The 266,404-nt window shown below is 42.4% G+C and overlaps 8 protein-coding genes and 1 pseudogene across 11 annotated transcripts in view; 5 read left to right on the plus strand and 4 right to left on the minus strand.

Annotated features, from left to right (window-relative positions):
• The window catches only part of LOC112231273 (disks large homolog 4-like), a 117,280-nt gene extending 108,684 nt beyond the window's left edge, over positions 1–8,596 (minus strand). Inside the window, exon 1 of the mRNA XM_042311432.1 lies at positions 8,326–8,596. Coding sequence (XP_042167366.1) covers positions 8,326–8,355 — 30 coding nt within the window. The 5' untranslated portion in view covers positions 8,356–8,596. The remainder of the gene's footprint in view (positions 1–8,325) is intronic.
• A 10,756-nt stretch (positions 8,597–19,352) lies between these two features.
• mepcea (methylphosphate capping enzyme a) lies at positions 19,353–23,905 on the minus strand. The gene is made up of 5 exons (XM_024397940.2): positions 23,630–23,905; positions 21,195–23,116; positions 20,794–21,012; positions 20,460–20,583; positions 19,353–20,358 (listed from the first exon to the last, which is right to left on the minus strand). Exons 2-5 carry the CDS (start codon positions 23,073–23,075, stop codon positions 20,318–20,320), a joined length of 2,265 nt encoding a protein of 754 aa, XP_024253708.1. The 5' UTR covers positions 23,076–23,116; positions 23,630–23,905; the 3' UTR covers positions 19,353–20,317.
• Positions 23,906–31,784: 7,879 nt separating this feature from the next.
• On the minus strand, positions 31,785–32,567 carry her1 (hairy-related 1). The gene has a single exon (XM_024396924.1). It carries the CDS (start codon positions 32,565–32,567, stop codon positions 31,785–31,787), a length of 783 nt encoding a protein of 260 aa, XP_024252692.1.
• A 9,196-nt stretch (positions 32,568–41,763) lies between these two features.
• Positions 41,764–43,878, plus strand: LOC112230611 (transcription factor HES-7.1-like). Its single transcript, XM_024396884.2, has 3 exons — positions 41,764–42,553; positions 42,820–42,915; positions 43,032–43,878. Exons 1-3 carry the CDS (start codon positions 42,371–42,373, stop codon positions 43,542–43,544), a joined length of 792 nt encoding a protein of 263 aa, XP_024252652.2. The 5' UTR covers positions 41,764–42,370; the 3' UTR covers positions 43,545–43,878.
• Positions 43,879–47,925: 4,047 nt separating this feature from the next.
• LOC121841688 (transcription factor HES-7.1-like) lies at positions 47,926–49,921 on the plus strand. The gene is made up of 3 exons (XM_042311622.1): positions 47,926–48,086; positions 48,403–48,498; positions 49,265–49,921. Exons 1-3 carry the CDS (start codon positions 48,042–48,044, stop codon positions 49,775–49,777), a joined length of 654 nt encoding a protein of 217 aa, XP_042167556.1. The 5' UTR covers positions 47,926–48,041; the 3' UTR covers positions 49,778–49,921.
• A 1,600-nt stretch (positions 49,922–51,521) lies between these two features.
• On the plus strand, positions 51,522–53,472 carry LOC112230659 (annotated as a pseudogene).
• Positions 53,473–56,069: 2,597 nt separating this feature from the next.
• Positions 56,070–57,136, plus strand: LOC121841634 (transcription factor HES-7.1-like). The gene is made up of 3 exons (XM_042311222.1): positions 56,070–56,114; positions 56,412–56,507; positions 56,624–57,136. Exons 1-3 carry the CDS (start codon positions 56,070–56,072, stop codon positions 57,134–57,136), a joined length of 654 nt encoding a protein of 217 aa, XP_042167156.1.
• Positions 57,137–99,574: 42,438 nt separating this feature from the next.
• On the plus strand, positions 99,575–226,302 carry LOC112231277 (serine/threonine-protein kinase PAK 3-like). 2 transcript variants are annotated; one of them, XM_042311081.1, is made up of 16 exons: positions 99,575–99,812; positions 181,925–182,118; positions 182,602–182,702; positions 182,932–183,085; positions 187,796–187,833; positions 191,261–191,323; positions 192,741–192,878; positions 193,071–193,245; positions 193,772–193,835; positions 198,912–198,960; positions 199,125–199,237; positions 200,170–200,287; positions 212,022–212,121; positions 212,291–212,487; positions 213,156–213,293; positions 223,284–226,302. In XM_042311081.1, exons 2-16 carry the CDS (start codon positions 181,947–181,949, stop codon positions 223,371–223,373), a joined length of 1,710 nt encoding a protein of 569 aa, XP_042167015.1. In that variant the 5' UTR covers positions 99,575–99,812; positions 181,925–181,946; the 3' UTR covers positions 223,374–226,302. The 2 variants fall into 2 exon arrangements, with proteins under 2 accessions (XP_042167015.1, XP_042167016.1); XM_042311082.1 differs by lacking the exon at positions 191,261–191,323.
• Positions 225,895–237,443, minus strand: LOC112231276 (calpain-5). Of its 3 annotated transcripts, none has more exons than XM_024397943.2 (12): positions 237,205–237,443; positions 234,847–235,042; positions 231,522–231,653; positions 229,881–230,089; positions 229,577–229,769; positions 229,279–229,469; positions 229,060–229,137; positions 228,620–228,938; positions 228,006–228,208; positions 227,768–227,889; positions 227,496–227,632; positions 225,895–227,153 (listed from the first exon to the last, which is right to left on the minus strand). In XM_024397943.2, exons 2-12 carry the CDS (start codon positions 235,009–235,011, stop codon positions 226,971–226,973), a joined length of 1,932 nt encoding a protein of 643 aa, XP_024253711.1. In that variant the 5' UTR covers positions 235,012–235,042; positions 237,205–237,443; the 3' UTR covers positions 225,895–226,970. The 3 variants fall into 3 exon arrangements, with proteins under 3 accessions (XP_024253711.1, XP_024253710.1, XP_024253709.1); XM_024397942.2 differs by lacking the exon at positions 237,205–237,443 and adding an exon at positions 236,131–236,208; XM_024397941.2 differs by lacking the exon at positions 237,205–237,443 and adding an exon at positions 236,077–236,190.
• Positions 237,444–266,404: the final 28,961 nt, after the last annotated feature.

The raw sequence follows: 266,404 nt of genomic DNA on the forward strand, positions 1-266,404 counted from the left end.
TTTGCTTTGTTTGCAAATCTAAAGCATGTATAAAATAAATTTCTGTGAGCAATCGCACAAACCTCAATGTGCAATTACAGCTGCTTTGTAGAATCTGTACCTTCATAGTAAGTATACTTTACTCACTACAGTAATTAAGACCTATTACTGTAAATATAAACTACCAGTCAAAAGTTTTAGAACTGGAAACTGCTGATTTTTAATAGAATATCTACATACTGTAGGCGTACAGAGGCCCATTATCAGCAACCATCACTCCTGTGTTCCAATGGTACGTTGTGTTAGCTAGTTTATCATTTTAAAAGGCTAATTGAGCATTAGAAAACCCTGTTGCATTCTGCAGCGATACATCATCCCATTTGGTTTGGGCTTAGTGGTACTATAATTTGTTTCTCAAAAGGACAATGATCCAAAACACACCTCCAGCCTGTGTAAGGGCTGTTTGACCTTGATGGAGTTCTGCATCAGATGACCTGGCCTCCACAATCCCTGACCTCAACCAAATTGAGATGGTTTGGGATGAGTCAAACCACAGACTGAAGGAAAAGCAGCCAACAAGTGCTCAGCATATGTGGGAACTCCTTCAAGACTGTTGGAAAAGCATTCCAGGAGAAGCTGGTTGAGGGAATGCCAAGAGTGTGCGAAGCTGTCACCAAGGCTAACAGGCTACTTTGAAGAATCTCAAATCTAAAATAAAAAACTTTTTTGGTTCCTACATGATGCCATATGTGTTATTTCATAGTTTTGATGTCTTCGCTATTATTGTACAATGTAGAAAATAGTAAAAATTAAGAAAAACCCTTGAATGAGTTGGTGTTGGAAAACCTTTGATCGGTAGTGTATGTTTTGTCATCAATATAAAGTGGGACTGAAAAAAGTCTACAGAATTAATGTTAACTTCCCCTTTTCTACATTTAGATTTTTAAAATGTTTTTTAAAATTCATTTAGCAGACACTCTTATCCAGAGCGACTTACAGTAAGTGCATTAATCTTAAGAGAGCTCTTCTCACTTCCACCTACTGTATGAAAGCTAGTCCTGCAGAGGAGACAGAGAGCCATCCACAGGGGTAGGGGTTAGGGGTCAGTGTAGGAAGTGACCTACTGTAACTTAGAGCTAGTCCTTCACTTCTAGCTGACCTTTGTTCTTCAGGATTAGAGTTAAAGGTTAATCAATGTCTCATGGCTGTCAAATTCCTCACCTGCACTACCACCAGGCACCATTAATACTTTATCACATACCATTAAAGAGACTTGCTTCTACAGGCACTAATTTTGCTTCTCTTCTATAAATTGACTGCCATCTGCCGCAGATTGTTTGGCAAAAGAGGGCCTTCCTTCCCCTGCCAGCTCCGAGCTTTTTCTCTCTCTGAGAGACATGTGTGATCCTGGAACAAGGTTGTCAGATATCCATGGATACCGACTGTGCTCTATCATAGTGGATTCATCGATCACTGTTCATGGCACATCTTAAGAAACTCCTGTTAGCCAGCATAATTATATTCAAACAGGGGCGGATGTTTTAGCCTTAGTTTTATTCTGTAAATAACATCTGTTGTAGTATGGAGGAATAAATAGCATGAATGACAGTGTGCAAAGAGGCCCGGGAAACAGTGAGTGAATATAGAGGATAGAGGAAACATAATGAGTGAGTAAAGAGGACAGTGGAAACATAATGAGTGAGTAAAGAGGACAGTGGAAACATAATGAGTGAGTAAAGAGGACAGTGGAAACATAATGAGTGAGTAAAGAGGACAGTGGAAACATAATGAGTGAGTAAAGAGGACAGTGAAACATAATGAGTGAGTAAAGAGGACAGTGGAAACATAATGAGTGAGTAAAGAGGACAGTGAAACATGAGTGAGTAAAGAGGACAGAGGAAACATAATGAGTGAGTAAAGAGGACAGTGGAAACATTATGAGTGAGTAAAGAGGACAGTGAAACATAATGAGTGAGTAAAGAGGACAGTGGAAACATAATGAGTGAGTAAAGAGGACAGTGGAAACATAATGAGTGAGTAAAGAGTACAGTGGAAACATAATGAGTGAGTAAAGAGGAAAGAGGAAACATAATGAGTGAGTAAAGAGGACAGTGAAACATAATGAGTGAGTAAAGAGGACAGTGGAAACATAATGAGTGAGTAAAGAGGACAGTGGAAACATAATGAGTGAGTAAAGAGGACAGTGGAAACATAATGAGTGAGTAAAGAGGACAGTGAAACATAATGAGTGAGTAAAGAGGACAGTGGAAACATAATGAGTGAGTAAAGAGGACAGTGGAAACATAATGAGTGAGTAAAGAGGACAGTGGAAACATAATGAGTGAGTAAAGAGGAAAGAGGAAACATAATGAGTGAGTAAAGAGGACAGTGAAACATAATGAGTGAGTAAAGAGGACAGTGAAACATAATGAGTGAGTAAAGAGGACAGTGGAAACATAATGAGTGAGTAAAGAGGACAGTGGAAACATAATGAGTGAGTAAAGAGGAAAGAGGAAACATAATGAGTGAGTAAAGAGGACAGTGGAAACATAATGAGTGAGTAAAGAGGAAGAGGAAACATAATGAGTGAGTAAAGAGGACAGTGAAACATAATGAGTGAGTAAAGAGGACAGTGGAAACATAATGAGTGAGTAAAGAGGACAGTGGAAACATAATGAGTGAGTAAAGAGGAAAGAGGAAACATAATGAGTGAGTAAAGAGGACAGTGAAACATAATGAGTGAGTAAAGAGGACAGTGAAACATAATGAGTGAGTAAAGAGGACAGTGGAAACATAATGAGTGAGTAAAGAGGACAGTGGAAACATAATGAGTGAGTAAAGAGGAAAGAGGAAACATAATGAGTGAGTAAAGAGGACAGTGGAAACATAATGAGTGAGTAAAGAGGAAAGAGGAAACATAATGAGTGAGTAAAGAGGACAGTGAAACATAATGAGTGAGTAAAGAGGACAGTGGAAACATAATGAGTGAGTAAAGAGGACAGTGGAAACATAATGAGTGAGTAAAGAGGACAGTGGAAACATAATGAGTGAGTAAAGAGGACAGTGAAACATAATGAGTGAGTAAAGAGGACAGTGGAAACATAATGAGTGAGTAAAGAGGACAGTGGAAACATAATGAGTGAGTAAAGAGGACAGTGGAAACATAATGAGTGAGTAAAGAGGAAAGAGGAAACATAATGAGTGAGTAAAGAGGACAGTGAAACATAATGAGTGAGTAAAGAGGACAGTGAAACATAATGAGTGAGTAAAGAGGACAGTGGAAACATAATGAGTGAGTAAAGAGGACAGTGGAAACATAATGAGTGAGTAAAGAGGAAAGAGGAAACATAATGAGTGAGTAAAGAGGACAGTGAAACATAATGAGTGAGTAAAGAGGACAGTGAAACATAATGAGTGAGTAAAGCAGCAAAATGAGGAGAGAGTAGGATGACAGAGAAGAGCATGCCTATGGAAGCCTGCATGGACCTCCTCTTTCGCCATTGCACCAAACACAGAGCCAGAATACAGCTTAATGGGCAGGGAACACACAGCCATTTTGGATTCAAGTTGAATCAAAGCTTTTTCATTGAAGTCAGGTACAAACATGAACAAGCTAAGCTGTCAAAAGACAAAGCTATAGGGTGACAGTATACCTACTGAACGACATCATCATTATCTAGCTGTGGAAGACCATCTCCAGTGAACTACCCACTCTCTGAATAGGTTTTTGTTTGTTTTTTAAAAGCGACTTGGAGATTCTTTATGAAACACACTATATAAAGTATATATTTTATTACGATGTATTACTTACTGTATGTTGATATCGTACACAGGGACAGATAACGGGAGACTGATGAGCTGGATATTACAGCAGGTGTACCTCTGTTATTATCTAAATGAAGGTCTCTCTCTCTCTCTATATATATATATATATATATATATATATATATATATATATATATATATATATATATATATATATATATATAAATATATACGTATATCTGCACTTTAATTGAGCTAGTTAAGCTTGTCTCTGCTCTGCAGTTTAAATACTTCTCAGCCTGCATTAATACACCTTAAAGCTACCCACGGAGCCCAGGGAAGGCTGTAAGCCTTATAGGCATAGCTACTGAACGCCATTCATTGGAATCTTCTGCTTAATGATACAGAATGTCTGAAACAGTGAGATGCATGCTTTTCCAACCGTAAACACAGGGACGGACGGACGGAGAGAGACAGAGACACACACACACATAAATGAAGTGTAATGGCTTAAATGACACACTGCCTCTTCATGCTCATCCTCCCTATGATGGCTATCTCTGTCAACTGGCCATAAGGAGCCCTGTTGTCAAGGGAACTGGCTTTATTCAAAGTGATTGATAAGCAAATTAATCAGATTTTCCGTGGCTAAACAAGCAAGGATTTATGAAAAACTGAGCCAACCAAGCATTCTTTCCCCTTCTATAAATAAAACTGCATTCGGGATAGTGGTGAGAGTTCCTACATACAGAGAGCAAATACTGGACCACATTTCCCATAAAAAACTACAAGAGCCTGTCCAAGTTCATCCAGTGTGTGCATGAGATACCTCTCATCTGTCCCACAGTCCTTGTATTAGCATGGTTCACACACACTCCCACAGCCAGCATGCAGGAGCAGCTGCTAGGCTGTTTGCGTGTTTGTGAGTGTTTGTGACAGTGATTGTGTGTATGTTTGTTTTGTGTGTGTGAAAACCCACCAGGATTCTCGACGAGAGGAGAGGAGGGGATAGGAAAGTAGAGGGAGGAGAGGAGAGTGGAGGGGGAGAGTAGGGGAAAGGGGGAGAGGAGTGGGGAGTAGAGGAGGGGAGAGAAGAGAAGAGGAGAGAGAAGAGGAGAGTAGGGGAGAGAAGAGAGTGGGGTATAGAAGAGTAGGGGAGAGAAGAGAGTGGGGTAGAGAAGAGTAGGGGAGAGAAGATGAGAGTAGGGAGAGAAGAGGACAGTAGGGGAGAGAAGAGGAGAGTAAGGGAGAGAAGAGGAGAGTAGGGGAGAGGAGAGGAGAGTAAGGGAGAGAAGAGGAGAGTAAGGGAGAGAAGAGGAGAGTAAGGGAGAGGGGAGGAGGGCAGAGGGGACAGGAGAGAGAAGAGGAGAGTAGGGGAAAGAAGAGGAGAGTAGGGGAGAGAAGAGGAGAGTAGGGGAGAGGAGAGGAGAGTAGGGGAGAGAAGAGGAGAGAAGGGGAGAGAAGAGGAGAGAAGGGGAGAGGACAGAAGAGGAGAGAAGATGAGAGAAGAGGAGAGAAGATGAGAGGAGAGAAGAGGAGAGTAAGGGAGAGAAGAGAAGAGGAGAGTAGGGAAAAGGAGAGGAGAGTAGGGGAGAGAAGAGGAGAGTAAGGGAGAGAAGAGGAGAGTAAGGGAGAGGGGAGGAGGGCAGAGGGTACAGGAGAGAGAACAGGAGAGTAGGGGAAAGAAGAGGAGAGTAGGGGAAAGAAGAGGAGAGTAGGGGAAAGAAGAGGAGAGTAGGGAAGAGGAGAGGAGAGTATGGGAGAGAAGAGGAGAGAAGGGGAGAGGACAGAAGAGGAGAGTATGGGAGAGAAGAGGAGGGTAGGGGTGAGAACAGTAGGGGAGAGATGATGAGAGAAGAGGAGAGTAGGGGAGAGAAGAGGAGAGTAAGGGAGATAAGAGAAGAGGAGAGTAGGGGAGAGAAGAGGAGAGTAGGGGAGAGAAGAAGAGAGTAGAGGAGAGGAGAGGAGGGCAGAGGAGGGGGACAGGAGAAAGAAGAGGAAAGTAGGGGAGAGAAGAGGAGAGTAGGGGAGAGAAGAAGAGAGTAGAGGAGAGGAGAGGAGGGCAGAGGAGGGGGACAGGAGAAAGAAGAGGAAAGTAGGGGGGAGAGAAGAGGGAGAAAGGGGAGAGAAGGGAAGAGAAGAGGAGTTTAGGAAGAGTAGGGGAGAGAAGGGGAGAGTAGGTAGAGAAGAGGAGAGTAAGGGAGAGGGTTGGAGGGCAGAGGAGGAGACAGGAGAGAGAAGAGGGGAGTAGGGGAGAGAAGGGGAGAGTAGGGGAGAGAAGGGGAGAGTAGGGGAGAGAAGAGGAGAGTAGAGAGAGAAGAGGATAGTAGAGGTGAGAAGAGGAGATAAGAGGAGTGTAAGGGAGAGGGGAGGAGGGCAGAGGAGGGGACAGGAGAGAGAAGAGGAGAGTAGCGGAGAGTAGGGGAGAAGAGGGAAGAGTAGGGGGGAGAAAAGGGAAGAGTAGGGGAGAGAAGAGGAGAGTAGTGAGAGAAGGGAAGAGTAGGGAGAGAAGGGAGTAGGGAGAGAAGGGAAGAGTGGGGGAGAGAAGGCAGTAGGGAGAGAAGGGAAGAGTAGGTAGAGAAGGGAGTAGGGAGAAAAGGGAAGAGTAGGGAGAGAAGGGAAGAGTAGGGGAGAGAAGGGAAGAGTGGGGGAGAGAAGGGGAGAGTAGGGGAGAGAAGAGGAGAGTAGGGGAGAGAAGAGGAGAGTAGGGGAGAGAAAAGGAGAGTATGGGAGAGAAGAGGAGATTAGGGGAGAGAAGAGGAGAGTAAGGGAGAGAAGGGAAGAGACAGGAGAGTGGGAGAGAGAAGGGGAGAGTAGGTAGAGAAGAGGAGAGTATGGAGAGTAAAGGAGAGTAGGGGAGAGAAGAGGAGAGAAGAGAGAATAAGGGAGAGGGGTGGTGGGCAGAGGAGGGGACAGGAGAGAGAAGAGGAGAGTATGGTAGAGACGAGGAGAGTAGGGGAGAGAAGAGGAGAGTAGGGGAGAGGGGAGGAGGGCAGAGGAGGGGACAGGAGAGAGAAGAGGAGAGTATGCGAGAGACGAGGATAGTAGGGGAGAGAAAATGAGAGTAGGGGAGAGGGGAGGAGGGCAGAGGAGGGGACAGGAGAGAGAAGAGGAGAGTATGGGAGAGAAGAGGAGAGTAGGGGCGAGAAGAGGAGAGTAGTGGAGAGGAGAGGAGGGAAGGGGAGAGGAGAGAGCCTGGGACTGGGAGCAGGCTGAGTAGTTGAGAGACAGGGCTTGGATGGAATTCCATAAACGTTCTCTCTCTGAGAGCCAATTTCACGACAGGGGCTGGCTGTGTGGAGCAGTCAGCCCCAGCATGTCACTGGCCTTGTGTGTGTGATATAACACACGCTTTGTGTGTGTATGTATGTGTGTGTGAGGCTGTGGGAGCTCCCAGCTTGTGTGTGAGCTAGCTCCATGGCAGTGGTTGAGGTGAGAGTGAGGGTGTCTAAATGAGGAGGTTGAGGCATGCAGGGAGCCCAGGCCTGGTCCCATCTACTGACATCCTGGACCTTCCAACATGACACAAAGCCAGAATTAGCACCCCAACCTCAGGCCTATTCACTAGCTCACTCACTCCTACAGCATCCTGCCACGCAGATTAACCCACTCCCTGCTAGCTAGCACACTCACACAGCCTCACACAGAGAGGGATATGGAGGAGAGAAAGAGAGTGGGAGAAACAGAAATATAGAGAAAGACAGGGACAATGCTACTAACACACTAACACTCTCAGCCAGTGCAGTTCACTCTCAAGAAAAATATATTTATTTAACTAGTCAGATAAGGACAAATTCTTATTTATAATGATAGCCTAGGAACAGTGGGTTAACTGCCTTGTTCAGGGGCAGAACGACAGATTTTTACCTTGTCAGCTCGGAAATTCGGTCTATCAACCTTTCGGTTACCGGCCCAATGCTCTAACCACTAGGCTACTTGCCACCCCTATATAAGTAGCCACAAAAGACCACAAAGAGCTAACAGGAGAGAAATAATGATCAAATATCCTATCTTTGCAAAGACATGCTGCCCTGTTACATTTACCGTTTAACCCAGACACAAAGAAAGGGTGAGACAAAGCAGATAACACGAGGAGGTGATTACTCTCTCTCTCTCCTTCTCTCTCTCTCTCTCTCTCCTTCTCTCTCTCCTCTCTCTCTCTCTCTCTCTCTCTCTCTCTCTCTCTCTCTCTCTTTCTCTCTCTCTTCTTCTCTCTCTCTCTTTCTCTCTCTCTCTCTCTCTCTCTCTCTCTCTCTCTCTCTCTCTCTCTTCTCTTTCTTTCTTTCTTTCTTTCTTTCTTTCTTTCTTTCTTTCTTTCTTTCTTTTCTTTCTCTTTCTTTCTTTTCTCTCTCTCTCTCTCTCTCTCTCTCTCTCTCTCTCTCTCTCTCTCTCTCTCTCTCTCTCTCTCTCTCTCTCTTTCTCTCTCTCTCTCTCTCGCTCTCTCTCTCCTTCTCTCTCTCTCTCTCCTTCTCTCTCTCTCTCTCCTTTTCTCTCTCTCTCTCTCTCTCTCTCTCTCTCCTTCTCTCTCTCTCTCTCTCTCTCTCTCTCTCTCTCAGTGAAAGCAACGGCGGATCAGCTTACCTTTGTAGTCACAATGCAGAGGCAGTCCATGGTAGTGAGAACAAACAGGTGGGGTGTATCTCAACCCCCAACCCCCCCACAACAGAGGGCTGAGACCCCACACCCCTCGCCCCAGCCTGCCCCACTCCTGCTCTCTCTCGTCCTGCCTTTCCCCCTTTTTCTTTGCTTCCGTGTATCTCTTTCTTTACTTACTGAACCAGCAAGGGAAAGAGAGGATGGAGGGAGGGGAAACGTAAAGAGGGAGGGGGAGGGACACAGGGAAAGAGAGGATGGAGGGAGGGGAAACGTAAAGAGGGAGGGGGAGGGACACAGGGAAAGAGAGAGAAAGAGCAAGAGAGAGGGTGGGCTCCGAATATGTATGGGAGAGAGGGAGAGGGAGAGAGAGAGAGGGGGAGGGAGAGGGAACTCTTCTATAAGAGGAGAAGAGGAAGAGAGGAAGAGGAGAAGCAGGGATGAATATGAAAGGAGATGGACAGAGGGGGAAGGAGGTAGAAAGGAGAGGTGGTATGGGAAAAAGGGGAGATTCGCTCTGCAAGAGAAAGCGAGAGAGAGAGAAAGAGAGAGAGGATTAGACAGCGAAACAGCAGAGGATGGAGAGGAAGAGCCGAGGGAGGGGACTGTGAAGGAGAGAGCGAGGGAGTCAGTGTATGTGGTGTGTATGTGAAAACAGAAGGAATTAGACTGAAATAAAATGCGTAGAGGGGGAGAGAGAATTACATATGCATCAGAGAAAATGGAAACGCACACGACAATCAGAGTGAAAAAAACAACCCGAACATAAACTAGAGGAAACCATGACAGAAGGTGAAAAAGCGTGAAGGGTTTTCTGCTTGTTGTGGTGTTCTGCAGCTGTTGCCTTAGCAATGGTGCAATTGTTGCCGTGGCAATAGGAAGGGTTGTTGTTATCATGTAGCCGTTGCGCTGGAGTCTGTGTGAACGGTTGGTTGTGTGTGTGTGTGTGTGTGTGTGTGTGTGTGTGTGTGTGTGTGTGTGTGTGTGTGTGTGTGTGTGTGTGTGTGTGTGTGTGTGTGTGTGTGTGTGTGTGTGTGTGTGTGTGTGTGTGTGTGAGAGAGAGAGAGAGAGAGAGAGAGGGGGAACAGGAAGGTAAAGGGGGCGTATTGGATTTTAAGTAAAAGAAGAAGAAGCATACATGGAGGGTGTTTTGGGTATAAAGCCATTCTCCCATTTCTCTGTGTGACTATATGTTTCTACAGTTAGCCGGGGTGTACCATCTATGACTGAGTAATGTCAATGCAGTGAATTTGGACTGGAACCTTTGTTCAAATGCATTGCAGTAAAATGAATAGAATCATGTGTGCATCTTAGGGGTACACTTTGCCTTTAAGAGTATAGACTGCACCACTAAAGCCTGGTTCACAGGGAAATGTGTGCTTCTGTCTTTTTTAAATGTTTTTTTATTTCACCTTTACTTAACCAGGTAGGCTAGTTGAGAACAAGTTCTCATTTACAACTGCGACCTGGCCGAGATCTTTGCACCCTCAGCTCGGTAATTGTACAAAAGGCAGCATAACCTCCCTCCCCTCTGCCAGCTCCCCACAATGCAAGAGCAATGGTGCAGCAATAATGCAATTCTAAATTAAGACCCCCCTTCCGTTTAAAGTCGGAAGTTTAAAAAAACACCTTAGCCAAATACATTTAAACTCAGTTTTCACAATTCCTGACATTTAATCCTAGTAAAAATTCCCTTTCTTAGGTCAGTTAGGATCACCACTTTATTTTAAGAATGTGAGATGTCACAATAATAGTAGAGAGAATGATTTAGTTCAGCTTTTATTTCTTTCGTCACATTCCCAGTGGGTCAGAAGTTTACATACACTCTGTTACTTTTTGTTAGCATTGACTTCAAATTGTTTAGCTTGGGTCAAACTTTTCGGGTAGCCTTCCATAAGCTTCCCACATTAAATTGGGTGAATTTTGGCCCATTCCTCCTGACAGAGCTGGTGTAACTGAGTCAGGTTTGTAGGATCCTTGCTCGCACACGCTTTTTCAGTTCTGCGCACACATTTTCTTTAGGATTGAGGTCAGGGCTTTGTGATGGCCACTAACAATACCTTGACTTTGTTGTCCTTAAGCCATTTTGCAACAACTTTGGAAGTATGCTTGGGGTCATTGTCCATTTGGAAGACCCATTTGCGACCGAGTTTTAACTTCCTGACTGATGTCTTGAGATGTTGCTTCAATATATCCAAAAAATTATCATCCCTCATGATGCTATCTATTTTGTGAAGTGCACCAGTCCCTCCTGCAGCAAAGCACCCCCACAACATGATGCTGCCACCCCTGTGCTTCACGGTTGGGATGGTGTTCTTCAGCTTGCAAGCCTCCCCCTTTTTCCTACAAACATAAAGATGGTCATTATGGCCAAACAGTTCTATTTTTGTTTCATCAGACCATAGGACATTTCTCCAAAAAGTACGATCTTTGTCCCCATGTGCATTTGCAAACCGTAGTCTGGCTTTTTGATGGCGGTTTTTGAGCAGTAGCTTTACTGTGGCTATAGATACTTTTGTTCCAGTTTCCTCCAGCATCTTCATAAGGTCCTTTGCTGTTGTTCTGGGATTGATTTGCACTTTTCACACCAAAGTACATTCATCTGTAGGAGACAGAATGCGTCTCCTTCCTGAGCAGTATGACGGCTGTGTGGTCACATGGTGTTTATACTTCCATACTATTGTTTGTACAGATGAACGTGGTTCCTTCAGGCATTTGGAAATTGCTCCCCTGAGTTTGAAGGTAGGCCTTGTAATACATCCACAGGTACACCTCAAATTGACTCAAATTATGTCAATTAGCCAATCAGAAGCTTCTTAAACCATGACATAATTTTCTGGAATTTTCCAAGCTGTTTAAAGGCACAGTTAACTTAGTGTATGTAAACTTCTGACCCACTGGAATTGTGATACATTTAATGATTAATGAAATAATTTGTCTAAAAAAACAATTATTGGAAAAATTACTTGTGTCATGCACAAAGAAGATGTCCTAACAGACTTGCCAAAACTGTAGTTTGTTAACAAGAAATTTGTGGAGTGGTTGAAAAATGAGTTTTAATGACACCAACCTAAGTGTATGTAAACTTCCGACTTCATCTGTATTCCCTGGGGTGGAGAGAGAGGTATAGATCCAACCTACAACAAATACAACACCCACCCACACACAGGTATGTGTGTACACATCGGCAAACATCAATGGAGGCTCCTCAGAGGGGGAAGGGGAGGACCATCAACCTCAGTGAATTTCATAAAAATAAATATAGTGAAACATTAAGTTATTCTTTTTAGATAAAAGTATACTAAATCTTTTCACCTCACCAATAATTTATTAAAACACACTGAATTTGTCCAATAGAAACTCTCATTTGTAACTGTTGGACTAATGATTACATCCTAGATCAGTTAGATGCAGGCAAGAGTGTGCAAGATGGTATTGAATGTGTCACTGTCTGTCACCTGGATAACTCCATTTTTTCTCTTAACCTGTGCACCTACGTTGTAAACTTTCATTCACAGGCTAGGTTGTAGCAACCTCATGATGGGTATAGGGAAAATTGGAGTATCATATCGTAGCTTAAACCTAGTGATGTTACATTGAGCTGGGTGACTGGAATATGAATGACAGTCATCCAATATGCTGTAATAGAAATAAGGCCATACTCATCTTAAACATCACCAACTGCCGCTGGCATGCACGTTTTTAACCACGCACACTCACGAATACAGAAAAAAAAGACCAAGCAGAGTACTGTAACAGTGTGTATAGGAATGCTCCAGTCCCCCATCTGGGCACCCATCCACCTAGTCACACAGCATAACCTGAACCAAACTACCTGGACTGGTCTGGAATTGCTCCCTTTAGGGAGGTGCAGGGGATTCCAGAGGGTTCCAGAGAGTTCCAGAGCCCACAGAGGAGACAGCATGGACCACGACTGACCAGATCCATATTGACCTCTAGAGAACATTGTCTTGATAACATCACATGCTGTACCATTCACCTAAATTCCATTAAATACAGTGTAAATATTTAGCAAGGTATGATTGAAAATACAATATGGAACCACAGCCTGTGTTAAACGACAGTATTCAGCCAGGAGCTGACCTGACTATGGCTGACCTGTTTACCACATTACATAACCTTCCCTACTGTGTTGATGGCGAGACAGACACTGAGGGGTTACACACACACACACACACACACACACACACACACACACACACACACACACACACACACACACACACACACACACACACACACACACACACACACACACACACACACACACACACACACACACACACACACACACACACACACACACACACACACACACACACCACTACTACTGACTTAACATAACTTCCTGAACATTCATGTTCTAAACCGCATATAAATTATGAATTGTTACAAGATTGCATAGAGTGACAGAGAAAGTAGTATGTGTGTGTGAATAATGACCGATATACATGCACCCTCCTCACACAAAACAGAAGCTAACACATGAAAATTTAGCTTGCATGCCATTTCTCAATACCCTCTCTCTCTCTAACATGCAGACACACACACACACACACACACACACACACACACACACACACACACACACACACACACACACACACACACACACGTGTCTGGAGATTTGACACACAAACAACTCAGGAATTCATGTTAATAGAATGTCAGCCAGAAACAGAGGAAAACAAAGGATCCACTGACAGATATCCATTACAGTAACAAAACCACCTAACGATGCTCTCCGAGACTGGAGAAAAACTCACTGAGAAGTATATAGTCTCCATCCTCTAGTCCCGTTTTCTTCAAGACAATACTGTTCTGCCGGTCCTGAAGATGCCTCAGCTCAGTTTGACTGGAAGTAGGCCAAGGCCAGGCTCTGGTCAGCTAAATGGAACCCAGGAGGAACATGAGGACGATGAGGAGGCTGCCCGAGGATCACATTTATTTTACATATTCGACAAATCTCACAGCTGTGACTTGAACTAGGTCACAAAATGACATCACAACCAGAGATGTCAGGACTTTTCTTGTTCACATATGACACTTAGTATAAGCAAAACTCAGCAAAAGTGCAGATAGTCAAATTCAAACAGTTGAAATCTAATTACAGTATTCAATTAGGCTACTTGTTTTTTGGTTTTGATGATCTGACTACTTACCCCAGTTTCTGGGCTTCTGGTTTTGATGATCTGACTACTTACCCCAGTTTCTGGGCTTCTGGATTTTGATGATCTGACTACTTACCCCAGTTTCTGGGCTTCTGGTTTTGGTTTGAGCCTGAGAGGAAAATGTCAGAACATTTCAGACATTTCATGGAGTGTTATGCCACCCAGTGTTACTATAATGGACTACAACAAAGTAACTATAATAACACAGATGAAGAACACTAGCAATTTTTTGTAATTTCCCCAGATGTTTTATTTCACGAAGACCATATTGCTATGAGGACTCAACAGCCCAAACACCTTGTGCCACAACATCTTTGTAACAGTGGTCTCCAACCTTGGGGGGCGGGACATTTTCATTCGGCTCTACTAGCATCAACCCAGCCTTTTTGGCAGTAGATCATTTAAAACGCATCATTTGATTCTTCCCCCGCAAATAAAACATAATTATCTGTTTAACTTGTCGGTTTCTGGATATGCCGCTAATATCCTCAACTCTGGAGCATTTATAAAAGTAATATTTCCTTGGGGGAATCATGGCACTTGCTCATGTTTTTGACATAGGCCTGTCATTAACCCTTATTATCCATAATAAAACAGTAATGTATGGTAGGCTAGGGCTGGCTACTATTCTGTCCTGGATGTCCGATGCACACAGCCTCATGAGCGGAGTTCAACTGCCGTACCCCATCAAAACCCCAAATAGAAGTTTGTTTTACCCCTTTGCAAACCATTTAATTGGAAACTAGCACTGTGTAACCTCAAAACATGGTTAATACTAGGTTTATAGTAACGGATGGTCACTTCTTGCATCCAAAGCTCTGTCAAGGAATTGTTACATTTCTCCAGCCCCATTCCTCAGCTTTTTAACCAACCCAGTGGTCGCTTTGTTCTTGTTTGAACTGCAAACTGCTACTTTATGTACGGAGAGCTCGCTTTCAGTCGGTGTGTGCGTTAGTCAGTCTTCCTTCTGCTCTTCCTGTCTGTCCTCTCATAGTCCATCAGTCTTCTCTTCATCCCCTGAGGCTCACCGGGCCTCCCGGACCTGCAGCTCTGACAGGTAGTGAATGATGTTCTGCTATGATAGACAACCTTATTGAAATGTTACTTTAGATACCACTGCACTGTTGGAGCTAGAAACACAAGTATTTTGCTACACCCGCAATAACATCTGCTAAACGTGTGTATGTGACCAATAACATCTGCTAAACGTGTGTATGTGACCAATAACATCTGCTAAACGTGTGTATGTGACCAATAACATCTGCTAAACGTGTGTATGTGACCAATAACATCTGCTAAACGTGTGTATGTGACCAATAACATCTGCTAAACGTGTGTATGTGACCAATAACATCTGCTAAACGTGTGTATGTGACCAATAACATCTGCTAAACGTGTGTATGTGACCAATAACATCTGCTAAATGTGTGTATGTGACCAATAACATCTGCTAAACGTGTGTATGTGACCAATAACATCTGCTAAACGTGTGTATGTGACCAATAACATCTGCTAAACGTGTGTATGTGACCAATAACATCTGCTAAACGTGTGTATGTGACCAATAACATCTGCTAAACACAAGTATGTGACCAATAACATTTGCTAAACGTGTGTATGTGACCAATAACATCTGCTAAACGTGTGTATGTGACCAATAACATCTGCTAAACGTGTGTATGTGACCAATAACATCTGCTAAACGTGTGTATGTGACCAATAACATCTGCTAAAATTGTGTATGTGACCAATAACATCTGCTAAACGTGTGTATGTGACCAATAACATCTGCTAAAATTGTGTATGTGACCAATAACATCTGCTAAACGTGTGTATGTGACCAATAACATCTGCTAAACGTGTGTATGTGACCAATAACATCTGCTAAACGTGTGTATGTGACCAATAACATCTGCTAAACGTGTGTATGTGACCAATAACATCTGCTAAACGTGTGTATGTGACCAATAACATCTGCTAAACGTGTGTATGTGACCAATAACATCTGCTAAACGTGTGTATGTGACCAATAACATCTGCTAAATGTGTGTATGTGACCAATAACATCTGCTAAACGTGTGTATGTGACCAATAACATCTGCTAAACACAAGTATGTGACCAATAACATTTGCTAAACGTGTGTATGTGACCAATAACATCTGCTAAACGTGTGTATGTGACCAATAACATCTGCTAAATGTGTGTATGTGACCAATAACATCTGCTAAACGTGTGTATGTGACCAATAACATCTGCTAAAATTGTGTATGTGACCAATAACATCTGCTAAACGTGTGTATGTGACCAATAACATCTGCTAAAATTGTGTATGTGACCAATAACATCTGCTAAACGTGTGTATGTGACCAATAACATCTGCTAAACGTGTGTATGTGACCAATAACATCTGCTAAACGTGTGTATGTGACCAATAACATCTGCTAAACGTGTGTATGTGACCAATAACATCTGCTAAACATGTGTATGTGACCAATAACATCTGCTAAACGTGTGTATGTGACCAATAACATCGGCTAAACGTATGTGACCAATAACATCTGCTAAACGTATGTGACCAATAACATCTGCTAAACGTGTGTATGTGACCAATAACATCTGCTAAACGTGTGTATGTGACCAATAACATCTGCTAAATGTGTGTATGTGACCAATAACATCTGCTAAACGTGTATATGTGACCAATAACATCGGCTAAACGTATGTGACCAATAACATCTGCTAAACGTATGTGACCAATAACATCTGCTAAACGTGTATATGTGACCAATAACATCTGCTAAACGTGTGTATGTGACCAATAACATCGGCTAAACGTATGTGACCAATAACATCTGTATGTGACCAATAACATCTGCTAAACGTGTGTATGTGACCAATAACATCTGCTAAACGTGTGTATGTGACCAATAACATCTGCTAAAATTGTGTATGTGACCAATAACATCTGCTAAACGTGTGTATGTGACCAATAACATCTGCTAAAATTGTGTATGTGACCAATAACATCTGCTAAACGTGTGTATGTGACCAATAACATCTGCTAAACGTGTGTATGTGACCAATAACATCTGCTAAACGTGTGTATGTGACCAATAACATCTGCTAAACGTGTGTATGTGACCAATAACATCTGCTAAACGTGTGTATGTGACCAATAACATCTGCTAAACGTGTGTATGTGACCAATAACATCTGCTAAACGTGTGTATGTGACCAATAACATCTGCTAAATGTGTGTATGTGACCAATAACATCTGCTAAACGTGTGTATGTGACCAATAACATCTGCTAAACACAAGTATGTGACCAATAACATTTGCTAAACGTGTGTATGTGACCAATAACATCTGCTAAACGTGTGTATGTGACCAATAACATCTGCTAAATGTGTGTATGTGACCAATAACATCTGCTAAACGTGTGTATGTGACCAATAACATCTGCTAAAATTGTGTATGTGACCAATAACATCTGCTAAACGTGTGTATGTGACCAATAACATCTGCTAAAATTGTGTATGTGACCAATAACATCTGCTAAACGTGTGTATGTGACCAATAACATCTGCTAAACGTGTGTATGTGACCAATAACATCTGCTAAACGTGTGTATGTGACCAATAACATCTGCTAAACGTGTGTATGTGACCAATAACATCTGCTAAACATGTGTATGTGACCAATAACATCTGCTAAACGTGTGTATGTGACCAATAACATCGGCTAAACGTATGTGACCAATAACATCTGCTAAACGTATGTGACCAATAACATCTGCTAAACGTGTGTATGTGACCAATAACATCTGCTAAACGTGTGTATGTGACCAATAACATCTGCTAAATGTGTGTATGTGACCAATAACATCTGCTAAACGTGTATATGTGACCAATAACATCGGCTAAACGTATGTGACCAATAACATCTGCTAAACGTATGGACCAATAACATCTGCTAAACGTGTATATGTGACCAATAACATCTGCTAAACGTGTGTATGTGACCAATAACATCGGCTAAACGTATGTGACCAATAACATCTGCTAAACGTATGTGACCAATAACATCTGCTAAACGTGTGTATGTGACCAATAACATCTGCTAAACGTGTGTATGTGACCAATAACATCTGCTAAATGTGTGTATGTGACCAATAACATCTGCTAAACGTGTATATGTGACCAATAACATCTGCTAAACGTGTGTATGTGACCAATAACATCTGCTAAACGTGTGTATGTGACCAATAACATCTGCTAAATGTGTGTATGTGACCAATAACATCTGCTAAACGTGTATATGTGACCAATAACATCTGCTAAACGTGTGTATGTGACCAATAACATCTGCTAAACGTATGTGACCAATAACATCTGCTAAACGTATGTGACCAATAACATCTGCTAAACGTGTGTATGTGACCAATAACATCTGCTAAACGTGTGTATGTGACCAATAACATCTGCTAAACGTGTGTATGTGACCAATAACATCTGCTAAAATTGTGTATGTGACCAATAACATCTGCTAAACGTGTGTATGTGACCAATAACATCTGCTAAACGTGTGTATGTGATCAATCAATAACATCTGCTAAACGTGTGTATGTGACCAATAACATCTGCTAAACGTGTGTATGTGACCAATAACATCTGCTAAACGTGTGTATGTGACCAATAACATCGGCTAAACGTATGTGACCAATAACATCTGCTAAACGTATGTGACCAATAACATCTGCTAAACGTGTGTATGTGACCAATAACATCTGCTAAACGTGTGTATGTGACCAATAACATCTGCTAAACGTGTGTATGTGACCAATAACATCTGCTAAACGTGTATATGTGACCAATAACATCTGCTAAACGTGTGTATGTGACCAATAACATCTGCTAAACGTATGTGACCAATAACATCTGCTAAACGTGTGTATGTGACCAATAACATCTGCTAAACGTGTGTATGTGACCAATAACATCTGCTAAACATGTGTATGTGACCAATAACATCTGCTAAACGTGTATATGTGACCAATAACATCTGCTAAACGTGTGTATGTGACCAATAACATCTGCTAAACGTGTGTATGTGACCAATAACATCTGCTAAACGTGTGTATGTGACCAATAACATCTGCTAAACGTGTGTATGTGACCAATAACATCTGCTAAACGTGTGTATGTGACCAATAACATCTGCTAAACGTGTGTATGTGACCAATAACATCTGCTAAACGTGTGTATGTGACCAATACAATACACCCCCCCCATCAATAATTAGCCCAAACCTCCAGAATATCAGATGTATATCAGATGACATTAACATTATGGACTTTGTATAAATTACAATTTATTGATAGTAAATGCCCCTCATATCAGTGCAAATTCAGATTGAGAAGAGTTGTTGCAACATATCTATAGCAAATCTCTCGTGCAGTTTCCTTTGATCAAGCACGCACATGACTAGTGATAATTCAATCACACACATCAGTGCTGGCATTCCAAGGGTAGTCAAACATTTCTACAAATGTATAATGGATTAAAACTTTATATAAAAGTCATAAACGGGTGTTTACAAATCTGCACAACATCAACAGAAAAATGATTAATAGAAGTGACATTCTCTTTTCATCAAGCTATTTTCCTCCCCATAACGTTTCCCTAGGTCTAGGATCGCATGGAGAAGGATGAGATGAACAGATTGGTTTGGGTTTGACGCTGTGAATCCGATTTGTTTAGTGACTGTGGGTGTATTTTCCTTAGATTGGAGGCATCTGTAGAATGACTAATGAGCACTGACTGCATTTCAATTGATTTGTTTATTAAAAACATTTCAACAAAATCAGAACCAGCACCTGGTGCAAGTAAACAAAATATTAAGCATAAGAATTGAGTAAAGCATAAACATTTCATTATGATGAACTGATTTGGGTTAAAGTGAGCTGGATTAACAATACAAGTCCAAACCATGGAGGCTCTGTATAGGTTACATATGATAAATTGGCAGCCAACCTTTGTTTGGACACATGACAAGAAGAATCCATTGAAAAAAAAATGAAAAAAGAACATGAGTCAAATAAAAGAACAATCATTCTTATAACAGACAAAGAAAAAACAGTGATCATCCCTCACATCTCACCATAGCCAATGCCACCTGACTGACAGTTCTTGAATCAGCTACCACAGAGAACTCAGTGAGGACTTTTGTAAGACTGTTCTGCTTAACATTTGAAGATGCTCTGATCCTATAAAAAGTGTGAGAAATGTCCCTAGATTAGTTCTATTTGGACATTACATGGGAGTACATTTTATGCAAAGGATTCAAATTAGGTCTTGGTTGTCCATTCTGCTTCAAAAGTTGATCCATTGATGAACGTCAATATTAAAATGTGAAAAAAATACAATCCTTGACTGAACAAGAGTACGAACAGTAATAAAAAGATATGGAACAATGTCTGTGCATAGGGAGCAACAAGCCCAAAGAGTCATGATTGAGTTCACCCTGTCCCAATGCTTTTCTTCTCATCATCTAGACTGGAGTTGTGTGTAGAGAAGCCATCAGATAGTCGTTCTATAGAATCAAGTCTCATGTTTTGGTCTCCTTAGCTACCTTCTGAACACAGCATCACAAACAAGTAGAAAGCTCTGATTGGGGTTGACCTATATGCTTACAGACTGGAGACGAAGGCAGATCTTTGAGCGGGTGGCTTGTTTTGTGTCTCATGGTGGTTTGGTTTCTCCTGCTCCATCCCACTTCCTGGCAGTTTATGTTCCTTTATGAAACAAGTAGATTGGCCTCTGAAAACCTGTGGAAGACATACAAATCCATTAGTTTAAGAAACAGAATAGAAAAGGACACTTGAAAGAATCAGAGATGATGTCGGTATCTAATGAACCAGTGACATGCCTCTTGAAGAACTGTTAGGCGTCCCGATCAACTCATAGCTGGAGAATCCCACTTCAGATGTCAGGTATGTGGAGAACTGCTCTGGTTTGAGGCGGATGCTGTGGTAATTCTTAAAGATGCTATCCTGCAACAGTGAGAGCGGAAAGTCAGACATGATTCCGTCTCAGCCTCAGTGCTGAGCAAAGCAACACATACTTTCATGTCTTTAACAAAGAAACAGGCCACTTGTAATATGTTTTAGTTAATGTTTTGGCTATATACTGCATTTATGCACATCTACAGTAGCAGGTCACACCATTGGTCCTTGCAACACTAAGTTCTCTCCTCATCTCACCGTGAGTTTCTTCCTCTTGCCGTAGGTGATCCAGGGCTGTGGCTCCAGGACGAACAGGCCTCCAGGACGCAGGTGTCTGAACACTCTGTGAAAGAGGCGCTTCAGGCCACCGTCTCCCCAGTTCAGGTGGACCCACTTGGTAACACTGAAGCATAGGATGACGTCGTACTCTGGCCGCTGGGTCAGCAGCAGAGCATCACTCTCCAGGACATAATTCCCCTACGGAGGAGAAAGATGACGACAGGGATGAGTTGTAAACAATGTGTGAAGTTTCTCTGTGAGGATCAAGTAGACAGAAGCAACAAATGATTCATCATAATATTCTTAATTACCACCTTAATATTATGAATAATGATTATTGAAATGGAAACACATTAAAAGTCTGCAGTGCATATACCTACCTTGACAAAGGAGACATTCGAGGGGAAGTTACCAGGAGGCATGGTGGGTGTGTCGGGGAGTGGGGGTGCTGCTATGGGTCCCCTGGAGATCCATAAGGAGACAGGGAAGGAGCTGGTTCCCAGTTCAACAGCAGGTGCGCCAGAGTCCTCCTCCATCTCCTCAGCCCCCCTCTCCTGAGCTCTTCTCTCTGCGTGACGTGACAACACCACACCACCCGCTGCCTCTGCAGGGACCTGCTTTTCAGCATTTCCATTTACAGCCCTGCTGGGCTGTCTTTCATTCTGTTTGTGCGTTAGTCCTCCTGAGTGTGACTCGTCTTCCCGTCTGTTGGCCTTCTCCTTCCTTTCCTCTCCTGGTCCATTGGTCTTCTCCTTCTCATCCCCTGCGGCTCGCCGGGCCTCCTGGGCCTGCAGCTCTGACAGGTAGTGTCTGATGTTCTGGCGGGCCGCGTGCACCAGACCCCCATCAATGTCCAAACCCAATATGCGGGCGGGCCGCAACTTCTTAGCAATACACAGAGTCAGGTGGCCCGTGTTACAGCCCAGATCCAGTACTGCTTTACCATGGAACCACTCCGGACGTAGACAACGGAACCGTGGGTCCTCGGCACAGCCTGGGTTGCGGTAGCCGTAGTACTTGTTGTAGTTCCCATACTGGAACTTCTTCTTGTTGCCTTGGTGCTGTTGTTTGTGCTGGTTGTGAAGATGCGGTTGCCGACCCCCTGGTACCTGGGAGGACCCCCTGGGACCTACCACTGGGGTGTGGAAGGAGGACTGCGCATTTCTCCCAGGCCCAGCTCCACGGCCCCTCTCCTCCGTCCCCGACCGGGCCATAAGAGTAGATTGGACCATCGGAGGCTCTGTTTTACCAGAGTTGCGTCTGCGTTTGCGTTGCCGGCTAGAGAGATGGTTTGGGCCTCCGGCGGTGGCTGCTGAGGAATCTTCCTGGGCTCGAGGCTGGGCCTGGGGGGCAGATACAGTGAGCATGGCTTCATGCCTGCAGTTGGATGGGTTGATCTCATTACCATTAGCATCCTGGGGGTCCAGGACGGCTGGGACACTGGGTGCTTCTAGAACACAGGTAGACGCAGCACTAGCAGATGCCAGGTTAGACAGAGAAGAAGTGGTGTTGGTGACTTCACCACTCCTCTCTGAATCTGACAGGTCCAACACGGAGACTGTGGAACCCCCACCACCTCCTCCATGGTGTCTGTTACGGTGTCTCCTCCTGCCACCACTCTTGAAGGGCGACACCAGGAGGCTCCTACTTCCCATCCTGCTGTTGAGGTTGAGAGGGTCAGTGATATCCCTGGGAATGAGGATCTCCACAGGGTCGCGGTTCTTGGCAGGAAGGGGGGAGGACTTGGGCGTCTCAGCGTTCAGGGCCCTGTTCACCTCCTCGTCCTGCAGGCTGTTGAGGTTCAGCGGGTCAAATATGTTTCCTCCCAGCAGGAAGTTGGTGGGCAGAACCGAGTCGCTCTCTGAGTTGGCCCGTCGTCGTCTCTTACCTGCTGGATGCTTGAACCCGGCAATCGTTGTGCTGCGACGCTTTGAGAGTTTCTGCTGCTGCGGTTGTTGTTTGGGTTGCTGAAAGCCATTTTTAGGTTTAACATGCTGCTCAGTCAACATGGCCTCCTGCTCAACACGCTTTGTCTGATCGTGGGGGTCAGCCGTGCTGCTGTGCTTGGTTTGGGCACCACTGTCTGGCATGGGGCAGGTAGCAACACCATCAGTGCTGTCTGGGTTGGCCAGGGTGACCTCTGGCACTTTGGGGGCATTGTTGCAGCTTCCAGTGCATTCTGAGAGTTTCTGGGGTGGCACTGGGTCCACTTTCATACTTCTGGTTGGAACAGTCTCTTTATCAACAGACATCTCTATCATCTTCCACACAATTGTTTTGGTGCTGACATGGGACAACTGATCTGAAAACACATCAAAATAGATTAGAATAATGACCACCGAACCCAATAAATCATATGATGTATTATTTAAAGCCCAGCTATAACTGGACAAGATTACAATAGTGCTCAGTCTCCAGTTCCTGCTTTCCCAGTTATTTAGTAAAGCACTTATTTGTTGACAACTGAAAGTAACTTGATGATTTGTGCCTGCATGTCATTCTATAAGACCCAAGGTGCATGCTAGTATACAGCCATTATATTGGAGGCAAACGTTGAGTGAACGTCTACAGTGAAGACATTGAACCCATCCTCAATGCCAGCTGCTGCGCGTGAACCAATACCAATGGTTCCTCAATACTGTTACGCTAACTGGCGCTCTATAAATGCCGATTTTTTTTCAAGAATTCACCACTTTGCGTTCATTAATAAATGCGACTAAGTAAGATACATAAATACGTAAACTAGCCATCTAGCTACAGCATGAGGCAACTGTATGTTCATCAACAACAACACAACAGTCTCAGCTCAGCTCACCGTTCTACCCGCCTTCTCGTGAAGCCGAACTGTCACTGCCACACTCCCTCCCGAGTTACTGACGTTGCTGCATCAGCTTCGTTGATAGCTTGATTGTTCGATAATATTATTTTCACTAGTGAAATGAATCAATAATGTTTGGAAAACAAGCTTCTCTAAAAATAATAAAACAATCAGTGTGGTGGTAACTGTGCGATTGTGAGCTCGCTGTACACTCCAAACTCCAATCGCTAACTTCTAGCTCAACCTCACGCAGATTGGAAGGTTCCAATCGTTGTTTGTTTTATCTTTTGCCAGAGCATAAACCTTGAAACAGACAAGCATCGGAACCAATAAGGTGACAGATTTTAGGCAGTCTTCATAAAATCGACCAATTACAGACGTGTATGGGTTGAGCAATACACGTCGACCTAGTTTTGCACACAAATAGGTATCCCATAATTTGCCTTTCTGAATTTGTATTTGTTATTCCCCCGCCATTTGGCGAAATTAACTATTTAAAAATGTATTGTAAATCTGTATACGGTCTATACGCATCATTTTGTTAACACATTTTACATCAAGGTAAGGTTGGAGAGGCAAAACAAAACAACAGATTACAACGCTCCCACCCCCTTCTCATTCACTGACATGTGGTAGGGCGGGCAATTGAGAATTATCATTGGGATTTGTAGTTTTTATCCAACAATGTCCTGGATCTTCGAGAAGGGTGCAATTGTGGGCGTTCCTGTATGTGGTCATTCCTGCATATGCAAGAACCCTCTTTATACTTCTATTGGTCAATTTTTCAATTAGGACAGGCCAGAGACAGGGGCACTCCAGTACCATAGATGATGTTAATGCGCAATATCATTGGATGCCAGCCACCTATAAACCCCACAGAAGAATGTTAGACCCCTAGATAGCTAGCCGTACACCTGTAGACAGTGTCCTTTGCCCCCGCCTGTAAGGTACTGTTTTCCTGCAGTTCTGTTAAATACGGCGATGAAGGAGTACTCTGGTACACGGGAGGCAGGGGAAACACTGTGAGCTAGCTAACTAGCTAGCAAGCTGTGTACCGGAGTCCTTAGAACTAGCTGGCTAAACTATCACACAGCGGGAGGTCGGGAACAACAAGTAGATAGTGTCCTTCGCCCCTGCCTGTCGAGCACAGTTTTCTCCGGTACACAGCAGTTGGGGGCAACACCATGTGCTAGCTAGCTAACTAACTAGCAAGCTAGCACATGGTGTCACCAGCTAACTAACTAGCAAGCTAGCACACGGTGTCGCCAAAGAGTCATATAACTAACCTAAGGTAGACCAGGGCCTGTCATTTCCAATGGGAGCAAATTAATCACAGTGGGCAGAACAAGCATGGAAGTGGGCAGAGCCAAGCACAAGCTACTGAGAGCCTATTGGTGCATTCTAGCATTTATTTGCATATTTCCGTTAGGGAACGGCCTAATCTGTGAAGTACATGTGCAATAAATCAATTCGCCCTTGCACTACTTTTAAACAATGCCATTTTTTAAAAACTTTAGCAAAGGGTAATGTCTACAAAAAGCAGTCCACTCTGTTTGTTATAGATTCTAGTTTTGGAAACAGAAAACTGTAAGAAGATCAAATGTTTCACTGACGAAAAAATGTGCAGAATGTCGACCAAAATCCATCTCGATCCACCTTCTCTCACCGCCAGCCACTGGGATTCCTCTCATCACCATATTTGGTAGTGAGTGGAAATGCCAAGTGGATGCTTCACATGTATACATCCTGTGAAATATCTGTCTCATTGTTCTATCTGTGGTGTCAACTAGCCTCCCGCTGGTCTGCTGTGTTAGCCAGAGGCGGGGATGACTGGTAGACAGTGTCCTTCACCCCCACCAGTCGTGCACAGTTTTCTCAGGTACACAGCAGGTGGAAGGCGGTGGTGACACCACCTGCTAACTAGCTAACTAAGAAGCTAGCACATGGTGTTGCTAACTAGCAAGATAGCTAGTTAGCTAGCACACAGTGTCGCCCCAGCCTTCCGCCTGCTGTGGTAGCAGGAGGCGGGGGAAACCAGAAGACAGTGTCCTTCACCGACACCTGTCGGGCATTGTTTTCCCATAGTTCTGTTAATGATGGTGAGGGCAGGAACCAATGGGATGGGGGTGGTTTTCATGTAGGAACCATTGGGATGCTCGGGGGGGAGCCATTCCTGCAAATGCAGATGCAAGAAATGCCAACAACGAACAGTGAGCCTTTGTACTCATGTATAAAAAATAAAAAAATGACGAAAGAAAAGCATTGCAAATTTTAATTTTAGTGTGGAAGAGGTGGAAAAATTATTGTTATCGATCAATATTGTCAAACCTCCTGGCATTGACAACTTAGATGGAAAGCTACTGAGAATGGTAGCTGACTCTATAGCCACTCCTATCTGTCATATCTTTAATGTGAGCCTATAGGAAAGTCTTTGTCCTCAGGCCTGGAGGGAAGCTAAAGTCATTCCGCTACCCAAGAGTGGTAAATCGGCCTTTACTGGTTCTAACAGCAGACCTATCAGCTTGCTGCCAGCTCTTAGCAAAATGTTGGAAAAAATTGTGTCATCCCAAATACAATGCTACTTCTCTGTTAAAACCTCTTGCTCCTACTTGAGACGCAGACGTCCCAACTAGAGCTCTGGAAATGCAAATGCGCTACGCTAAACGCTAATAGTATTAGTTAAAACGCAAACGTTCATTAAAATACACATGCTTGGTATTGAATTAAAGCTACACTCGTTGTGAATCCAGGCACCAAGTCAGATTTTTAAAATGCTTTTCGGCGAAAGCATGAGAAGCTATTATCTGATAGCATGTAACACCCCAAAAGACCCGTAGGGGATGTAAACAAAATAATTAGCATAGTCGGCGCTACACAAACCGCACAATAAAATATAAAACATTCATTACCTTTGACCATCTTCTTTGTTGGCACTCCTTGATGTCCCATAATCAATACTGGGTCTTTTTTTCGATTAAATCGGTCCATATATAGCCTAGATATCGATCTATGAAGACTGTGTGATAAACAGAAAAAAATAGCGTTTCATAACGTAACGTCATTTTTTAAAAGTTAAAAAGTCGACGATAAACTTTCACAAAACACTTCAAAATACTTTTCTAATGCAACTTTAGGTATTAGTACACGTTAATAAGCGATAAAAATCATCAGGAGGCGATGTAAATTCGATAGGTGGTCGTCTGGAAAAAATGTCCGGAAAAAACTCAACCAATACATCAAGTTGGAGGTCGGAGGGAATCGGTTCCCTTGGGTCGGTTCTACCAAGAATCAAATCCAAAGCAAATGAGAAGACTCTAGACATCCTGTGGAAGCTGTAGGTACTGCAACCTCGGCCTCATTTAATACGGTTCACCTTTAACAATGGGTTGAAGTGGCGCATGGATATTTTTTTTCCTGCGCTTTTCGATGAAACAGACGTTCTGTTATAGTCACAGCCGTGATTTAACCAGTTTTAGAAACGTGAGAGTGTTTTCTATACACACATACTAATCATATGCATATACTATATTCCTGGCATGAGTAGCAGGACGCCAAAATGTTGCGCGATTTTTAACAGAATGTTCGAAAAAGTAGGGGGTAGGCTTAAGAGGTTTAACAAATTAACAACAGACTTTCAGCATGCTTGTGGAGAAGGACACTCAACATGTACTGCACTGACATAAATGACTGATGATTGGTTCAAGGAAATTGATAAAAAGAAGATTGTGGGATCTGTACTGTTAGATTTTAGTGCAGCCTTTAATATTATTGACTGTAACCTGTTGTTGAGAACTTATGTGTTATGGCTTTTCAAACTCTGCCATATGGTCGGTTGAGAGCTATCTATCTAATTTAACTCAGAGGGTTTTCTTTAATGGAAGCTTCTCTCATGTCAAATATGTCAACTGTGGTGTACCGCAGGGCAGCTCTCTAGGCCCTCTACTGTTTTCTATTTTTACCAAAGACACTTGCATTGAACAAAGCATGTGTGTCAAAGTATGTTGAGGATTCAACCATATACGCATCAGCAATCAAACTAATGAAATCACTGAAACCCTTAACAAAGAGTTGCAATCTGTTTTTGGATTGGGTGGCCAGTAATAAATTGGTCCTGAACATCTCTAAAAGTAAGAACATTGTATCTGGTACAAATCATTCCCTAAATTATAGACCTCAGCTGAATTTGTTAATGAAGGGTGTGGCTGTTTAACAAGTTGAGGAGACTAAATGACTTGGCATTACCTTAGATTGTAAACTGTCATGGTCAAAACTTATAGGTTCAATGTTTGTAAATAAGAATTTGTTCTTAACTGACTCGCCTAGTTAAATAAAGGTTACACATTGTAAAGCTGGGGAGAGGTCTGTCTGTAATAAAGAGATCATCTGCTTTTTCGACACCACACTCCACAAAGCAAGTCCTGCAGGCTCTAGTTTTATCTTATCTTGATCATTGTTCAGTCACATGGTCAAGTGCTGCAAAGAAATATCTAGTTAAGCTGCAGCTGGTCCAGAACAGAGCGGCACGTCTTGCGCTTCATTGTAATCAGAGGGCTGATATTAATACTATGCCAGTCTCTCTTGCCTAAGAGTTGAGGAAAGACTGACTTCATCACTAATTGTTTTTATAAGAAACCTCAAAGTTTTGTAAATTCCAAATTGTTTGCATAGTCAACTTAGACACAGCACTGACACACACACTTACCCCAGCAGACATGTCACCAGGGTTCTTTTCAGGTCCAGAACAAATTCAAGGAAACGTACAGTATTATCCAGAGTCATGAGTGCATGGAACTCCCTTACATCTAATATAGTGCAAGTGAACAGCAACCCTGGTTTCAAAAAACAAATAAAGCAACACCTCACAGCACAACGCCTCTCCCCCAGGTGACTTACTTGTTGTGTGTATGTACTGACATGTACAGTATGTGTAACTGATAGATGCGCACACACACTACATGTTAATGTTTGTAAATTGTAAAGTATTTTGTCTGTAATGTCTTCTTCGTTATGTCGGACCCCAGTCAGACTAGCTGTTGCCATTGGCGTCAGGTAACGGGGATCGTAATTCATTAAATCAAATCTCCTGTAACCCTTTTACATTTTTTTTATTTTAGGCTATAAATGCCAGGTCAGTGATGTTTTGCTAACCATAGAGGGGTTGGTTGTTTAGCAACAAAACCTACATGTGCTTAACTGTGAGGCAAAACAGATGGTGTTGGCTTAGATTGTTGACAACATGTAAACTATATTTAGTCTCCAATGTTTATTGAAAACATAAATGCATTTGCACAATGAGCACTTGTTGTCTCTCGGATACATTGTTACAGTTGTTGGTTAGCTAGCTAGTGAATTTTAGCCATATTAGCAGTGACATGAAATCAGTGGAAACACCTCAAAACAACACTTGGTATCAAGAACAACATGAAACTATGATTCCACACATGACAGTTTCTTGTCATTGTTGAGAGCTAACTGGCCATCCAGAATCACAACAACTCACAGACTTCTGCCCCATTGAAGCATACGCATTGTTTTCGCGACGTTGTCAGCTAACCCATCTATATTGCCCAGAGAAACTGTTTTGATTCAATTCTCATCTCAGGTGAATTTATTAACCTTGCATGAAAGTCGTAGCTGGCCTAGAGGCATGTTGTTATTGTTGCCTCTGGGTGAGCATTTGATTACTTTGCTATTGCATCATAATATTGGCTCCATGCCACCTGGTTGGGGATTTATTTTAAAAAGTTAGCTAGACTTATTTCCAACATCAATAGGCATATACAGTGACTTGCGAAAGTATTCACCCCCCTTGGCATTTTTCCTATTTTGTTGCCTTACAACCAGGAATGAAAATTTATTTTGGGGGGATTTGTATCATTTTATTTACACAACATGCCTACCAAGTTAAAGATGCAAAATATATTTTATTGTGAAACAAACAAGAAATAAGACCAAAAAAAAACAGAAAACTTGAGTGTGCATAACTATTCACCCCCCCAAAGTCAATACTTTGTAGAGCCAACTTTTGCAGCAATTACAGCTGAAAGTCTCTTGGGGTATGCCTCTATAAGCTTGGTACATCTAGCCACTGGGATTTTTGTCCATTCTTCAGGGAAAAACTGCTCCAGCTCCTTCAAGTTGGATGGGTTCTGCTGGTGTAGAGCAATCTTTAAGTCATACCACAGATTCTCAATTGGATTGAGGTCTGAGCTTTGACTAGGCCATTCCAAGATATTTAAATGTTTCCCCTTAAACTACTCAAGTGTTGTTTTAGCAGTATGCTTAGGGTCATTGTCCTGCTGGAAGGGGAACCTCCGGCCTAGTCTCAAATCTCTGGAAGACTGAAACAGGTTTCCCTCAAGAATTTCCCTGTATTTAGCGCCATCCATCATTCCTTCAATTCTGACCAGTTTCTCAGTCCCTGCCGATGGAAAATCATCCCCACATCCCCACATGCTGCCACCACCATCATGCTTCACTGTGGGGATGGTATTCTCGGGGTGATGCGAGGTGTTGGGTTTGCGCCAGACATTGTTTTCCTTGATGGCCAAAAAGCTCAATTTTAGTCTCATCTGACCAGAGTACCTTCTTCCATATGTTTGGGGAGTCTCCCACATGCCTTTTGGCAAACACCAAACGTGTTTGCTTATTTTTTTCTTTAAGCAATGGCTTTTTTTCTGGACACTCTTCCTTAAAGCCCAGCTCTGTGGAGAGTACGGCTTAAAGTGGTCCTATTCTCCAATCTCTGCTGTGGAGCTTTGCAACTGCTTCAGGGTTATCTTTGGTCTCTTTGTTGCCTCTCTGATTAATGCCCTCCTTGCCTGGTCCGTGAGTTTTGGTGGGTGGCCCTCTCTTGGCAGGTTTGTTGTGGTGCCATATTCTTTCCATTTTTTAATAATGGATTTAATGGTGCTCTGTGGGATGTTCAAAGTGTCTGATATTTTTTATAACCCAACCCTGATCTGTACTTCTCCACAACGTTGTCCTCTTTGGAGAGCTCCTTGGTCTTCATGGTGCTGCTTGCTTGGTGGTTCCCCTTGCTTAGTGATGTTGCAGACTCTGGGGCCTTTCAGAACACTGAGATCATATGACAGATCATGTGACACTTAGATTGCACACAGGTGGACTTTATTTAACTAATTATGTGACTTCTGAAGGTAATTGGTTGCACCAGACCTTATTTAGGGGCTTCATACCACTTTCTCGTTAAAAAAAATTTAAGAAGTCATTTAAAAAAATTTCACTTCACCCATTTGGACTATTTTGTGTATGTCCATTATATGAAATCCAAGTTAAATTGTAGCTTGTTATGCAACAAAATAGGAAAAAAATGCCAAGGGGGTGAATACTTTAGCAAGGCACTGAAAACTCCAGCGTTGTTCATGTTCATTGGAGACATTAATAAGAGATTATGGCTTTGGATGCCATCTACAATAATCTTAAACCATGACACATATCTCAACCATACTTATAGCCTAACTAGCAGTTATATCTGGCACTTAACACCATACTAGTGTTATTATCATGGTTTTGATAATTAGGGCCTTGCAGTGATTACATTTCTAATGCATTAATTAAAATGTAAAAAATCCAGTTTTAGTTGAAATGTTCTACTGAGTTGGTTACATTAGCACTGACAGGCAGTGAGACAAGTTGGAAATGAAGCAAGTTAACAAAATAAGAACGTTATTCTCATGAGTTTATTTACAAGACTTTGTACATGATAAAACATAAATATATTTACAAGACTTTACATGATTTATAATTTAGGAAAGAACCGGAGACAGGGAATAACTGTATAGGAATGTAAAATAAGAAATTCATTGTTCACGACAAGAAAATAAAGAGGAGCTCCAGGAACTCTGAAGAAAATGTCATAAAACAGAGAATTCTTCAGTCTGTTAAACAGGCCTTTTAAAGTGACAGTGACAGGTTTTCAGAAAACGTTGGATTGTCCTTGACCTCCACATCTTTTTCTCTTAGCCGGCCCTCACCACACGCTGCTTGATAGGAAACATGAATGTTGTTCTGAACATGTCCCATGATGATCTGGGTGGCTAGGTTTCCGTAAAAATTTTCTCAGAACACAGAGACACGTGTGTGTGTGTGTGTGTGTCCTGTGTGGATTTATACCACCCTTCTCCTCCACATGTCAGGACCAGGGCCTCCATACTACCTGGGGCTGGATCTGAAATAGTGACCGCCTCAGAGTCCTTGTTGGGCCTACAGGTACAGGGCCAGAGAGACTTAGAGGGGTGGGGGGACTGGACACCAGGGGAGGATGGGCTGGTATCAGAGGCACCATGGGCCGAGATGTAGAGTGAGAGGGGGGTGACAAGGAATCTGATGGACGACGAGAGGGGGAAGGAGGGAAGGGGAAGTGGCACGGCATGGAGAGGTATGGAGGGGTAGTGGTGAAAGGTGGTGAGGAGTTTGAGTAACAGGGGGAGGGTGGGGGTGAGAGGGAGTAAGGGGGAGATGGGTATGGGTGTGAGAGGTGTTGGGTAGGGTGGGGGTGGTGGAGCACAAAGGTGTTGGGATAGATGGGAAGAGAGGTGTTAATATAAGGGAAAGTGGCCTCCCTGCTGGCTCGTTGATGCCCCATCACTGTGCTCTCCTTCCTGTTTTTCACTCTGCCCAGGAAGCATGGTCCTTCTGCTACAGGGCCCCAGGGCTGGAAGTCCAGGGGGAAGGTCGGGCTCTGCACCTTCCCCAGAGGGCAGGCACTGTGGGTATCCAGGTGGTCCCTAAGTCCCTGGACAAAGCTCTCTCTCTGGGATAGGTCCACGCTGTCGATGTAGTTGCACAGACGGGAGATGCACTCTGTGAAACCTGCACTATAGACAGGGTTGGGTAGGGGCGGTGTTTTCTCGTTTATGGGGCCTGTCCATTGGGAACTCACAGCACTAGTCACTGGAGCAGAGGACTCTTTCATGGACTTTTCTGTGAAGGCTAGTGTTGATCAATAGTAAGAGCCAGGCAGTACAGGGAGTAATGAGAAGGAGAAGAGAGAACAGAAAGAGAAGAGAGAACAGAAAGAGAAGAGAGGACAGAAAGAGAAGAGAGAACAGAAAGAGAAGAGAGGACAGAAAGAGAAGAGAGGACGGAAAGTGGAGAGGACAGAAAGAGAAAAGAGGACAGAAAGATAAGAGAGGACAGAAAGAGAAGAGAGGAGAGAAAGAGAAGAGAGAACAGAAAGAGAAGAGAGAACAGAAAAAGGAGAGAGGACAGAAAGAGAAGAGAGGACAGAAAGAGAAGAGAGGACAGAAAAAGGAGAGAGGACAGAAAGAGAAGAGAGGACAGAAAGAGAAGAGAGAACAGAAAAAGGAGAGAGGACAGAAAGAGAAGAGAGGACAGAAAGAGAAGAGAGGACAGAAAGCGAAGAGAGGACAGAAAGAGAAGAGAGGACGGAAAGAGAAGAGAGGACAGAAAGAGAAGAGAGGACAGAAAGCGAAGAGAGAACAGAAAGAGAAGAGAGTACAGAAAGAGAAGAGAGGACAGAAAGTGAAGAGAGAACAGAAAGTGGGGAGAGGCCAGAAAGTGGCGAGAGGAAAGAAAGAGAAGAGAGGACAGAAAGAGAAGAGAGGACAGAAAGTGGAGAGAGAACAGAAAGAGAAGAGAGGACAGAAAGAGAAGAGAGAACAGAAAAAGAGAGGACAGAAAGAGAAAAGAGGACAGAAATAGAAGAGAGGACAGAAAGTGAAGAGAGGACAGAAAGAGAAGAGAGGACAAAAAGTGGAGAGAGGACAGAAAGAGAAGAGAGGACAGAAAGTGGAGAGAGGACAGAAAGAGAAGCAAGGACAGAAAGAGAAGAGAGGACAGAAAGAGAAGAGAGGACAGAAAGTGGAGAGAGGACAGAAAGAGAAGCGAGGACAGAAAGAGAAGAGAGGACAGAACGTGGAGAGAGGACAGAAAGAGAAGAGAGGACAGAACATGGAGAGAGGACAGAAAGAGAAGAGAGGACAGAAAGCGAAGAATCCAGAGAGGAGGATAAGCATGTGATAAAAGATCATTCAAAAGTGGACAGAGAGAGAACAGTATGGAGAATCAATGGGAGAGTAGTCAAAACAATTAGCAAAAGCCAATGTGTGTGTGTGTGTGTGTGTGTGTGTGTGTGTGTGTGTGTGTGTGTGTGTGTGTGTGTGTGTGTGTGTGTGTGTGTGTGTGTGTGTGTGTGTGTGTGTGTGTGTGTGTGTGTGTGTGTGTAGGGGAGATATAGGGAGGTTTTGGGGAGAGAGAAAAAAATTATTAGCACTCACATTAATATCAATTAATATCAACAATGTTGTTTCTATATCAGCAATTTGGGGGCATATTTCATTTCCCATTTCTGAAATAAATGAAATAACAAACCCACATCAGAAAACCATTTTTTTAAATGGATTGATAGATACCTTTGCTGTCATGCCCATTTGATTTTCTTCGTATGTAATCCACGGTCAACTCTAAAATTTCAGCCTTTTCTAATTTTGGATTTTTCAGCCGCTGTGAGAGAGAAAGAATAATCCTACTGAACATGGCATAATGCACAGCCATTGCGCACAATATTTCACATTTTAATTTTGAAGGACTCATTTTGGTATGGAAGTAATTATGATTTTATGGTAAAATCTTATATTTTTAAGACAAATTTAAACAACATATATGCCACAGAGGTGCCTATCAAGTTCCTGATAGACACCAAGTCCCGTTTTCAATTCCATTCAATTGAGAACATAGATTAGGATACCTGGGTAAAACTCGAAGTTTCCCGCAACACCATTTCTCCATAGCATTCCCAAGAGTCTGGTTTGTTTGCGGTTTTATGGGCTGTTTGAAATGTCATTAATAAGTTGACAACGTCTATTATTAATAATCAATTTATCGGTTCCCTGCTGTTTATTATTTCCCCCCTCCCACTGGGCACACACTGGTTGAATCAACGTTGTTTCCACGTAATTTCAATAACGTTAGGTTGAACCAACGTGGAATTGACGTCTGTGTCCAGTGGGCTCATTTATACAAGAGGGACACACAAGGAGCTGATTTCAGACGCAACTAGAAAAGCTGTGGCCAACTCCGCTCACCATGTCAGAAGTTTTGCTTAGCAGAATAGTCCTTAGCTCATCCAAGCCTTGATTTATCCTATCTCGCCTCTTCTTTTCAATCACCGGTTTTAGAACCTAGAAAATAATAGTAATAATCAGTTATTTCAACAAAACCAAATCCAAAACCAATTCACGGACACCGAAATATATAGATGAACTAGTTGAAATATACATTCTACGCAGGGTCTGAACTTACCCTTTTTATGGCTTTACGATTATCCATGTTTGATCTCTCCAACTTTACTCGGTGAAGAAGAGTAGGCCTATATTAATAAAGACGACTTTTCCAAAAAGAAAACGATAAATTCATCCAATCCGGCCAGGTCAAGCTGAAAAGAAAGTCTCCACACTCGCTCGGGACTGGTTTATTATCATTTGAGCCCGCAGGCTATTTATAAGGTCAAGCAGACCGATTGTCATTGGTTGAAAGGTGACAATGTCGTTCACGACCTTATGCTAACTGCACTTACCCCTTCTTGATACTCACAAAAATGATTATATGTTCAAAGATATGGAGAAATAAATCTATTAGCAAAATAATAAATACATGAGCTGTTTTCTGCTACTGTAATCTAGCTTCATTTCAGTAAATCAATGTGCCTCCTTGGAATGGTCTAATATATATATATATATATATATATATATATATATATATATATATATATATATATATATATATATATATGACAGCATAAACATTTAGAATGAGAGTAGAGTCCATATAGCCCATATCTTCATCCTAACTTGTAGATATGGCTGACGAAGAAGAGTAGGCTGTGTGATTCGGTGCATTATTGTTATTATTATTTATTTTTTTACAAAAATGTATATAAAATGCCCCCCCATGAGACGCAGCCATATGCTATACAGTATTATGTTATGACGTATAAATACCAGGGTTAGACTTCTTTGACCTTAATTTGGCATTGACTATAATATGTTTATGACATTATTGGCGCAATTGACCAGTTATGCAGTAATTGTTTTATGTAAATATAGGTTCAATTTGGTACAAAATGTTGGAATAGCTGGAATACTATATTGAGTTGGTGGGAGTGTCTTCACACTCAATGCATCATAGGGGGTATTTTGACTATCCATAGCAGTGTAGCATAAATTCATATGTATGTGCCAAATTGTCCTTTTAGACAAGAGTGCCCTGAGAACGTTGGTTTTCTCGTGGGAACAGAGAAATACTGTTGCTGAAAAAGTGTCAGAATGAACACAATCACACCAACTCGAACACACTCGCCTTTATGATGTATACATTCCATGTAAGTGCCAATTTACGCATTACAATAGCCGCACCTGGTGTGAGCGTGCCATACTAACCATCTGCTGCAGATGAGGTTGCGCTATTAATCAACATGATATACACATGAGCCGTGGGAAATTTGACATGCACGAGAATTGAGAATAGCACTACCATCTATGGTTACGGTCCTGCGTAAAAATAGGCCCTTGCAGCTTTTAACCTACACATGGGACCAAATGGGACAAGCAGCAAATTGATACTCTCAAAAATATCCAGAAAATATCCAGAAAATAGCACAGTAGGTTTTAAATAACAGTATAACATACATGCTAAAACTATTCAAAGGAAAGTTTGCAAGATGAGATGTCAAATATCTTCTCGATGATATCCCGTTAATTGTTTGTCGACGCTTCATCGGAACATTTCGCACAAATGACCATGCCTGTGGTGACTTGCTGGGATAATGTCAACAATCATCCTATTTTTATATTTAACTCATTCTTTTAACAAATTTAACAAATTCTTATTTACAATGACGGCCTAGTGGGTTAACAGAGCATGACAGACGTTTACCTTGTCAGCTTGGGGATTCGATATAGCAACCTTTCAGGTTACTGGCCCAATGCTCTAACCACTAGGCTACCTGCCGTCCACTCTCTCATGGGAAAGGGCAGGAGTTGTGGTTTATTAACTGTTAGAATATGTACATTATTCAGTGAGAGGTATTTAATTAAGGGACCCTGAGTGGCGCGGCGTCACTCAGGCGGGCTGTATCACAACCGGCCGTGATCACGAGTCCCATAGGGCAGCGGACAATTTGCCCAGGTTCGGTTTGTCCGGGGTAAGCCGTCATTTGTAAATAAGAATTTGTTCTTAACTGACTTGCCTAGTTAAATACATTTCATAAAAAGTAAAATAATATGATATCAAAGTGCTGCTGCTAACGTTCTGATAGGTGTGTTTGTTCCCACACGCACATGTCGACCCTCTGACCCTGGAATCAAATGTCCTGACACAACTCACACAATAAGTTCAATTAACACCCATTCAGCATATAGTTGGAATAGTTTATTGAATTTTGCGCAGAATGCAATAATGTCGTTCTGCTTTTTCAGTCTGGGGTCACATTTAATGTCAAACTCAGAAGTTGAAGTTGTTTTTCACACACACGTGCCTGGGTTGTTGTGTTTGTATATTTATTTAACTGGCAAGTCAGTTCAGAACAAATTCTTATTAAAAATGACGGCCTGCCCCGGACAAACACTATCGACGCCAACTATCGGGCCAATTGTTCTTCGCCCGATGGGACTCCCAATCACGGCCGGTTGTGATACAGCCTGGAAGCCAATCAAATCTGTTTGGACCCCGAAGGCACTGAGGTGCAGTGCCTAAAACTGCTCCGCGACTCGGGAGCAATGAGATTGGCCCGTACTTTCTAAGGTGAGTGGACCAAATTCATTTAGCTGTTCTAATGTCACAGACTGGGAAAATGTCCCTCGGCCCTTTCCCTTGGGAAAAACTATAGGATTTACACATTTGTTTATGAGCCTACCTGTTAGAATTTGTACATAATTTAGAAGACAAGTGTCGCCAATGACTGAGGTGCGATGTTTCCCATAGCACACACTGTCCTCTTAATAAATGTAGGCTAAACATAACGTTATACTATTATTACATACAAAATGTAGCCTATCACAAAGTTACATATTATGTCAATATTCATCCTGTCTGAATTGATCAAAATCGAAAAGCTTAAGCTATTGAATCTGAGCGTATTTGGAATGCGTAATACCATTTGGTGCTGCGTGTGCTGTGGAGACTGATGGTCGACTCTCGCCAATCATCTCACTTCTCAACTGTCACCAACACCTCTCCCGTACGCAAGACATTTGTCTATCACACACACGTGCCATGGTTGGTTTGTTTAGGACAGCGCGTGCCTCAGATCCATGAGGTTACTTTGATCCTCAAGTTATTAGCGACAGCGCAAGAGGGCGGTATGAACACTTGAGAGACCAATGGTGATCCCTCAACAAGATCTTATAGCACAAAAGTAGATTCATGTGAACAATTGCAATATTAGTTTTTCTCAATATTATAGGCAAACTCTTGAAATTAGATGAATTAATATTTGTTTGGTTTTTAGATCCAGATTGTCAAGCATGGCACTCTTCACAGCATTCACTGTATGTTTTGCGCGTTTTGCTGTGGTGGTTTAATGCATTCAATTGCTATGTTAGGCCTATATTTTAGAACTTTGACCAAATTCACTTTGCTGTTCGCAGATGTGACAGTCTGGGAAAATGTCACTCAGCCCTTTCCCTTGGGAAAGTTTTACGTTTAACACATTACCTGCTAGAATTTGTACATCATTTAGCGATGACGTGTTGCCACTGGAAGTGCGATGGTTCCCACAGCACACGTTTCCCTTTAAATGTAAATTCAGTTGAAATATAATTACATCTGAATACAATTATTTACCACATACACTCCTCTACGTATTTATTTGGACAGTGAAGGTAAAACTTTCTGTACTCCAGATTTTAAATTTTAGAACAGTACAGAATGTAATTTTCACACCTGTTTTACCATTTAGAAATTAAATAATCTCATCCCCCCATTTGAAGGTGTCATAAATATTTGGACAAATTCACTTATTTGTATTCATATAGGCTATGTGTATTAAAGTAGTCTAAAGTGTAGTATTTGGTCCCATATTCATGCAATGACTACCAAGCTTGTGACTCCACAAACTTCTTGGATGCATTTTCAGTTTGTCTTGGTTGTGTTTCAAATTATGTTGTGACCAATAGAAATGAATGGTAAATAATGTATTGTGTCATTTTGAAGTCACTTTTATTGTAAATAAGAATATAATATGTTTCTGAACACTTCTACATTCATGTGGATTCTACCATGATTATGGATAATTATTAATCGTGAATAGTCGTTATTAATAGGGGGAGATCAAACTGATACTAACTGTTATAGGCCTATTTCTATTTTGCCCTGTTTATCAAAAGTGTTGGAAAAACCTGTCGACAATCAACTGACTGGTTTCTGAGGGGTCTTTGGTCTGGTTTGCTAACTACCTCTCTCAAAGAGTGCAGTGTATAAAGTCAGAACATCTGCTGTCACAGCCACTGCCTGTAACCCAAGACTCGATCCTAGGCCCCACGCTCAATTTACATCAACAACAAGCTCAGGCAGTAGGAAGCTCTCTCATCCATTTATATGCAGATGATACAGTCTTATACTCCGCTGACCCCTCCCCGGATTTTGTGTTAAAGGCTCTACAACAAAGCTTTCTTAGTGTTCAACAAGCTTTCTCTGCCCTTAACCTTGTCCTGAACACCTCCAAAACAAAGGTAATGTGGTTTGGTAAGAAGAATGCCCCTCTACCCACAGGTGTGACTACTACCTCTGAGGGTTTAGAGGTAGTCACCTCATACAAGTACTTGGGAGAATGGCTAGACATACACGGTCCTTCTCTCAGCACATATCATAGCTGCAGGCTAAATTTAAATCTAGACTTGGTTTCCTCTATCGTAATTGCTCCTCGTTCACCCCTGCTGCCAAACTAACCCTGATTCAGATGACCATCCTACCCATGCTAGATTACGGAGACATAATTTATAGATCGGCAGGTAAGGGTGCTCTCGAGTGGCTAGATGTTCTTTACCATTCGGCCAACAGATTTGCCACCGATGCTCCTCATAGGACACATCACTGCACTCTATACTCCTCTATAAACTGGTCATCGCTGTATACCTGTCGCAATAACCACTGGTTGATGCTTATTTATAAAACCCTCTTAGGTCTCACTCCCCTCTATCTGAGATATCTACTGCAGCCCTCATCCTCCACATACAACACCCGTTCTGCCAGTCACATTCTGTTAAAGGTCCCCAAAACAAACATCCCAGGGTCGCTCATTTTTTCAGTTCGCTGCAGCTAGAGACTGGAACGAGCTGCAACAAACACTCAAACTGGACAGTGTTTTCTAAATCTCTTCATTCAAAGACTCCATCATGGACACTCTTACTGACACTTGTGGCTGCTTCGTGTGTTGTCTCTACCTTCTTGCCCTTTGTGCTGTTGTCTGTGCCCAATAATGTTTGTACCATGTTTTGTGCTGCTACCATGTTGTGCTGCTGCCATGAAGTGTAGCTACCATGTTGTTGTCATGTTGTGTTGCTACCATGCGGTGTTTTCATTTGTTGCTGCCTTGTTATGTTATTGTCTTAGGTCTCTCCTTATGTAATGGTGTGTTGTCTCTCATTTCGTGATGTGTGTTTTATCCTATATTTTTATTTTATTTTTAATCCCAGCCCCCTCCGCGGGAGGCCTTTTGCTATGCTATCATTGTAAATAAGAATGTGTTCTTAACTGACTAGTTAAATAAAATAAAATGTTACCGTGTTTGCATTCAAGGGCAGATATTTAAATAAGGGTATTAGCTTAAAGCAGTAAAATCACGTGAAAGTGCTATCCAGAGTGCGAATTATACTGTGACATTCAGGGTTCTCTATTTATGTTTGCACGCAAACGATCTACTGTGGCTTTATATGGGCTTTACAGTAAAGGCATGTCAATTAAATGTAAAAATGTAATACCTTCTAATGTGTCCTGAACACAACCAGTCATGATGTTTTCATTTGATTGTCAATAAAATGTATTCCAAAATAAGTTTTAGCATCCATTTGAATGGAAAAGGACATATATTGTTAACACCATTAGTGTAATGACATTCAGCCTACAAAGTGGCTTGTATTCATGGCTGCCAGGCTTCCCCCCATAAAATGACCATAAAAAAGAAACACAATTATACAATTATTTCTCGTTCATGTCTATCAGTGTTTAATAACATTCCTTCAATTCGCAAGAGGCTGAATCTATTTCACAAGAGAAAGCATCCGAGCAAGGCAAACACTTCTCTGTCTTAGTATCTGTAGCCCATGTAGTTGATGCTGTTTGGCCAACAAATATGACATGATTGATGCTGTCGGTGAGTGTCTTGGTCAAAATTATCTACAGGCTATATTCAGAGACGACCTATCAGATCTCCGAATTTCTGGGGGGTCACAGATATAAGTGGAGCGGTGGCCACCCTGTGTCACCTCCTGGATATGCCACTGCTCACCATTACCAATAAAAGGGGAGTTTAGTATTTATTTTTGTGGGAGGGGGGTTATGCTATTCATGCCTCTGTAACTTTCTCACTCATCATTATTCATGATTCATTCATGAGTATCCGTAACCATGGTAGCACCCATTAATGTACAACTGTTCAGAAACATATTCTATTCTTATTTTAAATAAAAAGTGACTCCAAAATGACACAATACATTATTTACCATTCATTGCGCACAACTAAAATGCATATGTTTAACATCCGTTACATATGGATGCAACAAGTTTGTAGAGTCAAAAGCTTGATGTCGTCATTGTGAGCTATAACATATGGGACAAAATACTAAACGTTTGATTAAATGTAATATACTATAAGATAATTTGTCCAAATATGACACCTTCAAATGAAGGGACTAGATACATAAAGTGCTTTAATTTCTAAACGGTAAAACAGATATGTATGAAAATATCCTCAAATAAAAGGTGACATTCTACAGGCTCTACTGTCGCCTCATATTAAACATTTGATGTGAAATCCAAAATGCTGGAGAATAGAGCCAAATAAAAAGTTTTAGCTTCACTTTCCAAATAAATACGTAGGGGAGTGTAGTTAGCTACGTAACATCCTCAGCTTGTCTGTAAAAATAAGTCAAAAAAGGTCTGTGCATAAAATGTTGTGCCAAATGGAATAGGCCATTGTGGCTTTGCGTGTGCCTGTCTGTATTTAAGAGACCGATGTGTCACTTAATACATTTGTAAATCCGTGTCACACTGGAGACTCGTCGACTCTCGCCTACACCTCTCTTGTAATTACAATACGCGTGCCATTTCTTAGTGCTTTCATACACGTGCCCACTGGTGTTACCACGGATGTGATGGCTTGTACAGAAGTGCCATGAGGTCCTCTTTGGGCCTCTAACACAAGTTGTTAAACGTGGGACAGCGTGAGAAAGCGCGACAATGATCTGTGTCGAAATAATTTTAACCAACAGCTCTCTACACTTCACTGGGTAACATTGGCAATCTGTCCGTTTCAATAGGCTTACATTTTTACACATCATTATACTATTTACCCTCCTTATGACTATCTTGACGTCTTCTATGAATTCACTCTGTATGACATTTCTAACTTGTAAAGGCTACTCTACTGTATTTCAACAGTACAAGGCGCGGGGAAGGTCAGGGATTGGCTACCTGTGGCAATGGGAGGAGTGTAAAGTCAGCTCGTATTCCTAATGATTTAAAAGTCGTCCAGAGACAGAAATGCCATATTGTGATTCTTCTTCAGAGACACAGCACAGAGAAATACTACTGTTCTTCTTGATTATTTACATCTGGACATTCTCTGAACTCTGGAAATACACTTTTTTAAGGAAAACAGCAGCTTGTTCATTAAGAAAGATGAAACCACTTGAAGAAAAAGAGAACAGGAAAATTGATAGAAAGGTAAAATTTGAACCGACAACATTCATCAGTATATCTGTAATACATATTAGTCAATCAAAATCGATTTTAACAAAAAATGTAGGCCTATTTTGTTGTTAGCTTGTTGACTGATATTGGAATAACAATGTGTTCCTAAAATGTACTTATGTAACTAGTCCTACAATGTAAATAGATTTAGGTTTTAGTGACTGTTTCAGACACACTGGTTTACCAGAGACACTGGTCTAATCTCCCTGGTCTGATCTCCTTTCATCTTTCTCCTGTAGCTCCTCAAGCCTCAGGTGGAGAGACGTCGGAGAGAGAGAATGAACCACAGTCTGGAGAGCCTGAGAACCCTGCTGCTGCAGGGACCACTACATCATGTATGAAGTTCACCTCTAACTTGACTCTGCTCTAAATGCAGCTCATACAGGTGTCAGCTCCTCTGAGAAGTATAGCATGACTGTGCATTAATCTTCCCTCGCTTTCTCTCCAACAGGGTGTGACTCAGCGTAGAGTGGAGAAAGCTGAGATCCTGGAACACACTGTTCTCTTTCTCCAGAACACTGGAGATGTGGACAGGAAGAAAGGCAAAGATGGAGAAAAGCAACATCCCTTCCAGGATGGCTTCTCAGGCTGCCTGCAGAGAGCTGCACACTTCCTGGGGCAGGAAGGGGAGGGCCTGCAGCTGGAGGCAGCACTGAACTCTACTTTCTCTGCTCGGCTGAACAGCCATGCCTGTATGAACACTGAAGTCCCGGCTAAAGCCCACTCTTCCATCTCTCTGCCCAGCACAACGTGCCACCAGTCCTCACACCTGATGAAGATACAGGAGTCCCACTACAGACAACAGCTTTTTGAAGTCTACAGGAGACATCTGTCTCATGCTCACAGAGCTCCACTCCAACATGGAGATCCCAAACCTCCCCAGCTGCCCCACAGACACGCTGACAAAGAAGCCCAATCCCAGAACCTCCCAGGCAGACAGTCTGTGTGGAGGCCTTGGCCTTGACCTAGCAGGGGAGCCTGCATTGGGATATTTAACTGTAAAACAACTCTAATATCCTATGAACTGATAACCAGGATGCCACATCCTTTGCTGCTGAGGTTGCTATGTTGTTATTAATTTATGCAGTGTTGTGAACACCTGACTCAGAGACTCCATAGATTTGCAGTGATATGACAATGTTGTACTGCAAAGAATATATACATTCTAAATATTGTACAATTTCTCTATACTTTAGTATTATAACATGTACTATGTATAAGTTGTAGTACTCTGATATCTTGTCTATTTTTGCACATTAATTTATTCTGGGACTTGTTCCTTTGTTTTTCCAGATAGATAGGCCTGTATGTTGAAATACAAATAAAACACATTCCTTTAAAAACATTGTCTTAATGGTATCTTAATCCGTAATGTATAGCAGTATAACCTGTGTTTTTAGTTATGCTTGTCATCTGCTAATGTAGTGGCACTTTCGAGCACGATCCAGCATGTTCCTATGCCAGTTATGTGTATTGCAAAGTTATCATAGATCTGCTCTTCATTGATAGCTGGCACGTGTGTGTTTGAGTCAAAGGTGCGTAGAGACCACGCGCTTTAACACCTCAAGTTGTTCGGGCATGAACATCAAAGTGCTACGTGACAGCAACCTTCAATTACTCTTCAAATTCAACGGAAGATTTTGGGGGCCTTTCTATATCCCGAGAGGATGCCATCTGCCGGAAACAAGGAGCGTCTCTTGACATTCTCAAACATACACGAATGATGTCGTCGTCTCGTTGGGTTATTGAAAAGGATAATTCATTCACTGTCATTTGTTCAGAGGTTAATGGTACAATATTAGCTTTTCTTAACAGATTTGTTTTTATTTCATATGCCTATGGTATGTAGGCTTTATAGCATATTATTCCTAAACCAGCAGTGGGAAATCCTTGGTTTAAGGAGAGTTTACATATATTGAACGATTTACTCTCAAATATCAAAACTAGCCTAATGTCTAAAAGCAACTTCCAACGTAATTAACATTCATTAATATTAGTAAGTCTAAGATAGCAATTTTTAACAAATGTGGTTCATCATGATTCAATTTGGGCGGCAGGGTAGCCTAGTGGTTAGAGCGTTGGACTAACAGCCAGAAGGTTGCAAGTTCACAATCCCCGTGCTGACAAGGTACAAATCTATCGTTCTGCCCATGAACAGGCAGTTAACCCACTGTTCCTAGGCCGTCACTGAAAATAAGAATTTGTTCTAAAGTTAAAATAAACACTTACAATGTGTGGATATTAAATTCACTCTGATGAGATCCAATGAATTTAAGAGTGGGATAACGGTTCTGTGAGGTAATGCTCTTATCCACAACGACTTACAGTAGTGAGTACATTTGCTCATAAGGCTCCCCGGTGAGAATCAAACAACACACGTATTACAGCTGCCATTTTCTACCAACTGAGCCACACGTGACCACAATCACTTCCAATAATACTATTAAATCACACTTGCTTTATCAGACGAAGTACCTTTTACAGTATGTGGCTCAATATAGGCCGCATTTTTATAATGATTATCCTGAAATAACAGATTACCGACCATTTCGAATCTCACCATACCTTCTCTGCTATGCAATCTGGTTTCAGAGCTGGTCATGGGTGCACCTCAGCCACGCTCAAGGTCCTAAACGATATCTTAACCGCCATCGATAAGAAACATTACTGTGCAGCCGTATTCATTGATCTGGCCAAGGCTTTCGACTCTGTCAATCACCACATCCTCATCGGCAGACTCGACAGCCTTGGTTTCTCAAATGATTGCCTCGCCTGGTTCACCAACTACTTCTCTGATAGAGTTCAGTGTGTCAAATCGGAGGGTCTGCTGTCTGGACCTCTGGCAGTCTCTATGGGGGTGCCACAGGGTTCAATTCTTGGACCGACTCTCTTCTCTGTATACATCAATGAGGTCGCTCTTGCTGCTGGTGAGTCTCTGATCCACCTCTACGCAGACGACACCATTCTGTATACTTCCGGCCCTTCTTTGGACACTGTGTTAACAACCCTCCAGGCAAGCTTCAATGCCATACAACTCTCCTTCCGTGGCCTCCAATTGCTCTTAAATACAAGTAAAACTAAATGCATGCTCTTCAACCGATCGCTACCTGCACCTAACCGCCTGTCCAACATCACTACTCTGGACGGCTCTGACTTAGAATACGTGGACAACTACAAATACTTAGGTGTCTGGTTAGACTGTAAACTCTCCTTCCAGACCCATATCAAACATCTCCAATCCAAAGTTAAATCTAGAATTGGCTTCCTATTTCGCAACAAAGCATCCTTCACTCATGCTGCCAAACATACCCTTGTAAAACTGACCATCCTACCAATCCTCGACTTTGGCGATGTCATTTACAAAATAGCCTCCAATACCCTACTCAACAAATTGGATGCAGTCTATCACAGTGCAATCCGTTTTGTCACCAAAGCCCCATATGCTACCCACCATTGCGACCTGTACGCTCTCGTTGGCTGGCCCTCGCTTCATACTCGTCGCCAAACCCACTGGCTCCATGTCATCTACTAGACCCTGCTAGGTAAAGTCCCCCCTTATCTCAGCTCGCTGGTCACCATTGCATCTCCCACCTGTAGCACACGCTCCAGCAGGTATATCTCTCTAGTCACCCCCAAAACCAATTCTTTCTTTGGCCGCCTCTCCTTCCAGTTCTCTGCTGCCAATGACTGGAACGAACTACAAAAATCTCTGAAACTGGAAACATTTATCTCCCTCACTAGCTTTAAGCACCAACTGTCAGAGCAGCTCACAGATTACTGCACCTGTACATAGCCCACCTATAATTTAGCCCAAACAACTACCTCTTTCCCAACTGTATTTAATTTTAATTAATTAATTTATTTTGCTCCTTTGCACCCCATTATTTTTATTTCTACTTTGCACATTCTTCCATTGCAAAACTACCATTCCAGTGTTTTACTTGCTATATTGTATTTACTTTGCCACCATGGCCTTTTTTGCCTTTACCTCCCTTCTCACCTCATTTGCTCACATTGTATATAGACTTGTTTATACTGTATTATTGACTGTATGTTTGTTTTACTCCATGTGTAACTCTGTGTCGTTGTATCTGTCGAACTGCTTTGCTTTATCTTGGCCAGGTCGCAATTGTAAATGAGAACTTGTTCTCAACTTGCCTACCTGGTTAAATAAAGGTAAAATAAAAATAAATAAAAAAATAGTTATATTGACATGCCAAGAAAATGAGGAGACCAAATTCATCTATATGGTCCCTGATGTGATACGCTGGGAAACACTCCCGAGCTGTTTCCCTTGGTAGAAGGTGTAGGATAGACAGCAATGTCTTCTTTATTACCTGTTAGAATTTGTACATAATTTAGCAAAAGCCACCACTGACTGTCAGGTTCCCAGTTCCCAGTTCTCACCGGTACACATCGACATCTGAAATGTTAATTAACATAGGCTTATATAACAATATAATGAAATCTAAATAATAGTATCTATGTAATAGTTTAAAGAAATATTCATCTACTAGCGACAGGTAGCCTAGTGGTTAGAGCGTTGGGCTGACAACCGGAATGTTGCTGGCTCATTGACTTGGTAAAATAATACGTCGTTCTGAACATGGCAGTTAATCCCCTGTAGTTTGTCATTGTAAATAAGAACTTGTTTTTTAACTGACTTGCCTAGTTAAATAAAGGGTACATTTTTTTAAACTAAGTCAAAAACACGTGTTGGGTCTGTGCGTAAAATTATGTGGCAACTGGAATGGGCAATACCTTTTGGCTGTGCGTGTGACTGTGTGTTTGAGAGGCTGAGGTGTCACTTAATACATTTGTAAATCCGTGTCACACTGGAGACTCGTCGACTCTCGCCAACACCTCTCTCGTAATTACAATACGCGTGCCATTTGTTAACGCTTTCGAAAACATGCCCACGGGTGTTACTGCGGATGTGATGGATTCTACGGAAGCACCATGAGGTCCTCTTTGATACACAAGTTGTTAAACGTGGGACAGCGTCCGAAAGGAAGACAATGAGCTATGTCTAAATAATTTCAACCAACTGCTATCTTTACTCACTGTGTTACATTGGCTATCAGTCCGTTTCAATAGCCCTAAAGATTTTTAAACCCCATTATGCTATTTATCCTTCTTGTGAATATCCTGACTTCTTCCACGAATTCACTTTGTATGACATGTATAACTTGTAAAGGCTACTCTACTAAACTTCAACAGTACAAGGCGCGGGGAAGCTCAGGGATAGGCTACCGGTGGCAATGGGAGGAGTCCAAAGTCATCTCCTATTCCTATGAATTTAAAAGTCGCCCAGAGACAGAAATGCCATATCGAGTCTCATCTTCAGAGACACAGCACAGAGAAATACTACTGTTCTTCTTGATTATTTACATGTGGACATTCTCTGACCTCTTTAAAAATACACAATTTAAGGACATCAGTAGCTTGTTAATGAACAAAGATGAAACCACTTGGGAGAACAGAGAACAGGAAAACTGACAGAAAGGTAAAATTTGAACCTTTGAAGTGATTATATTCATCAGCATATCTGTAATACCTATTGGTCAATAACAATCGATTTTAACTAAAAAAATGTAGGCCTATTTTGTTCATAGCTTGTTGTCTGATCTCAGGTTGTTAACAGATATTGGAATAACAGTGTGTTCCTAAAATGTACCTATGGAGCTAGTCCTACCATGTACATAGATTTAGGTTTTAGGAGCCCTTACTGTTGTACAAAGTGACTGTTTCAGATACAATGGTTTACCAGAGACACTGGTCTAATCTCCCTGGTCTGATCTCCTTTCATCTTTCTCTTGAAGCTCCTCAAGCTACAGGTGGAGAGACTTCGGAGAGAGAGAATGAACCACAGTCTGGAGAGCCTGAGAACCCTGCTGATGCAGGGACCACTACATCATGTATGAAGTTCACCTCTAACTTGACTCTTGTTAGTGTTTATATATTGGAGAGTTGAGACCAAATCACGGACGCTGGACAGAGTGGATTTCAGTTGTAACAAAAGACAGTTTTAATGAGTCAAAGATATCTTGTCCCGCAGTTTTATGTGCACGGATCTAGTTCATATAACTCGGCAAGGAGTCAGGTGAAAAAGAGGCCTTATACAAAGGTTACATTCATTTTTATACATAGAATAAAGTAGGTAGAGTCTTGTCGTTTTGGTCTTCTGACTGGTCACAAAGGGTTGGAGGCAGGCCTTGCTCTAGCCAGAGCGGGCCCCATTGGTGCACAGCAGAGTCTTGTTCTCTGAGCTCCCGACCAGTAGAGGGGGTGAGATGTGTGTTTATACAAGGAGACATTTGTGTGTCAGGAAATCTGACACAGGAGAACAGAGGGGGTCAGTTTTATGGCTGGGTGTATGTGTTCTTGCGATGGAATGTCTTTGTTTCCTGGGGTCGGGAGACAACAAAGCTGAGGGGATAGTGTTAGGGGGGTAGTTTTATTGCTGGCTGTGTGAGCTAGTTCCTGTTTTAACAGGGGTAGGTAAGATGACTTGAGTCAGGCGGTTTGGCTTGGCGCTGTATAATATATGAGCTATGTGTATGAATGTTTACATATATATATATATATGACACTCTGCTCTAAATGCAGCTCATACAGGTGTCAGCTCCTCTGAGAAGTATAGCATGACTGTGCATTAATCTGCCCTCTCTTTCTCTCCAACAGGGTGTGACTCAGCGTAGAGTGGAGAAAGCTGAGATCCTGGAACACACTGTTCTCTTTCTCCAGAACACTGGAGATGGGGACAGGAAGAAAGGAGAAGCTGGAGAAAAGCAACATCCCTTCCAGGATGGCTTCTCAGGCTGCCTGCAGAGAGCTGCACACTTCCTGGGGCAGGAAGAGGAGGGCCTACAGCTGCAGGCAGCACTGAACTCTACTTTCTCTACCCATCTGAACAGCCATGCCTGTATGAACACCGAAGTCCCGGCTAAAGCCCACTCTTCCAACTCTCTGCCCAGCACAACGTGCCACCAGTCCTCACACCTGATGAAGATACAGGAGTCCCACTACAGACAACAGCTTTGTGAAGACTACAGGAGACATCTGTCTCATGCTCACAGAGCTCCACTCCGACATGGAGATCCCAAACCTCCCCAGCTGCCCCACAGACACGCTGACAAAGAAGCCCAATCCCAGAACCTCCCAGGCAGCCAGTCTGTGTGGAGGCCTTGGCCTTGACCTAGCAGAGGAGCCTGAATTGGGATATTGAACTGTAAAACAACTCTAATATCCTATGAACTGATAACCAGGATGCCAGATCCTTTGCTGCTGAGGTTGCTATGGTGTTTAAATGCATACAGTGTTGTGAACACCGGACTCAGAGACTCCATAGATTTGCAGTGATATGACAATGTTGTACTGCAAAGAAAATATAAATTCAAAATATTGTACAATTTCTCTATACTTTAGTATTATAACATGTACTATGTATAAGTTGTAGTACTCTGATATCTTGTCTATTTTTGCACATTAATTTATTCTGGGACTTGTTCCTTTGTTTTTCCAGATAGATAGGCCTGTATGTTGAAATACAAATAAAACACATTCCTTTAAAAACATTGTCTCAATGGTATCTTAATCCGTAATGTATTAAAGTGTCAAATTTGTTTTGGGTTATTGTTGTCATCTGCTTTCTCAGCCAGACATTCAATAATTAAATGACTTATTTACCATTCAACCAACTCAAGTTGTCACGTTCTGATGCCAGTTAAAAGTACTGCAAAGTTTTCATAGATTTTCATTTCATTGATAGCTGGCATGTGTGTGTTTAAGTCAAAGGTGCGAAGAGACCACGCGCTTTAACAACTGTTACCTCCCGGTCAAGAAGAGCAAAGGGTTCAGAGACAGCGACCTCCAATCACACTTCAAACTCAAACGAAGGTTTTTAGGGCCTTTTTTACAACCCGAGAGAATGCGGAATGACGGAAACAAGGGGTTTCTCTCGACTTAGAAAAATGATGTCCTCCTCTACTTCTTGGAATATAGGAATTAATCATTCATTCCTAAGCATTTTATTCAGAGGTTCATGGTAAAATATATATTTTTCCTAAATTGAAAAAAACGTATTTTTTTATCCGAAGTATATTTTATATAGGCTTTATAACAAATGATGCCTAAAACAGCAGTGGGACAGCCTTGGTGTAAGGAACGTTTAAACCAATAGAACGATTTACTCTCAAATATCGAGAGTAACCTATAGTCTGAAAGCGAATTCCAACGTAATTAACATGAATTAATATTAGTAAGTCTAAGCTAATAATATTTAACAAATGTGGTTCATTCCCAGTACAATTACAATGTGTGGCTATTAAAAATAGTCTGACTAGATCCGATTAATTTAAGTCTAGGACGGAATACATATTTCTTAAACAGGATATATATTTATCTATATCACCATATTATTCGGTTATTAGAATGTTCTGTGATGGAATCTCAACTAATTCCAACAATATTATAAATTCACACAACCTTATAAGACGAAGTACCTTTTACAGCATGTGGCTCAATATAGGCCGCTTTTTTTTTATATAACCATTAACCTGAAATAGTTATATTGACAAACCAAGAAAATGAGGAGACCAAAATCATATATGGTCCCTGATGTGATACACTGGGAAATTGTCCTGAGATTGTTCCCTTGGGAAAAGGTGTAGGATAGACAACAGTTTGTTCTTTATTACCTGTTAGAAATTGTACATCATTAGGCAAATACCGCCACCGACTGCCTGGTGGAGCATTCCCAGGTTCCCAGTTCTCACGCGCACACATTGACCTCTGAAATGTTAATTAACATAGGCTAATATAACAATATAATTAAATCTAAATAATAGTATAATAGTCAATTGTATTAAAGCAATATTCATCCACTAACAAAGTCAGAAGCGCGTGTTGGTTCTGTGCGTAAAAGGTTGTGCCAATTGGAATGGGCAATACCTTGTGGCTGTGCGTGTGCCTGTCTGTGTTTGAGAGGCTGAGGTGTCACTTATTAATTTGTAAATCCGTGTCACACTGGAGACTCGTCGACTCTCGCCTACACCTCCATTGTTATAATTACAATACGCGTGCCTTTTGTTAGCGCTTTAACACACGTGCCCAGGGGTTTTACTGCGGATGTGATGGGTTCTACGGAAGCACAATTTCATGGGGCTGCAGTGTATCCTCGTGTTTAGAGCGTTGGACTAGTAACCGGAAGGTTGCAAGTTCAAACCCCCGAGCTGACAAAGTACGAACCTCTCGTCCCCTGAACAGGCAGTTAACCTGAGGCCATCATTGAAAATAAGAATTTGTTCTTTACCGACCGGCCTAGTAAAATAAATCGAATAAATATACAAGTTGTTAAACCTGGGACACCATGAGAAAGCATGACAATGATCTGTGTCAAACTAACTTAAACCAACTACTTTCATCACTTCACTGGGTTACGTTGGCCATGTTTCAATATGCCTACAGATTGGTTTCAATAGGCCTACAGATTGGTACACCCCATTATGCTATTTATCCTTTTTATGACTATCCTGACTTCCACGAATTCAATTATGGGACATATGACATTTATAACTTATACAGGCTACTCTACTGTATTTCAACAGTACAAGGCGTGTGCCGGGAAGCTCAGGGTTGGGCTACCGGTGGCAATGGGAGGAGTACAAAGTCACCTCGTATTCCTATGGACTTAAAAGTCGTTCAGAGACAGAATGCCAGATTCAGTGACACAGCACAGAGAAATACTACTGTTCTTCTTGATTATTTATATCTGGACATTCTCAGACCTCTGGATGAAGGACAACAGCAGCTTGTTGATTAACAAAGATGAAACCACTTGGGGAAAAAGAGAACAGGAAAATTGACAGAATGGTAAGATTTTAACCTTTGTTGTGATTATATTTATCAGTATATCTGCAATACATATTCGTAAATCAAAATCGATTTGAATTCAAACATGTAGGCCTATTTTGTTGTTAGCTTTTTATTTAAATTGGAATAAAAATGTGTTCCTAAAATGTACCTATGGAGCTAGTCCTACCATGTACATAGATTTAGGTTTTAGGAGCCCTTACTGTTGTACAAAGTGACTGTTTCAGATACAATGGTGTACCAGAGACACTGGTCTAATCTCCCTGGTCTGATCTCCTTTCATCTTTCTCTTGTAGCTCCTCAAGCCTCAGGTGGAGAGACGTCGGAGAGAGAGAATGAATCACAGTCTGGAGAGCCTGAGAACCCTACTGCTGCAGGGACCACTACATCAGGTATGAAGTTCACCTCTAACTTGACTCTGCTCTAAATGCAGCTCATACAGGTGTCAGCTCCTCTGAGAAGTATAGCATGACTGTGCATTAATCTTCCCTCTCTTTCTCGCCAACAGGGTGTGACTCAGCGTAGAGTGGAGAAAGCTGAGATCCTGGAACACTGTTCTCTTTCTCCAGAACACTGGAGATGGGGACAGGAAGAAAGTTGAATATGGAGAAAATCAACATTCCTTCCAGGATGGCTTCTCAGGCTGCCTGCAGAGAGCTGCACACTTCCTGGGGCAGGAAGGGGAGGGCCTGCAGCTAGAGGCAGCACTGAACTCTACTTTCTCTGCTCGGCTGAACAGCCATGCCTGTATGAACACCGAAGTTCCGGCTAAAGCCCACTCTTCCATCTCTCTGCCCAATACAATGTGCCACCAGTCCTCACACCTGATGAAGATACAGGAGTCCCACTACAGACAACAGCTTTGTGAAGACTACAGGAGACATCTGTCTCATGCTCACAGAGCTCCACTCCGACATGGAGATCCCAAACCTCCCCAGCTGCCCCACAGACACGCTGACAAAGAAGCCCAATCCCAGAACCTCCCAGGCAGCCAGTCTGTGTGGAGGCCTTGGCCTTGACCTAGCAGAGGACCCTGCATTGGGATATTGAACTGTAAAACAACTCTAATATCCTATGAACTGATAACCAGGATGCCAGATCCTTTGCTGCTGAGGTTGCTATGGTGTTTAAATGCATACAGTGTTGTAAACACTGGACTCAGGGACTCCATAGATTTGCAGTGATATGACAATGTGGTACTTCAAAGAATATATGAATTCGAAATATTGTACAATTTCCCTATACTTTAGTATTACAACATGTACTATGTATAAGTTATAGTACTCTGATATATTGTCTATTTTTCTACATTAATTTATTCTGGGACTTGTTCCTTTGTTTTTCCAGATAGATAGGCCTGTATGTTGAAATACAAATAAAACACATTCCTTTAAAAACATTGTCTCAATGGTATCTTAATCCGTAATGTATTAAAGTGTCAAATTTGTTTTGGGTTATTGTTGTCATCTGCTTTCTCAGCCAGACATTCAATAATTAAATGACTTATTTACCATTCAACCAACTCAAGGTGTCTTGGCACGTTCTTATGCCAGTTAAAAGTATTGCAAAGTTATCATAGATCTGCATTTCATTGATAGCTGGTCAAAGGTGCGTAGAGACCACGCGCTTTAACACCTCAAGTTGTTCGGGCATGAACATCAAAGTGCTACGTGACAGCAACCTTCAATCACACCTCAAATTCAAAGGAAGATTTTTAGGGCCTTTCTATAACCCGAGAGGATGCCATCTGCCGGAAACAAGGAGCTTCTCTTGACATTCTCAAGTATACAAAAATTCTGCATTCGTCTTGTCCTTGGGGTATTGGAACGGATCATTCATTCACAGTAATTTGTTCAGGAGTTCATGGTACAAAATTAGATGTTGCTCAGCGGATGTTGTCTTCTTTCATAGGGCTATGATATGCAGGCTTTACAACAAATGATTCCTAAACCTGTAGGGGGACAGCCTTGGTTTAAGGAGAGTTTACTAATATTGAACGATTTGCTGTCAAAAATCGAGACTAGCCTACAGTCTAGAAGCATGTTCCAATGTAATTAACATTCATTAATATTTGTAAGACTACGCTAATAATATTTAACAAATGTGGTTCATCATCAGTAAATAACAATGTGTGCCTTTTAAAAGTGGTAATAAATAAGTAATCTGACCAGATCTTATTATTTTAAGTTTGGGATAGAAGTTAAATTTCTTAGACATGATAGCTAGTTATATCACCACATGATTCGGTTATTAGAAATGTTCTGTGATGGAATTGACCTTGACATTTTGCCAACACTCATATCCACAGCGCCTTACAATAGTGAGTGAATACATTCTCATATTATTCAATACAAGTCCCCCGTGAGAATCGAACCAGCAACCCTCGCATTGCAAATGCCCTTCTCTATCAATTCAGCCACACGTGACCACAATAACCTCAAAAAAGATTGTTAATTTACTCTAACTTTATAAGACGAAGTACCATTTACAGCACGTGGTTCAATATAGTCCCCATTTGTTTTACAACTATTATCCTGAAATAGTTCTATTGACAAGCCAAGAAAATGAGGAGACCAAATTAATCTTTGGTCCCTGATGAGAAACACTGGGAAATTGTCCTGAGATCATGTATCTTGGGAAAAGGGATAGGATAGACAACAGTTTGTTCTTCATTACCTGTTAGAATTCGTACATAATTTAATGAAAGCCGCCATCGAATGTCTAGTGCATTCCCAGGCTCCCAAGTTCTCACGCGCACATGTTGACCTCTGAAATATTCATTAGCATAGGCTAATATTACAATATAATTAAATCAAAATAATATTATCTATGTAATAGTCAATTGTATTAAAGCAATATTGATCCACTAACAAGTCAGAAACGCGTTTTGGGTCTGTGCGTAAAATGTTGTCACAATCGGAATGTGCAATTTATTTTGGCTGTGCGTGTTTCTGTCTGTATTTAAGAGACTGAGGTGTCACTTAATTCATTTGTAAATCCGTGTCACACTGGAGACTGGTCGACTCTCGCCTACACCTCACTTGTAATAATTACAACTTTTGTTAGCGCTTTCAAACACATGCCCGCGGGTGTTACTGCAGATTTGATGCCTTGTACCCAAGCGCCATGTGGTCCTTTTTGATATAGTGATTGTTAAACTCGGGAAAGCACGATAATGAGCTGTGTCGAAATAATTTTAACCAACAGCTCTCTACACTTCACTGGGTAACATTGGCAATCTGTCCGTTTCAATAGGCTTACATTTTTACACATCATTATACTATTTACCCTCCGTATGACTATCTAGACGTCTTCTATGAATTCACTTTGTATGACATTTCTAACTTGTAAAGGCTACTCTACTGTATTTCAACAGTACAAGGCGCGGGGAAGGTCAGGGATTGGCTACCTGTGGCAATGGGAGGAGTGTAAAGTCATCTCGTTTTCCTAACGATTTAAAAGTCGTCCAGAGACAGAAATGCCATATTGAGATTCTTCTTCAGAGACACAGCACAGATAAATACTACTGTTCTTCTTGATTATTTACATCTGGACATTCTCTGACCTCTGGATGAATATGCTCGTTAAGCGTAAAGCAGCTTGTTGATTAACAAAGATGAAACCACTTGGGGAAAAAGAGAACAGGAACATTTGCAGAATGGTGAGATTTGATCCTTTGAAGTGATTATTTTCATCAGTATATCTATAATAGATATTAGTCAATCAAAATCGATTTGACCTAAAACATGTAGGCCTATTTTGTTGTTAGCTTGTTGACTGATATTGGAATAACAATGTGTTCCTAAAATGTACCAAAGTAACTAGTCCTACAATGTAAATAGATTTAGGTTTCAGGAGCCCTTACTGTAGTACAAAGTGACTGTTTCAGACACACTGGTTTACCAGAGACACTGGTCTAATCTCCCTGGTCTGATCTCCTTTTATCCTTCTCTTGTAGCTCCTCAAGCCTCAGGTGGAGAGACGTCGGAGAGAGAGAATGAATCACAGTCTGGAGAGCCTGAGAACCCTACTGCTGCAGGGACCACTACATCAGGTATGAAGTTCACCTCTAACTTGACTCTGCTCTAAATGCAGCTCATACAGGTGTCAGCTCCTCTGAGAAGTATAGCATGACTGTGCATTAATCTGCCCTCTCTTTCTCTCCAACAGGGTGTGACTCAGCGTAGAGTGGAGAAAGCTGAGATCCTGGAACACACTGTTCTCTTTCTCCAGAACACTGGAGATGGGGACAGGAAGAAAGGTGAAGATGGAGAAAATCAACATTCCTTCCAGGATGGCTTCTCAGGCTGCCTGCAGAGAGCTGCACACTTCCTGGGGCAGGAAGGGGAGGGCCTGCAGCTAGAGGCAGCACTGAACTCTACTTTCTCTGCTCGGCTGAACAGCCATGCCTGTATGAACACCGAAGTTCCGGCTAAAGCCCACTCTTCCATCTCTCTGCCCAGCACAACGTGCCACCAGTCCTCACACCTGATGAAGATACAGGAGTCCCACTACAGACAACAGCTTTGTGAAGTCTACAGGAGACATCTGTCTTATGCTCACAGAGCTCCACTCCGACATGGAGATCCCAAACCTCCCCAGCTGCCCCACAGACACGCTGACAAAGAAGCCCAATCCCAGAACCTCCCAGGCAGCCAGTCTGTGTGGAGGCCTTGGCCCTGATCTAGCAGAGGAGCCTGAATTGGGATATTTAACTGTAAAACAACTCTAATATCCTATGAACTGATAACCAGGATGCCACATCCTTTGCTGCTGAGGTTGCTATGTTGTTATTAATTTATGCAGTGTTGTGAACACCTGACTCAGAGACTCCATAGATTTGCAGTGATATGACAATGTTGTACTGCAAATAAATATTGTACAATTTCTCTATACTTTAGTATTACAATATGTACTATGTATAAGTTGTAGTACTCTGATATCTTGTCTATTTTTGCACATTAATTTATTCTGGGACTTGTTCCTTTGTTTTTCCAGATAGATAGGCCTGTATGTTGAAATACAAATAAAACACATTCCTTTAAAAACATTGTCTCAATGGTATCTTAATCCGTAATGTATTAAAGTGTCAAATTTGTTTTGGGTTATTGTTGTCATCTGCTTTCTCAGCCAGACATTCAATAATTAAATGACTTATTTACCATTCAACCAACTCAAGTTGTCACGTTCTGATGCCAGTTAAAAGTACTGCAAAGTTTTCATAGATTTTCATTTCATTGATAGCTGGCATGTGTGTGTTTAAGTCAAAGGTGCGAAGAGACCACGCGCTTTAACACCTGTTACCTCCCGGTCAAGAAGAGCAAAGGGTTCAGAGACAGCGACCTCCAATCACACTTCAAACTCAAACGAAGGTTTTTAGGGCCATTTTTACAACCCGAGAGAATGCAGAATGACGGAAACAACGGGATTTATCTCGACATTATACAAAAATGATGTCCTCCTCTACTTCTTGGAATTTGGAATGGATTATTCATTCACAGTATTTTGATCAGAGGTTCATGGAGCGGGCGGCAGGGTAGCCTAGTGGTTAGAGCGTTGGACTAGTATCTGGAAGATTGCAAGTTCAAACCCCCGAGCTGACAAGGTACAGATCTGTCGTTCTGCCCCTGAACAGGCAGTTAACCCACTGTTCCTAGGCAGTCATTGAAAATAAGAATTTGTTCTTAACTGACTTTCATGGTAAAATATCTATTTTTCCTTAATTGAAAAAAAACGTATTTTTTCATCCGAAGTATATTTTATATAGGCTTTATAGCAAATGATTGGTGTAAGGAACGTTTACAACTATAGAACGATTTACTCTCAAATATCGAGAGTAACCTATAGTCTGAAAGCGAATTCCAACGTAATTAACATTCATTAATATTAGTAAGTCTGAGCTAATAATATTTAACAAATGTGGTTCATCATCAGTACAATTACAATGTGTGGCAATTAAAAATAGTCTGACTAGATCCGATTAATTTAAGTCTGGGACGTAATACATATTTCTTAAACAGGATATATATTTATCTATATCACCACATTATTCAGTTATTAGAATGTTCTGTGATGGAATCTCAACTAATTCCAACAATATTATAAATTCACACAAACTTTATCAGACGAAGTACCTTTTACAGCATGTGGCTCAATATAGGCCGCTTTTTTTTAATATAACCTTTAACCTAAAATAGTTATATTGACAAGCCAAGAAAATGAGGAGACCAAAATCATATATGGTCCCTGATGTGATACACTGGGAAATTGTCCTGAGATTGTTCCCTTGGGAAAAGGTGTAGGATAGACAACAGTTTGTTCTTTATTACCTGTTAGAAATGGTACATCATTAGGCAAATACCGCCACCGACTGCCTGGTGGAGCATTCCCAGGTTCCCAGTTCTCACGCGCACACATTGACCTCTGAAATGTTAATTAACATAGGCTAATATAACAATATAATTAAATCTAAATAATAGTATAATAGTCATTTGTATTAAAGCAATATTCATCCACTAACAAAGTCAGAAGCTCGTCTTGGTTCTGTGCGTAAAAGTTTGTGCCAATTGAAATGGACAATACCTTGTGGCTGTGCGTGTGCCTGTCTGTGTTTGAGAGGCTGAGGTGTCACTTATTAATTTGTAAATCCGTGTCACACTGGAGACTCGTCGACTCTCGCCTACACCTCCATTGTTATAATTACAATACGCGTGCCTTTTGTTAGCGCTTTAACACACGTGCCCACGGGTGTTACTGCGGATGTGATGGATTCTACGGAAGCACCATGAGGTCCTCTTTGATATACAAGTTGTTAAACCTGGGACACCGTGAGAAAGCATGACAATGATCTGTGTCAAACTAACTTAAAAACCAACTACTTTCATCACTTCACTGGGTTACATTGGACATTAGGCCTACAGATTGGTACACCCCATTATGCTATTTATCCTCCTTAAGACTATCCTGACTTCCACGAATTCACTTTGTATGACATTTATAACTTTTACAGGCTACTCTACTGTATCTCAACAGTACAAGGCATGTGCCGGGAAGCTCAGGGTTGGGCTACCGGTGGCAATGGGAGGAGTACAAAGTCACCTCGTATTCCTATGGACTTAAAAGTCGTTCAGAGACACTCTTCCACATATCTGCCCAATACAATGTGCCACCAGTCCTCACACCTGATGAAGATACAGGAGTCCCACTACAGACAACAGCTATGTGAAGTCTACAGGAGACATCTGTCTCATGCTCACAGAGCTCCACTCCGACATGGAGATCCCAAACCTCCCCAGCTGCCCCACAGACACGCTGACAAAGAAGCCCAATCCCAGAACCTCCCAGGCAGCCAGTCTGTGTGGAGGCCTTGGCCCTGATCTAGCAGAGGAGCAAATGTACATTCTGTAAATATGGACTCCACCATCACAATATGTACTATGCATAAATTATATTATTCTGTCATATTTATCTAGTCTATTTTGCACATTAATTTATTCTTAGAGTATTTTCCTATGTTATTACAAAATAAAAACCATTCCTTGATTAAATATTTACCAGTATGTCAGTTTGTTTTATTGATGTTCAACAGAAAAATAAAAGCTAGTAACCCTGACCTGTTCACCGGACGTGCTACCTGTCCCAGACCTGCTGTTTTCAACTCTCTAGAGACAGCAGGAGCGGAAGAGATACTCTTAATGATCGGCTATGAAAAGCCAACTGACATTTGCTCCTGAGGTGCTGACTTGCTGCACCCTCGACAACTACTGTGATTATTATTATTTGACCATATTGGTCATTTATGAACATTTGAACATCTTGGCCATGTTCTGTTATAATCTCCACCGGCACAGCCAGAAGAGGACTGTCTACCCCTCATAGCCTGGTTCCTCTCTAGGTTTCTTCCTAGGTTTTGGCCTTTCTAGGGAGCTTTTCCTAGCCACCGTGCTTCTACACCTGCATTGCTTGCTGTTTGGGGTTTTGGGCTGGGTTTCTGTACAGCACTTTGAGATATCAGCTGATGTAAGAAGGGCTATATAAATAAATTTGATTTGATTATTATAGGCCTTTAAAAACTTGAGCACAAAATGCTATTATCTTGTTATCAACATTATCTTCATATGGTCACATATGTTGAAGAAGTAAGTCTAGTTCTATTTTTTATGCTTTATTTAATTACTGCATGTCAATTAAAGGACAAATTGTTATTTACAATGACGGCCTACACCGGCTAAACGCTAGGCCCTATTGGCCTCAATCGTCCAGTTATGATACAGCCTGGAAGCGAACCAGGGTGACTGTAGTGACGCCACTAGCATTGAGCTGCAGTGCTCAAGACCGCTCCGCCACTCGGGAGCCCGAATAAAGAAAGGCCTAACTTAGTCTCATTAAGTTGTGTTGATTTGCCTCCGATGCTTTCACAGTTAAATTCAGTCATACTCACAATGAAGGCTGGCACTAAACTTAGATAAGATATTCGAAACATTTTAGGCAATTTTAAATTGCAATGTAGGTCCATGGATTTGCTGGCAAATGGCACGCGTCCACAAACGTTAAGTGTATAATTGCCACGCGCTCTGACATTTATTTGGCTGTTGTGAGAAAATTCAAAAGGTAAATTCAAAGGATTCAGGGTGCAGACGCTTTTCTTTGTTGCACCTAAGTGAAAGGATCATTTGCAAGCTCATGTAACGCGGAGTGGCGGACCTGTCCTCATCATGGTCCCAAGACAATAAACCAACGACAGGTAATGTAGGATGCATTTAGCCTTCTTATGTGTTGTCTGTCCAGGGATGTTTTAACTTGTTTGGCACAGTAGGAGAAATCTGACATGGAGTTATAGGTAACTGATCCCATGGTACGTAGGTGACGCGTCGCGTAATGAACTTAACCTAACCTGTCTTATTTTAAAAGTTGAAATAATTGAAATATTTGCCCAAAAAATGTTTTCCGGATTTTCTGCTCTCAGCTAATTGCTATAGGTGCGCGTAAATATTTGTGTGGGTAGGCCTATAAGGTCATTGGTAGCCTATAGCCTAGTTCTAGGGCTAACCTTGAACATCGATTAGCATACTATTGACTAAAACGATATGGGCACAAATGGAAATACTAACGTCGCCAAATCGCACACTTGTGACATAAAGGTGAGAAGTGTCTCTGGATTGGATTTGCTTTGATGTCCCACTCCACGCTGCTGTAGACTAGAGCTAACATTTGGTTGAGCCAAGGGTGAGCTTTGCATCGCAAATTCAACACCCTTTTCAGTCGGAATTTTGACCAGAACCTGACCTCAATAAATGATAGTTTCTCGCCTGAGATTCGTGTTTCCATTGCAATGAACGGCTTTGATCTCCGGAAGAAGGCCACTGCGATGTAGGTGAGTAGAAGTTGCTTTGGCGCGTGCTTTTCAACCCGGTTAAAAATGCAATTGGCAACTTTTCCAGAGAAAAATGCCACGTATAAACTTGACTATGGACCATGGATATAGGTCTAAATGGTTTCATAACATGAAATTGTTTATTTGCTAATAAGTTTATATTCCAATGGAATGTTTTTTTTAATGAATAACCATTTTTACAAAAATATAATTGCATTCACAACTAAAGTCTTACCCAAGCTGAGACCATTGTGTAGAGATTGTTTTGGAGTCTGTGAGAGCAGGAATGGTATATCTACAGTCTCTATTGAGTACCTGGATAGATAAATGTCATTGCATTTTCATCTCTAATTGTAAGTGAACAGATAGAGGAAAAGCCCACTTGTGACACCAGTGTAGTTAATTCAGTGGTTAGCCCAAATGGGATTTGAACCTGTCACTGTCAGTCCAGTAACACCCTCAGGCCTCCACAGTGTCTTCAGAAAGTATTCACACCCCTAGATTTTTTCCACATTTTCTTGTGTTACAGCCTGAATTTAAAATGGATTAAATATATATTTTGTGTCACTGGCCTACACACAATACCCCATTCTGTTTTTAGAACTTTTATTCATATTCACCAAACGTCAATCACCAAACGTCCTGCCGACCGACACACTAAATTGATATTTCATTTGATTTAACTTCTGGCTTCTCGTGGACTGTTTTTGTGCAACCCAAATGGGCTACAATAGGGAGCAACACTAGTCTATTACATACACCCGCGTTGCTAAAAGCAGCTATGATCCCACCATTCCATGTGCTGGTGTTCGTTTGTTATATTTATTAGATGGGAATGCTAACGCGAACATCGAACTTCAAGACAACTTCACAGCAGTGTTGTTTATAAGTCAGCATCCATGGGGACAACCCACTGGTTGTTATCCTAAATGAACACAGGGGGGAGACAAAACTCTACAAGGATCAGAAAAACATTCTTTTTTTGAGTTTTGTTTCTTCAATAATGTGCATAGGTTGAATGAGCCTGTATGTATGGCTGCGTTTACACAGGCAACCCAATTGGGACCTTTTGCACAATTACTGGCAAAAGAGATGATCTGATTGGACAAAAGACCAATTTGTGAAAAAGAGATCAGAATTGAGCTGCCTGTGTAAACGCAGCCATAGGCTGGTTTTTCATAGTGGTTTCAGCTCAGCTTTATTGGTGGTACACACGTTGTAATCCCCAGCAAAAGATGTCAACACCCCAGGCCATGACCCCTGTTGGCATGACCCCATTAACAGTCAGTTAGAGCTGGGCATCTCTGTGAGAAAGGTGAGGTCACTTTTAATACCGATTCCATGTCAGGTCATAGAGCCTACATGTTGATAGTGTGATTGTGCTGTGCTCTGCAGTATGGCGTTGTTGATATGATATGAGCCATTGACATCATCACACTTTGTACAGTAACCTCTTTGCCTTATGAGTTTGAAGAATCACATGATAAGTCAATTATTCTTGTGAAATAAGGGCATTTAAAAATGTATTTTAGTGAAAATGATTGAAGTTAGTAATTGCGTTAAATGTCAGTTGCGTCTGGTATTGGGCTGTGCTTCAATCAGGAAGTAGGCTGGACTCTCTGGCTCCCCTTTCTACTGCTTTGAGTTCTGTTATGAATGGCGTGTATCTCACACGTGTCAACAGCTTGACACCATGTCTTCCTTTGTGCTCCAATTTACTGCAGCACAACAGAGTCTGTTGGGTTAGAAGAGGGTCCCCCGGTCTATAACAGAGGGAAATAGAGTGGAAAGGGTACCTGTCCCCTCTCTTTCTGGTTCTCTTTCTCATGCTAATGCACTGCTAGACCTGGGGCACCATCTGCCCTCCCTGAGGGCTGGGGCCCCAACCGCTCCAGACGGGCCCTTTTTTTTGCCGTGAGTCCAGGCAGAACACTGAGGTCCATGCACTTCCCTTCCTATTGCCTAATAGACTAGAGCAGAGCTGCTCCTCCATTAGGAGCACAGGCCTGGAGCCTAACCTGCCTGCAGGGAATTATACATCAGGTGACTAAGACAGGGGGGCGCTCTAAAACTGAAGAGAGGACAGCCAACTCGCGTGCATGCCCCTGTTCTAAGGGCAACAGTTTTCCTTTCATTCACTGCTTTGCTTTATGATTTTGTAGTGCAGAGCCGTGTGGGAGCCATTCACCGTCCTTCCTCATCCATTTTATGTGAAGTAGCATAGTAGCTACTAGGAAACACTGGAGTGGCATCTAGTTGCAGAGTACTAAATGCTCAGCATTGTTGAAATAATCTTTTTGTTTCATAGATAAATCATGTTAGTACTATCATTTGGATGGGTCAGCTGTAATGATCTATTCTATCACTATATCGTAGCTATGTCCAGTGTCATGGCTTGCTGCTGCTTTGACTGGTCAAAATGAGATAGATGTTTATATTATGTTCATGCTCACAAAGGAGACACTCAAAGAAGACATTCAAAGCTTTCGTGGCCAATTTGTCCAAATCAATTTATTTAAGTGATTACCTTAACTGTCCCCATCTCCTCTCTTTCCTTTCCTCTCATTGGTGTGTCTCGTTGGTGCGTCTCGTTGGTGCGTCTCGTTGGTGCGTCTCGTTGGTGCGTCTCGTTGGTGCGTCTCGTTGGTGTGTATAGTTGGCATCTCTCTCTTCCATGTCTTTTTTGTGTCTCAACCTCTTGTCCCGTCACTGTGAGGGCAGTGCTCCAGCAGGTGCGGCAGAGAGAGAGCGTCTCTGCGAGGGCAGTGCTCCAGCAGGTGCGGCAGAGAGAGAGCGTCTCTGTGAGGGCAGTGCTCCAGCAGGTGCGGCAGAGAGAGAGACCGTCTCTGTGAGGGCAGTGCTCCAGCAGGTGCGGCAGAGAGAGAGCGTCTCTGTGAGGGCAGTGCTCCAGCAGGTGCGGCAGAGAGAGAGCGTCTCTGTGAGGGCAGTGCTCCAGCAGGTGCGGCAGAGAGAGAGCGTCTCTGTGAGGGCAGTGCTCCAGCAGGTGCGGCAGAGAGAGAGCATCTCTGTGAGGGCAGTGCTCCAGCAGGTGCGGCAGAGAGAGAGTGTCTCTGAGAGAAAGGTCCCAGCTGGCAACATTAATCACCCCTCTGTTGATCAGCCTCTGATTGGGGATGTTGGTCACACTCTGTCACTGTCTCACCTAGATGACCTGGAACCAGTGGGTTTGGCGACGAATATGTAGGGAGGAACAGCCAACGAGAGCATACAGGTCGCAGTGGTGGGTAGTATATGGGGCTTTGGTGACAAAACGGATGGCACTGTGATGGACTGCATCCAATTTGTTGAGTAGAGTGTTGGAGGCTATTTTGTAAATGGCATCGCCGAAGTCAAGGATCAGTAGGATAGTCAGTTTTACAAGGGTATGTTTGGCAGCATGAGTGAAGGAGGCTTTGCTGCGAAATAGGACACTGATTCTAGATTTAACTTTGGATTGGAGATGCTTAATATGAATCTGGAATGAGAGTTTAAAGTCTAGCCAGACACCTAGGTATTTGTAGTTGTCCACATATTCTTTGTGAGAACCGTCCAGAGTAGTGATGCTAGTTGGGCGGGCGGGTGCGAGCAGAGCATGCATTTAGTTTTACTAGTATTTAAGAGCAGTTGGAGGCCACAGAAGGAGTGTTGTTGAAGCTTGTTTGGAGGTTTGAACCTCTTAGAACTACCCATCCCGGATCTGGGAGAATTGTCGTCAACTACACTAATTAGCATAGCGCAACGGTCAAAGAATATTACTAGAAAATATAGATATTCATGAAATCACAAGTGAAATATAGTGAAACACAGCTTATCCTTTTGTTAATCACCCTGTCATCTCAGATTTTGAAATTATGCTTTACAGCCAAAGCAAGACAAGCGTTTGTGTAAGTTTATCGATAGCCTAGCATAGCATTATGTTCAGCTAGCAGCAGGAAGCTTGGTCACGAAAATCAGAAAAGCAATCAAATTAAATTGTTTACCTTTGATGAGCTTCGGATGTTTTCACTCACGAGACTCCCAGTTAGACAGCAAATGTTCCTTTTGTTCCATAAAGATTATTTTTATAGCCAAAATACCTCAGTTTCTTGTCCACGTTTTGTTGAGAAATCCACCAGAAATTGCGGTCACCACAACGCCGGAAAAACCTCCAAAATAGATCCATAATATCGACAGAAACATGGCAAACGTTTTTTCTAATCAATCCTCAAGGTGTTTTTCAAATATCTATTCGATAATATATCAACCGGGACAATTGGCTTTTCAGTAGAAGCGAGAGGAACAGTGGCCGCCTTTGTCTATTACGCACAAATCACTCTGAGAGCCACCACCTGACCACTGACGCAATGTTGTCGTTCACGCTCATTTTTCAAAATAAAGGCCTGAAACTATGGCTAGTGGCTGTAGACACATTAGGGAAGCCATAGAAAAAGGAATCTGGTTGATATCCCTTTCAATGGGCAATAGGGATGCATAGGAATACAGGGGTTTCAAAATAAGAGTCACTTCCTGATTGGATTTTTCTCAGGCTTTCGCCTGCAATATCAGTTCTGTTATACTCACAGACAATATTTTTACAGTTTTGGAAACTTTAAAGAGTTTTTTATCCTAAGCTGTCAATTATATGAATATTCTAGCATCTGATCCTGAGAAATAGCCTGTTTACTTTGGGAGCGTTATTTTTCCAAAAATGAAAATAGTGCCCCCTAGTTTCAAGCGCTGTCCAAAGAACGGCCAGATGTATACAAAATGGTGTCGTCTGCGTAGAGGTGGATCAAAGAATCACCAGCAGCAGTAAAATGTACAATAGTGAGGCTATATACAGGGGGTACCGGTACAGAGTCAATGTGTGGGGGAACTGGTTAGTCAAGGTAATTGAGGTAATATGTACATGTAGGTAGAGTTATTAAAGTGACTATGCATAGATAATAACAGAGAGTAGCAACAGCGTAAAAGGGGGGAGCAATGCAAATAGTCAGGGTAGCCATTTGATTAGATGTTCAGGAGTCTTATGGCTTGAGGGTGGAAGCTGTTTAGAAGCCTCTTGGACCTAAACTTGGCGCTCGAGTACTGCTTGCTGAGAGATCAGTCTATGCCTAGGGTGGCTGGAGTCTTTTACAAATTTTATGGCCTTCCTCTGACACTGCCTGTTATAGAGGTCCTGGATGGCAGGAAGCTTGGCTCCAGTGATTTACTGGGCCATACGCATTACCCTCTGTAGTACCAGGCAGTGATGCAACCCGTCAGGATGCTCTCGATGGTGCAGTTGTAGAACCTTTTGAGGATCTGAGGACCGATGCCAAATCTTTTCAGTCTCCTGAGGGGGAATAGGTTTTGTCGTGCCCTCTTCACGACTGTCTTGATGTGCTTGGACCATGTTAGTTTGTTGGTGATGTGGACGCCAAGGAACTTGAAGCTCTCAACCTGCTCCACTGCAGCCCCATCGATGAGAATGGGGGACGTACTCAGTCCTCCTTTTCCTGTAGTCCCCAATCATCTCCTTTGTCTTGATCATGTTGAGGGAGAGGTTGTTGTCCTTGCAGCACACAGTCAGGTCTCTGACCTCTTCCCTATAGGTTGTCTCATCGTTGGGGCGGCAGGGTAACATGTTGGTATTACAGACTCAGACAGGGAGAGGTTGAAAATGTCAGTGAAGACACTTGCCAGTTGGTCAGCACATGCTCAGAGTACACATCCCGGTAATTCATCTGGCCAGGCGGCCTTGTGAATGTTAACCTGTTTAAAGGTCTTAAACACATCGGCTGCGGAGAGCGTGATCACACGGAGAGTGTCGTCCGGAACTGCTGATGCTCTTTGAGTGTTACTTAACTCGACGCGAGCAAAGAAGTAATTTAGCTCGTCTGGTAGGCTCGTGTCACTGGGCAGCTCTCCGCTGTGCTTCCCTTTGTAGTCTGTAATAGTTTGCAAGCCATGCCACATCCGACGAGCGTCAGAGCCGGTGTAGTACGATTCGATCTTAGTCCTGTGTTGACGCTTTGCCTGTTTGATGGTTCGTTGGAGGACACACAATACCCATAATGACGAAGCAAAATATGGTTTCTAGAAATTGTTGCTAATTTCTATATAAAAAAAGGAAATATAATATTTACATAAGTATTCAGACCCTTTACTCAGTACTTTGTTGAAACACCTTTGGCAGCGATTACAGCCTTCAGTCTTCTTGGGTATGACGCTACATGCTTGGCACACCTGTTTTTGGGGAGGTTGGATTGGGAGCGTCGCTGCACAGCTATTTTAAGGTCTCTCCAGAGATGTTTGATCGGGTTCAAGGCCAGGCTCTGGTTGGGTCACTCATGGACATTCTGAGACTTGTCCCGAAGCCACTCCTCTTGGCTGTGTGCTTAGGGCCATTGTCCTGTTGGAAGGTGATCTTTTGCTCCATTCTGAGGTCCTGAGCGCTCTGTAGCAGGTTTTCATCAAGGATCTCTCTGTATTTTACTCTGTTCATCTTTCCCTCGATCCTGACTAGTCTTCCAATCTCTGCTGCTGAAAAACATCCCCACAGCTTGATGCTGCCACCACCATGCTTCACCGTAGGGATGGTAACAGATTTCCTACAGATGTGACGCTTGGCATTCAGGCCAAATAGTTCAATCTTGGTTTCATCAGACCAGAGAATCTTGTTTCTCATGGCCTGAGAGTCTTTAGGGCCTTTTGGCAAACTGTCATGTTCCATTTACTGAGGAGTGGCTTCCGTCTGGCCACTCTCCGTCTGGCCACTCTACCATAGAGGCCTGATTGAGGGAGTGCTGCAGAGATGGTTGTCCTTCTGGAAGGTTCTCCCATCTCTACAGAGGAACTCTAGAACTCTGTCAGAGTGACCATCGTGTTCTTGGTCACCTCCCTGACCAAGGCCCTTCTCCTCCGATTGCTCAGTTTTGCAAGTCGGCCAGCTCTAGGAAGAGTCTTGGTGGTTCCAAACTTCTTCCATTTAAGAATGATGGAGGCCATTGTGTTCTTGGGGACCTTCAATGCTGCACAAATGTTTTGGTACCCTTCCCAAGATCTGTGCCTCGACACAATCCTGTCTCGGAGCTCAAAGGACAATTCCTACGACCTCATGGCTTGGTTTTTGCCCTGACATGCACCTTCAACTGTGGGTCCTTATTTATATAGATAGGTGTGTGCCTTTCAAAATCATGTCCAATCAATTGAATTTACGAAAGATGGACTCCAATCAAGTTGTAGAAACATTTCAAGGATGATCAATGGAAGCAGGATGCACCTGAGCTCAATTTTGAGTCTCATAGCAAAGGGGCTGAATACTTATTACGTAATACTTATTACGTAATACTGAATACGTATTTCTGTTTTGCTGTTTTCATAAATTTGCAAAATGTCTACAAACCTGTTTTTTGTCATTATGTGGTATTATGTGTAGATTGATGAGGATTTTTAAAAATCCATTAAACAATAAGGCTGTGATGTAACACAATGTGGAAAAAGTCAAAGGTTCTGAATACTTTCCAAAGGCGCTGTATCTCCAAAGTATATTACATTTTTAGAGTAGAGAAATAAACACAGCAACAACAACAAAAATATCACACTTATTTCACAGATTATTCATACTTGCATGCTCTTCAGTAGAATGTATTTTCCTTGTTATTATACATTTTTTGTATTTCCCCAATGTTGTGATATCCAATTACAATCTTGTCTCATCATTACAACAATGGGCTCATTAGAGGTAAAGGTCAAGTCATGTGTCCTCCGAAACATGACCCACCAAACCACACTTCTTAACACCCGCCCGCTTAACCCGGAAGTCCACTGCCCAAATGTGTCAGAGGAAACACTGTTCAACTGACAACTGAAGTCAGCCTGTAGGCGCCCGGCCCACCACAAGGAGTCACTAGAGCACAATGAGCCAAGTAAACCTAACCCGGACAACATTGGGCTAATTGTGCGCTGCCCTTTGGGACTCCCAGTTGTGGCACAGCCTGGGATCATACCTGGGTCTGTAGTGTGGTCTCAAGCATTGAGATGCATTGCGTTAGTCCACTGCGCCACTCTGGAGGTCCAGTAGAATGTCTTTTGACATAGTTTGATTTCAGTTGTTGAATATGTAAACTATGGATGCTATAATGATAGTGGTGCAGTCAAATACTAGGTTATACATCTACTGTATTTAAGCAGTCCGATTGTGGCATATGTGCTCAATAGTCTTTTGACAGAGATAATAGTTTTTAGTTGGTCTATATTACTGTCTATTTTGTTTGCTGTCACAATGCCAGACAAATCCTAAACATCTGTTTAACATGTATGGAGAATGTCTCTCTAAACAGTAATTCTGCAGCTGCATTATGAAAATGGATGTTTTCAACCATCTTATTTGAATCAGTTTGGAGGGTATTTCATCTTTAGAAATCAGATGTACCAGAGAGCAGATCAAGAAGCAGTTCATGTTTTCTGTTAGAGATGGATGTCCAATCACATACTTGTCAGAGGGGATTTCAGTTTGCAGTTCTTCTCATAATGCCACATATGGTGTTGACGTGACATAGTGCTCGCTTTCTCTCGCTCTCTCTCTCACATACACACGCACTCACACACAGATACATACACACCCCTCCCCCCGGGTCCCAAGTGTCCACTCATCCCTACTTTACATTCAAAGATGCGTTTCATAACCACCCTCTGAGCAGCACTTGAGATCTCCTTGTTGAACAAACCATATTGCAGTAGGATATGCAGCTACCCACCACACCAGTGATCCATTTCTAATACATTGTGTGGGACTAGGCTTGACTGATGTCTGCTCTGGCTGATGAAGTAGACTTTGGTCTGTTACTGACAACAAACTATGTTCAAAGCTGCCTGGTTAAACTTTGAAAAGGTAATATGCACTAGAATCTTGTCTACTTATGTCACCAAAGGCCTTTCAAGAAATATTCCCCTTGAATAGAATGACATGAAATTTAAAGGTCCCCATTGTTTTATGAGAAACATTGTCTCAGTCTAAAGCTGGATTTACACTGAATTCAGTTTGCAAGGTGGATTATGATGTTGATGATTGCCTAGAGTTAAGGCTTGAGAATTTCCTTCGCAAGTAGAGGGAACAGTAACGAGTGACCAGGGTACATTAGAATTGGGGGAAAATCTTATGAGGTGTCCTGCCTAGGCTGTAGTTAGCATTCTCCTCTATGCCTTCCATAAAAGACAGAACAGAGGACTGGTGGTGTGAGTCCCCAGGGCCTGGAGCGGAGGGCAGAAGGACAGCTCTGTTGACTCTGGTAACGTTGGGCTGGCTGAATTATTCAGGCATCACAGCGGGCAGCCTTGTGAAGAGCAGGTGCTATCTCCATCACTAAACTCCAGGACCATGCAGGAGAAGCTCATCCCTCTCCTAGTCTCTAGGCCTCATTGTAGGCACACGTACAGTTGAAGTCGGAAGTTTACATACACCTTAGCCAAATACATTTAAACTCAGTTTTTCACAATTTCTGACATTTAATCCTAGTAAAAGTCCATGTCTTAGGTCAGTTAGGATTAGAGGTCGACCGATTATGATTTTTCAACGCCGATACCGATACCGATTTATTGGAGGACACAAAAAAACAGATACCGATTTAATTGGCCAATTTTTAAAAATTGTTTATTTGTAATAATGACCATTACAACAATACTGAATGAACACTTATTTTAACTTAATGTAATCTTTATGTAAACAATTAATGTAAAAATCACTTGTGTCATGCACAAAGTAGATGTCCTAACCGACTTGCCAAAACTATAATTTGTGCACAAGTTATTTGTGGAGTGGTTAAAAAACTAGTTTTATTGACTCCAACCTAGGTGTATGTAAACTTCTGACTTTAACTTGGAGTAATGAAGGACCAGTGTAGCTATGTGGTGTTTTCGAAGTCCTGGTGATGAAGATGAAGATGCAAGGCTCCAGGTTTCTCTGCTCCTCCACAGTTGATACATAATGTGATGTGTGAGAGCAGAACACACACATGACATTCCCCACAGACACGTTTGTCTTTTCCAGCCTACTCTGTGTAGGAGATTGCCTAAGGCTGTGCTTCATTAACTGGAGCCATTTTCTCTCCCATTAAGATGTCATTTTGCTCCATATTGTTGAGTTTACACCTTTATTCAGATATTCTGACTGTATGTCTAAAGGCTTGGTTTTGCCCAAGTGTAAAGTTCTCACCTGTTGCCCAGAGAGAGTAAGACATGCAAAGTGGGAAGTAAGGATACACATTTGGAAGGGTTTTCTGCAGTTGTGAATTGTTAATGAAAGTAACTTGTGTGAAACATTACTCCAAAAGGCCTTCAGATATATCAATCAAATGTATTTATAAAGCCCTTTTTACATCAGCAGATGTCACAAAGTGCTTATACAGAAACTTAGCCTAAAACCCCAAATACCAAGCAATGCAGATGTAGAAGCTCAAAGTGAATAAAAACTTATGAAGTATCAGGTTCTCTATTGAAGATAAGATGTATTCCTTTCAGTTTGTGCACTTTAATGTGGGTGTTTTCCATATAGAAAGAATATTACATAGAGTTTATGGATCATTTCGGGATGACAGTGCAGCAGTGGGGATCAGAGCAGGGAACTGACAAATATAGGGGAGGAAATGAACAGGTGATAAGTGAGTCCAGGTGAGTCCAATAACGCTGTTGCGCGTGACGAGGGAAGGCAGGTGTGCGTAATGGATGGCAGGAGTGCGTTATGCAGGGCAACCTGGCGCCCTCAAGCGCCAGGGCGAGGGAAGAGCGGAAGCAGACGTGACACAATGTCAAAGTGGAATAATGTTTTTAGATTTAAAAAAAATAATAATTTCAAATGAAATGTTGAAATGTCTTGAGTCAATAAGTATATAACCCCTTTGTATGGGAAACCTACATAAGTTCAGGACAAAAAATTTGCTTTGTGTGCAATAATAGCGTGTAACATGGATTTTTGAATGACTACCTCATCTCTGCACCCCACACATTCAATTATCTGTAAGGTCCATGAGTCGAGCAGTGAATTTCAAACACAGATTCAACCACAAAGACCAGGGCGGTTTGCCATCGCTTCGCGAAGAAGGGCACCTAATGGTAAATGGGTAAAAAAAATGAAGCAGACACTGAATATCCCTTTGAGCATGGTGAAGTTATTAATTAGGCTTTAGATGGTGAATCAATACACCCAGTCACTACAAAGTGTAGCAGTCGTCTGTGGTGGAAGAAGGTGAGGACCAAAGCGCAGCGTGGTAAGTGTTCATGTTTTTTAATAAAGTAATGAACACTGAACAAAACAATAAACGTGACGTAATCAAACCGAAACAGTCCCCGTGTGGCACCAACACTGACACGGAAAATAAACACCCACAACTCAAAAGTGAAACCAGGCTCCCTAAGTATGATTCACAATCAGGTACAACGATTGACAGCTGCCTCTGATTGAGAACCATACCAGGCCGAACACAGCAATCCCAAATCAATAGAAAAAAGAACATAGACAACCCACCCAACTCACGCCCTGACCATACTAAAACAAAGACATAATAAAAGAACTAAGGTCAGAAGGTGACACAAAGACTCAGACACCTTTCTTAACTCTTTTGCCAGTGATGAAGGTAACTGCTCAGGGATTTCACAAAAGGGCCAATGAAGAGTTTAAAACAATTAAAGCGTTTAATGGCTATGATAGGAGAAAACTGAGGATGGATCATCAACATTTGACTTACTCCACAATACTAACGTAAATGGCAGATTGAAAAGAAGGAAGCCTGTACAGAATAAAGATACAGTGCATTCTGAAAGTATTCAGACCTCTTTTTTTTGTTACTTTACAGCCCGTATTCTGAAATGGATTAAGTTATGTTTTTTTTCTCATCAATCTACACACAATACCCCATAATGACAAGTGAAAACAGGTTTTTAATTTTTTTTCTTCAAATTGATAAAAATAAATCAAATGAAAGATCACATTCACATACTTATTCAGACCCTTTACTCAGTACTTTATTGAAACACCTTTGGCAGTGATTACAGCCTTGAGTTTTCTTGGGTATGACACAACAAGCTTGGCACACCTGTATATGGGGAGTTTCTCCCATTCTTCTCTGCAGATCCTCTCAAGCTCTGTGAGGTTGGATGGGGAGCGTCGCTGCACAGCTATTTTCAGGTCTCTCCAGAGACGTTCGATCGGGTTCAAGTCCGGGTTCTGGTTGGGCCACTCAAGGACATTCAGAGACTTGTCTCAAAGCCACTCCTGCGTTGTCTTGGCTATGTGATTAGCGTCACTGTCCTGTTGGAAGGTGAACCTTGGCCGCATTCTAAGGTCCTGAGTGCTCTAGAGCAGGTTTTCATCAAGGATCCCTCTGTACTTTGCTCCGTTCATCTTTCCCTCGATCCTGACTAGTCTCCCAGTCCCTGCCCCTGAAAAACATCTCCACAGCATGATGCTTCACCATAGGGATGGTGCTAGGTTTCCACCAGATGTGACACTTGGCATTCAGGCCATCTTGGTTTCATTTGATTTCTCATGGTCTGAGAATCCTTTAGGTGCATTTTGGCTCCAAGCGGGCTGCCTTTTTACTGAGGTTGCCTTTTTAGTTGCCTTTTTACTGAGGAGTGGCTTCCATCTGGCCACTATACCATAAAGGCCTGATTGATGGAGTTCAAACCCCCGAGCTGACAAGGTACAAATCTGTCGTTCTGCCCATGAACAGGCAGTTAACCCACTGTTCCTAGGCCGAAATTGAAAATAAGAATTTGTTCTTAACTGACTTGCCTAGTTAAATAAAGGTAAAATAAAAATAAAAAAATTCCACAGAGGAACTCTGGAGCTCTGTCAGAGTGACGATCGGGTTCATGGTCTCCTCCCTGACTGTCAACTGTGGGACCTTATATAGACAGGGGTGTGCCTTTCCAAATCATATCCAATCAATTGAATTTACCAAAGGTGGACTCCAATCAAGTTGTAGAAACATCTCAAGGATGATCAATGGAGATAGGATGCACCTGAGCTCATTTTTGAGCCTCATAGCAAAGGGTCTGAATATATTTCAGTTTTTTTATATACTTTTGCAAAAATGCCTACAAACCTGCTTTTGCTTTGTCATTATGTGGTATTGTGTGTAGATTGATGAGGATTTCTTTCTTTAATCAAGTTTAGAATTAGGCTGTAACATAACAACATTTAGAAAATGTGAAGGGGTCTGAATACTTTCCGACTGCACTGTATTCCAGAAAATGCATCTTGTTTTCAACAAGGCACTAAATGAATACTGCAAAAACATTTTCAGACTTTTTGTCCTGAATTCAAAGTATTATGTTTGTGGCAAATCCAATACAACAGATTACTGAGTACCACTCTACATATATTTTTAAGCATAGTGGTGGCTACATCATGTTATGGGTATGCTTGTAATCTTTAAGGATTGGGGAGTTTTTCAGTTTTTCAAAACACAAGGCCAAATATACACTGGAGTTGCTTACCAAGACGGCACTAAATGTTCCTAAATGTGAAAATCTAGGACAAGACTTGAAAATGGCTGTCTAGCAATGATCAACAACCAACTTGACAGAGTGTGAAGAATTTTAAAAAGAATAATGTGCAAATATTGAACAACCCAGATGTGCAAAGCTCTTAGAGACTTACCCAGAAAGACTTACAGCTGTAATCACTGCCAAAGGTGATTCTAATATCTATTGACTCAGGGGTGTGACTACTTATGTAAATTAGATATTTATGTATTTCATTTTCAAGAAATTAGCATACATTTCCACAAACACGTTTTCACATTCACTATGGGGTATTGTGTGTAGATGGGTGAGAAAAACAATACATTTAATCCTTTTTGAATTCAGGCTGTATCACAGCAAAATGGTGAAATACTTTCTGAAGCACTGTATATGTGTCATTGAGTGTCTGAGACAAAGGCCCGCTGACCTCATTTGATGCTTTGTGTGTAATCTCTTCAATACCCATACACACTGACAGAGGATATTTTGGTTCCCCTGCTAGTGACCATGGCTGCAGCATGGGTCACATGTCAGCGTGACAACATTGTCTGTTACTGTAGATGGTTAAACCCAGACCACAGTTTGGTGATTTAATATGTAGTGTTAAAATAGAGTGTTAAAGCTTTAAAGACAAACTACTAAAATGTTATCCCCCACAATCCACTGTATAGACTATAGACTGATGGCTCCAGCCCTGACTGCCACTGACCACATCCCTCAGACCAGCTGGCCTGTAAAGTACAGCTTCTAGATATAGCATACAGTGTGTATATAGAGTATGTCCATTATTGATATAGTCAATACTATTTATATTTAGTTATTATAGTGATTTTGTTATAGTTATTATACTGTAGTTTCTACATCAATTGAATAGATCCAAACATTTCACATTCAGTCTTTCTCCCACCCCACCAACCACCTCCCCTCAGATCTGTGCTACGGTCAGCCTTATATTTGGTTGAGTGGAGAAGTACCTTTATCAGTTGTGTCTCTATGATTAACTCCAAAATGGTTGTGAGATGGAGCTGAATGTCATATTGCTGTCACCAAACCACCCATTTACTCATCCTGGGTTAGACCAGTGAAACATTGAGTCAAATCACACCGTTTAATGTATGAATTTTCCTGTCTCACTCGATTGACCCTATAATTGCCAGGGCCCAGTTTTTCAAAAGTTATCTGGATTTTGGCTAATTTCGGCAGACCGTATACCATTGGTATAACTAAACAATTATTTTTACTGCTCTAATTATGTTGGTAACCAGTTTATAATAGCAATAAGACACCTCTGGAGTTTGTGGTATATGGCCAATATACCACGGCTAAGAGCTGTCCTTAGGCAAGGTGAAGCACAGAGTGCCTGGATACAGCCCTGAGCTGTGGTATATTGGCCATATAACACAAACTCCAGAGGTGTCTTATTGCTATTATAAACTGGTTACCAACATTGTTGTTTAGTCATACCAATGGTATACTGTCTGATATACCATGGCTGTTCAGCCAATAAGCATTCAGGGCTTGAACCACCCAGATTATAATTATAAATACTGTATATGTGTAAGGATCGATGCTGGAGACGAGAAGCAAGTACAGGGAGTGAACATTTACTGGAGAACGGACATCAAACCAAAACAACAACAGTGTCTGGACAGGGGGAACAAAATGACATAACTACAATAATGCTGACACGGGGAACCAACTGAAGAACAGACCGATATAGAAGGGCAATCAACAAAGTAATGGAGCCCAGGTGAGTCCAATATTGCGCAGCTGCATATAATGATGGCGACAGGTATTCGTAGTGAAGGGCAGCTTGGCGCCCTTGAGCGCCAGAAAGCGGGAGCGGGAGCAGGCGTGACAATATGTTGGTTTCCTGACTTCTACATCACACTTCCATCTAGGTCTAATAGGCTGCGTTTACACAGGCAGCCCAATTCTGATCTTTTTTCCACTACTTGGTCTTTTGACCAATCACATCAGTTCTTTTCACATCAGATCTTTTTTAGAGCTGTTCTGATTGGTCAAAAGACCAATTAGTGTGAAAAAGATCAGAATTTGTCTGCCTGTGTAAACGCAGTCATTCTGCCTCTGGCATGGATCCTATGAGGAAGAGGGGAGTGAGCCAACCCTGTATTATCTGTGTAAAGCATTCCACTGAGAGCTACAAGATGATCAAGGGTTTCAGTGATATCTAACCAACCCATCTATCTAACTGGCCATGGCGGAAACACAAAGCTCCACTCCAACCTAAAGATAGAAGAGTCTTTATTATGTGAGGAAAATAGTCCTCCCGCCCATTCAAATACAACCTGCCACCCTCTCTTGCAAATACCTGGTCTCAGCAGTCCTTCCCACCTCCCCCATCTCCTGCAGCCATGCAAATTAGACAGGTTTAGCATGTAGGAGGGGCCTGCCTGTGCAGGGGAGGGGCTCATACAATAGCCTTCCTCCAACCTACTGGGGAGTTAGTATCAGTGTGGATGTGGCCCAGACAGTTTTTATTTGTTATTTTTTTATTTCACCAGGTAGGCTAGTTGAGAACAAGTTCTCATTTACAACTGCGAACTGGCCAAGATAAAGCATAGCTGTTCGACACATACAACAACACAGTTACACATGGAATGAACAAAACATACAGTCAATAATACAGTAGAAAAAAAGAAAACAAAGTCTATATACAGTGAGTGCAAATAAGGTAAAATAAGGGAGTTAAGGCAATAAACAGGCCATGGTGGCGAAGCAATTACAATATAGCAATTAAACACTGGAATGGTAGATGTGCAGAAGATGAATGTGCATGAAGAGATACTGGGGTGCACGATAAAGAGGAGCAAGATAAATAAATAAATAAATAAATACAGTATGGGAATGAGGTAGATAGATGGGCTGTATGCAGATGGGCTATGAACAGGTGCAATGATCTGTGAGCTGCTCTGACAGCTGGTTCTTAAAGCTAGTGAGGGAGATGGGAATCTCCAGCTTCAGTGATTTTTGCAGTTCGTTCCAGTCAGTGGCAGCAGAGAACTGGAAGGAAAGGCGACCAAAGGAGGAATTGGTTTTGGGGGTGACCAGTGAGATATACCTGCTGAAACGTGTGCTACGAGTGGGTGCTGCTATGGTGACCAGCGAGCTGAGATAGGGCGAGGCTTTACCTAGCAGAGACTTGTAGATAACCTGTAGCCAGTGGGTTTGGCGATGAGTATGAAGCAAGGGCCAGCCAACGAGAGCGTGCGTACAGGTCGTAGTGGTGGGTAGTATATGGGGCTTTGGTGACAAAATGGATGGCACTGTGATAGAATACATCCAGTTTGCTGAGTAGAGTGTTAAAGGCTATTTTATAGATGACATCGCCGAAGTCAAGGATCGGTAGGATGGTCAGTTTACAAAGGTATGTTTGGCAGCATGAGTGAAGCAAGCTTTGTTGCGAAATAGGAAGCCGATTCTAGATTTAAATTTTGATTGGAGATGCTTAATGTGAGTCTGGAAGGAGAGTTTACAGTCTAGCCAGACACCTAGGTATTTGTAGTTATCCACGTATTCTAAGTCAGAGATGTCCAGAGTAGTGATGCTGGATGGGCGGGCAGGTGCGGGCAATGATCGGTTGAATAGCATGCATTTAGTTTTATTTGCGTTTAAGAGCAGTTGGAGGCCACAGAAGGAGAGTTGTATGGCATTGAAGCTCGTCTGGAGGTTAGTTAACACAGTGTCCAAAGAAGGGTCAGAAGTATACAGAATGGTGTCGTCTGCGTAGAGATGGATTAGAGAATCACCAGCAGCAAGAGCGACATCATTGATGTATACAGAGAAGAGAGTCGGCCCGAGAATTGAACCCTCTGGCACCCCCATAGAGACTGCCAGATGTCCAGACAACATGCCCTCCGATTTGACACATGAGCTCTATCAGAGAAGTGAACCAGGCGAGGCAATCATTTGAGAGACCAAGGCTGTTGAGTCTGCCAATAAGAATGTGGTGATTGACAGAGTCGAAAGCCTTGGCCAGGTCGATGAATACAGCTGCACAGTAATGTCTCTTATCGATGGTTGTTATGATATCGTTAAGGACCTTGAGCGTGGCTGAGGTGCACCCACGACCAGCTCGGAAACCAGATTGCATAGCGGAGAAGGTACGATGGGATTCAAAATGGTCAGTAATCTGTTTGTTAACTTGGCTTTCGAAGACCTTAGAGATGCAGGGTAGGATAGGATAGATATAGGTCTTTAGCAGTTTGGATCTAGAGTGCCTCCCCCTTTGAAGAGGTGGATGACCGCGGCAGCTTTCCAATCTTTGGGAATCTCAGACGATACGAAAGAGAGGTTGAACAGGCTAGTAATAGGGGTTGCAACAATTTTGGCAGATAATTTAAGAAAGAGAGGGTCAAGATTGTCTAGCCCAGCTGATTTGTAGGTGTCCAGATTTTGCAGCTCTTTCAGAACATCAGCTATCTGGATATGGGTGAAGGAGAAATGGTGGGGGCTTGGGCGGGTTGCTGTGGAGGGTGCCGGGCAGTTGACCGGGGTAGGGGTAGCTAGGTGTTTCTTAGCCTCAGAGCAGTGGGTAGCTGGGATGAGGTGCTCTTATTCTCCATGTCCCAGAACTTCTTTGAGTTTGTACTGCAGGATGCAAATTTCTGTTTGCAGAATGGCACAGGATGTTTTTGTGCTGGTCAAGGGCAGACAGGTCTGGAGTGAACCAAGGGCTATACAGTGGGGCAAAAAAGTATTTAGTCAGCCACCAATTGTGCAAGTTCTCCCACTTAAAAAGATGAGAATTGTTTTAGGGAGCGTTTGACAGTGATGAGGGGTGGTCGTTTGCTCGCAGACCCATTACGGATGCAAGCAATGAGGCAGTGATCGCTGAGGTCTTGGTTGAAAACAGCAGAGGTGTATTTGGAGGGTGAGTTAGTTAGGATGATATCTATGAGGGTGACCGTGTTTACGGATTTGGGGTTATATCTGGTATGTTCATTGATAAATTGTGTGAGATTGAGGGCATCAAGCTTAGATTGTAGGATGGCCGGGGTGTTAAAAGCATGTCCCAGTTTAGGTCACCTAGCAGCACGAGCTCAGAAGATAGATGGGGGGCAATCAAATCACATATGGTGTCGAGGGCACAGCTGGGGGCAGAGGGTGGTCTATAGAAAGCGGCAACGGTGAGAGACTTGTTTCTGGAAAGGTTGATTTACCGTGGGGAGCATGTGACTGGTCAGGCACCGTGTTATGGGGTGATGCGCACGGTGTCTCGAGTGAGCATTCACAGGCCGGTGTGCTCTGTGCCAGCGTCCCACATTTGCCGTGTGGAAGAACTCTGCAGGTTATCTTTGCAGTAAATTGCAACACTGTCCCATTTGGCAGTTCTATCTTGTCGGAAAATGTTATAGTTAGGAATGGAAATGTCAAGGTTTTTGGTGGTCTTCCTAAGCCAGGATTCAGACACGGCTAGGACATCCGGATTGGTGGAGTGTGCTAGGGCAGTGAATAAAACAAACTTAGGGATGAGGCTTCTAACAGAACTGGACGCCTAGTACGTTCAGAACAGAGCGTAAAAGGAGCATATTTCTGGGCACGGTAGAATATATTCAAGGCATAATGTACAGACAAAGGTATAGTAGGATGTGAATACAATGGGGGTAAACCTGTGCATATAGTGATAATGAAAGAGATATTGTCTCTTGAAATAGCATTTAAACCAGGTAATGTCACTGCGTGTGTGGGGGGTGGAACTAAATTGTTAGCCGAAGCGTGTTGAGCAGTGCTAGAGGGTCTACAGTGAAATAAAACAATAGTTACAAACCAGAACAGCAATCGACACGGCAAGGTGACGTTAGGAAAAGGCATGCGTAGCCTGGTGATCATACAAGTCCAGTGCGTGGCTTCAAGCAGCTAGCGGCACGGGGCTAGCAGGCTAACAGAAAGGCCTTAGAGGGATGACAGGACGGAGGAAAGTCTGTTGTGCCCACCTCGTGCAGTTACATCAGCGGACGGATCAGCAGGGCTCCGTGTGGTAAACCAAGTGGCCGAAGAAATATGTCTGAAGGGCCTCTTAAGCCAGCAGTCCAATGTGCTTTAGATAGCTAGCAGGCCGCAGATTAGCGGCTGTGCATTCAGGGGTCGTTAGCTGCTATAATTCCAGGTGGAAAAAAATATTTAAAAAATATCATATTAAAATGTTTAAAAATAATTTTAAAAAATAGGTTCAGAGCTTGCGGTAGAAATCCGGAGATATCGAGAAGAATAAGTCCGAATAGCTCTGGATTGAGAAATGACACAGTGTTTGCGTCTCATGGTTAAAACATTGGGCTCTGTCAAGGAGCCCCCCCCTCCGTCCTCGTGTTGGGCTGGGCCGACAGGCCTCGTGTTGGGCTGGGCCGACAGGTGTATGTAATCATATCAGTTTGAAGACATGCACACACATACTATCTGTAAGAATATGATTTGTACCACGTGCAGAGTACATTCAAAGTTAGAATAATATGTACATAGCCCCTTGTTCTGCAATACTAACGTAGGTCTGGCTGTTAAAACCTTGACCCCTTTATCACACGTCTGTGTATTACGTTTGTGTAGTAATGATCATGACTATATCTGATATGATTCAATGTTAAGTCTGAAAGTCTGAGAATGAAGTACAGTGCGTGCTGACTCCACATGGCAGAGGGCACAGGCAGTAGATTACCCTACCCAATAAAATGTAGATAGTAGTAACCTACAATACATTAAACCCACTATGCTCTTCATTAATTGTACTTCCCATCATTCTCCTTTCCTGTAGAGGCTATAAGAAGGTGAGACACTTGAGACCTGATGATCTGCTGGACTTCACTATTACCCCATTACAATCTACTGCTAAGTACAGCCCTTAGCCGTGGTATATTGGCCATATATCACAAACTCCAGAGGTGCCTTATTGCTATTATAAACTGGTTACCAATGAAATTAGAGCAGTAAAATAGATTATTTGTCATACCCGTGGTATACGGTCTGAAATACCACGCCTGTCAGCCAATCAGCATTCAGGGCTTGAACCACCCAGTTTATAATATACTATACTACACTATACACGGTCTGATATACCACACCTGTCAGCCAATCAGCATTCAGGGCTCGAATCACTGAGTTTATAATATATTATACTACACTAAACTATACTACAGAGTGTTATGTATTATGTAGAAACATTGAAAAAACAACTACAACTTAGTATTGAACAATTCAATAACAGATTTATAGTGTAGCCTAAATAGAACCATCATATTTTCATTGGTTTTTAGAATACTGTGATAGTATTTTGTACTAGCAAAGTTAATAATCCAGAGTCATTAGTTTTACATAACATCAGCAGGCTTTGTTAGCAGAGCTCCTCCTCCAGAATAACTGGGGAAATCCTTGAGTACCCCGCAGCGAGGGTTGATATTTTCACACACACCATCGCAGAGCAGAGCAGGTTTTCCCCGGACAGCTAAATGCAGGTCGCAGTGGATCAGGGCGAGGCTAGTGCCTGGGGTAGCGGTAGTGGGAGTATAGTTCTGTACCACAGCAGTGCCTTGCTTCCCACCAGCAGCACTATATACCCAACAGGCAAATTTCAGTTATTGCTCACATAATTATCACTGCATTACCCCTGTAACACCTATTTAATAGTCCTATCACAGTACAGGCTCTTGTACTTAAGCAGCGGTGCAGTGCTTCCTCGGCATCCACTACACTACATTATACTACACTATACTATAATATACTATGCTACACTACACTACAGTATACTATACTACACTACACTGCACTACAATATTACTCTAAACTACACTGCACTACACTATACAAAACTATACCAACCTACACTATACTACACTAAACTTCACGGCACTAAACTTCACTGTATGATACTACACCACACTAAACTAGACTACACTACACTGCACTGTACCACACTATACTACACTGCACTACACTATACTACACTATATAGTACACTACACTATAAGTGATAATGCCCGAGAAGCCGGTGTTTAGAGGATATATTGGCTAGGGTGTTGTTAGGACCGAGACGAAGTCAAGTGCCGACAAAACGTGCCAATATATCCTCCAAACAACCAACTTCGAGGGCATTATCACTTTTATACAACGGGTTACCAACATATTCAATTAATGAGTGACATAATGTCATGAAAAATTTCGGGGTGTTACCCAAGCCGGCTTGTCGTTCGTTCTATCGGTTTGTTTGTATCTATGGACGCGACCCAGTCGTTTGTTTTAAATATTCCATTGTCGTACTGGCTGGCAACGTTCTTATCCCTTGCTTGCTGGCTAGCAAACTACGGCTAACTTACAGTTATGTCAAAACGTGCAGCCAGAATAACAGCAAAGTATCATTTGCGTTTGTTTAAAGCTGTTTTCTAGAGACATTTATTTGAATACATCCATATCAATGAGCTAATTAGGCGCAATTTCGCCTGGCATAAAAAATGCTCACTCGTCAGGACACTGTTGTTCAGAGGAGCTAGCCAACAACACAGCTAACACAATCACTTCAAACTGAAGCTGGAAAAACTGCAAACTAGCTGCACTTCGTTTCATTTGACCTTTTCTCAAATGACGTTTCTTTGTATATATCCATAAAAATTATGCCAGTTTATTCATGATTTCGACTGGTTTAGAAACGCTACCTGCCTGCCTGTCTGTCTCCTCCCGATTCCCGACACGTTCATTACTATGGGACAGCTGGAGATTAAATTTGAATTTTGAAACAATGTTGCAGAGAGCCGTTTTATTTATTTATTTAGAGAGACGTTTTATTTCTCTATTTGGTTAGGTCAGTGTGTGATGCGGGGTGGGCATTCTATTTTTTGTTTTCTATGTTTCTTTATTTCTATGTTTTGGCCGGGTATGGTTCTCAATCAGGGACAGCTGTCTATCGTTGTCTCTGATTAGGAATCATACTTAGGTAGCCCTCTTCCATCCTTTCAGTGTGGGTAGTTAACTTTGTTAGTGGCACTTAGTCCTGTAAGCTTCACGGTTGTTTTTAGTTTCTTGTTTTGTTGGCGACATTTTAAATAAAAGGAGAAATGTAATCTCACCACGCTGCACTTTGGTCGCAGTCCGGGGCCCGCAACGAGGGTCCCCAGTCCGGGGCCCGCAACGAGGGTCCCCAGTCCGGGGCCCGCAGCGAGGGTCCCCAGTCCGGGGCCCGCAGCGAGGGTCCCCAGTCCGGGGTTGGCGGCGAGGGTCCCCAGTCCGGGGTCGGTGGTGAGGGTCCCCACACCAGAGGCACCACCAAAGCGGGGTGAGCCAGAGGTGGAGCGGGGTCTACGTCCCGCACCAGATGCCCACCCGGACCCTCCCCTATAGGTTCAGGTTTTGCGGCCTGAGTCCGCACCTTTGGGGGGGGGAACAGTCACGCCCTGACCTTAGAGAGCCGTTTTATTTCTCTATTTGGTTAGGGCAGGGTGTGATGCGGGGTGTGCATTCTATTTTTTGTTTTCTATGTTTCTTTATTTCTATGTTTTGGCCGGGTATGGTTCTCAATCAGGGACAGCTGTCTATCGTTGTCTCTGATTGGGAATCATACTTAGGTAGCCCTTTTTCCCTCCTTTCAGTGTGGGTAGTTAACTTTGTTAGTGGCACTTAGTCCTGTAAGCTTCACGGTTGTTTTTCATTTCTTGTTTTGTTGGCGACATTTTAAATAAAAGGAGAAATGAACGCTCACCACGCTGCACTTTGGTCCTCTTCTTTTGTCGGCCGTGACAGACAGACAGACAGCAAGGTTCATACAAATCTCTGCTGTTAAAAATGAAATGTTAGTCTAAAAGAAATATGAGAGAATGTCTAAATGCTTTTTATAGTGGAGATTATAAATTTAGTTTATAAATTGGTTGGCTGGGCTGATGAGACAGTGGATTGCGCAGTCAGATGAAACAGAGTAAATTTTAACGTCATAGATTTAGCAGGTGGTAACTTGTTGAATAAACACTGGCTGGAATGTGATTTTAACCAATCAGTATTCAAGATTAGAACCACCCATTGTATAATACACTGCACTGCACTACTCTACACTAAACTACACTACACTATACTGCACTATACTACATCACATGATACTACACTACACTAGGCTGGACTACACCGAACTACACTGTGCTACACAATACTACGCTAAACACTATACTACAGAACACTGCACTGCACTACACTATACCATGTAGAATCCTCTGTGGAAATGGTTTTAAATGGAACCAAAAGGTTTCTACCTGGAACCAAGCAGGGTTCTTCAAAGGGTTATCCTATGGGGACAGCCAAAAAAACCTTTTAGATTCTAGATAGCACCTTTTTTTTCTAAGATTGTACATTACCCTACACTACACCACACTATCATTACAACCCTTCTGATGATAATATGCTTGCCTAGTGAGCAGAAGCAGCAGAGGTGTTACCATAACAAACCTGTGGTTTTAGCTATGGCTAGATTCAGGGTTGGGTAGGTTACCTAGGGGTTAATAGAGTTGGGCTAGTAGCTGAAAGGTCGATGGTCTGAATCCCTGAGCCGACTAGGTGAAAAATCTGCCAATGTGCCCCCGAGCAAGGCACTTAACCCTAATTGCTCCTGTAAGATGCTCTGGATAAGAGCGTCTGCTAAATGTCTAAAATGTAACTTTCTAAATGTAATTCGTTACTGTCCACAATTGTAATTAATAATGTAACTTTTTGATTACCCAAACTCAGTAACGTAATCTGATTACTTTCAGTCATTTTTGGATAACTTTCCCCTTAAGAGGTATTAGAAGAAGACAAAATGGATCCATCAAACACATTTGGTGTGTCGTCATAGTGGTCTCTGACTTGCGGTCAGACTCACTCAGGTAGAACAAACTTAAACTTACGGCTTTTTTTCAATGCTGAATTAAATGTAATTGAGAAAACAGAACGATGTCAATGTTTTTTTTCTGAGTTTAAAATGAATCCAATAAATAATCCTGTAGTTTGGGTGAACAGTAGAGAGAACGTACAGCATGAGGGCCAGGTTTAGTTGTCTCTTCACATCCTCCAGATGTTCAGGTCACTTTGCTTTTGGTGGTGTTATGAGCCCCATGATGAACCCTGTTCCAGTCTAGTGTTGTTAGAGCTGTGGGCTTCTCCTCTGACTCCTCTAACACGGACCCAGCGACCCCCTCACTCAGTGTTGTCATGATGTCATCCCTCATGCACTGTAGCCTGGTGACTGTGGTTTGGGCTGTTGGCAGTGTTCTGGCACTGCGTTTTTGCCTGCTGTGTGGCTGCTGTGGATTTGGCAGTGGTGTCTTTACTTTAGGCAGTGGAGGTTGTGGAGGCTGCTGGCAGAGAATGCCTGGTGACTCGTAGATCTTGTAGAGAGGGTCAATTCCAGAGAGCTGACTAGTGCTCATTACTTACTGTCACCACAGAGGGAGATTAGCTCACTACTCTGTCTCATAGAGGATATTTATAAGTTTCATTACATAAACCTGATAAGCAGCTCGGTTATGCAGATAAATCATCCCCCTGATAATGTCTGCAGCAGGCTGACCTCTAACCTGTCGGCTCCATGACCACAGCTTTCACCACTCACTTTCACCAGACGCTGTGTCTCAACTAGCACTGGTCTGCTGCTTCACAATGTCCTCAGGGCTTCGCAGATATCTACCAATAGAAATGAGATGAGAGTATTACATCTCAATGGACAGGGCCTAATACCTCACAGCATTCATGTGGCAGAATAATGGCAAATTAGTTGGAACAGGGCTGTATTGGAATCATTTAGTCATAATGGAAAATCAGTTGGGTTATAGTTCTAGTCGATATTGGAAAGAAGGTCGCAGCCCTGCCCGCCTGTGGGGAAAACAACCTGTGGTTACCTAGGTTACCCCATTGGCTCACAGCAAAAATGTGACCTTTTTCAAACACAATCTTGTTGTCTGCTTGTTTTAGTCAATTACAAAACTATATTTAAAAAAAGTACAACCTGTCTAAAGATTACTTTGCCTAACCCCGAGCATTCTCATTACTACAAAAAACGTAATATTGTAGGGCTTCCCTCATGCTTCTTTTCATGTCGGCGCTACTTCCACTTTGTACGGCAACTGCACCGCCCGCAACCGCAGGGCTCTCCTGAGGGTGGTGCAGTCTGTGCAACGCATCACCGGGGCACACTGCCTGCCCTCCAGGACACCTACAGCACCCGATGTCACAGGAAGGCCAAAAAGATCATCAAATACATCAACCACCTGAGCCACTGCCTGTTCACCCCGCTACCATCCAGAAGGCGAGGTCAGTACAAGTGCATAAAAGCTGGGACCGAGAGACTGGAAAACAGCTTCTAGCCATCACTAGCAAGCTTCCACCCGGTTACTCAACCCTGCACCTTAGAGGCTGATGCCCTATGTACATAGACATGTAATCACTGGAACACTTTAATAATGTAACACTAGTCACTTTAAAATGGAACACTGGTCCCTTTAAAAATGGAACACTGGTCCCTTTGAAAATGGAACACTGGTCCCTTTGAAAATGGAACACTGGTCCCTTTGAAAATGGAACACTGGTCCCTTTGAAAATGGAACACTGGTCCCTTTGAAAATGGAACACTGGTCCCTTTGAAAATGGAACACTGGTCCCTTTGAAAATGGAACACTGGTCCCTTTGAAAATGGAACACTGGTCCCTTTGAAAATGGAACACTGGTCCCTTTGAAAATGGAACACTGGTCACTTTGAAAATGGAATACTGGTCACTTTGAAAATGGAAGAACACTGGTCACTTTGAAAATGGAAGAACACTGGTCACTTTGAAAATGGAAGAACACTGGTCACTTTGAAAATGGAAGAACACTGGTCACTTTGAAAATGGAAGAACACTGGTCCCTTTGAAAATGGAAGAACACTGGTCCCTTTGAAAATGGAAGAACACTGGTCCCTTTGAAAATGGAAGAACACTGGTCCCTTTGAAAATGGAAGAACACTGGTCCCTTTGAAAATGGAAGAACACTGGTCCCTTTAATAATGTGTAGCAGGTTCAAGGGTGTGGGGTTTCCATGTCAATAACCTAACACACACAAGGAGCACAACTAGAAGGCAAATGGGGAGTTTATTATGGAGTTTTGCACACTGGGGAAAAGGGGGGAAGTCACCAACCATTTCACAGTCCACAATCTGTTGTCGTTTTCCGTTCCGGTTTCCAGGGGTAATCCTAAAACTTGGGTCCTCAGGAAACCGGTTTCGGTACACAGGGGAGGTAATCATACAGTCCAGGTCACCACAGGTAATCACACAGATATTTCTCTCTTCTCACACTCTTCGCAACACATGCTTCCCTCTTCATTCTCTGCCCCTTTGTGCAGGCCACTTCCTCTTTTATCCCCAAGTACTCCCTGGCTTAATGATCTAAAGGCTCACCTCGTTGGGGCAGGAAGTCCATATAAGACTGTGGGGTAGAGCCAGCGGGCTGCAAGATATCTCCCTTCAATAACCACTCCCCTCACCTCTCCCTACCGTCTGCCACAGCCCTCAGGGTCCAGCTCCTTAGAGCATCCCTCCTGGAGAGGGCATCGGCATTTCCAAGGGCTGCACCAGATCTGTGGACGACAGTGCCCATTTGATTGCTAGACATTCTTTCTCCACTGTGGAACATCTTAGTTCCCATGGCTTCAGCTTCTGGCTAATGTACATGACTGGGTGTTCCTCACCTTTTTGTTACTGTGATAGGACGTGACCCACCCCTGTTTCAGAACACAGTGCCCCCGTTAGGTCCTGGAAGGCTTTCTCCGTCTCCTCGGTCCACATCACCTGGAAGGGCAGACGGCTCCTGGGCAGATCTGTCAGGGAGCTGGCTAGGGAGTCAAAGTGGGGAATAAATCTCTGGTAGTAACTAGTCAATCCCACAAACATGCTTCTTGGTGAGGGGATGGGGCCAGTCCTAAATCGCCTCCACTTTCTTCACCTGGAGTTTGACACATCCCCTCCAGATCGTGTACCCCAGGTACTCAGCCTCCCCCAGGCCGAGCCGACATTTCTTTGGGTTTGCTGTTAGCCTCCCATAAGGCCTGCAGTTCCTGCGCTCACCTGGTTTAGATGTGTCTCCCACTCGCTCCCATGGATTTTCATATCATCGATGAAGGCCCGCCGCGCACACACGATGGGGATGGAGAATCTGGTCCATCAACCTCTGGAAGGTGGCCGGGGCCCCGTGCAGCCCAAAGGGCAACTTCTTGTGATGGCACAACCCGCCAGGAGTGGCGAAAACAGTTTTCTCCCATGCCTTGGAAGCTAAGGGCACATGCCAATAACCCTTAGTCAGGTCGAGCGTACTGATAAATCGGGTGGTCCCTAGCCGTTCGATTAATTTATCAATTCGGGCATGGGGTAAGCAGCGAGCTTTGAGATTTAATTTATCTTTCTAAAATCATTCCCATGTAGGCATCTGACCCAGATTTATCATCCTGGCTGTCTGACCTTATAGTTAACTTCACCCACCTCCTCAAGGTCTTCGTATGGCCCATTCCATCGGACCAAAAACATACATTCTGAGGTGGGGACCAACACCAACACTTTATCTCCTGGCTGGAAGTCTCTTCGTTGTGCCCCTCTGTTGTATTCCCATACCAGGGGCCACAGGGATGTCATCCGGTCGCTCATGTCTTCCACGTGCTCCACCATGGTTCGGTGGGGCGACGGTTGCTGTTCCTAGGCTTCTTTAGCCATGTCCAGTCCTCGGGGTCGTCTCCGAGACAAGAGTTCAAAGGGAGAGAATCCTGTTGAAGCTTGGGGCACTTCTCGGATCGAGAACATCAAGTAGGGTTGCAGCTCGTCCCAATTCTTTCAGTCCGCCTCCATTACATTCTTTCGCATCTGCTTCAGGGGTTTGCAGGGGAATAGCTTCCGGGTACCTAGTGGCATAATCCAGAATCACCAGGATGTATTGGTGCCCTCGGTTGCTCTTGGGTAGAGCTCCCACCATGTCCATTGCGATCCTGCCGAAAGGGACTGAAATAATGGGTAGGGGAATGAAGGGAATGAAGGGGCTACGAAAGCTGTCATTCTGGGCAACTGCGGCAGTAACCTTCCACTGCTCCCTTCACCCCAAAGCCAGTAAAATTGTGCCTTAATCATGTCTAAGGTCTTCTCCACACCTAGGTGAACCTCAAGAAGGTGGGAGTGTGCCAACTGCAGGACAGATGGTACAAAGGAACGGGGAACCAAAAACAACTCCATACATTCGTCATTCTTCTTCACGACCTGAAACAGCAACATCTTCTTTATAGAAAAATGATTTTGACATACCCCCTCCTTGGGCTTTCTGTCCACCATGGTCACCTGTTGTAGAGCGTTGGCCAAGTTGATTCTGGGATTCTGTTGACGCCCTCCTGATAAGGACCGGCACAGGCAGGTTCGGGACAACTCCCACTGGCCCCGTGTGTTGTCCCTTTGTGGTCTGTAGGTGGAGGAGTGTGGTAGGGTAGACCTTGGTCTCACCGTGTATGCATGTGATGGCCACGGTGTCAGCCAGGTTTGGGGACAGGCCGACGTCAGGTCGGATCAGGGTCACCATACTCCCAGGGTCCACAAGTGCTGTGGTGTCCTTTCCATTGGCTATTACCGGGGTGACAGGGGAAGGACCATGCCATCAGCAAGCCGCAGGGATGCCCGGTGGCTACCTCACTGGCTGAGGCCGAAGGCATGGGACATTGTGGTCTGGACTGTTCCAGGTTCGCCACACTCGTAGCATTTCCTGCTGTCCAGGTTCAGGAAGGGGCATTGTCTCGGGGAGCTGGCTGTTAGTGTCCCCCCATCCTTGGCCGGGGTCCTGGCGTGGTTCTCCACCCTTTGTCGCTCCTTTGGGTGAGTGGAGGGTTCCGCCTTCCGTGGTTGTCCACTACGCAGGACCTCCAAAGCCACATGTTGTCCTTCCACCAGTTCCACCAGCTGATCTGCGCTCTGCAGGTTAGCTTGGCTTGCTAACTTTTTAGCTTTTAATGGGAGAGAGCATATATATTTATCTATGACCACTTTCTCGATGGGTGTGGGCGTCAGTGGTTCAGCAGTAAGCCAGCTCTTGGCCAGCCTAATTAGATCATGGATTTGCGATCGGAGGGACGCTGTAGGATCATATGCTCAATCATGGAATCTTTGTGCCCAGCTAATCAGGGTGTAACCATACCGGCGCAGGATTTCCTTTTTCAGACCCTCGTAATGCATCGCCTAGTCAGCCGTCAGATCCTGGTAGGTCTTCTGTGCTGCGCCTGACAGGAAGGCTGTTAGCAGGTTGGCCCATTGCTCATGGGGTCATTTCTCTCTATCCACTGTCTTCCCGAAGGCTTGGAGGTAAATCTCGATGTCATCAGCCTCGGTCAGCTTCAGTATAAACCTACTGGGTTTGGGACGAGAGACTACTGCGCCTGCCGACATGCCGGCCTGGGCGGCTGTCAGCTGGCTGAGTTCAGCTCGCAGGAGAGCGGTCTGCCGATGCTGTTCCTCCAGCAGCTCCCAATGCATAGCCTGCTGGGCTATGTTCACCTCCACCAGCTGTTTCACCAAAGCTTCCATTGTGATTTGTGTCTGTTTAGTTATTGAGCTTGGTTTTGCCTGCCCGCATTTTCTACCACATGTAGCAGGTTCAATGGTGTGGGGTTTCCACATCACCAAGTTCAATAAACGAACACACACAAGGAGCACAACTAGAAGGCAAATGGGAAGTTTATTAGGGAGTTTTGTACACTGGGGAAAAGGGGGGAAGTCACCAACCATTTCACAGTCCACAATCTGTTCTCATTGTCTGTTCCGATCTCCAGGGGTAATCCTAAAACTTGGGTCCTCAAGCCAAGGCTCGGGGGTGGAGCCAGCGGGCTGCAAGATTTCTCCCTTCAATAGCCACTCCCCTAACCTCTCCCTGCCGTCTGCCACAAATTGAACACTCGTCCCTTTAATAATGGAACACTAGTGCCTTTAATAATGGAACACTGGTCACTTTAACAATGGAACACCGGTCACTTTAATAATGTCTACATACTGTTTTACTAATTTCATATGTATATACTGTATTTTACTGTATTCTAGTCAATGCCACTCCAGTCCTTATATTTATATTATTTTAGATTTGTGTGTATTGTTGTGAATTGGTAGATACTACTGCACAGTTGGAGCTGGAAACACAAGCATTTCGTAACACCAGCAATAACATCTGCTAAATATGTGTATATGATTTCCTAGCAGCCACGTGAGTGAGTGCTAGCTAGCTAACCGGAACATTAAGCTAGCCAAGACCAACAACACAAATAATCAATCACATAGCTACGTGTAGCCTACTTGGACACCGGGTCCCAACATTTCTCACTCTCCACACAGAATAGCCTGAAGGCACAGGGCTTCTTCTCGCAAGCTCTATTTCCCTACGTGGGACCATTGCGAACCATAGGCCGGGATCTTTTACCTGGTTACGTACATTGAACGACACAGCAGCTTTTCAAAATATTTTGTTATTTTTGTATAACAAAAAATCTACAACGGAGTTGGCTCTTTTACAATGGGGGTCAATAGGAAAGAATGTTTGTTTCTCCCAATTTGTGGGCGTGGTCGAGGGGAATTCCTTAATATTATGTGAATATCGACTCGTAGTATAGGGCTGTATTGGAATAATTTAGTCATAATGGTGAATCAGTTGGATCAGGGCTGTATTGGAATAATTTAGTCATAATGGTGAATCAGTTGGATCAGGGCTGTATTGGAATAATTTAGTCATAATGGTGAATCAGTTGGATCAGGGCTGTATTGGAATAATTTAGTCATAATGGTGAATCAGTTGGATCAGGGCTGTATTGGAATAATTTAGTCATAATGGTGAATCAGTTGGATCAGGGCTGTATTGGAATAATTTAGTCATAATGGTGAATCAGTTGGATCAGGCCTGTATTGGAATCAGTTAGTCATAACGGCGAATCATTTGGGTTACAGAGCTGTACGTGGCGGAGGACTAGATCCAGTGTGTGTCCTGCTGTAACACACCATGCTGTGAGGGGTCAGCAGTCATTCTGAAGTTTAGGCCAGTCTCTTTAGTCTCACATTTAATCACTATTGTCAAAGATGGGAGGAGGAAATTGGTTTGGTCACGACATCTCCCATGAATGTGATGTGAACATTACAGTATGTTCCATACGCAAAAAAAAATAAATGAAATGAATGTATTTGTTTTTTGTGGTATGATTTTATATGCTGCATATTTGGGCGGCTCCGTCTTGCTCACCACCAGGGGAGATATGTGTTGTTAATATGCTGTTAGAGCAATGCCCATATTGTCTGTCATGTGTCATGTCTTCACTGTTAGAGTGAAGAACAGTCCTCATTTTGTACGCAGTGTATACTGAGATGGTAATAGGTTTAGCATGTATTGTCTTTGTAGCTAACATATTTCACAGAGCACAATATAAACAATAAATTATTGTTCTCGTTCTATATCATAACTCTGTTTCCTGTTTACGAGCAGAAGCTCAAACAGGAAGTACCTATGACTCACTCTGTTGAGAAATGGTCATCAGAATCAGAGATTATGCTACAGGATTGCTTTGCTTTGCTAGTGCTTATTGGAATATGTTCCGAGACTCCACCTCCGTCACCAGCATCACAAGGAAACGCGTCAGCGATGTTGTCCCCACAGTGAAGGTTTGCTGCTTCCCCAATCAAAAGCCATGGATTAACACAGAGTTTGGCGCTAAACTAAAGAAAATGGATACCACACACAAGGCCATTGCAGAAAATCCTGAGGCTATGGCTGAGGACAGGAACAAGTACAAGAAGTCCCTCTACGACCAGAGTCATCAAAAGGGCAATATAGGAATAAAGTGGAATCATATTACACAGGCTCCGACACCTGTCACATGTGACAGGGGTTTCAGTCCATTATGGATTACAAAAGAAGACCAAGCCGTGATCTGCCCAACGATGCGTCTCCACCAGACAAACTCAACGCATTATATGCACGCTTCGACAATAACAACACCATACCATTGGTGAGGCCCCCCCACCGAACCAGAGGACTGGGTGATCTTGCTCTCTGAGGCCGACATCAGTGAGGTCTTTAATCAGGTCAACACTCACAAGGCCGCGGGGCTGGACAGTATTCCAGGGCGCGTACTCAGAACATGCGTAGATCAGCAGGCAGGCACATTCACAATCTTCAACCTCTCCTGGTCCCAGTCTGTAATCCCAACATGTTTAAGATAACTACCATCATTCCTGTACCCAAGAACTTCCCAAGAAGTCTTCATGCCACAATAACTACCGGCCTGTAGAACTCACATCTGGAATCATGAAGTGCTTTGAGAGGCTGGTTATGGCACACATCAACTCCATCATCCCAGACACCCTAGACCCACTCCACATTGCCCTCACCCACCTAGATAAGAGGAATACCTATGTGAGAATGCTGTTTATTGACTACAGCTCAGCGTTCAACACCATTGTCCCCTCCAAGCTCGTCACCAAGCTTAGGACCCTGGGACTGAACACCACACTCTGCAACTGGATCCTGTACTTCCTGACGGGCTGACCCCAGATGGTGAGGATAGGCAACTTCACCTCCGCCGCACTGACCCTCAACACAGGGGCCCCACAGTGGTGTGTGCTTAGACCCCTCCTGTACTCCCTGTTCACATACGACTGCTTGGCCACGCATGACTCAAACACCATCATCAAGTTTGCTGACGACACTATGGTGGTAGGCCTGATCACCGTCGACGATGAGACATCCTACAGGGAGGTGGTCAGTGACCTGGCAGGGCGAGCACGCCCTCATCCACATTAGCAGGGCTGCAGTGGAGTGGGATGAGAGCTACAAGTTCCTTGAGGTCTAAATCACTAAGGACTTAAAATGGTCCACACACAGTAGTGAAGAAGGCATGACAGCGCCTCTTCCCCCTCAGGAGGTTGAAAAGGTTTGGCATGGGACCTCAAAGTTTTACACACCTGGTTCCCATCTCATGATTATGTTTCTTATTTAACCCTCTGGTGTCCCTTTCTGTTTTGTGCGTGATTGTCTTTCTTGTGTTGGAGTTCGTATCCTGTTTTGTATTTGTTTTATAACGGGATTTTTGTTCCGTTCTCGGATGGAGTAAACACAGTGGTTTTACTCTTACCTGTGTCCTGCGCCTGACTCCTTCGCTATCCTCTAGATAGACTCTGACACGGTGTGAAAGGAGGGCCGGGACAACTGTTAAAGACTCCAGCCACCCGCAATCAAGTCTGATACCAACAGGCTCCTGATGTCACACCCTGATCGGTTTCACCTGTCTTTGTGATTGTCTCCACCCCCCTCCAGGTGTCGCCCATCTTCCCCATTATCCCCTGTGTATTTGTACCAGTGTTCTCTGTTTGTCTGTTGCCAGTTCGTCTTGTCTGTCAAGTCAACCAGCGTTTTTGTATCAGCTCCTACTTTCCCCCAGTCTCTCTTTTCTCGTCCTCCTGGGTTTGACCCTTGCCTGTCCTGACCCTGAGCCCGCCCGCCTGCCTGACCACTCTGCCTGACCCTGAGCCTACCTGCCGTCCTGTACCTTTGCCCCTGTTGCTGTAATAAACATTGTTTCTTCGACATGGTCTGCATCTGGGTCTTACCTTATCCTGATACCTAAACATCTTCTATACCCAAGCCATAAGACTGCTAAATAGCTAACAAATGGCTATGCAGACTATCTGTACATATTTTAAATGGTAAATTATTTTTTATATATATATTTTTTGTCTCTATGCACATTCACAGGACTTTACACAGTCACGCACACGGATACTCCAACACATACATAACATGCACACACATTTACATTGCATGTAGCTACTGACCCTGGAACTGTCCCTGTATATAGCTACTGACCCTGTATATAGCTACTGACCCTGGAACTGACCCTGTATATAGCTATTGACCCTGGAACTGACCCGGTATATAGCTACTGACCCTGGAACTGTCCCTGTATATAGTTACTGACCCTGGAACTGTCCCTGTATATAGCTACTGACCCTAGAACTGACCCTGTATATAGCTACTGACCCTGGAACTGTCCCTGTATATAGTTACTGACCCTGGAACTGTCCCTGTATATAGCTACTGACCCTGGAACTGTCCCTGTATATAGCTTATTACTGTTTTCTGTTCTTTTTATTTCGTATTGTTTTTCTTCTACATTATGTTATTTTTAATACTACATTGACATTGATTACTGCATTGTTGGGTTTAGAGCTGACAAGAAAGGCATTTCACTGTACTTGTGCATGTGACATTAAAACGACAAATTTGAAACTTTATTTCATCATGGAAAACTCTTTGTTTGCTTCCATGCTGTCAGCTGAAGTATACAGTACCTTTGTCTTCTTAGTATGGAATCAAGCTGGTAACTGTTTCATCACCAGTCATCTCTCAAAGGTACCCAACTCCTCATGCAATGTACTGCTAATGTTTCCCCCATAGACTTACCCTCTCTTAGACTGTAAGTCCGTTAACCACATTTCACTTTGGTCAAAATCATTGTAATGCATCACAGTACTGTCTGGTCTTGTCTTGTCTTGTCTTGTCTTGTCTTGTCTTGTCTTTATTTCATTACCACAGGCTCAGTGCTGGGTTTGGTTACATCTAGCTATAGGAGGTGACTATGAGGAGAGAGAGTGATGAGAGCTTACTAATTGGATCAATGAGAGTATAATTACTTTTGGTTTCAGGCACAATCAACTGAGTGGGGCTTGTCCTGCATATACCGTAATGAAAGTATTTTTTTCTGTCTCTCGCAGTTTCTCTAGGAGTTATGTTGTCTGTGTTATTATTACAATTCACAGTGGCTGTACGATTTTCATTAACAACCTTTGTCCCCACAGTATACAGTAAGTAGCAACAAAACATGTACAATGTCTGGTAGTTGAGAGCAAAGATTGTTTTATTTCCTGCTGTTAGTATATGTAAATTAAGTTTCAGTTTAGTTTGATAGGTTTTTCTTCTTCTTGACTTCTGCTTTTAGTTTAAAATAGCCTTCATTGAGACTGTAGGGGGACAGACGAAACCCCCTTCATCTCTCTGCCTCAGTGCACTAAAATAAATGACTGCATGGTACTGTCAAATATAAATCAAACATGGGTTCTGGTAGCCTCAGATTCTCTCCGGATTCATCAGCTCTCTCTTTAGTCTTTCTAAACAGCTCATTGTAAAACAGAACCTAGTCAGCTAGTTTAGTATTAGGCAATAACATAACCAGGATATAAGAGTTGCAAATGATGTCACCAGTGTTTTGCCTGTGTTTGTGTATCTCAGTGTTAGTAGGATGAATGGGCTCATTCTCCATAGAAAGCTCTCAGCTATTTGCCTTAATTATCTACAAAAATCAATCACCAAGGCCTTAGAAACGAAGCAGACTTTGAAAAGAAATGCTCTTCTCAATATATTTAGAGTCCCTTTTGGTAAGTCATGGATATAGGTATGGATCTATCCCGCTGCAGCCTATATGTGACATCATATTGTCAAGTTAAATATAAACCTCAGCCTATTTTACCATGCATTGTTTTTGTTTTCTAGAATCATTATTCTTCATTCTTATGAGACATCTCAACATTTCTGGGATTCTGATATTAAAATATTTTGACAAAATCATAATTTCTCCTTCACGTCCACAATAATGAGTATAAATGATAAGGCGATCCTCTAAATAGGTTCTATTATGTCCCACTAGTGGGGGTTTCCGTAAGGATCAGAAAGTGGAGAGGTGCCCCTCCATGGCTCTGTCCTCCATTTGAGTGAACATTTGAGTGAACACTGTCAAAGAACAGGTTCATATTCTCCAACGAGTAATCAACATTACATGGGTTGCCACGACAACCAGCCATAATTCAGAATGCCTCAGATGGGTCTCCACCTCAGGCAGAAAAACTAGCCTTGAGATCTGAGCAGATGCTGAGACAGCCAGCCAATCACAGGTGAGCAAGGGGAAAAAGATGACATCATAGGAAAATTAGGACAAATTAAGTGAGTCTGTGGTTTGTTGTCACCGCCCCTCCAGGAAGCCAGAGAGGGATAAATAGCAACTGTGTCACATCCAAGGATACTCACACTGCTCCCAGGGCAGATCTGATGGTTTTGACTAGCAGAAGTGACTTTTCATAGCATGTTAGGAGAACTTACGCAGCAGGTTAAGAGAATTAACGTGGCAGGTTAGGAGACATAGGTTAAGGTTAGGAAACATTTTAGGGTTAGGGTTAGCTAAAATGCCAAAATGATTCCTAACGCGACTCAAAAATATCTAGCTACAACCACGCCTGCCCTGAGAACAGTGTTGGTTTCCACTAATGTGATTTTGCTAAATTGCATCCATCCATCAGAGTCTAGTTAAGCTTCCACCACCATCAACAAAACACCAAATGATGGAATTTCTCATTGAAGAATGATGTCGCATCCCTCCAATAGAGTTCCAGACACTTGTAGAACCTATGCGAAGACACATTGAAGCTGTTCTGGTGGCCCAACGCCCTATTAAGACACTCTGTTGGTGTTTCCTTAATTTCTAGTTGTACCAATAGATGTAGGATCTTAATTTGAGCCAGTTTGCTACAGCAGGAAAATAATCCTGCAGTGACTTGAAATGTGAATTATTATTGATTTATAAATATGGAATTTTTTTATAGTGGTTTATAGATTTTTCATGAGGGAAAATCAAGTCTGAAATATCTAAGTGGAAATTACAAACTACAGAAGCCTTTTTCAACCTTAAATACACTACACATTTTACATTTCCTGCATTGCAAGAAAGTTATCCTGCAACAGGGTGATCAAATTAAGATCCTGCATATGTACCTCCGTCTAGGGGACAACTACAGTCCACTATGGTTATATTCCACCACAAGACTGGCAGGGTCCAGGAACTGTAAAACAAACAGTCAACACATTTATGCAGCATGATATTGAGACCATTTGAAATGCAACCTGATATTGTGGAACTATTACCAACTGAGTGTTAATCAGTGTATGTAGGTACTGTAACTGCATATTATGTTTCTGTTACGCCTTGATAGCATTTTAACATTTAAGTGTAATAGACAGATTAAAGTAAAAACTAGCAAAATAAGAGGAAAATATTTTAGCCATTCAGACATGAGAGTTTTAGAAAAAAAGATATGGAAATATAATCCAACCTTCCTCCTCTCTCTCGCTGAGCTGGTTTGGTCTGTCAAACAAAAGAACAACTCTGTCTGCCTCTCTCCCTCTCTGCCTCCTCCCCCAGAGCTGCTGCCTTCATTAACATGTACCCTCCCAGCCAATGGGCTGAGCAGGGCGGATGACATCATGGGCTAGGAAACAGTAAGCAGCCAGTGAAGAATCCAGCCTGCCAAACAAGACTGAGTTTGGGGTCAGGAACCGGTCTGACAAGAGAATGGCAGTCCTGCACGTAAACTGTCAATAGGACTGTATATTTGAGGATGAACCTACCAGAACACTGGTTCCAAAGTCGACACACCGAACAAGAGAATGTCAAGACATATTTCAGGTAATCCCTTGTCTGTGTTTGCAATAGAGGATGTGGATGGCAGAGGGAGGGGGGTTCTGTGGGGGGTGCTTTGTAGCCTTCTTTCTCTTCCTCCCTGCATTCTGCCCTGCTGGAGAAAAGGAGGAGGAGAGGGGGGGCGGCAGCTGTGTTGATCTACCTATCACTGTGAGAGGGAGAGAGAGAGGGAGAGAGAGAGAGAGAGAGAGATTGGATGCCTTTATCAGTGGATTGGTTTTAAATGTCGTTACTGGCCAGCTCAATGTTATCAACCCCCGTCCCCTCCATCGTTCCCTGGATTTTATGGACCCCCTGTGTTTCACAAAAAGCATCTTTGTTGATGTGAGAGTCTGAATTATTGGCGTTTGTCAGGGCCGTGTGTGTATGTGTGTGTGTATGTGCGTGTGGGCGCGAGCCAGCCCTGTAGCAGAGCAGCAGCTGCAGTGGTAACACAGTAACAAAAAGAGGCAATGCTATTTTGGGTGGTGAGGTGTGAGACGGATGGCGGATGGATCTGGGGTGTAGATGCTGGGGGTGGATGGATCTGGGGTGTAGATGCTGGGGATGGATGGATCTGGGGTGTAGATGCTGGGGATGGATGGGGAGTGATGGATCTGGGGTGTAGATTCTGGGGATGGATGGGGAGTGATGGATCTGGGGTGTAGATGCTGGGGATGGATGGGGATGGATGGATCTGGGGTGTAGATGCTGGGGATGGATGGGGAGTGATGGATCTGGGGTGTAGATGCTGGGGATGGATGGGGAGTGATGGATCTGGGGTGTAGATGCTGGGGATGGATGGGGGGTGATGGATGCTGGGGATGGATGGATATGCTGGGGGGGATGGGGAGTGATGGATCTGGGGTGTAGATGCTGGGGATGGATGGGGAGTGATGGATCTGGGGTGTATATGCTGGGGATGGATGGATCTGGGGTGTAGATGCTGGGGATGGATGGGGAGTGATGGATCTGGGGTGTAGATGCTGGGGATGGATGGGGAGTGATGGATCTGGGGATGGATGGATCTGGGGATGGATGGGGGAGTGATGGATCTGGGGTGTAGATGCTGGGGATAGATGGGGAGTGATGGATCTGGGGTGTAGATGCTGGGGATAGATGGGGAGTGATAGATCTGGGGTGTAAATGCTGGGGATGGATGGGGAGTGATGGATCTGGGGTGTAGATGCTGGGGATGGATTGGGAGTGATGGATCTGGGGTGTAGATGCTGGGGATGGATAGATGGGGAGTGATGGATCTGGGGTGTAGATGCTGGGGATGGATGGGGAGTGATGGATCTGGGGTGTAAATGCTGGGGATGGATGGGGAGTGATGGATCTGGGGTGTAGATGCTGGGGATGGATGGGGAGTGATGGATCTGGGGTGTAGATGCTGGGGATAGATGGGGAGTGATGGATCTGGGGTGTAGATGCTGGGGATAGATGGGGAGTGATGGATCTGGGGTGTAGATGCTGGGGATAGATGGGGAGTGATGGATCTGGGGTGTAGATGCAGGTTATAGATGGGGAGTGATGGATCTGGGGTGTAGATGCTGGGGATAGATGGGGAGTGATGGATCTGGGGTGTAGATGCTGGGGATAGATGGGGAGTGATGGATCTGGGATGTAGATGCTGGGGATAGATGGGGAGTGATGGATCTGGGGTGTAGATGCTGGGGATGGATGGGGAGTGATGGATCTGGGGTGTAGATGCTGGGGATGGATGGGGAGTGATGGATCTGGGGTGTAGATGCTGGGGATAGATGGGGAGTGATGGATCTGGGGTGTAGATGCTGGGGATGGATGGGGAGTGATGGATCTGGGGTGTAGATGCTGGGGATAGATGGGGAGTGATGGATGGTTATTATGTGCACAGGGACAGCCCTTTGTTATCAATGGGATGCTGCCTCTGGACCCACTTTATTTAGGGAGGATTTTAAAGAAATGATAGATGTTGTTTCTCTCTTCACATTCAGACACAGAGAGCAGTCGCTCGGTCTGTCTCCTGGTTTAAACATGGATGTGTGGCGCGCTTTCATGGCCGTCCTGCCAGCTGGGAGATATACAGCGTCTGGTCACCTGACTGAGATGGGGATGGGGGCGGGGAGGGAGTGTGGGTGGGGGCTGCTTCTGTGGGAGCTGAGTTATCCTGCCTCAGCCTCACTGAGGGAGGGGTATTGGGTCGGTCAGTCATCCAACCATTCTATCCATCACACTGGGCTACTGTTCATTTACACGCTGGCGTCAGAGCAGGATAGAGTAGGGCTGAGAGGACGAGTGAGAGATTCCACCTCTTCCTAGTAGCACAGTCATACCCATGTTTGTGTGAAGCACAGCCTTCTGGGAAACCTGTTCCCTGTAGGAGAAGAATGCTGGGACGGTGTCTGGGTGATGGCGGAGCTGGGAAGAGGAGGATGTGGGAATGGAGGAGGAGTGATAGAGTGGGGGAAGGTGCTGTTCCCTGTGTGTGTGGGATGTGGTGTGTGTGAGTGTGTGTGTTGAGCTGTGGTGTTGATACAGACATCAGGAGTGTTATATCTATTAATATCCACCCATCTAGCCCAACACCTGCTCCATCTCTCTCAACTCTTCACTCACAACGAGGACACAGAACTAAAACAGTCTCTAGACCTTACATTTCCTCATTGTTGAACTTTTCTATCAGCATGGCCCATACATTTAGGAACCCCTTTAGCTATTGAGAGGATCCTGTGTGTGTGAAAGGTGCAAGGCCTCTCATTGCATATAAACATAGATCCAGCTCCCCATTCTAATTCCTTTCTATTTTATTTTAATCTGTCAATGTAAAGCCATAGAAACATTGTGATTATAACAGCAGTTTATTGACAGTATTATCTAGTCTAGTGGAATTGAAGACCTGTTATATCATGACGTTCCTCAGGTTGTTGCTGGGTGACAGACAGACAGACAGACAGTGTTTTTGACATGTAGCAGAGGGAAGAAAGACAGGACGAGATGCTGTGTGTAATAGTCCTTCAGAGAAGATGTGTGTTTCTTGTCTGTCTGGAGTCACAGTGTCTGATCCAAGATCAGAAGTTGGCTCTGTCACATCGTTCACTGTGTTGGCAGTTTGGAACACTGGGCCTTATAGGACAGATGGGCTGCAGTGTAGCCTAGTGTAGCCTAGTGGTTAGAGCATTGGACTAGTAACCGAAAGGATGCAAGTTCAAATCCCCAAGCTGACAAGGTACAAAATCTGTCGTTCTGCCCTTGAACAGGCAGTTAACCCACTGTTCCTAGGCCATCATTGAAAATAAGAATTTGTTCTTAACTGACTTGCCTAGTAAAATAAAGGTACATTTTTTTTTTTTTTAAACATGCATTATCTATGGATGCACCAGCTCTCTCTCTGCTCATCCACATAGACGTATGAGATTAGGGTTTACTCCCACCTGCCTGACTATAATGGGCATTATTGAAAAGAACTCAAGGCTAAAGGGCTGTGAGTATGAAAAATGAGCTACGCTGAACCCTTGATTACCATACAATACCTGTAGGCAATATATTCATGGATTTGTACCCTATGTTCTGACTGATTATAGTTGCCTGTTAAGACCCACAGGCTCTATCTAGTAAGTCAGTGCTTTATATTCCACCCTAGTCCTGAAGCCATGGCTAATCATTTTCTGTTGGACTGGTGTAGATCTGGATAATCAAGACCACCACTTTCCTCATCCAAACAGTGATGAGGGTGTGTGCGTGTGTGTGACAGTGAGTGTGAGCTGGGGGCGTCATAATTGATGGGTAGAACTGAGAGGGGTGCTGCTGAGGCTTATCCCCACAGGAGGGAGGCCGTGTAGAGGGGGGCTTGATAAGGAAATGGATGGATGGCCAGACCGAGGAGAGGAGAGAGAGAGGAGAGGAGAGGAGAGGAGAGGAGAGGAGAGGAGAGAGAGGAGAGGAGAGGAGAGGAGAGGAGAGGAGAGGAGAGGAGAGGAGAGGAGAGGAGAGGAGAGGAGAGGAGAGGAGAGGAGAGGAGAGGAGAGGAGAGAGTACAGTAGAGGAGGAGAGAGGACTGTAGGGGATAAGAGAGGACTGTAGGGGATAAGAGAGGACTGTAGGGGATAAGAGAGAGGAGAGGAGAGAAGACATTAGAGGAGACGACAGGAGAGGCGAGAGAACAGTATGAGAGAGAGGACAGTAGAGGAGAGGAGAGAGGACGGTAAGAGGAGAGGAGAGAGGACGGTAGAGGAGATGAGAGGACGGTAGAGGAGATGAGAGGACAGTAGAGGAGAGGACAGGAGAGTTCCGGCGCCGACAGAGATGGACGCCTCGCTTCGCGTTCCTAGGAAACTATGCAGGTTTTTGTGTTATTTCTTACATTAGTACCCCAGGTCATCTTAGGTTTCATTACATACAGTCGAGAAGAACTACTGAATATAAGATCAGCGTCAACTCACCATCAGTACAACCAAGAATATGTTTTTTTGCGACGCGGATCCTGTGTTCTGCCTTACAAACAGGACAACGGAGTGGATTCCATGCAGCGACCCAAAAAGACGACTCCGAAAAAGAGGGAAACGAGGCGGTCTTCTGGTCAGACTGGTCCACAGACGATGCAATCTCAACCACACTGCACACTGCCCTAACCCATCTGGACAAGAGGAATACCTATGTGAGAATGCTGTTCATCGACTACAGCTCGGCATTAAACACCATAGTACCCTCCAAGCTCGTCATCAAGCTCGAGACCCTGGGTCTCGACCCCGCCCTGTGCAACTGGGTACTGGACTTCCTGACGGGCCGCCCCCAGGTGGTGAGGGTTGGCAACAACATCTCCTCCCCGCTGATCCTCAACACTGGGGCCCCACAAGGGTGTGTTCTGAGCCCTCTCCTGTACTCCCTGTTCACCCACGACTGTGTGGCCACGCACGCCTCCAACTCAATCATCAAGTTTGCGGACGACACAACAGTGGTAGGCTTGATTACCAACAACGACGAGACGGCCTACAGGGAGGAGGTGAGGGCCCTCGGAGTGTGGTGTCAGGAAAATAACCTCACACTCAACGTCAACAAAACTAAGGAGATGATTGTGGACTTCAGGAAACAGCAGAGGGAATACCCCCTATCCACATCGATGGAACAGTAGTGGAGAGGGTAGCAAGTTTTAAGTTCCTCGGCATACACATCACAGACAAACTGAATTGGTCCACTCACACAGACAGCATCGTGAAGAAGGCGCAGCAGCGCCTCTTCAACCTCAGGAGGCTGAAGAAATTCGGCTTGTCACCAAAAGCACTCACAAACTTCTACAGATGCACAATCGAGAGCATCCTGGCGGGCTGTATCACCGCCTGGTACGGCAACTGCTCCGCCCTCAACCGTAAGGCTCTCCAGAGGGTAGTGAGGTCTGCACAACGCATCACCGGGGGCAAACTACCTGCCCTCCAGGACACCTACACCACCCGATGTTACAGGAAGGCCATAAAGATCATCAAGGACATCAACCACCCGAGCCACTGCCTGTTCACCCCGCTATCATCCAGAAGGCGAGGTCAGTACAGGTGCATCAAAGCTGGGACCGAGAGACAGAAGCTGTTTTTCAATCTCAAGGCCATCAGACTGTTAAACAGCCACCACTAACATTGAGTGGCTGCTGCCAACACACTGACACTGACTCAACTCCAGACACTTTAATAATGGGAATTGATGGGAAATGATGTAAATATATCACTAGCCACTTTAAACAATGCTACCTTATATAATGTTTACATACCCTACATTATTCATCTCATATGCATACGTATATACTGTACTCTATATCATCGACTGCATCCTTATGTAATACATGTATCACTAGCCACTTTAACTATGCCACTTTGTTTACATACTCATCTCATATGTATATACTGTACTCGATATCAGCTACTGTATCTTGCCTATGCTGCTCTGTACCATCACTCATTCATATATCCTTATGTACATATTCTTTATCCCCTTACACTGTGTATAAGACAGTAGTTTTGGAATTGTTAGTTAGATTACTTGTTGGTTATTACTGCATTGTCGGAACTAGAAGCACAAGCATTTCGCTACACTCGCATTAACATCTGCTAACCATGTGTATGTGACAAATAAAATTTGATTTGATTTGAGAGAAGAGAGGACAGTAGATGAGACGAGAGTGGAGGAGAATAGAGGACAGTAGAGGAGAGGAGAGAGGACCATGGAGGAGAGAGGACCATGGAGGAGAGAGGACCATGGAGGAGAGAGGACAGGAGAGGACAGGAGAGGACAGGAGAGGAGAGGAGAGAGGACAGCAGAGGAGAGGAGAGAGGACAGCAGAGGAGAGGAGAGAGGACAGCAGAGGAGAGGAGAGAGGACAGCAGAGGAGAGGAGAGAGGACAGCAGAGGAGAGGAGAGAGGACAGCAGAGGAGAGGAGAGGACAGTTGAGGAGAGGACAACAGAGGAGAGGATGGGAGAGGAGAGAGGACAGTAGAGGAGAGGCCAGTGGAGGAGAGGACATGATATGATAGGAAAGGACAAAAATTAGGACAGTAGAGGAGAGGAGTGGACAGCAGAGGAGAGGAGAGAGGACAGTGGAGGAGAAAAGAGAGCAGTAAAGGAGATACGGTAGGAGAGGACAGTAGAGGAGAGAAGAGAGGACAGGAGAGGAGAGAGGACAGTAGAGGAGAGGAGAGGACAGTAGAGGAGAGAGGAAAGGAAAGGATAGTTGAGGAGAGGAGAGAGGACAGTAGAGGAGAAGAGAGGACCGTAGAGGAGAGGAGAGAGGAAAGGAAAGGATAGTTGAGGAGAGGAGAGAGGACAGTAGAGGAGAAGAGAGGACCGTAGAGGAGAGGAGAGAGGAAAGGAAAGGATAGTTGAGGAGAGGAGAGAGGACAGTAGAGGAGAAGACAGTAGAGGGAAAAGGACAAGAGAGGAGAGAGGACAGTAGAGGAGAGGTGAGGAGGGTGGACAGGAGATAAAAGACTGGAGGACAATGGAGGGGAGAGGACAGAGTAGAGTAGAGGACAGGAGAGGGGAGGAGACAATAGAGGAGAGTAGAGAGAACAATAGAGGAGAGTAGAGAGAACAAGAGAGGAGAGGACAGTAGAGGAGAGAGGAGGACAGTATAGTAGAGGAGAGAGGAGGACAGTAGAGGAGAGGATAGTAGAGTAGAGAAGAGGCCAGGAGAGGAGAGAAGACAGTAGAGTAGAGGTTAGTAGAGGAAAGGATAGTAGAGGAAAGGAGAGGACAGTAGAGAAGAGAGCAGTAGAGGAGAGGAGAGAAGACAGTAGAGTAGAGGATAGTAGAGGAGAGGATAGTAGAGTAGAGAAGAGGACAGTAGAGTAGAGAAGAGGACAGTAGAGGAGAGGAGAGAAGACAGTAGAGGATAGTAGAGGACAGGATAGTAGAGGACAGGATAGTAGAGGAGAGGATAGTAGAGTAGAGGAGAGGACAGTAGAGTAGAGAAGAGGGCAGTAGAGTAGAGGATAGTAGAGGAGAGGAGAGGACAGTAGAGTAGAGAAGAGGGCAGTAGAGGAGAGGATAGTAGATGAGAGGATAGTAGAGTAGAGGAGAGGACAGTAGAGTAGAGAAGAGGGCAGTAGAGGAGAGGAGAGGACAGTAGAGTAGAGAAGAGGGCAGTAGAGGAGAGGATAGTAGAGGAGAGGACAATAGAGTAGAGAAGAGGGCAGTAGAGGAGAGGATAGCAGAGGAGAGGACAGTAGAGTAGAGAAGAGGGCAGTAGAGGAGAGGATAGCAGAGGAGAGGACAGTAGAGTAGAGAAGAGGACAGTAGAGTAGAGGGCAGTAGAGTAGAGGAGAGAAGACAGTAGAGTAGAGAAGAGGGCAGTAGAGGAGATGATAGTAGAGGAGAGGAGAGGACAGTAGAGTAGAGAAGAGGATAGTAGAGGAGAGGACAGTAGAGAGAGGGCAGTAGAGGAGAGGAGAGAAGACAGTAGAGGAGAGGACAGGAGAGGAGAGGGCAGTAGAGGGAGGATAGGAGAGAGGACAGTAAAGAAGAGTAGAGGACAGTAGAGTAGGGAAGAGGATAGTAGAGGAGAGGACAGTAGAGTAGAGAAGAGGGCAGTAGAGGAGAGGAGAGGACAGTAGAGTAGAGAAGAGGACAGTAGAGAGAGATAGTAGAGAAGATAGTAGAGAAGAGGGATAGTAGAGGAAGAGGAGAGTCAGTAGAGTAGAGAAGAGGGCAGTAGAGGAGAGATAGCAGAGGAGAGGACAGTAGAGTAGAGAAGAGGGCAGTAGAGAAGAGGATAGTAGAGGAGAGACAATAGTAGAGAAGAGGGCAGTAGAGGAGAGGATAGCAGAGGAGAGGGCAGTAGAGGAAAGAAGAGGACAGTAGAGGAGAGAAGACAGTAGAGTAGAGGACAGGAGAGGAGAGGACAGTAGAGGAGAGGGCAGTAGAGGAGAGGGCAGTAGAGGGGAGGAGAGGAGAGAGGACAGTAAAGAAGAGTAGAGGACAGTAGAGTAGGGAAGAGGGCAGTAGAGGAGAGGATAGTAGAGTAGAGAAGAGGGCAGTAGAGGAGAGGAGAGGACAGTAGAGTAGAGAAGAGGACAGTAGAGGAGAGGAGAGAAGATAGTAGAGGAGAGGAAAGGAGAGAACAGTAGAGTAGAGAAGAGGGCAGTAGAGGATAGTAGAGGAGAGGATAGTAGAGGAGAGAAGAGGGCAGTAGAGGAGAGGGCAGTAGAGGATAGTAGAGGAGAGGGCAGTAGAGGGCAGTAGAGGAGAGGGCAGTAGAGGAGAGGATAGTAGAGGAGAGGATAGTAGAGGAGAGAAGAGGGCAGTAGAGAAGAGGGCAGTAGAGGATAGTAGAGGAGAGGAGAGGATAGTAGAGGACAGTAGAGTTGAGAAGAGGGCAGTAGAGGAGAGGAGAGAAGACAGTAGAGGAGAGGAGTCCACTGACTGTCAATGCTTTGTGCTCAAACCCAGCTCAGTACTCACTGAGCAGCAGTAACAATCTCCACCCAAATAAACATAACATCTCCTGACAACAGACTATCAAGGCCCACTGTTGCAGCTGAATACAAAGGTCCACTCTCTGGCTCAGGTTGCAACACCTGGGATTGGATAAGGAGGTTGCAGGACACCTGTGGTTAAGCTCCTGGGGGCAAAAGAAAGGAGACTGGCTTTTCACAACACTTCCAGCATGTAGTTCCATGGGTCTCACCCTCATTGACACCTCACACCTTCAGGCCTGACTGTCCACATTAACCACATACTGTTTGCTCCTCATGTGTCACAGCCATTTCAGTAGCTCCTCGCTGCAACCATCACATAGACAACACATAGAACATATACAAACTAGTGGTCAGTTATTTAAAAATATATATTTCACCTTTATTTAACCAGGTAGGCCAGTTGAGAACAAGTTCTCATTTACAACTGCGACCTGGCCAAGATGAAGCAAAGCAGAGCGAGACAAACAACACAGAGTTACACATGGAATAAACAAACGTACAGTCAATAACACAATAGAGAAATCTATATACAGTGTGTGCAAATCTAGTAAGATTAGGGAGGTAACGCAATAAATAGGCCGTAGTGGCGAAATAATTACAATTTTTTTATTTTATCTTTATTTAACTAGGCAAGTCGGTTAAGAACAAATTCTTATTTTCAATGACGGCCTAGGAACAGTGGGTTAACTGCCTGTTCAAGGGGCAAAACAACAGATTTGTACCTTGTCAGCTCGGGGATTTGAAATTGCAACCTTCCGGTTACTAGTCCAACGCTCGAACCACTAGCCTAGCATTAACACTGGAGTGATAGATGTGCAGAAGATGATGTGTAAGTCAAGATACTGGGGTGCAAAGGAGAAAAAAAATAACAATATGGGGATGAGGTATTTGGGCGGGCTATTTACAGATGGGCTGTGTACGGATGCAATGATCGGTAAGCTGCTCTGACAGTTGATGCTTAAAGGTAGTGAGTGATATATAAGTCTCCAGCTTCAGTGATTTTTGCCATTCATTCCAGTCATTTGCAGCAGAGAACGGGAAGGAAAGGCAGCCAAAGGGGGAGTTGGCTTTGGGGATGACCAGTGAAATATACCTGCTGGAGCACGTGCTACGGGTGGGTGATGCTATGGTGACCAGTGAGCTGAGATAAGGTGGGGCTTTACTTAGCAAAGACTTATAGATGACCTGGAGCAAGTGAGTTTGGCAATGAATAGGTAGCGAGAGCCAGCCAACGAGAGCATACAGGTCGCAGTGGTGGGTAGTATATGGGGCTTTGGTGACAAAATGGATGGCACTTTGATAGACTACATCCAACTTGCTAAATAGAGTGTTGGAGGCTATTTTGTAAATGACATCGCCGAAGTCAAGAATCGGTAGGATAGTCAGTTTTACAAGGGTATGTTTGGCAGCATAAGTGAAGGAGGCTTTGTTGCAAAATAGGAAGCTGATTCTAAATTTAATTTTGGATTGGAGATGCTTAATGTGAGTCTGGAAGGAGAGTTTACAATCTAACCAGACACCTAGGTCAGAACCGTCCGGAGATCTGATGCTGGACGGACGGGCGGGAGCGGGCAGTGATTGGTTGAAGAGAATGCATTTAGTTTTACTTGCATTTAAGAGTGGTTGGAGGCCACGGAAGGAGTGTTGTATGGCTTGAAGCTCGTCTGGAGGCTTGTTAACAGTGTCCAAAGAAGGGCCAGAAGTATACAGAATGGTGTCGTCTGCGTAGAGGTTGATCAGAGAATCACCAGCAGCAAGAGCGACATCATTGATGTATACAGAGAAGAGAGTCGTCCTGAGAATTTAACCCTGTGGCATCCCCATAGAGACTGCCAGAGGTCTGGACAACAGGCCCTCCGATTTGACACTGAACTCCATCTGAGAAGTAGTTGGTGAACTAGGCGAGGCAGTCATTTGAGAATCCAAGGCTGTTGAGTTTGCCCATAAGTATGCGGCGAAAGCCTTGGCCAGGTCGATGAAGACGGCTGCACAGTATTGTCTTTTATTTATGGCAGTTATGATATTGTTTAGGACCTTGAGCGTGGCTGAGGTGCACCCATGACCAGCTCTGAAACCAGATTGCATAGCGGAGAAGGTATGGTGGGATTCGAAATGGTCGGTGATCTGTTTGTTCACTTGGCTTTTGACGACTTTAGAAAGGCAGTGTAGGATAGATATACCTGTATGTCTGTAACAGTTTGGGTCTAGAGTGTCTCCCCCTTTGAAGAGGGGGATGATGGCGGCAGCTTTCCAATCTTTGAGGATCTCAGACAATATGTAAGAGAGGTAGAACAGGCTAGTAATAGGGGTTGCAACAATTGCTGCAAATAATTTTAGAAAGAGAGGGTCCAGATTGTCTAGCGCAGCTGATTTGTAGGGGTCCAGATTTTGCAGCTCTTTCAGAACATCAGCTATCTGGATTTGGGTGAAGGAGATGTGGGGGAGACTTGGGCAAGTTGCTGTGGGGGGTGCAGTGCTGTTGACCGGGGTAGGGGTTGCCGGGTGGAAAGCATGGCCAGCCGTAGAAAAATGCATTTTGAAATTCTCAATTATTGTAGATTCATCAGTGGTGACAGTGTTTCCTAGACTCAGTGCAGTGGGTAGCTGGGAGGTGGTGCTCTTATTCTCCATGGACTTTACAGTGTCCCAGAACTTTTTGTGCTACAAGATGCAAAGCTAGCCTTTGTTTTCCTAACTACCTGTGTATATTGGTTCCTAACTTCCCTGAGAAGTTATACATCGCGGGTGCTATTCGATGCAAATGCAGTACGCCACAGGATGTTTTTGTGCTGGTCAAGGGCAGTCAAGTCTGCAGTGAACCAAGGGCTATATCTGTTCTTAGTTCTACATTTTTAAAAATTGGGCATGCTTATTTAAGATGGTGAGGAAAGCACTTTTAAAGAATAACCAGGCATCCTCTACTGATGGAATGAGGTCAATATCCTTCCAGGATACCCTAGCCAGGTCAATTAGAAAGGCCTGCTCGCTGAAGTGTTTTAGGGAGCGCTTGACAGTGATGAGGGGTGGTCGTTTGACCGCGGACCCATTACGGACGCAGGCAATGAGGCAGTGATCACTGAGATCCTGGTTGAAGACAGCAGAGGTGTATTTAGAGGACAGGTTGGTCAGGATGATATCTATTAGGGTGCCCGTGTTTACGGATTTAGGGTTGTACCTGGTAGGTTCCTTGATAATTTGTGTGAGATTGAGGGCATCTAACTTAGATTGTAGGACGTCGAGGTGTTAAGCATATCCCAGTTTAGGTCACCTAACAGTACGAACACTGAGAATAAATGAGGGGCAATTAATTCACATATGGTGTCCAGGACACAGTTGGGGGCTGAGGGGGGTCTATAACAAGCGGCAACAGTTAGAGATTTATTTCTGGAAAGGTGGATTTTTAAAAGTCTCATAGTTTCTGTCTCTTAATATTAGTGAAATAAGAGATGAGATCAGAATAAGAGCCGTGTGTACAGTATATTAGCTTGCGGTAGTCTATTCATAAACATACAAAGCCTACAGGTTAGTTGTGGCCTGGCTGCTTGTCCAGTCAGTGACTGCTGTTTGTGTTGACTGTGTGTGCTGTACTACCTCAGGAGAGGTCAGGATGGGGGTTGGTTGGTGTGTGTAACCCAACGCATGGGGCTTATCTTACATCACCTCAGCCAACTCCTAACAAAAGCTCCAGAAGTCCAAGCGCCTTGTCTCTGCCTGCAGCTTGTCAGCTGGCCACCAGAAATGTGATATTACATACAGATAGACCTCCATTTGTCCGTCTACTTAGGATAGTAATGTTACATGGTCTTAGAAAACACTTTGGGCTCTATTTTAATAAACCCGAAACAATGGTCAATCTATGTGCAGGACGTAGCATTATAGGTTCAGTAGTGTGTTATAAGTATTTTTGCTATTGACACTGTCACAGTTATCATCGCACTTGCTGCCTGCCGTTGGCGCGAAAGGGCTGGGTTTTGATGAATAAACACTTTGTGGATGTGTCGAGGCTTGCCCCCTCACTGGCCAATCAGAACGAGCTCCATGGTGAAAGATGTGGTTACGTCAAGCTGTGTATTTACAGTCTTTTATGTATTGCCTTGGAATCAATTCCAATGTTAGTCTGTTATAATTTGTTAAATGGCTTACATAAACTAAATAACAAAATGTAGACCTATCTTTGCTAAATACCTTAACCATTTGCAGTCCAAATTGTTCTAAATAATTGCATGGCTTTAATAGTTTTCACACTGTTTATAGGGGCTAGCCTACTGCAAATTGCATGACGGCTGAGCATGGACATGCCAAAAATTGTCAATAAGCAAGTTTTAATGAATTATTGATAAAGCCTAAAAAGAGAACAAATAATTCTAATCAAATTCTAACCAAAACGAAACAGCAACTTGTTTTAAATAGGAAATGTCACACTTACAGGCACCATAAGTTCTCCCCATGGCCATATAATATTAAATCAACACAGACTATGGAGGGGTTTACGCACATCCAAACTTTTCACAGTAGTTGGACAAAGATCCAATTTCAAGATAAAGGGAGGATGTCCAACGACTGTTATACTGCTCCCCAATAGGCCTAGGGTTTCTGAGCATAATCAGAACCCTTTTACAGATCAGACCGCGTTCACACATCTCCAGAAGTTGCATTGCTAGAGCGCCATGGACGTTGTCACCATAAAACCAGGGAGGTGAATCATTCTAATCAGATTGGTTGTAATAATAGTTTACCTAAAGCAAGCAATCAGCTTTTTTAAAACAACAACAATAAATATATGTCAAATGTAATAATATCATGAAAATAAAAAAGACATTGCTGTTGAACCAGCCTTCATTATAGTAGGCTTAAGGCAGGGCTTGGGTTTTTAACATATGTAACAGAAAACAAGCCATTTTTACAGGTTATTAGGGTCACCGGTATTCCCTGAGGTTCTCATCTATTGTTTCATGATGGGCATGGACCCATTGCCTACATCATGGAGGAGTTTTTACACACCTCCAAAACGGGACCTGCATGACTAAAATAATGTGGGCCTTCCTACAATGCACAAATAGAACAGTCAGCTCCTGTTTTACTCCTCTCAAACTTGATATTTTAGTAAACCTTTGGTGACTAAGAGCCAAACCCTTTATCAACAGTCTTGACTACTTCGCGGTTGCATTGGGCAGACAAAAAAAAGCCTTCATTGAGAAGAGGATATCCTCGGTTTTTTACTCAAATAACATTTAATGGGAAAAAACATTTGTGTTTTATGTTTCTAAATGCAAAGTATACAGGCACCAAAAGCACACTAGGCTATTCTTGTTCCATGTTCATATGGTTCATATGGTCAGTGTGCATCACAGCTGGATAGGCTGCGTTTCCACTGTCTAAACTCATGCCATAACCAACTGCGTTATGCTAAAACCAGTATAAATATCCCTATCAGTGCTGCCTGAAATTAGCACCATGAATCACGCTTTTAAAAAAAAAATTCTCTTTTTCTCCCCAATTTCATGGTATCCAATTGTTAGTAGTTACTATCTTGTCTCATCGTATGGGCTCGGGAGAGACGAAGGTTGAAAGCCATGCGTCCTCCGAAACACAACCCAACCAAGCAGCACTGCTTCTTAACACAGCGGGCATCCAACCCGGAAGCCATCCGCACCAATGTGTCGGAGGAAACACAGTGCACCTGGCGACCTGGTTAGCGTGCACTGCGCCCGGCCCGTCACAGGAGTCGCTAGTGCGCGATGAGACAAGGATATCCCTACTGGCGAAACCGTCCCTAACCCGGACGACGCTAGGCCAATTGTGCTTCGCCCCATGGACCTCCCGGTCGCGGCCGGCTGCGACAGAGCCTGGGCGCAAACCCCGAGTCTCTGGTGGCACAGCTAGCACTGCGATGCAGTGCCCTAGACCACATGCTTTTAAGCACACACCTCAAATATTTCCACCCCGCCTATCTGAGCGCAAGCGAGCTGATATAAGACAGGTAATGCCGAACATGGTGTTAGAGCTGGAAAATGCCATGTGCCGCCTAACGCCAGCCAAAAAATAGAGCTCTTTGGTACAGACGACCGCTGGGCAGTGGGCAATGTGCTCTGCCAGAGTGGAGGAGGGAAGTATTGGTGTATGCTTTGGTCCGAGTGTAGTAGTAAAGTGGCCTAGTCTTAAGAAGTGTGCCTACTCCAGTGTTATAGTGTAGTGTGTGGAGCTGTAGTGCTGCAGTGCTGTCAGAGCCACGTCTGTGTACTGGATTAGCATGGAGGCTTGAGAGCCATCTGGCCATTTTGCCATTTTGTGAGGAGGGGGAGGAGGGGTGAGGAGGGGTGAGGAGGGGGAGGTGGGGTGAGGAGGTGGGGTGAGGAGGGGGAGGAGGGGGAGGAGGGGGAGGTGGGGGGGGAGGGGGAGGACGGAGGGGGACAGGGGAACACATTGAAATATGTAAATATGTGATATCCTCTGTAGCTCCGTTGATAGAGCTTGGCGCTTGGAATGCCAGGATAGTGGTTTAGATTCCCTGGACCACCCGTACGTAAAATGTAGGCACGCATGAATGTAAGTTGCTTTGGATAAAAGCGTCCGCTAAATCGCACATATTATTATTACTAAATCGCACTTATTATTATTATTATTATTATTATTATTATTACTTTCAAATCCTCAATGTTCACTTTCAGGGGCAGATTTAGAGTTTCAGCAGGGCTGCCTGAAAATAGCTAATTGATCATCTGAAACTAACACTATTATGAGACAGACTTCTCCAACAGGTCAGTGGAGCCTGAGACAGACAGACAGAGCAGAGCAGAGTGGTCCCTGAAGCCGTCTGTCTGTGGACGATGCTCAAACTGAACTCTGATGATGATGGTTACTACAGGATGCTTCTAGGAAGCACTCTTCCTCTGGGCCTGTTGTTCAGAAGGAGCATCTGTCTCTTGGCCTATAGTCAGACACCTGAACCCAGATTGAACATATCAAAGAGCCACAGGTCTGGGTTTGTGGTATGTGAGCAGAGTATATAAGAGTTTTGTCCACATGCCAAATATCTAGGTCTGTTTTATCAATCAACACACACACTATCGGGGTTGGGGTGGCTACGGTAAAACGAGCACCATAGCCAATTGTATAGGCAATCCCACAATACCATGTAGGTTCACAGTGTGCTAAGAGCACTCCATCATTTGTAGAATCTTTGAAAACCAAAGAATAACCCACTCCTCAAAGAGGCACCATATGGCCATAGTCGAATACGCGCACACACACACACATACACATACACACACTCAATGTATACCTCTGTGTATTTTGGATCTCAGTAAGTGCAAGCCTCCTCCCCAAACAGCTGTGTTTGTGTGATTACCAGTATCAACGAGTCTACAGTGTTGCTCATGGACAGATAACACTACTGACCCAGAAGAAATGCCAGGAATGATTGTTTTATTATTGTTGAAGGGTCATTGGGTGTAGAGACAATACTTTTACTAACACTCACACTTGACCTTTCCCCTCCCTGCCACCACCAGTAGTGGTGCGTGGGTAAAATCACCGAGGAAGCCAAGCCAGGCCAGTAAAAGAGCCATACTACAACCTGTGTTGTGATAATTGCGTTGTTTGCTCAATAACCTGTTCATTCATATGTCACTGTAATATCCAATAAGGCAACAAAAAGACAGTCAAACAGTGGTGAATAAATTCAACAGGTTTGTGTCATCAAAAAAACAGAGAGCATCATCAAATTATGTTTTTCAAAGGAAGTGATTTGATTGGTCTGATGCCAAATCCAAACAGGCCTTCCTTGGGGGGTGTTTTGCTGCACCAGGACAACCCATAGTTGAGCTCAGCTCAACGCTGATTGGCCAAACGCTTGCTGACATCAATCAATCAAATGTGGCAAAATGTTCTACTCTTTTGATCCAGACAGCATCAGATACATACATGGGCTACACATACTGAGACAGACAGGCGCTGTTTCCCTCGTTCTGATGATTTCTCTGGTGAGATACAGCCACCTGTGAATTGACAGAAAAATCTGAAAACACAGAGAGAAATGAAAGATACATTTTTAAATATATTTATTGGTCAAATATTTGGGAAAGCCTGTCTTCCCTTGGCATCCATGAGTAAAGGCCACAGATTACCACTGATTTTGCCAATGGATAATTTATTCCTACTAGTACTGGCTTTGTACTTATGTACTTACTATGACTGAGATACAGTTGAAGTCGGAAGTTTACATACACTTAGGTTGAAGTCATTAAAACCAGTTTTTCAACCACTCCACAAATGTCTTGTTAACAAAGTATAGTTTTGGCAAGTTGGTTAGGACATCTACTTTGTGCATGACACAAGTATCTTTTCAGTCAATTGTTTACAGACAGATTATTTCACTTATAATTCACTGTATCACAATTCCAGTGGGTCAGAAGTTTACATACATTAAGTTGACTGTGCCTTTAAACAGCTTGGAAATGTATGTCATGGCATTAGAAGCTTCTGATAGGCTAAGTGACATCATTTGAGTCAATTGGAGGTGTACCTGTGGATGTATTTCAAGGCCAACCTTCAAACCCAGTGCCTCTTTGCTTGAGATGATGGGAAAATCAAAAGAAATCAGCCAAGACCTCAGAAAAAGATTGTAGACCCCCACAAGTCTGGTTCATCCTTGGGAGCAATTTCCAAATGCCTGAAGGTACCACGTTCATCTGTACAAACAATAGTACGCAAGTATAAACACCATGGGACCATGCAGCCGTCATACCGCTCAGGAAGGAGACGTGTTCTGTTTCCTAGAGATGCATGTACTTTGGTGCGAAAAGGGCAAATCAATCCCAGAACAACAGCAAAGGACCTTGTAAAGATGCTGGAGGAAACAGGTACAAAAGTATCTATATCCACAGTAAAACGAGTCCTATATCAACATAAACTGAAAGGCCACTCAGCAAGGAAGAAGCCACTGCTCCGAAACCGCCATAAAAAAGCCAGGCTACGGTTTGAAACTGCACATGGGGACAAAGATCGTACTTTTTGGAGAAATGTCCTCTGGTCTGATGAAACAAAAATAGAACTGTTTGGCCATAATGCCCATCGTTAATGTTTGGAGGAAAAAGGGGGAGGCTTGCAAGCCGAAGAACACCATCCCAACCGTGAAGCACAGGGGTGGCAGCATCATGTTGTGGAGGTGCTTTTCTGCAGGTACGACTGGTGCACTTCACAAAATAGATGGCATCATGAGAAGGGAAATTAAGTGGATATATTGAAGCAACATCCCAAGACATCAGTCAGGAAGTTAAAGCTTGGTCGCAAATGGGTCTTCCAAATGGACAATGACCCCAAGCATACTTCCAAAGTTGTGGCTTAAGGACAACAAAGTCAAGGTATTGGAGGGACCATCACAAGCCCTGACCTCAATCCTATAGAAATTCTGTAGGCAGAACTGAAAAAGCGTGTGTGAGCAAGGAGGTCTACAAACCTGACTCAGTTACACCAGCTCTGTCAGGAGGAATGGGCCAAAATACACCCAACTTATTGTGGTAAGCTTGTGGAAGGCTACCCGAAATGTTTGAGCCAAGTTAAACAATTTAAAGGCAATGCTACCAAATACTAATTGAGTGTATGTAAACTTCTGCCCCACTGGGAATGTGATGAAAGAAATAAAAGCTGAAATAAATCATTCCTCTACTATTATTCTGAGATTTCACATTCTTAAAATAAAGTGGTGATCCTAACTGACCTAAGACAGGGAATTTTTACTTGGATTAAATGTCAGGAATGGTAAAAAACGGAGTTTAAATGTATTTGGCTAAGGTATATGTAAACATCTGACTTCAACTGTATGTGATTATCCCACCTAGCTATTTTAAGATGATTGCAATAATTGTAAGTTTAGCAGACGCTCTTTGGATAAGAGCATCTGCTAAATTACCAAACATTTTTAAAAAATGTGTATACCTTTTTGGTTAATTTTGCATCAGAGAAGCACGTGCAAGATTTCTAGATGGTCAGCAGGTTAGGGCTATCGCTATGCCCTTAAGGGAAGAGTTAATTGCACACTCTCGCATACAAACTAGATACTCACACACACTCGCACACACACTATCTTGCATGTGCACAAACATACACACACAGACGCACACGCCACATCCCACCTGTCACCTGTTCTTAGCTGCTGTTGAACTGTGGCTCATTGTGAACTTAATGGACGTCTTGTGGCTGTAAGCAGCACCTGGAGGAGGAGAAGGTTGGGACTCTGGAAGGAAGGGAGGTGAAGCTTGTAGAGACAAAGGCTTATATGGTATATATACGTATTATACGATATATGAGTCAGAGGAAAAGACAAATCAGAATCACATGGAGTCAATTATCTGTTGATTTTCAAGGAGAACTCCAGACAGCAAGAAATAAGCTTAATCTAAGAACATACTTGTTTGTGTAAATTTCCCTCTAATATGACCTTATCTCTGCTGTCACTGCACCGTGTTCCTAATTAACTAACATAATGCATGACTGTCAGTTTAAAAAAAATGAAACTATACCCTAATCAAAACTTAGATCAGCTATGATATGGCTGCCCTCAGTGGATCAGTGTGAACCTCAGAGTTTTGGAGATCTCTATCTTGTGACTGGTCCCTCTATTGCCCTTGTCTCTGTCAAAGAGAGCCCTTGTTGTCTGTTCAACCCAGGACGGTTTTCTCTCTGTCGGTTCAAGTGAAGAGAGGGGTCAAATTATATTTTCATTCCTTCCTTGACATCTGCAGAACAACTCTCAGAGGCTGCCTGGTTTCCGTGGTGACCTTGAAAGGAAATCACGCTAGAGGTGAGTGTTTGAGCTGTAAAGAGAAGAAATCTGCTGTGGTTTGGCATGTGTGTGGTGGTCTGCTCTCTGCTCTGAGCCCTCCTCTGTGCTGGGAGGAGAGAACGTGGCGAGAGAAGGCTATTGTTTTGACACGGCTGCTTATAATTTATAGGCTTTCAACTAATCTGTGAAGAGAGCCAACAACTACAGGTTAAACTCAAATAAAGCATACTGCCTAATGGAAAATAAACCTGGAAAATATCTTGCAGCTCTCACAAAGCCAATACACGCTAAACCAGTTATAATTTTAAAAGATAAAGATACAAAAGTGGTAACTGGAAACAACAACGAGATCAATAAATAAAAAAATAAAAAAAACATTTATATTAATCATAAAACAATAGTGGTATGGATCTTACAGCCTTCTGAGACTCAACAACTCTGAAGCAATTATCAGCAGACAAACAAAACAGTGATTACCCCAAAATAAATATCAGACACTGTTAAAAGATTTGCACATAGAAAAGCACCAGGAATGGATGGCTTTCCCATACAATTATATCCAACATGTTGGGACAAAGTAGCCCCCCTATTTACACAAATGACAACACACGACACTCAATTCAGTACTCCCTAGTTCCATGTATCAAATAGTTATCTAGAGAGTCCCCTGCTGATTATACGTTTAATAAATTGTGACAATAAAATAACAGGGTTTATTAAAAATAGACACTTACAAACAAATACAAGAACATGTTTCAGTTTAATACAATACTCACAAAAACAAGATATAGATTAATTAATAATGTCTATTGATGCCGAAAGGTGTTAGACCATCTTGAATGACTTTTTCTTTTCAAAACTTATTTTCAAAACTTTGGAAACTTTGGAACTTTCCAGTTGAAATAATACATTATCTGATGAAATCACTTTAGAAAGGGGCACAAGACAGGGATGTCCCCTCTCCCCCTCCTGTTTGCACTGGTAATTGAACTGCTTGTAGAAGAATAAGACAATACCCAAATGTAACAGGTATCAGTATTGGTAAACATTTTTACAAACTAAAATTATTTGCAGATGATCCCCTGATATTCCTGACCAATATTGAAAACTCAATGACACCTTTACTAAAAATATTTTCAGAATACTACAAAATCTCAGGATATAAAATTAATGTGGAAAAAAATGAAATAATGGCATTAGGAAAAGAAAAATAATAACTCATGATTTACAGCAATCCTTTAACTGGACCACAAAAAATATAAACTACTTAGGATGCTTAATAAGTGACAACAAACAACAAGTATATAAAGATAATTTTATCCCATTACTCAACAATATGAAAGCAGATCTAATTAAATTGAATAATCTTCCCATAAATCTTACAGGTGGAATAAACCTCTATGGAATGGCATGGCTGCCAAAGTTTTCGTATTTATTTTCGGTAATACCAATTACCACACTGAAGACATTCTTTAAAAAAGTATACTCGGTCATAACAAACTGTATATGGGAAAATAAAATTCATAGAATAATAAGGAAAGTCTGAGGGTGGTTTTAACCTTTTAGACTTGGAATTGTGTCAACTCGCCTCCCAAGGCTTTTACTTGCGACAAATAGTTAAATGCACTAAAGAGGAACAGTGGGCAGATATTGAGGATACATATGTTCACCCCAGAATCATTTGACATGTCTATTTTCAAAGGATAAAGCTAAGAACATTAGCAACTTCATAGTTAAGAAAACTCTAACAATATGGAAGAATATTAAACGTATTCTACAACAACACATATCCCTCCATAAAAAATAATGTTATGGAACAATACTAGCTAGCGTTCAGAATTCATCAATTAAGTTGGAACACATGGAAAACTAAAGGCATAAAAACACGTTAATGACTTGGTACAAGGATATACATGTATTTTCATGACATACAGTGGGGCAAAAAAGTATTTAGTCAGCCACCAATTGTGCAAGTTCTCCCACTTAAAAAGATGAGAGAGGCCTGTAATTTTCAAGAATCTTGCTTGTTTGTAGGTGACCAAATACTTATTTTCCACCATAATTTGCAATTAAATTCATTAAAAATCCTACAATGTGATTTTCTTTCTCATTTTGTCTGTCATAGTTGAAGTGTACCTATGATAAAAATTACAGGCCTCTCTCATCTTTTTAAGTGGGAGAACTTGCACAATTGGTGGCTGACTAAATACTTTCTTTTTTGCCCCACTGTAATTAAAAAGTAATTTTGGACTGATCAATGTAGATAGTTTTAAATACATGCAACTTAAAAGTTGCATATCACAACATTTCGATTTGAAATCTTTTCGACATCAGAGCAACCTTGAGGGAATATTATTTGAGTCAGAAAAGGATGTTCATATTTTTTTATTTAACTTGGCAAGTCAGTTAAGCACAAATTCTTATTTTACAATGACTGCCTACCCCGGCCAAACCCTCCCCTAAGCCGGACGACGCTGGGCTAATTGTGCGCCGTCCTATGGGACTCCCGATCACGGCCTGTTGTGATACAGCCCGGGATCAAACCAGAGTCTGTAGTGATGCCTCTAGCACTGAGATGCAATGCATTAGACCGCTGCGCCACTCGGTAGCCTATGATGATGTATGACAGGGAAGATATACAAAGCCTTGCAGAGAGCATATCCAAATGACAAAAATACACTGAGAGGACAAAACATTAAGGACACCTTCCTAAAATGGAGTTGCACCCCCCCTTTGCCTTTAGCCTCAATAAGTCAAGGCATGGAGTCTACAAGGTGTCGAAAGCTTCCACAGGGATGCTGAATGTCCTTTGGGTGGTGGATCATTGTTGTTACACACGGGAAACTGTTGAGTGTGAAAAACCCAGCAGCGTTGCAGTTCTTGACACAAACCGGTGCACCTGGCGCCTACTACCATACCCCGTTCAAAGGCACTTAAATCTTTTGTCTTGCCTATTCACCCTCTAAATGGCACATACACACAATACATGTCTCAATTGTCTCAAAGCTTAAAAATCCTTCTTTAACCGGTCTCCCCTTCATCTACACTGATTGAAGTGGATTTAACAAGTGACATCAATAAGGGATCATAACTTTCACCTGGATTCACCTGGTTAGTCTTTGTCATGGAAAGAGCAGGTGTCCTTAATGTTTTGTACACTGAGTGTATAAACTATTGGAACCAATACTTAAAAACAACTGATGTTGGCACAAGATGGAGGGAAAGTTGGAGCATAACTAACGCAATTACAGTTAACAAAAATGTACTCTTAATCCAGTATAAACTAATGTATAGAATTTATTATACAAGAGACACAATTCACACATTTTACAGCACAACGTGTCTTAATTGTAAAACTAAGAATGACTAAATAGTCCATGCTTTCTGGAAATGCTATAAAGTCTGGAAGTTGTGGGTGGAGCTAGAAAGTTGGCTGTCAGAAGTATTACAATATACTGTAAAGTTAGTTTTAATCCATATGTCTTCCTAACCAAGACATGGCATATGGGGTGTAGTGAGATAACCCATCTGTCTTCCTAACCAAGACATGGCATATGGGGTGTAGTGAGATAATCCATCTGTCTTCCTAACCAAGACATGGCATATGGGGTGTAGTGAGATAATCCATCTGTCTTCCTAACCAAGACATGGCATATGGGGGGTGTCCATCTGTGAGATAATCCATCTGTCTTCCTAACCAAGACATGGCATATGCGGTGTAGTGAGATAATCCATCTGTCTTCCTAACCAAGACATGGCATATTGAGATAATCCATCTGTCTTCCTAACCAAGTGTAGTGAGATAATCCATCTGTCTTCCTAACCAAGACATGGCATATGGGGTGTAGTGAGATAATCCATCTGTCTTCCTAACCAAGACATGGCATATGGGGTGTAGTGAGATAATCCATCTGTCTTCCTAACCAAGACATGGCATATGGGGTGTAGTGAGATAATCCATCTGTCTTCCTAACCAAGACATGGCATATTGGGTGTAGTGAGATAATCCATCTGTCTTCCTAACCAAGACATGGCATATGGGGTGTAGTGAGATAATCCATCTGTCTTCCTAACCAAGACATGGCATATGGGGTGTAGTGAGATAATCCATCTGTCTTCCTAACCAAGACATGGCATATGGGGTGTAGTGAGATAACCAATGGGCTGGATGATTCTCTTCTCATCACTTATCTTCAAAATACATGTACTTATACATACAAAACAACATATATGAACACAATGGAAAAATCAAATACTGTATTATTGAAATACAGTAGCATGGGCATCGGGATAACAAATGGATACAATTTAAGGCCAAGTGGCAAATGGTAATGCAGGCACTGGGGATGGGGGTGTGAGCATGCGGGTCTGGGCAGATGAGATGAAGTCATTGTTTGTGTGTGTAGGTAAGTTGTTGTTCGTATCTATAATTTTGTATATGTAGTAAAAAAAAAATACAGCCTCCCGAGTGGCGCAGTGGTCTAAGGCACTGCATCGCTGTGCTAGCTGTGCCACTAGAGATTCTGGGTTTGAGTCCAGGCTCTGTTGCAGCCGGCCACTACCGGGAGACCCATGGGGCGGCGCACAATTGGCCCAGTGTCATCCGGGTTAGGGGAGGGTTTGGCCGGCAGGGATGTCCTTGTTCCATCGCTTACTAGCAACTCCTCTGGTGGGCCAGGTGCAGTGCACACAGTCGCCAGGTGTCGGGTGTTTCTTCCTACACATTGGTGTGGCTGGCTTCAGGGATAAGTGGGCAGTGTGTTAAGAAGCAGTGTGGTTGGGTTGTGTTTCGGAGGACGCACGGCTCTCGATCTTCCCCTCTCCTGAGTCCGTACGGGAGTTGCAGCAATGAGACAAGACCCAAACTCACAATTGGATACCATGAAATTGGGGGGGGGGGAAATAACAAATAAAAAATGTAAAAAGTAATACCCCCTCACCACCCCCTCTCTGGTCATGCTACATAGAGCCATGAGCCTGAGCCAGATCTAGAGGCCTGTCCTGCTCAGTGAGAATCCTCCAGCCATCCCTCCCCATCCCCATCACTGGGCCAGCATGGGCTCCAGATCACAATCCTCCTACAGCTCCTCCTAGGCCAATTCAGCATTAATGTTTGATCAGCGCCAAAGAGCAGTGAAAATAGATGCTCTTCATGGATATATTAATAGTTTATGGAGGAGCAATGTGAAAACATCCCCAGTAATATCTCTGAGACTAGGTGGGCCATGCAGGCAGTAGTCATTGGTGTGTGTGCTGACTCTCTGTGGGGTTTTTGACAACGTGTACATTATTATTTCTGTCAAGACGTCATATTCTAATGTGGCAACCGTGATGCTAGGCCAGCCGAGCAAGATGAAGAAGGCCAATTTAAGACATGTTAGGCTCAGCAGCTCAATTCCTCACATCCCCATTTCTACTTTTCTGCCTGTTTTCACAGCTTGTGGTCTTAAGTGGGCATCATGGGGTAATTTTAGACAAAACAATTGAAAAAAGACAGTTGTTTGTTGCTTGCCCCTGTATATTTAAAAACATGTTGGATGTGTTCAGAGAAACAGGAGATGCTCCTTTTAAGGGGCAGTGAATTAACACAGCACAGAGTACACTGCCTGCCTGTCTGCCTGCCTGTCAGTCTGCAGAGCGACTCTGCCCCTAAATAGGTCAGTGTTTATACTACAGACAGTGAAGGATAAGGAATGTCTTGGCGCCCGTGAAACGTCCATCTTTAGCGGTCTGACCACTCGGCAGTCCTGGAGCCATCCATTAGTCAGGTGACTAGCAGGGGACCACATCCTTGTGGGAGGGAAAGGACGGGAACTTCCTGCAGTCAACCTGCTGATGACGTCATGCATGTACTCCAGAGATATAGTTAACTAACAATGCACATGCTTTTACTTTGTATAGACGGCACAGGAGGTTGGTGGCTCATGGAGGACAGGCTCATGGAGGACAGGCTCATGGTAATGGCTGGAGCGGAATCGGTAGAATGGTGTCCAATGCATGAAACACATAGCTTGCATGTGTTTGATGCCATTCCATGATCTTCGCTCCAGACATTATTATGGGCCGTCCTCCCCACAGCAGCCTCCACTGATATACGTATCCTTTCACTTCTAGTGCATTGATTCTAGCTCCCAGTGCTGACAGTATAGTGAATTGTACGTTCCCTGATGAATAGATAGAGGACTCATGGCATCATAGAGTCTGCTTTATGTTACAGAGCCCAATGCCTGAGGTTGTTAACATAAATCATCAAATTCATGAATATGCCCTATGGCCTTCAAAGTGGTGTAGCCTTTATGACGTGTTCCTTGTAGAGTACCATGAGTCAGAGGTGCCATTGATGAAGCCCTGTCGTCCTGTCTCTGTGGAGGAATACTGGGATGCATTCATAAGTGTTGTTTAAATGAGTTGCGTGCTGAAAGCTCTGAACATCCTCTGATTTGTTGATGCAAGCACTGATTATTCATTCCACCTTGTCTGCGAACCAGATAGGGACCTGATTGGTCTGTGTTTTTACTGTAGTGGTCAGATCTGGCCCGCGTCTGGGTTTTGTATAATTATATACATACAGTACCAGTAAAGGTCATATCTGGCCTGCGTCTGGGTTTTGTATAATTATATATATACAGTACAAGTAAAGGTAATATCTGGCCCGTGTCTGGGTTTTGTATAATTATAGACATACAGTACCAGTAAAGGTCATAGCTGGCCCGCGTCTGGGTTTTGTATAATTATGTATATACAGTACCAGTAAAGGTCATATCTGGACCGCGTCTGGGTTTTGTATAATTATATATATATATACAGTACCAGTAAAGGTCATATCTGGCCCGCGTCTGGGTTTTGTATAATTATATACATACAGTACCAGTAAAGGTCATATCTGGCCTGCGTCGGGTTTTGTATAATTATATATATACTTACAGTACCAGTAAAGGTCATATCTGGCCTGCGTCTGGGTTTTGTATAATTATATATATATATACATACAGTACCAGTTTAGGTCATATCTGGCCCGCGTCTGGGTTTTGTCTAATTACATATATACAGTACCAGTAATGGTAATATCTGGCCCACATCTGGGTTTTGTCTAATTATATATATACAGTACCAGTAAAGGTCATATCTGGCCCGCGTCTGGGTTTTGTATAATTATGTATATACAGTACCAGTAAAGGTCATATCTGGCCGCGTCTGGGTTTTGTATAATTATATATATACAGTACCAGTAAAGGTCATATCTGGCCCGCGTCTGGGTTTTGTATAATTATATATATACAGTACCAGTAAAGGTCATATCTGGCCCGCGTCTGGGTTTTGTCTAATTATATATATACATACAGTACCAGTAAAGGTCATATCTGGCCCGCGTCTGGGTTTTGTCTAATTATATATATACATACAGTACCAGTAAAGGTCATATCTGGCCCGCGTCTGGGTTTTGTCTAATTATATATATATATACAGTACCAGTTATGGTCATATCTGGCCCACGTCTGGGTTTTGTCTAATTATATATATACAGTACCAGTAAATGTCATATCTGGCCTGCGTCTGGGTTTTGTATAATTATGTATATACAGTACCAGTAAAGGTCATATCTGGCCCGCATCTGGGTTTTGTCTAATTATATATATACAGTACAAGTAAAGGTCATATCTGGCCCGCGTCTGGGTTTTGTATAATTATATATATACAGTACCAGTAAAGGTCATATCTGGCCTGCGTCTGGTTTTTGTATAATTATGTATATACAGTACCAGTAAAGGTCATATCTGGCCCGCGTCTGGGTTTGTATAATTATATATATACAGTACCAGTAAAGGTCATATCTGGCCCGCGTCTGGGTTTTGTCTAATTATATATATACAGTACCAGTAATGGTCATATCTGGCCAGCGTCTGGGTTTTGTCTAATTATATATATACATACAGTACCAGTAAAGGTCATATCTGGCCCGCGTCTGGGTTTTATCTAATTATATATATACAGTACAAGTAAAGGTCATATCTGGCCCGCGTCTGGGTTTTGTATAATTATATATATACAGTACCAGTAAAGGTCATATCTGGCCTGCGTCTGGTTTTTGTATAATTATGTATATACAGTACCAGTAAAGGTCATATCTGGCCGCGTCTGGGTTTGTATAATTATATATATACAGTACCAGTAAAGGTCATATCTGGCCGCGTCTGGGTTTTGTCTAATTATATATATACAGTACCAGTAATGGTCATATCTGGCCCGCGTCTGGGTTTTGTCTAATTATATATATACATACAGTACCAGTAAAGGTCATATCTGGCCCGCGTCTGGGTTTTATCTAATTATATATATACAGCACCAGTAATGGTCATATCTGGCCCGCGTCTGGGTTTTGTATAATTATATATATACAGTACCAGTAAAGGTCATATCTGGCCTGCGTCTGGGTTTTGTCTAATTATATATATACAGTACCAGTAAAGGTCATATCTGGCCCGCGTCTGTGTTTTGTAATATTATATACATGTACATACAGTACCAGTAAAGGTCATATCTGGCCCGCGTCTGGGTTTTGTCTAATTATATATATGTACATACAGTACCAGTAAAGGTCATATCTGGCCTGCGTCTGGGTTTTGTATAATTATATATATACATACAGTACCAGTATAGGTCATATCTGGCCCGCGTCTGGGTTTTGTCTAATTACATATATACAGTACCAGTAATGGTAATATCTGGCCCACGTCTGGGTTTTGTCTAATTATATATATACAGTACCAGTAAAGGTCATATCTGGCCCGCGTCTGGGTTTTGTATAAATATGTATATACAGTACCAGTAAAGGTCATATCTGGCCCGCGTCTGGGTTTTGTATAATTATATATATACAGTACCAGTAAAGGTCATATCTGGCCCGCGTCTGGGTTTTGTATAATTATATATATACAGTACCAGTAAAGGTCATATCTGGCCCGCGTCTGGGTTTTGTCTAATTATATATATACATACAGTACCAGTAAAGGTCATATCTGGCCCGCGTCTGGGTTTTGTCTAATTATATATATACATACAGTACCAGTAAAGGTCATATCTGGCCCGCGTCTGGGTTTTGTCTAATTATATATATATATACAGTACCAGTTATGGTCATATCTGGCCCACGTCTGGGTTTTGTCTAATTATATATATATACAGTACCAGTAAATGTCATATCTGGCCTGCGTCTGGGTTTTGTATAATTATGTATATACAGTACCAGTAAAGGTCATATCTGGCCCGCATCTGGGTTTTGTCTAATTATATATATACAGTACAAGTAAAGGTCATATCTGGCCCGCGTCTGGGTTTTGTATAATTATATATATACAGTACCAGTAAAGGTCATATCTGGCCTGCGTCTGGTTTTTGTATAATTATGTATATACAGTACCAGTAAAGGTCATATCTGGCCCGCGTCTGGGTTTGTATAATTATATATATACAGTACCAGTAAAGGTCATATCTGGCCCGCGTCTGGGTTTTGTCTAATTATATATATACAGTACCAGTAATGGTCATATCTGGCCCGCGTCTGGGTTTTGTCTAATTATATATATACATACAGTACCAGTAAAGGTCATATCTGGCCCGCGTCTGGGTTTTATCTAATTATATATATACAGTACAAGTAAAGGTCATATCTGGCCCGCGTCTGGGTTTTGTATAATTATATATATACAGTACCAGTAAAGGTCATATCTGGCCTGCGTCTGGTTTTTGTATAATTATGTATATACAGTACCAGTAAAGGTCATATCTGGCCCGCGTCTGGGTTTGTATAATTATATATATACAGTACCAGTAAAGGTCATATCTGGCCCGCGTCTGGGTTTTGTCTAATTATATATATACAGTACCAGTAATGGTCATATCTGGCCCGCGTCTGGGTTTTGTCTAATTATATATATACATACAGTACCAGAAAAGGTCATATCTGGCCCGCGTCTGGGTTTTATCTAATTATATATATACAGCACCAGTAATGGTCATATCTGGCCCGCGTCTGGGTTTTGTATAATTATATATATACAGTACCAGTAAAGGTCATATCTGGCCTGCGTCTGGGTTTTGTCTAATTATATATATACAGTACCAGTAAAGGTCATATCTGGCCCGCGTCTGGGTTTTGTATAATTATATACATACAGTACCAGTAAAGGTCATATCTGGCCTGCGTCGGGTTTTGTCTAATTATATATATGTACATACAGTACCAGTAAAGGTCATATCTGGCCTGCGTCTGGGTTTTGTATAATTATATATATACATACAGTACCAGTATAGGTCATATCTGGCCCGCGTCTGGGTTTTGTCTAATTACATATATACAGTACCAGTAATGGTAATATCTGGCCCACGTCTGGGTTTTGTCTAATTATATATATACAGTACCAGTAAAGGTCATATCTGGCCCGCGTCTGGGTTTTGTATAATTATGTATATACAGTACCAGTAAAGGTCATATCTGGCCCGCGTCTGGGTTTTGTATAATTATATATATACAGTACCAGTAAAGGTCATATCTGGCCCGCGTCTGGGTTTTGTATAATTATATATATACAGTACCAGTAAAGGTCATATCTGGCCCGCGTCTGGGTTTTGTCTAATTATATATATACATACAGTACCAGTAAAGGTCATATCTGGCCCGCGTCTGGGTTTTGTCTAATTATATATATACATACAGTACCAGTAAAGGTCATATCTGGCCTGCGTCTGGGTTTTGTCTAATTATATATATATACAGTACCTGTAATGGTCATATCTGGCCCACGTCTGGGTTTTGTCTAAATATATATATACAGTACCAGTAAAGGTCATATCTGGCCTGCGTCTGGGTTTTGTATAATTATGTATATACAGTACCAGTAAAGGTCATATCTGGCCCGCGTCTGGGTTTTGTCTAATTATATATATACAGTACAAGTAAAGGTCATATCTGGCCCGCGTCTGGGTTTTGTATAATTATATATATACAGTACCAGTAAAGGTCATATCTGGCCTGCGTCTGGTTTTTGTATAATTATGTATATACAGTACCAGTAAAGGTCATATCTGGCCCGCGTCTGGGTTTGTATAATTATATATATACAGTACCAGTAAAGGTCATATCTGGCCCGCGTCTGGGTTTTGTCTAATTATATATATACAGTACCAGTAATGGTCATATCTGGCCCGCGTTTGGGTTTTGTCTAATTATATATATACATACAGTACCAGTAAAGGTCATATCTGGCCCGCGTCTGGGTTTTATCTAATTATATATATACAGCACCAGTAATGGTCATATCTGGCCCGCGTCTGGGTTTTGTATAATTATATATATACAGTACCAGTAAAGGTCATATCTGGCCTGCGTCTGGGTTTTGTCTAATTATATATATACAGTACCAGTAAAGGTCATATCTGGCCCGCGTCTGGGTTTTGTATAATTATATATATACAGTACCAGTAAAGGTCATATCTGGCCCGCGTCTGGGTTTTGTATAATTATATATATACAGTACCAGTTATGGTCATATCTGGCCCACGTCTGGGTTTTGTCTAATTATATATATACAGTACCAGTAAAGGTCATATCTGGCCCGCATCTGGGTTTTGTATAATTATATACATACAGTACCAGTAAAGGTCATACCTGGCCCGTCTGGGTTTTGTATAATTATATATACAGTACCAGTAAAGGTCATATCTGGCCCGCGTCTGGGTTTTGTATAATTACATATATGTATACAGTACCAGTAAAGGTCATACCTGGCCCGCGTCTGGGTTTTGTATAATTATATATACAGTACCAGTAAAGGTCATATCTGGCCCGCGTCTGGGTTTTGTATAATTACATATATGTATACAGTACCAGTAAAGGTCATATCTGGCCCGCGTCTGGGTTTTGTATAATTATATATATACAGTACCAGGAAAGGTCATATCTGGCCTGCATCTGGGTTTTGTATAATTATGTATATACAGTACCAGTAAAGGTCATATCTGGCCGCGTCTGGGTTTTGTATAATTATATATATACAGTACCAGTAAAGGTCATATCTGGCCTGCGTCTGGGTTTTGTATAATTATATATATATATACATACAGTACCAGTATAGGTCATATCTGGCCCGCGTCTGGGTTTTGTCTAATTACATATATACAGTACCAGTAATGGTAATATCTGGCCCGCGTCTGGGTTTTGTCTAATTATATATATACATACAGTACCAGTAAAGGTCATATCTGGCCCGCGTCTGGGTTTTGTCTAATTATATATATACATACAGTACCAGTAAAGGTCATATCTGGCCCGCGTCTGGGTTTTGTCTAATTATATATATATATACAGTACCAGTTATGGTCATATCTGGCCCACGTCTGGGTTTTGTCTAATTATATATATACAGTACCAGTAAATGTCATATCTGGCCTGCGTCTGGGTTTTGTATAATTATGTATATACAGTACCAGTAAAGGTCATATCTGGCCCACGTCTGGGTTTTGTATAATTATATATATACAGTACAAGTAAAGGTCATATCTGGCCCGCGTCTGGGTTTTGTATAATTATATATATACAGTACCAGTAAAGGTCATATCTGGCCTGCGTCTGGTTTTTGTATAATTATGTATATACAGTACCAGTAAAGGTCATATCTGGCCCGCGTCTGGATTTTATCTAATTATATATATACAGCACCAGTAATGGTCATATCTGGCCCGCGTCTGGGTTTTGTATAATTATATATATACAGTACCAGTAAAGGTCATATCTGGCCTGCGTCTGGGTTTTGTCTAATTATATATATACAGTACCAGTAAAGGTCATATCTGGCCCCGCGTCTGGGTTTTGTATAATTATATATATACAGTACCAGTAAAGGTCATATCTGGCCCGCGTCTGGGTTTTGTATAATTATATATATACAGTACCAGTTATGGTCATATCTGGCCCACGTCTGGGTTTTGTCTAATTATATATATACAGTACCAGTAAAGGTCATATCTGGCCCGCATCTGGGTTTTGTATAATTATATACATACAGTACCAGTAAAGGTCATACCTGGCCCGCGTCTGGGTTTTGTATAATTATATATACAGTACCAGTAAAGGTCATATCTGTCCCGCGTCTGGGTTTTGTATAATTACATATATGTATACAGTACCAGTAAAGGTCATATCTGGCCCGCGTCTGGGTTTTGTCTAATTATATATATATATACAGTACCAGTTATGGTCATATCTGGCCCACGTCTGGGTTTTGTCTAATTATATATATACAGTACCAGTAAAGGTCATATCTGGCCCACATCTGGGTTTTGTATAATTCTATACATACAGTACCAGTAAAGGTCATATCTGGCCCGCGTCTGGGTTTTGTATAATTATATATACAGTACCAGTAAAGGTCATATCTGGCCCGCGTCTGGGTTTTGTATAATTATATATATGCATACAGTACCAGTAAAGGTCATATCTGGCCCGCGTCTGGGTTTTGTATAATTATATATATACAGTACCATGAAAGGTCATATCTGGCCTGCGTCTGGGTTTTGTATAATTATGTATATACAGTACCAGTAAAGGTCATATCTGGCCCGCGTCTGGGTTTTGTATAATTATATATATACAGTACCAGTAAAGGTCATATCTGGCCCGCGTCTGGGTTTTGTATAATTATATATATACAGTACCAGTTATGGTCATATCTGGCCCACGTCTGGGTTTTGTCTAATTATATATATATACAGTACCAGTAAAGGTCATATCTGGCCCGCATCTGGGTTTTGTATAATTATATACATACAGTACCAGTAAAGGTCATATCTGGCCCGCGTCTGGGTTTTGTATAATTATATATACAGTACCAGTAAAGGTCATATCTGGCCCGCGTCTGGGTTTTGTATAATTACATATATGTATACAGTACCAGTAAAGGTCATATCTGGCCCGCGTCTGGGTTTTGTATAATTATATATATACAGTACCAGTAATGGTCATATCTGGCCGCGTCTGGGTTTTGTCTAATTATATATATACATACAGTACCAGTAAAGGTCATATCTGGCCCGCGTCTGGATTTTATCTAATTATATATATACAGCACCAGTAATGGTCATATCTGGCCCGCGTCTGGGTTTTGTATAATTATATATATACAGTACCAGTAAAGGTCATATCTGGCCTGCGTCTGGGTTTTGTCTAATTATATATATACAGTACCAGTAAAGGTCATATCTGGCCCGCGTCTGGGTTTTGTATAATTATATATATACAGTACCAGTAAAGGTCATATCTGGCCCGCGTCTGGGTTTTGTATAATTATATATATACAGTACCAGTTATGGTCATATCTGGCCCACGTCTGGGTTTTGTCTAATTATATATATACAGTACCAGTAAAGGTCATATCTGGCCCGCGTCTGGGTTTTGTATAATTATATATATACAGTACCAGTAAAGGTCATATCTGGCCCGCATCTGGGTTTTGTATAATTATATACATACAGTACCAGTAAAGGTCATACCTGGCCCGCGTCTGGGTTTTGTATAATTATATATACAGTACCAGTAAAGGTCATATCTGGCCCGCGTCTGGGTTTTGTATAATTACATATATGTATACAGTACCAGTAAAGGTCATATCTGGCCCGCGTCTGGGTTTTGTATAATTATATATATACAGTACCAGGAAAGGTCATATCTGGCCTGCATCTGGGTTTTGTATAATTATGTATATACAGTACCAGTAAAGGTCATATCTGGCCCGCGTCTGGGTTTTGTATAATTATATATATACAGTACCAGTAAAGGTCATATCTGGCCTGCGTCTGGGTTTTGTAATTAATATATATATATACAGTACCAGTATAGGTCATATCTGGCCCGCGTCTGGGTTTTGTCTAATTACATATATACAGTACCAGTAATGGTAATATCTGGCCCACATCTGGGTTTTGTCTAATTATATATATACAGTACCAGTAAAGGTCATATCTGGCCCGCGTCTGGGTTTTGTCTAATTATATATATACATACAGTACCAGTAAAGGTCATATCTGGCCCGCGTCTGGGTTTTGTCTAATTATATATATACAGTACCAGTAAAGGTCATATCTGGCCCGCGTCTGGGTTTTGTCTAATTATATATATATATACAGTACCAGTTATGGTCATATCTGGCCCACGTCTGGGTTTTGTCTAATTATATATATACAGTACCAGTAAATGTCATATCTGCGTCTGGGTTTTGTATAATTATGTATATACAGTACCAGTAAAGGTCATATCTGGCCCGCATCTGGGTTTTGTCTAATTATATATATACAGTACAAGTAAAGGTCATATCTGGCCCGCGTCTGGGTTTTGTATAATTATATATATACAGTACCAGTAAAGGTCATATCTGGCCTGCGTCTGGTTTTTGTATAATTATGTATATACAGTACCAGTAAAGGTCATATCTGGCCCGCGTCTGGATTTTATCTAATTATATATATACAGCACCAGTAATGGTCATATCTGGCCCGCGTCTGGGTTTTGTATAATTATATATATACAGTACCAGTAAAGGTCATATCTGGCCTGCGTCTGGGTTTTGTCTAATTATATATATACAGTACCAGTAAAGGTCATATCTGGCCCGCGTCTGGGTTTTGTATAATTATATATATACAGTACCAGTAAAGGTCATATCTGGCCCGCGTCTGGGTTTTGTATAATTATATATATACAGTACCAGTTATGGTCATATCTGGCCCACGTCTGGGTTTTGTCTAATTATATATATACAGTACCAGTAAAGGTCATATCTGGCCCGCATCTGGGTTTTGTATAATTATATACATACAGTACCAGTAAAGGTCATACCTGGCCCGCGTCTGGGTTTTGTATAATTATATATACAGTACCAGTAAAGGTCATATCTGTCCCGCGTCTGGGTTTTGTATAATTACATATATGTATACAGTACCAGTAAAGGTCATATCTGGCCCGCGTCTGGGTTTTGTCTAATTATATATATATATACAGTACCAGTTATGGTCATATCTGGCCCACGTCTGGGTTTTGTCTAATTATATATATACAGTACCAGTAAAGGTCATATCTGGCCCACATCTGGGTTTTGTATAATTCTATACATACAGTACCAGTAAAGGTCATATCTGGCCCGCGTCTGGGTTTTGTATAATTATATATACAGTACCAGTAAAGGTCATATCTGGCCCGCGTCTGGGTTTTGTATAATTATATATATGCATACAGTACCAGTAAAGGTCATATCTGGCCCGCGTCTGGGTTTTGTATAATTATATATATACAGTACCATGAAAGGTCATATCTGGCCTGCGTCTGGGTTTTGTATAATTATGTATATACAGTACCAGTAAAGGTCATATCTGGCCCCGCGTCTGGGTTTTGTATAATTATATATATACAGTACCAGTAAAGGTCATATCTGGCCCGCGTCTGGGTTTTGTATAATTATATATATACAGTACCAGTTATGGTCATATCTGGCCCACGTCTGGGTTTTGTCTAATTATATATATATACAGTACCAGTAAAGGTCATATCTGGCCCGCATCTGGGTTTTGTATAATTATATACATACAGTACCAGTAAAGGTCATATCTGGCCCGCGTCTGGGTTTTGTATAATTATATATACAGTACCAGTAAAGGTCATATCTGGCCCGCGTCTGGGTTTTGTATAATTACATATATGTATACAGTACCAGTAAAGGTCATATCTGGCCCGCGTCTGGGTTTTGTATAATTATATATATACAGTACCAGTAATGGTCATATCTGGCCCGCGTCTGGGTTTTGTCTAATTATATATACATACAGTACCAGTAAAGGTCATATCTGGCCCGCGTCTGGATTTTATCTAATTATATATATACAGCACCAGTAATGGTCATATCTGGCCCGCGTCTGGGTTTTGTATAATTATATATATACAGTACCAGTAAAGGTCATATCTGGCCTGCGTCTGGGTTTTGTCTAATTATATATATACAGTACCAGTAAAGGTCATATCTGGCCCGCGTCTGGGTTTTGTATAATTATATATATACAGTACCAGTAAAGGTCATATCTGGCCCGCGTCTGGGTTTTGTATAATTATATATATACAGTACCAGTTATGGTCATATCTGGCCCACGTCTGGGTTTTGTCTAATTATATATATACAGTACCAGTAAAGGTCATATCTGGCCCGCGTCTGGGTTTTGTATAATTATATATATACAGTACCAGTAAAGGTCATATCTGGCCCGCATCTGGGTTTTGTATAATTATATACATACAGTACCAGTAAAGGTCATACCTGGCCCGCGTCTGGGTTTTGTATAATTATATATACAGTACCAGTAAAGGTCATATCTGGCCCGCGTCTGGGTTTTGTATAATTATATATATACAGTACCAGTAAAGGTCATATCTGGCCCACATCTGGGTTTTGTATAATTATATACATACAGTACCAGTAAAGGTCATATCTGGCCCGCGTCTGGGTTTTGTATAATTATATATACAGTACCAGGAAAGGTCATATCTGGCCTGCGTCTGGGTTTTGTATAATTATGTATATACATTACCAGTAAAGGTCATATCTGGCCGCGTCTGGGTTTTGTATAATTATATATATACAGTACCAGTAAAGGTCATATCTGGCCTGCGTCTGGGTTTGTCTAATTACATATATACAGTACCAGTAATGGTAATATCTGGCCCACGTCTGGGTTTTGTCTAATTATATATATACAGTACCAGGTCATATCTGGCCCGCGTCTGGGTTTTGTATAATTATGTATATACAGTACCAGTAAAGGTCATATCTGGCCTGCGTCTGGTTTTTGTATAATTATGTATATACAGTACCAGTAAAGGTCATATCTGCGTCTGGATTTTATCTAATTATATATATACAGTACCAGTAATGGTCATATCTGGCCCGCGTCTGGGTTTTGTATAATTATATATATACAGTACCAGTAAAGGTCATATCTGGCCTGCGTCTGGGTTTTGTCTAATTATATATATACAGTACCAGTAAAGGTCATATCTGGCCCGCGTCTGGGTTTTGTATAATTATATATATACAGTACCAGTAAAGGTCATATCTGGCCGCGTCTGGGTTTTGTATAATTATATATATACAGTACCAGTTATGGTCATATCTGGCCCACGTCTGGGTTTTGTCTAATTATATATATACAGTACCAGTAAAGGTCATATCTGGCCCGCATCTGGGTTTTGTATAATTATATACATACAGTACCAGTAAAGGTCATATCTGGCCCGCGTCTGGGTTTTGTATAATATATATACAGTACCAGTAAAGGTCATATCTGGCCCGCGTCTGGGTTTTGTATAATTATATATGTATACAGTACCAGTAAAGGTCATATCTGGCCCGCGTCTGGGTTTTGTCTAATTATATATATATACAGTACCAGTTATGGTCATATCTGGCCCACGTCTGGGTTTTGTCTAATTATATATATACAGTACCAGTAAAGGTCATATCTGGCCCACATCTGGGTTTTGTATAATTCTATACATACAGTACCAGTAAAGGTCATATCTGGCCCGCGTCTGGGTTTTGTATAATTATATATACAGTACCAGTAAAGGTCATATCTGGCCCGCGTCTGGGTTTTGTATAATTATATATATGCATACAGTACCAGTAAAGGTCATATCTGGCCCGCGTCTGGGTTTTGTATAATTATATATATACAGTACCATGAAAGGTCATATCTGGCCTGCGTCTGGGTTTTGTATAATTATGTATATACAGTACCAGTAAAGGTCATATCTGGCCCGCGTCTGGGTTTTGTATAATTATATATATACAGTACCAGTAAAGGTCATATCTGGCCCGCGTCTGGGTTTTGTATAATTATATATATACAGTACCAGTTATGGTCATATCTGGCCCACGTCTGGGTTTTGTCTAATTATATATATATACAGTACCAGTAAAGGTCATATCTGGCCCGCATCTGGGTTTTGTATAATTATATACATACAGTACCAGTAAAGGTCATATCTGGCCCGCGTCTGGGTTTTGTATAATTATATATACAGTACCAGTAAAGGTCATATCTGGCCCGCGTCTGGGTTTTGTATAATTATAATATACAGTACCAGTAAAGGTCATATCTGGCCCGCGTCTGGGTTTTGTATAATTATATATATACAGTACCAGTAATGGTCATATCTGGCCCGCGTCTGGGTTTTGTCTAAATATATATATATACAGTACCAGTAAAGGTCATATCTGGCCTGCGTCTGGGTTTTGTCTAATTATATATATACAGTACCAGTAAAGGTCATATCTGGCCCGCGTCTGGGTTTTGTATAATTATATATATACAGTACCAGTAAAGGTCATATCTGGCCTGCGTCTGGGTTTTGTATAATTATATATATACAGTACCAGTAAAGGTCATATCTGGCCCGCGTCTGGGTTTTGTATAATTATATATATACAGTACCAGTAAAGGTCATATCTGGCCCGCGTCTGGGTTTTGTATAATTATATATATACAGTACCAGTTATGGTCATATCTGGCCCACGTCTGGGTTTTGTCTAATATATATATACAGTACCAGTAAAGGTCATATCTGGCCCGCGTCTGGGTTTTGTCATATAATTATATATACAGTACCAGTAAAGGTCATAGTACCAGTAGGTCATATCTGGCCTGGGTTTTGTATAATATATATATACGTACCAGTAAAGGTCATATCTGGCCTGCGTCTGGGTTTTGTATAATTATATCTACATACAGTACCAGTAAAGGTCATATCTGGCCCGCGTCTGGGTTTTGTATAATTATATATACAGTACCAGTAAAGGTCATATCTGGCCCGCGTCTGGGTTTTGTATAATTATATATATACAGTACCAGTAAAGGTCATATCTGGCCCACATCTGGGTTTTGTATAATTATATACATACAGTACCAGTAAAGGTCATATCTGGCCCGCGTCTGGGTTTTGTATAATTATATATACAGTACCAGGAAAGGTCATATCTGGCCTGCGTCTGGGTTTTGTATAATTATGTATATACATTACCAGTAAAGGTCATATCTGGCCGCGTCTGGGTTTTGTATAATTATATATATACAGTACCAGTAAAGGTCATATCTGGCCTGCGTCTGGGTATTGTCTAATTACATATATACAGTACCAGTAATGGTAATATCTGGCCCACGTCTGGGTTTTGTCTAATTATATATATACAGTACCAGTAAAGGTCATATCTGGCCCGCGTCTGGGTTTTGTATAATTATGTATATACAGTACCAGTAAAGGTCATATCTGGCCTGCGTCTGGTTTTGTATAATTATGTATATACAGTACCAGTAAAGGTCATATCTGGCCCGCGTCTGGATTTTGTCTAATTATATATATACAGCACCAGTAATGGTCATATCTGGCCCGCGTCTGGGTTTTGTATAATTATATATATACAGTACCAGTAAAGGTCATATCTGGCCTGCGTCTGGGTTTTGTCTAATTATATATATACAGTACCAGTAAAGGTCATATCTGGCCCGCGTCTGGGTTTTGTATAATATATATATACAGTACCAGTAAAGGTCATATCTGGCCCGCGTCTGGGTTTTGTATAATTATATATATACAGTACCAGTTATGGTCATATCTGGCCCACGTCTGGGTTTTGTCTAATTATATATATACAGTACCAGTAAAGGTCATATCTGGCCCGCATCTGGGTTTTGTATAATTATATACATACAGTACCAGTAAAGGTCATACCTGGCCGCGTCTGGGTTTTGTATAATTATATATACAGTACCAGTAAAGGTCATATCTGTCCCGCGTCTGGGTTTTGTATAATTACATATATGTATACAGTACCAGTAAAGGTCATATCTGGCCCGCGTCTGGGTTTTGTCTAATTATATATATATATACAGTACCAGTTATGGTCATATCTGGCCCACGTCTGGGTTTTGTCTAATTATATATATACAGTACCAGTAAAGGTCATATCTGGCCCACATCTGGGTTTTGTATAATTCTATACATACAGTACCAGTAAAGGTCATATCTGGCCCGCGTCTGGGTTTTGTATAATTATATATACAGTACCAGTAAAGGTCATATCTGGCCCGCGTCTGGGTTTTGTATAATTATATATATGCATACAGTACCAGTAAAGGTCATATCTGGCCCGCGTCTGGGTTTTGTATAATTATATATATACAGTACCATGAAAGGTCATATCTGGCCTGCGTCTGGGTTTTGTATAATTATGTATATACAGTACCAGTAAAGGTCATATCTGGCCCGCGTCTGGGTTTTGTATAATTATATATATACAGTACCAGTAAAGGTCATATCTGGCCCGCGTCTGGGTTTTGTATAATTATATATATACAGTACCAGTTATGGTCATATCTGGCCCACGTCTGGGTTTTGTCTAATTATATATATATACAGTACCAGTAAAGGTCATATCTGGCCCGCATCTGGGTTTTGTATAATTATATACATACAGTACCAGTAAAGGTCATATCTGGCCCGCGTCTGGGTTTTGTATAATTATATATACAGTACCAGTAAAGGTCATATCTGGCCCGCGTCTGGGTTTTGTATAATTACATATATGTATACAGTACCAGTAAAGGTCATATCTGGCCCGCGTCTGGGTTTTGTATAATTATATATATACAGTACCAGTAATGGTCATATCTGGCCCGCGTCTGGGTTTTGTCTAATTATATATATACATACAGTACCAGTAAAGGTCATATCTGGCCCGCGTCTGGATTTTATCTAATTATATATATACAGCACCAGTAATGGTCATATCTGGCCCGCGTCTGGGTTTTGTATAATTATATATATACAGTACCAGTAAAGGTCATATCTGGCCTGCGTCTGGGTTTTGTCTAATTATATATATACAGTACCAGTAAAGGTCATATCTGGCCCGCGTCTGGGTTTTGTATAATTATATATATACAGTACCAGTAAAGGTCATATCTGGCCCGCGTCTGGGTTTTGTATAATTATATATATACAGTACCAGTTATGGTCATATCTGGCCCACGTCTGGGTTTTGTCTAATTATATATATACAGTACCAGTAAAGGTCATATCTGGCCTGCGTCTGGGTTTTGTATAATTATATATATACAGTACCAGTAAAGGTCATATCTGGCCCGCATCTGGGTTTTGTATAATTATATACATACAGTACCAGTAAAGGTCATACCTGGCCGCGTCTGGGTTTTGTATAATTATATATACAGTACCAGTAAAGGTCATATCTGGCCCGCGTCTGGGTTTTGTATAATTATATATATACAGTACCAGTAAAGGTCATATCTGGCCCACATCTGGGTTTTGTATAATTATATACATACAGTACCAGTAAAGGTCATATCTGGCCCGCGTCTGGGTTTTGTATAATTATATATACAGTACCAGGAAAGGTCATATCTGGCCTGCGTCTGGGTTTTGTATAATTATGTATATACATTACCAGTAAAGGTCATATCTGGCCCGCGTCTGGGTTTTGTATAATTATATATATACAGTACCAGTAAAGGTCATATCTGGCCTGCGTCTGGGTATTGTCTAATTACATATATACAGTACCAGTAATGGTAATATCTGGCCCACGTCTGGGTTTTGTCTAATTATATATATACAGTACCAGTAAAGGTCATATCTGGCCCGCGTCTGGGTTTTGTATAATTATGTATATACAGTACCAGTAAAGGTCATATCTGGCCCGCGTCTGGGTTTTGTATAATTATATATATACAGTACCAGTAAAGGTCTTATCTGGCCCGCGTCTGGGTTTTGTATAATTATATATATACAGTACCAGTAAAAGTCATATCTGGCCCGCGTCTGGGTTTTGTCTAATTATATATATACATACAGTACCAGTAAAGGTCATATCTGGCCCGCGTCTGGGTTTTGTCTAATTATATATATATATACAGTACCAGTTATGGTCATATCTGGCCCACGTCTGGGTTTTGTCTAATTATGTATATACAGTACCAGTAAAGGTCATATCTGGCCCGCATCTGGGTTTTGTATAATTCTATACATACAGTACCAGTAAAGGTCATATCTGGCCCGCGTCTGGGTTTTGTATAATTATATATACAGTACCAGTAAAGGTCATATCTGGCCCGCGTCTGGGTTTTGTATAATTATATATATGCATACAGTACCAGTAAAGGTCATATCTGGCCCGCGTCTGGGTTTTGTATAATTATATATATACAGTACCAGGAAAGGTCATATCTGGCCTGCGTCTGGGTTTTGTATAATTATGTATATACAGTACCAGTAAAGGTCATATCTGGCCCGCGTCTGGGTTTTGTATAATTATATATATACAGTACCAGTAAAGGTCATATCTGGCCCGCGTCTGAGTTTTGTATAATTATATATATACAGTACCAGTTATGGTCATATCTGGCCCACGTCTGGGTTTTGTCTAATTATATATATATACAGTACCAGTAAAGGTCATATCTGGCCCGCATCTGGGTTTTGTATAATTATATACATACAGTACCAGTAAAGGTCATATCTGGCCCGCGTCTGGGTTTTGTATAATTATATATACAGTACCAGTAAAGGTCATATCTGGCCCGCGTCTGGGTTTTGTATAATTACATATATGTATACAGTACCAGTAAAGGTCATATCTGGCCCGCGTCTGGGTTTTGTATAATTATATATATACAGTACCAGGAAAGGTCATATCTGGCCTGCATCTGGGTTTTGTATAATTATGTATATACAGTACCAGTAAAGGTCATATCTGGCCCGCGTCTGGGTTTTGTATAATTATATATATACAGTACCAGGAAAGGTCATATCTGGCCTGCATCTGGGTTTTGTATAATTATGTATATACAGTACCAGTAAAGGTCATATCTGGCCCGCGTCTGGGTTTTGTATAATTATATATATACAGTACCAGTAAAGGTCATATCTGGCCCGCGTCTGGGTTTTGTCTAATTATATATATACATACAGTACCAGTAAAGGTCATATCTGGCCGCGTCTGGGTTTTGTCTAATTATATATATACATACAGTACCAGTAAAGGTCATATCTGGCCCGCGTCTGGGTTTTGTCTAATTATATATATATATACAGTACCAGTTATGGTCATATCTGGCCTGCGTCTGGGTTTTGTATAATTATGTATATACAGTACCAGTAAAGGTCATATCTGGCCTGCGTCTGGGTTTTGTATAATCATATATATACAGTACCAGTAAAGGTCATATCTGGCCCGCGTCTGGGTTTTGTATAATTATATATATACAGTACCAGTAAAGGTCATATCTGGCCCACATCTGGGTTTTGTATAATTATATACATACAGTACCAGTAAAGGTCATATCTGGCCCGCGTCTGGGTTTTGTATAATTATATATACAGTACCAGGAAAGGTCATATCTGGCCTGCGTCTGGGTTTTGTATAATTATGTATATACATTACCAGTAAAGGTCATATCTGGCCCGCGTCTGGGTTTTGTATAATTATATATATACAGTACCAGTAAAGGTCATATCTGGCCTGCGTCTGGGTATTGTCTAATTACATATATACAGTACCAGTAATGGTAATATCTGGCCCACGTCTGGGTTTTGTCTAATTATATATATACAGTACCAGTAAAGGTCATATCTGGCCCGCGTCTGGGTTTTGTATAATTATGTATATACAGTACCAGTAAAGGTCATATCTGGCCTGCGTCTGGGTTTTGTATAATTATATATATACAGTACCAGTAAAGGTCATATCTGGCCCGCGTCTGGGTTTTGTATAATTATATATATACAGTACCAGTAAAGGTCATATCTGGCCCGCGTCTGTGTTTTGTCTAATTATATATATACATACAGTACCAGTAAAGGTCATATCTGGCCCGCGTCTGGGTTTTGTCTAATTATATATATATACAGTACCAGTTATGGTCATATCTGGCCCACGTCTGGGTTTTGTCTAATTATATATATACAGTACCAGTAAAGGTCATATCTGGCCCGCATCTGGGTTTTGTATAATTCTATACATACAGTACCAGTAAAGGTCATATCTGGCCCGCGTCTGGGTTTTGTATAATTATATATACAGTACCAGTAAAGGTCATATCTGGCCCGCGTCTGGGTTTTGTATAATTATATATATGCATACAGTACCAGTAAAGGTCATATCTGGCCCGCGTCTGGGTTTTGTATAATTATATATATACAGTACCAGGAAAGGTCATATCTGGCCTGCGTCTGGGTTTTGTATAATTATGTATATACAGTACCAGTAAAGGTCATATCTGGCCCGCGTCTGGGTTTTGTATAATTATATATATACAGTACCAGTAAAGGTCATATCTGGCCCGCGTCTGGGTTTTGTATAATTATATATATATACAGTACCAGTTATGGTCATATCTGGCCCACGTCTGGGTTTTGTCTAATTATATATATATACAGTACCAGTAAAGGTCATATCTGGCCCGCATCTGGGTTTTGTATAATTATATACATACAGTACCAGTAAAGGTCATATCTGGCCCGCGTCTGGGTTTTGTATAATTATATATACAGTACCAGTAAAGGTCATATCTGGCCCGCGTCTGGGTTTTGTATAATTACATATATGTATACAGTACCAGTAAAGGTCATATCTGGCCCGCGTCTGGGTTTTGTATAATTATATATACAGTACCAGGAAAGGTCATATCTGGCCTGCATCTGGGTTTTGTATAATTATGTATATACAGTACCAGTAAAGGTCATATCTGGCCCGCGTCTGGGTTTTGTATAATTATATATATACAGTACCAGTAAAGGTCATATCTGGCCCGCGTCTGGGTTTTGTCTAATTATATATATACATACAGTACCAGTAAAGGTCATACCTGGCCCGCGTCTGGGTTTTGTCTAATTATATATATATACATACAGTACCAGTAAAGGTCATATCTGGCCCGCGTCTGGGTTTTGTCTAATTATATATATATATACAGTACCAGTTATGGTCATATCTGGCCCACGTCTGGGTTTTGTCTAATTATATATATACAGTACCAGTAAATGTCATATCTGGCCTGCGTCTGGGTTTTGTATAATTATATATATACAGTACCAATAAAGGTCATATCTGGCCCGCGTCTGGGTTTTGTATAATTATATATATACAGTACCAGTTATGGTCATATCTGGCCCACGTCTGGGTTTTGTCTAATTATATATATACAGTACCAGTAAAGGTCATATCTGGCCCACATCTGGGTTTTGTATAATTATATACATACAGTACCAGTAAAGGTCATATCTGGCCCGCGTCTGGGTTTTGTATAATTATATATACAGTACCAGTAAAGGTCATATCTGGCCCGCGTCTGGGTTTTGTATAATTATATATATGCATACAGTACCAGTAAAGGTCATATCTGGCCCGCGTCTGGGTTTTGTATAATTATATATATACAGTACCAGGAAAGGTCATATCTGGCCTGCGTCTGGGTTTTGTATAATTATGTATATACAGTACCAGTAAAGGTCATATCTGGCCTGCGTCTGGGTTTTGTATAATTATATATATACAGTACCAGTAAAGGTCATATCTGGCCTGCGTCTGGGTTTTGTATAATTATGTATATACAGTACCAGTAAAGGTCATATCTGGCCCGCGTCTGGGTTTTGTATAATTATATATATACAGTACCAGTAAAGGTCATATCTGGCCCGCGTCTGGGTTGTGTATAATTATATATATACAGTACCAGTAAAGGTCATATCTGGCCCGCGTCTGGGTTTTGTCTAATTATATATATACATACAGTACCACTAAAGGTCATATCTGGCCCGCGTCTGGGTTTTGTCTAATTATATATATATACATACAGTACCAGTAAAGGTCATATCTGGCCCGCGTCTGGGTTTTGTCTAATTATATATATATATACAGTACCAGTTATGGTCATATCTGGCCCACGTCTGGGTTTTGTCTAATTATATATATACAGTACCAGTAAATGTCATATCTGGCCTGCGTCTGGGTTTTGTATAATTATGTATATACAGTACCAATAAAGGTCATATCTGGCCTGCGTCTGGGTTTTGTATAATTATATATATACAGTACCAGTAAAGGTCATATCTGGCCCGCGTCTGGGTTTTGTATAATTATATATATACAGTACCAGTTATGGTCATATCTGGCCCACGTCTGGGTTTTGTCTAATTATATATATACAGTACCAGTAAATGTCATATCTGGCCTGCGTCTGGGTTTTGTATAATTATATATATACAGTACCAATAAAGGTCATATCTGGCCCGCGTCTGGGTTTTGTATAATTATATATATATATACAGTACCAGTTATGGTCATATCTGGCCCACGTCTGGGTTTTGTCTAATTATATATATACAGTACCAGTAAATGTCATATCTGGCCTGCGTCTGGGTTTTGTATATTTATATATATACAGTACCAATAAAGGTCATATCTGGCCCGCGTCTGGGTTTTGTATAATTATATATATACAGTACCAGTTATGGTCATATCTGGCCCACGTCTGGGTTTTGTCTAATTATATATATACAGTACCAGTAAAGGTCATATCTGGCCCACATCTGGGTTTTGTATAATTGTATACATACAGTACCAGTAAAGGTCATATCTGGCCCGCGTCTGGGTTTTGTATAATTATATATACAGTACCAGTAAAGGTCATATCTGGCCCGCGTCTGGGTTTTGTATAATTATATATATGCATACAGTACCAGTAAAGGTCATATCTGGCCGCGTCTGGGTTTTGTATAATTATATATATACAGTACCAGGAAAGGTCATATCTGGCCTGCGTCTGGGTTTTGTATAATTATGTATATACAGTACCAGTAAAGGTCATATCTGGCCCGCGTCTGGGTTTTGTATAATTATATATATACAGTACCAGTAAAGGTCATATCTGGCCTGCGTCTGGGTTTTGTATAATTATGTATATACAGTACCAGTAAAGGTCATATCTGGCCCGCGTCTGGGTTTTGTATAATTATATATATACAGTACCAGTAAAGGTCATATCTGGCCCGCGTCTGGGTTGTGTATAATTATATATATACAGTACCAGTAAAGGTCATATCTGGCCCGCGTCTGGGTTTTGTCTAATTATATATATACATACAGTACCACTAAAGGTCATATCTGGCCCGCGTCTGGGTTTTGTCTAATTATATATATATACATACAGTACCAGTAAAGGTCATATCTGGCCCGCGTCTGGGTTTTGTCTAATTATATATATATATAAAGTACCAGTTATGGTCATATCTGGCCCACGTCTGGGTTTTGTCTAATTATATATATACAGTACCAGTAAATGTCATATCTGGCCTGCGTCTGGGTTTTGTATAATTATGTATATACAGTACCAATAAAGGTCATATCTGGCCTGCGTCTGGGTTTTGTATAATTATATATATACAGTACCAGTAAAGGTCATATCTGGCCCGCGTCTGGGTTTTGTATGATTATATATATACAGTACCAGTTATGGTCATATCTGGCCCACGTCTGGGTTTTGTCTAATTATATATATACAGTACCAGTAAAGGTCATATCTGGCCCACATCTGGGTTTTGTATAATTATATACATACAGTACCAGTAAAGGTCATATCTGGCCCGCGTCTGGGTTTTGTATAATTATATATACAGTACCAGTAAAGGTCATATCTGGCCTGCGTCTGGGTTTTGTATAATCATATATATACAGTACCAGTAAAGGTCATATCTGGCCCGCGTCTGGGTTTTGTATAATTATATATATACAGTACCAGTAAAGGTCATATCTGGCCCACATCTGGGTTTTGTATAATTATATACATACAGTACCAGTAAAGGTCATATCTGGCCCGCGTCTGGGTTTTGTATAATTATATATACAGTACCAGGAAAGGTCATATCTGGCCTGCGTCTGGGTTTTGTATAATTATGTATATACATTACCAGTAAAGGTCATATCTGGCCCGCGTCTGGGTTTTGTATAATTATATATATACAGTACCAGTAAAGGTCATATCTGGCCTGCGTCTGGGTATTGTCTAATTACATATATACAGTACCAGTAATGGTAATATCTGGCCCACGTCTGGGTTTTGTCTAATTATATATATACAGTACCAGTAAAGGTCATATCTGGCCCGCGTCTGGGTTTTGTATAATTATGTATATACAGTACCAGTAAAGGTCATATCTGGCCCGCGTCTGGGTTTTGTATAATTATATATATACAGTACCAGTAAAGGTCATATCTGGCCGCGTCTGGGTTTTGTCTAATTATATATATATATATACAGTACCAGTTATGGTCATATCTGGCCCACGTCTGGGTTTTGTCTAATTATATATATACAGTACCAGTAAAGGTCATATCTGGCCCGCATCTGGGTTTTGTATAATTCTATACATACAGTACCAGTAAAGGTCATATCTGGCCCGCGTCTGGGTTTTGTATAATTATATATACAGTACCAGTAAAGGTCATATCTGGTCCGCGTCTGGGTTTTGTATAATTATATATATGCATACAGTACCAGTAAAGGTCATATCTGGCCCGCGTCTGGGTTTTGTATAATTATATATATACAGTACCAGGAAAGGTCATATCTGGCCTGCGTCTGGGTTTTGTATAATTATGTATATACAGTACCAGTAAAGGTCATATCTGGCCCGCGTCTGGGTTTTGTATAATTATATATATACAGTACCAGTTATGGTCATATCTGGCCCACGTCTGGGTTTTGTCTAATTATATATATATACAGTACCAGTAAAGGTCATATCTGGCCCGCATCTGGGTTTTGTATAATTATATACATACAGTACCAGTAAAGGTCATATCTGGCCCCGCGTCTGGGTTTTGTATAATTATATATACAGTACCAGTAAAGGTCATATCTGGCCCGCGTCTGGGTTTTGTCTAATTATATATATACATACAGTACCAGTAAAGGTCATATCTGGCCCGCGTCTGGGTTTTGTCTAATTATATATATACAGTACCAGTAAATGTCATATCTGGCCTGCGTCTGGGTTTTGTATAATTATGTATATACAGTACCAATAAAGGTCATATCTGGCCTGCGTCTGGGTTTTGTATAATTATATATATACAGTACCAGTAAAGGTCATATCTGGCCCGCGTCTGGGTTTTGTATAATTATATATATACAGTACCAGTTATGGTCATATCTGGCCCACGTCTGGGTTTTGTCTAATTATATATATACAGTACCAGTAAATGTCATATCTGGCCTGCGTCTGGGTTTTGTATAATTATATATATACAGTACCAATAAAGGTCATATCTGGCCCGCGTCTGGGTTTTGTATAATTATATATATATATACAGTACCAGTTATGGTCATATCTGGCCCACGTCTGGGTTTTGTCTAATTATATATATACAGTACCAGTAAATGTCATATCTGGCCTGCGTCTGGGTTTTGTATAATTATATATATACAGTACCAATAAAGGTCATATCTGGCCCGCGTCTGGGTTTTGTATAATTATATATATACAGTACCAGTTATGGTCATATCTGGCCCACGTCTGGGTTTTGTCTAATTATATATATACAGTACCAGTAAAGGTCATATCTGGCCCACATCTGGGTTTTGTATAATTGTATACATACAGTACCAGTAAAGGTCATATCTGGCCCGCGTCTGGGTTTTGTATAATTATATATACAGTACCAGTAAAGGTCATATCTGGCCCGCGTCTGGGTTTTGTATAATTATATATATGCATACAGTACCAGTAAAGGTCATATCTGGCCCGCGTCTGGGTTTTGTATAATTATATATATACAGTACCAGGAAAGGTCATATCTGGCCTGCGTCTGGGTTTTGTATAATTATGTATATACAGTACCAGTAAAGGTCATATCTGGCCCGCGTCTGGGTTTTGTATAATTATATATATACAGTACCAGTAAAGGTCATATCTGGCCTGCGTCTGGGTTTTGTATAATTATGTATATACAGTACCAGTAAAGGTCATATCTGGCCCGCGTCTGGGTTTTGTATAATTATATATATACAGTACCAGTAAAGGTCATATCTGGCCCGCGTCTGGGTTGTGTATAATTATATATATACAGTACCAGTAAAGGTCATATCTGGCCGCGTCTGGGTTTTGTCTAATTATATATATACATACAGTACCACTAAAGGTCATATCTGGCCCGCGTCTGGGTTTTGTCTAATTATATATATATACATACAGTACCAGTAAAGGTCATATCTGGCCCGCGTCTGGGTTTTGTCTAATTATATATATATATAAAGTACCAGTTATGGTCATATCTGGCCCACGTCTGGGTTTTGTCTAATTATATATATACAGTACCAGTAAATGTCATATCTGGCCTGCGTCTGGGTTTTGTATAATTATGTATATACAGTACCAATAAAGGTCATATCTGGCCTGCGTCTGGGTTTTGTATAATTATATATATACAGTACCAGTAAAGGTCATATCTGGCCCGCGTCTGGGTTTTGTATGATTATATATATACAGTACCAGTTATGGTCATATCTGGCCCACGTCTGGGTTTTGTCTAATTATATATATACAGTACCAGTAAATGTCATATCTGGCCTGCGTCTGGGTTTTGTATAATTATATATATACAGTACCAATAAAGGTCATATCTGGCCCGCGTCTGGGTTTTGTATAATTATATATATACAGTACCAGTTATGGTCATATCTGGCCCACGTCTGGGTTTTGTCTAATTATATATATACAGTACCAGTAAAGGTCATATCTGGCCCACATCTGGGTTTTGTATAATTATATACATACAGTACCAGTAAAGGTCATATCTGGCCCGCGTCTGGGTTTTGTATAATTATATATACAGTACCAGTAAAGGTCATATCTGGCCTGCGTCTGGGTTTTGTATAATCATATATATACAGTACCAGTAAAGGTCATATCTGGCCCGCGTCTGGGTTTTGTATAATTATATATATACAGTACCAGTAAAGGTCATATCTGGCCCACATCTGGGTTTTGTATAATTATATACATACAGTACCAGTAAAGGTCATATCTGGCCCGCGTCTGGGTTTTGTATAATTATATATACAGTACCAGGAAAGGTCATATCTGGCCTGCGTCTGGGTTTTGTATAATTATGTATATACATTACCAGTAAAGGTCATATCTGGCCCGCGTCTGGGTTTTGTATAATTATATATATACAGTACCAGTAAAGGTCATATCTGGCCTGCGTCTGGGTATTGTCTAATTACATATATACAGTACCAGTAATGGTAATATCTGGCCCACGTCTGGGTATTGTCTAATTACATATATACAGTACCAGTAATGGTAATATCTGGCCCACGTCTGGGTTTTGTCTAATTATATATATACAGTACCAGTAAAGGTCATATCTGGCCCGCGTCTGGGTTTTGTATAATTATGTATATACAGTACCAGTAAAGGTCATATCTGGCCGCGTCTGGGTTTTGTATAATTATATATATACAGTACCAGTAAAGGTCATATCTGGCCCGCGTCTGGGTTTTGTCTAATTATATATATATATATACAGTACCAGTTATGGTCATATCTGGCCCACGTCTGGGTTTTGTCTAATTATATATATACAGTACCAGTAAAGGTCATATCTGGCCCGCATCTGGGTTTTGTATAATTCTATACATACAGTACCAGTAAAGGTCATATCTGGCCCGCGTCTGGGTTTTGTATAATTATATATACAGTACCAGTAAAGGTCATATCTGGCCCGCGTCTGGGTTTTGTATAATTATATATATGCATACAGTACCAGTAAAGGTCATATCTGGCCCGCGTCTGGGTTTTGTATAATTATATATATACAGATCTGGCCTGCGTCTGGGTTTTGTATAATTATGTATATACAGTACCAGTAAAGGTCATATCTGGCCGCGTCTGGGTTTTGTATAATTATATATATACAGTACCAGTAAAGGTCATATCTGGCCCGCGTCTGGGTTTTGTATAATTATATATATACAGTACCAGTTATGGTCATATCTGGCCCACGTCTGGGTTTTGTCTAATTATATATATATACAGTACCAGTAAAGGTCATATCTGGCCCGCATCTGGGTTTTGTATAATTATATACATACAGTACCAGTAAAGGTCATATCTGGCCCGCGTCTGGGTTTTGTATAATTATATATACAGTACCAGTAAAGGTCATATCTGGCCCGCGTCTGGGTTTTGTCTAATTATATATATATACATACAGTACCAGTAAAGGTCATATCTGGCCCGCGTCTGGGTTTTGTCTAATTATATATATATATACAGTACCAGTTATGGTCATATCTGGCCCACGTCTGGGTTTTGTCTAATTATATATATACAGTACCAGTAAAGGTCATATCTGGCCCACATCTGGGTTTTGTATAATTATATACATACAGTACCAGTAAAGGTCATATCTGGCCCGCGTCTGGGTTTTGTATAATTATATATACAGTACCAGTAAAGGTCATATCTGGCCCGCGTCTGGGTTTTGTATAATTATATATATACAGTACCAGTAAAGGTCATATCTGGCCTGCGTCTGGGTTTTGTATAATTATGTATATACAGTACCAGTAAAGGTCATATCTGGCCCGCGTCTGGGTTTTGTATAATTATATATATGCATACAGTACCAGTAAAGGTCATATCTGGCCCGCGTCTGGGTTTTGTATAATTATATATATACAGTACCAGGAAAGGTCATATCTGGCCCGCGTCTGGGTTTTGTCTAATTATATATATACATACAGTACCAGTAAAGGTCATATCTGGCCCGCGTCTGGGTTTTGTCTAATTATATATATACATACAGTACCAGTAAAGGTCATATCTGGCCCGCGTCTGGGTTTTGTCTAATTATATATATATATATACAGTACCAGTTATGGTCATATCTGGCCCACGTCTGGGTTTTGTCTAATTATATATATACAGTACCAGTAAATGTCATATCTGGCCTGCGTCTGGGTTTTGTATAATTATGTATATACAGTACCAGTAAAGGTCATATCTGGCCTGCGTCTGGGTTTTGTATAATTATATATATACAGTACCAGTAAAGGTCATATCTGGCCCGCGTCTGGGTTTTGTATAATTATATATATACAGTACCAGTTATGGTCATATCTGGCCCACGTCTGGGTTTTGTATAATTATATATATACAGTACCAGGAAAGGTCATATCTGGCCTGCGTCTGGGTTTTGTATAATTATGTATATACAGTACCAGTAAAGGTCATATCTGGCCCGCGTCTGGGTTTTGTATAATTATATATATACAGTACCAGTAAAGGTCATATCTGGCCCGCGTCTGGGTTTTGTATAATTATATATATACAGTACCAGTAAAGGTCATATCTGGCCCGCGTCTGGGTTTTGTATAATTATATATATACAGTACCAGTTATGGTCATATCTGGCCCACGTCTGGGTTTTGTCTAATTATATATATACCAGTACCAGTAAAGGTCATATCTGGCCCGCATCTGGGTTTTGTATAATTATATACATACAGTACCAGTAAAGGTCATATCTGGCCCGCGTCTGGGTTTTGTATAATTATATATACAGTACCAGTAAAGGTCATATCTGGCCCGCGTCTGGGTTTTGTCTAATTATATATATATACATACAGTACCAGTAAAGGTCATATCTGGCCCGCGTCTGGGTTTTGTCTAATTATATATATATATACAGTACCAGTTATGGTCATATCTGGCCCACGTCTGGGTTTTGTCTAATTATATATATACAGTACCAGTAAAGGTCATATCTGGCCCACATCTGGGTTTTGTATAATTATATACATACAGTACCAGTAAAGGTCATATCTGGCCCGCGTCTGGGTTTTGTATAATTATATATACAGTACCAGTAAAGGTCATATCTGGCCCGCGTCTGGGTTTTGTATAATTATATATATACAGTACCAGTAAAGGTCATATCTGGCCTGCGTCTGGGTTTTGTATAATTATGTATATACAGTACCAGTAAAGGTCATATCTGGCCCGCGTCTGGGTTTTGTATAATTATATATATGCATACAGTACCAGTAAAGGTCATATCTGGCCCGCGTCTGGGTTTTGTATAATTATATATATACAGTACCAGGAAAGGTCATATCTGGCCCGCGTCTGGGTTTTGTCTAATTATATATATACATACAGTACCAGTAAAGGTCATATCTGGCCCGCGTCTGGGTTTTGTCTAATTATATATATACATACAGTACCAGTAAAGGTCATATCTGGCCCGCGTCTGGGTTTTGTATAATTATATAAAGGTCATATATATATATATATACAGTACCAGTTATGGTCATATCTGGCCCACGTCTGGGTTTTGTCTAATTATATATATACAGTACCAGTAAATGTCATATCTGGCCTGCGTCTGGGTTTTGTATAATTATGTATATACAGTACCAGTAAAGGTCATATCTGGCCTGCGTCTGGGTTTTGTATAATTATATATATACAGTACCAGTAAAGGTCATATCTGGCCCGCGTCTGGGTTTTGTATAATTATATATATACAGTACCAGTTATGGTCATATCTGGCCCACGTCTGGGTTTTGTATAATTATATATATACAGTACCAGGAAAGGTCATATCTGGCCTGCGTCTGGGTTTTGTATAATTATGTATATACAGTACCAGTAAAGGTCATATCTGGCCCGCGTCTGGGTTTTGTATAATTATATATATACAGTACCAGTAAAGGTCATATCTGGCCCGCGTCTGGGTTTTGTATAATTATATATATACAGTACCAGTTATGGTCATATCTGGCCCACGTCTGGGTTTTGTCTAATTATATATATATACAGTACCAGTAAAGGTCATATCTGGCCCGCATCTGGGTTTTGTATAATTATATACATACAGTACCAGTAAAGGTCATATCTGGCCCGCGTCTGGGTTTTGTATAATTATATATACAGTACCAGTAAAGGTCATATCTGGCCTGCGTCTGGGTTTTGTATAATTATATATATACAGTACCAGTAAAGGTCATATCTGGCCCGCGTCTGGGTTTTGTATAATTATATATATACAGTACCAGTAAAGGTCATATCTGGCCTGAGTCTGGGTTTTGTCTAATTACATATATACAGTACCAGTAATGGTAATATCTGGCCCACATCTGGGTTTTGTCTAATTATATATATACAGTACCAGTAAAGGTCATATCTGGCCCGCGTCTTGGTTTTGTATAATTATGTATATACAGTACCAGTAAAGGTCATATCTGGCCCGCGTCTGGGTTTTGTATAATTATATATATACAGTACCAGTAAAGGTCATATCTGGCCCGCGTCTGGGTTTTGTATAATTATATATATACAGTACCAGTAAAGGTCATATCTGGCCCGCGTCTGGGTTTTGTATAATTATATATATATACATACAGTACCAGTAAAGGTCATATCTGGCCCGCGTCTGGGTTTTGTCTAATTATATATATATATACAGTACCAGTTATGGTCATATCTGGCCCACGTCTGGGTTTTGTCTAATTATATATATACAGTACCAGTAAAGGTCATATCTGGCCCGCATCTGGGTTTTGTATAATTCTATACATACAGTACCAGTAAAGGTCATATCTGGCCCGCGTCTGGGTTTTGTATAATTATATATACAGTACCAGTAAAGGTCATATCTGGCCCGCGTCTGGGTTTTGTATAATTATATATATGCATACAGTACCAGTAAAGGTCATATCTGGCCCGCGTCTGGGTTTTGTATAATTATATATATACAGTACCAGGAAAGGTCATATCTGGCCTGCGTCTGGGTTTTGTATAATTATGTATATACAGTACCAGTAAAGGTCATATCTGGCCCGCGTCTGGGTTTTGTATAATTATATATACAGTACCAGTAAAGGTCATATCTGGCCCGCGTCTGGGTTTTGTATAATTATATATATGCATACAGTACCAGTAAAGGTCATATCTGGCCCGCGTCTGGGTTTTGTATAATTATATATATACAGTACCAGGAAAGGTCATATCTGGCCTGCGTCTGGGTTTTGTATAATTATGTATATACAGTACCAGTAAAGGTCATATCTGGCCCGCGTCTGGGTTTTGTATAATTATATATATACAGTACCAGTTATGGTCATATCTGGCCCACGTCTGGGTTTTGTATAATTATATATATACAGTACCAGGAAAGGTCATATCTGGCCTGCGTCTGGGTTTTGTATAATTATGTATATACAGTACCAGTCAAGGTCATATCTGGCCCGCGTCTGGGTTTTGTATAATTATATATATACAGTACCAGTAAAGGTCATATCTGGCCCGCGTCTGGGTTTTGTATAATTATATATATACAGTACCAGTTATGGTCATATCTGGCCCACGTCTGGGTTTTGTCTAATTATATATATATACAGTACCAGTAAAGGTCATATCTGGCCCGCATCTGGGTTTTGTATAATTATATACATACAGTACCAGTAAAGGTCATATCTGGCCCGCGTCTGGGTTTTGTATAATTATATATACAGTACCAGTAAAGGTCATATCTGGCCCGCGTCTGGGTTTTGTATAATTACATATATGTATACAGTACCAGTAAAGGTCATATCTGGCCCGCGTCTGGGTTTTGTATAATTATATATATACAGTACCAGGAAAGGTCATATCTGGCCTGCATCTGGGTTTTGTATAATTATGTATATACAGTACCAGTAAAGGTCATACCTGGCCCGCATCTGGGTTTTGTATAATTATATATATACAGTACCAGTAAAGGTCATATCTGGCCCGCGTCTGGGTTTTGTCTAATTATATATATATACATACAGTACCAGTAAAGGTCATATCTGGCCCGCGTCTGGGTTTTGTCTAATTATATATATACATACAGTACCAGTAAAGGTCATATCTGGCCCGCGTCTGGGTTTTGTCTAATTATATATATATATACAGTACCAGTTATGGTCATATCTGGCCCACGTCTGGGTTTTGTCTAATTATATATATACAGTACCAGTAAATGTCATATCTGGCCTGCGTCTGGGTTTTGTATAATTATGTATATACAGTACCAATAAAGGTCATATCTGGCCCGCGTCTGGGTTTTGTCTAATTATATATATACATACAGTACCAGTAAAGGTCATATCTGGCCCGCGTCTGGGTTTTGTCTAATTATATATATATATATATACAGTACCAGTTATGGTCATATCTGGCCCACGTCTGGGTTTTGTCTAATTATATATATACAGTACCAGTAAATGTCATATCTGGCCTGCGTCTGGGTTTTGTATAATTATGTATATACAGTACCAGTAAAGGTCATATCTGGCCTGCGTCTGGGTTTTGTATAATTATATATATACAGTACCAGTAAAGGTCATATCTGGCCCGCGTCTGGGTTTTGTATAATTATATATATACAGTACCAGTTATGGTCATATCTGGCCCACGTCTGGGTTTTGTATAATTATATATATACAGTACCAGGAAAGGTCATATCTGGCCTGCGTCTGGGTTTTGTATAATTATGTATATACAGTACCAGTAAAGGTCATATCTGGCCCGCGTCTGGGTTTTGTATAATTATATATATACAGTACCAGTAAAGGTCATATCTGGCCCGCGTCTGGGTTTTGTATAATTATATATATACAGTACCAGTTATGGTCATATCTGGCCCACGTCTGGGTTTTGTCTAATTATATATATATACAGTACCAGTAAAGGTCATATCTGGCCCGCATCTGGGTTTTGTATAATTATATACATACAGTACCAGTAAAGGTCATATCTGGCCCGCGTCTGGGTTTTGTATAATTATATATACAGTACCAGTAAAGGTCATATCTGGCCTGCGTCTGGGTTTTGTATAATTATATATATACAGTACCAGTAAAGGTCATATCTGGCCCGCGTCTGGGTTTTGTATAATTATATATATACAGTACCAGTAAAGGTCATATCTGGCCTGAGTCTGGGTTTTGTCTAATTACATATATACAGTACCAGTAATGGTAATATCTGGCCCACATCTGGGTTTTGTCTAATTATATATATACAGTACCAGTAAAGGTCATATCTGGCCCGCGTCTTGGTTTTGTATAATTATGTATATACAGTACCAGTAAAGGTCATATCTGGCCCGCGTCTGGGTTTTGTATAATTATATATATACAGTACCAGTAAAGGTCATATCTGGCCCGCGTCTGGGTTTTGTATAATTATATATATACAGTACCAGTAAAGGTCATATCTGGCCCGCGTCTGTGTTTTGTCTAATTATATATATATACATACAGTACCAGTAAAGGTCATATCTGGCCCGCGTCTGGGTTTTGTATAATTATATATACAGTACCAGTAAAGGTCATATCTGGCCCGCGTCTGGGTTTTGTATAATTATATATATGCATACAGTACCAGTAAAGGTCATATCTGGCCCGCGTCTGGGTTTTGTATAATTATATATATACAGTACCAGGAAAGGTCATATCTGGCCTGCGTCTGGGTTTTGTATAATTATGTATATACAGTACCAGTAAAGGTCATATCTGGCCCGCGTCTGGGTTTTGTATAATTATATATACAGTACCAGTAAAGGTCATATCTGGCCCGCGTCTGGGTTTTGTATAATTATATATATGCATACAGTACCAGTAAAGGTCATATCTGGCCCGCGTCTGGGTTTTGTATAATTATATATATACAGTACCAGGAAAGGTCATATCTGGCCTGCGTCTGGGTTTTGTATAATTATGTATATACAGTACCAGTAAAGGTCATATCTGGCCCGCGTCTGGGTTTTGTATAATTATATATATACAGTACCAGTTATGGTCATATCTGGCCCACGTCTGGGTTTTGTATAATTATATATATACAGTACCAGGAAAGGTCATATCTGGCCTGCGTCTGGGTTTTGTATAATTATGTATATACAGTACCAGTCAAGGTCATATCTGGCCCGCGTCTGGGTTTTGTATAATTATATATATACAGTACCAGTAAAGGTCATATCTGGCCCGCGTCTGGGTTTTGTATAATTATATATATACAGTACCAGTTATGGTCATATCTGGCCCACGTCTGGGTTTTGTCTAATTATATATATATACAGTACCAGTAAAGGTCATATCTGGCCCGCATCTGGGTTTTGTATAATTATATACATACAGTACCAGTAAAGGTCATATCTGGCCGCGTCTGGGTTTTGTATAATTATATATACAGTACCAGTAAAGGTCATATCTGGCCCGCGTCTGGGTTTTGTATAATTACATATATGTATACAGTACCAGTAAAGGTCATATCTGGCCCGCGTCTGGGTTTTGTCTAATTATATATATACATACAGTACCAGTAAAGGTCATATCTGGCTCGCGTCTGGGTTTTGTCTAATTATATATATATATATACAGTACCAGTTATGGTCATATCTGGCCCACGTCTGGGTTTTGTCTAATTATATATATACAGTACCAGTAAATGTCATATCTGGCCTGCGTCTGGGTTTTGTATAATTATGTATATACAGTACCAGTAAAGGTCATATCTGGCCTGCGTCTGGGTTTTGTATAATTATATATATACAGTACCAGTAAAGGTCATATCTGGCCCGCGTCTGGGTTTTGTATAATTATATATATACAGTACCAGTTATGGTCATATCTGGCCCACGTCTGGGTTTTGTCTAATTATATATATACAGTACCAGTAAAGGTCATATCTGGCCCGCATCTGGGTTTTGTATAATTCTATACATACAGTACCAGTAAAGGTCATATCTGGCCCGCGTCTGGGTTTTGTATAATTATATATACAGTACCAGTAAAGGTCATATCTGGCCCGCGTCTGGGTTTTGTATAATTATATATATACAGTACCAGGAAAGGTCATATCTGGCCTGCATCTGGGTTTTGTATAATTATGTATATACAGTACCAGTAAAGGTCATATCTGGCCCGCGTCTGGGTTTTGTATAATTATATATATACAGTACCAGTAAAGGTCATATCTGGCCCGCGTCTGGGTTTTGTCTAATTATATATATATATACAGTACCAGTTATGGTCATATCTTGCCCACGTCTGGGTTTTGTCTAATTATATATATACAGTACCAGTAAATGTCATATCTGGCCTGCGTCTGGGTTTTGTATAATTATGTATATACAGTACCAATAAAGGTCATATCTGGCCCGCGTCTGGGTTTTGTCTAATTATATATATACATACAGTACCAGTAAAGGTCATATCTGGCCCGTGTCTGGGTTTTGTCTAATTATATATATACATACAGTACCAGTAAAGGTCATATCTGGCTCGCGTCTGGGTTTTGTCTAATTATATATATATATATACAGTACCAGTTATGGTCATATCTGGCCCACGTCTGGGTTTTGTCTAATTATATATATACAGTACCAGTAAATGTCATATCTGGCCTGCGTCTGGGTTTTGTATAATTATGTATATACAGTACCAGTAAAGGTCATATCTGGCCTGCGTCTGGGTTTTGTATAATTATATATATACAGTACCAGTAAAGGTCATATCTGGCCCGCGTCTGGGTTTTGTATAATTATATATATACAGTACCAGTTATGGTCATATCTGGCCCACGTCTGGGTTTTGTCTAATTATATATATACAGTACCAGTAAAGGTCATATCTGGCCCGCATCTGGGTTTTGTATAATTCTATACATACAGTACCAGTAAAGGTCATATCTGGCCCGCGTCTGGGTTTTGTATAATTATATATACAGTACCAGTAAAGGTCATATCTGGCCCGCGTCTGGGTTTTGTATAATTATATATATACAGTACCAGGAAAGGTCATATCTGGCCTGCATCTGGGTTTTGTATAATTATGTATATACAGTACCAGTAAAGGTCATATCTGGCCCGCGTCTGGGTTTTGTATAATTATATATATACAGTACCAGTAAAGGTCATATCTGGCCCGCGTCTGGGTTTTGTATAATTATGTATATACAGTACCAGTAAAGGTCATATCTGGCCCGAGTCTGGGTTTTGTATAATTATATATATGCATACAGTACCAGTAAAGGTCATATCTGGCCCGCGTCTGGGTTTTGTATAATTATATACATACAGTACCAGTAAAGGTCATATCTGGCCTGCGTCTGGGTTTTGTCTAATTATGTATATACAGTACCAGTAAAGGTCATATCTGGCCCGCGTCTGGGTTTTGTCTAATTATATATATACAGTACAAGTAAAGGTCATATCTGGCCCGCGTCTGGGTTTTGTATAATTATATATATACAGTACCAGTAAAGGTCATATCTGGCCTGCGTCTGGTTTTTGTATAATTATGTATATACAGTACCAGTAAAGGTCATATCTGGCCCGCGTCTGGGTTTGTATAATTATATATATACAGTACCAGTAAAGGTCATATCTGGCACGCGTCTGGGTTTTGTATAATTATATACATGCAGTACAAGTATAGGTCATATCTGGCCCGCGTCTGGGTTTTGTCTAATTATATATATACATACAGTACCAGTAAAGGTCATATCTGGCCCGCGTCTGGGTTTTGTCTAATTATATATATACAGTACCAGTAATGGTCATATCTGGCCCGCGTCTGGGTTTTGTCTAATTATATATATACATACAGTACCAGTAAAGGTCATATCTGGCCCGCGTCTGGGTTTTATCTAATTATATATATACAGTACCAGTAATGGTCATATCTGGCCCGCTTCTGGGTTTTGTCTAATTATATATATACAGTACCAGTAAAGGTCATATCTGGCCCGCGTCTGGGTTTTGTATAATTATATATATACAGTACCAGTAAAGGTCATATCTGGCCTGCGTCTGGGTTTTGTATAATTATGTATATACAGTACCAGTAAAGGTCATATCTGGCCCGCGTCTGGGTTTTGTATAATTATATATATACAGTACCAGTAAAGGTCATATCTGGCCCGCGTCTGGGTTTTGTATAATTATGTATATACAGTACCAGTAAAGGTCATATCTGGCCCGCGTCTGGGTTTTGTATAATTATGTATATACAGTACCAGTAAAGGTCATATCTGGCCCGCGTCTGGGTTTTGTATAATTATATATATACAGTACCAGTAAAGGTCTTATCTGGCCCGCGTCTGGGTTTTGTATAATTATATATATACAGTACCAGTAAAAGTCATATCTGGCCCGCGTCTGGGTTTTGTCTAATTATATATATACATACAGTACCAGTAAAGGTCATATCTGGCCCGCGTCTGGGTTTTGTCTAATTATATATATACATACAGTACCAGTAAAGGTCATATCTGGCCCGCATCTGGGTTTTGTCTAATTATATATATATATACAGTACCAGTTATGGTCATATCTGGCCCACGTCTGGGTTTTGTCTAATTATGTATATACAGTACCAGTAAAGGTCATATCTGGCCCGCTTCTGGGTTTTGTATAATTATATATATACAGTACCAGTTATGGTCATATCTGGCCCACGTCTGGGTTTTGTCTAATTATATATATACAGTACCAGTAAAGGTCATATCTGGCCCGCATCTGGGTTTTGTATAATTATATACATACAGTACCAGTAAAGGTCATATCTGGCCCGCGTCTGGGTTTTGTATAATTATATATACAGTACCAATAAAGGTCATATCTGGCCCGCGTCTGGGTTTTGTCTAATTATATATATACATACAGTACCAGTAAAGGTCATATCTGGCCCGCGTCTGGGTTTTGTCTAATTATATATATACATACAGTACCAGTAAAGGTCATATCTGGCCCGCGTCTGGGTTTTGTATAATTATATATACAGTACCAATAAAGGTCATATCTGGCCCGCGTCTGGGTTTTGTCTAATTATATATATACATACAGTACCAGTAAAGGTCATATCTGGCCCGCGTCTGGGTTTTGTCTAATTATATATATACATACAGTACCAGTAAAGGTCATATCTGGCTCGCGTCTGGGTTTTGTCTAATTATATATATATATATACAGTACCAGTTATGGTCATATCTGGCCCACGTCTGGGTTTTGTCTAATTATATATATACAGTACCAGTAAATGTCATATCTGGCCTGCGTCTGGGTTTTGTATAATTATGTATATACAGTACCAGTAAAGGTCATATCTGGCCTGCGTCTGGGTTTTGTATAATTATATATATACAGTACCAGTAAAGGTCATATCTGGCCGCGTCTGGGTTTTGTATAATTATATATATACAGTACCAGTTATGGTCATATCTGGCCCACGTCTGGGTTTTGTCTAATTATATATATACAGTACCAGTAAAGGTCATATCTGGCCCGCATCTGGGTTTTGTATAATTCTATACATACAGTACCAGTAAAGGTCATATCTGGCCCGCGTCTGGGTTTTGTATAATTATATATACAGTACCAGTAAAGGTCATATCTGGCCCGCGTCTGGGTTTTGTATAATTATATATATACAGTACCAGGAAAGGTCATATCTGGCCTGCATCTGGGTTTTGTATAATTATGTATATACAGTACCAGTAAAGGTCATATCTGGCCCGCGTCTGGGTTTTGTATAATTATATATATACAGTACCAGTAAAGGTCATATCTGGCCCGCGTCTGGGTTTTGTATAATTATGTATATACAGTACCAGTAAAGGTCATATCTGGCCCGAGTCTGGGTTTTGTATAATTATATATATGCATACAGTACCAGTAAAGGTCATATCTGGCCCGCGTCTGGGTTTTGTATAATTATATACATACAGTACCAGTAAAGGTCATATCTGGCCTGCGTCTGGGTTTTGTCTAATTATGTATATACAGTACCAGTAAAGGTCATATCTGGCCCGCGTCTGGGTTTTGTCTAATTATATATATACAGTACAAGTAAAGGTCATATCTGGCCCGCGTCTGGGTTTTGTATAATTATATATATACAGTACCAGTAAAGGTCATATCTGGCCTGCGTCTGGTTTTTGTATAATTATGTATATACAGTACCAGTAAAGGTCATATCTGGCCCGCGTCTGGGTTTGTATAATTATATATATACAGTACCAGTAAAGGTCATATCTGGCACGCGTCTGGGTTTTGTATAATTATATACATGCAGTACAAGTATAGGTCATATCTGGCCCGCGTCTGGGTTTTGTCTAATTATATATATACATACAGTACCAGTAAAGGTCATATCTGGCCCGCGTCTGGGTTTTGTCTAATTATATATATACAGTACCAGTAATGGTCATATCTGGCCCGCGTCTGGGTTTTGTCTAATTATATATATACATACAGTACCAGTAAAGGTCATATCTGGCCCGCGTCTGGGTTTTATCTAATTATATATATACAGTACCAGTAATGGTCATATCTGGCCCGCTTCTGGGTTTTGTCTAATTATATATATACAGTACCAGTAAAGGTCATATCTGGCCCGCGTCTGGGTTTTGTATAATTATATATATACAGTACCAGTAAAGGTCATATCTGGCCTGCGTCTGGGTTTTGTATAATTATGTATATACAGTACCAGTAAAGGTCATATCTGGCCCGCGTCTGGGTTTTGTATAATTATATATATACAGTACCAGTAAAGGTCATATCTGGCCCGCGTCTGGGTTTTGTATAATTATGTATATACAGTACCAGTAAAGGTCATATCTGGCCCGCGTCTGGGTTTTGTATAATTATGTATATACAGTACCAGTAAAGGTCATATCTGGCCCGCGTCTGGGTTTTGTATAATTATATATATACAGTACCAGTAAAGGTCTTATCTGGCCCGCGTCTGGGTTTTGTATAATTATATATATACAGTACCAGTAAAAGTCATATCTGGCCGCGTCTGGGTTTTGTCTAATTATATATATACATACAGTACCAGTAAAGGTCATATCTGGCCCGTGTCTGGGTTTTGTCTAATTATATATATACATACAGTACCAGTAAAGGTCATATCTGGCCCGCGTCTGGGTTTTGTCTAATTATATATATATATACAGTACCAGTTATGGTCATATCTGGCCCACGTCTGGGTTTTGTCTAATTATGTATATACAGTACCAGTAAAGGTCATATCTGGCCCGCTTCTGGGTTTTGTATAATTATATATATACAGTACCAGTTATGGTCATATCTGGCCCACGTCTGGGTTTTGTCTAATTATATATATACAGTACCAGTAAAGGTCATATCTGGCCCGCATCTGGGTTTTGTATAATTATATACATACAGTACCAGTAAAGGTCATATCTGGCCCGCGTCTGGGTTTTGTATAATTATATATACAGTACCAGTAAAGGTCATATCTGGCCCGCGTCTGGGTTTTGTATAATTATATATATGCATACAGTACCAGTAAAGGTCATATCTGGCCCGCGTCTGGGTTTTGTATAATTATATACATACAGTACCAGTAAAGGTCATATCTGGCCCGCGTCTGGGTTTTATCTAATTATATATATACAGTACCAGTAATGGTCATATCTGGCCCGCGTCTGGGTTTTGTCTAATTATATATATACAGTACCAGTAAAGGTCATATCTGGCCTGCGTCTGGGTTTTGTATAATTATATACATGCAGTACCAGTATAGGTCATATCTGGCCCGCGTCTGGGTTTTGTATAATTATATATATACAGTACCAGTAAAGGTCATATCTGGCCCGCGTCTGGGTTTTGTATAATTATGTATATACAGTACCAGTAAAGGTCATATCTGGCCCGCGTCTGGGTTTTGTATAATTATATATATACAGTACCAGGAAAGGTCATATCTGGCCTGCGCCTGTGTTTTGTAATATTATATATATGTACATACAGTACCAGTAAAGGTCATATCTGGCCCGCGTCTGGGTTTTGTATAATTATATATATACAGTACCAGTAATGGTAATATCTGGCCCACGTCTGGGTTTTGTCTAATTATATATATACAGTACCAGTAAAGGTCATATCTGGCCCACGTCTGGGTTTTGTATAATTATATATATACATACAGTACCAGTAAAGGTCATATCTGGCCCGCGTCTGGGTTTTGTATAATTATATATATACAGTACCAGTAAAGGTCATATCTGGCCCGCGTCTGGGTTTTGTATAATTATATATATACAGTACCAGTAAAGGTCATATCTGGCCCGCGTCTGGGTTTTGTCTAATTATATATATACATACAGTACCAGTAAAGGCCATATCTGGCCCGCGTCTGGGTTTTGTCTAGTTATATATATATACAGTACCAGTTATGGTCATATCTGGCCCACGTCTGGGTTTTGTCTAATTATATATATACAGTACCAGTAAATGTCATATCTGGCCTGCGTCTGGGTTTTGTATAATTATGTATATACAGTACCAGTAAAGGTCATATCTGGCCTGCGTCTGGGTTTTGTATAATTATATATATACAGTACCAGTAAAGGTCATATCTGGCCCGCGTCTGGGTTTTGTATAATTATGTATATACAGTACCAGTTATGGTCATATCTGGCCCACGTCTGGGTTTTGTCTAATTATATATATACAGTACGAGTAAAGGTCATATCTGGCCCGCATCTGGGTTTTGTATAATTATATACATACAGTACCAGTAAAGGTCATATCTGGCCCGCGTCTGGGTTTTGTATAATTATATATACAGTACTAATAAAGGTCATATCTGGCCCGCGTCTGGGTTTTGTATAATTATATATATGCATACAGTACCAGTAAAGGTCATATCTGGCCCGCGTCTGGGTTTTGTATAATTATATATATACAGTACCAGGAAAGGTCATATCTGGCCTGCGTCTGGGTTTTGTATAATTATGTATATACAGTACCAGTAAAGGTCATATCTGGCCCGCGTCTGGGTTTTGTATAATTATATATATATATACAGTACCAGTTATGGTCATATCTGGCCCACGTCTGGGTTTTGTCTAATTATATATATACAGTACCAGTAAATGTCATATCTGGCTTGCGTCTGGGTTTTGTATAATTATGTATATACAGTACCAGTAAAGGTCATATCTGGCCCGCGTCTGGCCCGCTTCTGGGTTTTGTATAATTATATATATACAGTACCAGTTATGGTCATATCTGGCCCACGTCTGGGTTTTGTCTAATTATATATATACAGTACCAGTAAAGGTCATATCTGGCCCGCATCTGGGTTTTGTATAATTATATACATACAGTACCAGTAAAGGTCATATCTGGCCCGCGTCTGGGTTTTGTATAATTATATATATGCATACAGTACCAGTAAAGGTCATATCTGGCCCGCGTCTGGGTTTTGTATAATTATATATATACAGTACCAGGAAAGGTCATATCTGGCCTGCGTCTGGGTTTTGTATAATTATATATATACAGTACCAGTAAAGGTCATATCTGGCCGCGTCTGGGTTTTGTATAATTATATATATACAGTACCAGGAAAGGTCATATCTGGCCTGCGTCTTGTAATATTATATATATGTACATACAGTACCAGTAAAGGTCATATCTGGCCCGCGTCTGGGTTTTGTCTAATTATATATATATATACAGTACCAGTTATGGTCATATCTGGCCCACGTCTGGGTTTTGTCTAATTATATATATACAGTACGAGTAAAGGTCATATCTGGCCCGCATCTGGGTTTTGTATAATTATATACATACAGTACCAGTAAAGGTCATATCTGGCCCGCGTCTGGGTTTTGTATAATTATATATACAGTACTAATAAAGGTCATATCTGGCCCGCGTCTGGGTTTTGTATAATTATATATATGCATACAGTACCAGTAAAGGTCATATCTGGCCCGCGTCTGGGTTTTGTATAATTATATATATACAGTACCAGGAAAGGTCATATCTGGCCTGCGTCTGGGTTTTGTATAATTATGTATATACAGTACCAGTAAAGGTCATATCTGGCCCGCGTCTGGGTTTTGTATAATTATATATATACAGTACCAGTAAAGGTCATATCTGGCCCGCGTCTGGGTTTTGTATAATTATGTATATACAGTACCAGTAAAGGTCATATCTGGCCCGCGTCTGGGTTTTGTATAATTATATATATACAGTACCAGTAAAGGTCATATCTGGCCCGCGTCTGGGTTTTGTATAATTATATACATACAGTACCAGTAAAGGTCATATCTGGCCCGCGTCTGGGTTTTGTATAATTATATAAAGGTCATATATATATATATATACAGTACCAGTTATGGTCATATCTGGCCCACGTCTGGGTTTTGTCTAATTATATATATACAGTACCAGTAAATGTCATATCTGGCCTGCGTCTGGGTTTTGTATAATTATGTATATACAGTACCAGTAAAGGTCATATCTGGCCCATATCTGGCCCGCGTCTGGGTTTTGTATAATTATATATATACAGTACCAGTAAAGGTCATATCTGGCCCGCTTCTGGGTTTTGTATAATTATATATATACAGTACCAGTTATGGTCATATCTGGCCCACGTCTGGGTTTTGTCTAATTATATATATACAGTACCAGTAAAGGTCATATCTGGCCCGCATCTGGGTTTTGTATAATTATATACATACAGTACCAGTAAAGGTCATATCTGGCCCGCGTCTGGGTTTTGTATAATTATATATATGCATACAGTACCAGTAAAGGTCATATCTGGCCCGCGTCTGGGTTTTGTATAATTATATATATACAGTACCAGGAAAGGTCATATCTGGCCTGCGTCTGGGTTTTGTATAATTATATATATACAGTACCAGTAAAGGTCATATCTGGCCCGCGTCTGGGTTTTGTATAATTATATATATACAGTACCAGGAAAGGTCATATCTGGCCTGCGTCTTGTAATATTATATATATGTACATACAGTACCAGTAAAGGTCATATCTGGCCCGCGTCTGGGTTTTGTCTAATTATATATATATATACAGTACCAGTTATGGTCATATCTGGCCCACGTCTGGGTTTTGTCTAATTATATATATACAGTACCAGTAAATGTCAAATTTGATTTGTCACATACACATGGTTAGCAGATGCTAATGCGAGTGTAGTGAAATGCGTGTGAGTACAGTACCAGTAAAGGTCATATCTGGCCCGCGTCTGGGTTTTGTATAATTATATATATACAGTACAAGTAAAGGTCATATCTGGCCCGCGTCTGGGTTTTGTATAATTATATATATATATATATATACAGTACCAGTAAAGGTCATATCTGGCCCGCGTCTGGGTTTTGTATAATTATATATATACAGTACCAGTAAAGGTCATATCTGGCCCGCGTCTGGGTTTTGTATAATTATATATATACAGTACCAGTAAAGGTCATATCTGGCCCGCGTCTGGGTTTTGTATAATTATATACATACAGTACCAGTAATGGTCATATCTGGCCCACGTCTGGGTTTTGTCTAATTATATATATATACATACAGTACCAGTAAAGGTCATATCTGGCCCGCGTCTGGGTTTTGTATAATTATATATATACAGTACCAGTAAAGGTCATATCTGGCCCGCATCTGGGTTTTGTATAATTATATACATACAGTACCAGTAAAGGTCATAACTGTTCTGCGTCTTAGTTTTGTATAATTATATATATATATACAGTACCAGTAAAGGTCATATCTGGCCCGCGTCTGGGTTTGGTATAATTATATATATATATATATATACAGTACCAGTAAAGGTCATATCTGGCCTGCGTCAGGGTTTTGTATAATTATATACATACAGTACCAGTAAAGGTCAAATCAAATCAATTTTGATTTGTCACATACACATGGTTATCAGATGTTAATGCGAGTGTAGCGAAATGCGTGTGAGTACAGTACCAGTAAAGGTCATATCTGGCCCGCGTCTGGGTTTTGTATAATTATATACATACAGTACCAGTAAAACGTGTGGACACACCTACTCATTCCAGGAGTTTTCTTTATTTTTACTATTTTCTACATTGTTGAATAGTAGTGAAGACATCAAAACTATGAAATAACACATATGGAATCATGTAGTAACCAAAAAAGTGTTTATCAAAAGTAGCCACCCTTTGCCTTGATGACAGCTTTGCGCACACTTGGCATTCTCTCAAACAGCTTCCCCTGGAATGCTTTTCCAACAGTCTTAAAGTAGTTCCCACATATGCTGAGTACTTGTTGGCTGCTTTTCCTTCACTCTTTGGTCCAACTAATCCCAAATCATCTCAATTGGGTTGAGGTCAGGTGATTGTGGAGGCCAGGTCATCTGATGCAGCACTCCATCACTCTGCTTCTTGGTCAATTTTTTAAATATTTTTTTATTTGACCTTTTATTTAACTTCACAAGTCAGTTAAGAACAAATTCTTATTTTCAATGACGGCCTAAGAACAGTAGCCCTTATACAGGAGGTATACATTGGGTCATTGTCATGTTGAAAAACAAATGATAGTCCCACTAAGAGCAAACCAGATGGGATGGCATATCGCTGCAGAATGCTGTGGTAGCCATGCTGATTAAGTGTGCCTTGAATTCTAAATAAATTACTGACAGTGTCAACAGCAAAGCACCCCCACAACATCACACCTCATCCTCCATGCTTCACGGTGTGAACCACACATGTGGAGATCATCCGTTCACCTACTCTGCGTCTCACAATGACACGCCGGTTGGAACCAAAAGTCTCAAATTTGGACTCATCAGACCGAAGGACATATTTCCACCGATCTAATGTCCACTGCTCGTGTTTCTTGGCCCAAGCAAATCTCTTCTTCTTATTGTTGTCTTTTAGTTGTGATTTCTTTGCAGCAATTTGACCATGAGGGCCTGATTCACACAGTCTCCTCTGAACAGTTGATGTTGAGATGAGTCTTTTACTTGAACTCTGTGAAGCATTTATTTGGGCTGCAATCTGAGGTGCAGTTAATGACCAATTTCTTAGGCTGGTAACTCTAATGAATGTCTCCTCTGCAGCAGAGGTAACTCTGGGTCTTCCTTTCCTGTGTCAGTCCTCATGAGAGCCAGTTTCATCATAGCTCTTGATGGTTTTTGCGACTGCACTTGAAGAAACTTGCAATATTCTAGAAATTTTCCGGATTGACTAACCTTCATGTCTTAAAGTAATGTCAGTCCGTTCCACTCTGACATCGCTCGCCCATATGTATATAGTCTTCCTACTTAGATTTGTGTGTATTGGGTATATGTTCTGTAGTTTGTTAGATATTACTTGTTAGATATTACGGCACTGTCGTAGTTAGAAGCACAAGCATTTCGCTACACCCGCAATAACATCTGCGAATCACTTGTATGTGACCAATACAATTTGATTTGATTTAATTAATGATGGCCTGTCATTTCTCTTTGACTATTTGAGCTGTTCTTGCCATAATATGGACTTGGTCTTTTAGCAAATATACCAACCCTACCTTGTCACAACACAACTGATTGGTTCAAACGCATTAAGAAGGAAAGAAATTCCACAAATTAACTTTTAACAAGGCACACCTGTTAACTTATTCATGAAGCTGGTTGAGAGCATGCCAAGAGTGAGCAAAGCTGTCATCAAGGCAAAGGGTGGCTACTTTGAAGAATCTCAAATATAAAATCTATTTAGATTTATTTAACACTTTTTTTTGGTTACTACATGATTCCATATGTGTTATTTCATAGTTTTGATGTCTTCACTATTATTCTACAATGTAGAAAATAGTAGAAATAAAGAAAACCCCTGGAATGAGTAGGTGTGTCCAAACTTTTGACTGGTACTGTACATATATATACAGTGCATTCGGAAAGTATTCAGACCCCTTGACTTTTTCCACATTTTGTTACTTTAGAGCCCCATTCTTAAATGGATTAAATCATTTTTTTCTCATCAACCTACACACACTACCCCATAATGACAAAGCAAGACAGGTTTTTAGTAATTTTTTCAAATGTATCAAAAAATAAAACTGAAAATGTCACATTTACATAAGTATTCAGACCCTTTACTCAGTACTTTGTTGAAGAACATTTGGCAGTGATTACAGCCTCGAGCCTTCTTGGGTATGACGCTATAAGCATGGCACACCTGTATTCAGGGACTTTCTCCCACTCTTCTCTTCAGATCCTCTCAAGCTCTGTCAGGTTGGATGGGGAGCGTCACTGCACAGCTATTTTCAGGTATCTCCAGAGATCTACGGACAATTGCTTCGACCTCATGGCTTGAGATCTTATATAGGCAGGTGTGTGCCTTTCCAAATCATGTCCAATCAATTTAATTTACCATAGGTGGACTCCAATCAGGTTGTAGAAACTTATCAAGGATGATCAATGGAGACAGGATGCACCTGAGTCTCATAGCAAAGGGTATTTTTATGTTTTATATTTTTTGCAAACATTTCTAAAAACCTGTTTTCGCTTTGCCAAATACAGGTGTGCCAAGCTTGTAGCATCACACCCAAGAAGACTCGAGGCTGTAATCACTGCCGAAAGTGCTTCAACAAAGTACTGATTAAAGGATGCACTTAAGTCTCATATGTAAATAAGGAATTCATATTATTATTTTTTTTACATTTGCAAACATTTCTAAAAACCTGTTTTCATTTTGCCAAATACAGGTGTGCCAAGCTTGTAGTATCATACCCAAGAAAACTCGAGGCTGTAATCGCTGCCAAAAGTGCTGAGTAAAGGGTCTATGTAAATGTCATATTTCAGTTTTTTTCACGACTGGGCAGGGACGCAGCCATGGGTGGGCCTAGGAGGGCATAGGCCCACCCACTTGGGAGCCAGGCCAAACCATTGGGGAGCCAGGCTCGGGCAATCAGAATACATTTCTCCCCAGAAAAGGGCTTTATTACAGACAAAAATACCAAATCTGAACCTACACTGTATATACAAAAGTATGTGGACACGCCTTCAAATAAGTGGATTTGGCTATTTCAACCACACCCGTTGCTGACAGTTGTATAAAATTGAGCACACAGCCATGCAATCTCCATAGACATACTGGCAGTGGAATGACCTTACTGAAGAGCTCAGTGACTTTCAACGTGGCACCGTCATAGGATGCCACCTTTCCAACAAGTCAGTTCGTCAAATTTGTTTACGTATAATGCGTAAACATCGTCTGTCCTCGGTTGCAACACTCAGTACCGAGTTCCAAACTGCCTCTGTAAGCAACATCAGCAAAACAACTGTTAGTCGGGAGCTTCATCAAATAGGTTTCCATGGCCGAGGATCCACACACAAGCCTAAGATCACCATGAGCAATGCCAAGCGTCAGCTGGAGTGGTGTAAAGCTCTCAACCATTGGACTCTGGAGAATGAATCACGCTTCACCATCTGGCAGTCCAATGGTCGATTCGGGGTTTGGCGGATTCCAGGTGAACGCTACCTACCCCAATGCATAGTGGCAACTGTAAAGTTTGGTGGAGGAGGAATAATGGTCTGGGGATGTTTTTCATGGTTCGGGCTAGGCCCCTTAGTTCCAGTGAAGGAAAATCTTGACGCTACTACATACATTGACATTCTAGCCGATTCTGTGCTTCCAACTTTGTGGCAACACTTTGACGAAGGCCCTTTCCTGTTTCAGCATGACAATGCCCCTGTGCACAAAGCGAGGTCCACATAGAAATGGTTTGTCGAGATCGGTTTAGAATAACTTGACTGGCCTGCACAGAGCCCTGACCTCAATCAACCCCATCGAATACCTTTGGGATGAATTGAAACGCTGACTGCGAGCCAGACCTAATAGTCCAACATCAGTGCCCGACCTCACTAATGATCTTGTGGCTGAATGGAAGCAAGTCCCCACAGCAATATTCCAACATCTAGTGGAAAGCCTTCCCAGAAGAGTGGAGGCTGTTATAGCAGCAAAGGGGGGGACCAACTCCATATTAATGCTCATGAGTTTTGAATGACATGTTCAACAAGCAGGTGTCCTTTGGTCATGTAGTGTATCATAGATGTATGTTTCACAAGTTTGGATAGCACAGTACAGTACATTAAGTAGAGCACATTAGTACAGTACAATACAGTACAGTAAAGTAGAGTATAGTATAGTAGAGAAGAGTCGAGTATACCCTACTTTACTGTACTGTACTGAACTCTACTGTAATGTACTGAACTCTACTGCACTGTACTGAACTCTACCCTACTTTACTCTGCTGTGCTGTGCTGCATTGTACTGCACTCTACTCTACTGTGCTCTGCTGTGCTGGGCTGTGATGTCCAAACGTGTGAAATATGAGGATTATGAAATGCATAATTATGTAATACAGATCAGAGCCTATGATGTAATTCCGTTACTGTAATTCCGTTACCGGATGTGAATCCACTTCCCTTTACTGTATTTGAATAACCAAAATAGATTTGTTCAAACTCACGGTGACATGTTTAAGCTTAAGTTTAAGTTTAATTTATTTGCACCAAAACAAATCACTAAAAATAGCCGTGTGCAGGTGGGGTTGGAAGCCAAAGGGCTTGTATGAAAACCACATCACACAAAAAACATATATACAATACATAAGTACACAAATAGAAAAGGTTTGTGAAAACATATCAAATAATGATAAATGTAGCACAGTACATGTCATAGCTGAAACCCTTTTCCTTCTGCAGACATCTTTCACTCTTAATTCAGAGCAGATATTAAACTGTTACTGTAATTCTGTTACGTTTGTCTCTGCACAGTTCTTTCACTAAATGTATTTTTGTAAATGATTGTAAAAAATGTACTTGTTAAAAGTAGTCATTGTGCATAGAGTTGAATGGTTTGTTAAACTTTTTAGTCAATGGCTTTTGTTTGGCATACATTTGGAATTGCCCTCGTGTTAGGTTAGAGAAATCAGTAGACATTTTCTGTTCAAAGATACCAACTAGCATTAGCCACTCAACACCAGCTGATTTTGTTGGGCTGGGAAATACAAACTATGTTCGTCTTCATTTCAAAGCTTAATTGGAGTATTTTAGCTTTACTCTAAGCTATTCTCTGATGGTGTGCAGGATAACCAGACTGCAGGGCGGTAGACAGACCCTCCTGTAGTCTGTAAAAGTGAATCTAATGACATCTCACTCTATATCCAAAAAACTGCACATAAAAAAAGGTATATCCAGAAAAACTCACCAATACCTAAACAAGTGCAGGAGGAAGCTTTGTGTTGACTGTTTCAGTCCTCCAGGGACAAGGCTACTTTAGTGTATTATCACTGAAAACATACATGTTCCATGCTGAGGCCTGAGGATGTAACAAACTCTCCATAAACACCTACATATAGGCTTCTAATCAACACATATATATACACACGCTAACACACACACACGTTTGTTTACTATCGTTGTGGGGACCAAACAATTGATTCCAATTCAAAATCCTATTTTCCCTAACCCTAACCCTTAACCAAACCCTGACGCTAATTCTAACTCTAGCCCTCACCGAATTCATCTTGTTTTACTATCCTTGTGAGGACCTCTGGTCCAACTATAGTAAAACCAAAAACACACACACACAGACATTTGATGTCTCAAAGGCTCCTTCTACCTCTATATATGAGAGATTTCCCATGGTCCGGGAGTAAATCCTGTGCTGCCTGCTGGTCTTTGTCCACTAATATAGGTCTCCAGTCTCAGAGGCTGTGTGCCAGGCCCTGATTCAGAGACTACATCACATGATGGGCCTCAGGGCAAGGCTATGAAAAGATCCTAAGATGGAGGATGGAGGGATTGAGGATGAAAGAGGGGACCCCAGCTCTCTCTATCTCTCTATCCCTGTTGTGATTTCATAGTCGAACAAAGCATTTTGACATCAATAGCACAATTCCAGCACCAAATGGATCAGTAGCTCGCAGCCTGAGAAAAATGTGCTGTCATTTTGAAGGTTGCTCTTCATTGACTTTTACTAGTTTACATTGGAGGGAATTACTGTAATCTGTTGCTGTTTTCTCATCATCTTAATCTGTAGTGCACAGGGTTGACCCTAACCTTCACTTAACCACATTTATCCTCTCTGAGCCTTTCAGATGACTTTCCCATCTTCATGACTTTCCCTACATTCATCTGAGTCCCCTCTCCACATTACCTAAATAGGCCAATGTTCCTGATGATGTTGAAATCCCTAACTCGGGGGCTGCATTACTGCAAGCTACAGGTCTGGCTCACTGTTCTGTATGCTGCTTCTATTCCTACAGGGCCCACTATTTCCTATGCAGAGCATGCTCTTGTCAATCTCATTATATTACCCTGGTCCTGGTGCTCCAGGAGAGGGCTCCCTAAAGCCTGCAGCTGGAATAATAATGGAACAGAGCAGCAGAGAAAAACAAGAACCTCTGCTTCATATTATATTACTGCCCTAACCTGTTAGCTCCTTACTGGGCCCTACCCTAACCTGGCCCCTGCTCTAACCTGGTCCCTGCCCTAACCTGGTCCCTGCCCTAACCTGTTAGCTCCTTACTGGGCCCTGCCCTAACCTGGTCCCTGCCCTAACCTGGTCCCTGCCCTAACTGCTCCCTGCCCTAACTGCTCCCTGCCCTAACCTGTTAGCTCCTTACTGGTCCCTGCCCTAACCTGGTCCCTGCCCTAACCTGGTCCCTGCCCTAACTGCTCCCTGCCCTAACCTGTTAGCTCCTTACTGGGCCCTGCCCTAACCTGGTCCCTGCCCTAACTGCTCCCTGCCCTAACCTGTTAGCTCCTTACTGGGCCTGCCCTAACCTGGTCCCTGCCCTAACCTGGTCCCTGCCCTAACCTGGTCCCTGCCCTAACCTGCTCCCTGCCCTAACTGCTCCCTGCCCTAACCTGGTCCCTGCCCTAAACTGTTAGCTCCTTACTGGGCCCTGACCTAACCTGGCCCCTGCCCTAACCTGGTCCCTGCCCTAACCTGGTCCCTGCCCTAACCTGTAGGCTCCTTACTGGGCCCTGCCCTAACCTGGTCCCTGCCCTAACCTGCTCCCTGCCCTAACTGCTCCCTGCCCTAACTGCTCCCTGCCCTAACCTGGTCCCTGCCCTAACCTGGTCCCTGCCCTAACCTGTAGGCTCCTTACTGGCCCCTGCCCTAACCTGGCCCCTGCCCTAACCTGGTCCCTGCCCTAACCTGTAGGCTCCTTACTGGGCCCTGCCCTAACCTGGTCCCTGCCCTAACCTGGTCCCTGCCCTAACTGCTCCCTGCCCTAACCTGCTCCCTGCCCTAACCTGCTCCCTGCCCTAACCTGGTCCCTGCCCTAACCTGGTCCCTGCCCTAACCTGGTCCCTACCCTAACTGCTCCCTGCCCTAACCTGCTCCCTGCCCTAACCTGGTCCCTGCCCTAACCTGGTCCCTGTCCTAACCTGGTCCCTGCCCTAACCTGTTAGCTCCTTACTGGTCCCTGCCCTAACCTGGTCCCTGCCCTAACCTGGTCCCTGCCCTAACCTGTTAGCTCCTTACTGGGCCCTGCCCTAACATGGTCCCTGCCCTAACATGGTCCCTGCCCTAACATGGTCCCTGCCCTAACCTGGTCCCTGCCCTAACCTGGCCCCTGCCCTAACCTGGTCCCTGCCCTAACCTGTTAGCTCCTTACTGGTCCCTGCCCTAACCTGGTCCCTGCCCTAACCTGTTAGCTCCTTACTGGGCCCTGCCCTAACCTGGTCCCTGCCCTAACCTGGTCCCTACCCTAACCTGGTCCTTACCCTAACCTGGTCCCTGCCCTAACCTGTTAGCTCCTTACTGGGCCCTGCACTAACCTGGTCCCTGCCCTAACCAGGTCCCTGCCCTAACCAGGTCCCTGCCCTAACCTGGCCCCTGCCCTAACCTGGTCCCTGCCCTAACCTGTTACCTCCTTACTGGTCACTACCCTTACTGGGCACTACCCTTACTGGTCACTACCCTAACTGGGCACTACCCTTACTGGTCACTACCCTAACTGGCCCCCACCCTTACTGGGCACTACCCTTACTGCTCACTACCCTAACTGCTCCCTACCCTTACTGGGCACTACCCTCCTGGGCCCTACCCTTACTGGGCTCAACCCTTACTGGTCACTACCCTAACTGGTCACTATCCTAACTGGTCCCTACCCTTACTGGTCACTACCCTTACTGGGCACTACCCTTACTGGGTACTACCCTAACTGTTCCCTACCCTTACTGGGCACTACCCTTACTGCTCACTACCCTAACTGCACCCTACCCTTACTGGGCACTACCCTCCTGGGCCCTACCCTTACTGGGCACTACCCTAACTGTCCCCTACCCTTACTGGGCACTACCCTTACTGGTCCCTACCCTAACTGTTCCCTACCCTTACTGGGCACTGCACTTACTGTTCCCTACCCTAACTGTTCCCTACCCTAACTGGACCCTACCCTTACTGGGCACAACCCTTACTGGGCACTACCCTAACTGTTCCCTACCCTTACTGGGCACTACCCTTACTGCTCACTACCCTAACTGTTTCCTACCCTTACTGGGCACTACCCTAACTGGTCACTACCCTAACTGGTCCCTACCCTTACTGGGCACTACCCTTACTGGGCACTACCCTAACTGGACCCTACCCTAACTTATCACTACCCTTACTGGTCCCTACCCTTACTGGGCACTACCCTTACTGGGCACTACCCTAACTGGTCACTACCCTAACTGGTCACTACCCTAACTGGTCCCTACCCTTACAGGGCACTACACTTACTGGTTCCTACCCTTACTGGGCACTACCCTAACTGGACCCTACCCTAACTGGTCACTATCCTAACTGGTCACCATCCTAACTGGGCACTACCCTTACTGGTCACTACCCTTACTGGTCACTACCCTTACTGGGCACTACCCTTACTGGTCACTACCCTAACTGGTCACTACCCTTACTGGGCACTACCCTCCTGGGCCCTACCCTTACTGGGCTCAACCCTTACTGGTCACTACCCTAACTGGTCACTATCCTAACTGGTCCCTACCCTTACTGGTCACTACCCTTACTGGGCACTACCCTTACTGGGTACTACCCTAACTGTTCCCTACCCTTACTGGGCACTACCCTTACTGCTCACTACCCTAACTGCACCCTACCCTTACTGGGCACTACCCTCCTGGGCACTACCCTTACTGGGCACTACCCTTACTGGGCACTACCCTAACTGTTCCCTACCCTAACTGGTCCCAACCCTTACTGGGCACTACCCTAACTGGGCACTACCCTTACTGGGCACTACCCTTACTGCTCACTACCCTAACTGTTTCCTACCCTTACTGGGCACTACCCTAACTGGTCACTACCCTAACTGGTCCCTACCCTTACTGGGCACTACCCTTACTGGCCCCTACCCTTACTGGGCACTACCCTAACTGGACCCTACCCTAACTGTAGCCGAGGAGACATGCCTTGAACACACATTCTAAATCGCTGGCCCAAATGGCTCAAATATTGACATTTAGGACAAAGATGCCTGAGAGAATGTTTTGTGAAATGTAACAGACACCATAGTGTAATGGAACATAATGTAACCGACATCATAGTGTAATGGAACACAATGTAACAGACACCATAGTGTAATGGAACACAATGTAACAGACACCATAGTGTAATGGAACACAATGTAACATACACCACAGTGTAATGGAACACAATGTAACATACACCACAGTGTAATGGAACACAATGTAACAGACACCATAGTGTAATGGAACACAATGTAACAGACACCATAGTGTAATGGAACACAATGTAACAGACACCATAGTGTAATGGAACACAATGTAACAGACACCATAGTGTAATGGAACACAATGTAACAGACACCATAGTGTAATGGAACACAATGTAACAGACACCATAGTGTAATGGAACACAATGTAACAGGCACCATAGTGTAATGGAACACAATGTAACAGACACCATAGTGTAATGGAACACAATGTTACAGACGCCATAGTATAATGGAACACAATGTAACAGACACCATAGTGTAATGGAACACAATGTTACAGACGCCATAGTATAATGGAACACAATGTAACAGACGCCATAGTGTAATGGAACACAATGTAACAGACACCATAGTGTAATGGAACACAATGTAACATGCAGCATAGTGTAATGGAACACAATGTAACAGACACCGGAATTGTGAGCTATGTTCCTGAAACATGTAGTGTCATAAACATTGATTGATTTGAATGTCAGTGTTTCTATATCTGGGAGTGTCTGTCTGAACTGAGGCTGGGCTGAATCTCGGATTATCATGTTACACAGGCAGAATACTATAAATAGGCTACAAAATACAGTACAAACTGCAATAGTTCATGATGTTACATGAGAATATGTGTCAATCAGGGATGCAAGGGTTTCACTATGCTGAGGACTAGATATTCTGTTTACAGATGATGCCAGATGAAGTCAGATGTGTACTGGTGGATTTATCTCCTCCTATATGAATGTAAGTCGATGGGCTGCAGTCTATATACTGTAAACTTTCTTGTCAGTTTCTCTCCATCAGTTTGGCAGACAATTGGAACAGCATCTCAGCAAAGATGTTTAATCTACTTAGTGCCGAGCTTCTGTTGAATGTAGTAATTTAGATTTAAACATGGTTTTATAGCTAGATGTTTTCCAGTCTGTGAGTCTTGTGATTGGATTGTTTTTTCTTTGACTCACGGCAGATCTGAAACATTACACAGAGTAGTTTCTGAACACAGAGGCCTTCTTTCAAGAAAAAGATTAGGAACCAGAGAGTGAAACTATGACAGGAAATTGTAGGTTTATGTAGAGACAGATTATGGATATTGTGCCCCCCTGGAGCACAGAGAGAGCCCTTCTTGTGACCCATGGGGATTTAAACCCGCTGGATAGAGGCTGCTCATGCCTCTACTGACAGCAAACATTACACAGTGAGGGGGAGAGAGACAGCCGTTCAAAGGCTTTATCTTGTAGCGTCATGTTGAACTCCTGATGAAGTCTAAGGCAACTCATATGTGTTACAGCATTTGTACTCACGTTCAAAACCACTACCAACGTTCCTCATATTTCTTGATTCAGTTATTGAGATTGAAAATCCGTCTCTAAATGGGGGCTGGATGTTGATGGATTTTCATGGATGTTGTTGGATGTTGATGGATGTTGGATGTTGTTGGATGTTGATGGATGTTGGATGTTGATGGATGTTGATGTGTTGTCAGCCTGCAGTGTGCAGAGGGAGTTGTGGACCTGTAGGCAAGGCTCTCTTCTCCTTTTCCAGTTTGATCCTAAGAATCTCTTAGAAAATAAATTATTATAGCACCATGCTAAACTTCCCTCTCTCTTGTTTTTCTTTCTTCCTAGGAGATTGTGAGTGTCACTAAAGATGTCCGATAGAGTCGATATTGAAGAGAAACCGCCAGCCCCTCCCTTGAGAATGAACAGTAGTTCCCGAGACTCTACATCAGTGAATCACGGCTCCAAACCTCTCCCAATGGCTCCTGAAGAGAAGAACAAGAAGGTCCGCCTGCGCTCCATCTTCCCTGGAGGAGACAAGAGTAAGCAGACTGCTGCATATCACACTTTAATGTAGAACTAGAGTCCTGCATGAGCTTCTCCTGACCTCATGACCTAAACAGGAAAAACAAGGCCTGGAGTTGTTTTGGGTTTCCAGGAAAATTGTGTCCCTAGACATCACCACTGGCTCACGAGGTCCATTGACAACAAGGAACCCATTGATCAGTGATAGAGTAACATCACACCTTTATGAGGGTTAGGAGCCCTCTCTAAGTTATGCAATTTGAGAAAGGGGTATTGTATGTATATTTAGCTCCACCCTCGGCAAAGAGTGAAACAATCAGAGTTATATCAAAGTTGCTAGAGACATATAATCCGTGTAAAGACAATACTTGTTCTAAAAATATTTTTAATCTCTGCTCAGGAATAATACGACACTGATTCGAAAATGTATCTCTTTAAAATGTCGGTGTACTATGTATCAGAACTAGATCTGAATGTTCTTTTTGTTTTCTCCCATGCAGCGAACAAGAAGAAGGAGAAGGAGCGCCCTGAGATCTCCCTGCCCTCAGACTTTGAGCACACCATCCATGTTGGCTTTGATGCTGTTACAGGGGAGTTCACTGTACGTACATCTTTGACAGATCAACGTTCCAGTAAATATATTTCAGCGTTATACGGTACATCACAGACAAGGAAGGTGTACAGTGAAGGTTTCGAGTATACCCTTAAATGGCCCATATTACCACTGCGTGTTAAAAATAAACAAGACATGAACATTTGTGCCGTGGTAGCTATGAAGTCACAGAGTGGATCTGACCTCTGACCTATGACCTGCGACCTCTCTCAATCAGGGCATCCCAGAGCAGTGGGCGCGGCTCCTTCAGACCTCCAACATCACCAAGCTGGAGCAGAAGAAGAACCCTCAGGCCGTGCTGGACGTGCTCAAGTTCTACGACTCCAAAGAGACTGTCAACAACCAGAAATACATGAGCTTCACCCCCGGAGGTAACAACACACAAACACAGATGCTGCTGTCTGTGTTTCAGATCATCTCTCTGCCTTACATTTCTGAATAATTGAGTTAGCGAAAATATGCTGCTATGGTGAGCAAAGGCTTTGAATATTTATTGAAGAGTCTACAGTACATGCGGTCAGATCTCATAGCTACCACACACACTTTTCCATGTCTTGGTTATATTTAACTGTAGGTGTGTTGTCCTCTTGGTTATATTTAACGGTCAGTGTGTTGTCCTCTTGGTTATATTTAACTGTCAGTGTGTTGTCATCTTGGTTATATTTAACTGTGTCATCTTATTTATATTTAATTGTCGGTGTGTTGTCATCTTGGTTATATTTCATTGTCAGTGTGTTGTTCTTTTGGTTATATTTAACTGTCAGTGTGTTGTCATCTTGGTTATATTTAACTGTCAGTGTGTTGTCATCTTGGTTATATTTAACTGTGTCATCTTATTTATATTTAATTGTCAGTGTGTTGTCATCTTGGTTATATTTCATTGTCAGTGTGTTGTTCTTTTGGTTATATTTAACTGTCAGTGTGTTGTCATCTTGGTTATATTTAACTGTCAGTGTGTTGTCATCTTGGTTATATTTAACTATCAGTGTGTTGTCATCTTGGTTATGTTTAACTGTCAGTGTGTTGTCATCTTGGTTATATTTAACTGTCAGTGTGTTGTCATCTTGGTTATATTTAACTGTCATCTTATTTATATTTAAGTGTGTTGTCATCTTGGTTATATTTAATTGTCAGTGTGTTGTTCATTTTGGTTATATTTAACTGTCAGTGTGTTGTCATCTTGGTTATATTTAACTGTCAGTGTGTTGTCATCTTGGTTATATTTAACTGTGTCATCTTATTTATATTTAATTGTCAGTGTGTTGTCATCTTGGTTATATTTCATTGTCAGTGTGTTGTCATCTTGGTTATATTTAACTGTCAGTGTGTTGTCATCTTGGTTATATTTAACTGTCAGTGTGTTGTCATCTTGGTTATATTTAACTGTCAGTGTGTTGCTATCTTGGTTATGTTTATCTGTCAGTGTGTTGTCCTCTTGGTTATATATAACTGTCAGTGTGTTGTCCTCTTGGTTATATTTAACTGTCAGTGTGTTGTCATCTTGGTTATATTTAACTGTGTCATCTTATTTATATTTAATTGTCAGTGTGTTGTCATCTTGGTTATATTTCATTGTCAGTGTGTTGTTCTTTTGGTTATATTTAACTGTCAGTGTGTTGTCATCTTGGTTATATTTAACTGTCAGTGTGTTGTCATCTTGGTTATATTTAACTGTCAGTGTGTTGTCATCTTGGTTATATTTAACTGTCAGTGTGTTGTCATCTTGGTTATGTTTAACTGTCAGTGTGTTGTCATCTTGGTTATATTTAACTGTCAGTGTGTTGTCATCTTGGTTATATTTAACTGTCAGTGTGTTGTCATCTTGGTTATATTTAACTGTCAGTGTGTTGTCATCTTGGTTATATTTAACTGTCAGTGTGTTGTCCTCTTGGTTATATTTAACGGTCAGTGTGTTGTCCTCTTGGTTATATTTAACTGTCAGTGTGTTGTCATCTTGGTTATATTTAACTGTGTCATCTTATTTATATTTAATTGTCGGTGTGTTGTCATCTTGGTTATATTTCATTGTCAGTGTGTTGTTCTTTTGGTTATATTTAACTGTCAGTGTGTTGTCATCTTGGTTATATTTAACTGTCAGTGTGTTGTCATCTTGGTTATATTTAACTGTGTCATCTTATTTATATTTAATTGTCAGTGTGTTGTCCTCTTGGTTATATATAACTGTCAGTGTGTTGTCCTCTTGGTTATATATAACTGTCAGTGTGTTGTCATCTTGGTTATATTTAACTGTCAGTGTGTTGTCATCTTGGTTATGTTTAACTGTCAGTGTGTTGTCATCTTGGTTATGTTTAACTGTCAGTGTGTTGTCATCTTGGTTATATTTAACTGTCAGTGTGTTGTCATCTTGGTTATATTTCATTGTCAGTGTGTTGTTCTTTTGGTTTTATTTAATTGTCAGTGTGTTGTCATCTTGGTTATATTTAACTGTCAGTGTGTTGTCATCTTGGTTATATTTAACTGTCAGTGTGTTGCTATCTTGGTTATGTTTAACTGTCAGTGTGTTGTCATCTTGGTTATATTTAACTGTCAGTGTGTTGTCATCTTGGTTATATTTAACTGTCAGTGTGTTGTCATCTTGGTTATATTTAACTGTCAGTGTGTTGTCATCTTGGTTATATTTAACTGTCAGTGTGTTGTCATCTTGGTTATATTTAACTGTCAGTGTGTTGTCATCTTGGTTATATTTAACTGTCAGTGTGTTGTCATCTTGGTTATATTTAACTGTCAGTGTGTTGTCATCTTGGTTATGTTTAACTGTCAGTGTGTTGTCATCTTGGTTATGTTTATCTGTCAGTGTGTTGTCCTCTTGGTTATATATAACTGTCAGTGTGTTGTCCTCTTGGTTATATATAACTGTCAGTGTGTTGTCATCTTGGTTATATTTAACTGTGTCATCTTATTTATATTTAATTGTCAGTGTGTTGTCATCTTGGTTATATTTCATTGTCAGTGTGTTGTTCTTTTGGTTATATTTAACTGTCAGTGTGTTGTCATCTTGGTTATATTTAACTGTCAGTGTGTTGTCATCTTGGTTATATTTAACTGTCAGTGTGTTGCTATCTTGGTTATGTTTAACTGTCAGTGTGTTGTCATCTTGGTTATATTTAACTGTCAGTGTGTTGTCATCTTGGTTATATTTAACTGTCAGTGTGTTGTCATCTTGGTTATATTTAACTGTCAGTGTGTTGTCATCTTGGTTATATTTAACTGTCAGTGTGTTGTCCTCTTGGTTATATTTAACGGTCAGTGTGTTGTCCTCTTGGTTATATTTAACTGTCAGTGTGTTGTCATCTTGGTTATATTTAACTGTGTCATCTTATTTATATTTAATTGTCGGTGTGTTGTCATCTTGGTTATATTTCATTGTCAGTGTGTTGTTCTTTTGGTTATATTTAACTGTCAGTGTGTTGTCCTCTTGGTTATATTTAACTGTCAGTGTGTTGTCATCTTGGTTATATTTAACTGTGTCATCTTATTTATATTTAATTGTCGGTGTGTTGTCATCTTGGTTATATTTCATTGTCAGTGTGTTGTTCTTTTGGTTATATTTAACTGTCAGTGTGTTGTCATTTTGGTTATGTTTAACTCTCAGTGTGTTGTCATCTTGGTTATGTTTATCTGTCAGTGTGTTGTCCTCTTGGTTATATATAACTGTCAGTGTGTTGTCCTCTTGGTTATATATAACTGTCAGTGTGTTGTCATCTTGGTTATATTTAACTGTCAGTGTGTTGTCATCTTGGTTATGTTTAACTGTCAGTGTGTTGTCATCTTGGTTATGTTTAACTGTCAGTGTGTTGTCATCTTGGTTATATTTAACTGTCAGTGTGTTGTCATCTTGGTTATATTTCATTGTCAGTGTGTTGTTCTTTTGGTTATATTTAATTGTCAGTGTGTTGTCATCTTGGTTATATTTAACTGTCAGTGTGTTGTCATCTTGGTTATATTTAACTGTCAGTGTGTTGCTATCTTGGTTATGTTTAACTGTCAGTGTGTTGTCATCTTGGTTATATTTAACTGTCAGTGTGTTGTCATCTTGGTTATATTTAACTGTGTCATCTTATTTATATTTAATTGTCAGTGTGTTGTCATCTTGGTTATATTTAACTGTCAGTGTGTTGTCATCTTGGTTATATTTAACTGTCAGTGTGTTGTCATCTTGGTTATGTTTAACTGTCAGTGTGTTGTCATCTTGGTTATGTTTATTTGTCAGTGTGTTGTCCTCTTGGTTATATATAACTGTCAGTGTGTTGTCCTCTTGGTTATATATAACTGTCAGTGTGTTGTCATCTTGGTTATATTTAACTGTCAGTGTGTTGTCATCTTGGTTATATTTAACTGTCAGTGTTGTCATCTTGGTTATATTTAACTTGGTTATATTTAACTGTCAGTGTGTTGTCATCTTGGTTATATTTAACTGTCAGTGTGTTGTTCTTTTGGTTATATTTAACTGTCAGTGTGTTGTCATTTTGGTTATATTTAACTGTCAGTGTGTTGTCATCTTGGTTATATTTAACTGTCAGTGTGTTGTCATCTTGGTTATGTTTAACTGTCAGTGTGTTGTCATCTTGGTTATGTTTATTTGTCAGTGTGTTGTCCTCTTGGTTATATATAACTGTCAGTGTGTTGTCATTTTGGTTATATTTAACTGTCAGTGTGTTGTCATCTTGGTTATATTTAACTGTCAGTGTGTTGTCATCTTGGTTATATTTAACTGTCAGTGTGTTGTCATCTTGGTTATATTTAACTGTCAGTGTGTTGTCATCTTGGTTATATTTAACTGTCAGTGTGTTGTTCTTTTGGTTATATTTAACTGTCAGTGTGTTGTCATTTTGGTTATATTTAACTGTCAGTGTGTTGTCATCTTGGTTATATTTAACTGTCAGTGTTGTCATCTTGGTTATATTTAACTGTCAGTGTTGTCCTCTTGGTTATATTTAACTGTCAGTGTGTTGTCATCTTGGTTATATTTAACTGTCAGTGTGTTGTCATCTTGGTTATATTTAACTGTCAGTGTGTTGTTAATGTAAGAGAATGAGATGTCTGATTCCTTTCTCTTTCAGACAAGTCAGCACAGGGATACATAGCAGCCAACACTCTGGTAAGTGCTACTTAATTTCAAACATGTTCCTTTCCTCTTAACAACTCATTAGCATTTATTGAAAGAGAAACAAATATGAGCGTATACTCTGTGTAGTGCTCTCTCGTCAGCTGTAGTGTGCTCTGTAGTTTTAGTTAGCACTGTAAGCCAGACTGCGTGTTCTCGCTGGGTACATTAACATGACCTCATATGACTGTCTCAGAGTCTAACCGTCCCTTTTGGAAATCAGCCAAATGACTGTCTCTGGGCTGTGTCGCTGTCAGAGTAATGTTTCATCGGTGGACTGAGAGAGAAGACTCTTAGAGGTCGTGTGCAGAAGTCAACTGCATTCAGTCTTTCTGTCTGTTGGTACCTCTGGCTTGAGTGTGAAGAGTTGGCACACAGAGAGGCCTTTTCTCTATTAGGATTTTGTTATGTCTGGAGATGGCTGGTTTTCTCAGGCGTTGGCGCCGACCTGTTGACTCCCAGCACTCTGAAGGTTCTGTTGAAGTGTTGATAGAGCAGGTGACACACTTCTCAATAAGGAGCTGGTTAAGAACCAGGCAGTAGGTACCACACCTCTCAATAAGGAGCTGGTTCAGAACCAGGAAGTAGGTACAACTCCTCTCAATAAGGAGCTGGTTCAGAACCAGACAGTAGGTACCAATCCTCTCAATTAGGAGCTGGTTAAGAACCAGGCAGTAGGTGTCACTAATCTCAATAAAGAGCTGGTTCAGAACCAGGAAGTAGGTACCACTCCTCTCAATAAGGAGCTGGTTAAGGACCAGGCAGTAGGTACCACACCTCTCAATAAGGAGCTGCTTCAGAACCAGACAGTAGGTACCACTCCTCTCAAGGAGCTGGTTAAGGACCAGGCAGTAGGTACCACACATCTCAATAAGGAGCTGGTTCAGAACCAGACAGTAGGTACCACTCCTCTCAATAAGGAACTGGTTCAGGACCAGGCAGTAGGTACCACACCTCTCAATAAGGAGCTTGTTAAGAACCAGGCAGAAGGTACCACTCCTCTCAATAAGGAGCTGGTTCAGAACCAGGCAGTAGGTACCACTCCTCTCAATAAGGAGCTGGATCAGAACCAGACTGTAGGTACCACTCCTCTCAATAAGGAGCTGGATCAGAACCAGACTGTAGGTACCACTCCTCTCAATCGGTCAGCACTCTGATAACCTGTATGTATCAAATCAAAGTTTAGTTTTTGCTTGAACAGGATACAACAGGTCCTACAAACTCTTTCTCAACAATGTTCAAATACTCGGTCAGATATCAACAGATAGAAAGAAATTTTCAACAAATCTAAGAATAAATACTCGCAAGGAGTAAAACACACAAGAATGTACAGTGGTAGGTACCATATGATGGCATTAAGTCAATGTGCAGGATAACAGTGGTAGGTACCATATGATGGCATTAAGTCAATGTGCAGGATAACAGTGGTAGGTACCATATGATGGCATTAAGTCAATGTGCAGGGTAACAGTGGTAGGTACCATATGATGGCATTAAGTCAATGTGCAGGATAACAGTGGTAGGTACCATATGATGGCATTAAGTCAATGTGCAGGATAACAGTGGTAGGTACCATATGATGGCATTAAGTCAATGTGCAGGATAACAGTGGTAGGCACCATATGATGGCATTAAGTCAATGTGCAGGATAACAGTGGTAGGCACCATACGATGACATTAAGTCAGCGTGCAGGGTAACAGTGGTAGGCACCATACGATGGCATTAAGTCAATGTGCAGGGTAACATTGGTAGGTACCATACGATGGCATTAAGTCAATGTGCAGGGTAACAGTGGTAGGTACCATATGATGGCATTAAGTCAATGTGCAGGATAACAGTGGTAGGTACCATATGATGGCATTAAGTCAATGTGCAGGATAACAGTGGTAGGTACCATATGATGGCATTAAGTCAATGTGCAGGGTAACAGTGGTAGGTACCATACGATGGCATTAAGTCAATGTGCAGGATAACAGTGGTAGGTACCATACGATGACATTAAGTCAGCGTGCAGGGTAACAGTGGTAGGTACCATATGATGGCATTAAGTCAATGTGCAGGGTAACAGTGGTAGGTACCATATGATGGCATTAAGTCAATGTGCAGGGTAACAGTGGTAGGTACCATACGATGGCATTAAGTCAATGTGCAGGATAACAGTGGTAGGTACCATACTATGGCATTAAGTCAATGTGCAGTGTAACAGTGGTAGGTACCATATGATGGCATTAAGTCAATGTGCAGGGTAACAGTGGTAGGTACCATACGATGGCATTAAGTCAATGTGCAGGGTAACAGTGGTAGGTACCATATGATGGCATTAAGTCAATGTGCAGGGTAACAGTGGTAGGTACCATACGATGGCATTAAGTCAATGTGCAGTGTAACAGTGGTAGGCACCATACGATGGCATTAAGTCAATGTGCAGGGTAACATTGGTAGGTACCATACGATGGCATTAAGTCAATGTGCAGGGTAACAGTGGTAGGCACCATACGATGGCATTAAGTCAATGTGCAGGGTAACAGTGGTAGGTACCATACGATGGCATTAAGTCAAAGTGCAGTGTAACAGTGGTAGGTACCATACGATGGCATTAAGTCAATGTGCAGGATAACAGTGGTAGGTACCATACGATGGCATTAAGTCAATGTGCAGGGTAACAGTGGTAGGTACCATACGATGGCATTAAGTCAATGTGCAGGGAGAGTAGAGGACAGTGGTAGGTACCAACAGTGGTAGGTACCATACGATGGCATTAAGTCAATGTGCAGGGTAACAGTGGTAGGTACCATACGATGGCATTAAGTCAATGTGCAGGATAACAGTGGTAGGTACCATACGATGGCATTAAGTCAATGTGCAGGGTAACAGTGGTAGGTACCATACGATGGCATTAAGTCAATGTGCAGGGTAACAGTGGTAGGTACCATACGATGGCATTAAGTCAATGTGCAGGATAACAGTGGTAGGTCCCATACGATGGCATTAAGTCAGTGTGCAGAAACAAAATGTTCTGCCACTAATATCGCTAGTGATCACATTGCCATCTCTACGTCAGAAGCTAGGGCTGGTCATCAGCAGGAGGTCCGCAAAACATCATTTGTGTCTCATCACCAATGGAAATCTCTCCTCTGTGTATATGTGAGGATCCATTCATCTGTAGTGGTCCCCTGTCCTCTACTCTCCCCATCTCTCTGTAGTGGTCCCCTGTCCTCTACTCTCCCCATCTCTCTGTAGTGGTCCCCTGTCCTCTACTCTCCCCATCTCTCTGTAGTGGTCCCCTGTCCTCTACTCTCCCCATCTCTCTGTAGTGGTCCCCTGTCCTCTACTCTCCCCAATTCTCAATAGTCCATTGCTCTGTAACATTGTGTTGTTCTGTGTTCAGTAAATCCTTCCATTTTCAACCTTCACATTCAGAACCGACTGCTGTCGTCTGGGCCTCCTGTCAGCCTTAGAACATGCAGTGCATTATTTGACAAGGTAACTCCTCCATATTCCTTTCCACATACCGCTACATTGTCTGAAAACTAAATTGAACCTTTTTGAACTCCTAATGTTGTTGATGCTGGTTATGCCCAGATATGCAGGCTCTATTGGATGGACATGAACATGAGAGATATTAGAGACCGCTTCACTCTCTTTTAAGTGTAATGGCTTCTCTATTTCACCACTTGTCGTAAGCAGTTCCTTAAACAATTCCCAATGGCCCATGCTTAAAACTGTCAGGTCCGGGCGCTTGCCTAAGAGGGCTATTATGATCTTCAAAATCCTGCATGTCTGAACATGTGTTCTTCACTCCCTTCCTCACAGAGCCAATATGTCCCTGCTTTAGATCTGACCGCATGGCCCAGTAGAAACCTGTTAGCTTGCGCTGCTCATCATTAGCCAGCTAGCCTCTCATCTCCACTGCCTTCTTCGGCTCTGTCTGTGCTGTGAATCTGGGGCTGTCTTCAGATTACTGACCCCTATTATCCCTTGTGGTACCGCTTAAACCAAATCAACTTCCACTGCTAAGCAAAGAGCTGCTGGCTTGGCACCAATAGCTCGCAGCTAATCACCAATACTGCTCTGCTGTGCTGTTTAGGGTATGTTTTACCATCTACGGTACATGTTTAGGGATGGATGAAATCTGTCCCACTGTACAGTCCAAGTGGTCACCCGGATGGTGCTGTTTATGATGGAGTACAGAGTGACTGGCTTTGCATATAACTCAGATCCACCATCAGAATGGGTGTGTGACTTACTGCATTGTACGGCTGTTTTAGTGGCTGTGGTTGGAGTTGGAGTGTTGGGTCAGGGGTTGTTTTGCTTGTTTGGCTCTCCAGGTCCAACTGTATGCTGTCAAATTCTGTTCTATGAGTTGTCACTGAAACACATCACGACATAGAATGTTAGCCATGTTCTAGCTGCTTGTCTCACATCGGTCATGGATCTATACCTCAGCCCGTATGATCAGAAGCCATTCTAGTACTGTAGCTTTCTTGTCCAAGGCCCGTATCCACAAAGGGTCTCAAAGTAGCAGTGCTGATCTAGGGTCAGTTTGGCCTTTTAGATCATTCTAAATCATATTATATGGACAGATCCTAGATTTGTGGATATGGGCCCAGGTTTAATCAAGTGGATCATGTTGGATAACTATATTCCTGATTACACTGTGGAATAAATGTAATATTGATGTTTTACCGTATCTTATTTCACAGCTGAGCACCCTGTTGTAATGCTATGGTCTTAGGAGGTGTCTATTGTCAGCATGGACGTGCCTTATTACATGGGACATTAGGAGTCCCTGGAAAAACCGTTTACAGTAATGCAGGTGACGCAGCTGTCCCAGCGTTTCAGATTGTCACTGTCCAATGTACTACAGACCTCCTCACTGACACCTTGTTTTACACCTCAGGGTGCAAAGACATCCACAGACCCCCCTATAGCACCCCCTGTGTCAGAGGAGGAGGAGGAGGAAGAGGAGGAGGAGGAGGAGGATGATGACGATGAGCCACCACCCGTCATCGCACCTCGACCTGAGCACACTAAATCTGTGAGTCACCCTGAGGTTATGAACAATGACTTAACACAATGTTACAGATCTAAGACTCGGAAGGCTTACAGACTAATCACCTCAATAACTCAACTCAGTACAGAGTTGTACAGTATGCTTGTTGTCATGCTCCTCTCTGACTGTGTCCTGCTCCTCCCTGACTGTGACTGTGTCCTGCGCCTCTCCTGACAGATCTACACCCGCTCTGTCATCGAGCCCTTGGCGCCTCCCACCCCTGTGAAGGAGGTCACAACCCCGCCAGAGTCCCAGATCCAGCCGGAGAACACGTCCAGCACTCTGTACCGCCACACCGATCGGCAGAGGAAGAAGTCCAAGATGACAGACGAGGAGATTCTGGAGCGACTTAGTATGTTGTCTCTCTGTGGATCTATGGAGCATGGAGAGTTTCATAGAGATTGTGCTGTGACTGTACTGTGATGTGTCCAGACCTCTCATCTATAAACCCATCCTACCGCAGTGATTAGTGTGGGCTGCTCACTAAGCCACAGATTACAGCCTTAGGACGACCAAGCGCCCCTCTAGAGTCAGAGTACTGCTCTCTCTGCAGTGTCCTCTCTGCAGTGTCCTCTCTGCAGTGTCCTCTCTGCAGTTTCTGCATTTGCCCCTGTCCAAAACATCAGCAGTGCTCTACTGTGCAGGACAACCTCCCAGCATGCAGCAGCGTATTCGGCTTCAATACGAGGCCCCACAGCAGGCGACATCCCTGAATGTCGTGGGCAGAGGAGCGTGTGTGTAATGCAGGGATGCCCTCTCCATGGCCGTGCTGTGTGTGTGTGTGTGTGTGTGTGTGTGTGTGTGTGTGTGTGTGTGTGTGCATGCCTCAGTCTGACCTAGAGACACTCTCCACTAATCACCTCTCTCTGTCTTCCCAGGAAGCATTGTGAGTGTGGGGGACCCCAAAAAGAAGTACACACGCTTTGAGAAAATAGGACAAGGGTAAGTCCACTTTCAATCCAAATCCACTAGCTACTTACTGCCTTTTATTGGAACAAAGTAGTCTTTGGTAGTCAGCCCAACTGAGAGAAAGAAAGACAACGCCTCACTCAGGAGTGACCAGAGACAGAGATGAGAAAAAGAAAGAGGTTGAAGGGTCTGAGAGAGAAGTAGAAAGGAACTTTATTCAGACATGGCTGTGGGCCAGATGAGCTCAGCCTGCTCTCTCTCTCTCTCTCTCTCTCTCTCTCTCTCTCTTATTCTCTCTCCCACTCTTTCTCCCTCCTTCTCACTCTCTCTCTCTCTCTCTCTGATTCTCTCTCCCACTCTTTCTCCCTCCTCTCTCTCTCTGATTCTCTCTCCCACTCTTTCTTCCTCCTCTCTCTCTCTCTCTGATTCTCTCTCCCACTCTTTCTTCCTCCTCTCTCTCTTTCTCTCTCTCTCTCCGATTCTCTCTCTCTCTCTCTCTCTCACGGTGATTCTATATCTCTCTCTGATTCTCACTCACTCACTCACTCACTCACTCACTCACTCACTCACTCACTCACTCACTCACTCACTCACTCACTCACTCACTCACTCTCTCTCTGTCTGATTCTCTTTCTCACCCTCCTTCTGACTCTCCATTTCTGATTCTATCTCTGATTCTCTCTCTCTCTCTCACTCTCTCTCACCCTCCTCCGCTCGCTCTCTCTCGCTCTCTCTGGGAGAGCTGGGGTGAGCTTAGCCCTGACATCACCACTCCCTCCACCTCAGACCTGAACACAACAACAGCAGCAGCCACCTTCCTCCAGCACTGTCTGCTTAGCTTAACACACCACTAAGGGCTCCCCTGATCAATGTGGGCTGGTAACGACAGACAATCTGCACACACACTGTCTATAAATGAAAACAGCTGTGCACAAGGATATGAACACTAAACTGTGGTTTCTCACAGACCTCTCTGATTAAACCCACAGGGAAATGTTACCTGAGGATGAGAGCAGTTAACAAATCCTGAGCTCAGTGGCCTTAGCCACCTCACACTCCATCCCCTCTGTAGATCACATGAGAAGCTTCCTGATGAGTCAGTGATCAGTGTGGATTGGTTCCACAGCTACCTAACAACAGCTTTACCTGTCTGGCTGCAGCGCATCAGTGGCTGGTCGGGATACGCTGCAGGAACCCTCATTCATTATTCATACACACTCACAATACAATACAATGGTGGAGCCTGACGGTCTCAGAGAAGGAGGGAGAATAAAGAAGAGAGATGGCAAGGAGAACAGAGTGAGGGAGAGATGTGAGAGAGATGTGTGACCTGACTAAATCTCGGGAGCGTGACATGAAAAATGAGACTTCCACTTCATTCTGTATAAGGTCAATCTGCAAGACCTCATAATCGAAATGAAGCCATTCTGCTGCAGAAAAACAGACTGTCATCAAAAAGACTTCTGGGGTGTTATGAGAATGGGAAGGTTTAGTGATGGATACAGGGAAGACAAGGGTTACTGGTAAAGTTAATGCAGTGGAAACTAGGCTAAAGGTCAGGGTGTAGAACCAAACAGTAAACCAGACTCCTGGCAGGGGACTCTGTCTGTTCCTGGTTACAGCATTCACCATGGGTCTGTGTTATGTTCCTGGTTACAGCATTCACCATGGGTCTGTGTTATGTTCCTGGTTACAGCATTCACCATGGGTCTGTGTTATGTTCCTGGTTACAGCATTCACCATGGGTCTGTGTTATGTTCCTGGTTACAGCATTCACCATGGGTCTGTGTTATATTCCTGGTTACAGCATTCACCATCGGTCTGTGTTACATTCCTGGTTACAGCATTCACCATCGGTCTGTGTTATATTCCTGGTTACAGCATTCACCATGGGTCTGTGTTATATTCCTGGTTACAGCATTCACCATGGGTCTGTGTTATGTTCCTGGTTACAGCATTCACCATGGGTCTGTGTTATGTCCCTGGTTACAGCATTCACCATGGGTCTGTGTTACATTCCTGGTTACAGCATTCACCATCGGTCTGTGTTATATTCCTGGTTACAGCATTCACCATGGGTCTGTGTTACGTTGCTGGTTATAGCATTCACCATCGGTCTGTGTTATATTCCTGGTTACAGCATTCACCATGGGTCTGTGTTATATTCCTGGTTACAGCATTCACCATGGGTCTGTGTTACATTCCTGGTTACAGCATTCACCATGGGTCTGTGTTATATTCCTGGTTACAACATTCACCATGGGTCTGTGTTACATTCCTGGTTACAGCATTCACCACCGGTCTGTGTTACATTCCTGGTTACAGCATTCACCATCGGTCTGTGTTATATTCCTGGTTACAGCATTCACCATGGGTCTGTGTTATGTTGCTGGTTACAGCATTCACCATGGGTCTGTGTTATATTCCTGGTTACAGCATTCACCATGGGTCTGTGTTATGTTCCTGGTTACAGCATTCACCATGGGTCTGTGTTATGTTCCTGGTTACAGCATTCACCATGGGTCTGTGTTATATTCCTGGTTACAGCATTCACCATCGGTCTGTGTTACATTCCTGGTTACAGCATTCACCATGGGTCTGTGTTATATTCCTGGTTACAGCATTCACCATGGGTCTGTGTTATGTTCCTGGTTACAGCATTCACCATGGGTCTGTGTTATATTCCTGGTTACAGCATTCACCATCGGTCTGTGTTACATTCCTGGTTACAGCATTCACCATCGGTCTGTGTTATATTCCTGGTTACAGCATTCACCATCGGTCTGTGTTATATTCCTGGTTACAGCATTCACCATGGGTCTGTGTTATATTCCTGGTTACAGCATTCACCATGGGTCTGTGTTATATTCCTGGTTACAGCATTCACCATGGGTCTGTGTTGTATTCCTGGTTACAGCATTCACCATGGGTCTGTGTTATGTCCCTGGTTACAGCATTCACCATGGGTCTGTGTTATGTTCCTGTTTACAGCATTCACCATGGGTCTGTGTTGTATTCCTGTTTACAGCATTCACCATGGGTCTGTGTTATATTCCTGGTTACAGCATTCACCATGGGTCTGTGTTATATTCCTGGTTACAGCATTCACCATGAGTCTGTGTTACATTCCTGGTTACAGCATTCACCATGGGTCTGTGTTATGTTCCTGGTTACAGCATTCACCATGGGTCTGTGTTATGTTCCTGGTTACAGCATTCACCACGGGTCTGTGTTATATTCCTGGTTACAGCATTCACCATGGGTCTGTGTTATATTCCTGGTTACAGCATTCACCATGGGTCTGTGTTATATTCCTGGTTACAGCATTCACCATGGGTCTGTGTTGTATTCCTGGTTACAGCATTCACCATGGGTCTGTGTTATGTCCCTGGTTACAGCATTCACCATGGGTCTGTGTTATGTTCCTGGTTACAGCATTCACCATGGGTCTGTGTTATGTTCCTGGTTACAGCATTCACCATGGGTCTGTGTTATATTCCTGGTTACAGCATTCACCATGGGTCTGTGTTATGTTCCTGGTTACAGCATTCACCATGGGTCTGTGTTATGTTCCTGGTTACAGCATTCACCATGGGTCTGTGTTATGTTCCTGGTTACAGCATTCACCATGGGTCTGTGTTATGTCCCTGGTTACAGCATTCACCGTGGGTCTGTGTTATGTCCCTGGTTACAGCATTCACCGTGGGTCTGTGTTATGTTCCTGGTTACAGCATTCACCATGGGTCTGTGTTATGTCCCTGGTTACAGCATTCACCATGGGTCTGTGTTATGTCCCTTGGAGCTCATACAAAAATGAAAGCATCATAAAAACAAAGAGACGTTCAGTCAGGTATAAACCTGACGCTGCCCCAGGATGAACCCGGGGGGGACTGTGGTGTCTTGCCTAAAGGCAGATTGCAAGGTGGTTGAATACAGAATCATGTCTCTGCCCTCTAGCATTCAGAGGTGTAAAATGTCAGGGCAGAGGGAGGGACAGGTTACTGTACCCCAGCCAAGCTTTTTTTATTTTTACATTGTAGTCATTTAGCAGGCGCTCTCATCCAGAGCATTAAGTACCTTGCTCAAGGGCACATTTTCAGGTTTTTCACCTAGTCAGCTTGGGGATTCAAACCAGCAACCTTTCAGTTACTGACACAATGCTCTTAACCACTAGGCAACCTGCCTTCAATTTACTGTAATCTGTGTGTGTCTGATTAAAATGATGCTCAGGGTACTGTAGAGGAACTATCAGATCTGTGATTCCACTGGAGCCCCAACACCCCAGTGGCACAGGGATCACACTAACACACCATTTACAGGACATATACTGTACATGGTACAGAACAGACACCTTGCAAGAAATCATATTGTACATGTTAAAAAGGGTACTTCAAACACACTGTACACTTGGTGGGTTCATATGCCAGTCATGAACTGTATGCATTTGGTACTGTACACACAAGTCATACACTAAACACATCACAGAGTGGTGAGCACCCCACACACTCTCCAAAGGTAACTTAGACACACCACACACTCACAGCAGAATTAGCTCGTGACATTCTCCACATATGCAAGTGATATAATGTGCACATTATCGACTGTAGGGTCTTAAATCATGCAAGACATTTATAGATATCAGAGATGAAAGGTCATCTTATTGACAGGGTAATTACTCTTATTAGTTATTACTGACCAAGGGACACTAGAGCTGCCTTTTCCAACGGCCAATGGTCAATGCTGCCCCCTGGTGGCCAAATGAAATGGTACTTGATCATTTATGAGAGGAAGCCAAAGAACTGCTTGTATTCAAATACATTCTGTAATTGTTTCTTTGAGGGAGATTCTTGTGTGAATAAAAAAAATTGGCAAATGTCCTCCAGGCTCTTGAGAGTTGGCATAATGCTAATATTATGGAGATAGGTACCGTGGAGAGACATTGGAAGGAGCAAACAAGGAGCAAACAAGAAAGGCCTTTCACTGTACTTGTGGACATGACAACAAAAACTAGAAACTTGAAACTTTGAGAGCTTGGGTGATCTGTCCTAACTCCTTGCATGAGGATTTGTTTCTATGTGGAACTAATGCGTTATTCTCTTGTTTCCTCAGGGCATCTGGCACTGTGTACACAGCCATTGACATTGCCACTGGCCAGGAGGTAAACTAACTTGACGACCACAGTCACTTCAGAAAATCATCCACATCTACGCGTCTATCTGTCACCCTAGTGATTAGCCTTCTCTTCTGGCACATTAACTGTGTAATCTGTCAGAGCACTGAAGACACCATGTGGTGTCCTGTTTATGGTTGTTCCTCTGTCAGGTGGCCATTAAGCAGATGAACCTCCAACAGCAGCCTAAGAAGGAGCTGATCATCAACGAGATCCTGGTGATGAGGGAAAACAAAAACCCCAACATAGTCAACTACCTGGACAGGTGAGGCTCACACATACTGTGGTTGCTGATGGGGAGAACCACAGGTTTAGCAGCTACTGTAAATATGCAATGACGATACGGAATATCTCTCTTCTCTGTCTGTAGTTACCTGGTAGGGACTAGTATACTTCATCTCTCTCTCCCCTGTCTGTAGTTACCTGGTAGGGACTTTTATACTTCATCTCTCTCTCCCCTGTCTGTAGTTACCTGGTAGGGACTAGTATACTTCATCTCTCTCTCCTCTGTCTGTAGTTACCTGGTAGGGACTAGTATACTTCATCTCTCTCTCCTCTGTCTGTAGTTACCTGGTAGGGACTAGTATACTTCATCTCTCTCTCCCCTGTCTGTAGTTACCTGGTAGGGACTAGTATACTTCATCTCTCTCTCCTCTGTCTGTAGTTACCTGGTAGGGACTAGTATACTTCATCTCTCTCTCCTCTGTCTGTAGTTACCTGGTAGGGACTAGTACACTTCATCTCTCTCTCCTCTGTCTGTAGTTACCTGGTAGGGACTAGTATACTTCATCTCTCTCCTCTGTCTGTAGTTACCTGGTAGGGACTAGTATACTTCATCTCTCTCCTCTGTCTGTAGTTACCTGGTAGGGACTAGTATACTTCATCTCTCTCTCCTCTGTTTGTAGTTACCTGGTAGGGACTAGTATACTTCAGCTCTCTCTCCCCTGTCTGTAGTTACCTGGTAGGGACTAGTATACTTCATCTCTCTCTCCTCTGTCTGTAGTTACCTGGTAGGGACTAGTATACTTCATCTCTCTCTCCTCTGTCTGTAGTTACCTGGTAGGGACTAGTACACTTCATCTCTCTCTCCTCTGTCTGTAGTTACCTGGTAGGGACTAGTATACTTCATCTCTCTCCTCTGTCTGTAGTTACCTGGTAGGGACTAGTATACTTCATCTCTCTCTCCTCTGTTTGTAGTTACCTGGTAGGGGATGAGCTATGGGTGGTGATGGAATACCTGGCTGGAGGTTCACTGACTGACGTGGTGACTGAGACCTGCATGGACGAGGGCCAGATCGCTGCAGTCTGCAGAGAAGTAAGACATTTTATGAGCCCTACATTAGACATTTAATGAGCCCCACATTAGAATTTTTATGAGACCTACATTAGACATTTAATGAGCCCTACATTAGACATTTAATGAGCCCTACATTAGACATTTAATGAGCCCTACATTAGACATTTAATGAGCCCTACATTAGACATTTAATGAGCCCTACATTAGACATTTAATGAGCCCTACATTAGACATTTAATGAGCCCTACATTAGGCATTTAATGAGCCCTACATTAGACATTTAATGAGCCCTACATTAGAAATTTTGTGAGACCTACATTAGACATTTAATGAGCCCTACATTAGACATTTTATGAGCCCTACATTAAACATTTTATGAGCCCTATATTAGACATTTAATGAGCCCTACATTAAACATTTTATGAGCCCTACATTAAACATTTTATGAGCCCTATATTAGACATTATATGAGACCTACATTAGACATTTAATGAGCCCTACATTAGACATTTAATGAGCCCTACATTAGACATTTAATATTTAATGAGCCCTACATTAAACATTTTATGAGCCCTACATTAGACATTATATGAGACCTACATTAGACATTTAATGAGCCCTACATTAAACATTTAATGAGCCCTACATTAGACATTATATGAGACCTACATTAGACATTATATGAGACCTACATTAGACATTATATGAGACCTACATTAGACATTTAATGAGCCCTACATTAGACATTTAATGAGCCCTACATTAGACATTTAATGAGCCCTACATTAGACATTTAATGAGCCCTACATTAGACATTTAATGAGCCCTACATTAGACATTTAATGAGCCCTACATTAGACATTTTATGAGCCCTACATTAGACATTTTATGAGCCCTACATTAGAAATTTTGTGAGACCTACATTAGACATTTAATGAGCCCTACATTAGACAATTTATGAGCCCTACATTAAACATTTTATGAGCCCTACATTAAACATTTTATGAGCCCTATATTAGACTTTTAATGAGCCCTACATTAGACATTTAATCAGCCCTATATTAAAATTTTTATGAGCCCTACATTTGACATTTTATGAGCCCTACATTAGACATTTTATGAGCCCTAAATTAGACATTTTATGAGCCCTAAATTAGACATTAAATGACCCCTACAATAGACATTTAATGAGCCCTACATTAGACATTTTATGAGCTCTACATTAGACATTTTATGAGCCCTACATTAGACATTTAATGAGCCCTACATTAGATATTTTATGAGCCCTACATTAGACATTTAATGAGCCCTACATTAGACATTTTATGAGCTCTACATTAGACATTTTATGAGCCCTACATTAGACATTTAATGAGCCATACATTAGACATTTTATGAGCTCTACATTAGACATTTTATGAGCCCTACGTTAGACATTTAATGAGCCCTACATTAGACATTTAATGAGCCCTATATTAAACATTTTATGATCCCTACATTAGACATTTTATGAGCCCAAGCCAAAAAAGACTAAATAATTGTGGCATTAGGCTACTGCACATTATGCACGACAGAAAACATAAAAGCCAATGGCTGTAGCTAGCTATACTCAGCAAAAAAAGAAATGTCCCTTTTTCAGGACCATGACTTTCAAAGATAATTAGTAAAAATCCAAATAACTTCACAAATCTTCATTGTAAAGGGTTTAAACACTTTTTCCCATGCTTGTTCAATGAACCATAAACAATTAATGAACATGCACCTGTGGAACGGTCGTTAAGACACTAACAGCTTACAGACGGTAGGCAATTAAGGTCACAGTTATGAAAACTTAGGACACCAAAGAGGCCTTTCTACTGACTCTGGAAAAACTCCAAAAGAAAGATGCACAGGATCCCTGCTCATCTGCATGAATGTGCCTTAGGCATGCTGCAAGGAGGCATGAGGACTGCAAATGTGGCCAGGGCAATAAATTGCAATGTCCGTACTGTGAGATGTCTAAGACAGCGCTACAGGGAGACAGGACGGACAGCAGATCGACCTCACAGTGGCAGACCACGTGTAACAACACCTGCACAGGATCGGTACATCCGAACATCACACCTGCGAGACAGGTACAGGATGGCAACAACAACTGCCCGAGTTACACCAGGAATGCACAATCCCTCCATCAGTGCTCAGACTGTCCACAATAGGCTGAGAGAGGCTAGACTGAGGGCTTGTAGGCCTGTTGTAAAGCAGGTCCTCACCAGACATCCCCGGCAACAACGTTGCCTATGGGCACAAACCCGCCATCGCTGGACCAGGCAGGACGGGCAAGAAGTGCTCTTCATTGACAAGTCACGGTTTTGTCTCAGCAGGGGTGATGGATGTCGAAGGAATGAGCATTACACAGAGGCCTGTACTCTGGAGCGGGATCAATTTGGAGGTGGAGGGTCCGTCATGGTCTGGGGCGGTGTGTCACAGCATCATCGGACTGAGCTTGTTGTCATTGCAGGCAATCTCAACGCTGTGCGTTACAGGGAAGTCATCCTCCTCCCTCATGTGGTACCCTTCCTGCAGGCTCATCCTGACATGACCCTCCAGCATGACAAGGCCACCAGCCATACTGTTCATTCTGTGTGTGATTTCCTGCAAGACAGGAATGTCAGTGTTCTGCCACGGCCAGTGAAGAGCCTGGATCTCAATCCCATTGAACACGTCTGGGACCTGTTGAATCGGAGGGTGAGGGCGAGAGCCATTCCCCCCAGAAATGTCAGGGAACTTGCAGGTGCCTTGGTAGAAGAGTAGGGTAACATCGCACAGCAAGAACAGGCAAATCTGGTGCAGTCCATGAGGAGGAGAAGCACTGCAGTACTTAATGCAGCTGGTGGCCACACCAGGTACTGACTGTTACTGTTGATTATGTCCTCCCCCTTTGTTCAGGGACACATTATTCCATGTCTGTGGAACATGTTCAGTTTATGTCTCCGTTGTTCACATGTTAAGTCTGCTGAAAATGAACACAGTTGACAGTAAGAGGACGTTTCTTTTTTTTGCTGAGTTTAAATGCTCCTGGGTGAATGAATGAAACTAGATCCAGTAGGCGTATCGTTTTGAGTGTGGACTCTTACTGTACTGTATTGTATTATTCTGTATTATATGGATTGGAATTATGCGTATCATTCAAACCATGATAAAGCAGAAGAGAACATGTGATTCATGTGATTCATGCGGCCTACAAAGTTACAAGTATAGGCTAGCGAATTTGATTTTAATTTTGAAATATAATAGGGCCTATTTGTATGATTAGTAGGCTGACCCATTGAAGTCAGAAGTTTACGTACACCTTAGCCAAATACATTTAAACTCAGTTTTTCACAATTACTGACATTTAATCCAAGTAAAAATTCCCTGTCTTAGGTCAGTTAGGATCACCACTTTATTTTAAGAATGTGAAATGTCAGAATAATAGTGGAGAGAATGATTTATTTCAGCTTTTATTTCTTTCATCACATTCCCAGTGGGTCAGAAATTTACATACACCCAAATAGTACTTGGTAGCATTGCCTTTAAATTGTTTAACTCGGGTCTAACATTTCAGGTAGCCTTCCACAAGCTTCCAACAATAAGTTGGGTGAATTTTAGACCATTCCTCCTGATAGAGCTGGTGTAACTGAGTTAGGCCATTTTGCCACAACTTTGGAAGTATGCTTGGGGTCATTCTTCATTTGGAAGACCCATATGTGACTAAGCTTTAACTTCCTGACTGATGTCTTGAGATGTGTCTTCAATATATCCACCTAAATCTCCTCCTCATGATGCTATCTATTTTGTGAAGTGCACCAGTCCCTCCTGCAGCAAAGCACCCCCACAACATGATGCTGCCACCCCTGTGCTATAACGGTTGGGATGGTGTTCTTCGGCGTGCAAGACTCCCTCTTTTTCCTCCAATCCTAACAATGGTCATTATGGCCAAACAGTTCTATTTTTGTTTCATCAGACCAGTGGACATTTTTCCAAAAAGTACAATCTTTGTCCCCATGTGCAGTTGCAAACCGTAGTCTTGCTTTTTGATGGCGTTTTTGGAGCAGTGGCTTCTTCCTTGCTGAGCAGCCTATCAGGTTATGTTGATATAGGACTCATTTTTACTGTGGATATAGAATATAGAATATAGAGTACCTGTTTCCTCCAGCATCTTCACAAGGTCCTTTGCTGTTGTTCTGGGATTGATTTGCACTTTTCACTCCAAAGTACGTTCATCTCTAGGAGACAGAATGTGTCTCCTTCCTGAGTGGTATGATGGCTGCGTGGTTCCATGGTGTTTATACTTGCACACTATTGTTTGTACAGATGAACATGGTACCTTTAGGCATTTGGAAATTGCTCCCAAGGATGAACCAGACTTGTGGAGGTCTACAATCTTTTTCTGAGGTCTTGGCTGATTTCTTTTGATTTTCCCATGATGTCAAGCAAAGAGGCACTGAGTTTGAAGGTAGGCCTTGAAATACATCCACAGGTACACCTCCAGTTGACTGAAATTATGTCAATTAGCCTATCAGAAGCTTCTAAAGCCATGACATAATTTTCTGGAATTTTCCAAGCTGTTTAAAGGCACAGTCAACTTAGTGTATGTTAACATCTGACCCACTGGAATTGTGATACAGTGAATTATAAGTGAAATAATCTGTCTGTAAACAATTGTTGGAAAAATGACTTGTGTCATGCACAAAGTAGATGTCCTAACCGACTTGCCAAAACTATAGTTTGTTAACAAGACATTTGTGGATTGGTTGAAAAACGAGTTTTAATGACTCCAACCTAAGTGTATGTAAACTTCAACTGTATACCTTTCATAATATTTCCCATAATGTTATTAGCCATCTCCTCTTTCTCTCTCTATTGTTGCTTCATTCCTTCGTCGCTTTCAACAGTTAAATTAAATATGTTTGGTTGTCCTTATATTCATCATTCTAATGACACCCATGAATAATATAGGACTAGAACTAGATGCAGAAGGCTTTCACTTCTCTTCAGGAAGATTGAAGGGTTATGGGTCTGAATAAATAACTGCTACAGCCTACCGTCATCACTGGTTCACTCTTCTTTCAATCTACCCGTGAGTTCTATTGGCTGCTGTATTTAACATTCAGCAAGCAAGAGCATTCGTCCCTCTTAAAATAGTCTACTGGTATAATAAATGCAAACATTATTTTTCCCATCAAGCTATTCTAGTCTGGCTCTTCCTGCATGGGACTCAAGAGCTAAGGAGAGTTTTTTAAAGAGAGAAGCCGGAGGTGAGTGCATATTGCGCAAGAGACAGAGGCTCTAAGTTAGAAGCTCATTATGCATAACCCATCATTAATTAGCTGAAAGAGGAGGCTAGGACATATACAGTATATCAATCTTTAACAGGATGATCTATTTTGGATGCAATTTGAATGGAATTGATGGAGAGAGAGACTGCTCACACATGCTCTGATTTAAAGCATCCATTTTCGAGTGATAGGCTGTTTTAAAACTCTGCAACTGCAATTAAATATGGTGAACCCCGAAAGCCAGAAGGAGATGTGTAATTTAGACACGCATTTGGACCTTACAGTAGTATAGGCTATGCTGCAGCCAATGTAGGTCTACCTTTCACAATAAATAACGTCACCATGGTGAGATGCTAGGTCTACCTGTCACAATAAATAAAGTGACCATGGTGAGATGCTAGGTCTACCTGTCACAAGAAATAAAGTGACCATAGTGAGAAAGGTCTACCTGTCACAAGAAATAACGTCACCATGGTGAGATGCTAGGTCGACCTGTCACAAGAAATAACGTCACCATGGTGAGATGCTAGGTCTACCTGTCACAAGAAATAAAGTGACCATGGTGAGATGCTAGGTCTACCTGTCACAAGAAATAACGTCACCATGGTGAGATGCTAGGTCTACCTGTCACAAGAAATAACGTCACCATGGTGAGATGCTAGGTCTACCTGTCACAAGAAATAAAGTGACCATGGTGAGAAAGGTCTACCTGTCACAAGAAATAAAGTCACCATGGTGAGATGCTAGGTCTACCTGTCACAAGAAATAACGTCACCATGATGAGATGCTAGGTCGACCTGTCACAAGAAATAACGTCACCATGGTGAGATGCTAGGTCTACCTGTCACAAGAAATAAAGTGACCATGGTGAGAAAGGTCTACATGCATTGTGAAGTACTCCATACTGAGATGAGCTCTCCCACCCTGAGCGTTGATTCATCATGCAGAGGCCATAGAGAAGCCAGATTTCGACATTGCATGTAATTAAACAGTTCCATTTCACGCCATGCTGTTCATATAAATAACTTATTATAATTTACCGGTTTCTCGCCATTATTTATCCCGGGAAAAGGGTGTGGTTTTGGGCTGTAAACTCGGTAAGTCTCAGTAACCGTGTTTCTGCAATTCAACCCTAGTTACCACCCCTCAGTGACAGACCTCTGCTGTCAACCCCTTACCAGTTACTACCCCTAAGTGGCAGTCCTCTACTGTCAACCCCTTACCAGTTACCACCCCTCAGTGACAGACCTCTACTGTCAACCCCTTACCAGTTACCACCCCTAAGTGGCAGTCCTCTACTGTCAACCCCTTACCAGTTACCACCCCTCAGTGACAGACCTCTACTGTCAACCCCTTACCAGTTACCACCCCTAAGTGGCAGTCCTCTACTGTCAACCCCTTACCAGTTACCACCCCTCAGTGGCAGTCCTCTACTGTCAACTCCTTACCACTTACCACCCCTCATGCTCTGATTTAATTCAACCCTAGTTACCACCCCTCAGTGACAGTCCTCTACTGTCAACCCCTTACCAGTTACCACCCCTAAGTGACAGTACTCTACTGTCAACCCCTTACCAGTTACCACCCCTAAGTGGCAGTCCTCCACTGTCAACCCCTTACCACTTACCACCTCTCAGTGACAGTCCTCTACTGCCAACCCCTTACCAGTTACCAGCCCTCAGTGACAGACCTCTACTGTCAACCCCTTACCACTTACCACCCCTAAGTGGCAGTCCTCTACTGTCATCCACTTACCGGTTACTACCCCTCAGTAACAGTCCTCTACTGTCAACCCCTTAACACTTACCACCCCTCAGTGACAGTCATCTACTGTCAACCCCTTAGCAGTTACTACCCCTAAGTGGCAGTCCTCTACTGTCAACCACTTACCACCCCTCAGTGACAGTCCTTTACTGTCAACCCCTTACCACTTACCACTCCTCAGTTACAGTCCTCTACTGTCAACCCCTTACCAGTTACTACCCCTCAGTGGCAGTCCTCTACTGTCAACCCCTTACCAGTTACCACCCCTCAGTGACAGTCCTCTACTGTCAACCCCTCACCAGTCACCTCAACGCAATCAAGACAAAGCTGATCGTGGACTACAGGAAAAGGAGGGCCCGTGGACACTCCCATTCACATCGACGGGGCTATAATGGAGGGGGTTGAGAGCTTCCACATTACCAACAAACTATCATGGTCCAAACACAGGGCATGACAATGCCTATTCTCCCTCAGGAGACTGAAAAGATTTGGCATGGGTCCTTAGATCCTCAAAAGGTTCTACAGCTGCCCCATCGAGAGCATCCTGACTGGTTGCATCACTGCCTGGTATGGCAACTGCTCGACCTCTGACCACACGGCACTACAGAGGGTAGTGCATACGGCTCAGTACATCACCGGGGCCGATGTACTGGGCCATCACCGGGGCCAAGCTTCCTGCCATCCAGGACCTCTATACCAGGCGGTGTCAGAGGAAGGCCCTAAAAATGGTCAAAGACTCCAGCCACCCTAGTCATAGACTGTTCTCTCTGCTACCGCACGGAAAGCGGTACCGGAGCACCAAGTCTAGGTCCAAGAAGTGTCTAAACAGCTCTATCCCCAAGTCATAAGACTCCTCAACATCTAATCAAATGGCTTTTACAGACTATTTGCATTGCCCCCACCCCCCATTTACGCTGCTGCTAACAGGTGCCTCCACACATTGAGTCTGTGTCGGTACCCTCTGTATATAGCCTCGCTATTGTTATTTTACTACTGCTCTTTAATTATTTGTTATTATTTGTTACTTTTATAAATTTTTAGGTATTTTCTTAAAACTGCATTGTTGGTTAAGGGCTTCTAAGTAAGTATTTCACTGTAAGGTGTTGTTGTATTCAAGGCATGTGACAAATACAATTTGATTTGATTTGGAACCTCTGCCTTCTCCACTGTAATCTCTGTCTTCTCCACTGTAACCTCTGTCTTCTCCACTGTAACCTCTGTCTTCTCCACTGTAACCTCTGTCTTCTCCACTGTAACCTCCTCCTTCTCCACTGTAACCTCCCCCATCTCCACTGTAACCTCTGTCTTCTCCAATGTAATCTCTGTCTTCTCCACTGTAACCTCCCCCATCTCCACTGTAACCTCTGTCTTCTCCACTGTAACCTCTGTCTTCTCCAATGTAACCTCTGTCTTCTCCACTGTAATCTCTGTCTTCTCCACTGTAACCTCCCCCATCTCCACTGTAACCTCTGTCTTCTCCACTGTAACCTCTGTCTTCTCCACTGTAATCTCTGTCTTCTCCACTGTAACCTCCCCCATCTTCACTGTAACCTCTGTCTTCTCCACTGTTCATATTAAATATCAATCAATCAATCAATCAAATGTATTTATAAAGCCCTTTTTACATCAGCTGATGTCACAAAGTGCTGTACAGAAACCCAGCCTAAAACCCCAAACAGCAAGCAATGCAGGTGTAGAAGCACAGTGGCTAGGAAAAATTCCCTAGAAAGGCCAGAACCTAGGAAGAAACCTAGAGAGGAACCAGGCTATGAGGGGCTGTGCCGGGTGGAGATTATAACAGAACATGGCCAAGATGTTCAAATGTTCATAGATGACCAACAGGGTCAAAAAATAATAATCACAGTGGTTGTAGAGGGTGCAACAGGTAAGCACCTCAGGAGTAAATGTCAGTTGGCTTTTCATAGCCAATCATTCAGAGTATCTCTACCGCTCCTGCTGTCTCTAGAGAGTTGAAAACAGCAGGTCTGGGACAGGTAGCACGTCTCGTGAACAGGTCAGAGTTCCATAGCCACAGGCAGAACAGTTGAAACTGGAGCAGCAGCACGGCCAGGTGGACTGGGGACAGCAAGGAGTCATCAGGCCAGGTAGTCCTGAGAAATGGTCCTAGGGCTCAGCTCCTCAGAGAGAGAGAGAAAGAGAGAGAGAGAGTGAATTAGAGAGAGCATACTTAAATTCACACACGACACCGGATAAGACAGGATAAATACTCCAGATATAACAGACTGACCCTAGCCCCCCGAGATATAAACTACTGCAGCATAAATACTGGAGGCTGAGACAGGAGCGGTCGGGAGACACTGTGGCCCCCCAAACAGGCAGGATATAACCCCACCCACTTTGCCAAAGCACAGCCCCCACGCCACTAGAAGGATCTCTTCAACCACCAACTTAGCATCCTGAGACAAGGCCGAGTATAGCCCACAAAGATCTCTGCCACGGCACAACCCAAGGGGGGGCGCCAACCCGGACAGGAAGATCACATCAGTGACTCAACCCACTCAAGTGACGCACCCCTCCTAGGGACGGCATGGAAGAGCACCAGTAAGCCAGTGACTCAGCCCCTGTACTAGGGTTAGAGGCAGAGAGAATCCAGGTGGAGAGAGGGGAACCGGCCAGGCAGAGACTGCAAGGGCGGTTCGTTACTCCAGTGCCTTTCCGTTCACCTTCACACTCCTGGGCCAGACTACACTCAATCAAAGGACCTACTGAAGAGATGAGTCTTCAAGAAAGACTTGAAGCTTGAGACCGAGTCTGCATCTCTCACATGGGTAGGCAGACCATTCCATAAAAATTGAGCTCTATAGGAGAAAGCCCTGCCTCCAGCTGTTTGCTTTGAAATTCTAGGGACAGTAAGGAGGCCTGCATCTTGTGACCATAGCGTACGTGTAGGTATGTATGGCAGGACCAAATCGGAAAGATAGGTAGGAGCAAGCCCATGTAATGCTTTGTAGGTTTAGCAGTAAAAAACCTTGAAATCAGCCCTTGCCTTAACAGGAAGCCAGTGTAGAAAGGCTAGCACTGGAGTAATATGATCACATTTTTTTGTTCTAGTCTAGATTCTAGCAGCCTTATTTAGCACTAACTGAAGTTTATTTAGTGCTTTATCCAGGTAGCCGGAAAGTAGATGTCACGCCCTGAGCTTTTTATGTCTCTATTTTGGTTTGGTCAGGGTGTGATTTGGGTGGGCATTCTATTTTCTATGTTTTGTATTTCTTCGTTTTGGCCGGGTATGGTTCTCAATCAGGGACAGCTGTCTATCGTTGTCTCTGATTGGGAACCATACTTAGGCAGCCCTCCCACCTGTGATTGGGGGTAGTTAAATTTGTTTGTGGCACATAGCCCTTAAGCTTCACGGCTGTTTTGTATTGTTTATTGTTTTTGTCGGCGTCATTTCTAATAAAGGGAATATGTACGCTCACCACGCTGCGCTTTGGTCCTCTTCTTCAGACAGCCGTGACAGTAGAGCATTGCAGTAGTCTAACCTAGAAGTGACAAAAGCATGTATTAATTTTTGTGCATCATTTTTGGACAGAAAGTTTCAGATTTTTGCAATGTTACGTAGATGTAAAAAAGCTGTCCTTGAAACAATCTTGATATGTTCGTCAAGTGAGACCAGGGTCCAGAGTAATGCCAAGGTCCTTCACAGTTTTATTTGAGACAACTGTACAACCATCAAGATTAATTATCAGATTCAATATCTCTTTTTTTCTTGGGACCTAGAACAAGCATCTCTGTTTTGTCCGAGTTTAAAAGTAGAAGATTTGCCGCCATCACTTCCTTATGTCTGAAACACAGGCTTCCAAGAAGGGCAATTTTGGGGTTTCACCATGTTTCATCGACATGTACAGCTGTGTGTCGTCCGCATAGCAGTGAAAGTTAACATTATGATTCCGAATGACACCACCAAGAGGTAAAATATATAGTGAAAACAATAGTGGTCCTAAAACAGAGCCTTGAGGAACACCGGAATGTACTGTTGATTTATCGGAGGACAAACCATCCACAGAGACAAACTGATATCTTTCCGACAGATAAGATCTAACCCAGGCCAGAACTTGTCCGTGTTGACCAATTTAGGTTTCCCATCTCTCCAAAAGAATGTGGTGATCGATGGTATCAAAAGCAGCACTAAGGTCTAGGAGCACAAGGACAGATGCAGAGCCTCGGTCTGATGCCATTAAATGGTCATTTACCACCTTCACAAGTGCAGTCTCAGTGCTATGATGGGGTCTAAAGCCGGATTATGCATGTTATATACATTGTTTGTCTTCAGGAAGGCAGTGAGTTGCCGTGCAACAGCTTTTTCTAAAATTTGAGAGGAATGGGAGATGCGATATAGGCCGATAGTATTTTATATTTTCTGGGTCAAGGTTTGGCTTTTTAAGAGAGGCTTTATTACTGCCACTTTTAGTGAGTTTGGTACACATCCGGTCGATAGAGAGCCATTTATTATGTTCAACATAGGAGAGCCAAGCACAGGAAGCAGCTCTTTCAGTAGTTTAGTTGGAATAGGGTCCAGTATGCAGCTTGAAGGTTTAGAGGCCATGATTATTTTCATCAATGTGTCAAGAGATATAGTACTAAAAAACTTGGTTCAGAGATCAAGGCTTTTGTGGTTATTTTAAAGATCTTAATTGGGAGAAATGTGTCTGTGTCTCCACTCTCTACAGTGTCTGCAGGCTCTGGACTTCCTGCACTCCAACCAGGTGATCCACAGAGACATCAAGAGTGACAACATCCTGCTGGGCATGGACGGCTCAGTCAAGCTCAGTAAGTCACCTCACCAGTAGGGGACAGGCAGGGACCAGGGTGGAATGATGCAGTCAATGGTATGTTGGTAGAGAGAGTCATGTGGAAATGGATGGGATTGGGGGAAAGAGTCATGTGGGAAATGAGTGGAGTTGAAAACAATGTCTAACGTGTTTCTCTCTCCCTGCAGCCGACTTTGGGTTCTGTGCCCAGATCACCCCAGAGCAGAACAAGCGAAGCACCATGGTGGGCACGCCCTATTGGATGGCACCCGAGGTCGTGACCCGTAAGGCCTACGGGCCCAAGGTGGACATCTGGTCCCTGGGTATCATGGCTATAGAGATGGTGGAGGGAGAACCTCCCTACCTTAATGAGAACCCTCTCAGGGTAAGACTGAAACACACCATCTACACTACACACATCCAGGGAAAGTATTCGGCCCCCTTGAACTTTGTGACCTTTTGCCACATTTCAGGTTTTAAACATAAAGATATAAAACTGTATTTTTTTGTGAAGAATCAACAACAAGTGGGACACAATCATGAAGTGGAACGACATTTATTGGATATTTCAAACTTTTTTAACAAATCAAAAACTGAAAAATTGGGAAAGAACTGAAAACTGCTGTTCACAAATGCTCTCCATCCAACCTCACTGAGTTCGAGCTGTTTTGCAAGGAGGAATGGGAAAAAATTTCAGTCTCTCGATGTCCAAACTGATAGAGACATACCCCAAGCAACTTACAGCTGTAATCGCAGCAAAAGGTGACGCTACAAAGTATTAACTTAAGGGGGCTGAATAATTTTGCACGCCCAATTTTTCAGTTTTTGATTTGTTAAAAAAGTTTGAAATATCCAATAAATGTCGTTCCACTTCATGATTGTGTCCCACTTGTTGTTGATTCTTCACAAAAAAATACAGTTTTATATCTTTATGTTTGAAGCCTGAAATGTGGCAAAAGGTCGCAAAGTTCAAGGGGGCCGAATACTTTCGCAAGGCACTGTATTTGATCAGTAACTGATTAGCCCTCTCCACCCCTCTTTCCTTCTCCTCAGGCTCTGTACCTAATCGCCACCAACGGGACTCCAGAGCTGCAGAACCCTGAACGTCTGACCTCCGTGTTCAGAGACTTCCTCAACCGCTGCCTGGAGATGGACGTGGACCGCAGAGACTCAGCCAAGGAGCTCCTCCAGGTACACAACAACCCCACCCTGACCAAAACATAACCTATGTAAACCTGACCCCTCTAACATAACCCAAAGCTGACCACTAACATAAACCTAACCTAAACCTGACCACTCTAACATAACTCAATCCTGACCACTCTAACATAACCCTAACCTAAACCTGACCACTCTAACATAACCCAAAGCTGACCACTAACATAACCCTAACCTAAACCTGACTACTCTAACATAACCCTAATCTAAACCTGACCACTCTTAACATAACTCAACCCTGACCACTCTAACATAACCCAAAGCTGACCACAAACATAACCCTAACCTAAACCTGACTACTCCAACCCAACCCTAACCTAAACCTGACTACTCTTAACATAACTCAACCCTGACCACTCTAACATAACCCAAAGCTGACCACAAACATAACCCTAACCTAAACCTGACTACTCCAACCCAACCCTAACCTAAACCTGACTACTCCAACCCAACCCTAACCTAAACCTGACTACTCTTAACATAACTCAACCCTGACCATTCTAACATAACCCTAACCTAAACCTGACCATTCTAACATAACCCAACCCTGACCACTCTAACATAACCCAACCCTGACCACTCTAACATAACCTAAACCTGACCACTCTAACATAACCCTAACCTAAACCTGACCATTCTAACATAACCCAACCCTGACCACTCTAGCATAGCCCAACCCTGACCACTCTAACATAACCCAAAGCTGACCACTAACATAACCCTAACCTAAACCTGACCACTCTAACATAACCCAACCCTGACCACTCTAACATAACCCAAAGCTGACCACTAACATAACCCTAACCTAAACCCGACCACTCTAACATAACTCAACCCTGACCACTCTAACATAACCCAACCCTGACCACTCTAACATAACTCAACCCTGACCACTCAAGCATAACCCAACCCTGACCACTCCAACATAACCCTAACCTAAACCTGACCACTCCAACATAACTCACACCTGACCACTCTAACATAACCCTAACCTAAACCTGACCACTCTAACATAACCCAAAGCTGACCACTAACATAACCCTAACCTAAACCTGACTACTCTAACATAACCCTAATCTAAACCTGACCACTCTAACATAACTCAACCCTGACCACTCTAACATAACCCAAAGCTGACCACAAACATAACCCTAACCTAAACCTGACTACTCCAACCCAACCCTAACCTAAACCTGACCACTCTTAACATAACTCAACCCTGACCACTCTAACATAACCCTAACCTAAACCTGACCATTCTAACATAACCTAACCCTGACCACTCTAACATAACCCAAAGCTGACCACAAACATAACCCTAACCTAAACCTGACTACTCCAACCCAACCCTAACCTAAACCTGACTACTCTTAACATAACTCAACCCTGACCACTCTAACATAACCCTAACCTAAACCTGACCATTCTAACATAACCCAACCCTGACCACTCTAACATAACCCAACCCTGACCACTCTAACATAACCTAAACCTGACCACTCTAACATAACCCTAACCTAAACCTGACCATTCTAACATAACCCAACCCTGACCACTCTAGCATAGCCCAACCCTGACCACTCTAACATAACCCTAACCTAAACCTGACCACTCTAACATAACCCAAAGCTGACCACTAACATAACCCTAACCTAAACCCGACCACTCTAACATAACTCAACCCTGACCACTCTAACATAACCCAAAGCTGACCACTAACATAACCCTAACCTAAACCCGACCACTCTAACATAACTCAACCCTGACCACTCTAACATAACCCAACCCTGACCACTCTAACATAACCCTAACCTAAACCTGACCATTCTAACATAACCCAACCCTGACCACTCCAACATAACCCTAACCTAAACCTGACCACTCCAACATAACTCACACCTGACCACTCTAACATAACCCTAACCTAAACCTGACCACTCTAACATAACCCAAAGCTGACCACTAACATAACCCTAACCTAAACCTGACTACTCTAACATAACCCTAATCTAAACCTGACCACTCTAACATAACTCAACCCTGACCACTCTAACATAACCCAAAGCTGACCACAAACATAACCCTCACCTAAACCTGACTACTCCAACCCAACCCTAACCTAAACCTGACCACTCTTAACATAACTCAACCCTGACCACTCTAACATAACCCTAACCTAAACCTGACCATTCTAACATAACCTAACCCTGACCACTCTAGCATAGCCCAACCCTGACCACTCTAACATTAACCTAAACCTGACTACTCCAACCCAACCCTAACCTAAACCTGACCACTCTAACATAACCCTAACCTAAACCTGACCATTCTAACATAACCCAACCCTGACCACTCTAACATAACCCAACCCTGACCACTCTAACATAACCCAACCCTGACCACTCTAACATAACCTAAACCTGACCACTCTAACATAACCCTAACCTAAACCTGACCATTCTAACATAACCCAACCCTGACCACTCTAGCATAGCCCAACCCTGACCACTCTAACATAACCCTAACCTAAACCTGACCACTCTAACATAACCCAAAGCTGACCACAAACATAACCCTAACCTAAACCTGACTACTCCAACCCAACCCTAACCTAAACCTGACCACTCTTAACATAACCCAACCCTGACCACTCTAACATAACTCAACCCTGACCACTCTAACATAACCCTAACCTAACCCTGACCACTCTAACATAACCCAACCCTGACCACTCTAACATAACTCAACCCTGACTACTCTTAACATAACTCAACCCTGACCACTCTAACATAACCCTAACCTAAACCTGACCATTCTAACATAACCCAACCCTGACCACTCTAACATAACCAAACCCTGACCACTCTAACATAACCTAAACCTGACCACTCTAACATAACCCTAACCTAAACCCGACCACTCTAACATAACTCAACCCTGACCACTCTAACATAACCCAACCCTGACCACTCTAACATAACTCAACCCTGACCACTCAAGCATAACCCAACCCTGACCACTCCAACATAACCCTAACCTAAACCTGACCACTCCAACATAACTCACACCTGACCACTCTAACATAACCCTAACCTAAACCTGACCACTCTAACATAACCCAAAGCTGACCACTAACATAACCCTAACCTAAACCTGACTACTCTAACATAACCCTAACCTAAACCTGACCATTCTAACATAACCTAACCCTGACCACTCTAGCATAGCCCAACCCTGACCACTCTAACATAACCCTAACCTAAACCTGACTACTCCAACCCAACCCTAACCTAAACCTGACCACTCTTAACATAACTCAACCCTGACCACTCTAACATAACCCTAACCTAAACCTGACCATTCTAACATAACCCAACCCTGACCATTCTAACATAACCCAACCCTGACCACTCTAACATAACCCAACCCTGACCACTCTAACATAACCTAAACCTGACCACTCTAACATAACCCTAACCTAAACCTGACCATTCTAACATAACCCAACCCTGACCACTCTAGCATAGCCCAACCCTGACCACTCTAACATAACCCTAACCTAAACCTGACCACTCTAACATAACCCAAAGCTGACCACAAACATAACCCTAGCCTAAACCTGACTACTCCAACCCAACCCTAACCTAAACCTGACCACTCTTAACATAACCCAACCCTGACCACTCTAACATAACTCAACCCTGACCACTCTAACATAACCCAACCCTGACCACTCTAACATAACTCAACCCTGACTACTCTTAACATAACTCAACCCTGACCACTCTAACATAACCCTAACCTAAACCTGACCATTCTAACATAACCCAACCCTGACCACTCTAACATAACCCAACCCTGACCACTCTAACATAACCTAAACCTGACCACTCTAACATAACCCTAACCTAAACCTGACCATTCTAACATAACCCAACCCTGACCACTCTAGCATAGCCCAACCCTGACCACTCTAACATAACCCTAACCTAAACCTGACCACTCTAACATAACCCAAAGCTGACCACTAACATAACCCTAACCTAAACCCGACCACTCTAACATAACTCAACCCTGACCACTCTAACATAACCCAACCCTGACCACTCTAACATAACTCAACCCTGACCACTCAAGCATAACCCAACCCTGACCACTCCAACATAACCCTAACCTAAACCTGACCACTCCAACATAACTCACACCTGACCACTCTAACATAACCCAACCCTGACCACTCTAACATAACTCAACCCTGACCACTCTAACATAACACAACCCTGACCACTCTAACATAACCCAACCCTGACCACTCTAACATAACTCAACCCTGACCACTCTAACATAACCCAACCCTGACCACTCGAACATAACTCAACCCTGACCACTCTAACATAACCCAACCCTGACCACTCGAACATAACCCTAACCTAAACCTGACCACTCTAACATAACCCAAAGCTGACCACAAACATAACCCTAACCTAAACCTGACCACTCTAACATAACCCTAACCTAAACCTGGCCACTCTAACATAACCCAACCCTGACAACTCTAACATAACCCAACCCTGACCAATCTAGAATAACCCAACCCTGACCACTCTAGCATAACCCTAACCTAAACCTGACCACTCTAACATAACCCTAACCTAAACCTGACCACTCTAACATAACCCAACCCTGACCACTCTAACATAACCCAACCCTGACCACTCTAGCATAACCCTAACCTAAACCTGACCACTCTAACATAACCCTAACCTAAACCTGACCACTCTAACATAACCCAAATCTGACCACACCAACTAGTCTACTCCTACATTACTATAGCAACATGCATGCCACACCCACCTGAGGAGCTGTCTTTTCAGCCATCTATGTCCTGAGGGGTGCAAAATCCACTTGTTACTTAAATCTGTCTGGATTGATTGCTTTCATTTTACTCCTACAACTCTTTCATACTGTTGCTTGTGGCTGTCGTTTTTCCCCGTTAACGTTATCACATTATGTTTGTAATGACCTGTCAAACACACCCCGGTAATGGCTGAAATGGGCTCAATGCAATACATTGTCTTTCCGTTGCATCCATAAGATTGCTGAAGCTTTGTCTGGGATTTAACACATCAGATAGACATTTACATCATAAGAAAGATAACTTTATTTTGAGGGGAATACATTTTTTGTGGAATTGAAAAAAGTAATCATTTAAAATACACTGCTCAAAAAAATAAAGGGAACACTAAAATAACATCCCAGATCTGAATGAATGAAATATTCTTATTAAATACTTTTTTCTTTACATAGTTGAATGTGCTGACAACAAAATCACACAAAAATTATCAATGGAAATCAAATGTATCAACCCATGGAGGTCTGGATTTGGAGTCACACTCAAAATTAAAGTGGAAAACCACACGACAGGCTGATCCAACTTTAATGTAATGTCCTTAAAACAAGTCAAAATGAGGCTCAGTAGTGTGTGTGGCCTCCACGTGCCTGTATGACCTCCCTACAATGCCTGGGCATGCTCCTGATGAGGTGGCAGATGGTCTCCTGAGGGATCTCCTCCCAGACCTGGACTAAAGCATTCGCCAACTCCGGGCAGTCTGTGGTGTAACGTGGCGTTGGTGGATGGAGCGAGACATGATGGGGCGACAGGGTAGCCTAGTGGTTAGAGCGTTGGACTAGTAACTGGAAGGTTGCAAGTTCAAACCCCTGAGCTGACAAGGTACAAATCTGTCGTTCTGCCCCTGAACAGGCAGTTAAAACTTCTTAAGGATGATGCAAAATACTGTTCCCATGAAGGAACAGCACTCAGCGGATTTCAGAGCGCCACCTATAGTTTTTGATAAAACTCATAATTTCATGAAACTTTCATTAAAATACAAATTCAAGGTAGTGAATTAAAGCTACACTCGTTGTGAATCTATCCACCAAGTCAGATTTGTAAAATGCTTTTCGGCGAAAGCATGAGAAGCTATTATCTGATAGCATGTACCCCCAAAATACTGCAACGTCACCTAACAGACAGATTTTGCGGTAGACGGCGCTACCCAAAACGCATAAATAAAATATAAAACATTCATTACCTTTGACCATCTTCTTTGTTGGCACTCCTTGATGTCCCATAATCAATATTGGGTCTTTTTTTCGATTAAATCGGTCCATATATAGCCTAGATATCGATCTATGAAGACTGTGTGATAAACGGAAAAAAATAGCGTTTCATAACGTAACGTCATTTTTTTTAAATTAAAAAAGTTGACGATAAACTTTCACAAAACACTTCGAAAGACTTTTGTAATGCAACTTTAGGTATTAGTACACGTTAATAAGCGATAAAATTAATCAGGAGGCGATGTAAATGCTATAGGCGATCGTCTGGAAAAAATGACCGGAAAAAACTCGACCTAAACACCCTGTTTCAGGTCGGAGGGAATCGGTTCCCTTGGGTCGGTTCGACCAAGAATCAAATCCGAATCAAATGAGAAGACTCTATGCATCCTGTGGAAGCTGTAGGTACTGCAACCTCGGCCTCATTTAATACGGTTCACCTTTAACAATTCCTGGAAGTGGCGCATGGATATTTATTTCCACTTTCAGTGACCAGATTTTCCTGCGCTTTTCGATGAAACAGACGTTCTGTTATAGTCACAGCCGTGATTTAACCAGTTTTAGAAACGTCTGAGTGTTTTCTATCCACACATACTAATCATATGCATATACTATATTCCTGGCATGAGTAGCAGGGCGCTGAAATGTTGCGCGATTTTTAACAAAAAGCTGCGAAAATTCGCAGCCTCCCTAACAGGTTTTAACCCGCTGTTCCTAGGACGTCATTGAAAATAAGAATTTGTTCTTAACTGACTTGCCTAGTTAAATAAAGGTTAAAAAAATGATGTCCCAGATGTGCTCAATTGGATTCAGGTCTGGGGAACGGGTGGGCCAGTCCATAGCATCAATGCCTTCCTCTTGCAGGAACTGCTGACACACTCCAGCCACATGAGCTAGCATTGTCTTGCATTAAGAGGAACCCAGGGCCAACCGCACCAGCATATGGTCTCACAAGGGGTATGAGGATCTCATCTCGGTACCTAATGGCAGTCTGGCGAGCACATGGAGGGCTGTGCGGCCCCCCCCCCAAGAAATGCCACCCCACACCATGACTGACCCACCGCCAAACCGGTCATGCTGGAGGATGTTGCAGGCAGCAGAACATTCTCCACGGCGTCTCCAGACTCTGTCACGTCTGTCACGTGCTCAGTGTGAACCTGTGAAGAGCACAGGGCGCCAGTGGCGAATTTGCCAATCTTGGTGTTCTCTGGCAAATGCCAAACGTCCTCCACGGTTTTGGGCTGTAAGCACAACCCCCACCTGTGGACGTCGGGCCCTCATACCACCCTCATGGAGTCTGTTTCTGACCGGTTGAGCAGACACGTGCACATTTGTGGCCTGCTGGAGGTCATTTTGCAGGGCTCTGGCAGTGCTCCTCCTTGCACAAAGGCGGAGGTAGCGGTCCTGCTGCTGGGTTGTTGCCCTCCTACGGCCTCCTCCACGTCTCCTGATGTACTGGCCTGTCTCCTGGTAGCGCCTCCATGCTCTGGACACTACGCTGACAGACACAGCAAACCTTCTTGCCACATCTCACATTGATGTGCCGTCCTGGATGAGCTGCACTACCTGAGCCACTTGTGTGGGTTGTAGACTCCATCTCATGCTACCACTAGAGTGAAAGCACCGCCAGCATTCAAAAGTGACCAAAACATCAGCCAGGAAGCATAGGAACTGAGAAGTGGTCTGTGGTCACCACCTGCAGAACCACTCCTTTATTGGGGGTGTCTTGCTAATTGCCTATAATTTCCACCTATTCCATTTGCACAACAGCATGTGAAATTTATTGTCAATCAGTGTTGCTTCCTAAGTGGACAGTTTGATTTCACAGAAGCAGTGTATATTCATATATGCAAATATATCCTGTGTATGTACGCAAATGAGGCAAATATCATTTTCTTTATTTTAACACAAAATATAAAGAAATACCTGATACCATTAGAACATGTATATATGAGTGCATTGTAAAAGAAACGGGAAACAACATTTTTATACATGACCCTAAGCATGATGGGATGTTAAGTGGATGTCAGTTACAGTGCCTTGCGAAAGTATTCGGCCCCCTTGAACTTTGCGACCTTTTGCCACATTTCAGGCTTCAAACATAAAGATATAAAACTGCATTTTTTTTGTGAAGAATCAACAACAAGTGGGACACAATCATGAAGTGGAACGACATTTATTGGATATTACAAACTTTTTTAACAAATCAAAAACTGAAAAATTGGGCGTGCAAAATTATTCAGCCCCTTTACTTTCAGTGCAGCAAACTCTCTCCAGAAGATCAGTGAGGATCTCTGAATGATCCAATGTTGACCTAAATGACTAATGATGATAAATACAATCCACCTGTGTGTAATCAAGTCTCCGTATAAATGCACCTGCACTGTGATAGTCTCAGAGGTCCGTTAAAAGCGCAGAGAGCATCATGAAGAACAAGGAACACACCAGGCAGGTCCGAGGTACTGTTGTGAAGAAGTTTAAAGCCGGATTTGGATACAAAAAGATTTCCCAAACTTTAAACATCCCAAGGAGCACTGTGCAAGCGATAATATTGAAATGGAAGGAGTATCAGACCACTGCAAATCTACCAAGACCTGGCCGTCCCTCTAAACTTTCAGCTCATACAAGGAGAAGACTGATCAGAGATGCAGCCAAGAGGCCCATGATCACTCTGGATGAACTGCAGAGATCTACAGCTGAGGTGGGAGACTCTGTCCATAGGACAACAATCAGTCGTATATTGCACAAATCTGGCCTTTATAGCTGAGTGGCAAGAAGAAAGCCATTTCTTAAAGATATCCATAAAAAGTGTTGTTTAAAGTTTGCCACAAGCCACCTGGGAGACACACCAAACATGTGGAAGAAGGTGCTCTGGTCAGATGAAACCAAAATTGAACTTTTTGGCAACAATGCAAAACGTTATGTTTGGCGTAAAAGCAACACAGCTCATCACCCTGACCACACCATCCCCACTGTCAAACATGGTGGTGGCAGCATCATGGTTTGGGCCTGCTTTTCTTCAGCAGGGACAGGGAAGATGGTTAAAATTGATGGGAAGATGGATGGAGCCAAATACAGGACCATTCTGGAAGAAAACCTGATGGAGTCTGCAAAAGACCTGAGACTGGGACGGAGATGTGTCTTCCAACAAGACAATGATCCAAAACATAAAGCAAAATCTACAATGGAATGGTTCAAAAATAAACATATCCAGGTGTTAGAATGGCCAAGTCAAAGTCCAGACCTGAATCCAATTGAGAATCTGTGGAAAGAACTGAAAACTGCTGTTCACAAATGCTCTCCATCCAACCTCACTGAGCTCGAGCTGTTTTGCAAGGAGGAATGGGAAAAAATTTCAGTCTCTCGATGTGTAAAACTGATAGAGACATACCCCAAGCGACTTACAGTTGTAATCGCAGCAAAAGGTGGCGCTACAAAGTATTAACTTAAGGGGGCTGAATAATTTTGCACGCCCAATTTTTCAGTTTTTGATTTGTTAAAAAAGTTTGAAATATCCAATAAATGTCGTTCCACTTCATGATTGTGTCCCAGTTGTTGTTGCTTCTTCACAAAAAAATACAGTTTTATATCTTTATGTTTGAAGCCTGAAATGTGGCAAAAGGTTGCAAAGATCAAGGGGGCCGAATACTTTCGCAAGGCACTGTAACTCAGGAACCACACTTGTGTGGAAGCACCTGCTTTAATATACTTAGTATCCTTCATTTACTCACGTGTTTTCTTTATTCTGGCAGTTACGTGTACAGTTCTAACCTTAAATCACAGTCTGTACACGCAGGGTTGCAGAGCATTCCCCTCATCACTATTCTTCTCTTGTGTTCCTTGCAGCATTCATTCCTGAAGTTAGCCAAGCCCCTGTCTAGCCTGAGCCCTCTGATTGTAGCAGCCAAGGAGGCCATAAAAAGCAGCAGCCGCTAGAGGACGCCATGTGTCCACACACAGAGCTGGACCCTGCTCCATGGTGTTGTGTGACAGAGAGACAGCACAAGGACAGACCAGTAACCAACCCCCCTGCTGCCTCATTCAGGGGATGGACAGCTGGCCTGCAGGGCCTCTCAGCAGTGGGACACTGCTGCTGAACCGCCTGCCGCCTCCTCCTCTAGTCCTCCAGCATTCTGTACATGTGGAGCAGTCTGTCAGACGTCTGTTAGCGTGTGTGTAAACGTGTGTGTAAGAGTGTGTGCGTAAGCGTGTGTGCATAAGCGTGTGTTTGGCCTGTGAGGGGAGTAGAGGCTCCTAAACTAAATACTAAAAATAGAAAATATGAAGAAAAAACCCCAAAAAGCTCCTTTTCAAAAGGGAGAGACCCAGGAAGAGAGGCAGAACGTAACAGCACTGATAATGTGATTCCTTCCTTGTCTGTCCAGCAATCGCCTTGGTTCCCTTTCCCTTTCCATCAGGCATCTCCTGCAGTGAACATTTTATATGGGACAGACTTGGGGACTCTGGACCCAGCATATGCCTGCATGACTTTGTGCATATGTGAGAGAGAGAGAAAAGAAGGGAGGAATAGAAGAGGCAAACATTCAATCAAAGCCAGTTGGCTGTTGTACTCCAGGACATGGCTGTTGTACTCCAGGACATAGCTGTAATTTCTTGGACACCCTAAAGTTGCTAGATGTTTAGAGATCTGATATAGAGAATGGCTTTTACCAGGGCTGCAGTGGAGGCTGATTCAATAACTACTGCGTATCTGATGGGCCACAATGTGTTCAGAGTTCAAGTCACAGCTTTTTAAATATAAATCCCATGTTATTGGTTAATTACCTTTAGTTAGTTGGGATAGTCTACAGACAAACATTTGCTTGTTTTCTTTTGTTTTTTTTGGGGGGGGGGCAGTGTTTGTCAATGTTACCATTTGTTTCACATCAATGAGCCTTACTTTTGCATGCTTAACCTCTGATCTGCGAATTTACTTAGATGTGTCAGAAGTAGAAGCCATGCTTAGTGTGAAAAGCCATTTGTTCAAGTGAGCACAATCCCTGAGTTAGCGCATATGTTCATCTGTCTATCTGTCTGTCCGTCCATGATGTGTTTATCTAGTTTTTTTTAATGGGATGCTATTATTTAGCCTACCCCCTCTCAGTGGAAGTTAAGAGTTATTGCTCCAGTGTCTTGTTGCTGAACTTTCTGATGTACTGTGTGAGTTTGGTTGTGTCTGTTTCTATATGAGTGTTTCTGTGAGTTTTGGCTGTTTGGCAGGTTGGTGGATGGGTGGGTGTTAATCATTTGCCCATGAAAAGGTTTTTGGATTGAAGACTGAGTGCCAATTTAATTGTCTTGCGGACCATTGGAAACTAGAGGGTCACATTCCCCTTCACTTTGCCATTCCTATCATCCCATAGCAGAGGCTACTAGAAAACAAGTCTGAAAAGCTCTGCAGATAAGTATAGAATGCTTCTTGATTCTTCATTCAATATCTTAGTAATAACCATCAACATGGCATCCTCCGTCTGGTCTATAGTAGCCACAGCATCCCTTAGGATTGTACTGAAGTCCAGACCTGGGACAGAGAGAGTAGGTGACAGGAAAGACACTTGAGGGTCTAACCTGTAGTGTACACTACAGAGTGATATCATTCCCTGATCTCAGGGCTCTCACAGGGAGTCACTGACCACTGATTTCATGGGCTATATTCCATGAGCTCACACTGTATCCCTGGTAGATGGTGTTGGGAGTGTGTATGAATGGGAGTGTGTGTGTATGCATGAGTGTCTTTGTAAGGGAGAGAGTGACCTCAGTCTGCACTAGATACCACACTTGTTCTCCACCTTAACTCTGTAGACTGTGTAGTGCAGGGTAGCTGCTCGCTCATCCCTCCACCACGCAGGAGAGCCTCACACTGTCCATTGCAAGGAGTACATCACCGATTTCATGCATGGGAAAACAATACGTTAGTACATTTTCCAATTAGGCTAACATTGTTAGGATATGTTTGTGTATGTAAATAGGATGGGATTATTTAAAAAAAATCTGAGTTACGCAACTTCAAAATGAAAGGATAATATCCAGGTTGCTCTATGGTATTTATTTATAAATGTTTTGCACCCTGGAAATTGAATGAGAAAATAAAACACACTCCTGGATGGATCGATCATGCTTGGGCTGTGTCAGACAGTACTCCACCTGGACACAGAGCTGTCTCCAGCAGTCCCATGTCTGTCTGTACGGAGCACTACTTCTGAGTGTGCCTGTGGCTGAGAGTCTTAGGGACCTCACAGAGACTATCTGCCCTCTGACCTTTAGCCGCACCTCTATGTACAGGCCTGAACTCTGAGCACAAAGATAAACTCTAGGACAGCTAGCGACCTTGCCCCGCCCCTCCCCACCGGCCCACTCCTCTTCCGCGGTCGATCCTGTACATTCCTATCTTCTGAATGTGTAAACCTGTACACGTGGTGTGAAAATTCCTCCATGAATGATTATCATGAGAACAGAACAAAGGCAAAAAAGTGTTTATTTAAAATGATGATGATTTGTTATCCGGGTTTGTAAACTGCTGACCCATCTGGTGAACCTCAGCAAGCCCCATCTTTGGAAAAGGACAGATGAGAAAAAGCAACTGGGGACAACTAAGGTTTTGGATAAGCTATTTTTAATTGTGGATAAAGCAACATACTTTTTGGAATTCTGAATTGTGCATGGCTGTGTCTTGAGTGTAAAACAACAAAATACTGCAGTTTGGGAACTGAACTGAAATAAAAAATATATACTTTTTGGTTTGAATGGATTTAGTTTTCTTTGCTGTTAGTAGAGAGGGACTAAATGTGGCAAGACATTTCGGGCAAAGGAGGATGCTAGTTTAGAGGCAGTACATACCCTTTAGACATTTCAATAAGTTCAGTGGAATGACACAAATGAATGACCATGGTCCAAAACTTACACTCTAGATACATTCGGCTCTTTCAAGACTTTCCAATATTTTGCAGCAAGAGCCTTTTGGCTGTTTTTCAGCCAGATGAAAAGAGGCCCTTTTATTTGTATATGATAAACATATTTTTGAATGTACATGTTGCATAATATTGTATACAGATACAGTATGCGTATTACTCTGAAGAGTTATGTTTCATAGTGTATCGTCTAGTATAAAATAATAATATATTTACAGTTATTCATCTTTCAAAAAGTAATGTCTTGTCCCTTTACAAAACACTATAAGAACAAACAAAACTCCAGAAGGCTTGAAGATACTTCTTGCTCCATGACCAAGGCAGTCTTTAGTAGGTGCTTCTTGCTCCATGACCAAGGCAGTCCTTAGTAGGTGCTTCTTGGTCCATGACCAAGACAGTCCTTAGTAGGAGCTTCTTGGTCCATGACCAAGGCAGTCCTTAGTAGGTGCTTCTTGGTCCATGACCAAGGCAGTCCTTAGTAGAATATATTGTAAGCTCACGTTGATAGTCATTCTGAGTGATAACTTTATGCCTTGTAGTGATGAGCCCCTGTTCAAAGTGTCAGAGGCAACAGAGTGTTGTACACATTGTCAATGTGACCCAGGTAGTAGTCAGCTGATCCAGATCACATGTCTGTGAGCTCGGTGGAGGTGACGATACGGAGGGTGATGGAGCCAGGCATCTCGTCGGCCATGGCTCTGCCACTCTTCCTCAACTGGAGCCTCTGGGGGTTGGTGGAGTCCTTCACTGAGCCTGTCAGAACCACCTGGCCCAGGAACTGGTCCTTCACAGCGTTACTGTTCCACACCTGGGGAGGAGGGACGAGAGAGGAAGTGGAGACCATTTAAGACCAAGGTTTTGCGTGAACACTATCTGACCATCCATTGAAGACACTAAGGGATTTATTCAATCCGTAGCGCTGAAGTGCCACATTTAAAGGCACTGTTCCTGCATTAGCAGAAACTGAATTCACGGTAATCTCTACAAATGTCGGCTCAACTTTACATTTCAAGCGCATTGTAGTGCTGAACTTCAGCAATGCAAATTAAATCCAGCCCCTAACTTCAGACATCTAAATGTAACAATTCACTAGTCAGTTTGTCCTTCCAGCCCATTGGTAGTGATGCTCTTTGGCCCCCATATATCTTACCTCCACAGTGATTGGCTTTGTGGGCTTCTTCCTGTAGAAGATGGCTCTGGTATCAAACACTGGCTTCACGGTGTCTGCCTTAACGGTTGACCGGACTGAGGAGCCCTCACAGGATACGATCACATATGGGTCCGCGCCTGTACAATGACGCAGTATTAACCAGCAATTAGGCAATGCTGAATATACTCCCAAAATGTCAAAAACATTTGTACTTATGTTTCCCTGTAATGTATGAGGTAGTTCTGATTTGAGGTTGTGGAGCGTTCTCTCACCCCCTGTGCGGTCCTGGTTCTCCAGCCCCTCTGCTCCGTGGACATAGATCTGGGACACGGCAACAGGGTAGCCAGTCAGCTTACTCCAACACGTCATCCTGGGCTGGTGTTCTGTCAGCTCTCTGAGAGAGAGAGATCATCTTATACCTTTACAGTAATGCTAAAGTAATGGTTATACTGCATAGATAAGATATCATACTGAAATGTGTTACTATGTGTACAGGTCTATTTCCAGTACCTGCATCCTGAGTCTACGTTAGTGTAAACACGCAGCATGAACTCTCCCAGAGTCTCAGGTTTGAAGGTGGAGGGGATGATCATGTAGCGACCCTTGGGGAGCATGGCCCTCATGAACACCGTGCGGGCGTTGATGTACGTAGTAGTTTGCACGTTAAGTTGGGTGATGATGTCATGCATGCGGTATTTCCTATTCAGTTCAACCTTAAATCAAAAGAAATCATTTTTCACCATGACTGTTCCCCAGTGTTTGTTGTTGCAGCTTGATCAGATTTAAAATATTCATCATTGAGGGATTACAGGTCATTGAAAGTTTGTCCCTGATATGAACAAGCCAATGTGGCATTTATAAGTAATGTCTACCCATTATTGTAAACACCCTCTAGTTTATTTTCTGTTTGTTCAACGGCTGAAGAGGGAAAATTGAAATTCTACTGATTTAACCAAATAACTGTACAGCGGGGAAGCCAAATATGTGGCGCAGAGAACTTCTCCGCGAAAATGAACTGAAGTTGGACCAATGCCCCAGTAGCATACCCTGTCTCATACCCTCACTGAACCAGTCTCTCACCCCAGTCCCACTAGTCATTCTTAGAGGATGTTAATATGAACCACCTTGAAGACGGCGAAGCCGATGGTGAGGTTCTCTCCCTGGCCGATACGTCTGTGGATCTTCATGTCTCTCTGCTGTAGGGAGATCAGAACCTCATCCACTTCCTTGGTCACCTCAAACAGGTACTGGGGGTTCTGTAAGAAGGTATGTTTGTGGTTCATGCAGCCTCCACAGCGGTTGCGCAGAGGTTCTGCATTCTTGGTCCAACTCCCCAAAATCATCACTTCGTTCCATGTCTTGTCGATGGTGAGCAGGGAGGTGTTGATGAGACGACAAACGTCTGCATCTGTGAAGTACTTACACCAGTCTCTAAACTCCATCCTTTGAAGATACAGTAGCGCACACACACAGAGAGACACAAATTAACATGGGTAGACAGAAAACATTCTCACACGCTGAACAGAAGAGATAACAGCCTTTAATTGTTTTTTTTTACACTCACCAGAACTCCCCATCATCTTCCACTGTGATGCCAAGCTTATTCCTCTCCATGCTGCCAACCTTTTTCCATTCCGCTGAACTGAGGTAGGAAAGGGGGAGAGGGGGAGAGGCAACAGGAAAATAGAGGGAGGGAGAACGAAATAATGAGTTGAGGTCACCTGTGCACTGAGGTGTGGAGAGGTTGAACAGTAAACGAGCGGGGAGGATATGTCCTCCTCACCTGTCACTCCAGGCTCCGTTCCACTCAATCTTTCCCCAGGGGTTCCTCATGCGGATCAGGGGGATGGTCTCATTCTGGAAGTAGGCTATCAGCCCGTGGCCCAATCGTACTTTCTTCACTGAAGTCACTGAGTAGGCATGGCCCTTCACCAGCCCACACGCCATCCGTGCCTCGATTTCAGAAGGAGACGCCTAAAAGAGGTCCAAGCACCGTAGTCAGTCATTTGTGTCTACTAAACACAATTACCTGTGACTATAGTGTGCTGACCAATTGAAAATGATCAATTGAAAAGACAGACCTTGATGGAACAGCTGATTATTCCATCCCTGTCGTAGACTTTGAAAAGGTCCTCAAACAGCTTGTCCATTCTCCCCTGGTCCTTGTGGAAAGCTTCTGCCTCAAGGTTAATGGCCTCTGCCACGGCTCCACTGAAATCCACCACCGCATCCCCAGTGTTGCCCCCGTCCAGCGACTCATAGCAGCCAGAGAGCCTGGAGACAAGAGGAGAGAGAAGAGAGTCCGGAGAAGATACAGAGAGGTTAGAGGGTACGAACCGTTATCATTTATGAATCAAGGGTTGAGAAATGTTAGAGTATACATACTTGGCATAGGCTTTCTCAAGCAGGGCGCTCCAAAACTCGTTTTTGACTTTGGAGTGGCAGTAAATGAGCTCTCCATTGATGCTGGGTAGGCGGTCATCCACTACCACGTCCACCCACTCCCCAAACACCCAGAACTGGAAGTGGAAGATACCAGCGTAGTTCTCCAGGTGCTTGGAGTCCCATTCCTGCTCCTTCCAGTCAGGGATGACCTGTCAACACAAAGGGCTTCACAGTGAACAACATGTCTAGTCAAATGTGAATAGTTTAAAACTTGGGTGGGGTTTTTTACATTTTTATTTCACCTTTATTTAACCAGGTAGGCTAGTTGAGAACAAGTTCTCATTGAAAACTGAGACCTGGCCAAGATAAAGCTAAGCAGTGTGACACAAACAACAACACAGAATCACACATGGAATAAACAAACGTACAGTCAATAACACAATAGAAAAATCTATATACAGAATGTGCAAATGAGGTAAGATTAGGGAGGTAAGGCAATAAATAGGCCGTAGTGGCGAAATAATTACAATTTAGCAATTAAACACTGGAGTGATAGATGTGCAGAAGATGAATGTGCAAGTAGAGATACTGGGGTGCAAAGGAGCAATAAAGTAAATAACACTATGGGGATAAGGTAGTTGGACGGGCTATTTACAGATCGGCTATGGACAGGTGCAATGATCTGTGAGCTGCTCTGACAGCTGATGCTTAAAGTTGGTGAGGGAGATATGAGTCTCCAGCTTCAGGGACTTGTGCAATTCGTTCCAGTCAATGGCACCAGAGACATCCACCCACATACTTCATAGACATTATCTGCTCAATTTGAAACACACATTAGGAATGTGACCAAAATAACTTTTTACCACCTGAGCAACATTGCTAAGGTGTGTCCGTTTCTCAGTCTGATACAAAGAGACTCATCCATGCTTTTATTACAAGCAGGCTTGACTACTGTAATGCTCTCCTTTCTGGTCTACCCAATAAAGCCATTGGTCAACTACAAAACATACAGAATGCTGCAGCATGGGTACTGGCCAAGACCAGATGGAGAGCACACATTATCTCCGGTTTTAAAGTCTTGTACTGGCTGCCTGTGAATTTTTACAATTCATTGTCCTATTCTTCTATTGGTTTTTAAATCAACCCACAATTGTGCACCCCAATACATGTCAGACATGCTTTTGAGTTATGGACCCAGTAGGTCCCTCAGTTCCTCTGGCACTTTTAACTATCCCAAATCCTAGGACCAAGAGGCCTGCCAGAGAACCTGAGGGGGGTCAAAACTGTGGACATATTTAAAAGAGGTCTTAAAACACACCTTTTTAACTTTGCTTTTCCTTAAAGGTGCTTTTTAGTCTTTCAGTTGTTGTTATTCTTTAGTTTTTTATCCTCTTACATTTGCTGTGTAGTAAATATTTATGTTTTTATTTTCACCGTATTTTCTATTTGGGTTTTTTCCTGAGAAGTGCATTGCGTTGCATCTGAAATGTGCTATATAAATAAAGCTTGATTTGATGTGTTCCTTCACAAACAGCACCCTTTATTCCCCTATAAGGTGACTGTAAAGGAAATACACACATAGTCTGCTCTTGTAACACTCATCTCAGACTGTGTGAACAGACAGGAGGAAACCAAACTCACCTTCTGCCAGAGGTCTGGCTTCAGTGCCAGGCAGGAGCATGCCGCCACAAACCAGCAGTTACCCAAAAGCCCCTGGTTCAGGTCATGGGAGCTGATGCCCTCCACAAACAGATGAGGCCCGTCACTGATCTCCTGCAACAGAGAAAGAAAATGTATGATGAGCGGCGGTACAATGTGAAATTGTGAGGTAAAATGTTCCATGTGAAAAATGTAAATAGCTTAGAATGTGCTCACTAAAAAGTTATGCTTGTAACAATAGTCGCAAATCCTTGACAAATAGTTCTGGCTTAGAGCACGTTTTCTTTTTAAATGAGTTGGAACTCTCGAGGTGTACTGTTGTTATGAATAAGAAATTGTGTTTTCTCTTCTTGTCACTTAGGCAACATGCCATATAGATGCAGGATCTTAATTTGATCACTCTTTTGTTGCTGATCATTTTCCAGCACAGCAAGAAATGCAAACTTGTAGTCATTTCCACTTTGAAATGTCAGACCTGACAATATATCAACCCATACAAAAATCAATTTATTATAATGTTTGCCTCAGGATAATTCACATTTCCTGTTGCTGCAGGATCATTTTCCTGCTGTTTTAAGCTGGCTCAAATTAAGATCCAACATCTGTACATAGAACAGATACAGTAACACATTAAACAGAAATATAACTCCAGCTTTCTCCATTGAACAAAATGGCAGCTATACAAACAGATTTTATTAGATTTTTTCTCTTGACAGTTTTGAAACACATGTTCTGTCATATATCTCACATGCTATGTAAAGCATACACTTTCAGACACTTCCCAGCACCACCCTCACCTCAGTTTCACACCACAGTTTGCTGTCTGTCACCACAATAAGCATTGTGGATGACATTTAACCTTTAACACAATCCTCAGAGGCAACCACTCAAAAGGCATTAACCTTTTAAGTACTCCATCACAGAATATTGTATGAGTCTATATAAAAACCTGGCAGACAACACCTTTCACAATAATTACAGTGGGAGAACAAGTATTTGATACACTGCCGATTTTGCAGGTTTCCCCACTTACAAAGCATGTAGAGGTCTGTAATTTATCATAGGTACACTTCAACTGTGAGAGACGGAATCTAAAACAAAAATCCTGAAAATCACATTGTATGATTTTTAAATAATTAATTTTCATTTTATTGCATGATATAAGTATTTGATACATCAGAAAAGCAGAACTTAATGTTTGGTACAGAAACCTTTGTTTGCAATTACAGTGTCACACCCTGACCATAGTTTGCTTTGTATGTTCTATGTTTTGTTTGGTCAGGGTGTGATCTGAGTGGGCATTCTATGTTGGATGTCTTGTTTGTCTGTTTCTGTGTTTGGGCCTGATATGGTGCTCAATCAGAGGCAGGTGTTAGTCATTGTCTCTGATTGGGAGCCATATTTAGGTAGCCTGTTTTGTGTTGGGTTTTGTGGGTGATTGTTCCTGTCTTTGTGTTTGTTACACCAGATAGGTCTGTTTTTGGTTTTTCACATTTCTTGTTTTGTATATTGTTCATTTATCATCTTCATTAAAGATGTATCACAATAACCACGCTGCATTTTGGTCCGCCTCTCTTTCCCAAGAAGAAAGCCGTGACATACAGAGATCATACGTTTCCTGTAGTTCTTGACCAGGTTTGCACACACTGCAGCAGGGATATTGGCCCACTCCTCCATACAGACCTTCTCCAGATCCTTCAGGTTTCGGGGCTGTTGCTGGGCAATACGGACTTTCAGCTCCCTCCAAAGATTTTCTATTGGGTTCAGGTCTGGAGACTGGCTAGGCCACTCCAGGGCCTTGAGATGCTTCTTACGGAGCCACTCCTTAGTTGCCCTGGCTGTGTGTTTCGGGTCGTTGTCATGCTGGAAGACCCAGCCACGACCCATCTTCAATGCTCTTACTGAAGGAGGTTGTTGGCCAAGATCTCACGATACATGGCCCATCCATCCTCCCCTCAATACGGTGTAGTCGTCCTGTCCCCTTTGCAGAAAGGCATCTCCAAAGAATGATGTTTCCACCTCCATGCTTCATGGTTGAGATGGTGTTCTTGGGGTTGTACTCATCTTCTTCCTCCAAACACGGCGAGTGGAGTTTAGACCAAAAAGCTATATTTTTGTCTCATCAGACCACATGACCTTCTCCCATTCCTATTCTGGATCATCCAGATGGTCATTGGCAAACTTCAGACGGGCCTGGACATGCGCTGACTTGAGCAGGGGGACCTTGCGTACGCTGCAGGATTTTAATCCATGGCGGCGTAATGTGTTACTAATGGTTTTCTTTGAGACTGTGGTCCCAGCTCTCTTCAGGTCATTGACCAGGTCCTGCCATGTAGTTCTGGGCTGATCCCTCACCTTCCTCATGATCATTGATGCCCCAAGAGGTGAGATCATGCATGGAGCCCCAGACCGAGGGTGATTAGCTGTCATCTTGAACTTCTTCCATTTTCTAATAATTGCGCCAACAGTTGTTGCCTTCTCACCAAGCTGCTTGCCTATTGTCCTGTAGCCCATCCCTGCCTTGTGCAGGTCCACAATTTTATCCCTGATGTCCTTACACAGCTCTCTGGTCTTGGCCATTGTGGAGAGGTTGGAGTCTGTTTGATTGAGTGTGTGGACAGGTGTGTTTTATACAGGTAACAAGTTCAAACAGGTGCAGTTAATACAGGTAATGAGTGGAGAACAGGAGGGCTTCTTAAAGAAAAACTAACAGGTCTGTGAGAGCCGGAATTCTTACTAGTTGGTAGGTGATCAAATACTTATGTCATGCAATAAAATGCAAATTAATTACTTAAAAAATCATACAATGTGATTTTCTGGGTTTTTGATTCCGTCTCTCACAGTTGAAGTGTACTTATGATAAAAATGACAGACCTCTACATGCTTTGTAAGTAGGAAAACCTGCAAAATCGGCAGTGTATCAAATACTTGTTCTCCCCACTGTATGTATGGCCAAATATAACACAGTCATACTGTTTGTATATCAAAGTCAGCACACATGAAAGTTCAATCATAGACATGACATGTTTATATTGCACAAGAAGAAGGTCTGATCCCAGATAGCGCTCTATAGCACTTTTATAAGCTTCCATTTTTACTAATCAACAGCAAACTATAAATTGGTCTTTTAAGCAATAACATTTCCTAAAAACTATGAGGAAAAACATGAACATTTACAAATGTTTCAGTGAATCATTAAAGCTTGTGACATTCTATTTCATGTTTAGTGCTTTTGCATACAGATTCTGCTTTTGGTATTAAGCTAATAGAGGAAAAATAAAGTAGAACGGTAGACGTCTACACTCACCCGCGGTCTCTTCCACTCCACCATACCAGGAGGTGGCTTCCTGTAAAACAGGGATGCGTTGGTGATAGGAAACTCTGGATCCTCAAACAGTTCCTTGTCCTCCAGACATTTCCTCTTCAGCTCAGAGTAATGCTGGTTCTTGTATGAAGTGGCCGTGGAGAACATGGTTCGGACGCTGGAACCTTGAAACTGCAAACTGACCACAGAAGAAGACGTCATGTTACTTTATAGGCAGACTACCAGGACAGTCCTTGTCAGCTTAGGATCTATTATTGTTCACCTTTGACTCTGGGTGTCTGGACAAGAGCTCAGCATACCCTACACTAATACACCCCATAAATCCCAGAGTAGCTCTTTCTTGTAAAATGTTGTAATGGAATTTTTCATTTGAATCACCGTAGTTTAGATTTAGTCTCCCATAGAGGCCAACCGGGCAACAAGCTGGCCTAGAGATAAATATATCCAATAACCAATATGCAAATGATGCATATTTAAATAAATTCAAGTAGAAAATCTGTCTTCTACGAACAAAATCTACAAACAACTACACTACATCACTTTAAAGTTACAGTCAAGCATAGATTTTACTGCAATCTGACCACAAACTGTTCCTGGTATTGTGATGGAAACATCCCATGGGTGATCAAAAACATCTGATCAAAACTGCTATCCTTTGGGAATATTCTGATATTCTAACTCTATGACCAGTCTCTTTACTCCTGACCCCCGACCCCAGAAGTCAAGCTCTTTATAAACAAGATTAGATTTTATATGGAGTCTGTCTGCCAGTGCAGTTTCGTACATTTGCTGTCTGCCATGAATAACACAGACACAAATAATTAAATTCCACCGGAGAACAGTCAAGCTCTAAACTCCCGGTGAGTTTCTAATGACACTTTTCCCAAAAACATTACACACTTTAGGAAATGCCTCTCAGAGCAAAGCCCATTTGGAACACAGTGAGAGGCAGTTCACAATGAAGTTGTCAGGATTCTGACAGTTCATTATCATCATGGCCAACTATCTGCTTCCTTCAGTTTCCAGTCAGAACATTACGCAGAAATGGACCCATATCCAATACACTAGAATAATTGGTGGGAAAAAATGTGAATGTTTTTCTCCTCTGTCTTTCTCTCCCTCTCCTGTACACTTTCTCTCCCTCCTTCACACACAGAACAACCACATTCTCTGTCTCTTCCTCAAACTATTAAAGCAAAGAGAACTCCTTACATGTATCACATTTAAGGATCTAGAAGAAAAAGCCCAGTAAAAGTGTCTTCGTACCTCCGTCGTAGCGCTGTGACAACCCCCTCCTCCAGGATAGTGAAAGAGAAGGGTGTTTCCACCAGGTCTTTGTACCTGTCCTTCTCACCCCTCCCCCTCCTCCCCCCTCCCCCACAACATCTCTGCAGTGACCCAGTTTAGTTTTGCTTGTTCATGCTCAGGGCCACACCCATATCCCAGGAACAAGTGTTCTACTTCACACAGTCTGTGTTGACTTATTGTGTCAGTGGGTGACTATCATGAAGTGAGTGTGTGTGTGGCTTTATTGATTGAATAAGTAACTGTGATGTGAGTTTGCCATGCAGTTTTGATCATGCCTTCGTGATGTCAACTTCCCTGTAGAAGAGTCCTTCCTCGGGTGTACACTGACGTGTCTGTGTGTGTTTATACCACGTGAAACCTCAGTACCTGACTGACGAGCTCCAACAGGTTTTTCTGTGTTTGGTGTAAATGTCGTCACTGCAGGGGAGTTTGAGGAGGGGGAGTATCGCTGTTATAATTGCCACAGCTGTTGGGTTTAGTGTTATAATGGTCTATTTTAGTGTACGCTGATGAAATAGACGTAGACTCAATGGTCACCAACATTGTACTAAAAGCTGTTGCTGTTTAAATGGTAAGGTCACCAGTATGCATCATCAAAGGTTATGTTACTCACAAAGTTAGAACAGGAATGGTGGCAAAACTACAAGCTTAATTCACTGTAATAATGCCTGTATACTTAATGTTGTAGGTGGAATGCTATTATCACTATCCAGCTGGGAGAATGTACACATCCACTGTGGTTCCAGTTTAGCAGAGCTGCCTTAGATGCAGGTTCTAATGACAGAGGCTGTGATAGACCGCATTTCACTCCCTCTACAACTGCTGCTGAACAAATGGACAGATGCTGCTGCTAAGGAGGAGTACATGTTATGTATACAACAATTTGACAAATTCATACATGAACAAAACGTTTTTAATATTGTGTCTGATAATAACTGCAGCAATTAAATGTTAAACTCTGTCAATATTTATAACCAGAAAACATTCCAGGTGTGTAACCAAATGTAGTTCTCCACAGTGTGTGGCTCTTACCTGTTCTTGTCCTCCTAAAATAACCAAATAAATCCTAAAGTTCCTTATAAGGTTGCAAAAATGTCCCCTCTGATACACCTTGGGAAGATCTACTGGGACGTCACAACTAAAGCCAAAGGGTTGTGTCCTCCTGTCTGTCCCCTTCCTATGACAATGGTCTGCAGCACGTTGGGCTCCAAAGGAGCAACCAAAAACACACCGCAATGGTATTTCCACTCCTAACCCCAAACACACTCATTAACAAACAGAAAAACCCACATTCACTGACGCACACCAAAAATCGGTCTGACGAGTGGTTCATTAGGGCAGAATGCATCATGCAAAGTGCTGGCTCCCAGTCTCATTCCTTTCTAGTGAAGTTCGATGAGAGATATGTTATCCACTGCATTCCTGGAGCCGTTGGGCTCTCCAAGGTGCAGAGGAGAGGAGAGGAGAGGAGAGGAGAGGAGAGGAGGGGAGAGGAGAGAGAGAGAGAGAGAGAGGGGAGGGGGCAGAGGAGAGGAGGGAAGAGGAGAGGAGGGAGAGGTGGAAAGTGGAGAGAAGAGGAGGGAGAGGGAAGGAGAGGAGAGAAGAGGGTGGAAGAGGAGAGGAGAGAGAGGTGGAAAGAGGAGGGAGAGGAGAGAAGAGAGGTGGGAAGAGGAGAGGAGGGAGAAGAGAGAAGGGAAGGGGAGAGGAGTGGAGTTGGGGGAAGAGAGAGATGGAAAGAGGAGGGAGAGGGGAGGGGAGTAAGGAAGAGGAGAGGAGGGAGACAAGGGGAGAGGAGGGAGGGAAGAGGAGAGGAGAGTAGAGGAGGGAAGAGTAGAGGAGGGAGATGAGAGGAGGGAATAGGAGAGGGGAGGAGGGAAGAGTAGAGGAGGGAAAGATGGAAAGAGGCAGGAGAGGGGAGGAGAGGAGGGAGAGAAGAGGAGAGGAGAGAATAGAAGAGGAGTGGAGAAGAGGAGGGGAGGGAAGAGGAGAGAATAGATGAGGAGAGGAGAGGAGGAAAGAGGAGAGGAGAGGAGAGGAGAAAGGTGGAAAGAGACGGGAGAGGAGAGGAGATGAGGGAAGAGGAGAGGAAGAGGAGAGGAGGGAAGAGGAGGGGAGGGAAGAGGAGAGGAGGGAGAGGAGGGAAGATAAGAGGAGAGAATAGAAGAGGAGAGGAGGGAGAGGAGGAAAGAGGAGAGGAGAGGAGGGGAGGGAAGGAGAGAGAGGTGGAAAGGGGCGGGAGAGCGGAGGAGATGAGGGAAGAGGATAGGAGGGAGAGGAGAGGAGGGTAGGGAAGAGGAGAGGATGGAGAGAAGCGGAAAGGCGGGAAGAGGAGAGAAGAGGAGGGAATAGGAGAGAGGGGAGGGAAGAGATGAAGAAGAGGAGAGAAGGGAAGATCTTTTTTGTATTGTTATTTATCAGTATCCTCAGCCCCCCTACTATGGGGATACCTAGTCAGATGCATTGAACCGAAACGTGTCTTCTGCATTGTTTAACCCAACCCCTCTGAATCAGACAGGTGTGAGGGGCTGCCTTAATCAAGGCTCAAGAGAAGAACAGCAGATTTTTCCTTACCAGCTAGAGGATTCAAACCAGCAACCTTTCAGTTACTGTCCTAACGCTCTTAAGCTCTAGGCTACCTGCCGCCCCGAGAGGGTGAGAGTATGGAAGAGGAGGGGAGGGAAGAAGAGAAAAGGGAGAGGAGGCATGGAAGAGGAGGAAGAGGAGAGGAGGGAGGAGGAGAGGAGAGAGAGGAGGGAGGAGGAGAGGAGGTGAGAAGAGGGCAGTGGAGGGAGAGTTTGTAGGAGGTCAAAGTCAGGTGGGAGAACTTTACTGCCACTCTCTGTTGGATCAAAGGACTAGTGGAAGCTCATCCGGCTGGGCGAAACCTGTCTCTTCTCCTGATAGGCCCATTCAACAATAGTTAGCATACCTGTTACAATTCCTGTTCCATTGTTGCAGATAGAGTAGAGATAACAGTCCAATGATACTCCACAGCTGGTTGGATGAAACCACAGAAACTAGATTTACCGGCAGGATTGCCTTTATGCTTCTCTATCGAGATGTCATCAACCGAGAGACACTGTGAGCACTGATAGACTTACGGCAATACAGTCTGGTTCCCTTCAATGTTTCGTCATGCACCTGTAGTCTGTAAAGCTGACTGTTTGCATAACTACACCTTATTGACGGATGGTTGCGCTGTCTAATTTTGTGGAAACTCAGTGCCAAATTAAAAATAAATGGGCTGGAAATATTCCAAAGAATTGTCTGTATACAGAGTCGTGTACTGTCTTAGTGAGGTAGCATTGGTAGTGGGATGAGCTGTGTACTGTCTTAGTGAGGTAGCATTGGTAGTGGGATGAGCTGTGTGCTGTCTTAGTGAGGTGGCATTGGTAGTGGGATGAGCCGTGTGCTGTCTTAGTGAGGTGGCATTGGTAGTGGGATGAGCTGTGTACTGTCTTAGTGAGGTAGCATTGGTAGTGGGATGAGCTGTGTGCTGTCTTAGTGAGGTAGCATTGGTAGTGGGATGAGCTGTGTGCTGTCTTAGTGAGGTAGCATTGGTAGTGGGATGAGCTGTGTGCTGTCTTAGTGAGGTAGCATTGGTAGTGGGATGAGCCGTGTGCTGTCTTAGTGAGGTGGCATTGGTAGTGGGATGAGCCGTGTACTGTCTTAGTGAGGTAGCATTGGTAGTGGGATGAGCCGTGTACTGTCTTAGTGAGGTAGCATTGGTAGTGGGATGAGCCGTGTGCTGTCTTAGTGAGGTGGCATTGGTAGTGGGATGAGCTGTGTACTGTCTTAGTGAGGTGGCATTGGTAGTGGGATGAGCTGTGTGCTGTCTTAGTGAGGTAGCATTGGTAGTGGGATGAGCCGTGTGCTGTCTTAGTGAGGTGGCATTGGTAGTGGGATGAGCTGTGTACTGTCTTAGTGAGGTGGCATTGGTAGTGGGATGAGCTGTGTGCTGTCTTAGTGAGGTGGCATTGGTAGTGGGATGAGCTGTGTGCTGTCTTAGTGAGGTAGCATTGGTAGTGGGATGAGCTGTGTGCTGTCTTAGTGAGGTGGCATTGGTAGTGGGATGAGCTGTGTGCTGTCTTAGTGAGGTGGCATTGGTAGTGGGATGAGCTGTGTGCTGTCTTAGTGAGGTAGCATTGGTAGTACTTGTGATGCAACATAATATAAACTAGCAGACTGGTCTCATAGACTAGACATAACATAGTAAAAGTACATCCGAGAAACTCAAATTAGTATGATATGGTTACATAAGATTAGGTTACTTTTAAGGGGGAAAAAAATAGGAGTTGGGTGGGTGGGCAGGTATATAACATGAACATCTAGCAACCTGAAGCTTGTGTGTTCAAATCTCATCACAGACAACTTTGCAACTACTTACTACTTCTCAAAAACTTAGCATGTTAGCTAACCCTTCCCCTAACCCTTCCCCTAACCTTAACCCTTCCCCTGACCTTAACCCTTCCCCTAACGTTAACCCTTCCCCTAACCTTAACCCTTCCCCTAACACTTCCCCTAACGCTTCCCCTAACCTTAACCCTTCCCCTAACCGTAACCCTTCCCATAACCTTAACCCTTCCCCTAACCTTAACACTTCCCCTAACGCTTCCCCTAACCTTAACCCTTCCCCTAACCTTAACCCTTCCCATAAGGTTAACCCTAACCCTTCCCATAAGCTTAACCCTTCCCCTAACCCTTACCCTAACCTTAACTCTTCCCCTAACCTTAACCCTTCCCCTAACCTTAACCCTTCCCTAACCTTACCCCTTCCCATAACGCTTCCCCTAACCTTAACCCTTCCCCTAACCTTAACCCTTCCCCTAACAGTTCCCATAACCTTCCCCTAACCTTAACCCTTCCCCTAACACTTCCCCTAACCTTAACATTTCCCCTAACCTTAACCCTTCCCCTAACGCTTCCCATAACCTTAACCCTTCCCTTAACCCTTCCCCTTACCTTAACCCTTCCCTTAACCCTTCCCCTAACGTTCCCCTAACCTTAACGCTTCCCCTAACGCTTCCCCTAACCTTAACCCTTCCCCTAATGCTTCTCCTAACCTTAACCCTTCCCCTAACGCTTCCCATAACCTTAACCCTTCCCCTAACCTTAACGCTTCCCATAACGCTTCCCATAACCTTAACCCTTCCCTTAACCTTAACCCTTCCCTTAACCCTTCCCCTAACCTTAACCCTTCCCCTAACCTTAACCCTTCCCCTAACATTAACCCTTCCCCTAACCTTAACCCTTCCCTTAACCCTTCCCCTAAACTTAACTCTTCCCTAACCTTAACCCTTCCCTAACCTTAACCCTTCCCTAACCTTAATGCTTCCCTAAACTTAACCCTTCCCTAACCTTCACCCTTCCCTAACGCTTCCCCTAACCTTAACCCTTCCCTAACCTTAACCCTTCCCTAACCTTCACCTAACGCTTCCCTAACCCTTCCCCTAACCTTAACGCTTCCCCTAACGCTTCCCCTAACCTTAACGCTTCCCTAACCGTAACCCTTCCCTAACCTTAACCCTTCCCCTAACGCTTCCCTAACCTTAACCCTTCCCTAACGCTTCCCATAACCTTCCCTAAAGCTTCCCTAATGCTTCCCCTAACCTTACCCCTTCCCTAACCTTAACGCTTCCCCTAACCTTAACCCTCCCTTCCCTAACGCTTCCCCTAACCTTAACCCTTCCCCTTCCCTTAACCCTTCCCTTAACGCTTCCCCTAACCTTAACCCTTCCCTTAACGCTTCCCTAACCTTAACCCTTCCCTAACCGTAACCCTTCCCATAACCTTAACCCTTCCCCTAACCTTAACCCTTCCCCTAACCTTAACCCTTCCCCTAACCTTAATGCTTCCCTAAACTTAACCCTTCCCTAACCTTCACCCTTCCCTAACGCTTCCCCTAACCTTAACCCTTCCCCTAACCTTAACCTTCCCCTAACCTTCACCTAACGCTTCCCCTAACCCTTCCCCTAACCTTAACGCTTCCCCTAACCTTAACCTTAACCTTCCCCTAACCGTAACCCTTCCCTAACCTTAACCCTTCCCCTAACGCTTCCCCTAACCTTAACCCTTCCCTAACGCTTCCCATAACCTTCCCTAAAGCTTCCCCTAATGCTTCCCTAAACCCTTCCCCTAACCTTAACGCTTCCCTAACCTTAACCCTCCCTTCCCTAACGCTTCCCCTAACCTTAACCCTTCCCTTCCCTTAACCCTTCCCTTAACGCTTCCCCTAACCTTAACCCTTCCCCCTTCCCCTAACCTTAACCCTTCCCTAACCGTAACCCTTCCCATAACCTTAACCCTTCCCCTAACCTTAACACTTCCCCTAACGCTTCCCCTAACCTTAACCCTTCCCCTAACCTTAACCCTTCCCATAAGGTTAACCCTAACCCTTCCCATAAGCTTAACCCTTCCCCTAACCCTTACCCTAACCTTAACTCTTCCCTAACCTTAACCCTTCCCTAACCTTAACCCTTCCCTAACCTTACCCCTTCCCATAACGCTTCCCCTAACCTTAACCCTTCCCTAACCTTAACCCTTCCCTAACAGTTCCCTTAACCTTCCCCTAACCTTAACCCTTCCCCTAACCTTCCCCTAACCTTAACATTTCCCCTAACCTTAACCCTTCCCCTAACGCTTCCCATAACCTTAACCCTTCCCTTAACCCTTCCCCCTTAACCCTTCCCTTAACCCTTCCCCTAACGTTCCCCTAACCTTAACGCTTCCCCCCTAACCTTAACCCTTCCCCTAATGCTTCTCCTAACCTTAACCCTTCCCCTAACGCTTCCCATAACCTTAACCCTTCCCTAACCTTAACCTTCCCATAACGCTTCCCATAACCTTAACCCTTCCCTTAACCTTAACCCTTCCCTTAACCTTCCCTAACCTTAACCCTTCCCCTAACCTTAACCCTTCCCTAACATTAACCCTTCCCTAACCTTAACCCTTCCCTTAACCCTTCCCCTAAACTTAACTCTTCCCTAACCTTAACCCTTCCCCTAACCTTAACCCTTCCCCTAACCTTAATGCTTCCCTAAACTTAACCCTTCCCCTAACCTTCACCCTTCCCTAACGCTTCCCCTAACCTTAACCCTTCCCTAACCTTAACCCTTCCCCTAACCTTCACCTAACGCTTCCCTAACCCTTCCCTAACCTTAACGCTTCCCTAACGCTTCCCTAACCCTTCCCTAACCGTAACCCTTCCCTAACCTTAACCCTTCCCTAACGCTTCCCCTAACCTTAACCCTTCCCTAACGCTTCCCATAACCTTCCCTAAAGCTTCCCCCTCCCCTAAACCCTTCCCTAACCTTAACGCTTCCCCTAACCTTAACCCTCCCTTCCCTAACGCTTCCCCTAACCTTAACCCTTCCCCTTCCCTTAACCCTTCCCTTAACGCTTCCCTAACCTTAACCCTTCCCTTAACGCTTCCCTAACCTTAACCCTTCCCTAACCGTAACCCTTCCCATAACCTTAACCCTTCCCCTAACCTTAACCCTTCCCCTAACCTTAACCCTTCCCTAACCTTAATGCTTCCCTAAACTTAACCCTTCCCTAACCTTCACCCTTCCCCTAACGCTTCCCTAACCTTAACCCTTCCCTAACCTTAACTCTTCCCTAACCTTCACCTAACGCTTCCCTAACCCTTCCCTAACCTTAACGCTTCCCTAACGCTTCCCCCCTTAACGCTTCCCCTTAACCCTTCCCTAACCTTAACCCTTCCCCTAACGCTTCCCCTAACCTTAACCCTTCCCCTAACGCTTCCCATAACCTTCCCTAAAGCTTCCCCTAATGCTTCCCCTAACCTTACCCCTTCCCCTAACCTTAACGCTTCCCTAACCTTAACCCTCCCTTCCCCTAACGCTTCCCCTAACCTTAACCCTTCCCCTTCCCTTAACCCTTCCCTTAACGCTTCCCCTAACCTTAACCCTTCCCTTAACGCTTCCCCTAACCTTAACCCTTCCCTAACCGTAACCCTTCCCATAACCTTAACCCTTCCCTAACCTTAACACTTCCCCTAACGCTTCCCTAACCTTAACCCTTCCCCTAACCTTAACCCTTCCCATAAGGTTAACCCTAACCCTTCCCATAACCCTTCCCCTAACCCTTACCCTAACCTTAACTCTTCCCTAACCTTAACCCTTCCCCTAACCTTAACCCTTTAACCTTACCCCTTCCCATAACGCTTCCCCTAACCTTAACCCTTCCCCTAACCTTAACCCTTCCCCTAACAGTTCCCATAACCTTCCCTAACCTTAACCCTTCCCTAACCTTCCCCTAACCTTAACATTTCCCCTAACCTTAACCCTTCCCTAACGCTTCCCATAACCTTAACCCTTCCCTTAACCCTTCCCCTTACCTTAACCCTTCCCTTAACCCTTCCCCTAACGTTCCCCTAACCTTAACGCTTCCCTAACGCTTCCCTAACCTTAACCCTTCCCCTAATGCTTCTCCTAACCTTAACCCTTTCCCTAACGCTTCCCATAACCTTAACCCTTCCCTAACCTTAACGCTTCCCATAACGCTTCCCATAACCTTAACCCTTCCCTTAACCTTAACCCTTCCCTTAACCCTTCCCTAACCTTAACCCTTCCCTAACCTTAACCCTTCCCTAACATTAACCCTTCCCTAACCTTAACCCTTCCCTTAACCCTTCCCCTAAACTTAACTCTTCCCCTAACCTTAACCCTTCCCCTAACCTTAACCCTTCCCCTAACCTTAATGCTTCCCTAAACTTAACCCTTCCCTAACCTTCACCCTTCCCTAACGCTTCCCCTAACCTTAACCCTTCCCTAACTTAACCCTTCCCCTAACCTTCACCTAACGCTTCCCCTAACCCTTCCCCTAACCTTAACGCTTCCCCTAACGCTTCCCCTCCTTCCCCTAACCGTAACCCTTTCCCTAACCTTAACCCTTCCCCTAACGCTTCCCCTAACCTTAACCCTTCCCTAACGCTTCCCATAACCTTCCCTAAAGCTTCCCTAATGCTTCCCCTAACCTTAACCCTTCCCTAACCTTAACCTTCCCTTAACCCTCCCTTCCCCTAACGCTTCCCCCCTTAACCCTTCCCCTTCCCTTAACCCTTCCCTTAACGCTTCCCCTAACCTTAACCCTTCCCTTAACGCTTCCCCTAACCTTAACCCTTCCCTTAACGCTTCCCCTAACCTTAACCCTTCCCCTTCCCCTAACGCTTCCCCTAACGCTTCCCATAACCTTTAACCTTCCCCTAACCTTAACCCTTCCCTTAACGCTTCCCCTAACCTTAACCCTTCCCTTAACACTTCCCCTAACCTTAACCCTTCCCTAACGCTTCCCCTAAACTTAACCCTTCCCCTAACCTTAACCCTTCCCCTAACGCTTCCCTAACGCTTCCCCTAACCTTAACCCTCCCTTCCCTAACCTTAACCCTTCCCTTCCCTTAACCCTTCCCTTAATGCTTCCCTTAACCTTAACCCTTCCCCTAACCTTAACCCTTCCCCTAACCTTAACCCTTCCCTAACCTTAACCCTTCCCCTAACCTTAACCCTTCCCTTAACCCTTCCCCTTAACTCTTCCCCTAACCTTAACCCTTCCCTAACCTTAACCCTTCCCTAACCTTAATGCTTCCCCTAAACTTAACCCTTCCCTAACCTTCCCCTAACGCTTCCCCTAACCTTAACCCTTCCCTAACCTTAACCCTTCCCTAACCTTCACCTAACGCTTCCCTAACCCTTCCCCTAACCTTAACGCTTCCCCCTTAACGCTTCCCTAACCCTTAACCCTTCCCCTAACGCTTCCCCTAACCTTAACCCTTCCCTAACGCTTCCCATAACCTTCCCCTAAAGCTTCCCCTAACCTTAACCCTTCCCTAACCTTAACCTTCCCCTAACCTTAACCCTCCCATCCCTAACGCTTCCCCTAACCTTAACCCTTCCTTCCCTTAACCCTTCCCTTAACCCTTCCCTTAACGCTTCCCCTAACCTTAACCCTTCCCTTAACGCTTCCCTAACCTTAACCCTTCCCTTAACGCCCCTAACCTTAACCCTTCCCCTTCCCCTAACGCCCCTAACGCTTCCTATAACCTTCCCTAACGCTTCCCCTAACCTTAACCCTTCCCTTAACGCTTCCCTAACCTTAACCCTTCCCTTAACACTTTCCCTTAACCCTTCCCTAACCTCCCTAAACCCTTCCCCTAACCTTAACCCTTCCCCTAACCCCTAACGCTTCCCCTAACCTTAACCCTCCCTTCCCTAACCTTAACCCTTCCCTTCCCTTAACCCTTCCCTTAACCCTTCCCTTAATGCTTCCCTTAACCTTAACCCTTCCCTAACCTTAACCTTCCTTAACGCTTCCCCTAACCTTAACCCTTCCCTTAACGCTTCCCCTAACCTTAACCCTTCCCCTTCCCTTAACCCTTCCCTTAACCCTTCCCTTAATGCTTCCCTTAACCTTAACCCTTCCCTAACCTTAACCCTTCCCTTAACGCTTCCCCTAACCTTAACCCTTCCCTTAACGCTTCCCCTAACCTTAACCCTTCCCTTAACGCTTCCCCTAACCTTAACCCTTCCCCTTCCCCTAACGCTTCCCATAACCTTCCCCTAATGCTTCCCTAACGCTTCCCCTAACCTTAACCCTTCCCCTAACGCTCCGCTAACGCTTCCCCTAACCTTAACCTTAACTTCCCTAACCTTAACCCTTCCCCTAACGCTTAACCTTAACCCTTTCCCTAACCTTAACCCTTCCCCTAACCCTTCCCTAACCTTAACCTAACGCTTCCCCTAACCTTAACGCTTCCCCTAACCTTAACCCTTCCCTAACCCTTCCCTAACCTTAACCCTTCCCTAATGCTTCCCCTAACCTTAACCCTTCCCTAACCTTAACCCTTCCCTTCCCTAACGCTTCCCTTAACGCTTCCCCTAACCTTAACCCTTCCCCTAACCTTAACCCTTCCCCTAACCCTTCCCCTAACCTTAACCCTTCCCCTAACGCTTCCCCTAACCTTAACCCTTCCCTTCCCTTCTTCCCTAACCTTAACCCTTCCCCTAACCTTAACCCTTCCCCTAACCTTAACCCCCCTAACCCTTCCCCTAACCTTAACGCTTCCCCTAACGCTTCCCCTAACCTTAACCCTTCCCCTAACGATTCCCCTAACCTTAACCCTTCCCCTAACCTTAACCCTTCCCCTAACCTTAACCCTTCCCCTAACGCTTCCCCTAACCTTCACCCTTTAACCTAACCTTCACCCTTTAACCTAACTCCTGAGCGTAACCCCTAACCTTAACCCCTAATAATAGCCAACATTAGCGTTAGCCACCTAGCTAACATTCATAACATATACGAAATGGATGATGGACATCCACAAATTAATACATACCATACAAAACGTAACATATCATAATAAACGGAGTGTCCCCGGATCATTGTACAGAATAATAGGAAATGCTCTGAGACAATGTTGAAACTAGGCTTACGTGACTGAGGTTTCATGAGGAATTTATGTACATGTAGTTGTAACAGCCCAGCTCTCTCAAGGGTCCAGTTCTAGATTGTGTAACACAACATGACTAGTAGTCTCCATGTTTATGGACCAGGCAGGGCACTTCTTCAGGGCACTTCTACCCTACTAGGGACCCAGACAGAGAGGAAAACCAACCTGACTCACTCCACACACAACAACTCTCAAGATCCCTCCTAAACATTAGCACCGTCAATTGCGTACACAAAGTCAGTGTTAGGACATCATTCATGAGAATACTAATAGGAAGTCAGTGTTAGGACATCATTCATGAGAATACTAATAGGAAGTCAGTGTTAGGACATCATTCATGAGAATACTAATAGGAAGTCAGTGTTAGGACATCATTCATGAGAATACTAATAGGAAGTCAGTGTTAGGACATCATTCATGAGAATACTAATAGGAAGTCAGTGTTAGGACATCATTCATGAGAATACTAATAGGAAGTCAGTGTTAGGACATCATTCATGAGAATACTAATAGGAAGCCAGTGCAAACGCTGATTCACATTGTTGCTGATTCATTCTCAGAAACCATGTGGGGAATATAAAGCTATATCCTGTCATAGTTCTGTGGAGCTTGGTGTTCAAAGGCAAACAAAGCACAACCCTACACTTGTGAGTGTACTGGCAGAGTTGTGTCCCTTGAACGGCCATTTGTATCTGAATCAGCCTGATCCCTTCTCATCAGTGTGAAATCTCCCAATGACCCCTGGTACCATTCCAGTTACAGAGACAAGGGACATGAAAGCTGTCTGTGTCTGAGTTTGAGTGAATGTGAAGTCCCTTACTGTAGTTACTGCAGAATGAACTGTAACTCTTCTATTGGTAACTTGTGTCTGGCCCGGCCTGTGTCGGTTAAATACCACAAGACAGGATTGTTAACTATAAACCCATTTCCCTTCTAAATTCAACTCTATGGTAACCACTGCCCAACCCTATTCTCAGCAGTTCACACGAAGTGTTGAAACATCTCCGTTTTTTCAGTAATTGCAGTAATTACTCAAAAGCCAGAGCCCGAATTAGTGACCTTGTCATGATGTCTAATATCAGAGTCCTCCCCTGATGAGGGGGATTCTTAGCAAGTCAGTCTAGTGAAAAGTCAGTCTAGTGAAAAGTCAGTCTAGTGAAAAGTCAGTCTAGTGAAAAGTAGCCAGTGGTGCCAAATGACCTGGTGTCGACCTCAGGATGAAGATGTCCTGTTTAAGGCAACAAATAAAGGGATGAACTCGTCATGCCCTGACAAGCCGCCAGATGGCAGACAAACCATGTTTTTGTTCTGGCCAATGCCAGACGTGGTAAAGCAAGTGGTTCAGTTGAGCTGGAGCTACAGGGCAGATCTGTTCATTCAGGTAGGTTTTTGGAGTGGCCTGTGTGAACTTTTGCCCTAATCTCTCTGGCAGCTTCATGAAATGTTTCTCCGCGCCCTTGCGCCCAGTCCCCCTCGTGGGTAACATACTGTACTGAACTTTTAGTCCCCTAATCTAACCTTAACCCTGGAGATGGGGCCCAGAGACATAAAAATATACATTTTGTCCTGTCAAAGGTTTCTCGTGGATTATGCTTGTCCATCAACTACTCTTGCAATTAAGCTTTCGGGCCATCCTGGATAATGCCCCAAAATCCAATATGTCTGCCTCAATACCATTAAATGGAGGCTTAGGAACCTATAAATGTAAAAATATCTATGATAGAATACCATTTTCCGAGTTGTGTTATATATCTATGCTTTACTGTGAATCTGAAATGTCTGCCATACTGAGCATTAAAGCCAGGCATCACACCCAAATATTTTCCTCCTTCTCTTATTCATGTCACAATCAACTTTTACCAGTTGAATAAAGACACAAATATAATACATTGTTGTATTACACTTTTTCTGAAATATTTTATTATATGCAAATAAGGCCATACATGCGAGTTCAGTGGGATGCAGACTGTGGCCTTCTCTCAAGTGGATTAGCTCACCTCCTGCGTCCTCTCTCCTCCGTCCTCTCTCGTATCCTTTCCAAAAAAGGTCAGAGGTAATCGAGGAAAGTCAATGAGGAGAGTGAATGTGGACAGAAATGCACTTGTTTAAAATGAGACAGCCCTTCGTCACTCCCACGTCATAAGGCAAATTATCCGAAAAGAAATGAGTAAAATAAAATAAAAATGTCAAAAAACAAATGTAGCTAGTTGTGCAATACATTTCCTAGATAAAAGGAAAAGTAGGCCTGTCATGTTGTTTTCAAATGTATGCATGCTTTTCTCCTCCCACAATGCAACAACTGATTCAAAGGGAGTCAACTACCTCTTACATTATTATGATCCACTTCCATGTCATTGAGTGAATATGAACACACAGCTTTAATAATTAAGGAATACATTTTGTGTCAATTTGCGGTTGTGTGCAGTAAAGGCTTGGGAGCCTCTGCTATGGTGCAATCTTGTCTGTCCAAAGTGGTAACGGAATGTGGTCTTTTGTAGGCGAAGTCACACACACACACACACACACACACACACACACACACACACACACACACACACACACACACACACACACACACACACACACACACACACACACACACACACACACACACACACACACACACACACACACACACACACACACACACACACACACACAGCTTGAATGTAGTATTTTATAGGCAAAGTCACACACACGTACAAACAATATGTAGTAACTTACTTTGAAGAGATGGTGATTGTGCCTGAATAGCGATTGGTAGTCAGTATACTTCTCTTTAAAACCTTTTACTACAGGGGCTGAATCAGGGTCACACAGAGTGTTTCTTAGTAGTCTTAAACAAGTCTACTTTGACACAAAAGTATACACCTCAAACACATGGTTATGGGCAAATCATAAAGAAGACAGCTGTACCATGTCAATTATAGACTTGAAATGTGTCCAAGTATGAGTTTGCATCCCAGTATTACACTTTATATACATGACACTTTATATACATGACACTTTATATACATGACACTTTATATACATGACACTTTATATACATGACACTTTATATACATGACACTTTATATACATGATACTTTATATACATGACACTTTATATACATGATACTTTATATACATGACACTTTATATACATGACACTTTATATACATGACACTTTATATACATGACACTTTATATACATGACACTTTATATGCATGACACTTTATATACATGACACTTTATATACATGACACTTTATATACATGACACTTTATATACATGACACTTTATATACATGACACTTTATATACATGATACTTTATATACATGACACTTTATATACATGACACTTTTGACACTTTATATACATGACACTTTATATACATGATACTTTATATACATGATACTTTATATACATGACACTTTATATGACACTTTATATACATGACACTTTATATACATGACACTTTATATACATGATACTTTATATACATGACACTTTATATACATGACACTTTATATACATGATACTTTATATACATGACACTTTATATACATGACACTTTATATACATGACACTTTATATACATGATACTTTATATACATGACACTTTATATGACACTTTATATACATGACACTTTATATACATGACACTTTATATACATGACACTTTATATACATGATACTTTATATACATGACACTTTATATGACACTTTATATACATGACACTTTATATACATGACACTTTATATACATGACACTTTATATACATGATACTTTATATACATGACACTTTATATGACACTTTATATACATGACACTTTATATACATGACACTTTATATACATGACATTATATACATGACACTTTATATACATGACACTTTATATACATGACACTTTATATACATGACACTTTATATGACACTTTATATACATGACACTTTATATACATGACACTTTATATACATGACACTTTATATACATGACACTTTATATACATGACACTTTATATACATGACACTTTATATACATGATACTTTATATACATGACAGAAGACTGAAAAACTGTTTGATAAATAACATATTTAGGCTGACGTAATCCAGTTTTCAGACAAATTGATTTGTGGTATATGCACATATTTAATGATGTATTGATTCATTTGTATATTTTGTATTAATATTTACAAAAAGAGTTTTGCAAAGTATTATATTTGTGCTTATGTTCAACTGGTAAAAGTTGATTGGGATATGAATAAAGGGGAAAGAAAGACCCTATAAGGGTTTGATGCCTGGCCTTACAGTTTTTTACAATCACTTTGGCACTAATTTCAGAACCTAGTGGTCATTTTTCAAAACTCTAGACACAAAACTCAAAACGGTCATCACTTGTAACACAGGCTGTCCAATGTTCAAAACATTGCATTGTGCATTCATATCTTTAAAGAAACCTTGCACTTGCAGAATCATTGGTTCAAATAACTCATTTATCGTGAAATACCATAGGAACATTCATTTAGATCACCCACACACAAGATACTGATAGTTTCACTGTGTCGTTGTTCGTACAATCATTAAATATTGTAGTACAACATATGTGATACATGTTTCATTATGCTACTACATGTAAATACATCACTGTAAAAGGACTAGTAGAGAGAATATTACAGACACTGGAATCATTGAACAAAATATGATATTTATTGATAAAATACAATAAAATCACAACATAGGTTTCTTTGAATCAAAGCAAAAATAATTAGCTACCAAAAAGAAAAAAACTACAGTAAAACATCAACTGCAGTGTTCCTCACCTGGTTTACTGTAAAAAGCCAAACAAAGGATTGATTACTGTACCTCTATATTTCCCTCAACTCTGTCTTGTGGATTTGGCCATAGGTTCTCATCCACATCACAATGGATGTTTTCATTAGCCAAACATCTTGGGAAGAATCTTCGGGCGAATCCAGGCCTGACACTGGTCTGCCGTGATGTCATTGCATGCGTCATCCATGGCCTGGAGAAGGGCGGCTTGTCCATTAGGGCGCCTATTTTCCAACTCCATGTGGAGAAAAATTCCTCAATCGGGTTAAGGAAAGGAGAATATGGGGGTAAGTACAGGGTGGTAAATTGTGGTTGGGCCTGAAACCATGCTTGCACCATCTGAGCATGATGGAACCTGACATTATCCCACACAATGACATAGGTCATGCCATCAGCTCTACAGACCTGATTTAGCTCATCAAGGAAAGTTACATTCGAACAGCGAATCATGTGGCTGCCTGCAACTCAATATATAGAGTATATAGAGTAGAGAGCTTTAGATGTTGTTCGACCAAATATTAGAACAGGCAAGATGAGTAATCTAAGCCAGTTTGACCGTGGTGTGATTATCGATGCCACACATGGTGATTCCAGCATCTCAGAAACAGCTGCCTTCCTGGGATTTTTATGCACTACAGTCTCTAGAGTTTACAGAGAATGGTGCGATAAACAAAACACATTCAGTGAGCGGCAGTTCTGTGGGCAAAAACACCTTGTTAATGAGAGAGGTCAGAGGAGAATGTCCAGACTCATTCAAGCTAACAGAAAGGCCACAAATGCTCAAATAACAGCTGTTTAAAACAGTGGTGTGCAGAAGGGCATCTCTTAACGTACAACACCGTGAATAATTCAGGCTGTTGTGGAGGCAAAAAGGGGTCCTACCCAGTACTATATAGGTGTACCTTATAAAGTGGCCAGTGAGTGTACAATAATGTCAAATCTGAAAACATGGTCTGGAAAAGTGGTACATGGGACCATAGAAACATTGTCTGATAAGAATGATGATGAAATATTACATCCATAGATAATCTAGTCCAATTGGTTCATGTTCCACGGTAATTGGTGTCAATGGATCTCGTTATCCTGAAACTTTCATGATCTAAACATGGAATATTGTTTGTCAGTTTCCATAAAACTCTGCATTAAGAGTAACGCAACAGTCACTTATCATTTTGAGCAGTTGTATCAATCTCATAGTTAGATCATTGTAATGAAATGAATAGACAGTCATTTCAGATGTAATGTGTGAATTGCATTTTGAAATGGTAATACTTTGATGTTATGTTGTGTCATTTTGAACAGGTGATTTTAGTTCAATGAACAAATGATCTTAGTGTTATGTGTATTGTATCCAAGCAATTGGAAAAACTGTTAGAGTTTTGAAAAATTTACATTTTGATCATCGGTTGTGAGTTTTGTGTCTAGAGTTTTGAAAAATGACATCAAGGCTCCGAAATTAGTGCCAAAGTGATTGTAAAAAACTGTAATATGCTCTTACAACAAAATACAACAAGTGTGTGGGTGTGTGTGTGTGTGTGTGTGTTTGGTTTGGTATTGTGACAGCAAAATTATCATTTCTATTGTGAAATGCACTCAGTTAAGACTACTGCAATGACTGTATGTTGTGTCTGATGATGTTTGAAACACTGATACAATCTCAGGAAATACGTAGAAATTGTATTAATAATATCCAATACAACATGTGTGAGAGAGAGAGAGAGAAAGAGAGGAGGAAGTGTTGTACACTGAATGCTACTCTATGTGTTACAGTATGTTGTCACAGTGATGTTAAAACACTTTCTCACAAATCTTTTTATTTGTTTAACCCTCAATTAACTAGGCAAGTCAGTTAAGAACAAATTCTTATTTACAATGACGGCCTACCCCGGCCAAACCCAGGCGACGCTGGGCCAATTGTGCACCGCCCTATGGGACTCCCAATCACGGCCGGATGTGATGCAGCCTGGATTCAAACCAGGGACTACAGTGACGCCTCTTGCACTGGGATGTAGTGTCTCAGACCACTGCGCCACTGGGGAGCCCAAGTCATTCCACGCCTATAGAGGAAATTGGTCTGTACTTGAGTCTATATCAGCACTGTCCTCCCCATTTCCTGGTTTGGCATCACCATTATCAGGCGGTAGGTCATACCAGTACCTACTGGGTAAACAACACAGAGAACCAGACAGTCAGACACTGTGGTAGAAAACATGCTCAGGAAGTATATCCAGAAGATTTCAGTTTTTACTGAAGCCTTTTTATTATGTGGAGTATTTATCTCTTATGTTGTGGTTAGCAGTTTGCTGTCCACCCATTTCCAAGACCCCTCTTCAGCTATGTCAGACGAATCTAGATGTTGATGCTAATCTTGTTGAGGTTGTTGAGAAAGATAAAGATGTTGTCAACAAATGCAATAGGCTATAATGTGTAAAATACTAGAAAATACATTATGGACCATAGATTACTATGGAAAATATCTATATCCCTCTACTCTCTTCTTACTATCTCTCTACTCTCTCTCTACTCTATATCTCTACTCTCTCTCTCTACTCTATCTCTCTACTCTCTCTCTATTCTATATATCTCTACTCTATATGTCTACTCTCTATCTCTCTCTACTCTATATCTCTCTATTCTATATCTCTACTCTCTCTCTCTACTCTCTCTCTATTCTATATATCTCTACTCTATCTCTTTACTCTATATCTCTACTCTATATTTCTTTACTCTCTCTCACTCTATTCAGCACTCTCTTCTTACTATCTCTCTACTCTCTCTCTATTCTATATCTCTACTATCTCTCTCTACTCTATATCTCTCTACTCTATCTCTCTAATCTATATCTCTCTACTCTCTCTATTCTATATATCTCTACTCTATCTCTCTACTCTATATCTCTCTCTACTCTCTCTCTTTCTCTCTCTCTACTCTCTCTCTACTTTTCCATTAGTAAAGATGTGTAAAGGTAAAGGTTTGAATGGCCTCTATTAGAAGACTCCTAGACTAGATGTGAAAACGAAGGTTTGAATGGCCTCTATTAGAATATTCCTAGACTAGATGAGAAAACAAAGGTTTGAATGGCCTCTATTAGAATATTCCTAGACTAGATGAGAAAACAAAGGTTTGAATGGCCTCTATTAGGAAACTCCTAGCACCATGGTAGAATGTAGAGTATGATAAGGTACTATTTACAGATTTGCCCAACTGCCCTGTCCATTTCCAATAGACTTTGTCATATAGTGTGTATAGCATGTCTGTCTGTCTGTGTGTCTGTCTGTCTCTGTGTGTGTTTGGCTTTACTATCTTTGTGGGGACCAGAAGTCCTCACAAGCATATTAAAACAATGAAAATTCATTTAGCCGATTCCCACAAGCAAAAAAGGCTGTTTTAGGCTTAGGGGTAAGGTTTAGGTTAACAATTAGCTTGAGGGTTAGAATTAGGGTTGGGGGTTAGGGTTATGGGTTAGGTTTAGGGAAAATATAATTTTGAATTGAAATCAATCTCTCTCTCTACTTTTCCATTCGTAAAGATGTGATCAATACATAGGCTGTTTTTTTGAGTCTTTAATGCTAAATCAGTTCTTTCAAAAACATTTTCCAATGTTCCCGAGCTAGCCTTTCTGATGTCGTTTGACTCCACATGGACTACGACAGTGTCAGCTCCCGGCATTTGTGGTAGAACAGTCGGAAGCAGCCTTGTTATGTCCTCTACTCGTGCTACTGGGTAGCACAGGGTTTTTGCCTTGGGGACCGAGATGTTTCTCACCATAGAGCTGCCTATGATGACAGCCAGTGATGTTGAATGGGCCAATTTCTCAGGCAGCCTCATCTCTCTCTCTCTCACTCTCACCTCTTCCTCCTTGCTTTTTATGATCACCAGGTGTGCTACTCTGTTGATACAGTGCAGTCTGCTCACCTCCCATATTTTAGTCTCGGTGGAAATGTAGTACCAACCTTTAAAATCATCTCTCTCTTCCTCTCTAGCTGGTCTCTCTCTTTAGTCAGGTTGTTGTAACTGGTCTGTTGCTGGTCTCTCTCTTTAGTCAGGTTGTTGTAACTGGTCTGTAGCTGTTCTTTCTCTTAAGTCAGGCTGTTGTAACTGGTCTGTAGCTGGTCTTTCTCTTTAGTCAGGTTGTTGTAACTGGTCTGTAGCTGGTCTTTCTCTTTAGTCAGGATGTTGTAACTGGTCTGTAGCTGGTCTTTCTCTTTAGTCAGGTTGTTGTAACTGGCCTGTAGCTGGTCTCTCTCTTTAGTTGCATTGGTCTTGTAAAGGTAAAAACTTGAAGAACCCCTTTGGTTCCAGGTAGAACCCTTTTGGGTTCCATGTAGAACCCTTTCTACAGAGGGTTCTACCTAGAACCAAAAAGGGTTCTACTTGGAACCAAAAAGGGTTCTCCTACGGAGACAGCCAACGAACCCTTTTGGAACCTTTTTTTCTAAGTGTAGATAAACTTACAATGGACAGACATAACTATTATCCCAGCCAGTAGGAGAACACACAGTAGCCCCAGACACACCGCAACAGCTATGAAGGGTCTCTTCCCTGTGCTACCAAGCTCTGTGGACACATAACAAGATGTGTATATTATTTGTGTGTATAGTGTGTGTGTGTGTGTGCGTGTGTGTGTACATTATCTGAGTGTTCAGGTTGTGCTGTGCTTCCTGGGGTCACTGCATCCTCAGTCTCTTTCTCCATCCAGGAGATGTGTTTGGAGTTTTGCTCTTCATAGACAACGTCATAGTTGTCAGCTCCATTTTCAAATGGGTCCCCTAAAATACATTGTTTTCCACAAACATCTTCATAGACATAAGCAGTGGACCCAGACATCTCCATGGTCTACCACTGACTGTATGAAAGCTGTCCGGTGAGTTCAGTCTGGACAGGGAACTATCATACCAGGAAGATATAGACTACAGAGGGGAAGTAGAAAACAAAGGCTAGATGTTGACATATTTTAAAAATCATACAAATATCAAACAGTTCCAAGAAAATTCAGGGAGTATCCTGAAATCCCCCTTCCTTTCACCTTTCTGCAGATTTGGACCCTCTGTTTCCTCACAAATATACATCAACATGTTCAGACAGTCCAGGATTAGAAACATGGATCATTATAATGTCCATAACATTGATGAGTAGGTAGGCTTAAAGCTGATTATGGTGACCATTTTTGGATTATAGTGGCCATTTTATAATTACCCCCAAAATAGTAGAAATTAGTATAGATAACATAACACAGCTCAGAAAATGGTTTTCTATCATACAGTTTTTTTTAACATTCATTTGTGCCTACACCTCCCTTCAATGGTATTACAGCAGCCATATTGGATTAGGGGCAAAATCCAGGATGACAGTCCAGCTCAAACCCAGCTAGCCATAAACCTAACCTAACCTTAACCTTAACTATAGCCCTAGCGTCCATGGATCTGTCCATGGCAGAGATTCAGTCCTGCAGCAGAGGGTGTCAAAGCCACACATTCACTCTACATGGCCATTAGAGCACAGGGACATGGCCTAGAGAGCACTTATTTGCTTGTCTTCCTCTAGAGAGCACTTATTTGCTTGTCTAGATTCTTAGACTAGATGAGAAAACAAAGGTTTGAATGGCCTCTATTAGAATATTCCTAGACTAGATGAGAAAACAAAGGTTTGAATGGCCTCTATTAGAACATTCCTAGACTAGATGAGAAAACAAAGGTTTGAATGGCCTCTATTAGAATATTCCTAGACTAGATGAGAAATCAAAGGTTTGAATGGCCTCTATTAGAATATTCCTAGACTAGATGAGAAAACAAAGGTTTGAATGGCCTCTATTAGAATATTCCTAGACTAGATGAGAAAACAAAGGTTTGAATGGCCTCTATTAGGAGATTCATAGACTAGATGAGAAAACAAAGGTTTGAATGGCCTCTATTAGAATATTCCTAGACTAGATGAGAAAACAAAGGTTTGAATGGCCTCTATTAGAATATTCCTAGACTAGATGAGAAAACAAAGGTTTGAATGGCCTCTATTAGAATATTCCTAGACTAGATGAGAAAACAAAGGTTTGAATGGCCTCTATTAGGAGATTCCTAGACTAGATGAGAAAACAAAGGTTTGAATGGCCTCTATTAGGAAACTCCTAGCACCATGGTAGAATGTAGAGTATGATAAGGTACTATTTACAGATTTGCCCAACTGCCCTGTCCATTTCCAATAGACTTTGTCATATAGTGTGTATAGCATGTCTGTCTGTCTGTCTGTCTGTGTGGGTGGGTGTGTGTGTTTGGCTTTACTATCTTTGTGGGGACCAGAAGTCCTCACAAGCATATTAAAACAAGGAAAATTCATTTAGCCGATTCCCACAAGCAAAAAAGGCTGTTTTAGGCTTAGGGGTAAGGTTTAGGTTAACAATTAGCTTGAGGGTTTGAATTAGGGTTGGGGGTTAGGGTTATGGGTTAGGTTTAGGGAAAATATAATTTTGAATTGAAATCAATCTCTCTCTCTACTTTTCCATTCGTAAAGATGTGATCAATACATAGGCTGTTTTTTTGAGTCTTTAATGCTAAATCAGTTCTTTCAAATCCATTTTCCAATGTTCCCGAGCTAGCCTTCCTGATGTCGTTTGACTCCACATGGACTACGACAGTGTCAGCTCCCGGCATTTGTGGTAGAACAGTCGGAAGCAGCCTTGTTATGTCCTCTGCTCGTGCTACTGGGTAGCACAGGGTTTTTGCCTTGGGGACCGAGATGTTTCTCACCATAGAGCTGCCTATGATGACAGCCAGTGATGTTGAATGGGCCGATTTCTCAGGCAGCCTCATCTCTCTCTCTCACTCTCACCCCTTCCTCCTTGCTTTTTATGATCACCAGGTGTGCTACTCTGTTGATACAGTGCAGTCTGCTCTCCTCCCATATTTTAGTCTCGGTGGAAATGTAGTACCAACCTTTAAAATCATCTCTCTCTTCCTCTCTAGCTGGTCTCTCTCTTTAGTCAGGTTGTTGTAACTGGTCTGTTGCTGGTCTCTCTCTTTAGTCAGGTTGTTGTAACTGGTCTGTAGGTGGTCTTTCTCTTTAGTCAGGTTGTTGTAACTGGTCTGTAGCTGGTCTTTCTCTTAAGTCAGGCTGTTGTAACTGGTCTGTAGCTGGTCTTTCTCTTTAGTCAGGTTGTTGTAACTGGTCTGTAGCTGGTCTTTCTCTTTAGTCAGAATGTTGTAACTGGTCTGTAGCTGGTCTTTCTCTTTAGTCAGGTTGTTGTAACTGGCCTGTAGCTGGTCTCTCTCTTTAGTTGCATTAGTCTTGTAAAGGTAAAAATTTGAAGAACCCCTTTGGTTCCAGGTAGAACCCTTTTGGGTTCCATGTAGAACCCTTTCTACAGAGGGTTCTACCTAGAACCAAAAAGGGTTCTACTTGGAACCAAAAAGGGTTCTCCTAAGGAGACAGCCAACGAATCCTTTTGGAACCCTTTTTTCTAAGTGTAGATAAACTTACAATGGACAGACATAACTATTATCCCAGCCAGTAGGAGAACACACAGTAGCCCCAGACACACCGCAACAGCTATGAAGGGTCTCTTCCCTGTGCTACCAAGCTCTGTGGACACATAAAAAGATGTGTATATTATTTGTGTGTACAGTGTGTGTGTGTGTGTGTGTGTGTGTGTGTGTGTGCGTGTGTGTGTGTACATTATCTGAGTGTTCAGGTTGTGCTGTGCTTCCTGGGGTCACTGCATCCTCAGTCTCTTTCTCCATCCAGGAGATGTGTTTGGAGTTTTGCTCTTCATAGACACCGTCATAGTTGTCAACTCCATTTTCAAATGGGTCCCCTAAGATACACTGTTTTCCACAAACATCTTCATAGACATAAGCAGTGGACCCAGACATCTCCATGGTCTACCACTGACTGTATGAAAGCTGTCCGGTGAGTTCAGTCTGGACAGGGAACTATCATACCAGGAAGATATAGACTACAGAGGGGAAGTAGAAAACAAAGGCTAGATGTTGACATATTTTAAAAATCATACAAATATCAAACAGTTCCAAGAAAATTCAGGGAGTATCCTGAAATCCCCCTTCCTTTCACCTTTCTGCAGATTTGGACCCTCTGTTTCCTCACAAATATACATCAACATGTTCAGACAGTCCAGGATTAGAAACATGGATCATTATAATGTCCATAACATTGATGAGTAGGTAGGCTTAAAGCTAATTATGGTGACCATTTTTGGATTATAGTGGCCATTTTATAATTACCCCCAAAATAGTAGAAATTAGTATAGATAACATAACACAGCTCAGAAAATGGTTTTCTATCATACAGTTTTTTTTAACATTCATTTGTGCCTATACCTCCCTTCAATGGTATTACAGCAGCCATATTGGATTAGGGGCAAAATCCAGGATGACAGTCCAGCTCAAACCCAGCTAGCCATAAACCTAACCTAACCTTAACCTTAACTATAGCCCTAGCGTCCATGGATCTGTCCATGGCAGAGATTCAGTCCTGCAGCAGAGGGTGTCAAAGCCACACATTCACTCTACATGGCCATTAGAGCACAGGGACATGGCCTAGAGAGCACTTATTTGCTTGTCTTCCTCTAGAGAGCACTTATTTGCTTGTCTAGATTCTTAGACTAGATGAGAAAACAAAGGTTTGAATGGCCTCTATTAGAATATTCCTAGACTAGATGAGAAAACAAAGGTTTGAATGGCCTCTATTAGAATATTCCGAGACTAGATGAGAAAACAAAGGTTTGATTGGCCTCTATTAGAATATTCCTAGACTAGATGAGAAAACAAAGGTTTGAATGGCCTCTATTAGAACATTCCTAGACTAGATGAGAAAACAAAGGTTTGAATGGCCTCTATTAGAATATTCCTAGACTAGATGAGAAAACAAAGGTTTGAATGGCCTCTATTAGAATATTCCTAGACTAGATGAGAAAACAAAGGTTTGAATGGCCTCTATTAGAACATTCCTAGACTAGATGAGAAAACAAAGGTTTGAATGGCCTCTATTAGAATATTCCTAGACTAGATGAGAAAACAAAGGTTTGAATGGCCTCTATTAGAATATTCCCAGACTAGATGAGAAAACAAAGGTTTGAATGGCCTCTATTAGAATATTCCTAGACTAGATGAGAAAACAAAGGTTTGAATGGCCTCTATTAGAATATTCCTAGACTAGATGAGAAAACAAAGGTTTGAATGGCCTCTATTAGAATATTCCTAGACTAGATGAGAAAACAAAGGTTTGAATGGCCTCTATTAGGAGATTCCTAGACTAGATGAGAAAACAAAGGTTTGAATGGCCTCTATTAGGAAACTCCTAGCACCATGGTAGAATGTAGAGTATGATAAGGTACTATTTACAGATTTGCCCAACTGCCCTGTCCATTTCCAATAGACTTTGTCATATAGTGTGTATAGCATGTCTGTCTGTCTGTCTGTCTGTCTGTGTGGGTGGGTGTGTGTGTTTGGCTTTACTATCTTTGTGGGGACCAGAAGTCCTCACAAGCATATTAAAACAAGGAAAATTCATTTAGCCGATTCCCACAAGCAAAAAAGGCTGTTTTAGGCTTAGGGGTAAGGTTTAGGTTAACAATTAGCTTGAGGGTTTGAATTAGGGTTGGGGGTTAGGGTTATGGGTTAGGTTTAGGGAAAATATAATTTTGAATTGAAATCAATCTCTCTCTCTACTTTTCCATTCGTAAAGATGTGATCAATACATAGGCTGTTTTTTTGAGTCTTTAATGTTAAATCAGTTCTTTCAAATCCATTTTCCAATGTTCCCGAGCTAGCCTTCCTGATGTCGTTTGACTCCACATGGACTACGACAGTGTCAGCTCCCGGCATTTGTGGTAGAACAGTCGGAAGCAGCCTTGTTATGTCCTCTGCTCGTGCTACTGGGTAGCACAGGGTTTTTGCCTTGGGGACCGATATGTTTCTCACCATAGAGCTGCCTATGATGACAGACAGTGATGTTGAATGGGCCGATTTCTCAGGCAGCCTCATCTCTCTCTCTCTCACTCTCACCCCTTCCTCCTTGCTTTTTATGATCACCAGGTGTGCTACTCTGTTGATACAGTGCAGTCTGCTCTCCTCCCATATTTTAGTCTCGGTGGAAATGTAGTACCAACCTTTAAAATCATCTCTCTCTTCCTCTCTAGCTGGTCTCTCTCTTTAGTCAGGTTGTTGTAACTGGTCTGTTGCTGGTCTCTCTCTTTAGTCAGGTTGTTGTAACTGGTCTGTACACATAAACACATACACAGATGTGTATATTATTTGTGTGTACAGTGTGTGTGTGTGTGTGTGTGTGCGTGTGTGTACATTATCTGAGTGTTCAGGTTATGCTGTGCTTCCTGGGGTCACTGCATCCTCAGTCTCTTTCTCCATCCAGGAGATGTGTTTGGAGTTTTGCTCTTCATAGACACCGTCATAGTTGTCAACTCCATTTTCAAATGGGTCCCCTAAGATACACTGTTTTCCACAAACATCTTCATAGACATAAGCAGTGGACCCAGACATCTCCATGGTCTACCACTGACTGTATGAAAGCTGTCCGGTGAGTTCAGTCTGGACAGGGAACTATCATACCAGGAAGATATAGACTACAGAGGGGAAGTAGAAAACAAAGGCTAGATGTTGACATATTTTAAAAATCATACAAATATCAAACAGTTCCAAGAAAATTCAGGGAGTATCCTGAAATCCCCCTTCCTTTCACCTTTCTGCAGATTTGGACCCTCTGTTTCCTCCCAAATATACAGTGCCTTGCGAAAGTATTCGGCCCCCTTGAACTTTGCAACCTTTTGCCACATTTCAGGCTTCAAACATAAAGATATAAAACTGTATTTTTTTGTGAAGATTCAACAACAAGTGGGACACAATCATGAAGTGGAACGACATTTATTGGATATTTCAAACTTTTTTAACAAATCAAAAACTGAAAAATTGGGCGTGCAAAATTATTCAGCCCCTTTACTTTCAGTGCAGCAAACTCTCTCCAGAAGTTCAGTGAGGATCTCTGAATGATCCAATGTTGACCTAAATGACTAATGATGATAAATACAATCCACCTGTGTGTAATCAAGTCTCCGTATAAATGCACCTGCACTGTGATAGTCTCAGAGGTCCGTTAAAAGCGCAGGGAGCATCATGAAGAACAAGGAACACACCAGGCAGGTCCGAGATACTGTTGTGAAGAAGTTTAAAGCCGGATTTGAATACAAAAAGATTTCCCAAGCTTTAAACATCCCAAGGAGCACTGTGCAAGCGATAATATTGAAATGGAAGGAGTATCAGACCACTGCAAATCTACCAAGACCTGGCCGTCCCTCTAAACTTTCAGCTCATACAAGGAGAAGACTGATCAGAGATGCAGCTAAGAGACCCATGATCACTCTGGATGAACTGCAGAGATCTACAGCTGAGGTGGGAGACTCTGTCCATAGGACAACAATCAGTCGTATATTGCACAAATCTGGCCTTTATGGAAGAGTGACAAGAAGAAAGCCATTTCTTAAAGATATCCATAAAAAGTGTTGTTTAAAGTTTGCCACAAGCCACCTGGGAGACACACCAAACATGTGGAAGAAGGTGCTCTGGTCAGATGAAACCAAAATTGAACTTTTTGGCAACAATGCAAAATGTTATGTTTGGCGTAAAAGCAACACAGCTCATCACCCTGAACACACCATCCCCACTGTCAAACATGGTGGTGGCAGCATCATGGTTTGGGCCTGCTTTTCTTCAGCAGGGACAGGGAAGATGGTTAAAATTGATGGGAAGATGGATGGAGCCAAATACAGGACCATTCTGGAAGAAAACCTGATGGAGTCTGCAAAAGACCTGAGACTGGGACGGAGATTTGTCTTCCAACAAGACAATGATCCAAAACATAAAGAAAAATCTACAATGGAATGGTTCAAAAATAAACATATCCAGGTGTTAGAATGGCCAAGTCAAAGTCCAGACCTGAATCCAATCGAAAATCTGTGGAAAGAACTGAAAACTGCTGTTCACAAATGCTCTCCATCCAACCTCACTGAGCTCGAGCTGTTTTGCAAGGAGGAATCGGAAAAAATTTCAGTCTCTCGATGTGCCAAACTGATAGAGACATACCCCAAGCGACTTACAGCTGTAATCGCAGCAAAAGGTGGCGCTACAAAGTATTAACTTAAGGGGGCTGAATCATTTTGCACGCCCAATTTTTCAGTTTTTGATTTGTTAAAAAAGTTTGAAATATCCAATAAATGTCATTCCACTTCATGATTATGTCCCACTTGTTGTTGAATCTTCACAAAAAAATAGTTTTATATCTTTATGTTTGAAGCCTGAAATGTGGCAAAAGGTCGCAAAGTTCAAGGGGGCCGAATACTTTCGCAAGGCACTGTACATCAACATGTTCAGACAGTCCAGGATTAGAAACATGGATCATTATAATGTCCATAACATTGATGAGTAGGTAGGCTTAAAGCTCATTATGGTGACCATTTTTGGATTATAGTGGCCATTTTATAATTACCCCCAAAATAGTAGAAATTAGTATAGATAACATAACACAGCTCAGAAAATGGTTTTCTATCATACAGTTTTTTTTAACATTCATTTGTGCCTACACCTCCCTTCAATGGTATTACAGCAGCCATATTGGATTAGGGGCAAAATCCAGGATGACAGTCCAGCTCAAACCCAGCTAGCCATAAACCTAACCTAACCTTAACCTTAACTATAGCCCTAGCGTCCATGGATCTGTCCATGGCAGAGATTCAGTCCTGCAGCAGAGGGTGTCAAAGCCACACATTCACTCTACATGGCCATTAGAGCACAGGGACATGGCCTAGAGAGCACTTATTTGCTTGTCTTCCTCTAGAGAGCACTTATTTGCTTGTCTAGATTCTTAGACTAGATGAGAAAACAAAGGTTTGAATGGCCTCTATTAGAATATTCCTAGACTAGATTATTCAAAAAGAATAATGCCAGAGTTTATATATACCTGTAATATGTTATATTCTAGTGGATGAATGACATGAACCTGTATTGAATTATATAAGGTACACAGTAATTGTGGATGTTTTTAGCCCATACAGATGGTTAGGTGCATGTGTTGGTAAATGCTTTATATCTTAGGATTGTCTTATTGCAGTTTTGGTTGCACTCTCCCCAGTAAAATATGAGTAACAATGAAGATATACTATAGTAAATATGATGGATTTAGGCAGATTTTGTCTGTCTGTATGGATGCATTTACTACTAGAAAATAGTTGACATGCTACTCTCTCTTTACAACCGTGTTGGACACTGCTCTTCAGAGAGAAAGCTTGTCTTCCAGCCGCCCTGTTAAGTTTTACCAGAGGAAACCGTACAGAACAGTAGTAGTTATTTAGTGCTTGGCTGTGTTTCCAGCAGGTCTACTAATGTGCCACGGTCACAGCTGCATTGAAAGCAGTGTAAACGTGAGGGGAACTCCCCAGTAGTGTACATTGCAATGAATTCCCCAGACACCCCTGTTTATACTGGAGATGAATGTTTACTGTTGAGACTCCGTGTTTCCATGGCAATGGAGACGGACAAAATGGTGAGTTCTCATGAACAGAACAGAAACACAGCGTTTCTCACTGTGGTACTGCTTGTGGAATTCCTTCTATATAACCATCTCATTATATAACCATAACTCATTGTTATGTGTTATTCACTGTGTATTTATTCCTCATGTCACTATTTCCTTCTGTTTCTGTTTCATTTGGAATTCTTGGAACAGGACCCGGAAGCATTTCACCGTTAGTCTACACCTGTTGTTTCTGAAGTATGTGACAAATAACATTTGATACCATTTCTTTGTACCTCTTGATGTCTACATATCTTTGCATCTCTTTCAGACTTCCCCCCCTACCACAGACACACATGCATGTGCACACAGACACCCACAACAAAATACACCCATGTGCAAGTCATTCTGCTGAGCACTA

The sequence above is a fragment of the Oncorhynchus tshawytscha genome, linkage group LG33, assembly GCF_018296145.1.
Source record: "Oncorhynchus tshawytscha isolate Ot180627B linkage group LG33, Otsh_v2.0, whole genome shotgun sequence".
NCBI classification, from domain to species: Eukaryota; Metazoa; Chordata; class Actinopteri; order Salmoniformes; family Salmonidae; genus Oncorhynchus; species Oncorhynchus tshawytscha.

What these genes read in the sequence shown, in the direction of transcription:
- LOC112231277 (XM_042311081.1), top strand. Translation starts at nt 181,947, where the DNA reads ATGTCCGATAGAGTCGATATTGAAGAGAAACCGCCAGCCCCTCCCTTG. An exon ending in CTTCCCTGGAGGAGACAAGA is followed by an intron (nt 182,119 to 182,601) that starts GTAAGCAGACTG and finishes TCTCCCATGCAG; the next exon opens with CGAACAAGAAGAAGGAGAAG. An exon ending in TTAATGAGAACCCTCTCAGG is followed by an intron (nt 212,488 to 213,155) that starts GTAAGACTGAAA and finishes CCTTCTCCTCAG; the next exon opens with GCTCTGTACCTAATCGCCAC.
- her1 (XM_024396924.1), bottom strand. Translation starts at nt 32,567, where the DNA reads ATGAAAGAGTCCTCTGCTCCAGTGACTAGTGCTGTGAGTTCCCAATGG.
- LOC121841634 (XM_042311222.1), top strand. Translation starts at nt 56,070, where the DNA reads ATGAAACCACTTGGGGAAAAAGAGAACAGGAACATTTGCAGAATG. An exon ending in ACAGGAACATTTGCAGAATG is followed by an intron (nt 56,115 to 56,411) that starts GTGAGATTTGAT and finishes CTTCTCTTGTAG; the next exon opens with CTCCTCAAGCCTCAGGTGGA. An exon ending in TGCAGGGACCACTACATCAG is followed by an intron (nt 56,508 to 56,623) that starts GTATGAAGTTCA and finishes TCTCTCCAACAG; the next exon opens with GGTGTGACTCAGCGTAGAGT.
- mepcea (XM_024397940.2), bottom strand. Translation starts at nt 23,075, where the DNA reads ATGATAGAGATGTCTGTTGATAAAGAGACTGTTCCAACCAGAAGTATG. An exon ending in GCAAGAGGAAGAAACTCACG is followed by an intron (nt 20,584 to 20,793) that starts GTGAGATGAGGA and finishes TCACTGTTGCAG; the next exon opens with GATAGCATCTTTAAGAATTA. An exon ending in GCCTAACAGTTCTTCAAGAG is followed by an intron (nt 20,359 to 20,459) that starts GCATGTCACTGG and finishes TGTCTTCCACAG; the next exon opens with GTTTTCAGAGGCCAATCTAC.
- LOC121841688 (XM_042311622.1), top strand. Translation starts at nt 48,042, where the DNA reads ATGAAACCACTTGGGAGAACAGAGAACAGGAAAACTGACAGAAAG. An exon ending in ACAGGAAAACTGACAGAAAG is followed by an intron (nt 48,087 to 48,402) that starts GTAAAATTTGAA and finishes TTTCTCTTGAAG; the next exon opens with CTCCTCAAGCTACAGGTGGA. An exon ending in TGCAGGGACCACTACATCAT is followed by an intron (nt 48,499 to 49,264) that starts GTATGAAGTTCA and finishes TCTCTCCAACAG; the next exon opens with GGTGTGACTCAGCGTAGAGT.
- LOC112230611 (XM_024396884.2), top strand. Translation starts at nt 42,371, where the DNA reads ATGCCATATTGTGATTCTTCTTCAGAGACACAGCACAGAGAAATACTA. An exon ending in ACAGGAAAATTGATAGAAAG is followed by an intron (nt 42,554 to 42,819) that starts GTAAAATTTGAA and finishes TTTCTCCTGTAG; the next exon opens with CTCCTCAAGCCTCAGGTGGA. An exon ending in TGCAGGGACCACTACATCAT is followed by an intron (nt 42,916 to 43,031) that starts GTATGAAGTTCA and finishes TCTCTCCAACAG; the next exon opens with GGTGTGACTCAGCGTAGAGT.
- LOC112231276 (XM_024397943.2), bottom strand. Translation starts at nt 235,011, where the DNA reads ATGTTCTCCACGGCCACTTCATACAAGAACCAGCATTACTCTGAGCTG. An exon ending in TCGGCTTCGCCGTCTTCAAG is followed by an intron (nt 228,209 to 228,619) that starts GTGGTTCATATT and finishes TTTTGATTTAAG; the next exon opens with GTTGAACTGAATAGGAAATA. An exon ending in CAAAGCCAATCACTGTGGAG is followed by an intron (nt 227,154 to 227,495) that starts GTAAGATATATG and finishes CCTCCTCCCCAG; the next exon opens with GTGTGGAACAGTAACGCTGT.